The sequence below is a fragment of the Podarcis muralis genome, chromosome 8, assembly GCF_964188315.1.
Source record: "Podarcis muralis chromosome 8, rPodMur119.hap1.1, whole genome shotgun sequence".
In the NCBI taxonomy this organism is placed as follows: Eukaryota; Metazoa; Chordata; class Lepidosauria; order Squamata; family Lacertidae; genus Podarcis; species Podarcis muralis.
In genome coordinates, this window is record NC_135662.1 from 27,817,630 (window position 1) to 28,061,422 (window position 243,793).

The window sequence follows — 243,793 nt, forward strand, 5'->3', positions numbered from 1 at the left end:
GTCACCGTTTCTTTGGAGTGTGGTGGAGTCTCCGTCTTTGGAGGTCTTTAAGCAGAGGCTTGACAACCATACGTCAGGAGTGCTCTGATGGTGTTTCCTGCTTGGTAGGGGGTTGGACTCGATGGCCCTTGTGGTCTATTCCAACTCTATGATTCTATGATTCTATGATCTCCCCCACCTGTTCCCTGCTGGAAGGAACACTCTGCTCCAGCTGCTATTTGCCTTGGGACTGCAGAAGACAAGGGAAAAGGACACTCTGGCCCCATCCATCAGTCTAAGGAACAAAAGCCACCAACACCAGCAGGGGAAGAACATAAGAAGGTTGGCCCAGATGCCTATCCAAAACTAGCAAACAGAATTTGAGCACAATAGCATTCTTCCATCCTGTGGTTTTCAGCAGGTGGTATTCAGAAGCATTGCTGCCTTGAGCTGTGGAGGCAGAGCATAGTTGTCAATGTTGAGAATTCCGTTCCACCTTAAGGAACAGACGTGTGGAATTGTTGCATGTCACATGTCTGTTTACACTCCAGCACAGCTTGCTGGGAACCTCTGTTTGTGTATAGCTTTTCCTTTTGCTGTTCTCTCCGAGATGACATGAGAGAGAGATGACATGTTTCTTTGTTCTGATTTATGTTTATTATGTTTTAATAAACCTGTAGCTGTAGCATGACTTACGCCTCATGCCTACATCTGTGTGCGCAGTACACTCTGCTAATTGCGTGCCCTGGCTTTTCCATTTTTTGTACACATCCTTTTTTAATCTTAACTCAGTTAAAAGTTCTTTAGATAGCCATCCTGGCTTCTTTAGGCACCTTCCATGTTTCCGTCTCATTGGTATTGCTTGAAGTCGTGCCTTTACTATCTCCCTCTTAACAAACTCCCAGCCATCATGAACTCCCTTTCCTTTTAGTATTACTGCCCATGGGATCTCACCCAGCACTTCCCTAAGTTTTATGAAGTCGGCTTTCTTAAAGTCAAGAAATTGAGTCCTAGTATGCTTGGCTGCTCCTTTCTGCTGTATAGTAAACTTCAGAAGAGCATGATCACTCGCGCCTAATGATCCTTCCACTTCTACCCCACCAACCAGGTCATCAACATTGGTTAGGACCAGATCTAAAATGGCTGTTGCTCTTGTTGCTTCTCCCACTTTCTGGACAATGAAGTTGTCTGCAAGGCCAGTGAGGAATCTGTTTGATCTTATGCTCTTGGCTGAGTTTGACATCCAACAAATATCCGGGTAATTGAAGTCCCCCATTACTACTATCTCCTTTCCTTTTGCATGCTTGGCCATCTGTTCCAGGAAGGCATCATCTATGTCCTCCATTTGGCTTGGGGATCTATAGTAAACTCTCACAATGAGGACTCTGTTATTCTTCTCTCCCTTAATTTTAACCCAAATGCTCTCACTTTGGCTTTGAGGTTCTAAATCTTGGATCTCTTCACAGGTATACACATCCCTGACATATAACGCCACTCCTCCTCCTTTCTTGTCTGGTCTGTTTCTCTGAAATAGATTGTATCCCTCCAATTGCAGAGAGCCTTCTCAGTAGTGGCGCTCTCTCATTCAATGTCAAGGAGATAAGTAGCTATATAACTTTTGAGAAGAGATCTGAAGGCAGCCCTGTATAGGCAAGTTTTAAAAATGCTTTATTATGTTTTTATATATGTTGGAAGCCACCCAGAGTGGCTGGGGCAACCCAGTCAGATGGGCAGGGTACAAATGTTGTTGTTGTTCTCTTCAGTGTCTAGTCCAGAATTCTGTTCCTACCATTGGCAACTAGATACCTATGGGGAAGCCCTCAGAGAGAACATAAGCCCAACATCCCCGTAGCAAAAGAACTATGCACTTAGAAACACAAAGCTCAAATATTGAGCATGGTTCTTTGCAGAAAGCTACTTGATTGCTTGCATTATCCCTTAAAAGTGAATTCTGCAATAGTGTGATCTAAAGGAATAGCATCTATCAGTCTCCCTTGAGAATGGAGTTCCTTGAAAGGGTAATTAGACGTCAAGTAAGTTAATGGTAAATGCAGGCCCTTTTAGCAGAAGGGATGATTTATGGTTAAAAAGGCTTATTTAGCAAAGGAAGGCTCTATAGCAACTTGGGTTTCAGTGTACAAAGAGAATATTGTAGATAAATGCTGCAGTAATGTAAAAGGAAACCATTGATTTCTAATGAATAAAAAAAAGAGGGATTCAGCCATCACTGCAGTACTAATGCCATATTTTTATGGATAACTGTAAATAAATAAATACTGTGGAATAATCTAGAGTCTATGCTATGCATGCACCCAGAGATGGATGGAGACATATTGGTGACTGAAACAGAACATCTAAATGGTGCCCTCAGGTGGTTAAAAGACAGAGAGAGTGAGTAATGAAATAAATAATTGACATTTCAATTATAATGCTTGTGGGCTCTACATTACCAGCTGGATAGCCAATATTGGAAAGAGAAGGATGGATTGGGTGAGATCCAGCAGGACTATTTTTATAATTTGAAAACTAGATTTTACAGCTTCAGTTTGCAATGAGATGACTGCTGGGTGAGGCCAAAGACTCATTGGCTCCACTTTTCTCTTTCTAGTACTCACTAGCCAGATAGTTCTGTGGACCCTACCCTCACTCCAAAGCAGGGTATGAACTAGGAAACATCCTTCTTCCATGGGTTAGTCCACAATAGGTTATACAGTGGTACCTCAGGTTATAGACGCTTCAGGTTACAGACTCCGCTAACCCAGAAATAGTACCTCTGGTTAAGAATGTTGCTTCAGGATGAGAACAGAAAACTTGCGGCGGCAGCGGGATGCCCCATTAGCTAAAGTGGTATCTCAGGTTAAGAACAGTTTCAGGTTAAGAACGGACCTCCAGAATGAATTAAGTTCTTAACCCGAGGTACCACTGTATTTAGCTATCATGTCTAATAGCATGAGACCTATCCATCAATGAATTTGCTTAATAATTGACAGGGCTTTCTCAGTGGTAGCACCACTGCTATGGAACTCCTTACCTGGTATGATCTTATAGGTTCCCTTTCTTCACATTTTTAGTCAGCTTTTAAAACTCACCCCAATAGGAATTTTATGTATAATTCTTCTGCTTTTTCTTTTATTTTCTGCTTTTTAAAGCATTTCTGCATAATTTGATTATTGATAGATTTTTTTAATGATTAATAGTTATTTTCATATTTTGTGTTGCACTTCAAACACGTCTGTAGAAAAGCAGGGTTGCACTGGAGGAATATATCACTGTCAGCCAAAGACACATTCTCTGAAAATTTGTGGAACATACAGGACCCTTATGCAAGATTGCAGCATTTCACCCTATCCAGAGAGCTGTGGTTGAGACCTATCAAAATTAATGTGTGATTAGCATACTTCACATTGGGTTGGATCCTAATAGCCAGGTCCAAGTAACCCAGTGCACTGGCAGAATCCTATGTAAGGACTCACACTAACACCATGGGGCTTTCCATCTTTCTCTTCCTTTTGTGTGTCCCTGAGCCTCCCCCAAATCTGCTCTGGAAGGTCAGGAGAACCCCAGAACACTGCATGGAGAGAGAAGCAAGCATTTCCAGCAAGCAGAAATGGAAGACATCCTTGTGTTCTTTGAGGGTGCTGGCAACCAGTGGGAACTCTTGCTGAAGTATAGGGTGGAATTTCTTGTTTATCTTCTCTTCAATTTGCAGCCACCTGTAGCCTCAGGCCTCACCTGCCATGCTGCTTTGCAAGATCCCCCAACTGCCCATAACAGATGTTTTCTTTTTAAAATTGGCAAATGGGCTAGGGGACTAAGAGGAGACTGATAAACAATAACACACTCACCCATTTTGCTAGTGAGAGAATCATGTGGGCTGGAGAAGAGATTGATGAATATCACCTCCCCACTTTTGCAGGTGGAGCATTCCATGCACGGGACACTGCTGAGAGGATGCACCCACCTGTGGATAGTTTTAGTTAGGATCTAAACCATTGAATTAAGCGGGGGTGTACAAGTGGCTATCATACTTTGGATTAGAGTCTTTGTGTAGAGATTTACTGTTTTTGAAGCAAATTTATCTAGTATTTCTTTTTGATTCCCTGTCTTCCTCCCACTCATTCATGCCCTTTTAAAATGATTTGTTTTTGAAATAAAGAGTTATGGATGCTTTCTGCTTCTCCAGAGCAGCAAAGGTGGCGTCAGAGAATTGCTTACCTCTCCCACGTTTTTCCTGGAAGGATTTGTACAGAACCTCTGGATTATTGGTTTTAGCTTCTTTTGTAATTTACTTTGTGTTGACATTTCTTTTCCTCCTGTGATTTGAATATGCTGTTATATAGCTTCTTGGTACCACTCTCATAGCTTCTTGTTGCAGTGAGAGAAATTTCCCCTGTGCTGTTTGCTTCAAAATACATTTTTGGCTTTTCCTTTTGTATATTTTGTGTGTGAAGAAGCAGGCTATTAACCCTCCACTGGGGGTGGCATGAAGAATGAGGTTCCAAAACTATGTTCACAAATTGACATACAGCCTTCCCTGGTCATATACCCTAGACTTGAAGAAAGAACGTTATTTAATAGAGGTTTGCAACTGACAAATGCTTGGATCTCCAATGCTGCTTCATACAAAGAAATGAACATAAAATGAAATGAAAATAAAAGCTGTTGGGCTTCATCTTCCAGTCAGTTTTGCCCCACAACATACAGGCTTTTTATGCAGTGGTCTGAATTTTTGGATGAGCATTTTGAGCTAGACAAAAAAAAAGCAGGTTTCTGCTGGAGATTTCCCCATTGGTCTGGCTTGCAAACAGAAAACCTGAGATATATTAGTATTCGCCCTAAAGACTGAACTGTATATAAATTCAAAAGTAAACACTGTTTTAGTGTTTCACTACCAACAGGTTCCTGAACTAGTTTTAGCATTAGAAAGCTGCCTCTGGTAAGGGGAGAAAAGAGATACTATAGTTCAGAAAAAGCTACTCTGATCTAGGAATGTCAGAGAATTCCGACAGCAACAGGAGTGCAAATGTTCACTTATTCATCCCATGTCCGGAATGTAAATCATTCCAGTGGGTATGATTTATATTTGCTGCTGTTGTTTTTAGTCTGCAAATGATATGTATTTGATTACTTCCCTCCTGCCCCATGACCATTTACATAACATTTCATTTGCATTGAAATGTACGATGTGGAATAATGCAATTGTAATGTCAATAATTACAAAATTACATAATATTCCACTACAGCAACCAGAGAGACCATGTCCGTTTTGTCAGAAGCTGAATTGCAGTGGAATGGAAACAGAGCTATGTGTGACATATCTGGGACAGAATTGTAGAATTGAAAGGGACCGTGAGTGTCATCCAATCCAACCCCTGCAATGCAGAAATCTGTTGTATAATTTGGGGCTGGAACCCATGACCCTGAATTTCATGCTATACCAACTGAGCTAGATGTTTCCTTACATCATTATCATTTATTGCACAGCCACAGCCACACTAAAACAGACCTGCATACAAAGAATAAGAAAAATGAACATTAAAACATGTGCTTATTATTTCCATGTTCAATCCTCAGCTTCCCCATTTAGTTCTGTGGAAAGGCTTCTACCTGCACCCTGGAGAACTGCTGGCAGTCAGTGTCGAAAATACTAAGCTTGACGTACCAATTGTCTGTCTTGGTATTCTTTGTCACAAATCTCTCCTTACTTGCCAGTGGTTCTGAGCAGCATATATAGTCAGTCTAAGTTACTGAATTCCTATTTGGATGCAGGGTGTCCTGGGGACGGGGAATTGCTCAGAAAATCATATGGGGCATATTGGACAAAATTAATCAATCCAGAAGACTGCAGGTGTAGGTATCTGTTACATAGGTTTCTGGAAGAAATTACTGGAAGTGGTTATTATCTTTGAGGAAGGGCACACAGTGAGCTAGGATAAATTATGGGCAATTGGTTCCAGTCTTGGTTTCCTGCTTTGATGACAACTTTTTAATCAGCTGTATCTGAGGGAAGGGTTGGAGAATCCTCCATCTTTTCCAAGTTAATGAGGGAGGTAACAGAGGAAGAATAAAGGCAGGCTATCAAAGAACATGAGATAGTGTCTATAATAATAATAATAAGCCTCCATTGAAACCATGATGTCAAATGATGATTTCAGGAGAAGGGATTGTTCCTAATGAGGTGCCACCACAGTGGAAAGAGATAAGAAAACAAGAAGGGATTTGACATCTGCGCATCTGCCAAGGAGCTGCACGAGTTATGCTGAAAATAACCTTAGAAAGTGGGTGAGTTTATTATGCAAGTATATGGCTGTGTAAGCATGCATTTTATAATTCTTAACCCCAGTAATTGTGGTGGAACTGGACATGTTGTTGACAGAGGGAAGCAGGATGCCTCTATCAACAGTCTTCTCATAAAACTAATCATGCTCTTAAAAAGAAAACAGAGGCTACACAACATTTCAGAATATTCTGTCGGGATAAATTTTATGAGTAACAGAAATCAATAATAGCCAGTAAACAAAATGTAATAAAAACATAATGGATCTATTGTGGTAATTTGGACTTCAAGGCATCCATAATTACACCCAAATGCATCTCACTGTGAATTGGTGCATCCAAGAAGAGAACTGTATCCTAGAGTTGATCCCAAAATTCCCAGGATATTTTTTATTGTTTTAAAAAAGTCTGAAGTAAATTAATCAGCCCAGGCTCCCCATCCTTTTTGGACCTGTGGGCACATTGGCAAACCAGATAAACTGTTGTGGACACCACACACACACTGCAAATAAGCACACCTCACCATGTATTCTATTTGCTAGAATGTAAAACTTCTGTCAAGCTTAATTTTAGGAAATGGAGGGTACCCCTGGGCACTACAGTAGACTAAAATGCACTTATGGGAGTCTTGTTTTTGACCCCCGAAATTGTTGTTGTTGTTTAGTCGTTTAGTCATGTCCGACTCTTCGTGACTCCATGGACCAGAGCACGCCAGGCACTCCTGTCTTCCACTGCCTCCCGCAGTTTGGTCAAACTCATGCTGGTAGCTTCGAGAACACTGTCCACAACCATCTCGTCCTCTGTCGTCCCCTTCTTCTTGTGCCCTCAATATTTCCCAACATCAGGGTCTTTTCCAGGGAGTCTTCTCTTCTCATGAGGTGGCCAAAGTACTAGAGCTTCAGCTTCAGGATCTGGCAGTCTAATTAGAGGATGTAGCAAGAGAAAGTCTTCAGTATTCACCCTTCCCAGTGATTTGAGCACTGGTGCTCATCTTGTCCACAGTGCTGATTTTATACAAAGGAAACCAGTAAGATTTTAAAATCAAATCCTTCGATGTCTATACTTTGTATTACAGCTTAAAAACAGCAAATGTTCAAAGAATGCCTTCTATTGTGTTTGCTTCCTGCTGAGACTCTTTATGAAAGAAAATAATGGTAATACTCAGAGTTCTCTTTTTTCCCCAGTGAACTATTTGGCTGAAGGTCTTGTCATGGGGAGACCAAAGCAAAACAGATGGATGCATGAAGTAGTCCTTGGACAGCAGTATCAGTAGACAAGGCTTTGGATTTGCTATTATCTCACCTCTTACTATATCCTGATGATCAGATTGTGGACATTGTTGACCAGAAGATCACATCCAAAAGACATGTTCCACTTGATGAAATGCTTCTGTCTCTCTTGGAAATTATGCCACTGTGGAAACTTCTCCACAAATACTAAAGCAATGATTAAGTGTGAACGGAAGAACAGCTATTGAGCAGGTAAATTGCAAGTATATGAAAAATGTCCCAAATGGGTTATGCCTGTCGCTGGAGAAAGCAGTAGCTCATTGGCAGGGCATGTGCTTTGCATACAAAGTGTCCCAAGTTCATATCCTTCCATCTCCAGGTATAGAGTTGGAAAAGATTCTTCTCTGAAATTCTGGAAAAAACAATGGGCATAAACAAGGTATAAGATATAAGGAGACCAGAAGCATCACACCTGGGGAAGTGAAGCAGCAATCGTAGCATCCTGGCAGTGGTGGCACTGCGGCTGATTTCTTACAATGAAGCTAGCAATAATATAATGTTAAATCAACATATAACAAGAATATATAAAGCAGTATAATAAAATACAGAAAGTCAGTACCGGGGTGCTCAAGAGCATAATACTTGGACACAAAATTAATGCGTGTTTGGCTGCTACTGGGTTGCATGGTGACTAACCCTGAATGAAAGGATGCATTTCGCGTATTATTTTCAAACTTACAAAATAATTATAGCAAACTACTTTGGGCATACCATCCATATAACTACATACAGCATTTGACATGTTCCATCCTAGTGGGGCATGCATGCTAAATATAATGTAGACTATTCTGAGAAAACCCTACATAAATAAATGCCAGTATGAAGGACAAAGAGTGTCTTTTATAAAATGGTATCGAGGGGGGAATGCCACCACAAGGGGTACAGAAAATGGAAATTAACATTTGTCACCCTTTAAGTAAAACTATCCCGAACACCTGAGTTATGGTGTACCTGTTCCTTTAGATCCGAAGTCCTAATCTCAGGAACTTTCAAAGGTATCTCAGGAACTTTCAAAGGGAGCCTCAGTACCTTTCTATCATCTCCATGACAAATGAGCATAAAGGGCAACACAAATGGAGCTATATGAGTTAACTTTCCAGCGGCTCCACTACTGTTCCAATACCATACCAAGATGTTGCCCCTCTCATTAACCAGCCACATTGCACAGCACTGGGAAGCCAGGTCAGTTGGCTGCCAAAAGGGCAGTCATATTAGTCTGTTGCAGCAAACACAGCCACAAATCTTTGGCACCTTAAAGAATAGCACATGTACTATGGAATAAGCTATCTTTCAGTTAATATTCCCCCTTCCTTTTTTATTGTTCAGATATACACTTCTGAATCGTCAGATAAGTAAAATATAGTTGTCTCACTAATAAAAAAAGCCAAAAATAAAAGGGGGGGGAGAGATAATATTAAGTAAATGGGGTAATATAAATAGGTATCATTGATCCATCTGTTAGATTATTATATATCTAATGATAACTGAGCCAAGTATAAAGATAAACATTAAAAAGAAAAGAGGGCAAGAAAGAAAACGCCTTGAAATTTTTTTCCCCCACTTCAATATAAAAATATGTGGTATTTAGCCTTAGCTGAAAAAATAACTCATAAATTCTCTATTGCTGTTTGGCCAGATTTATGTTATATACAACAAATACAGAACTCCCCCTCCACAATATAACATGAAATATGGCATTCCTAATGGTCTACCAACCTAATATTAAGTCTTTTCCATACATACTGCACTGCTTTCTTTGTGCTTCTATTACTTTCTTTTATTGATTTGTTTGATTTACTTTGATAAAATATTTTTGTAAATATTTTTTATTAATATATTTAGATCTATAGATATTCTAAAAGAAAGTAACAAAATATATATTACTATGAAAAAAAACAAGGAAGAGGAGGAGCTGAAATAACAAATTATGTATGCATATTCATTACAGACAAGTTACCAACTAAAAATAATTATCGCATAAGTAGCACTTGAATCGATTACACTTCTTCACATGCACTGGAGGAAATGATCTGAGTAAGGGCAGTTTCCCTCCTTATCAGTGGCGTAGCGTGGGTTGTCAGCACCCGGGGCAAGGCAAGTAATTTGCGCCCCCTAACCCGTGGATTTGCGCCCCCTAACCCGTGGATTTGCGCCCCCTAACCTGTGGATTTGCCCTAACCCCAGATGTTGCGCCCGGTGCGGCCGGCCCCCCCTGCACCCCCCACGCTACGCCACTGCTCCTTATGAATGGGATTCTTTGGGGAAAGGGAGAAATTGGCTTCTGATGTTGTAGGTCCGATATTGAAGGGAAGCAATCTGTCTCTTCCCTACCCTCTTGTTGTTTATGCCCAGCAGATATAAAAGATATGGGTATGATCAAGCAATACAGTACTGATGGAATATCTCCAAACCATTTCCCCTGAGCTGTGACGATTGTGAAAGGGAGAAAGGGGAAAATAATTGAACCTGGATTGTGGGGGGAAATAAAAGAAAAAGTTCTTTCTAAAGAGACTGTAATACAGCCCGCTTTCTTCTAACATCATTTTCACAACTTACTTGAGTCAGTAGAGAAACTTCTTTAAAAAAAATAATGTTTTATTACAACTGTATTAGAACAAAAGAGCTTCTCCCACCCCTCCTTTTTGTGCTCCCAATTAGTTTGCTAGAAAGCAGTGGTGGAAGGATAAGAAATCTAAGCCTTTATTGAGGCATGATTTGTATTCCCATTGTGGCACAAACTCGGTCAGGCCACACAAGGCAACAGAAACAGTGTTTGGGGTGAAGGTGAGTGGAGGTAAGTGAACCTAAGAATATAACAAGATCCCGTCTCAGCAAGCATCCTGTTCTCACAATAGCCAACTGGATGTAGGAGTGGATCTTGGTAATATGGCGCCTAGTGCAAGGTCAAAATTTGACACACTCCCCCTAACCCAAAGCCACCTTCCTAAAGCAAGGTGCTGGGAAGGAGGTGTGAGGCTCTGGCAGGGCCCTAGATGTCAGGAATGCTCATTCCCAGAGTAAGAGCAAGGGCTCTGAGGACCAAGAGGGGTGGCAGACAGAAAGAGAAGGAGGCTTGCTTTCTTCACATGCAGAGAGTGAAGCGAGCCCCTCCCTTCCTGGAATGCAAGTCGTAAATTTTCAGGACAGTGTGAGGCAGGCAGAGGGGCCGCAGGTCTCAGAGACACTCTCAGGGAAGGAGGGGCAAACTGGACAATCTGCTCCTGAGTCTCATTGTACTAGATGATGGGCAGAGTTCAGGCTTGGTGTCAAGCCCACAGAAGGAGGAGTGGTCGATGGCGTATATCCTGTTGGAAAAGAGGACACCCCCCAGTGGGCTCAACTGACCCATCTAGTGATGAACATTGAGCTGTGTGCTCTGACTGAACTACTGTGTAAATACCAATAAATCTGAAAGTTATAAAACCACCAACCTGCCGTGTCTTGGTGTGAGAGGGAGATCATAAATCCTGACATTAGAGTCTTCCCACCTCATTCCTAAAGCTCGGAAAGTGCTCACTAGGCTTTGAGAAGGAGGCAAGAAGACTCTAGGACCCTGTCAGATGCCTCCTGCTTTCTTCCCAAAGCCCAGCAATTATTAGGATTGCACCTTGTGTGGGGGAACCAATTGAACTACCCTAAATTGGCCTCTAGGGACACAAGTGGTGCTGTGGGTTAAACCACAGAGCCTAGGACTTGCCGATCAGGAGGTCAGCGGTTCAAATCCCTGTGACGGGGTGAGTTCCTGTTGCTCGGTCCCTGCTCCTGCCAGCCTAGCAGTTCGAAAGCACGTCAAAAGTGCAAGTAGATAAATAGGTACCGCTTCAGCGGGAAGGTAAACGGTGTTTCCGTGTGCTGCTCTGGTTCGCCAGAAGTGGCTTTGTCATGCTGGTCACATGACCCGGAAGTTGTCTGCGGACAAACGCCGGCTCCCTCAGCCTATAGAGTGAGATGAGCGCACAACCCCAGAGTTGGTGACGACTGGACCTAATGGTCGGGGTACCTTTATCTTTACCTTTAAATTAGCCTCTGCTCGATGCCTGTGATACACACACACACACGATGAAAGCTATATAATAACCAAGTTGGACACTCCAGGAACCTGCAGAGGGAATTTCACAGCTTTGAGGCTACTACAGAAAATGCTCTCTTCTAGGCCACCAGCCCTCCAAATTTCCAAGGGCAGCAGAACCAGCAAGAGGGGCCCACCTGCTGATCTTAGCACCTGAAAGCCCATCAGTTATTTGCTCATAAATGACACAAACTTGTCAGATGGACTTGATTGCTCCTCCGCTCCCCCTCATCATAGACTTACAAGATTAATAGATGGAAGGGAAAGCAAGGTTATTAATGCATTCAGATCTACATAAAGCATTTGAAAGGGGAAATAATTGAAGACTTTCATGCAAAGCTCATCCTAATTGCTGTGGATCGTAGAGCATTGCCATGCTGATTGAAAAGTGGGAGATTGTCATAAACAAAATATAATGATGAAGAGCAAAGTATCAAGCAAGGTGGAGATGACCAGTAGGGTGCTGATTGAATCAGTGTTTGCTTGCCTGAGCCATATTTCACATCCTCATTAATGTTCTGGCAACCAGGAATGAATAGCACATTCCCTGTTCAAGGAAGTTTTAAATGTGTGACATTTTAATGTATTTTTAATCTTTGTTGGAAGCTGCCCAGAGTGGCTGGGGAAACCCAGCCAGATGGGCGGGGTACAAATAAATTAATAATAATGATAATGATAATATGACATGCATAGCAGACAACAGCATTGTAGCTTAAAGGTGATCTAGATATGTGTGTATCTGTGTGTTTGTATGTGCAATCTGAAGCACAAGCAGAAAAACAGGAAAATTTAGCTTGAAGAAAATGCAAAACAATATCAGAACAGAAAATAATCAGAACACAGATTTACTGGAAAAGGAAAGAAGGAAGGTTCAAGGAAAACCTGTAATCACATTTAATTTGCATCATATTTCTGGGGAGAATTGTTTTATTTACAAACTGAAAAGAAGGGGCTTTAAAAATACTATAGGGTATAACCAGCATGACATTTGTGTTGCAGCTAATACCATTACAATCAGCGTTACTTTTCTAGAAAAAAATAGATGCCAGAACTCACCATGAACACCTCCCTTGTTCTCTTATAATGGCAATGGTGGCCACCTGAGAGGTGCTGGAACTGAGTTCTCGTGAGTTCTGGCTGATAAAAACAACCCGGATTACAATATGCATTTTATAATTGGCACTGATCTGGCAGTGATTTGGGTTATTTGTGAAGCATATAATTGAAGATGGTTTTATAAATGGCTTTACAGAACTGAGCAAAAATGAAGCCCCCAAAGAAGAGAGGGACAGTGAGATGAGGAAAGTGGTGGTTTAAAATAAGGACAGAAGTTTGAGCAATCAGGGGTAACTGAGAGGAAAATGGTGTTTGTAAACATATTTCCAGAGAAGAACTGAAATTTTCCAACAAGTGAAGGAAAAGTTTGAAAAGGGTTTTTATATTTTTTTTAAAAGAAAGAAATCAGAAAAACCCTTTTCGGAGAAATTTTTGGCTCAGCTCTACTTCTGAAGAATAGCTATGATCTGGTTTGGATTAGAGTGGGAACAGAGTACACTGGTTTGTATCCAATGCTAGTCACATTCAGATTAAACACATTGAAATTAACTGGAAAGGCTCACTTAGGTCAATTAATTTTAATGGGTCTACTCTGAATAAAACTTAGTTGGCAAAACCCCACTGTTTCTGCTCATTCTCACAGCTTCCACTGTTTTCTCTCTTTCTCTCTTGTCTATTTACAGCATAATTTCCATAGTATTCTGCTTTATTGCCAGTCGGAAGACAAAACTAGGTTAAATTACAGGAAATAAATTCCCAGATGTTTAAGAGCAGTTCAGATTTGGAACAACTTGCCTAGGGAGGTTGTGAAAACTCTTCCCTTGGAGATTTTCATGAAAAGGCTGCACAGAAATGGCTTTTTATTTGCTGTAAGGTATCCGGCCATATGGAAGGGGATTGGAGTAGATGACCTGTGGTATTTCTTCCATCTTTGTGAATCCTTCGGGATAACAGAGGAAAGACTCGAAAGAGCTGTAGTCTACCCACACATCCATTATCTCTTTGAAGGCCAGTGATAAGTGATATGCTTACAATTTATATCTAGATGCTCATGCCATTGCTGATCACCACAAGGTGCCATGGAATGTTGTATGGACTTAAACTGTACCCTAGTGTATATTTATCTCAATGTGTCCTGCTGCTAAATACATAGTGATAAACAAGTAGAGTGTTCCTGATCACTGTTCCAGCCAACTGTGGCTTCTTTGAGGACACTCCGTTTCCATCCACAGCAACAGGCATGCAGCATTCTGTGGGCACTAAGCATGCTCAGCCCTCACTAAGCTTTTTAGTTTTCATCCTTTGCCCCCTTATATATATTTTTTCTTGCACAAATTCTTTTTGTCTGTCTATGTAATCTTGGGGTTCTCCCAAGAATGCTGAGGCCTCCATCTTGTATCTTAGTAGGGCGGGAAGCCCCATTGCACTGGTCCGTGTGAGCTGCCTTGAGCATGGTTCAACTATTTAAAGGTGGCATACAAATAAATGTTGTTGTTGAGGAGGAGAAGGACAGCAAACACATTAGTTTCCCAGTTATAGGTATGGAGCACCATGTGGTCAGATTATGAGCATAAAGATGCACAGTAAACATTGAGTTCTTTCTTAGTCATTCATGTGTACTTTGTTTGCTTTGCAGAAATGATTCTTTGTATCATTAGCTTTTACAAGACGATAATGTGGCAAATTATATATATACATATCTAACATAGGATATGTAATAGCAGACCTGATGATCCCTTGGCACCTTGCCAACTCTCTGGGTTTTATGATTGTATGAACAATGTGCAATGAGAAATCTGCTTGAAATTGCATCCATATGGCAGCAGTTCCATGAGCTAAACTGTTCACAGGCACCATGTGTTTTCTCATTTTGATCTGGAGACAGAACATGTGATAGGTGGTGAACATAGATAGTGCAGCCATGATGTGGATGCAGTGTCAAGCATTTTTCATGGCCCCATTTGGTTGTTCTAGAGTGTGTTACCTCTGCCCCCCCCCCGACACTCTCCAGGTCTCTTTCCACAAATCGGAGGGCTATCTTCAGCGACGGGAACCTTTTCTATCCAGATAGGCTTTCCATGTGTTTTAGGTCCTGGTTTTTCTAGGTTCTGAATCATGTGGGAAGCCTACATGAGTAGAGCCAATTCCCCACTGTAAAAAGTATACCTACAATTCATGGAAAGTGTGTGAGCCAATGTAGACTGGGGTTAGTCTCTTCTGCTCATCCTTTTAGTGGTGGTGGGTTGAGTTGAATCTGTCCTTTCCTACGTATTATTGGTTAGCATTTTAGGTTGGCTTTTTTACTCTTGTTTTTAATATTTTTATCTGTAAACTACTTTGAGTCACTTATGGGGGGGAAACAACTAATAAAGGCTACCAATTACAGGAAAAAATGAGGCGGCAATACTCTGTACCAGTGAGTGTCATCACAAGATGATGATGATAACGATGATAGGGTCATCCTCATCATTTTAAACAATGAGCAGAGCCAATCTTATCAAAGATCCTGTGGGTGTTTTGTAAATCAGTTTCTTTTATTTGCAGCACAAATACCAGAAAGAAGGTGAGAGGGATACTAGTAAATTTATATAAGAAAGGAAGGGAGCTAGAAAGAGGTTTGGGCTGGACAATCACTGAGCTTAGACAGTTAAAAAAATACAAATTAAAAGAGCAAGATGGAGTACAACTGAAAATACTTCCCTGGAGATTGAGTGTGTCTGTCTGTATAATGGATATCATTTGCCTAATGGCTTGTCTTGAAATTCATGGCTCGGTTTCAGGCACTGGAGTTTTAATCAGTCCTTAGTGAAATTTTGCCAATCTTATTTGATCCAGGTTGCAGTTCTTAGCCCTTCATCTTTCACCACACAAAATCCCTGTTGCTTTAAGGTCTCTGCAGTAACTCTGCACCAGTTGGGAGCTTATAAACAAATAGGTGGATGAATCTAACGGTGAGGTATGCATGCTGGGTTTAATCATGTCAAATATCCTGTGGTAGGGAACTGACCTGGTATCAAAGAGAGAAACAGCATTTAAAAGAGTGCTTTAAATGTATTGACACCACAGAATGCTGGCTTTTTGGGGGAGAAGGGACAGAAAGCCGAATGACTGGGGCAATAAATTGGACTATCCTGGGGGAGGACATGGCTGACTAGCTGGCTGAATCCTTGAACTTTAGCACCCCACACTGCAACACTTTGTACAGGCCCCACACAGAACATTACAATTATCTATCCGTAGAATTCTTCGGTGCCTTACTGACCTTATCTTGTTCATTCTCTCAACAAAACTTATGAATCTCTCTCCCTCGCGCTCTCGTTTACACACCCCTCCACATGTCCAAGGTGAAGTGGACACATGAAAGTGTTTCCCATTCCCAAACAAAACACACTCTTTCTTACAGCATACTAGTATCCCTGTTTCTGACCTCACAATAAAGTTGCTGATACCCAAAAGTACTAGACTGACAAGTCTGGGAATGAGTTTAATTTGTGTGTGTGTGTGTACGTGCGCCATGGCAATTCCAAAGCAATCTGTATCATTCTGTGGTTCTTTGTCTGTCCCCCACCCCTCCGCCTTCCTCTCATCCTTCCACCCACTCATCCACCTTGAAGTGCAAGCTCTTTTAATCAAGAACTTTCTGATCTTTCCTCAGCTTGAAAATTCTCCTTGTCGCTCAGTGAAAAATAACAGCTCCTCTCAAAACACATACCTCATTCCATTCCATGGTCTTGGGTCTTAAGGGGCGGCTAGCTCCTAAACCTCAGTAATATCTTGGTATCAAGTGCAGTTGACAGGTAATGGAGAACTTGAAAGAGCTGCTGATATTATACACTGCAGCTCTGTTATTTACGAAGGCACAGTTATCAGGCTGACAATGAATGGAGCAGAAGGAAGGAAAAGTAGAACCTCAGCTCCTCAAGGAATCTTTTAACTGTTTTCCAGTCTTCTGGGTTTGAAGAAAGGCAGCGGAGAGACAGCCGCAGAGACTAGCCCTTTATAAGACATATTTTAATTGGCTGTACAAAGTGGGGAAAGAAAGGGAAAAGGCGAAAGAATGAGCCCTCAAAGGGTACTTTTGTGGTTTTGTGTGTTGGAGAATTTTTATTTAGACTTGGCTATTTGCCAGAGTGTTCCACCTGACACCTAGTTAAAGCTTCTTCTATCTCTGCCTTGAATTTCACAGCCTGAAATATTTGTTGCTATATTTCTCGTACAAAATAAATATGGCCCTTAAGCTTGATTTTGTCTTAAGTGAAATGCATTTATAAGCAGAAGTTCTAGTGAAGGCGACTCTCTACTCCTTTGCTCCCAAAAATAAGGTGGAGATAATTACTCATGCTCAGCAAAAGTGGGACCCAAATGCCACTTGGCTAATGTATCCATATGTACTTATCAAGACACCTGGCTTCAAAGGGAACGTAGGAACATAATAAACATCCGTATCCAAAGTCACTCATAAGAACATGCTGGATCAGGCCAAAGGCCCATCTAGTCCAGCATCCTGTTCTCACAGTGGCTGACCAGAAGTTTGTGGGAAGCCTCCAATATGAACCTGTGGTTCACAGCAACTGGTATTCAGAGGCATAATGCCTCTGATGTTTGAAGCAAAACATAGCCATTGTGGCTAGTAGCCATTGACTATTAGTCCATCTAACTCAATATTGTCTGCATTGAATGGCAGTTGCTGTCCAGGGTTTCAGGCAGAGGATTCTTTCAGCCCACCCTGGAGATACCAGGACCTTCAGCATGCAAAGTAGACATTCTCCCTTGGAGCTATGGCCCTTCTCCATAGGAGCCATCCTCCTCCTATATACTATCAATGGCTACTAGCCATGATGGCTACCCTCTGCTTCCATGGTTGGAGGCAGCAATGCTTCTGAATATCAGTTGCTAGAAACAGCAGGAGGAGAGAATGCAAGCTGGGAGCAGGAGTAATCAAGGAGAAGGGTGTTTGCAAGGTTTTCAGAATACCTGGTTGCAGATAACACTGGATTACAGGGAGTGGCACACATCACATAGTGGCACACACCACATTCTTTGGACAGAATGCCTGGCAGTTTTGTGACAGTTCTCCATTTAGTTCGTTTCAGCTGGGATTCCAATTCCAACCTAAACTACGTTTCGTTATTGGCGGGCTAACATGCAGTGACAGTTCTGTAACAGTTACAGATCTAATCCTCAAAGAGTAAAAGTAGCAAAAGAAGATAAAGTGCCTGCAATCCTGGCAAACTGCCTCAGCTCATTGGAAAAAGAATCACCTCTCTTTTTTCTCCTAGAAGGCTGTCAGTGATGCACATTGACCCTCGGAGATGGATAGTGGGTCACTAACAACTTCAGTCTCTTGTTTTCTGCCCAGGGGGACATGGTTAACCCTGTGTGGCACGGCATGGACAGAAGGGCCTACAAAACAAAGCAGTGACTAAGGGAACACTCCAAAGAGTGAACCAATGTCCCTAGGGTGCTACCTCAATGTTGCTCCAATCAACGAAGATGGTGCACAAACAGAAGCAACAGGAAATGCTGCAGAGTTACTTCCTGTTGTGGTTAAAAACGACCTTGCTTTGTGCACTAAAGGTCCCAGCTTCAATTTTTCCACATCATCATCTTGAGGTGGGGCAAGTGTAGGCAGCACTGAGCAAGATGAACCAATGATCTCATTTAGAGTAAGGCAGCTTTCTGTGCTTCTTCACTGTTTTGGTGTTTTGCGTCCTATGTCTATCCTCCTAGCTGGTCCATCTGGGTATTTATTTTCTGAAGATGTGGTTGTTGCAAGTGACTATATCACAGCTGGAATTGCAACCCCATGCCTCACTGCCAGCTTTCTTGTATTGATTGGCTTTTCACATTCCCCTGCCACATTTTGATGCTATGCACAAGTCAGGAAATAGCTAAAATAGACTAGTCCTCAGACATTTTCTAGCTGCTTTGCCTACATAGCAGAAGTGAATTGTGTGTGTGTGTGTGTGTGTGTGTGTGTGTGTGTGTACTCCCACCTCATTGTTTAGATCAGAGGTGGCCCTCCAGATGTTGCTGGACTCTGATTTTCATCATCTTTGACTCTGCCAGTTGGGACTGATGGGAGTTTGAGTTCATCAACATCTGAAAGACCACAAGCAACCCACCCCTGGCTTAGATGGGACAGTACTGGCATGGGGCATATTGTCACAAGTCTTTCTTCTACCCTGAGGGAAAAGAGCAGCTGCTTTAGAAAAGTCAAACTCTTTCTTCTTCTTCTTATACATAAACCAACAGGTACTATACTTTGGTTCCAATCAATAGCTTCAAATCCTTCTGTGTAGGAAAGTATAAAGGATTTATTCTGACTATTGTATGAGACAGTTGCCTCAAACTAATTTATTTAGACATTGGATTCTCTCACAGGAGCAATGTACAGACAATCAATAATTAACTCTGTCAGATGGCTAGAGGCCAGAACCAATTATGCTGCAATGCAGACATCTTCAGACTCTTATAAATAAAAAGCAAACCTGGAAAAAGTAAATTAAAGCATTATTTACTAACATGATAAATAACCACTCTCTATTCAGCAAGCTTTCACCTACACTGTGTTGTCTTGCTGATTGCAAATAATCAATAAAATAAAACAAGAAAAACAAGACAGGATGGCCTATGCTGTATCTCATCTATGTCTATGGTACACTGATCTAGTCATTAAATACTTTCTCTCATCGGGCATTTTTTAAAAAGCTTTTAATGCTTTCCCCATTTAACAATAGGTGATAAAAAAACCCTCTTTATCATTGTTTGGGGTGGGGGTTGAGATTGGGCCTATGTTACAACCCTAAAACTGATAAATGGCCTACTGATCAACAATTGATAATTCTAATTTTTCATGGAGCAGCTGAGGAGATCAGAGGCAACAAGAAAAAGGTCTCTCTACCCTCCCAAACTATTGATAAATCCTGAAGAGATGTATTTGATGGAAGAAGGGAGAGTTCTATATTATATCTATGCACATGTGAGAGAAAAAGGAGGTTCGTATGTCAGGTCTGTGGTGGTGGGAGAGGTTCACATGAAACATATATACAGTGGTATCTTAGGTTAAGTACTTAATTCGTTCCGGAGGTCCGTACTTAACCTGAAACTGTTCTTAACATCACTTTAGCTAATGGGGCCTCCTGCTGCTGCTGCTGCTGCCGCGCCGCCGGAACACGATTTCTGTTCTCATCCTGAAGCAAAGTTCTTAACCCGAGGTATTATTTCTGGGTTAGCGGAGTCTGTAACCTGAAGCGTATGTAACCCGAGGTACCACTGTACATGGTTGTGAATCTATGACATGTGTGAGAGAAACAGGAAGATAATTTGTGTCTGTGGTCTATACGTGGATGATAAATACAAGTGTGCACTGTGTGCATACAACAGAGAATGTGGCTGGCCACCAGGTATATTTTTGCTGGTGACAAGGAACGCTTCTTGTTATTAGACAGTGAGAGTTCCCCCTCTCTGTGCAGCTGTTCTTCTGGAAAACCAGTATTGTTTGAGTTCCACAAACAGCTCCAGCAGGTCTTATCTCCGACTTCCCATGGTAAGCCTGAGGTGGGATAGGGGCAAGCACAAATGACTCTATTCTCTCTCTCTCCTTTTGTACTTACGCCACACCGCAACGACAGATAGTGGGTGGAAAGCCACACACCCCACAGTGGCCTGTTTGGTTCAGGATATGTCGGTAAGATCTATAGCTGACCTGCTAAAGACAGGAGCTTAATTCAAATCAAGCCTGGGTATGTAGCAACCTCTTCTCCCCACTCCCCCATTTTGACTGACACTTTTTTGTAATAAGATTTTTTTTTTTTTGCTTTCCCTGCATGACAGTCTTACTTTTTAAGCAAAGCATGCTTCTTTGCTCAACTGACTTTAAACCTGAAGCTTCCAGCCCATGTTTTCTTCTACTGGGAAGTAAAACGAACCTCATTCTAGTCTGATTGATAAATAGAATGCACAGGAATTTGAAGCTTAAAGAATGCATCCCACAGTGTATTCAGAAAAAGAGATTCAGGGAGAACACACCTATATTTCTTCTATCCATTCAGGCGTGTCTGCCTCTCTCCATTTTTTTGATACTCTTCTCTTCTTTTGTTCTGTTGATCTCCATGCCTATTAGGAACCATTGCTAAAAAATACTCTGCCCCACAGCTGATAGGTGCTCGGCTCAACATTCATATTGCTCATTATCCCTGCCAGAAAATTAACCAGGAATAGATTTGCCCAGGAATGCAGAACTATCACACCAGATGCTATCCAAAGAGCTGGATATGTCTTTGGTTTCCTAATCCTATCATGCAATATAGCAAAAAACTCCACTGTAAGAAAACCACTGTGTCCAGTACAGTTCCTATACTGTCATTTGGCAGGTAGCAGAATTTATGTTCAGGACAGCATTAACTTAAACACAACAATTGCTCAAAGTGTGGGTGGGGTCATGGGATCACATGCAAGCCCTACCCAAAATATTGCAATATCTGTCATCTCAATTCCTAGCCTTGCACTTCTTGCAAGGGAGTTTGCAGAAGGGAGTTTTACTTGCATTTGCTTGAACATGAGTAGAACCCTTCTATACACAGTGATACTGCTACCTGCAGGGACCCTCTTTATGAGGGTCCCGGATTGCATGAACTTAATGGGGTACAGATGTTCCCCATGCAACAGGGGTTGCAGTAAGGTTGTGGATGGACTTAATGGACATGCGGACATCGTGGGTGGGGTTTGCATGAATATACCTATAGTGTATCCACAAAATCTTTCTGATACTTTGAAAGTGGAGCTGTGAAAAGAAAGAGATTTCAAGAAGGCATGGAGAAATGCTGAAAACATTTTCGTCAATGCCTCCTGTGTTTCATTCACTTTTCAGTTACTATGAAGGGGTGTGATTGTTCTGAGAATACTGCACACAGTATTTTGAAGATAATTTACAAAAAGAAATGTTGCCACAGTTTTCTATCTTTATCTAAGGCTGCCTGTTTCAAATTGTGAAGAATATAACCATTCTCAAAATTGTCCTGTATTAAAAATAAACTATGGGCAACAATGCTGCAGTGAAGCCAGTCAATCTTATCTGTTTTCTCTACAGAATAGGATCTTCTGATGATCTGTGATTGATCATCGACACTGAAAATCATAAATGAAGGCTTCTATGGGCCTTCACACACAAACACACACCCAAATATACAAGATATGAAAAGGTAAGGTACAAAGATAAATATGCTAGAAAAAATGGAAGAAGATGCTATCAATAACCTAAGTATAGTTTGCATTTATGTGCAACCTTTTTCTTTAACATTGTATTCAATATTTACACTACCTGATGAAACATGAAAAGAGGATCTCAGATACCTTCTTATGTTCCAATGTTGAGTTGCTGGAAGGAAGGAAGATAGAAGTCAGAGATAGAAAATATAACTATGGGTCAATTAGAGCAGCCACCAGATAGAAACTGGCTCAGTATGGTGTTTGTAATGCGTAAAGCAACATTTAGCCCGGGGATGGGGAATCTGTGACCTTCCAGATGTTTTTAGACTCCAGCTCCCATCTCTCTTGACCACTGGACAGACCGGCTAAGAGTGATGGAAGTTGATGCACAGCATCACCTGAAGGTCACGTGTTTCCTATCCCTGCTTTAATCTGTTAGTATAGCCCTGCCTCTCGTTCCATCATCCTTGTTCTATGAGAAGTGGTCTCTTTCTCTTTTTATGTCTATCCCAGTGGGTGAGGAGCAGCTGTGCCAAACAGAACCACCCCCTCCAGCTGCACACTTTCCAAACATTGTATAAGCAAGCCAATCTGTTTTCATCTCGTTTGAATGCATTATTTTCAGTTATGAGGTATTGTGGATTGAGACTAATTGCTGTTATCTTTAGCAGGAGATAGGAACTGATACTGAAATCCCGAGGTGGGGTGTTCCAATGAGGCTGAGCATTGGAAGATTCAGGACAGGCAAAAGTAAGTACCTTTTCCCACACTGCATAGGAGGTGTGTGTGAATCTTTCACACCACTGTGAGGAGGTGTGTGTGAATCTGAATTTATGATATGATTTATCTCTGTAGTTCATGGCATAAAAGTGACATAACTCTAATCTGACATGAGAGCCTCCATGATGAGCTTTGGTGTCAGGAGTGGAGAGTCCTTCCCTCCCTTTGGTAACTTCAAAGACAAGAATTAACGAGCAGTTTATATTTATAGTCATTTTTATTCAGTCATCTGGTTGCAACAAAAAAACCCACATCTCTCCACAAGGAGAGCAGTTAGCTACTCTGAACCCTCCCCATTCCGTTGCCCACAAAGACTCTCCTCCCTGCAAGAGAGGGGAGTGGTTGTGGCCGGCAGCCGGACTCCGCCTCAAGCAGGGGGCGTTTGCCCCCTGCCTCCCACTCACCTGGCTGGCGCCCACACCCTCGGCCAGGCACCCAACCAGGTGCCTTCTAGGGGGCGTGTACAGCAGAACATCCCAGGTGCCACAGCCACTCCCGACATAAGGAGGGGGGGTTGGGGCTCATGCCCACCAACATCCGCACGGGGCTGGCCTCGGCCCCGCATGACCTGGGGAATCCTAGGGCCACGTCAGCCCCAGGGCCAGCCAATCAGCTGGCTGCAGGGGCGGGGCTTGGGCCACTTAAGGTTGGTGCAGCCCGAGATCGCCCCTTGGCTCGTGTGGCAGTTAGGCATTGGTAGGGGTATTATTATGCAGATGAGTCAGGGGGAGGAGCGCCATCACCTCCCCCAAATATTTAATGGTAGTCCGATAAAGGATTCCGGGGGGCGTTGCCTCGTCTGAAACCTATGGAGGCTAGGGCCTAAAGCGCGCCCCCGAGTGGTGACCCCTCGGGGAGTGCCTAGGGATGTGCATCTCAGGGGCTCCCCCTGCTGGTGTTAACCCTTTCCGGTTCTCATGCCGGATAGTCTGATAGGACCAATGCCTAAAGCCAATACCGCTCTTACCTGTAACCAATAAAGTTGTGGCCATTTTTTGCCCATTAACCTAAAATTTTGGTGTCTTGTCTATTTATTTATTCCAACTGGTGGGAGGCGGGAATCGCCAAGCAATCGGAAGTTCTTCCTCCTCTCTGCATTCTTTGTTCTCTAATATGGATGGACGTCTTAGTCTTTGGGCAGGAAGGTCTTCCACACTGTCCAATGACGTCTCTGCTAATTGTTCCCTCCTTCCTGGTTCTCTTCCCATTATCTTGTAGCTAGGTAACTCCTTTCTAAGCTGCTCTGTGTCTGTGTCTCTCCCTGCTTCTGAATCGCTGGAGAGAGGGCAGGGGGGGCCCCCCTAAAACTTACCCTTCCAGCTCCTCTTCAAAGAGGAGCTGTTCTGTCTGAGAATGCATTCCCCACTCCTCTGATTCAGACCATTCTCTAACATTTGGTGAACATGGACCAAGCCAGATTACAGCCCCTTGCTGAAAGGCATTTGGGCATATCCGGAGTTCACAGACTGACCTAAAAGATTAACATGTGCAATTTAGTTGCTAAGTACAGGATACTCAGCTCTTCGGTAGGATCCATCCACAAAATGGTAAGGTGATTTGAAGGCAGATAGCAGACAGGGATGCCTAGGTTCAGAAGTCTTTCACCCTTTGGTTAAGCAAACTGGATGGCCAGTTTTAAGCATTTCTCACTATTCTGGAAGGAGTTATGGCAATTGTAGGATTCACTCAGTCCACAGCCCCCTCTCCACTGGCATAGCTTGGCAAAAAAAAAAAAAAGGTATAAAAAACCCAATAGATCCAAAGATTAGTTAGCTTTTCTAACTCCAACAGGACAGAACTTACCCAGTGCTCCCCAGGACTCAGCATACTTCTGCTTCACTCCAATGGTTTGACATCACCCCTGACGGCATACTCTTCCATTGGCTCCTGAGATAGATGGAGGCCAACAACCTTTGAGTATTTTACTGCTTGCTGTTACACATTTATGCTCATTTCAAACCTCATCATTTTCAGATATGAAATCTGATTTTTCAGAGATAAAGTGCAAAATCTCCCCCAAAGTGCTGAAAGCACAGATGGGCAGATCTGGCTTCCTCTCACAGCATTTGAGGAATTCTGCGGAGAGGCGAGACCTTCAAATAACAAATGACAAAAGGGGACCCAGTGGACCATGATTAGAAGATGAAAGAGAGAAAGAAAAAGGTTACATTTTATTAAACTGAAAACTTTCTAACATTTATAGGTCTGTGATGTTAAATCTAATTCTCAGTGTAATGCTGGTCATAGCAGTTCAATTGATATTTCTGGCTTTGTGGGTTGAAATGTAAAATTGTGGGTGAAGAAAAAATCCCAAAAGCTCACCTGATATAACCTTATTTATAAACAAGGCAAGGTGGCCCACAAAATAATATTTGTCCTGTCACTCTGAAGAAGTACTCTTTGTGTCTTATGCAAGTCCTATTGAAATTAATGGGAAGTGTATGTGGTTGCAATAGTCTTGCATAGTCTATTCATTTCATGGTTATCCAACAGAAGTATCTAGATGGCAATGAAAGAAGATTATGCCCATTTTCATCTGCCCATAGCCCCAGTCCACAGCTTTGGTGTACACCAAGATCTTCTGTATAGAGAGCTTTCCCTGGTCATTTAGAAGGGAAGAGATGGCTTCGTGCGTTGCTGTCCTGGGCTTCTGCAGCACTCTTGATATATGCACATCACCAAAAAGATGGCCATCAGCCAATTGATGAAGTTAAGGGAGACAGAAGACAGAGAAATGAAAATGCGAACATCCACTTTTACTGATCAAAGCTGCTACAGCGCATTTCTAATTTGTAGCTATGTTAAGTCGTAAGAAAATTAGATTTCTTATTTCTAGCTAATGGCTCAGCTCCATAATGTGTTCTAGTTGTAAGCAGCTTTGGTTCCAGCCCATCAATTCCTCCCATCTGATTAATATTTAAATTCAATAACGATTTTAATACTGATGATTTATGAACATTCCATATATCACATTGATTCCCTGGTGTAAATGTAAATTACATGTTTCCCTCCCTATTTGCAAGCCAACCTAATTCATTGGCAAGATTACATAAGTGAAAAGCAGAGACCCAATTTATTAAGCTTTGAAGTCAATGAGGGTTTTTTTTAAAAAACAACAACAACTGGGCATGATATTTAGATATATAGATAGCTGAGCTGCTGTGAAGGCACTCCAGTGTTTCCTTCCAAACAGAAATTCTTTTTCTGTCAAATCACAATGCTGTTTCTTGATGGGCACAAAATCATTATCCCATTTTACCTTTATGCATTGTCATTGTTGCAAAATCTCCATTTTCTGTAATTTCCCTAGCATGCCTCACACATTTGGCTTAAGTAACTGTTTTATAGAAATGCTTCTGAAATTCTCCTCCTTTGGATTAACAGAGCGTTGCAAAAAGCAATCTAGATGTAATCTATGATTGCAACAAGATTCTCTCTCTGTGTGTGTGCATGTGGAATTTTACCAATGCAAATATCCACTTGTGTGCATTGATGAAACACTGCAAAACAAACAAACAAAAACAAACAAACGTGATGTAGTTATATGTAGGACTGCATTTTTAAAAAATTGGTGCTGTGTTTTACTGATGACCAGAGTTGCACCTGCCTACCATACATCACCAAGCAGTAGTGAACTGAGCATGCTCAGCCTTAAGTGAGTTGTTTAGAGGGATTCCCATTTTAATGTCTTTTGGAAAGTACTTCTCCAAAACCTTAAGAGTTTGCCTAAGCCTGCCAGACATTCTCCTTGTGCTTGGGAGGTGCTGTTTTGACTCAGAGAATGAGTTGCAAAGAGGATACATAAAAGAAATAAAGGGAAAGGGAGTGTGCCTCTTGAGGCAGAGGATTCCATGTACTCTTCCTCCATCATGCATATGCAGCGCTATTAAAAGCTGTGACATAAATCTCTGCAGCTTGTGGTGATGGTAACTCGTCGGTAATAGAAAGCAGGAGCATTGCACAATCCACCGAGGGATCTTCCTGCATAATCTCATCATTTCAACTAGATTTCCATGTGAACAACACTCAGCAAACTGAACTAGAAACATAAAGTTGAAGGGAATGTATAGAGTCCAAAAAGCAGTGCATGAATGTATGGAGTCCAAAAAGCAGAGGCCTAAGCGCCCTCTGCGACCCTGTCGAAACCGGGCCCCTTGGTTTACCGAGGAGCTCCGGAAAATGAAGCGGGATCTCAGACGGCTAGAGCGAGTATGGTGACGGACTCGTGACGGAGCTTCAAGAAGGTGCTGGTTTTGACCTTTAAAGCCCTTCACGGCCTAGGACCCTCATACCTACAGGACCGTCTGTCCTGGTATGCCCCACAGAGGACCTTAAGGTCCATAAATAGCAACACCCTAGAGGTCCCGGGCCCTAAGGAAGTTAGATTAGCCTCAACCAGAGCCAGGGCCTTCTCAACACTGGTCCAGCCTGGTGGAACGCTCTGTCTCATGAGACCACAGGGCCTGTAAGACAGAGTTGTTCCGCCTGGCCTTTGACTTAGAATCAGTTTGATTCCCTCCCCCTGTTTCTTTTTCCTTTCTCCTCCTGTGAAGAGGCTGCATCTTAATGTTTTAATGTTGTATTTTAATCTTGTTTTTTAAATTGTATTTTAATCAACTTGTTTTTATTATAGGCTGTTAGCCGCCCTGAGCCCGGTCTTGGCTGGGGAGGGCAGGGTATAAATAAAATATTATTATTATTATTATTATTATTATTATTATTATTATTATTATTATGTGGGGTAGTGTTCATGTTATGCAGCCACATTTTTTAAAAAAGCCTTTAAATAATAATTGAAAAGTCCAAGCAATTTAAATAGATGGCAATAATTTCTGGAAGTTCTTTAATCTGAATTTTCTACCACTTTTCCTGTGAAAAGTGCCACTTTCAACCTATAGGAAGGCAGCCAGAACTTTCTGCAGTATTAAGAAAGTCTGCTGTTTATTCAAAGTGCTGCAAGCCCTTCTGTGAATTAGTTTTACCTTGCCATGGTTTTAGAGAATATTCAGGAACGGAAAATCATTTGGTAGCTTTGAGGTATGAGTTATGATTCATACTTTTAATTTCAAATCCGAAAGCATGGGAAAATAAAGAATGAATGTGTTGTGTTGGAGAAGATAAGTGGTGAGAGGGTCTGGGTCCACTGCCAGTTGGCAAGGGCTAGATGGCTATTGATCAGACCGGTGTTGTTACAATGTATTATTTATATGATTTGCATCCTCAGTGTTTGCTATGAATTCATTTTTCCCCCCTTTCACATGGCTCTTCCAATAAAATGGTGGAAGTGGAGATTTTACAGCTGCCTATGAGAGACCTAAATTTCAGAGACGTGTATGTGTTCCTCTCCATCCCTCTCCCATACCAGAGAGTCATCTTGGCAGCTTATTGGCAAAAGGCTACCAGTGTGGTCCCCTTTGGGATACATTCTTTCTCATTCATTCTGATTGCCACAGCAGTTGTAGTTTTTATGTAGCTTTTGGCCCTTCCCCTTATTTACTTATTATATTTTAAAATCTGGACTTTCTTCCAAAAAAAGCCCAAGGTGGAATACGTTATTTTGTACATCCAAGTGAAGTGGGTTAGGTGAAGAGTGACAGGCCCATGGTCACCCAGTGAGCTTTATGGCTGATTGGACCTCCCTTGCCTTAATTCAGCACTCCAACACTGACTCGATTCTTCCAGAATGAGCCAATTCATAGATGTGGGTGCCCCAGCATTAAACTCCAGATAAGGTTAGGAAGGACTCCTGCCTGAAACCCTGGAAAGCCATTGGCATTCAGTATCAGCAATACTGAGTGAGATGGACCAATGGTCTGAGATCCTACGTTCCAAAGACTAACAACAAAGGGCAAATTTTGGGATGACTCCAAAACCAAGAAAGGAGAGACACCCAAATATTGCCACATTTGCATGGGACACATATCTCTATCACATATCAGACCCCACTTACCTAATGAAACAGAAACCATACATGTGAATATGAGCAATATTGGCTGCTCTTTTTTGGGGGTATGGAAATGTGATATAAATAATTATATTATTTTACACATTGTTTTTGACATTTCACTTCTACTGAAATGTATTGAAGCTATTAAATTATTTAAATTTCACAATTAATTAAATTAGTTTCCGCCATAGCTGATAGAAAGATGGACAATGTAGGTTTTAGCAGAAACAGAACTGTAGTGGAATGGAAATGGCACTGATTGCGACAAACACAGGACAGGATGTAAATCTTTGTCTCCTTACATCCCTAAGAACAAGACAGTGCTTCAAATGACATAAAATGTATCTTCATTGAAGGAAATGTGGAACATACATGAAACAAAGAAAATGTAACAGTTATTGGGAAGTACTGAGGAGTATAAAACAAACTTTGATGAGAAACAGAATAGCATCTACTCTAAGACTCAGTTTTCAAACTTCCTCTGAAATGTGCAGAAGGGTCTCTGTCATTTTTGCTTTTAATGCTCTTCCAATGACTGGCTCCCTCTTGAGACGAGAAACTACATTTTTGACTAGCTGTAACCTCTCCCTCATGAGATCAGGCAGAGGAAAATCTATTTTTTAAAAGGATTTATTTTTTGGTTTTATAGGTTTGAGCGTTCCACTAAGGGATTTTCCAACTTCCTCCACTTATTACACTGAAAGCTCTCTAAATATCAGCATTTCCGTGGGGAAGCACAAATGTAATGCTCATCAGTTCTGGAAAATGGTGGGGCATTTTTCATTATCTGTCTCTCCCTACAATGTCCTCTTAAAACAACAACAACAACTAGAAATGGAAGAGCTTCTCTAATTAAAACCTGTGGCAACAATACACTCATGAATGAGAAAAAGCAGAGGCTTTTCTTATCCTAGAAAGACAAAAATCCATCAAATATCCCTAACCTATCAAGGGGACTAGAAAAATTAGCATGAAGCTAACAGAACAACCCAATAATTTTATGCTACTTTCCTCATCTACAGGGGGCAGGGTCTGTGGCTACCAGAACAGCAGGATAAAGTACAATGTAGGAACCACCTCCCAGTTTGTTAAACTAAGAGAGTGACCACATTCACACCATACATTTAAAGCACAATGACACAACTTTAAACAATTGAATTTTGACCCCTAGACTGAATTTATATGCTCATTTCTGGCCACTGCTGACATTTTTAAGAGCCAGAAAAAAACTTGCATTTCCATTTTTCTTCTTTCTTATGTTGTGTCAAGTATCTTTCTGCAAACAGAAACAAATGAGCTCAGAGAACCATACTGAGGCCCATTTTATGCTTTCTGAATGAAAAATAAGACTAATCAAGGGACTCCCCCTCTTCAATGGGAAAAACAACAACAATGAGAGCAGAATACCCATTGAAACAATTGATTATTCAGTGGCTTGAATCAAAGCACATGGGGTTTATCCGCAAAGCCATCAAAAAGATTTTTTTTATTGAGACACTAAGTAGATAAGAGCATTATTTAATGTCTGAAAATGTAGCAAGCCATTTTTCTTTTTTAGTGTGTAACTAAACAAACAAATGAACTTACAGCTTGTATAACAGAGTACCTCTGATTCTTAATGCAGACTGAAAGTTCAAAAACAGCTGCTACGGAATAAATCTAAGACTGCCATTCCAAACACACTTTACTGGGGAGTAAGCCTCATTGGATCAAACGTATCCATTCTTAAGGAAATCAGCCCTGAGTGCTCACTTGAAGGACAGATCGTGAAGCTGAGGCTCCAATTATTTGGCCACCTCATGAGAAGAGAAGACTCCCTGGAAAAGACCCTGATGTTGGGAAAGATGGAGGGCACAAGGAGAAGGGGATGACAGAGGATGAGATGGTTGGATAGTGTTCTTGAAGCTACCAGCATGAGTTTGACCAAACTGCGGGAGGCAGTGGAAGACAGAAGTGCCTGGTGTGCTCTGGTCCATGGGGTCACGAAGAGTCAGACACAACTAAACGACTAAACAACAACAACAACAACAACAAGCCTCATTGGACTCAGTAGGGCTTAGTTCTGAGTAGGCACAAAGATTGTAAGAAAATAAGAAGAGCCCTGCTGGATCAGCCCATCTGGTCCAACATCCTATTCTCTTGGTGGCCATTCAGATGCCCATGGAAAGTCTGGAAGCAGGACCTGAGTGCAAGTCCCCCTTATGGACTTTCCATAGGCAGCGGTTTAGAATGTATACATGCATGGGATAGACGTACAAGAAGATTATGTTTCAAAAACTGGATGCCTGATGTTGCTCTATAAAATTTGGAACCATTACCTAGTTTTCACCCACAAATCTTATTGATCTTAGCAAGCTAAATTAATGTGCTGCATCTTTGAACTTTTAATTACAATCATTTGCATTTTTAAAGCCAGTTAAATAACCCAGTGACCCTCACCATATCTGAGGGCGGTGAATTCCAAAAGGCAAGTATGAAATGTATATTTTCTTTTATTTTCCATTTGTATTATAAAGATACAGTTATCTTTAATAAAATTATTTTGAAAAAGAGTGAAATTTATAATATTTCCAAAGTCAGTATCATGTGAGACAGTGTTCCAAATACAAAAGAGAAAGTATTTGAAGTCAAGGCTGCCCTGGGATTAAAAATCAGGTCAGGTTTCCTACTAGTGTCATGAGCCCCACAGAGATATACAGTGGTACCTCAGGTTACATATGCTTCAGGTTACATACGCTTCAGGTTACAGACTCTGCTAAACCAGAAATATTACCTCGGGTTAAGAACTTTGCTTCAGGATGAGAACAGAAATCATGCAGCAGCGGCGCAGCAGCAGGTGGCCCCATTAGCTAAAGTGGTGCTTCAGGTTAAGAACAGTTTCAGGTTAAGAACAGACCTCCAGAACGAATTAAGTTCTTAACCTAAGGTACCACTGTATTGGAAAGGATGTGTGGCTCCTGAGGAGGTGGGGGAAGCGTTCAAAGAGTTGGAGCCAGATGGCCATGGGGAACGGGGCAAGGGAGATACAACTGGGGCTTGAGAAATGTCTGAGCTGCAGGAGAAGCCAGTGATCAAGAAAGGCAGGAGCTGGATCCTGGGGAATGTTCAAATGGTTTGTCAGAAAGGTATCCCACCCTGTGATATCAGACACCTCCTAAAGGGCCACTACTAATACCAGCCCCTCCTGTAAGTTGGGAGCCTCCTCCAGGGGAGGGAAAGGGACACCTTAGGGTAAGTTGGATATGGAGCCAGCACCTCCATTGTCCAGGACATGGAAAGGCCAGCATTGTCACATTCAACCCTCAGAAGCCCAGCCCACTTGCAGAAGTGTCCATTTGCTTGTCCATAGCAGGGACACCTGTTGTTTGCATGGGTGTGTGTTAGGTCAAGGTCTCAGCTTGCGCATAGCCATGCAATTCACCTGCTGTGCCTTCAACCCTTGCTTTGCCTATGTATCACACAGATTTGTGCCTTAAAGAATTTAGCAGAATCAGAAATCCAAGTTTGAGTTTTTCATCCACTAGTGAGGAGAATTATCAGAGACATACAAGGCAAAGTGCATTCCACAATCAGGGCATCACCACAGAATGAGTCCCTTTTTTGGTGTGGCTGCACCACAGCTTTCCCTTGGGTGTGGAACCACTAGTATAATTTAAGCTGCTGTAGAGCAAAGGAACAAAAATGCAATGCAGAACATTTCTTGCCCTCAAAGTCAGATCACTGTGCTGTGAGATGCTAATGATCATTGGTATCAATATACTGGCTCAAGAAGATGTCTTACAAGTTGCTGTCTCAAAACAGAGAGTAACATGTTAAGGTCATCAGAAAAAAATGGTGTTAAGTTCATAATCTCTCATCAAAGCTCATTTCCATTCTAAATCAAGGTCTGAATATTATTTTGATTTAGTGGCATTTAAGCAGCAGAATCATTTCTTACATGTTTGTGGATACTTTTTAGAGGCTGTCTACATTCTCTACTGCAACTGTTTTCCCAAGAGAGTCAGAAGAAAGCTGAGAGTGAAAAGAAGGGTAATAGATTGTACTGATGAACTTGGCGCCCTTCACTTGAGAGAAAAGACTCCCAAATGCTTCAGTCCATGGAAGCAGCAACAAGAAAAATGCTCTTTCAATGCAGGCCTATGGTCATTGTGACATGAGTAACTGGTTTACTAATCCTCTCTCACAGCCACCTACACAATTTGCATATTTGAAAATTTCAAACTCACTAGCTGGGTCCATGCTATCTGAGCCACGCTGCACAATTAATGTGCCCAATCATTTGGTGAGAATTTCCCTAGTTTATTCTGCTAAAGTTGCCAAAATACGCCTGTACCACTGACCCAATCTTTATTTGCTTCCCAACTAGCATAAACACAATAAGTCAATTCCTGTTCAGAAAGTTGTGCTGTTTTATGAACTGTCATGTCATGTCTATCGACAGATGGCTTTGTTTGAGAAAGGCTTCATTAGCAGACCTTTCCTATTCAAAAAGTCCATATGGTGTTTTATACTCACAGGAGTATAAAACTTGTTCCCTTTTCATTTTTAAACAGATCTTCATGATCTTTTTCTATGAAGAGATGATACATAAATCCTACAATAACATTAAGCGTCTGGTTAACTAAGAGATTGGGCCTTTAGCAATACAATGATATGCAGCATATGGTAGATAAGGGGACATGCAAAGAAATGGCATTTCAAATACTGTTGTTGTTGTTGTTGTTGTTGTTGTTGTTGTTACTACCATTTCTATCGCACCTCTCTGCCCATTTATCACAAAACAGAACAGTAGCATGTATTTTAACACAGTATCACCAGGAACCCTGAAAGTGTTTTTACGGTGAATGGGCTCGAGGCAGTCCAGGAGTCAATTAAAAATTTAATCCAGAAGAGAACTGAAAATACACAGTTCATGAATATTATAGAATTGCTCAGTGTTCAGAACTTGGCCTTGCCACTGTCAGTCTCAGCTCTGTCCTGCTGAAGCTCAGCTTGGATCATCAAAACACAGCTGAGCTTTGCTCCCAAGGCACAGCAAGCTAGACTGTGCAGTCAACTGTCAAACCCTAAAAAATGGATTGATCCTCTCCCTCTTCTTTATAACTTAGTATGACTGCAATAGCAGTCCCTTTTGCCTGATTGTGGCTAGCGGATTCAGCACCACCTGGCTAATTTCAGGGGGGATTTTAGCCCCTCTATCACTATCACTATCACTATCCTTACAGGACTGTAGCTAGGGGGTGGCGAGGAAGGTCCCCACTAGGGGCACAGGTGAGGAGGGAGCGCAAAATCAGCAAAAAATAGGTCCATAAATATTTTCGGTGAAAGAGTTCATTACAAGGTGAAGTGTGTGAGGAATTGAATGGGTGGAGGTGGGGTTGGAGGAGAGGCGGAAAGAAGAGCTAATTTGTCCCTGGCTAGGGGGCACAATCCGAACGGTTCTGCCAGGGGCGCAAGATCAGCTAGCTACCACTCTGTATCCTTACAGGGTCCCTGAATATTAAAGAACAACTTAAGCACAATTCCTGTCAAGAAGAAGTTATTAGCAAAGTCTTCATGGAAGAACATAAAAGCATTGGCTAACTTCTTGAAGCCCACCAGAGACTGGACCTTGTCTCTCTTCCTTAGAAGTCTCTCTTCCTTAGAAGGGCATCCCAAAGACATGCCTTTACTTGTGCAGTGAGCAAAAGGGGCTTAATGGAGAGATACGTACGGCTTGCTGTGAAAAGGTTTGCTTCCTGATTGTGTCTCAGCAAATACTGCACTCGCAGTGCTTAAAAGAGAAACAAAAATGGATCTTGAAGTCTGCCAAATATAGCTACTCATTAAGAACATTCACAGGGATCCATGTCACTTGTGACGACACATTGCTAGAACGATGAGCTCTCAGTCAGATGTAAAATGCACCATTTTATTTTATTTTGTTTTAAAGGAGGAGCTGACTTTAGAAAACAATGACTTATTCAAATGTCAGCCTAATTCCAGGCACAAAAGATATTTCCTATTTTCAGGGCAAAAAAAGAATGAACAAGGCAAAAGGGAGAGAAAAATAAAAATAATGAGCAAGTCAAGAGAAGGTGATATATATATATATATATATATATATATATATATATATATATGATTAATCTGAAATGAAAGCAAGAAAGAAAGCTGTAAAAATAAAAGTTTCTCCCCCCTCTTTTTAATCATTGAAAATATTAGCTGTTAGCCATATTGCTGATGTCAGTTACCCTGAAGATGGAGGGCTGCCCTGGCTGTCTTCAGTGAGCACTCGCTGCAGTGAAGCAGAGTTCATTAGGAGATCTGCCAACCTCACTTCATTTGATCTAAATAGGGATTTATAGGGAGCAGGCAAATGTGGAGGAATCACCCTGAGCTGTCTTCTAGCTCCTCTGTGCTTTTTTTTTCTTTCTTCATATTGCAAGGTCTCCTTTGGACCACCACCCCTCAAAAAAGAAAATGTATGTAGAAGAATGAGAAAATAATAACCTGTATTGTCAGATTTGTGAACCTTGTCAGACAGAATATATTAAGAATGAGTAGGGTGGGAAAGTATGTTTCAGAGACGTGGGGAGAGTATTTCCACTTATTTTAAAGGAAGAATAGCCTGCTGTGTTTCTCAATGTGCTTTATGGTTTAGGGTACCCATATAGCTGTATGTGGAATCTGTGCTTCTATTTTGGATTAATGAACTCCTTATTTCCCTAATCCATGTCATATAGAAAAGTCTTTTCCTGAACCAAATATGACTCCTTCCTGTAAACAAATACTAGCTTAGAATTTACTTTGCTTAGAGAAATAGCCATGGATGTAGTCTCTCTTTCTATAAATATCAGGGCACAGGAGCTGGTTAACATTTGCATGACTTACAGTATGCTTGACAGATAGCCGTCCAACCCCTGCTTGAATACTCACAGTGGAAGATAGACCACCACCTTGAGAGGCAGTCTATTCTCCTGTTGAACAGCTCTTACCATTAGGAAGTTTCTCCTAGTATTTAGCTGCAATTTAGCTCCTAGTATTTAGCTGCTGTCTGGTTCTAGACAGAGGCAGAGTTAGGGCAGCACAACTGGTTGTGCCTCACTGTGTGCCAAGCCCAGGTGGTGCCACAGGGCATTACAACTATGACGTAGTGAACTGAGCAGAACAGAAGGTGAGAGGCAGGGGAGTGACAAATTTTGGCCTCACACAGAGCGACGCTGAAATTTGAAAGACCCAACTCTGTCCCTGTTCTAGACCTTCCTTCTGCAGCAACAGAGGACAAACCTACTCCATTTTCTGTGGGACAGCCCTTCAGATAATTGAAAATCTCTATCACCCCCTTTTTGATGTGAATTTGAGAGGTCCGTACTACATTAGCTGATGAAAACTGACCTCCCTTTATCAAGCACAATGATCTCCAGATGTTCTTGGACTTGTAACTCCAATCACTCCTGACCGATGACCATGTTGTCCAGGGGTGATGTTAGTCCAAAAACACTTTGGAGGGCACCACATGGGTATGTTTGAGTTTAAAATCTGGACGAGTACTTCCACAATCAAGTATCCAAGTAGTAGAATTTTTAAGAGCTAGTGGTTGTTGTTTCATAACTGCTACCTGAAGAATGCTAAAATGGTGCTTGAATGTTCTATCATAGTGCTGTAGATGCTCTTAGCACTTTGCAGAGTTACACAAACAAATTATAGACAGCCCCCCCACCTGCCCTCATGAACCTCCCAATCTAAAACCAACAGTAGGGAAGGACACAAAAGAGGAGAAATGAGGGAACAAGTGTTACGATAAAACTTGGCTTGTAGTTTACAGTTTCTTTCTCTCAGACTGTCTGAAGAATCATATCGTGTTGTAGGTAAGTGAATTTTCCATATGCCAATGCTTAATTTTTCAGCCACTCTCTGCTGGGATCTGTGTGGCATTTTGGTAGCTCCTGCACCTTAACCATAGCTAAGTAGAAGACCTTGGCTAATGAGCACCATGGCTAAACTGTGGGGATGGGGTCAGAAGATCATTTGAATACAAACCATGGTTTGTAAACCATGGCTTAACATCTCATGCAAACTGGACCAATGCATAACTTCTAGATATTTGGAAACCCAGAGTGCATAACCTTAAGCATAAGGACTGCATGCTGCCCTCAGCCTAATTTCGCATAGCCCTCAGTTTAGTTTTAAAACTCCATACACTTTATAGCACCCACCTGGGGCACCCACTTTTGAATATGTTGAATATGGCTCCACTCATGACCAGCTGTGCCCTCTGAAGTAAATGTATCTCTTATCTTAAGAGGAAAAAATGTTCCTAACTTCTGTTTAAAACCATAGTTGCAAATGATGATGATGAATTTTAAAAAGAATGAATGAAATCTGCAACCACTGGTGTAGTCAGTCTTTCCAGCTAGTTGCACTGCAAACATGCTTCCTTCAATACAATATTTTGAAGATCAACATTCAGACCTTTCCACAAAATTAAGTACTTCAGTTGCCTCAGAACATACAGCTCAAGTAGTGTTGAGAATTTTGCACAGCATGCTTTGAAGAACACAAGGTTGTATTTACTCAAGATAGGAATCACAATAGAGGCATCAATCTTCAAAAATCTGTTGAAGTAAGAGCATTAAGGAAAATTGAGCAGTACGGCTACATATTTTACTTTCAGAATAATATGAGCATTTTAAAGTTCATAGCATGCCATTATGCTGCTTTTTCTCGTCAAAGTTGCTGGGGCAAAAAGCACATTTAAAAAAACAGAATTTGAACAGAGATGATAAGAATCTAGTCTTATATTTCCTTAGAAGACAAACTTTACCACAGTTAGGCATTTTTCATACCTTCCCAGTAGTTGAACCAAGTCATTTGAAATGCCCAGGCAAATATTTAAAATACGTGTGTGTGTGTCAAAAGGAATGGGAGAGCCAAGTATTTGGGATGTAATCAACAAGGCAGTTGAACCAAGGTATTCAGGTTAAGGTCACTTTCCGTGTTATCATGCATTCAACCCAGAAAATATACAGTTAGATTGAAGAGTAGTGTAGTATAAACAGTACAAAGTGCAATGTTAACTCATTATCTCAAGTTTGTCTATATTCTCTCTGTATATTGTAGGTTTCACTCTGTAGATAATATACAGTAGAAAAAGTGCAGAACTAATTGATGAGCTGAAGCGTTACAAAGAACAGACATTGTCAAGCATCCAGATAGACAGTATCTAGTATCTAGATCTAGTAGTATCTAGAAGTGATTTAATATATATATCACACATGTTTTGCCTGGAACATGGCCACAGAAGGGGGACCAATTAACATTAACCCTATTGTTCAAAAGAGGGGAAATGGGAACATGTGGTCCTCCAGAACTTGTTGAACTTAACTCCAACCATCAGCCTCAAGCTAGCATGGCCAATGTTAAAAGATGTTGTAGTCCAACAACATTTGGAGGGCCACAAAAATTTCCATTCCTGGTTGAAAAGTCATTTTTGAAAGCATGGGGAATGGGAAGTGTGCTAGACTTCTTAAAAGAAGAGGCCTCCTATCAACCAAGGCTTACCTAATCTAGCCTCCCTATTTCCCACAATGGCCAACCACAAGTCACTAGCAGGGTGTAATAGTCCTATCCTACTGTTGTGCTTTGGTAATAGGCATTCAGAGACATGTTGCCTGTAATTCTGGCGGTAGCATATATGGCCATTTCAGGGACTGGGCAGAGGAGGAATGCTGGAGACCGCCTCCCCATCCTGACCCCTCCAGGGAGGAGGAAGAGGAAGACAGTATAGATTTACAACAGTGGTTTGAGGGAAGTCACAGCTCAGAGGCAAATGAGGGGAAAGGTTGGGAAATAATAAGAGAGGAAGAGGCAGGACCGGAATGGCAGCTGGCTGACACAGTGTCTTTAGAAAGCATTCCAGACCCTCCATCTCCCAGAACCTGGCGAGTCTTAAAAGTAGGAGAGCAAAGAGCTCAAAGACAGAGGGCACTTAGCAGCACCCGTAGAAGTGACAAATGAAGAAGTGGGAGAGACGGGGAGGGGTGGAAATTCGCTTGGGACAATGCCATTATCCAAGAGGCTGGGTTCTACAGCTAGTCTCTGTAATATTGAAATAAAAAAGGACGGTAAGAAACTTTTCCTTATCTTTATACTTTCCTGAGCAACCAGCCCGGAGCCGATGACAGCTTCATAGTCAAGTGGGTATACCAAGAAAAATGATGAAGTTATTTCTCTTTTTCTTCTCTAACTCAGGAAAAACTTGTTTAACATCTCTTGAAAAGTTTAATGAAATATACATAACAAAAAAAATCAAATAGAAATAACTGGATGTAAAAAGTGGCTTCTTTCCTATTGAAATAGCTATTTGTGGGGAGTTGATTTTCACTGGGGAAATTGTGTGGAGGAAAGAGTTAGATGTCTTTTCCTCATTCACATGCTGAAGTCTGGACCAGAAACACACTCAGACATTTAACAGATTTTCATTTGACCCCGACCTTACCATCACAGCGTGGGAAAAAGCCTTTTTGTAGTGGCTCTGATGCTGGGAATGACTCTGGTGCCTTAATAGCATGAGATAGCATGCCATGTAACATGAACCAGGGTCTTCAGTAATAGTAGTTGTTTTTTTTCAAAAAGGCAAGCTTTCAAGTGTTGAGAAATTAGTTTTTTGAGTCTGTTCTTGGAATAAAATTAAATAATTTGCACTCAACCATTCATCACATTACCAGTTTTTTTCCAGAATTCTCCAGTCATCTGTATTATAGCAAGTTCTTCTTCTATCAACCTAACTTCCCCCCCCCCCCAAGAAGCCCACACATATGGTGTTTATAAAATAGGTTTGTTTGACTTCATATGATTTCACTTTATTCTGGACTTCCTGCAGGGCACATATTCTTTCTTTTCAATTGCTGAAGATAATTCAATAATGTTGCCTTTCCAAACAATGAGCAATTTATTGCTTAAATGTCAAAAAAATTGCCAGGTTGACTTAAAGTAGGACATGAGGCTAAGCTTGGAAGATGCTGCTGCATTTAATAAAATAAAATAAATAAAATAAAATAGCATGGACAGTTTTCTGAGAAAATAAACTTTGCACTGGTGTGGTCCACATGGACTAAAGGAAAGGATACATAATTCTGTATTTAATGGGCTTGTATCTTTTCATGAACTGAAAAATATCATACTATATTATAGCTGAAAGAAATATGCAAAATTAAAACACATCTAAATAGCAAATCTAAAAAAATGTTTGTTTAACATGTAAACAAATTGCAAGATGCTAGGAAAGCAACATCAAAAATACCAAAAACCCAGGTCTCTGGAATAAAAATGGCAGTTGATGTTTCAGAATGCCTGGTGAGTATTTCTGTGAAGCAGATTCCAGTACATCAGCACTAGCATAAAAAGGTAAAGGTAAAGGACCCCTGACAGTTAAGTCCAGTAGCAGACAACTCTGGGGTTGTGGCATTCATCTTGCTTTACAGGCTGAGGGAGCCGGCGTTTGTCCACAGACAGTTTTTCCTGGTCATGTGGCCAGCATGACTAAGCCGCTTCTGGTGCAACGAAACACCGAAACCAGAACAGTGCACGGAAACACCATTTACCTTCCTGCTGGAGCCGGAACCTATTTATCTACTTGCACTTTGGGTGTGCTTTCAAACTGCTAGGTTGGCAGGAGCTGGGACCAAGCAATGGAAGCTCACCCTGTCACGGGGATTTGGACCGCTGACCTTCTGATCGGCAAGCCCAAGAGGCTCAGTGGTTTAGACCACAGCGCCACCCGCGTCCTAGCATAGAAAAGGCCATTGAGTGTATTCCACAATTGACCTAACTTCCTTGAATAGTATTTATTGGTTCAGAAAACTGCTTTGTTTAATATAATAATTTGAAGACTCTTGAAGTGGTTTACACAGAAGGTAATAGATGTACAAGCAACAACTTTCAATAAAATTCCTGAAAGCTAAGCAAGAGTCTGGAAATATACTACGCCGTAACCATCATAACTCATGAGCCATCTCTGGAAGTTCCCCAGATGTGTCAAAACGTAATGATTCCAGTTCCAATCAGCTGGCATTGAGAGGAACCTGACCACCAACAGCAGAGCCCCCTAGAGACCCATGATGAACAAACACTGAGGCATACTAATGAGAAGATTAAAATTCCCAGAACGACTTATAGACACATGCTAATAAGTGCAGTGTAATTAACTGGCAAAGATAACCTATTTTCTAGGGATAACACATTTTAATCAGTATTTTCAAGCTGTGTTTTTCTGTTATCATTTCCTCGTGTTCCCCTTTTTAGGGCCTGAAACAACTTTATACTCCAAAGCCTCTAAAACTTCTGCAACAACTTCTAGGCCTTTGGAACTATCTACCTGGGTATGGGAACTTAGGGCAAGTCCTCAAGTTACTCGCCTTTTAATACAAAGGGTATATTTCAAAATTAGAAACACTGTCATCACAGCCTTTAACTCTTCACATCTCATACAGAAAGATTTGTGGAGTGTTTTGGCTTTGTAATCCTTATCTATATGTTCTGTTTTGTTCTGAAGAAGATGGGGCTGCTATTAATAGGAGCAGTTTCATAACTAGACAATTGTCAACACAGGCAATGTTCTGCACAAGTCCTAGGGTTTTCTATCACAAAGAACATATTTTTTTTGGGGGGGAATGAATATGGTGCTACAATTGTGCAGTGGAGAGCTGTCCTAAACATCACAGCATTAAACAAAATATATATGTACCTCTTGGTTGACTTTGCTAAAGCACACATTTTAAAACGCAAGAATAAACTGAAGGAACAGATGGCATAGATGTGATTTTTTAAAAAAGGGAAGTTCATAGCAATAGAGCATTTTATAAAGAGAAAAGAAAGCAAAAACAATGAACAGTAAACCATAGCAATATTGTGTCATTAGAGTTTGGGGGGCATTTAGATCTGCAGTAATATGTGTCCTTCAGATAACAAAAGCAGCAAGGGTAACACATTTTGTAGCGATGGGCAAAGCAAGTGATAGATATATATTTAGCCATCACATTGTGAACTGATGATGGAAGCTCTGGTAGAGGTATCTCATTTATTGGAACAATACTATCAAGACTAGCAGGGATGCCAATGCAACACAGCTATGAAACTCCACTGGCACCTTGGAATGATTCAGTCCAAGAAAATAAACCCAAAGCAATGTAGTATCTCAATGAGTCTTTAAAAAAGAGGAAGCAACTTTGTAAATTTTTTTCAAAACTAACAAACCAATACTACCAAAGGCTCTTTGGAAGACTGGGAACAATGCTGGTTTTTCTAGAACTTTCACACAAGAAGCAAACAAAAGGTTCATATTGGAAAGGGCGTGGGAACATTTTCTGCCATATTTAGCTTCTCAAATTCCCACTGAAGTACTGTTGATGTGTTCCTTTGCCTCAGCACTAGTTTTGCAAGAAGAACTTCAATTTGAAATTCTGGAACAGAGGATGTGAAATTTGCCACAGTTTGATTCCTTAAATTCATTTGAACCCCTTCTTCCCCTTCTCCCATGTTAAATGATGCACATGGGCAAAAATCATATCTTAATATGAAGGTATATATGAATGCATAAAGATTATCTTTGGACGGTGTTAACCAACATACTCCTGTGTTACATTTCATTGTAACACACCATATACAAAAGAATCTTAATACAATTATACATAATCACATCAATATTTCTTTTTATGCAAGTATTTTCTCAATGCATGCATGTGCATCAGTGATATGATGTACCATTAGGTGGGAGAAAGATCTGGATGAACTAAGGAAACATAAAGCTCTAGGAAACAATAAAGCATGGATCAATGGAGTACTCCTAATGCATCCAAGTTTGGAAACAGGACCACACAGTTAACCCTTCCAAAACCTAGAACATACTTATTATGTTTGCAGACCATTCCTGGAAGATTTCCAGATTCCATTAAGTCTTCCTGAGAAAAGTCTCAAGAGGGTCAGGACAAGCCATCGTCTGAGCACTCCAATGATCGTTAAGCACTCTGCAAGTGCTCCCATGAAGATTCCCAGATGTTTCTCAAAACAATGAAAGTGCAATTGTATTCCAACAAAATTTATGAGAATACCCTAGAATGATGGAAGTATCCAAGCACTAGCATCCCAGTTATGCAGTTATTTCCTTTCCCCCAAGGACTGTTGCCGCCACCACTAGCACTATCCTTGCTACCCCACCTCGGATCTGAATATTTCTCCAGCAGCAATGCCACAGCTGGGCTCTGGCAATGCTGCAGCCACCACCAACTAGGGAAGGAGGATGGTGGGCCAGTTAGGCAGGGTTTGGAAGCCACTTTTGGGGTCACAGGGCACTGGTTCACCATCCCATCTTGCGTGAAAGCATTTACCAATTTCTGTAAGGGCAGAATCTAGAATCCACTTTCTCACCATCTAGTAAGAGAAGTTTTGATCTGGGCCATACTGAACTCTCCTACTCAACTACTGGTGGTTTTACCATAATGCCTTTGTTCAAAGAAGATAGAAACTTGACTAGGATCCTTCCTTCCTTCCTTCCTTCCTTCCTTCCTTCCTTCCTTCCTTCCTTCCTTCCTTCCTCCTTCCACCCATCCTCTCTCAAACCCGAGTAGCCTTTTGTAAATAAAGAACAGACACTATTTTTTCTCTTATATGTTTATGTTAAACAGAAAGCATTCTTATCGATTTACATTCTGATCCAGTAACACATTGCAGTGGAGTTGCTTAAAAGCACATATCTCTCAGTTGTTAGGGAACCGATGAAAATGTGTTGATGGAACACCCAACTTCAGATTTGTATGCTATATGAGAAAAAGTAATAGTCTTTTTGTCTCTACTTGGAAGACTCAAAAGAAAATATATATGCTGATTACCCTTGAATCATGAAATATTAATTTTTTGACATCTGGGTTTTGTTCTCCTAGATATCCCATAAGGTTTATAAATCTGAAAACAGGGCCAGACATTTGGAAACTGATCCCTAGGTCAGGGAATGGTCCCTGCATTGTGCAGTCACATAGAAAATGAAAACCACCCAAAAATTGTTCCTCCTTGGCTATTGTTTCATGCGGTCAACTAGTTTGGACACACTAGCCTGCCATATGAATCAATTCCCCCCTCCCACAGCGACATTTGTCTTCAAATTGATAACAAACATTTCTGAAAGCTGTATGCATGGAAGGCACACCCTGAGGGCCATTTCATGCAGTGAGAGAGATATAATTGCGCAGCCAAGATATGGCAGCCCTGTTGCGAGAATCAGTCTTTTATTTCATCTCCTTAAGATGAAATCTTCACACCAGATGTGAATGAATGTAAACAAAAATGAGAGGTTGGTTTTCATAGGACTTCATTAATCATGTTAAGCATTATTAATCTTTCCACATGTGTCACTTGCTTAAAATCAGTATGCTAACGGTATTCTTTTTTTTCTTTGACACACCCCAAATTTGCCTTTTTGAACAAATTGAATGCCGAGTTGTATTTTGGATAGTTGGAGATCTGGTGGTGTACATGTGTGAGAGATCACAAAATACTGAAGCAGACTGTAATACACACCCACCACCTAGGCCACATCCACACCATACATATAAAGCTCTCTTATACTACTTTGGTTTGTTAAAAGGCCTAGAACTGTAGCCCCATGAGGTGAGCACACTTAAGAAACTACAGCTCACAGGATTCTTTGGGGGAACACATGACTGTTTAAAGTTGTATCATAGCACTTTAAATGTAGGGTGTGGAATTTCCATCTTGGTGGATTAATATCCTGGCAAACAATTGTTTTTAGGCTCAATTATCCACTTTATCATTTGATGACAAGATCAGGCCAAACTATAGATAGAGGATTGGACAAAGTTACTGTACCTTTGAAGTCCCTTCCAACTCTACAAATCTATTATTCTTACACTGGTGTGACATCTTTGTTGTCAGACAAAGATTCAAACTCATGTTCCACCTGGTAAACGGATCATGTGCATACAGACATAGGACAAACCATGATTACAGCTTGTAGTTCATCTGGAGAGCTAAGACGTGGATTTCCTCTCCAGAAGCCTCTGCACTCATACATTCACATTTACCGTAAGTCATGGTTTGATCTCATGTGACATGGAAACGTGGCCAATGTCATATGCTATGGATTGCTAATACACATAAATGCAGATGGCCAGAAGCAAGGGAGGGCAAGGTTCCCGCACTTTCCATAGTTGCCTACCTGCTGAAGTTTCCTCTTCTATGCCGTCGTTAATGGTACAGGGACCCCAGGAAGAATTCAGGGTCACACGGTTACAAATGTTCATTCAGTGCAAGCATTTCTGTGTGCGTGATGGAACCATCTCTCCCCCACACCATTCCAGAAGTTCTTCCAACCACCTCAAGCCAATGGAGGTGGCACAGGCAGAGGAGGAGGAAAGTCTTGAAGTGCTGATAGAAGTCCCTACATGGGCTTTGGCTAGTTTGAACCAGTTAGTTGAATCTGATTTCAGTCCCCCCCCCCCATTTTTTTTACATCTGGGGACCCTACAAAAAGCCGATCTTCACCACACATTACAATCTGTGCAGCAGGGGGGGGGGAGGCAGGGGCGGGGCGGAATCACACCATATTTTAATCAAAACAGAGAACGCAGCAAAAGTGAAGCAACTGTTCCAGTTGTTAAGTTGGTCGCCTGTTTGGGTAGAAGGAGGGCAACATCTAGTTTGTGGACACCTTAAAAAGGCTCGGAAGACTAAGGTGGCTAGGCTTGCCCCTTGTCACAATCCCCTATCATTGATGATGATGGCAACTCTTTGACTGCTTTCAAATTGTATCTTTATAAGGAAAGAGCAAAAAAACCCAGCCACAAGGCTGACAACTTGTTGAAGGGAAAGGAGCAACAAAAGGCTTTGCTTAATGATTTCAGAACTCTGAAACAATTCCAGAGCAGTGTTAAAAAAATGGGGGGGGGGCTGAAAAACTTAGTTCTAAGCCAACACAGTATTTTTTTCCAAATGGTTCACACATCTGCAGATCCAATTACGTGCATATTGTTCTTTGTAGGATGCAATTTTGTTTTATTGCCAACAGAAACTGAAAAGCTATTTCAGCTGGGTCTGTGTCAAGCAAATATGGTATCTGAACTCTATTGGCCTACAGAATGGAGGTGTTTATTCCAAGGTGTCCTGTGATGGAGTAGTTTGAAACTGAAAACTATATTGTATCTCTAATGGAGACCCCCCCCCCTTAAACTGTTTGCCTATTTGGTTTATGGTGGGCGGGAGGGGGGAACACAATAATAATTAGTTACAACCCCTGTTCAATTATTTTTCAACCCATGACATGCCCTTTGAATCATCATACTCTACGGATCCCTTGGGTGCTTAATCCATAAAATGAAAACAATGAAGGAAATGGAGAAACTGACATAGTGTGTGGGGTGGTTTTTTCTTTCCTTTCCAGGGGGAGAGACGGCAAAGGAAACCTGGGAAACCAAAGCAGCTGAAAACAAAGGAAGTGAGACAATGGAAGAAACAGTTACTGCAGATATATATGAAGAATGAGATGAATATAGCAATATAATCACCTTATATTTACCCAAATTAATGAAGAAAACTTTGGGGGTTTTCGTTGGATGGTTTTAATTTTTTAAAAAATGTATTTTAAAAGTCTTTTTATTTTGTTAAGTGTGGCCTACAGCTGGTCTTCTGTTGCTCTCCACTTGATAAATAAATATAGGCACTGAACCTGCAGACTGGAAGGGTTTCCAAGAGGCAAAAAATGATGACTATTACTACCACCTAAATGAAAGCATACTTGGGAGGAGGTCAGGCTGGGGAGATTGGAATCAGTGGAAAAGACCTCCTTGAAGGTTTTTGAAAAGCGGGATGCACTTTGCAAGGAGGGAAAATGTTCCCCAAATATGTCCTGCTGCTCCTGTTTCAGATGAGTTCCAGTTTCTAGGTCTAAAACTTTGCTGGAGTTTAAGATCGGTAAGTCGGGAATTCCACATGCTTCCTGTAACTTCCTTTGCCACACTCCAGAGCCAGATAGTTGAAAGATCTGATGCAATAATACAACTTAACACGAGGGACGGCCACACTGAATTGCCCAGCTGGATCAGCCTTAGGGCTCATCTACACTTCCGCTTGACCCGTGCCTAAAAAGCACAGCTCTGAGCAGTTTTCCTCTTGCTCTGCTACTTTCCCAGGGAAAACCTGCTCTCCAGCTCTAAATCAGAGCAAGTATCAATCCAGAATTGCCCCCTACCCCATTGTGTGCTAAAGAGATGTTTTCCTTCTGGGGGAAAGCAGTGGGACAAGAGGAAGTGTGGCTAAGCCCTTAATTGACCTTTTAATTGTCTGCAGCCTGTTGCCAACAATGACTACTCAACTGCTAGTAGTAGGCTTTGCAAGCAAACATAAAGAAAACAGCCCTCCATATTGTTGGTTCCTAGCATCTGGTACTCAAAGGTATACTTTCATTCCACAGTCATAGGTGATGACCACAGACCAAACTTTCACTAATTTGACTAATGGTGACATCTAAACTGCAGTCCTAAACACTCTTACCTCAGAATTCAATAGGACTTACTTCTCAATAGACATAGTGCTCAGATTGTGAAGTTAAGTCGGAGTACTTAAACCTTGGGTCCTCATCTGCTGTTGGACTATAAATCCCACCATCCTCTGACAAATCATCCAATAGTCAGGGATGATGGGAGTTGTTGTCCAACATCTGGGGACCTAAGGTTGAAGAAAGCTTATTTAAGCTAGTGACCACACCAGTTGGGAGTGCAGAAACAGTTAACAGGTATATGCTGTTGAAACTGCTGTTTACCTAAGCTATCCTTTAATAATAATATTTATTATCTAAAGCCACCTGCAAAAATCTAGACACTGCACAAATCTTTGTGCAGCTTGTTGGCTTATGATTGATCAACTAAGAAGCCATCTATTCCAATTATAACACCACCCAGTCTTTTTGTTTATACTGACAGCAGAATGATGGCGTTCCTTTAAAAATAGACAGTATTCTGTGTAATAAAACTCAACTATATGCATCCATGGAGTATGTAGGTTGTTACTAGCCTTGGAAAGGCTGAAGATCAAGGCTGAGTAAACTATAAAAAGAAAACATGCAGTCTGAAATAAGCTTCTTCTTCATGCCCCAAAGGCTTGCTAGGTCAAGCAAAGAGAAACTTGATAAAAAAAAATATAGTTTGAACAAAGACTACTGACTTCAACTGTTTCAAAATGTTAAATGGATACCAGTATTTCGTGCTAGAAAACAATAAATGATAGGATTTCTTAATTTCTGCAACAATACACAGCTTGAGTATAATGATGTGATAAGTGTCTGGCTGTTAACCAGAAAGTTGGTGGTTCAAGCCCACCCAGGGACGGCTGTGGTTCCTCTAGATGACCCTCAAGGTCCCTTCAAACTTGATGATTCTGTCAAACCTATGAAATCATATTGAGGTAGAATTGGGAGTATTGTAAATCTCCCCATCTGGAGTGACCCAAGTAACACATACAAATGGGATAAATGAAGCCTGGCAGTCCTTACACATATGTAGCCATCACCAGAATTATTTATGTACTGTAAAAAACATGCCTGGCGTGCTCTGGTCCATGGGGTCACGAAGAGTCGGACACGACTAAACGACTAAACAACAACAACAAAAAACATGCTGCTGTACTCAGGTGAAACCTCTGACAGGAAGCAAAAACTCTACTCAGTCAATATTTGCATGTGCTTATGATGGGCCTGAGGCCAGTTGGGCCATTATGCACAGAATAAAATGGAAATGGCTAAACCCTGAGCATTCCTCAAGTGTTACCTATTTGGTTAAAAAAATCTGTGAGGGATTAGTATACTACCTCTCCCCCATTGTTGTTCCCATCAGCCTCTAACTCTGGAGACCAATTCTGTGAAGCAGGAAGACTTCTGTACCTATGGACAGTGCCAGATTACCAAATAGGCAGAGTAGGCACTGGCCTATAGGCCCCACACCTTTTAGGGGCCCTGCAACAATAGATCAAAATAATGTTGATTTGATCTTGAAAGAAACTTACAATCAAGCTTTCATAATTCAATGCTATCCCACTAGAGCGTGCACGAGAAACCTCTCGATAGGAAGCTTTCTGGGAGTTAGTATGTTGTGAGCTCCAGCTGACCCCAGATCCTAGTAGAATATTCACAAGTATTGCAAGGTGCCTCCGAGAGTTTGACTGCCTAGGGTTTAATCTGGCACTGCCCATGGAAGCTTACCACGCATTTTGGGACCCTAGTTTTCCAGGCTTCCAAAATGTGTGGGAAGCCTCCACAAATACAGCAGAACGTCTCACAGTCACCTATTGCACTCACCATCCCTAGCTGATATTTTTTCTGAACCCAAAAAGGTATTGTCATTTATTACAAAAGGGAAGATCTAAGACTTTTTGAAAAAAGCTGGAGAGATTTCTTGAAGACATAAGCCAAGTCCAATAAGATCTTCAGATACGTTCAGACCACTTTCTAATGGCTTCTTTCCATTTAAGAGGAATCTTTTGGAATTAGTCCAGGCTAATTCGTGGGGCCATTTCAAGCAGTGTTTACACCTATCTGACTAGCAGAGTGCCTAATTCACGAGGCTCTCCAGTAAACGGCTTACAGTACTGTTTGATACAGTAGATTGGTTGGTGCTTTTGAGGACTATGGCATGACGGCTGCTGTGCCTGAATTAACTAGAGCAGAAATTTACTAAGTTCAATACAGAGCAGAGCAATTGAAACCCACCCTGCATAGCCAGCTAAAAGAGTGTAAGCTCTCTTTGTCTGCATCTCAGGCCGCCTGCTTTGAAGTAAAATCCTATCAAGTAAAGCCCTTGAGGCCTTGTCGACAGAGGAGATCAATTGTAGGCTGGTAGATTAGTTAAAGGTAATTTCGTTGGAAGGAATTTTCAGCAGGATTCATCATGGTACCTTTTATTATGATTATTATTGGTGCTACAAAATATTTCAACACCAAATCCTTCAGCCACATAACCACTTAATATTCATGTGTTGTTGTTTTTTATTATCAGGTTCTTCAGTGGGATGACTACACTGCATGTGAAACATAAATGCTACATTATATACTACATACAGTAGCCCAAAGAGATAGCAGGTGGGACACTCGGAACATTTCCCCTCTAAAGGACGAACTGCAAGCAAAACACACCATCAAGATTAGGCCACATTCTCCCACAATGTGAATTCAGACCTACGTTATTTGAGCAGTGAAACTCATTCAGTCTGTTTTGGCCACAGGTAGGTCGGGCATCAGGACTCACCTGTCAAAACTGATATTGATGGCCTCCTAGTCATGATGCGCCTCCTCCTCCATTAGCGTAGAGCGATTAAAAAGAGGACAGAGCTCCTACACCTTCAAGAGTTATTTAGAAGAAGGGAATCCAGAAAGTTCAGCTGACTATATAAGTAACAGCTGCTGGATTCCCTCTCCCAGAAGCCACTCCCAGCAGGTGGGTTATTGTTCTTTACTGGGGGTTAGAGAGAGGGGGCGAAGTGATGTGGTGGTTGTCGCAGTGCGAACAGGTTGGTGAAAGCTCTGGGTGGGCTCCGCTGGTGCATTTGCACTACAACAACCTCCCCACCATCTTGCCCCTCCTCCTCAAGAATGGCCCATTTGCTGGGAAGCTAGAGTAGTGGCTCCACGCCACCCAGCAACCTGTTTCTGCCCTCTTCTACATAACTGTTGAAGGTGCAGAAGCCCTGCCCAATCTTTCTTCTGACTACCCCATATTCCTTGCTCTCACTGCCTGTTTACTTGTTGTCACCGAGTATAAAAGGAGTGACAAGAGTGTAGGTATCAATCGGTGTCTTGCACTTTCCTTGTGCTCTTATTTTGGAGGGATGTGCCAGTAGAGGGGGGGCACCATGCACCTGACCTCCTGGCAGTGGAATTGCTGCCATTTACTGGAGTTGGGGGAGAGAGATGGGTGAGGCAGTGGGAAGGACAATGCTATTTAGATACGCAGACAGGAATGCCATATTGGCTCTGCAGGTGCATGTGGAGAACAACTGTCTCCTAACCATCTTCTTCTCCAAGTAAGCTGCAGTGCTCTGCTGCTGGGAGGTCAGGTATGTGGTGCAATCTCTCCCCACTGGTCACTACTGTACTGCGCAGATTAGGCTGGGAGGAAGAGTGCAAGCAAAAAGGTACTAGAGGGTTGGCTGAAAAGGAATGTGTCCACTGGAATGAAAGAAGTTCTCTGCCTTTGGATGGAATAATTTTGCCGCCGGTTTGAAAGTGTCTAGGGAACAGGAGGGCTTTGAGCTATGCAGATCCAAGCAAGGCTTCTCCTGTTCTATCCCTGACACAACCATTTTCATCCTCTCCCACTGTCAGAGAAGTGATGGCAACAGAGCTTTTGACCCACGGCAATAAGCTTTCATAAGAACATAAAAAGAGCCTGCTGGATCAGACCCATCGTGTTCTCACAGTGCTCAACCAGATGCCTATGAGGAACCAAAAGCAAGAGCACTTTCGCTTGCTGCAGATCCCAGTAAGTGGCACTCAAAAGCATTCCTGCAGAACATAGCCATCATGGCTATGTTTATGGTTATCTAATTCTCTTTTAAAGCCATTCAAATTGGTGGCCATCACAGCCTCCAGTGGGAGCAAGTTCCATAATTTAACTATGTGCTGCATGAAGAAGTACTTTCTTTTTTATCTGTCCTGAATCGTCAAACATTCTGGACCTCTCCAGGGCTGGGCCTCCTTTTCTGACCATTGGACCTCCTCACTCCCTAAGAAGGGAGTTCTGCAGCATCCTATGGTCATCCTCACTATGTGTGCCCCCTCTGCTGCCAGGGCTTTGCAGAATAATGGAACCACCACTACATCTACAGCTCATGGTTCTCATGCTAGCTCCCGGCTGATGCAATGATTGAGTCCAATGCTGTCACATGATAGTGGTGAGACCGCCTCAGGATCCAGTGCAGCCCAGCCCCTTCTCACCCCCAGAACACACCATTTTGGGGGTTTTCTGCTGGCCTCCACCAACAGGGATACCATCAGCAGATCTTTCACCTGCATGTCTGTGGGTTCTGAGAGGCTGGCTCAGTTTAGAGAGCTAAGAAGGGTACCTTGGCTTAGCTCAACCCACCCAGTGCCTGCAAGGTGTATCTGGGGGCAGTTTTGAAGTGCTCTGTAAATGTGTTTGGAAATCGTGTAATTACATCAGAATGTAGCAGTCAGCAGAAGTATTACTCTCATTTAGAATACAGAATATTTCAAATAGATGGTGTTTTATTGGCTTTGACACTTCTGAACCATAATTCTCACTTTGTGTGGCAAACATTTATGGACATTTATATTCAAGGATTTTGAAAATGACAAAAAAGCCTGATTGACTTTAGAGTCCCATAATTGTATGAAAATTAGTCTGATTGCAAAATACTGGCTTTTTTCTTAAGCTGTGTTGATTGCTAGAGCAATTTCTTCAACCCCTTTTGGGGACAAATTGCTTCTCTTATTATAAAAGTAATTGCTTTTAACATGTTTCACTGTACTATCCCCACCCCCCAAATGATTTTGTCTGAAAAAGATTTGGGACTGGGCTGTGTGATATGTACCAAGATGCATACAGATTTCTGAACATATATTACATGTTTGCCTCAAATATGCAAGCATGTTCTGAGGCAGAGTATAGCCTTGCTTATAGATTTTATGTTGTTTAAGTGAGAATGTTATTTTGAAACTTACCTAAGGGCTTGAACTTCACAACAACCCAAATTTTATTAAATAATCCAAATAGGAAGAGAGCTGGACTGGGTGACATTTATTACAGAAGCACTGAAAAAAACATGTAAAGGTTAATAACTGTAGGATTACCAATAAAATAGGCTCAATTAATTATGGCACTGAATGTAAATCTCAGTATTGCTTCCTCTACAACTACCTGCTGGCACCAAATGAAGACTGGCTAATTTCGTAACATTTGCTCATCCCAAGATGCATAAATGTTTTTTCATCAGCATAGAATTGTCATTTTAGAGTAGCTTCTTTCTTACTCAGGAATAGAGTATATACCAGTGGTGGCGAACCTATGGCACGCATGCCAGAGAGGGCACTCAGAGCCCTCTCTGTGGGCATGAGTGCCATTGCCCTAGCAGGGCTGTAGCTTCTGTGCTGGGGTGAGGGAGGAGGAGGAGAAGAGGGCTTGCGCCTTCCAAAGCCTGTGGCATCAGGGCCTGGCGAGTGAGTGAGGGGATAAGCAGGCACTGACTTTTGATGTGCCAGGGCCTCCCACCAGTCTGTTTTCCCTACTCAGGAGTAAGCCGCCTTGAGTTCAGCAGGGCTTCACTCCCAGGTCAGTAAGCAAATAAAGACGGCTGCTGAGTTTGCATGTTCGCTGGGCTTTCCCGTCGAAGCCAACAGAGAAATTCATTCTGTGGAGACTGCGATCAAATGGCAGCCAAAGTAATGGCAAACAACAACAACATATTATTTATACCCCGCCCATCTGGCTGGGTTTATTTATTTATATTTGTGCACACAATCATTATGATCTCATATTAAAAATTGGGAGAGGTTGGCTCTTAGTACAGCCCTCCAGTGTACACTAGTGGCCAAAACTGTAGAACCTTCTGGAAAAAACGTATTTCCGAGGTTTGATGGCTCATAACACCACTTTGTTTTGGAGTAATACAAGTGCTTTTTTTCTGAGGGGACACAGGGGAACGCATGTTCCCTAAACATTTTGTGAATTTAATGGAAGAAGAAATTCACTGTATTTATTTCCCCCGATTTGAACTGTATTTATTTTTCCCGGGTGGTGATTTTCTGGAGTCAAAATGAGAGTACCCCTAAATGTGTTGTTGTTGGTTTTTTAAAAAAGCACTGAGTTATACCATAAAATTATATATCAATGGAAAGATAACATAATGAAGAATGTAATGCAATAACTTTTATGAAGGATTATTTATTATAACAGCAGTCATATAGAAGAAATGTGAAACACACAGAAAAAAATGAAATATACATGTTTAATTGCCGTGTTGGCACTTTGCAATAAGTCGGTTTTGGGTTGCAGTTTGGGCACTCGGTCTCTAAAAGGTTCACCATCACTGGTATATATAATCAATCAATCAATCAAGGGTATGAAGACCTCCAAACTGGAAATTTTATATTTCAGAATGTTGGTTTGGCTCTAAAACCTTGCAAGACTTCTCCCATGGAGCAGGGACTCCATGGGCCCTTTCTGTTAAGAATGGAGGAGCTGACAGCTGGCTATTTTAGCCAGCTCTGCCCTTTGTTTCAGCCTTATTTCCAGCACGCATCCTGAAAGTGTCAATACTTACTTTACGGAGCTATGTAGAATAACACTATTGCCAAGTATTCTTTGAACACTTCCTAGACTGCACTCTTGCTGCCTTTGATATCCAGTCCCTGGTGGTTACACAAACACTTTCCCTTGCATTTACAGCAACTACTGCCACACCTTGCTAGTATGTTACCTTTAATATTAGCCAACCACTGTCTAATTCTGCTGCATGAAATCCAAGTGCTTTGCCTATTTTGTGTCTTGAGCTTTTTTCTTTCTTTGTGGCTTGGGAATTGATTCATGAATTATGTAGTCACAGATGCATTCTCAGATCATGGAGATAATGGACAACATCCTGAACTGATTGAGAACTACATTACTGAAGGATGTGAGAAAATTACAGAGGAAAGCTATTTTTGGTTTATCACCAATGATGAATAGCTGGAGGGCACTATATATCTATATCTATATCTATCTATCTATCTATCTATCTATCTATCTATCTATCTATATACACAGTGGTACCTCGGGTTAAGTACTTAATTCGTTCCGGACGTCCATTCTTAACCTGAAACTGTTCTTAACCTGAAGCACCACTTTAGCTAATGGGGCCTCCTGCTGCTGCCGCGCTGCCAGAGCACGATTTCTGTTCTCATCCTGAAGCAAAGTTCTTAACCTGAAGCACTATTTTTGGGTTAGCGGAGTCTGTAACCTGAAGCGTATGTAACATGAAGCGTATGTAACCCGAGGTACCACTATATATATATATATATATATATATATATATATATGGCACTGTGTCTGACCATATCACACTTTTGTCTATTGCATCATATCTGCACCAGCAAGCTTTAATAGTGACAAAAAGGGCAACCAAGAAATATCCAGATCTCCTGATAAAAAGAAAAGAAAATGACCTGAAAACAATCTGACCTGTGAAACATCCATGGCTATCTTGTGTCATTCCTCTCCTGCGATCAACATGGCAATACTATCCCAATTAGCATGCATTGTAACACCCTGTAATTCAGGTTGCTGTGGCAGAGATTTCAAAATGTTTAGTCGTTGAGGTCTAAGAGTGTGTGTTTGTTTGAGGGAGGGAGAAAGAACGAGACTTTTCACTTGCATCCTCAGTCAGTTCCCAATTAAAACTTAAAAAAAAAAAAAACCAACCCAGCACAAAACTGTAAACATGGTAGTTGTCACTTGCGATACTCCCCACAGACTTTTCTTTAATCCTCAATCTATTTTGGAATGGCTTGCTTTCTCATTGACAGTCAAAACATCTGTTTATCAGTAGCGTATAAAACAAGAGCAAGTTAAAACGGGCTTAAATTTAGAGGCAAACTAGTGAAAGAGACAAAACAAAAGTGGAAACGGCAAGAAAATGTTGTTCGGATTAATTTAAGAGTTTCATGCCGTACACAGCCTCGCTCATCTCTATCTCCCTCTTGCATCCCCTCACCTGTCACTCCATTTCTGGCTTATTCACTATCCACTACACCACCCAGTTTGTATCTTCCTCCTCCTCCACACACACTTGTGTTCCTGCCCCCTCTGTTCTTAGTTGTTCCTTTGCCTCTCACCACCACATTTTTGCAGACAATTTCCCCTACTTTAATGCATTCCTGTAAGCGATTTTCACTTATACAATTTTATGCACACTTCCCCATGTTCTTTGCTTAGGGAGCTCCACTGCAAAATTCAGCAAAATGCACACACTTCAGAAGATATCTCCATTTCCGCTCCTGTGTTGTTTCCTGAAGTAGGTCTGAAAAGGAATGCAAAATGAATCAAACTTATTCCAAATCCCTGCCTGCTATTTCCTGTTGCCTCCTCCCAGTGCACATAGCCAGGGGCCCAAGAAATGGCTTTAAAAACTCTGCTGCCCAAGCCCTGTTCCAAATGGATAATGGCAGGAATGGAGCAGGTGGAGGTTTGCATGTTTACGCAACGGTGCTGTAAGCCTTTGAGCAGAAATTTGTTGTCTTTGTTTCTCCCACTCATTTTTGGTACTGCTACATACCTCAGGATTCTCCCATGCACATTGAGACCTTCTCGTGGTCTCATTTTATCCCCACAACAGTGGAACTGAGTTCATCATTAGAGGGAGTGATATGTTTATTAATTAGGCAATGAGAATCACGTGGCATCCAAACAATTCTTTTTTTAAAAAAAGAAGAAGAAGATATTTCTAAATTTGGCTAAAAAGCTTTGTTGTAGTTTTTGTTCCCAAATGGCATAAGCATTAAGCAGCAGTGGGCAGCACAGTAGGGTTGTGCTGTTTACTTGACATGACATCTTTTTGGCCAACTTGCTGCTGCATAAAAGGATGGAGGTGGGGGCAGGGGCAAGGTCAGCTTGGTGCAAATGCATTGGCGGAGCCAATCCAGTGTTCCTGCTGGTATGTTTGCACCACTCTGTCTTGGCCTTCTCAGTGTGCAGCAGACTCCCAGCCAGAGGGAGGCCATCTAAGTGATACAGTCCCAATACATAATCCACTACTGGCATCAAGGAATGTAGTCAGCTTCATTTACAATCCCATGTACATTTCTCTGGGAGTAACCCCCCCCCCCAGAAGACGGTAGGAGCTAGCTCTGAGTTGTTGTTGTTGTTGTTGTGTTGTTGATAATGTTGCACTGTATGTTGCCTGGTTTCTATTCAGGCCATTTCGAGATGCCTGGAGCGACGTTGTCTGCATATTTCCTAAGTCACCCTCAACTTAGATGAGATCCATCCAGACTACGTGCGCTTCGTGCAAGGATGCAGTTGAATGAGCACAAGTTAGACACTCGAGTCTGCCTCCCCCCCCCAACCCTTCAAAACTCCCAGAGCCTTCAGGATTGTCAAGATGTCAGGACTAGGCTAGACTTACAGAAAAACAATTCTGGAAGCTTATGCTAACAGGAGCTTCCTATTCCGCACAGGAATGAAGGCGGAGAGAAAACACGAGGACAGGGCAAACCAAAGGACCCAAACACTTACTGGAAAGACTGGATCAAGGGAAAAGACACGGCAGTCTCTTCTCTGTGTGTGAAAAACAGAATATCCGTAAAACAGACTAGCTTTGCTGATGGTCCCAAATGGAGTTGGGGCTTCTGAAAAATAGATGCCTGAATGTCAAGCTGTTGGAACCTTAGCCTTTTGTGGCTAATAGGACTCTAGTTTATCATGTTACCATTTCTTTTCTTTTTACCTGACTATATTGGGTGGGGGCTGTATATCCTGTCCTTGCAGTTGGATTTTGTTTTAAAAAAATTCTTCCCCTTGAACTTAAATACTGTTTAGCATTTACAGAATGTATTTCAGGTAGGGATGGAGGAGAACTGGAATCCATTTTGCATTTAAAGGCAAATCTACCTACGCAATAATACGCAAACCCAAATACAGCTGTACAATATATATACATTGTATATGTACAAAAACACATATATTAGGGTAAACTTTGCATAGAAATTCATATATTCATGAAAATAATGTATAAAATAAGGGAATATTGCTTCGCAACAATATGCATGTTAGGCAAAATTGCATAAAAATGTGTCTATTGAGAGAATTATTTTTAATTGCAAACTGATATGGAAATGTGGAGAACCCAACCTAATACTGGAAAAATGAGAAACTGAAACTAGCAGATTCACTCATCCCCAATTTCAGGTGATCATGGGACTTCATTAAAAACAAAGAATAGCTTGTTTGAGGCTGTATTTTACGGCCAAACTGAACCAAACATGTCATGAATCACCTCATATGCTCTTAATCATTACTCTGCTTATTAAGAAATATGTATTGGAAAATCACAAGGAATAATACAACATAACACACAACATCAATGAAAGTGAATGTTGTCCCATCTTAATGGGTTCCTGCTGTTAGATAAACAGCAAGGAATCTATCAAAAAAACCAACCAAAACAAAGCATCGATGGGAAGCTGATACATTGACCCTGCAACAATGTTTCATTTCAGTGTTTGTTTTCACTTGTGTCAAATGATTGACACCATTTTAATTATTTCATCTGATGGATGGTGGTACAAGGGAATGAAAGTATTTCATTGTAGCGTTATTGACTTGCTTCACTCTGATTGGCTTAGGGAGCAGATGAATTAGATGCTTCAGGCAATCAAAAGGCAGTTTTTCATTATAGCTACTTGGGAAGGCAAACAGCTAATTATTAATACAATGGGATACTAATCAGATTGTTACTTGCAATGGCTTAATGTGACACTTGAAAGACTGGAGTTCAACAACGTTATTTTTTTACAAGGCTTGGAGAGCTATTCAGACAGGCACAAATAAAGCTGCCATTCTTTTCATATATTGACTAGCAATTAAACCATGTCCTTGACCTTTAGGGACTACAAGTTGCAACTGCAAATCAAATGAAGCATAAAGACTGAAATCAAAAGAAACCGCATCCTGCCTCCCCTAATAATAAACAATATTTAAACACCAACAATACAACACACACACACAAGTATATACATATTGTACAATATAGAAAAGAAATGAAACAAAAACATATAACATCAAATATTTGAAGGCTGCCACATGGACGATGGAGCAAGCTTGTTTTCTGCTGCTCCAGAGGGAAGGACTCAAAGCAATGGCTTCAAATAACCTGATGTGGTTGCCTCACCTTGTCTCATGGGTGGGCTGGTCCTGCGAAAAGCACAAATCGGGATGGCAACTGAAAGAGGGATTTCATGCTGATCAAAAGGGTAGGATGCTTGACTCTGGATGGGCATGTTGCTGTGCTAGTTGATATGAGAGTGTAGGGTTCTCGAGAATGGTAAGGTGTTCTATTCATTGCATTAAGATATATGGGACTTGGAGCCTGCACTTCCATGAGCTCCTTATCCCATGGCTTAGAGGACCGGGATGTTCTTTGTCCATATCAGAACAATAAGGATGGGGAACCTGCAGCCTTACAGATGTTATTGGATTCCAATCAGCTCCAGCCAGCATGGCCAATGATTGGGTAAGATGGGAGATGCAGCCAAACAGTATTTGGAGGGCCACAGATCCCCAACTCCTGTGATAGAGGATGGTGACTAGTCCTGCAAATACACCCAGAGCACATTTCAGGCAGGACAAAACACTTGAGGACAGTGTGATTGGGGAGACATGGTGTCTTTGCAGCCTGGGGAGAGTTGCAAAAGCTAGATAGAGGCCTGGAGGACCACACTCTTGCACTGTGGGCTTTCTCTTGCACTTAGAAGATTCATCACTATGGCCAGGGCATAGTGACTTTCCTATTCACTTAGGACCTCTCTTGTTCCTGATACACATGCTGCTTCACAGTCTTGCACATTCAAGTCCCTTTCCATAAGTGAAAGAAGTGTCAAGGATTGATTTGCCTTGAGGGACCAATAAGATTAACTTAAATGTGCTGTGTTTGTCTCTGTGAATAGAGTTGAGAAGGGCTGACAATGAAGTTATTCTAAAAAAATTAGGTATGGGGGAAAAGCTGTTCTCGTCTCCATTTCCCCTCACTACATTTTAGCACTTCACAAATACATGATAAGAATGCAGATTATTCATAATATTTCATACGTTTTCATTCCTTTTTGTATAAACCTCATCCGTTTCAGGTTTTAAAATGACAACACTATCTCCACTTACCATGGAAGCCGTAATATTTTTCTCTGCAATTTTTTCTCCTCCTCCTACAAAGCGTTTAAAGCATTTTGCTTTTTTTTATGCTTCCCCCTTATACTCAGGTATATCTGAGCTACTGCAGTTTGCTGAGAGCCACAGCACAAACTGAACCTTGCGAACATTTCTCCAGTACAGCAAACATCAAGGTGGAGAAATCAAATAATTTTTGAAGTCATTATATTCCTTTTGAAAAGTTGTTCACAAGCGTGTGGTATGACCTCTTTCCTCAGCAAAGGGTAGGTTGAAAGTCCCTCCTTCACTCAGCTTGGGCTTAGTTCCAGAGAACTTCCTCAGTGCTGAAGTTTTCAGGAATTTTCAGAAGGCCAGTAACCCAGGAGTGATCCTATGGTGTCAATTTCAAACATGGCGAGTGAGACTCTGAGGCTCTACAGACCATTTTATAGTCTCCTTGATCTTTAGAGTTATAGTGAACTTAATAACAGTTGACTGAACAGGTCCAGGAACTTGTTTTTAAAAAGTGTTCAAAGACCTAAGCATTTAGTGAAACTTGAGCCATTAATACACATTGCTTTGCATACAACCACAATAATTCCCAATAATTTAGTTTCTTCCACTCATTTCTCTCTTTCTTTCTCCTGTCTCCTGGGTTTAAGCTTATTTCTCTGCATCTTTGATGGCCTTGATAAGGTTGGTGTATTTGACAATGTCAACCATGTTGGTCATTTCCTCTGGTATGGCCATTCACCTTTTTTTTAATAGGGGATTTTACATATAAGATGCTCCTCAGCTATTTCTAGAACTACTTAGCTGAACATTCGTAGATGTGGGTTGAAGGTTGCAATATTTCTCTAGTTCATCAGTGCAGGTGGAGATGAGCAATGGCCACTCACTGTGTTCAGTGCATATCACTAGAGTACTGTAATATAAAGAAGCAAACTAACCATGTAAGCCCCGGTTCAGCTCTCACCATGAAGCCTGGGAATGTACTAAGGAGCCAGATTTATATCATTCTTTTTTGGAATGTCTATTTCCCTTTATTCTGATTTGCTTTAAGGTGATATTCTTTGAAACCATGAATGCTCGATATATGCTTGCTTGACAAAAAGAAAGACTTCTTCCATTTCCTCAGCCAGAAGGTCAATCAACTTCTGTATAGGTTGCTGCAACAGGCAATTTAATAATGCTCTAAACTTACCAAAAAGAAATGTTGGGTACTAAGGGAATATCTTTAATAATAATAACCATTAAAGTCTCTGCAAACCAAGCAAAATCTAATAAATTAAAGACTAGACTGTGACCTCTCCTGGTTGCTCAGCAGTAATAAGAGGCATTGGACTTCTCTTATTCCAGCTACAAACACCATTTTTTATTATTAGATCCATACCACTTTAGAGTGTGTGAACTGTTTTACAGTAATTATCTCCTTCAACCTGCTGCCGTCTGTGAGTGGTTCCAGCCTTGCTTTATTGAGTGTGAGATCTGGGTTCTAGCCCTGCTGCCTATTTGTAGGATTATTTTTTCCTACTGCCTCAACTCTTTTCATTTAAAACTGTGAAGTTATAATAAAGAGAAGGGTGGACGCCACGGCTGAGTGGAAGGGCATATATTTTGCATGCATTTGAGGGCCAGCTTTGATGCTTGGGATCTCCACATTAAAGGACCTCTAAGAAAAATGGGGATTGCTATTGCCCAAGATTCTAAAAACTGCCTGCCAATCTGAAGTATGTGTATGTCCATGTTTGGTGTGTGTGTGTGTGTGTGTGTGTGTGTGCGCGCGCGCACGCACGTTATGTGTGAGATGTAGGGTGTTAATGTCTAGTCTTGGTCACACCCACCACTGGCAAATGGCCTCCTGGAGGGTTGAAGTGATTCAACATGGCTTCAGCGCACAAAATGTTAATAGCCCCAGCAAGAGACAGTACTGGGCTAAACTGATCAGATAATTTAAGCAGACCTTTGCATCTTCACCACAACTATGTGAGAAGGTCATAGGTTCATAGAATAAGAGAGTACAAGGGCCCCCCAGGTACTAGTCCAACCCCATGCAATGCAGGAATCTCACATTTCTTTGGCAAGGGCCAAAAACACACACAAATACCCACTAGTTAAAATAGTTAATGCAGAAAGAAATGCTGATCACTTAAAATGTCAGAAAAAGTAGGAAGTACGCCACTGAGTGGCATCAAATGAATCAATGTATCTGACATTTTCATTGATCGCTTTTGTGTCCATAGTGACATGCATGATAACCTTAATTCCATGGAATCGGTGAGGTATTAAATGACAAATAAACTCTCTTTTTTTTTTTACCACAACGTGACTTTTTAAACATGATTTAAAAGTATCTGATCCCATCTTCATATTTCAGCAGGATTCTCTAAGCACTTTGCATAACCCAACAGTACAAATTTCACATTAAAAACTGACCGATATTACTGCTGCTGCTACTCCTACTTTCAATTATTATTATTATTCCACATTGCATAATGAAGCAACAAAAAATACCTCAGAACAATGTCCGTAAGTATTTAACTACTTTATGTTCCATTGTCAATGAAGTGACTTGGCCCATTTTGTAGAAGTCCCAAATCTATCCCTTTTCCCTACCTCAGGTTGTTGCAACACAGAGTGAAGGCCAACCTGCTGGCCGCTGGTTCATTTTGCAGTTCCATCCTTTAGGCGTTTAAATTGTCCTAACCTCATTCCTCAACTCTGCACTTAACCCAGCCTTGGGCTGTTGAGTTTCTTTGAGACTTTTCCTGCCATCAGATAGTAATGGCACATTCACACTATAATCAAGTGTTTCCAGGTGATGGCATACAGCTAAATTGGAGATACTATCTTGCCCTGAAAAAGGAAAAAAAACCACAGGCTGTCAGCTGAGCTATTGTTTTCCTTTCACTCTTTCTCTCTCCCAGATCCCACAATGCTTTCCACTCCTTCTCCACCACTCTCATTCCTGTTCCACTGGAAATCCTTTCTGTACATGTTATTCTTGTTAAAAGGGTATTCTCCCCTGCCTTCCTGCAAACCCACATCCCTTCTCCTACCTGAATACAGCAATTTGTTCCATTGCTATGTTCTCAGCACTCCCTATCTAAATCCAATTTTGTTCTCTTTTAAAAAGTGCACTTCAAACAACATCTTTTATGAACAAAATAAATAAATAAATTTGTTTTGATGTAGAACGGGCAGTGTGCACTCCGAGAGCAAAACAGACTATCAAATGTCTATCTTTGTCCCATCTCATGTACAGCTTGTAGGCTGATCTACAAAGCAGTAGGAACACAGAGTTCAGTGAAAAGCAAACATAGCAGTGCATTTTGCTCCTTATTCCTGCCAGTTCCCATAAGATGCAACAAGGGAATTTCTGGCTGATACATGCATGTTCATATTCAACCCTGGATTGTCTTATTGTACTTTTAGTTTGGCAGGATTTCTGGTATTATTATTATTATTATTATTATTATTATTATTATTATTATTATTATTATTATTATTATTATGGCAATGTTTCAGAAGAAGTCTTTTTGCTTTAAATCAGGCTTCCTCAAACTTGGCCCTCCAGATGTTTTGAGACTACAATTCCTATCATCCCTGTCCACTGGTCCTGATAGATAGGGATCATGGGAGTTGTAGGCCAAAAACATATGGTGGGCCGAGTTTGAGGAAGCCTGCTTTAAACAAACGTTTTGCCGTTTATAATTCTCCTATTCAACTATGTTGGTATTTCTTTTGGACTTGTAGTAATAAATTTGCTTTGTGTATATATAAGATTTAAGCTGCTTATTGTAAAAAATCAAACTGTGAAGATCTGAACCACCTAACTATACCTTTCAAGTCACTTTTACAGAGGCTGAATCATGTACACTTTCCTGTGAACAAACTCATTAAATATATTAGGACTTCAGTACAGTAGTGGTTAGAGTTGTGGTTTGGGAAGGGTAGCATTGCTCCTCTGGCTTCCCAAAGCTGAGTGTCACTTCTGGTTACCAGAGGGAGAGATGAAGGTGAGCTCAGGACAACATGGAAGCATCAGTGAGAGGATCAGATTGGCTCTGCTGCCATGGCCACACTAAGTTCCCTGCCACCTCACACTTCCCTGTCTCCCTCTCAGTAACTGGTTGCGATGCTCAGCTTTGAGCCCCACTGCCACACCTGCACTGTCCTGCCAACCTTTACTGTCCTCTTTTTAAAGAGCTGCCAGAAGATATTCCTCCATTTGAAGGAGTCTGGTCCAAGTCTGGCTTGATCAATTAGACGAAGGAGCCTTGAAGTTGCCCATCAACAGTTGGCACGCAAACAAAGCCTGAACAGGCACACAGGTCAACTGGTCACAGATTCCTCGCACTAGGGTGAGACGTATTCCATTTCTATTTAAATCACAGAAATTATTTCTAAATTTTCATCCCTACATATAAACTGACACATGCAAATCATATACAGTAAACCTGCAACTTGTGCGGGGGTTACATTCCAGGGATTGCACCTAAAGCCAAAATCACATATAGCCAAAACACACTGGGTTCAATGGCGGGTGGGATTGCCAAAGTCTTTTTCCCAAATGGCTACCTCCTTTCTGCCCCCTATTTATTTATTTAGCCAGCCAATCATGTAAATCTGAATGTGCATAAGTTGCAGGCTCACTGTACAAATGTGTACCTTCTTTTATCTTCTTTTTTGGTAATATGTAAGTGGCCAGCCAAATGATGAGAAGTAGCCTGTAACGGTTTAATTATAATTTTATAATTATAATTATAATTGTGTGTGTGTGTATCCCCAATCCTTTCTGAAAGTAAATGCTACTCTGATGGATCTTTAGAACAATCATCCAGTCTCATACATATTTATATACTGTATTTAATTTGGTTGTACTGTCCCAGCTAAGTGGCTTAGCAAGCATGTCTGTTTAACGCACTCCATGGTCCCGTTTACATTTCCACTTTTTGCTGTTTGCTTGCTGTTTGATTGCTCTCAGGTGCAAGTATTTCTGTCACGTGACACCCCCCTGCCCCGCCCAGGCCTTTCTAATTGCCACTGTCCCAGTCAATCCAATTCCTGTGACTGGGAAATGGTACTTTATCCATTAACTCTGTTTCTTTAAATTTCTGGCCAGAGAAAAAATAACAATCTCGGGTGATGGATAAAAATCTCCACTTTCAAAAATCTGGGATTCAGGTTTCTTTATAGACAATGCTTAGATCAATATCTCAGCCCTAAGTACATTGTGGGGTCCTTTACCAAGAGCTCTTATTGGCTTGGCAGATTATGAAGTGAACTTGTAGAAAGACAGTCAGCTACTTTTGTCCACTCACTAGAGCAATTATTAAATGACTCTGCTAAACCACTCACTCTGAATGCTAATCTTTCTAATGCTTCACTCGCATTTTGCAAGGCAGCACATTCCTAGATCTGTTGGACACAGATGACAGCTTCCTATGGAAACTACCTAGACATCGGAAATTGGCCTTTAATTGAAACCAGCGATGGGGAACCACCAGCCCAAGGACCAAATGTGGTCCTCTAGCCCTCTCTATCTGGCCCGCAGGCCACATCCCAAGCCACACCCCTCACCAGACTTGATTTGCACCCTCCTTTTGTGTTTGCCTGGCTAGAATGTGGTCTTGAACTGGGACAATACTTTTTTCTAATGGGGAACTGCACACAGAAGATGGGGTCAAGCCTCTTTAAATAGTCAAGGAGCAGACCCAAGTGAAGCCTGTGTGCCTTCCCACACTGGGACAGCATCCTGGGTGGTGGCAGCTAGCCTGAAATGCTACTGATCCTCAAAGGAGTTAAGCATACTTCTTGCCTTGATTCAGGTTAAAGAGTGGTGTTTGTACATATATATACAACTCTGTTGAACAAAGGTAAAATTAACATTCATTGCTCCACCCACCCACCACCATGTGGCCCTCAGAGGTTTGCCCCAATGGGAATATGGCCCTGAGGTTGAAGAGTCCACAACGCTGATTTATATCATGTGAACAATGTGATAAGTAAAATTTCACCTTTGGTGATTTCATGCAAGATGGTCCTTGTGTGCAAGGATGAATTAATATTTTGGGCATTTGAAGTTATTTATAGTACAAATTCATTGTCTAAAAGACTGGAGCATGGGTAGGCAAACTAAGGCCCGGGGGCTGGATCCGGCCCAATCATTTTCTAAATCTGGCCTGCAGACGGTCAAGGAATCAGCATGTTTTTACATGAGTAGAATGTGTCCTGTTATTTAAAATGCATCTCTGGGTTATTTGTGGGGCCTGCCTAGTGTTTTTACATGAACAGAGTGTGTGCTTTTATTTAAAATGCACCTCTGGGTTATTTGTGGGGCATAGGAATTCGTTCATTATTATTTTTCAAAATATAGTCTGGCCCCCCACAAGGTCTGAGGGACAATGCACTGGCCCCCTGCTGATAAAGTTTGCTGACCCCTGGACTGGAGAGTAAGGAATTTTCAAGCAAATGCTTGATGCATTCAGCTTATGTCTGCAGATGCAAATTTGTAGGCTGGGGCTTATAAAAATAACATCTAATTGATTCAGGCGCTTACAGCCATAATATGAAAGGTTACAATTAAATGTCCTATAAGACTTCACAAAAAATGAGAAGAAAATCCTTAAAGACTCTCACGTCAGTCCTTAGCATGCCTATTTGGAAGCCAACTGTTCAATCCTATACAAAATCCCTGCTCAGAAGTAAGTTCCATGGAGTTCAGCAAGATTTACTTAAAGATTGATAGGATTGAAGCCATATTTGCTTGATAGCTAAAAACAGCCCCAATGATAACTTCTTCAAGCACAAGGACACTGCAGTAATTCAGTCGTAAAGTAACTAGTGCAGTGACTACTGTGGGCAGGCTCTCTTAGTCCAGGAATGGCCAGAGCTGTCGCAGCTGGTAAAAGGCGCATCTAGCCACTGAAGCGACCTGAGTTTCCTGTGACAGAGCTGGATCCAGAAGCACCTGCAAACAGAGAACCTGATCCTTCACATGGAGGGCAACCCCATCCAGGGTAGGCAACTGACTAATTTCTCAGTCACAGGAACTTCTCGCCCATAGTGCCTCCTGTCCTACATGTAATGCATGTGTTTTACCAGTAAGCAACAGACTTTCACCTAAATCGTAAACTTTTATATGGCCATTCCACAAAAATTGTACCGTGATGTGAATGGACACAGGTGCTGTCTTCCAAATAATAATATTATTTTTATTTATTCATTAAATTTGTATATCACCCTTTATCCAAAGATCTCATAAAAAATCTTTTAAAAGAAAAAAATACATAATAAAAGCAAGAACAAAATAAACCCATAACTGTCACCACAAACACATTTAAAAGGACATAGAATGTTAATCAGCCAAAGGCCTGGTTGAAGAGGAATGCTCTTGCCTGGTGCCTAAAGTTGTATAATGAAGGGACCAGGCAAGCTTCACTGGAGAGAGCATTCCACAAAAGGGGGAAGTCACAATCTGTATTCACCTGGTGAAATATTACGATTTCAGAATTAGGCGGTTTTCAGTGCTTCAACATTAATTATTATGGTTTTACTATTTATTGATCAAAAATATTTCACCCTAGATAGATGAGATGATAGATGAGATGATAGATGAGATGATAGATGAGATGATAGATAGATAGATGATAGATAGATAGATAGATAGATAGATAGATAGATAGATAGATGATAGATAGATAGATAGATAGATAGATAGATAGATGATAGATAGATAGATATAGATAGATGATAGATAGATAGATAGATAGATAGATAGATGATAGATAGATAGATAGATAGATAGATAGATAGATAGATGATAGATAGATAGATAGATAGATAGATGATAGATAGATAGATAGATGATAGATAGATGATAGATAGATAGATGATAGATAGATGATAGATAGATAGATAGATGATAGATAGATAGATAGATATAGATAGATTAGATAGATAGATAGATGATAGATAGATAGATAGATAGATAGATAGATAGATAGATAGATAGATAGATAGATAGATAGATGATAGATAGATAGATAGATGATAGATAGATGATGATGATGATAGATAGATAGATTAGATAGATAGATAGATAGATGATAGATAGATGATAGATAGATGATAGATAGATGCATCAGGGCAAAGTTTGTGAATTCCAGATTCACATCTGGATGATGACAGCTCCAAATAAATGTTATGAATACCTCTACTTTTCAGTGAATGCTGCCAATCACATTTAGCCGACTGTCACTGCTCATCAGTGTATCACTGAGCTTGGGAACATTGTGGAACTTGTCAACATTCATATGTGAACATCAACCACCATAACATTTTGGACATTCTCTGTACCATACGACTGGACTGAAAGACATGCTTAGTCAGATCCATAACCCTAGATATGTTCTGAAGCATAAGCATACTTACCCTGCCAACACACACACACACACACACACACACACAGAGAGAGAGAGAGAGAGAGAGAAAGAAACTGCCTATTTATAACATCACCAATGTCCATGCTTGTGTGTAATGTTCAAATAGAGAATATGGTTGTACAATCACATGTACATAGACCACATATACCTATCCCAGGAACTAACTGTGTGTCCTGAACCAACGTGTATTGGGCTATATTTGAATGTGTCTTTAAGAAATTGACATCCATTTGTGGATGCCTAGTACCATTGGAAGTGGGGCAGATGCCCACATGAGTAAGGCTCCCCACCATGTGTAGGTTACCATCCCATAACTCTCTCCAAAATCCCATCAGTGTCGAGTCTCAGTGTCCATTTTCATATGATTTAATTTTGGAGTCAATCATTTATTGCTTGCAATGTTATAAGGGAACATGACTTGGGAACAGTGACACAAGTGTTTCTTCTTCAACCTCTTTTTCTGATCCTTCCTAATATGTTCTTAACCTATCTTTCCATCTCCAACAAGTCTCTCATAATCCCTGTGAAGGTGGTATGCATCTTCACGCTATTAAAATGAAAGATGCAGCGACTTTGTTAGAATGCGACACCTTTGATTCATTCACTTATGCTCAGCCCACTGGACTATCTTTGCTGAGCCACTGTTTACAAATGTTTTCATTCTTTACAGAAATGATCTGTTTGTTTGCTGTTGTCGTTATGCCTCTAGAAAGACAGCCCAAAATGAATCCTAACCATTTTCTCTGAATTACAAACAAAAGTACAATTTAACAATGTAAGAGTAAAAAAAAAAAGACAAGCCACATTATTAACTAGCTCATTCTGATGCACTTAGCTTTGTCATGTTTGGGGGCATAGTCATGCTTATTTAGGGTTGTGCACAAGAACCCCCCTGATCATAAATCCACCATTGCTTTCAACTGGCTCATCTAATCTCATGGTTAAGAACCAGGAAACGAAGAAGACAAATAGAGAGCCACAAAGGAAGCACTTCTTAAATGGGACCAATCATGTGGACTTTACAGAAGTCTGGGCAATGTCTAAACAAGGCTGGCCAGTGAACTTGGGCACAGTAAGAGATTATATATATTTTTTAAAGTTATGATTATGGCCTACCTCAAATGTTAAACTTTGTATTATAAATTAAAAATATACAAATCTAATATTCAAATACTGCCCTCCTATCTGCTACAATTGTATTTAAAAGTATTACATTTTAATTTATTGTTTAATTGCAATAAATTGCAAATTTTATTAAGCAAAACCCAATGATTCAACAGAGGGGCAATAGCAAGTCATGTCATTGTAAAGGGGTTCAGCTTTAACGACGGAGATTAAATATTTAAACTGTATCAGTTTCATTTTCTAACTTCTCCAAACCCCGCCATATAATTTGGCATAATGAAGCCTCTTTGGCAGCAAATGGCTCAGACAAATCACCAGAAATAAAATAGCAGGGAATCTTTCAGACTGAGCCTGGGGGTTCTCTGGAATACAAGAACATTCCTGCTGAGAAACCACAAGATATATGGGTTGAGGCTAGGATTGTTTATTGCTGTTCATGAGCACTTGATTTTGTCTGATGAGCGTTGGCAATAATGCTAAATCAAAGCATTGTGTCAGAATGTCAAGTGTTCTCTCTCTCTCTCTCTCTCTCTCTCACACACACACACACACCCCTATCATCTCTATCATCTATCTGTCTATCATCTCTATCATCTATCTATCTATCTATCTATCTATCTAATCTATCTATCATCATTATCTATCATCATTATCTATCTATCTATCTATCTATCATCTATCTATCTATCATCTATCTATCTATCATCTATCTATCTATCTATCTATCTATCTATCATCTATCTATCTATCTATCATCTACCTACCTATCTATATATCTATCTATCTATTTATCTATCTATCTATATCTATCTATCATCTATCTATCTATCTATCTATCATCTATCATCTATCATCTATCTATCTATCTATCTATCTATCTATCTATCATCTATCTATCTATCTATATCTATCTATATCTATCTATCTATCTATCTATCTATCTATCTATCTATCATCTATCTATCTATCTATCTATCATCTATCTATCAATCATCTATCTATCATCTATCATCTATCTATCCAGTGCTTTTTCCCCTCAAAAAATGTTTAGGGTTACACTCATTTTCCTACTCATATTGAAATACTGCCCCTGAATGAGGCCAAACTTAGAGTCATAAAATCTTTAGGGATATGCGTACTCCTGCGTACCCCCAGAAAAAAAGCACAGTATCCATCTAACATGGAGGCTATGGAGTTGCCTCACTGTTTCCTAGTCCCTGTATCAGGTTGATTCAAGGTTGAAGACAACAATATGAGCCATTAGACAGAGGCAGTTCTGTCTGCACGTTGATGTCACATGATTCTATTATTCTATGTGTATATAAAAGAATAACCAGGGGAAGTTGCACAGGTACAAATTGTATTCAGGCCAGTGTGTTTATTGAACGTAAACAAATGTGTAATCACCAACCATTTACCTGTTGCCCTGGCAACCATTTTCAGAGCTTCGGAAGGGATACAGTCAGTAATCTCCTCTGCTAGACAATTTAGGAGCAACTGCTAAGAGGGAAGCCTGCCATACAGCATTGGAGCTAAGCTCTTATGTTCGCCTTTGATTCATAGACTTCCATGACCAAATAAACTGCCTAAATTATCACCCTGTAGCTCTTGCTAGTGGTATTGATCAACAAAAATCCACACATATGCTTCCATTTCACTGAGAAGGTGTGCTCCAATTAGAATCACTCATACCCTGCGGCGGGGAAAGATGCAATGTAAATCCAACATTGTGCCCTTCAGGTGGTGTTGGACCACAACTCCCTTCAGCCCCAGGTAGCCTGGGATGATGCAGGGCACCTCATTGGCCACCTCTGCTCTAGTTGATTCCAGTGCTTATTGTGCCTGTCTCATGCACTGAGTTTTAAATGCTGGGAGAACACCGAAAATATAACCTCTACCTTCTGGCTCAAGTGGACTGGCCATTCTACAATCTCAGCAAACTACCAACACATTCCACTGTGTGCCCCACAGGCTGAGGAGAACATAAGATGAGCCTGCTGGGTCAGGTAAGTGGCCCATCTAGTGTGGCATCCTGTTTTCACAGTGGGCACCAAAATGGCTATGGGAAGCCTGCAAGCAGACCTTGGGAGCAACAGCACTCTCCCCTTCTGTGGTTTCCAGCAACTAGTATTCAGAATCACACTGCCTCCAACTATTGACAGAACATATGTAGCCATCATGACTGGTAGCCATGGATAGCTTGGTCCTCCATGAATTTGTCTAATTCTCTTTTAAAGGTAAAGGTAAAGGTAAAGGTAAAGGCACCCCTGCCCATACGGGCCAGTCTTGACAGACTCTAGGGTTGTGCGCCCATCTCACTCAAGAGGCCAGGGGCCAGCGCTGTCCGGAGACACTTCCAGGTCACGTGGCCAGTGTGACATCACTGCTCTGGCGAGCCAGAGCCGCACACGGAAACGCTGTTTACCTTCCCGCTAGTAAGCGGTCCCTATTTATCTACTTGCACCCGGGGGTGCTTTCGAACTGCTAGGTTGGCAGGCGCTGGGACCGAGCAACGGGAGCGCACCCCGCCACGGGGATTCGAACCATCCAAATCAAATTGTCGGATTATGCCGAAATGGCAAAACTGACTGGAAAGCTCAGGAACCAGGAAGACCAAAGCTTTAATATGGAATGGGAAAAAATTATAATTTACCTTGGAGACCACTGTAAGCAGTTGATAACACTAGCAGGATTGCAATAACACTTGTAACGAGAGCTCTGGACATAAAGGAGTTATAAAAAAAAACCTTGACAACTGAAAAAAAAAGATGCAGTAGAAAAGGTTTAACAACAGAACCCATGGAGGGAAAGGTGGGAAGTTCTGACTGTGGATGTGTTGTGGTATTACTATAATTTTAAATTTGTAAAACCAAATAAAAATTATTTTGAAAAAACAGAAACAATAAAACTATCCAAGTTGGTGGCCATCAATGCCTCCTGTGTGGGCGAGTGTCATGGTTTAGCTATGCACTGTGTGAAGAAGTACTTCACACTATCTTGAATCTTCCAACATTCAGTTTCATTGGATGTCCCCATGAGTTCTAGGGTTATGAAATAAGGAGAGAAACTTTATTCTATCCACTTTCTTCATGGCATGCATAATGTAATACACTTCTATCATGTCGCCTCTCACTCATCTTTTCTCTAAAAGTCCAAATGCTGCAACCTTTCCTCATAGTGTTTGAAGAGAAACACGTTTGAAGCAATGGCACCCAGCAAGATATCACAGCGCAAGTGCTTCCTTCCTCTCAATTTTGCACTTTCTTGTTGTGTATGTCTGTTGCTGTGCAGGGGAGGGAATCCACCCACCTCCAGTGTCTTGCTATCCTCATTGCTTCTAGTCTCATTGTTGTGCCCATTGCCTCAGTATTAGGTTTGGGTGTCCTGAAGAAATAAATATATATACATTTTTAGCAACAACAAAAGTAAAATACCTAGTAAGGCTTCAATTTTTATGCATATTTTCTTAGGAGTAAGTACACTCAACTCAGTGGGATGGACTAAAGTTTAAAGAACAGAGGATCACGGTGCAAAGTATTTAACATGTGGAACTCAACAGCCAAAGGATGTAGCCACTACTTAGATGATTTTGAAAAGGGTTAGACTTTCTGGCATGGTGTGGTCCTCCAGGTGTGTTTGCAACACAACTCCCACCATCCCTGATGATTGGGGCTGATGGGAGCTGGAATCTAAGAACATCTGAAGGCCATAGGTTCCCCACTTCCAGGCTGGATAATTTCATGGATCATAGATGTTCCAAAGGCTATCAAGCCATGATAACTAAAATGGAATCTGCATATGTATTTCTGCAGATTGATTTTTAGGGACCTACAATGGGAAAGAGCCATGCCTTTCTGCCATACCCATGGACTCCCTGGAGGCATCTTACTGGTCAATGTGTGAAATCCTGAGCAAGATGGTATGTTGCCTTTATTGTTTATGCAGAATTTCACTACAAGCTGAGTTGAAGGTTAACAAACTTTACCTCTGATGAGACTTGGGAGCCCGCATAAAGTAGTACAGTGGTACCTCGGGTTACAGACACTTCAGGTTACAGACGCTTCAGGTTACAGACTGCGCTATCCCAGAAATAGTACCTTGGGTTAAGAACTTTGCTTCAGGATGAGAACAGAAATTGCACAGCGGCGGCAGCGGGAGGCCTCATTAGCTAAAGTGGTGCTTCAGGTTAAGAACAGTTTCAGGTTAAGAACAGACCTCTGGAACGAATTAAGTTCTTAACCCGAGGTACTACTGTAGTCAACTTCAGCAACCAGACCACACCTCTGAGCTAGCCTCCAGGGCCATAGCTATTTCTCTTAAATGCATTATAGATGGATGATTAGTCTGTTCCATCAGGTTAATCTACAATCCTAAATCCACTGGATATAGAGTAACTCCACTGAACACAGTGGAATTACCTCTCAGTAAACATTCATAGGATTTGACTACACACTATATGTTTTAAAACTCTTCTAAATGTAAGATGAAATAATGGATGTTTGTTGTTTGCAAATGATTTCGGAAGATTTAGTACAATGAGCATTTCAGTTTTGGATATGTGAGTTAAATTCAAAACAGATGGGGCAATTTGTATATGGAAAGAAAAAGTGGAGAAAGTGTTACATCTTAGTCAAAGGTTACCAAACACTGAATATGCAAATATTTACCCCAGAAAAGGTTTAGTTTATCCAATCCAGATGTTTCATAGTTTATGTATTTCACAAGAGATATCAAAGAGAGAGAACATAATTTCTAGAAACGGAAGCAGCATTTCGGTGGGGGAAAGGATATGATGATGAGACACAATACAAAGTACGGTGTCTCTTTTCTAATGCATAAACAAACAGGCAAAATCTAAGGAATAGTGGCAGCCTAATTTGGGTGATGTAAACTCTCACAGTTCTTTCTCTGGTTCCCCAGGAATTATCACTTATGAGATAATAACAGGTGACAATATGGTGGCTATGCAAATATTCCCCATTAGTTCTGGGTTTGTTTGCTTTTATCAATACTCCCCACCCTGCCATAACATTTTCTATTCATCTTTGATTGCATATTCTTCCAGACATCTGATTCCCACATAGTTCAAGTTATGTCATGATGCTTTGATTTCAATGCCTCATAAAAATACTCTCTAACATGGTGTTGTATCCATTAGTGGTGTTTCACCAGAGCAGGATTAGGGGATCTTTGGCCTCCAGAGGTTTCTGAACTACAACTCCCATCAGCATTAGGAAGGATGGCCAATGGCCAGTGATTGTGAGAGCTGTAATGCAGCAACACATGGAGAAACAAATATTCCTCACATCTGTACTAGAAGAAAGTACTAGTGTTTGCTAAAAGTGGGGCATCTGGTTTTTTATTATCTACCCTAGCCACTGTAGCTTAGCATGCCTCCCAAAAAGGACCTCCTGAACTTGGGGAAACTTCTGGAACTGATAAGAGATGGTGCATAGGGCTACAGTAGAAGACTGGTAAAAATCGGGTGCCCCGCTTTGCATGTATGCAAATGCTTCCCACTTGTGTAAAGTCACCATTGGTCACAACTCAGTGTTTACAACAGGGATGGCCCTCCAGATGCTGCAGGATTTCAGGCATGGTTTTCTTTTGGCCCTATATGGAGATGTTGGGAGTTGAACATGGCACCTTCTGTATGCAAATCAGAGGCTCTACCCAGCACCAGATTTAGGGTGGTGCAGGAGGTTCTCCCGCACAGGCCCTAAGATGGGGGGGGGCATGATGATGATGATGATGATGATGATGATGATGATGATGATGATGAGATATTTAGGGAAGGGTGCCAATGTTTGTCCTCACTCGGAGCGCCATATTACCAAAGTCTTCCCCTGCTCTACCACTTCATCAACAACCTCTGGAGAGCCACATCCCTGGCTTTAAAGGGTGTTAAATATGCCTGTACAACTTTATTCTTTAGCTATTTATCCCACCTGGTGCCCCTCTCATCTTTATATACGAAGCCAGCAAAGTTTTCTAGAAGGATCCACCAAAAAACTTTCCCCAGGGGGCTGATCTCACACATGTGAAGGTGAGATTACATTCACCTCTGCAACTTTGCAATCTTCAAGAAGGTAACCCATTTGATTCTGCAATTTATGACTTGGATTCGGGAGACAAAGGAATGTAGAAAAGTGGTTTTGATGTTGCCTGTTTCCTGGACGTTTGCCAAATTCAGAACATCTTTTGGAAGCGCAGTAGAGATCTTTTGATTTCTGCTGCCTTTTTATGGTTGGAGCGCAGCTTGTTTCACACATGTGTGTGTCACACTCCCTCCCTATTTCTGCTGTGTTGCACCTGTTCTCGTTGGCTCCTTGAGTTAATTTGACCCTGTTGTATCCTGCCTTGCATAGATCCAGCCTTCCTGGAGCCAGGCATAAAGAAGTAGAAGGTAGATGCTGGAAGATGGATCCAACAATTTTTTCAGACTTGGACTCCAGTCCTTGCTCTGCTTGAGTACCAGCACCTTTTGAGAGGCCTTCAGCTACTGTGGTAGAGGAGCCTGAAGAGGAGGCAAGCTTTTAATGGGATGAAATGTAATAGACTCAATTCAGCCCTGAAGTATGCTGGGGGAAAGGTATCTATAAAATGATTAAACTTTTATTTTTATTATGTTTTTTATTATCAGCTTTTTAATTAAAAGTTCATCACATATTCAAAAAAGGAAGGGCACAGGAAGAGAGGAAGGGTGAGGCATTATACAGTGTATCAGTACTGTGCCAGCACCTCGTTTAAAAAATAAAAATCACTGAGCTGCCTTGAACCACTGAGCTGGTTGATGATTTGGGGAAAAAAATATTTTCTCCTTTTAATAAAATGTCTTTGCTTAGCCCATTCTGATGGCGCATGTCTCTTCGCCCATTCCTGAAGGAGTTCCTCCTATGGCACTACTCAAGAAGGAAAGGGCCATCCTGCTGACCTAGCACTTAACAGCACATTGTGGGAGTTTTAAATTTCTAATTTATTTTTTAGTATTTGCCACTCATGTTTTAAACCACAGTTTTCAGACAAGAAGTGGGTAGTAAACATTAACACAAGTATACAAAGGTTTGCTTATCATTGAGTAACTGAGGGCCATATTTTAAATTGATGCTGCTGTTTGGATGCAATGTGTGTGTTGCTGACTGTTTGCAAATTGTCAGTTGTGTTCCCTTCTGCTTTTGAAACCTGCAAAAGAATCAGTGAGCACCAACTGTCCTGTGAAGCCTCACATACCAACCGTGCTGTAGGCCTCTTCCTCACAATGAGCAGATAAAGGGGTTGTTCTTTGCAGGTAGAAGCTCACACAACTGATTTTTTTCCCCTCCGTACTGCCTGCAAAATAAAACCCTTAGGCACAAAAAAAACGCCACCTAGACATGAAGGTGGAGGGTTCTAACTCTGCCTTATTTATGGAGAATGTCGTTCTCCAGACATTCCTGGACTGTGATTCCCACCATCCCTCACTCAGTAGCAGACAGCATGATGAAGCTGCAGGGCTTACCTCTCTCCAACAGAGGCGCTGCTGCATACTGGGTCAGAGAGCGGAAGGGGTAAGCTGGAGGGGTGAGGTCAGCATGGTGCAAGCACACTGGCAGAAACACTGGATTGTCTCTGCTAGCACATTTGCATCACACCAACCACACCTCCTCTCCTTCTTCATCTTGGTATGCAGCTCCTTGGACAGAAGGAGATCAGGAAGGCAGTGCAGCCCCACCACGATGTCTGCTGCTGACCTCACCATCTATCACATTGGCAGGAGCCAATGGGAGCTGGACTCCAAACATCCAGAGGCTAACAGGTGTTCTATTCCTGATTTAAATTTTTTATAGCCTGCCTTTAAGAGTAAAGACTCTCTCAAGGTGGTGCCTATCATAAAATAGTAAAATACAACACAATATAAGCAAAGTTACCACCGACTAATAAACTAGCAGTAACTGAAATGCATCCAGCCCCAAACTAAATTATGGTGTATAGCTATAACTAGAAATAATCAGCAACAGAGAAGGCTGTGGAATAACAAGAAAGCATCCTCATCCCTAATAAACTGCTTAATATACTGCTTCTCTATATGTAGGAAAGTTTTCTGTTTTGTTTTTAAGGAGGGGGCAGGTAAGTATTCAATCATCTGATCCTGCAGTCTGGATTGGTGCAGTCCAGTAAGAGGTTTGTAACCTTGTCTTCTGTTTATGAGACATAAAGGCTTGAAGCTGCAATTCTAAACCCATTTACCTGGGAGTAAGTTGCATTGAATTCAATAAAACCTACAACTGATTAGACAAGGTTTGGACTGCACTGTACTTAGGAGTAACTCCTGTTGGACTCAGCAGGGTTTACTTCTGAGTAGGCATGCATAGGATTGTGCTGCTGTTAATGCATTGTTTTTGCAAAAATAACGATCCAGACTTTTACGGCTAGATTGAGGCAGAGTCCTGACAACATGCAGTAATTAAGCTTCCGAGGACAGAAGGAGCCCTCAGGAGAGAGGGGGTGACTCAGGTACAGACATGAATCACAATCCCTCACCCACCTTCGTCATTGATCCAGCAGCAATTTACAGCACACCCACATACTGGCCAAGATGCATTTCATCAGCTGCTCTTGTAAAATGGAAGGTGTGGGGGTGGAAACGTGTCACAGTGGCCAAAGATCAGCAAAGTGTGATGGAGAGCTCAAGCAGACACATAAAACTGTTTGTTCCCGTTTGCTGATGTTCTGCTGAGATTTGTCCGAATAAACATATAAACTCCAAAAAGATGTTATTAAAAATCAGTTTCATACACATGGGAGGTACATGTACTATTTATTTCAGAAAGCTATTTGTTCTCTATGCATTTGGACACCGTTTAATCCATTGCAATCAAATTTGGTGCGATGGTTCCTGAATTCAATGAGCAGGCTTTTGTCTGTGCTTAGATACAATTGAACGCCATTTTGAATCAAGGTGGTGGACTGAAACTTTCCAAGCGATACTGATTTTTACCACTGATTTCAGAAGTTTCTTAGAACTTCCAGGAAATGCTGGGCATGAGGCTACTAGTAATTTATATATCCTAAAATCCTACTAGTTGTCCCATCACTTAATCTGGAGTGTCTGGCACAAACTGTTCTTGCAATAGCTGTCACACACACGCCCTCTGAAGTGCTCAATAATTCTATTGGTTTTCATGCACAACATCAGCATACTGCAAAGCTGGGCAAATGTCAACCGCAGGCGATTCCAGCACCTTTTTATTTCATTTTTAAACAAGTGCCAAGGGAGGCAGCTATGGCCACTGCCAGCTACATTATCACTAGTCTCTAGGCACTATCCATAACAAACTCTACATGCTGGCATAGCAGCATTCTAGAGGAAGAAAGATGGCAGTGTCTACAGCTACCTTACTAGTTGTTTCTCAGGACTGGGCTAAGGGAGTCCCAGACAGTAGGGACTGTGTTTCTGCCTATCTCTACTGCTATCTGCCACAGCCCAACTCTGCTATAGGCAGCAGTATCGGAGAATTCCAAGGAAAACAGAAATGGGAGGGAAATTGCCAGTGTTTGCTTATTCTTTTCAGATTAGGGACAGAAATCAATACAGTGAATACAACTGGTATTTGCTTCGGTTGCTTTCAGTCCATAAAAAATACATAATTGATTATATCACACACCCACACCCCCCACACAATTTGTATTGCATTTCCTTTGTCCTGAAATGAATGGAGCAGAAAAACATGACAACATAACTTGTGTAGGTTACAAATTTCACCACAGTGGAAAGCAAGGCAAATAACCTTTTCAGTGAAAGAATCTACTGTCCCAATCAAGCGAAGCAATAGTACCTTGGTCAGACCACACCTGGACTGCTGTGTCCTGTTCTGGGCACCACAATTTAAGGAGGATATTGACAAGCTGGAGCATGTTTAGAGGAGGGTGACCAAGATGATCATCCTGTGTTAGTTTGTGAGAGGTTAACCAGTAGTGGCCACGATGGCAAGGTGCAAGAGACTTTCCCAATACTGGTGTCACTACAGCTTACATGAACAGGACTGGGGCAGGGCAGCAATGAGGTTGGCTACATGGACACATCAGCAAGAGATTGGTGCTATGAGTGTGTCCCCATAGCTCTGGCTTCATCAACACCCTGCTTCAACCCCAGCCAGATAAACTGCAGCAATGCCGGTGTTGGGAGAACAGCAAGGCCCCATCACACTGGCTGCTGCCGATTGTGATTCACTCAATATGTGGCAGACAATATCAGATATTGTGTTCTCCTCCCAGAGAGCACGCGTTGCGGTGAAATCATCAAGACTGACCTCACTGCTGTTGTGGGTGGGAGCGATTGGATAGCCACAACAACTTGATTGGTGGTCACTCAGTTGCTGGGGTAAATCTGGCCAATGGGATCATTTCATGCACTAACCAAGAGACCTTTATATGCTGCTGCACATTGCATTGAACTTCCTCTTTTTCGCCTCGTGCACCGGATCACCCACCCACCCTTTCCCTATGTTAAGTTGTGGGTGAACATATCAGACGACACAGCTATTCTTCAAACAGCTCTTGTTTATTCACAGGCCAGAACAGAACTGAACTGAAGGGTTCAGCCAGCCTGCTTATATAGAGCTCGAGTACAACGCAACTGTAACAACTTTCTGTAACTATCCAATCACTGAAGGTCACTTTCAATCCCTTGTTTGCATATGTGGACCTGAGTGAAAACTATTTACAGTATCCCCCTGCTAGCCCAGGGTGAGAACTTCAGTACATAACACCCTATATTTAGGGTTCATTATGACCTTGCTATGCCGTCATGGGTCATCTGTTTTTAGGACAAAGACCCGGTAGGAATTTTCCCATTTGGCTGATTGGCTGTTGTCACTTGGGTTTTGCCTGCCGTGTAGCAAATCGTCACAATTTTGTAAGGTTTGGCAGTCAGGCATTCGTTCAAGGTAGAAAGGAGAGGAGGTTGTCACACCTGACCCTCCCATGTGCAAAGAGTATTCCTTTAAAGGAATCCAGGGGCTCGCCTTGCTTTTGTCCGGTCCCCTTCCAGGGGTTAGTGCTATGCCAGAGCCACTGGGAGCATTTGGGGTGAGCTTGAGTCTGAGCTTGGTCCAATGCTCCCCCAGTATGTTTTCCCTTACTGACCTCTGTTGGAGTCCAGTCATCACTGCTGCCCTGCCAAGGTCAGGAGCAGCTAGTTGGGAACCAATGCCTAAGCAAACCACTCACGATCTGTAATCAATAAAGTTGTGGCCAAAATTATGCCAATAACCTTAAACTAAATTCCGTGTCAATTGTGTCTTTATTTATTGAGGGAGGTCTTAGGGTCTTAACACGCAACACATATCCCTCTAGCCTCTAGTCTGGCCTATCACACAGGATTATAGTGGAGGGGGGGAAATGCTGTTTTTGCTCTAGAAGCCTCTTTGACAGAAAGGCAGGCTTCCCTAGAATAGGACAACGGGCTCAGCTCTAACCTCTTAGCTGAACTCCATGCTCCCATCACTCAGCACTTTTGTGGTTGAAAGGATTTGAAGCAAACAAACTCTTTCGGGGGGGGGGACTTGTGCTCACAAGATATGCTTTCCCCTCTTTAAAATATCCTCTGTCCTGTTTATTCTTCTTTTCTCTCCATTCTCTTATTTGCTGAAAGAATAACTCTGCCATCTTCGGTCATCTCATCTCTCAGTATGCATTCTCCATTCCCGATAATTATATTGGCAACCAAGTTGATGAAACGACGAGCTCTACTTGCCAACTGCCCGATTTGGGAGCACCGCCTGACAGTCCTGCAACAAGTGACACTGCTGTTCCTAATGAAGCATTCAGCTATAAGCAGGCCGTAAAAGCTGAGGATGCTGTTCTCCTGGCCTTCTGCCTCCCTAGAAAATCTCCCAGTGAGTCTCCCTCAGATGAAATAAAGGGAACATTATGGTTCTCAAGAAAATAAGCATTGGACCTGGCGGAACTTTGATGAGGCACATTCCTGCGTAACACGCTTTCCATAATGAGGAGTAAACAAGCCATCTTTGCAGAAGGGTGATTTGGAGGCAATCATAAAGGTTAATGAATATGCTCAGGTGTCAGCACTCTCTTGCCTTTATCCTGTGGCAAGTGGCCACCCTGTGCATTTGATCAAAATACAGGGACTTGTATTGAAAGCACATAAGCGAAACACATCACCCCCCTGAAAAGAAACTCTTTGAAAAATGCATTAGCAGACATTCACGGAAACCCCAAGGCAACAATTTCTTCCTTCCCTCTCACACTCCCATGAACTTTAAAGCTGTTCCAGTAAGTTGCAGGATGCTATCTGCAGCATGCAGATAGACCCTTTCCGTGCCAGTGTGACCTTGCACAGAGTATTCTTGTCAAAATCCAAGGAGACGTGTGTGTTTGTGTGTGTGTGTGGTGTTCTTTGGCGGTGCTTCATTTTAATAATTCATGAGATGTACTTAACTTGCAAGATTTTAATTATACCTTTATCAGTTCCCCCCATTTAAAATTCCAATATAGCAGAACAAGGAGACAGTAAACTCTACATTTTAAGCTCCAGCGTTCAAGGGATAAAGCCTCTTTGAAAATGGATTTCATGTCCTGGGTGACAAAATGACTGAGAGTTTTGTTGTGCATATACATGCATGCATACACAATCTCACATGTATGTATGCATGGGATTCTCTTGGTAATATGCATTTGCGCTCTTCTCATACAAAGATTACGTGATCATATTACCACCCCATCCCACTGACAGACAAAAGGAAAGGGCTGTGACCTTCCAAGGTCACAATAGCTGAACCATAAACAGCAGTCTGGTTTCCCACTTCATAGTCCTTATTTATGACAGCTGAAATAAGCTTCCCAGGATGTTTAAGACAATTCCTTTTCTCTTTCTCTTTGGTTTTGTTGCATCCCACCAGCCACAACTAGCCTTCTTTCCTCTGGACATTTACTCTCTTCCCAAACAAGCCTTTATGTTTGTGTATTTTAAAAGAGAGTTGAAAATGCACCTGTTCAGAATTGCATTCCCTGATTGATTTTTTCTTGTTTTATCATAGGTTTTTTTATGTTGTTAGCCTCTCTCTCCTCCACTCCCCTTTCCCCTTCTTTCATTTATTTTTTGCTTTTTAGACTGTAAGCCTGCAGGCAAGATTCATTATCCTTTTAATGTACTCTATAAAGCAACGGTGGGCAGACTTCAGGATAGCAAGACCTTCTTCTTCTTCTTCTTCTTCTTCTTCTTCTTCTTCTTCTTCTTCTTCTTCTTCTTCTTCTTCTTCTTCTTCTTCTTGATGCCCAAGATCCACTAACTGGAGTCTAGGTGCCAAAAACATAACACTGAGATTTAAAGAATACAAAGCCCTGTGAAGGAATTCTGAGCTCTGAGTACCAGAACAGAGCTCACAACACAAAAATCCACTCCACCACTTCGTCCTGCCTGCCATATTTCTTCATTTCAGAATTATGTCTTTTGGTGGTTGGGGTGGGGTCATTTTGTTGCCACCATTGAATAGCTCAGTTGACAGAGCATTAATTTCAGGGTTGTGAGTTTGAGCCCTACGCTGGGTAAAAGAATCCTGCATTGCAGGGGGTTTGACAAGATGACTCTTGTGGTTCCTTCCAACTCTACAATTCTATGATTCTATGAATAACTGAGACAGAAATCTGAGTGCATCTATTTCATTTCATTGTGTTCCATGACCACATTGGTGTTTCCCACCCTGGGCTCCTTTGGAAAGTATGGTGGGATAGGCATTTACGTAATCATCACCCATCTACCAGTAAATCCCACCTTCCTGCCCACCTTGCTATAAAGCATTTGAATACCAATAATAATAATTTGAAGACTGTACACTTGGTTCATACAGCTTCTATGCAAGCCCATTGGGCTCATGTGCCCTGGTCCTCAGGTGTGCACATGCTCCCAGACGCATGGAAGACATGTGTAATGTGAAAGGTCACTAATACAACTGCACATATCATAGCTGGAGTCATTTTAACCCTTGATTAAATCACATTTACTTCCAGTTATGATTCTACATATCTGTCCTGCACACTTTCCAGCCAAAGGAATGCATACGGCAGATAGTTAAGCATTTCTTCTCAAAGATAACACTTACAGTTGCTTCTACAGCTCTGGATATCTGCACACACCATTCTAATGTCTAGCCAGCTATTCCTAGGCCCACACTCTGTGGAGCAGTTGCAGCAACAGGGACCACTCCACTTTCCACCAGTTTATGTACCTTTCCCCAATGAGCTGTGTACAAGCAGCTGAGACTGCATCTGCATGGAAACTTCCTCTGCTCCTCCCTTTTCAATTCCCTCCTGGTTCTAGGGGACAGTGGTGCAGGAGATGGTGGGGAAGCACCTGCCTGACCTGCCTCTTCTTCCAACCCATCCTGTGCTCCACCCTCCTGTTCCAAATCTTCTCCTGCCTCTGATTCTTGCCTCCTTACTGGTACAGGCCACCACAAACCATTGTCTCCCTCTCCTGAGTCAGACGTCAGCAGCCCCTGCATGCATATGTACCTATGATGAGCGCCTGAGATTGCAACCAATATATGGTATGGGCCCTGTCTTGATCAGAGTAGTAGCTGCAGCTGAAATTCATTAGCTTTTAGCTCACATAAGAACACCACTACACCTGTGAGCAATAAATGTGTCCAGGAGGAACATATAAAGGGGCTCAAAAGACTGAGCTTTTCACTTGTCAAATTCAGCAGGGATTTATCTCCAGCAAAATGCCTTCATCTACTCTTGGGGTTATCTGACCCTTGAGCTTAGCTCACAGCAGTAGCCAGATGTGAGCCACAGCAGCGCTGTAGATGAACCTCACACTGTCCAGAGAGCAGCCTCTCCACTCCCACTTCTTCCTGGAAATGACAGATGAAAGAAAACACTTCACACAATTAGGCCTAGGTCCCCCCCCCCTTTTTTTTTTTTTTTTTTGCTAGACTAGGCTTTCCTGTGAGGTTTCCATCAGCTTGTGGCTTGGGTCTGAACCAGGAATACAGTGAGAACTGCCTCTCTCGTGGTTTCTTAGCCAATGCAGAAAAGTGCATGAAACAGACGGGTCAGGGTGGGTGGGGGCGGGGAGAGGTGAAGAAACAAAAACAGAAGAAGGAAGAAAAACATTATCCAGACATGGCCAAGGCTTAAGTAAAGTTTCAATTCGAAAGAGGACCAAAGGTTTACACTTATTTGTATTGTACTGGAATCTCTGAGGAAACAAGCTGTAGTTACTCAAGTAGTAGTGGAGGCCAAATTTTGGAACTGGAAAGTAAGAAGAGGAAATGGGCCATAGTTCAAAGATGTAGCAAAGTAATGTGATATAATTCCCTTTACTGTACATGTTTACAGCCAGACTTTCCAAACTGGTGTCATCTAGACTACAATTCCCATCAGCCCCAGCCATCAGGGGTTGGTTTTATTCATCCATTTGAGAATTTCTAGCCTTCCATTCATCATATATCCCAGGGTAGGCTACAGTGCAGTAAAACGTTACAGTTAAACCAATGAGACATTGCAAATGAAAAGAGCAGCATATCCTCTAAAAACACCGAGGGAGCTCCTCAGGTGCAGCAGTGACAAAATTGCCAATAACATAAGTAAGTCCAAGGAAACAGATGAGATTTCACTTATGCAGACATGGCTGAAGCTTTGACACCAGCCTTCTAGAATAGGGATGGGCAAATTAGCTGGTTTCTATTTCTCTCAATTTCTCACCTTCTGCCCATTCTGTTCCTGAAAACTTATCTTCAAGTGGTTATAAAGAAAAACAACCAGGGCTGTGGGAACTTCTACCTCCCGGTGGAGTGTCTTCTCTCACCAAGGACTAGATATACCATTTCTGGTGGGAATGTGATGCTGGCTATACCATTCTCACATTGAATAAGACTTGAAATAATCCAAAATCTGGGCACTTGAGATTCACTGGACTGTAATTGCAAATAACCAATTCGAACTGCAATCCTGGGCAAGCAACAGAAGTAGGATGAACTGGAACTGTTCATATTCCATAGATTCCCTTTGGTTCAAGGAAAGAAAAGATGATCCATTGACATTTGATCTACAGGAATTTGTGTGACTCAAAGGCAAAAAGACCCTGGAAACATGACATTCCAATATGAAAAATGAAAAATACATTTTTGCTATATGTTACATATTGAGCATGTGAAAGAAAGAAAAAATGAAATGAGGAATGAAAAAGGTCCTTAAAATCAATTTTTAATGCCCCAGCAATCAAAAAAACATTAAGTGTAGTTGGTATGAACAACAACAACAACAAAAAACCTTTGATGAATTATAGTCACCACTGTTTATATTGTATAAGCTACAGACTTTTGACAGAGCTAATTAAACCTGTTTGAAGTAATAGAGCCATTTCATCTGAGTGTATAATGTATGGCACACAGTTTGTATATTATTTAAAAGTCACAGCTCTAATAAAGCAAATTAATGTTCTGACTTATTATATATCCAGTCAGTATATCATATGAAATGCATGCACCATTAAGCCAATGAGTCACTCAGCTCTTAAGCTGCACAAACCCACTATAAGACTGGTTAGATGTGAGTGTGAGCCAGATCAGAAACACTCTAAATGCTGATCAACAGCTTTTACTTTAACTAGACATTGTCATCTCATATGCCTCTACATATGTTGAATTATGCCAGCACTGGGCTCCTATGAAGCATAGGAGACCAATGCTTAGGATCAAAATGCCACGGCCTTCATAATTTGCAGTAAATGGGCTTGAGCCATATACACATGCATGCACACATGCACAAATTATTCATCAATGAAGAAAAAACTAGTACTTACTAATCAGCCTCGTCTCCACAATGCTAAAGAAAATCTGGGGAAAGACCATAACAATAGATCTGATGGATCTCATAAGTGGCCCATCTTGTCCACCATCCTGTTCTCACAACATCCATCCAGAGTCCCATATGTACCCCACCCCTACTGAATAGCCTTTATCAGTCATTGTGGCTTGATTTCTGTTCCCTTCCCCTCCAAGCTTCCAAAGTCACAGGGCCACTACACCAAAACAAGCTTCAAAATAAAACTTGGATCAATCAACCAATCAATTAAAAGGTATAGTGTCAACATTCTGCTGTGCTACCATTCTGCACGTGATTGCAATCTGCTAGCGATGCAAGCTGTAATAATCGTTAGGGCAAGACCCTACCTTCTCAGTCATCGAAGAAGAAAAAAAGCAGAACATCAGCATTAGATACACATTTTTTAAAGGATTTGTGTCACTCAGAATTTTGAATCTTAAATGGTATCCATTTATTCTACTATGAATTGTAAGTGTCAGGGGCTCAGGAGCAGAGGCACAGGAAAGGGAGGAAATAGAGAGCGAGGGGGAGGAATCCGAAGGAAATGTTAGCGATGACAGCGGCCCGAGGTCTCTGAGTCTTTCCAGCGAATCGGAAGATTCACAGAAAGGGGCTCCCATGGTCAGAGCAAGGGGGGTGCCTAGGGGGACACCCCAGGAAGAAGGGGCCAGAGGGGACTCAGAGAGCAGCAGTTGGAAATCAGGACCAGCTTCCCCACCAGAGCGCAGTAGGGGGGAGGAGTCCCAGGTATCGGGATCAGGCTGCTCACCGCCAGCGGGAGGAGATGAGTCAGGATTGGCCACGCCTCCATCGGAGAGCGAGGAAACGGTCAAGAGGAAGGTTGAAGCCTGGGCGCGCGCGCCAAGTTCAAATGTACAGGAGGGCGGCACAGTTGGTAGCCCGGATAGGGAGCCAGGTCCTAAAGCCCGCCGAAAGGAGGGAGAGGAGTCAGGGGGGTCAGCGTCAGCGTCAGAAGAGTCCAGAAAGGAGGGGACCCGGGGGGGCAGAAGGACCCAGAGGAGAAAGGAGAGACGGAAGAGGTGGAGTAAGGTTAGAGTCTTAAACTGGTGTACAGGGGGTGGAGACTCAGATGGAGCTTCGCCGGTCTAGCTTCTAAGACGTAGAGCTGCGCGCTGTGGCTTGAAAATGGAAACTGTACTTCAATAAAGACTTTTGTACATTACTACCGGCTAGCGTTGGTCCTCTGTGAGCTGGGACCTGGAGGCAGCTCTGACAGTAAGCATACATAGTTATATGTTTGCTTCAAGGGTACTTAAAGGTATTTTTTTAAAAAATCCACTAGAACACGGCGTGGGGGGTCTGTGTGGCCCTCCAGATGTTATTGAACCCCAACTCCCATCAGCTCCAGCCTGTGTAGGCAATGGTCAAATTATGTGAGATTTAGCCCAACACGTGGAAGGCCACAGGTTCCCCACTCCTGCACTCGAAGAATGATGGCAAAAAATCAATGCTCAAAGAGTCACACCATCATATCACAACACAGACCTATCATATATGCTGGGAATGTGCAACGGTGAGAAATGGTCTTCTATGCACAGACCAAATCAGGTGTCATCACATATGGTTCCGAAAATGTTTGGCTCTTAGGAGAATGAGAACAATGCATACAGGAAGGTCATGTTTTGATCTGAGCATTTTATTTTCATGTTGCTGGGATCATTTAGACCCCAGACACTTGGAAGCGTTGCATTTCATTTCAAGCCTTTTCTGCTGAAATTTTACGCTGAACAAAAACTAGAGTTGGTAGTATGGTGAAGCCGGCACAGAACAATTGACCTCATTCACTTTTGAGAGTACTTGATGGATGAAGCAGCTCAAGCTTGTTGGGGGGGATGTTATTACATTTCTCTACCCCCACCCCACTTTTTTAAGCCTCTCATTCTTTCAACTGATGAAGACATTTATGGATCCTTCCGAGCCAGTCATGAAATAGCAGTTACATTCCTACAGTTACATTTTGACTTTTTCTACCCATTTTACCACACTAACTCCATGAGAGAACCGATGTAAATTAAATTAACACTTTTAATGCTACTATACAAACAACCCCCCCCCCAAAAAAAAAAAAATCAAAAGTGTCTCACTATAGATATGAAATCCCCATAGCCCAAGTTACTTTACAAATTGGGAAGGAGCAAGTCTCTTGGCCAGATGTCCGACTGAATTCTACTGTCGTCTGCCACTATCAATCATCGTTATGACTGCAACCTTTGTTCTAGGAAGCTTGTCAACATCCAGGGTGCGCTTGCAGGATTACCGTGTTTTCCTCCTGATGGTGGAAGAGTACTAGAGGCAGGCAATATGTTAGATTCAATTTCTGAGGGATGTATAAAACATAATTATGAATATAAATGTTCTTATGCCTACTTACACTGTGAACACAATGTCCTGGTGGTATGGTATACAGTATCCATAAAAGGATGGTTTGTTGTCCAAATGTGTGACTCTCAATCCAAATTAAAATACTCAGATTGGCTTTTTCCCAGAGGTCACCTTTGTGCAATTAATCCAGACTGTGCCCTGAAGTCCTGCACCTGCTGGTTGACACTTTACGTGGCAATCATGTTTTCTAATGAGTACCATACTAGTGCCATCCCGGTACTACCTGAAGCAAACATGTAAAGCATGGGCAATAGATGTACATGGAATGGGCAGTTGTGATCCAATTAGCGCACTTAGAAGTGAGTATATGAATTTCCATTCGCAGACATGTTGGGTATGGGAAATGCTGTTGCCGTGTAAGGAGTAGAGCCACTTACAGATGGGCACAAGGAAGGGAATCACAGCAGTATTTGGGTCTGCACTGCCGCAACAAATACACCAGCAAAATGTTTTGTCTCTCTTAAGACCCCTAATGACCTAGGTCTGTCATGGAATGTTGCCTTGTTCTGATGTTTGGTTCCTTGTGATCCCAGCCAACAGACAATAAGGAAAGATATAAATTAGAGAGCCCAAACTATGCCACATTGCCACAGTATTCACTTGGTTCCTGTAGCTGAGGAAAGTTCACAGCAAAGACTCTGCTCCGCTGCAAAGTCCTGCAGACATAAATGCTCCTTGGAGTCCTCTAAGTTGCTGTGTGACCTCACCCATGGAGATGAATAAATGGAAAGCCTTTCAACTAGTGGCTGAGGAGTTTCAGTATAGAAACTAAAAGAAATGAGCCTAGGAATAGAACAAGAAAAGGGGGGAAGGAGCAGGAAAGGATGGAAGAAGGAGGGGGAAAGGGAAGAAGGAAGGAGTTGCTGCCTTGTCGCTATGGAGATGGACTAAGGCAGCAAATGGGTTGCATTTTACTAATTGTTTTGAAATATTTCGCCAGATCTTTGGATGAAGGTGCCTAAAAGGAAGTCAATGGTGGTGTCACGAGATTCTGTTACTGTGCTTTCTCAGGGCCAGGGGCACTGACTCCTAGGGGCTGAACTCCTTTGGGCCCCCCAATATTTGTTAGTGGGAGGCTGATTTCCCCTTGATATTCACCTGGGTGCCATGTTTGATGTCACAACATCATACGTGATGCCCAGACATGAAGTTGTCACATGAGCCAGCAACATGGAGGCAGAGGAGCTGGCAGCCATGGAAGCCAAGCAGCTGCATCACAGTGTCACATCCAGGCATCACTCATGACACTGTGTCATTGCACACAATGCCCAGACGTGATGTCATGCGCAATGTCAGCCCCCCAGTCGCTTTCCGGAGTTAGTGTGCCTTCTCAGGGCTTTTCTCCTTTTAAATAGCACCTGCTGGGAAGCTCAAGTGTGAAGCATGCTCCTTCACTCAGAGCCAGTTGGTGTCATAGCTGTCAACTTTTCCCTTTTCTTGCGAGGAATCCTATTTGGAATAAGGGAATTTCCCTTAAAAAGGGGGGGGGGGAGTTGACAGCTATGGTTGGTGTGCTCCCTGTAGGCATCTAGTTGGCCACTTTAGGAATAGGACGTTGGATTGTCTGGACCTTTAGTCTGATGCAGCAGGGCTTTTCTTACATAAACAATATTTAGCAGGGGTAAAATATTTATTTATTTGGTAATCACAATATTTCAGAGGCTCCTCCACCAATATTCCAGATCTCCTTTCCCTTGTTCTCTTGATAAGTGGATGAGCCAATAAGTGATCATTTAAAAAGGTGTTGCTTGCAAATGCTGCAGTAACAAATCTGGTGAAAGCATGGATGGTAGCAGTTGCTTTTGCAGAGATGATACTGTCTGCAGAATGGTGCCTCTCCTCTCCTTCCACTCTGAGCAGCAAAAGTGGAATAGGCCGTACAAATGTCAGGGGTAGCTGGGCCCTTGGGAGCAGCCAGAAGTCAGCGCTCTAAGTCATGTTACGGTTAACAATAAAAAGAAGTCTTTTCTTGAGCAGTTCATCCAGGTTAGAAAGGACCGTACGAGGATGGATTTGGCACAAGGCCTTGACAGAGATGGATTGTGACTCCTCCAGGCTGCTGTGGGCCTATTAATTAAATGGTAAAAGATTTTCCCATGAAAGCTAGTAAAAACACCGCGGCCACTTCCAAAGCAACAGAGAAATAAACACCACGGACAGTGAAATGCTTTTAGCTAGCACATGTGAAAGTACTTATCAAGAGGAAATGAAAATGTATCATTTGATGCCATTCTCTATGCTTCATCTATGGCTTTGCTGGCAATTTGATGTCAGAAAACACACAATCACACGCAGACAAAGGAAAAAAAAGGTTACAGTAACGGCTAAGTAGCACGGACCTGACACAAGCCAGAACATCTGTGCTCCATGTGTTTAAACAGCACTGTTGGAGGGAAACTAGAAAGCCAAGAACGTTTGCGTCAGAGATCTTGGTGAGAAAATCTCAGTCCTGCTGCTTACAGTACTGTGTTCAGTTGATCACACAGAGAGATTGGGGACAACTTTGGGAACAATTTGCCTTAACTAACCTTTGCCTGTGCATTGTGCTTTTCTGGGCTATTATATATTCAAACCTATTGTTATTGCTCTAAGGAGCAAGGGCTGGGGACAATAGACAAGTGTCGCTATCCTGACAATATTAGCATTGCATACCCTCCAACATTTCTCCGATGAAAATAGGAACATCCCATTCCATAATGAGAATTTATACCACACACACCTTATTAGGTTGCCCCAGCCACTTTGGGCAGCTTCCAACATATATAAAAATATAATAAAACACTAAACATTGTAAAAACTTCCCTATGGCAGGATTGCCTTTGGACAGTTCAGGGGTTGGAGAACCCCATACCCTCCAATATTTATCAAATGACATCCTAAGGAAATGTGGGACATTCTGGGATCAAATCAGAAACTGGGACTGCTTCTCTAAATCAGGGATGTCTCTGGAAAATAGGGACACTTGGAAGGTCTGGCACTGTGCTTGCAACTAACTCTGGGCTGGGGCTTGTAACTAACTGTGGACCCACCTCACGCCTCCCCACCTCCCACTCGCTGCTGCTTCAGCTGCATCACTTAGGAAGCCATAGCCCCAACTACCCCAACACAGGGACAATAGCTGGTTCTTTTCTCCTCCTCTCCACCCCACTGATTCTAGGGTTAGGCCTCCTTTTCCCATCTTTGGACCCCTGTGATCTTGACCACCCACATTTCAATCCTGCTGGGGGTCTGCTTCCCCAGTGTACAGGAAAAACACTGATGAAGAAGACCACAGCAAGAACTGGGGAGTGGAGGGTTCCAGTCTTCTCAGTTTGACTGAATGCAAGGAAAACACATGCAACCAAAGCACAGTGTGGGGCTGTTTGAAAGCCCTCTTGCAAATATCCCTGCCTGCCACTCCCCTCCTCCCCTCCCCAATGCTCTCCCCCCTGACATCCCCACCCAAGGCGTTCCAGTGCTGCCTCAACCTGACTCAGTTGAAGCCTGGATTGGCCTAGAAAGTCCTGATTAGGTTTGCAATTTGGGGCTTGGCCAACAGCCAGGATTTAATCAATTTGGGGCTTCAGTCAACAGCCAGGATTTAACTGACCGAATTTTGTTAAAATCAGTGCACTTTTGAAAGGTTCAGCCCACCATTTTGATTCAGAATAGTACCGAACGGTATCCAAATGAAGAGCAAAATTGCCCCCTCTGTCTAAACAACCATTGTGCCTAATTGGGTGATGATATTTTCAGAGGTGTCCAAATCAGTGCAGTTTGGAATGGCTTGGTCTGCCATCTTGATTCAATATGGCACCTGACAGCATCCAAACATAGGCCTAAGCATCCTCCTCCATCACACCAAATTGAGCAACAATATCTTCAGAGGAGTCCAAACTGGCAAAGTTTGGAGCCCTTAGGTCAATTGAGCAACCATATCACACCACCATATTGGATGACAGTATCTTCAGATGCATCCAGATTGATACAGTTTGGAACTGTTCAATCCCAGCCAAAGCTGCCAAGTTCCTTCACTCCTGTAGCAACTTCTTTTGATGCCTCTTTTGGGGTTTGCATTTGCCCTCTCTCAGCTCTTCTCTCCTCCTGCTCCTTCTTCTACTGTGACTCACTTCCTTCCTTCTTGTTTAATCTCTCAAACTCTTCCACTGTGTCCTTTCAGCTGCACTGAATTGGATCTTCATGAGAAGCAGGGCAGAACCTATACTTGGTATGTACCACATAGAACAGATCTATACCCTTTCTTGACCCACCAAGCCAAACACAGTCTATCAGCTATGTATGGTGGTCCATAAGGCTCTCCATGAATCTCCTGTTTTTCTGCTGATGACGCAGGACTACAAAAAAAGGTGGATTATCAATAACATGGCAGATCGTTTTACATGGGATGCATTAGGTTTGGTTGTGCAATTTAGTACAAAGGAAGGTTTATCTTTTCCTCTTAGGCTGGGAGGGGCCATGTAATGGGATCATGAAGTAGTTGGGTTCTGAGTAAATGGAGAGTAGCATGCCATCAATATTGGGTTCTAATAGCCAAAACAGCATATGGTCATTAACTGCAGAATTTCTAGAGAAACAATGTGCATATTTAAAATCGAACACAGAGAGGCCACCGTCTAGGAGAGAGTTATGAGCATTTAAGCCCCATTGATTTTCATTGCTCCTAAGTGTGCACAACAGTGCATGGGATTGTGGCCAGAGGTAATAACAGAAGTAGCCAATTTCAGAAGCTCAAGATATCATAAAGTTGCTACAAGGGAACATGTGCCAAATTGTCCACCACCCAAAAAGAATAAACAGGGAGGGCAGGAGGTGGAATAGTTTTAAGAGTTCATATATGAGTGCATTCAATATTATTGCATGATGATCCTGGCCACTCCGTATTCTGAATCCCCAAATGTCAGCGTAATGCAGGGGATTGTTTGCCAATCGAACACCAATGTGCTGATTGTTAACTGCATACGATAATGATGATTTTTAAGATCTTGGGACTCATCTTGGTCGGAAAGAAAGAGCTCATTTTCACAGTGAAGCCAAGGATGGGCAAATCTGTCACTTTCGGTTCTCTCAGTTTCTCATTTTTCCATTCTTAAGCTCAGTTCTCCACATTGCCACATCAGTTTACAAATTTTGTTTTTAAAAAGTCACCATGAAATTCACCAGCATTTTGCTGTCAATCTCCCCTAATGTACACATTTGAAAGTAATTTTGCCAAACACACATGTTTTTGCAAAGCAATTTTCTATAACGTAATGCATTTTTGCATTTCATTTTCATGAATGTATGCATTTGCATTCACACTTTATCCTAATATATGCATTTTTCCAACCATTACTTGGCTGGAGAACTGCATTGAAAAGTTCAGTAAATGGGGAATTTCTGGGGATTACTGTTGTCTCAAGTCACATATAGCTTTGGAAAGTGCAAAACAAGTAGGTTCACTTTTAAATGTGAACTAAATTAAATTTCTCTCCCAGTCCCTACTTACAGCCCTCCAAACCTCCTGCTTATGAATGCCAAACTACATATGATAATCAGAAGACCAGCACAGAGGGGAGGAGTTCTCAACCTTTCCCCCTTGTGCTGTTTTTTCACTAAAATTACCCTCTCTGTGGGTGCTTCCAGGCCGCCACTATTTTGCAGGTAAGCTCCTATTGCATACCAGCAAATTCAGGTTGTGTAATTAAAGTGGACATACACAAAACTGCTTCTAAAAAAAAATATCAGACTTTTTTTGTAGGCAAGAAAAATATAAGGGAATTGCATTGGAAAGTGTGGGATAACAATTGCTTGATGCAATGTCATGTAACATCCCTTTACTCAGATTGGGATGAATGTTCAACAAACAAGTCATCTGGAAGCAACCTGTGTCTTTGTGTAACAAAACATGGCACGAGGCAGAGTTAAAAACATCCCCCCCCCCATTATGCAAACTACAGAGCATAATATGTAGTTTAGTCCTGAAATAGCACACAGCCTCGTGTACAGAGGTTCATGGTAATTTGGATAAAGCTTCGTCAGCTTAATTCAAAGTATTTTATTAGAAAAGAAGACAGTGGATGGATTGTACTTGCATTTCCATCTACTTATATCTTGGTTTGGAATAAATGAGTCAGCTTTCAAGGTTACCCAGCCTTTTGATCCCTTGTTTTTGTTTTAAGTGTATCATCTGTTCACTGGAGCCACTTTGCAACAGATTGAACTCCAAGCACATTTTGGGATACTATGTTCCCCTAGTCTGAAGTCAGCTGCAGATTATGTCATCCTTAGGTAATCATATCAGCAACTGGCCAACTCATACTGTAATATATGAAATGACAGGCTGATATTAAATGTACATCCCCAAAATTGAGTCTTTTGCCTCTGTGCATTGGGGTTTAAGTGTCCGCAGAGAAACTGTTTAAACCAAAACTTTTGTAGCAACTGAGAACATTTAATGAAGAGAACATGACACCAAGTCTCAAATGGTACATTCTGTTCTCCTCTCCATTTCCTCGTCATTCGTGTCATGATATTTGCATTTAATTAAAAGTGCTTATTCATTAGCTCAGTTTCCTCTTCATTCGCTGAATCATCCCATGTTGTTACGACCCCATGTGCGTCATTGTTCCTTATCACTACACTAAATAGGAAAGCAGGGGTGTAAAAGCAGTTTGGGGTGGATGATTTTGAACTGACATGTAATTGGAGGGGGAAGCATTGAGTAACCTTTCTCCACCTGGCACCTGGTCTTATCCTACGCAGGCCAGTTTCGGCTTATATTTGAATAAACAAATAAAAACACCCTGCTGACTTCCCTCCAATGTGTAAATCAAGCTTTCCAAAACCCAGAAGACATAAGAAAGCATCTGTTTCTGTTCCAGAGCATGCTTTTGCATACAGCACTGTTTCCATTCTGCTGCAGTTCAGCTTCCAACAAAAACTATGTTGTTTGTCTCACTGTCCACTGTGGCAGAAGTTTACATAATTAATTACATTACTGTTATGTTATTCTACACCCTTAATTTCAATGCAAAGGTCATTCATTTCCATGCAAAAGAAATGTGATACAAATGAAAATTACCTATTGTTTGTTGATGGAAAACAATAGTGAATACTGATCATATTCACTGGATTGTTTCCCAGTCGAGACATGGAACATAAGTGAACATCAAAAATTTCTGCTTCTATTTCCACTGGAATTATCCATCATCCCCAAAAATGGATGATGCAAGATTTGAAGTGGGACCTTCCTAAATCACAGTTCATTCTGTTAGCTAAACTGGAAGTTAGGCATGAAGACGTCAGTTACCGTCATCATCATTTTATTTCTAGACTGTCTTTCCTCATGTGGGCACCCAGAGTGGTTTGCAACAAATAATGCATTAAAATAATAAATTTTAAATAAGTAAAACTGTATACCTAAAATTGTTTGACCGCATAATTTCTGTGACACAGGAGGAGACAAAGAATGACAGGTTTAAGGCACAGAATCACCTTCAACCCTGAAAACCCCAAAGATCCATCATTAGGTGATGCTGAAAAATTGCCAACAAGGGAGCTAAGTACAGTTCCACGAGAGGGAATTCCACAAGCAGGGTGCTGCCCCAGAGAAGGCCCTGCCCTGAGTTGCACAATGGGCCATGCCTATTGGTGGGACCAATAATGGGGCTTCCCCTGCAGTTGTGAAAGCATAGAAGGTATTGGCAGAGGTGGTATGTCACATTTCACTGCCTGAGGTGAAACAGGAAGGTGCCAGCCTACCCTGTCTCAGCAAAGCCTCCCTTACTTGTGTTGTGCCCATGAAGTGATGGTGACGATAGCAAGTTCCAGCAAGATCTCACAGAGCTCTCGCGGCAAGATCTCATGGAACACATGAGTTCTTGACGAGATCACTCTGGAAGCCACTACCACTGCCGGCGTCAATTTGACAGGGGCAGGGTGGGTGGGGCCCCAGCAGGGGCACCACCTCTGGGGCTTCCACTGCCCAAGGTGGCTGCCCCAGTCTGCCTCTTAGGCATGTTGGCTCTGGGTATTGGAGAATTTTACCCCCTTTTTACGAATGTTATCTGAGACTGAAAGGACGAGAAAACAGATATGTAATGGGCTCAAGATAACATATTAGTAAGCGTCCATACAAAGAGTAGTAACATTGCTTTGCAGGAGCTAAGGCTTAGTAAAAGTGGGCTAAATTAGCTGCGCTTTAGTTAATCAGAATGTGAGATCAAGATTTGACCCAAGCTAAAATGTGATTTTTGCAAGATCTAGTGCAAGAAAAATGTCAAATATATTTGCAATGCAATACGTGTGTGTGTGTGTGTGTGTGTGTGTGTGTGTGTGTGTGTGTGTGTCGATGTGGATGGATGGATGGATGGATAGACAGACACTCTCCATACCCAAACTGCCAGTAAATGTTGTAGCACTCGAGCACTTAAGAAAGGCAAAGCTGGTAAACAAGGTTTTTGAATGAGTCTAAAGCAGAGCATTAGATTTCTGAATAGGGACTTGTGACCTGGCAACAGAAAGCTATTTTCCCTTCAGAGAGGCTGTCTGCATTGTATGCCAATCCATGCCATTTGAGTTGTTTAAAAAAGGAAATTGAAATGGAGCAATTCAATTCTATCAGGAGGGGGAACTCCTCAAGGTAAAAATGCATGGCTTTTTGCTACAAAAACAAGCTTGTTAGGTTGATGTATGGCCAGCAAAGGTTTCAAAGTACCCATTTGACCAGGTTGTTCTTTAGCATTTGAGGATGGATTTTTCTCTCCGTCTCTGGTATTTCGGAGGTATTTATCATCTTCTTTTTTTAAGTGAACACTAAAGCAGCAGAAGTGAAATGATCCCACTATTTTGTGCTTGTCTTACTATCATGAGAGTTTGGAGCGGGCCAAGAAGCTTATTCTGTCAGACAGTCTTATGCTTAATTGATCTGTCTGATAGATGATTCAGTTTTGCCATGTACTTTAATAGGATGTGGGTGGATTGCTTTTGTTTGCTGGTATATGTGCAATGGATCGTTACCAAGTCATGCACATATTTAGAAATGCCCACTCTCTCAATAAGCAAGTATTGATGCACTCACTGGAGGAATAAAATGTGCTTCTGCTAGATTGCCCTAGAGGCAAGCTGCCATATGCCACTCTGGGCTAACCTGGAAATAACCAAAGGCACTTATCCCTGAGTTGTGCTCACTTAATATGGGCTGGTTCAAGATATTTTGCTGCCTGAGGTGAAGGGCAAGATGCTGCAACTGAGTCTCACTTTGTCATTGTTGATGAGACAGGTTCCTCCACTGTACCAGAGGGTATTGTGCTAAGATAGGAGGTGCAGAAGAGGTTAGTTTAGGGGAGTTGGGGGGAAATGGGGGACAGATTGTGAATGGCCTTGGCATCTGCTGCTTAGAACAGCTGCTACATTCTGCCTAATGGTAGGGGCCTGGTTTTCCTTGGATATAGTCACAAGTGTTGGATAGTACACAATCATTGCAATTAGGGCTGCAAGCTCTATTCAGCTTAACTAGTAGATTAATCAGCTTGGCTGATTAGCTTATGAGGTTCAATTTTAATCAGTCATCCTGAGAGTTAAGTGCACCCTGTTATATAAGGTATATATAAGGACTCTGGGGTTGTGGCACTCATCTCACTTTATTGGCCAAGGGAGCCGGCATACAGCTTCCGGGTCATGTGGCCAGCATGACTAAGCCGCTTCTGGAGAACCAGAGCAGCGCACGGAAACGCCGTTTACCTTCCCGCCGAAGTGGTACCTATTTATCTACTTGCACTTTAGCTACTTGCTTTCGAACTGCTTGGGTGGCAGGAGCAGGGACTGAGCAACGGGAGCTCACCCCGTGGAGGGGATTCGAACTGCCGACCTTCTGATCGGCAAGTTCTAGACTCTGTGGTTTAACCCACAGCGCCACCCGCGTCCACCCTGTTATATATCTGCAGACAAATTTAGCCTTCCAAGCAGATAATTTAGTAATCTTTCACAATATGGCACCCTGTGCAAGGCCAAAATTTGGCACCTCCAATCGGATCTTCTCATTTTTGGATTTTCTCAATTTTGTGCCCCCTTCACTCAGCGCCCAGTGCTAGAGAACCACCTGCACCACCATAAATACAGCACTGAGCCTACATCAGGCATTTGGCTAAACAAAGGAAGGTTGAAACTGTGTAGAGGAACATTTCGGTAAGGCATGGTTCTTAATCACACAAAGCATGTTCTAAGCATGTTCAACCAAATGCGCATAGAAGCCCCCTTCAGAACATCACATGCAAGGTCTGAGAGGAGCCTCCACCTGTGGAGACAATTGGGTGCAGGGCTTGCACCCACACACTGCCTTTGTCTATACAGTTGTAACCCTCATGTGCTAAGGCAAATGCTTACAAACCACAGCATGATTGTAAACCTGAGAGCAGAGACTATCTAAAGGACATGGCATGCAAGGAAAGAGGGATGAGGAGAAAGGAGGGGAAAACACACTCAGGCACCAGTTCTTAGCTACAGTTGTTATGCCCACCAGCTGGGATGGAAACAGTTCAGGCAGCCTGTTAGAATCGTGCTGTTAGAATAGTCCTTTATTTGTTGACAAATGTGTATTATTCACATAGCTGTCAACTTTCAGATTTGAAAATAAGGGATTGGCAGCCTCACCTGTCCTGGGGACAGTCTACGGGATATCTAACGATCCGGGATAGCAGTGGGAAACAGTGCTAGAATAAGGGAATTCCCCACCAAAAAAAGGGAAGGTTGACAGCTATGATTATTCATTTCAAAATATGCATCTAAATAAATATTTTTATACATTTAGATTGTGATGAACTGCACTGTAACATTCAAGGATGTGAGAAATATTGGAGGTGGGGGGTCATCTCATTATTCCAAGAGGTGCAGATCAGGTTATTTCATGTAGGAATTTGCAAATTCAAACTCTTAGCCTCAGTGCTATTCTTCTACCAACAGAAATGTGTACAGTATTGTTTTCTCCCTACCGTCAATGCCTGTGGTGAGAATAGAACGCCTTTACAAACGAGGAGTGAAACAGTTGGGGATCCCTGGAGGTGAAATGTGATTATAACTTCTGGTCCTTAAGGCTAATGAACCCTACCAGTGCCTTTTTATCCCCGCCAGTTTCATCATAAAACTTTCCCTCGCACTCAGCCATTTGTTGAAATTAACTCTCAAACCCTCCAATATTCCATTACATCCCACACAGACGTTTGCTGGCAGCTGAGAGATATCAGACATATGAGAGGACTAAACCCCACAGGAGATTTTACACCTTAGCTGGAGCTGTCCCTGTTTGCCAAGCAACACATCAATTTCCTCTTCTGTGACAATATGTTTAACCTGTGTTTTTTCACAGTAGGCTTTAAAATAAGCAATTAGAAGACACAGTGTTTTCTTCAGGTTGATGTATTATGTACCAAGACACAATTGACCTTCAAGGCATGAGGAGAATCAGTGAAAACAGCAACTATTCTTAAGCCCTAAAGCACTGTGGGATGATGGTAAAAGTGCCAAATCCTTTTTAACTGTTACTTTACTTTGTTATTATGGATATGTTTGCTTGCAACGGAACAACTGAAAGCAGACAGCTTATGATCTATCCATAGTGAATCTGGAAAGTAAGGTGTTTTTATGATAAGACTAAAACTTATGGATTTATGTCCAAGGCTTTTTCATGCCTCCATAATTTATGAAATTCTTATCAGTTTGAAACAATGTTTTCCCTTTCTCCTTCTCCCTGGAGCTCATTTTTATTGACATCTGGGCACTTGTGGAAATGAAGAGATAGTAATGTGAGCCTTCAAAAAAAAAAAAAAAAAAAAGGCACACATTTATGGGTAGGCAGCTATCCAAGAAATTTCAGGTCTACATGAATGCCAAATCATCACTCAAGATTATTGGTAGAAGTGCCTATTCCTTTGGAGAAGTGAATCTGAAAAACTCCTTATTCTATGGCTAGAGTAAACAAACTTAAGATGGTGGAGATAGTCACACAAGCAGTTTACATAGCCTCAAAGCTCCCAATACATTTCTTCCTATTACAGTGGTGCCTCGGGTTAAGTACTCAATTTGTTCTGGAGGTCCGTTCTTAACCTGAAACTGTTCTTAACCTGAGGTGCCACTTTAGCTAATGGGGCCTCCCGCTGCCGCTGCACCTCTGGAGCACAATTTCTGTTCTCATCCTGAAACAAAGTTCTTAACCCGAGGTACTATTTCTGGGTTAGCAAAGTCTGTAACCTGAAGCGTCTGTAACCCAAGGTACCACTGTATTGGTTGGGGCATTGCTGCAGTGGCTCCCAGAGCTGTAAGGACCAGGAGGAGGCCTGGCTCTGTGTGTGTGTGTGTGTGTGTGTGTGTGTGTGTGTGTGTTGGGGAGGGGACTAAAGCCACCATCTGCAGGATATATTTAAAGCAGTATCATGTCACTTTAAACAATCATGGCTTCCCCCAAAGGATCATGGGAACTATAGTTTCTAAAGGGCACTGGGGTGGTTAGGAGGCTCCTAATTCTGTCACGGAGGTATGATTCTTAGAGTGGTTTTTACAATCAATTCTTCTTCTCAGAGAACATTCATGTGATTATGCTCTCTCACACACATTTAGCACAACCTCCTCCTTTGTAACCAGCATTGGAGCTGAGGTGCATCCAGACAGCCCTATTATTGAGCATTCATCTTGATTTGTTTGCACAAAGTTTCCGCGGAGGTTATATAATATCAGCTGTCTCATGAGCATTCACTTTGATTTGCTTGTGAGGAAATGAGACCATCTCATGTAACAGAATTGTGATACGTTTTCCTCATCACTTTCCTTACTTTGAAAATGTATCCTTTTCCTTGGTAAAGGCACATTCAAACTGCTTTGGGAACATAACACTCCTTGAAGCTGTGTTTTCTGTCCAGTGTAACTGTTTGCAGCTGTTTTGGATCCCCTTCCTTCTTTGTGTTTGACTTTGTCATGCGGCCAACTCTGATTGGCTGCATGATGATGTCACTGTTGCTAGGAGGAAGGAGCCTGGGTTAAACAAAAGGTTACTCAAGCAGTAGCAAGTTGGGCTTGTGTGAATATCAGTAGAGGCTCCCCCTCCCTGCCCTCCTCCCTCCAAAAGGATTTGGGGGATATTTGGGGGATATTTGAGGAAACATTTCCCCAAAACTAAATTGAAAATCAATTTAGTGATGCATAAGAATCACACTTCTTTTGCAGAAGAGTGGTGAGACACATGAAGCCAATATTTTCTAATACCAAGTATTTTATCAGTCTCTCAATTCTGTTTCTTCTTCGCCTGGTTTCTATACAAACATAGCTGCCATTAGCTGAGCACCTTTGGGCAGCCTTACATTTGTACAAACCAAAGAATAATATTATTTGGACTTCTCTGTCATTTAACGGTTTGGAATTGGTGGGTATTTATAGAAATCTGTAATAAATCTCCTCTTGGGACCAAGGCCTTTGTAGAAATTGGGCAATAGGTCTAGCTATTGACATACCTATTACAGAATGGAACTCCTGCTGTGTCTCATTACCTCTGATGTTACACTGCGCTTATCTAAGGGGAATGCAATATAATCTGTTTTGCAGGATGGATTTCACATCATATCAGTTGTTTATAATGAAGCTTAGGCCAGATGCATTGTACTGGCGTCATGGTGACTATGAAGGATTTGGGTTATCTGATGGAGGATAATCCAGTCATATACACTTTTTCGATCTGAAGTTTTCATTTATACTGTATCTTGCCCTTCTCAGCATTGCATTCAGCCAAATTCCTCAGGAAGCAATTGCTTTGCTTCTTTGGGGATATGCATAATTTTTGCTCAGGTCTGTTTTATGCATTCTCTATATGTCGCAAACTAGGAGGAGTCAAATCTGCAATCAGCAGCTAAAGGAATAAACCTGCTGTCACAATGTCTTTACAATCAGAGACACAGTAAGTTTCTGGGTGAACAGACATAATAATAATATCAACTATCTTCTGGAGGAGCTTCCTAAAAGTGCTCTCTGTGAAGTCAGTTAAAACAGCAAGGGAGAAGTTAGAAGTGCAGAGAGGTATTCTTGGTGCCTGATAACCAGCTTGGGAACTCTCTTCTGCCCGAGATCTAAGAAATTCAAAGCTTCTCTTGAGGATCTTCCAGAAGTGCTGCAAGGCACTGCTATTCAGGCAAGTATCATGAGCAGGTTTTTCTTTTCGCGGTGATACTTCTTCAGAAAGGTGGATTAGCCATGCCCCCATCTTGATTCAGCTTGGGCTTGGACTTTCTGAGCCTTATACTTCCTCAGTGTTGGTCCCACAGCCTATCAACACATGTTTTCTCTTCTTCACCCTACTCCACTTTCCTTAAACGTGGCTTGTTAGATTATAGGAGTAGGTATGGGATTTTTTGGAAATCTTCATGTGGAGCTTATCTGCACAGATTTTTTTCTTTCTAATTCCCATTTTACTCTTTAATCTCCATTCTACTAAAAACATGAACAATTCTCACACATTATATGCTGTATTATACACAGTCGTACCTTGAATCCCGAATGCCTTGCCAGTCGAATGTTTTGGCTGCCGAATGGCGCAAACCCAGAAGTGACTGTTCCGGTTTGTGAACTATTTTTTGGAAGCCAAATGTCCACCATTTCCGATTGGCTGCAGGAGCTTTCTACAGCCAAGCAGAAGCTGTGCTTTGGTTTCTGAATGTTTTGGAAGTCGAACAGACTTCTGGAACAGATTCCGTTCCACTTCCAAGTACAACTGTGTGTAATACTATAGAAAGAGTATGTGCATATAGGCATTCCTTTTCCCTTGAGTTGGTTGGCATCCGTCTGTCTCTGGAGGCAATGGAGGAGTACACCTTTGGGGGTGAAGTCAAACTGTTGGAGAGTTACAGCACCTGCTGTGGCTGTAGAGACTGACATGGGAGAGACATGCCTTGCTGCAGCTGGGGCAGATGAAGGCGTCTGGTTGAGCTGATGCACATGTACTATGGTGTTTCTTCTTTCTGTGCTCCACCCTGTCGCCAGGGACCATCTTAATACTGATCTTCATAAGCCTCTCTGAGATCCTTTTTGGTTAAAGCAGGATTCCTCAACCTCAGCCCTCCAGATGTTTTTGGCCTACAACTCCCATGATCCCTAGCTAGCAGGACCAGTGGTCAGGGATGATGGGAATTGTAGTCTCAGAATGTCTGGAGGGCTGAGGCTGAGGAAGCCTGGGTTAAAGGGTAGACTACAAATGAAATAAATAAATAAATAAATAGCCAGTTTTCCTAAAGTAATCTAAAGTGCATAGGTAAAGGTAAAGGGACCCCTGACCATTAGGTCCAGTCACGGACGACTCTGGGGTTGCAGCGCTCATCTCGCTTTATTGGCCGAGGGAGCCGGTGTACAGCTTCCGGGTCATGTGGCCAGCATGACTAAGCCGCTTCTGGCGAAGCAGAGCAGCGCACAGAAATGCCGTTTCCCTTCCCGCCGGAGCGGTACCTATTTATCTACTTGCACTTTGACGTGCTTTCGAACTGCTAGGTTGGCAGGAGCAGGGACTGAGCAACAGGAGCTCACCCCGTTGCGGGGATTCGAACCGCTGACCTTCTGATCAGATTCTGATCAGAATCCTAGGCTCTGTGGTTTAACCCCCAGTGCCACCCACGTCCCTAAAGCACATAGGTAGATGCAAAAATGTATACATATAAAAATATGTAAGTCTGAATATAAAACTATGCTACATAAATATAATACAGCATAGGGCTAGAATCTAACTCTCATATATTACACATATGCATTGATCCTTTGCAAAATTAGTTGCACTGTAAAAAAAAGCTTGTGTGTGTGTGTGTGTGTGTGTGTCAGTCAGACTGGTTTTGCCCCCTCTTTCAATGATGCCCCATATTATTTTATACCATGGAACTCAATGACATAGTTAAGGAGTCACCGACATGGCACTCGGAAGCGCAAGTATCTTCAATGGTGACCACAAAAAAGCTCAGTAAATATCCTCTCAAAAATCCACAGTGCACAAGCCCCCTTAAACATTCCCACATTTCACTGGATGCCAGGATTTGACACCCAGTCTCTCTTCTGTTCTGAACAGAGGAAAGTTGCAAAGAGCATTTTCATCTCATATACACTATCCTAGGTTCTGTTTCTTTGTCACACTTCAGTGTGACAAACTGAGAGAACTTAGCAATGGGCTTATGTATATACTGTATTGATGGTTTTGAACATCTTAGAATTGATGTTCTATACTCTGAGACATTATCTGTCATGTAACAAAACAATATTATGTTGCATCTCTGTTGCGACAATGGAATTAATGGGGGTTGATATCTATTAATTTAACTGTAATACATGGCCTTGCTACAAGGCATTTTATTTACATCCCTATTACAGTTTCTTCTGCATTAACATGACTCACATCTATGCCATTTCCTAACAGCACTGTCTCACAGCATAAATTAATGTATGATATCCTGTCCCATTCTGCAAACAAGATATGAATTCAGAAAGATATGACTACAGCACTATAGATTTTTTAGAACATACTTTTTGCTTTACAAATGAAATAAAAGCATAATATGGTCTTAAATCAGCAATCAATTTCAGCCTAGCAGTCTTTAGCCCGTAAAGATTATGAGATGGTACAAATAAAAAAGGTTCTGTTATATAAAAGCTTCCGAGATTAATTGTCATTTTGAGAAGGCCGATACAATGATAATTTCAGAACCACTTGTTTTATTTAGTGGTTACATTTTCAACATTTTATGCATTAAAATCATGTCACTCTTTATTGTCCGATTATTCAAAGAAGTAGTTTCTTGGATTACCGATGTCACTTGTGTCATACACATGACCTTTAATATGGATAAGCTGAAATCACTCTGGTAATTTTTATTTCATTTATACTTGGGTTGAAAAACACCTCCTTTTGTTAATTTTCAGCACCCCTCTTGAGGGTCTTTCATTGTCTCTTTAATGGAGATTGTGTTTTATTTAGTCTCAAATATTTCACTGCAATGTGTGAAAAGATACAGACCTCTCTGTTGAATAGCTTATGGAAACTGATGGAAATGAAGTACATAGGGTAGCCATCTCATGCAATGAATAATGGACAGAAAGCAAGGAAAACTCTCTGGGACTATGGGCACCATCATTTGAATTGCACTGGAGAATCAATGCACTGAGCACATCATTGGCTTTTGTAGCATTCCATGGAAAACACTAGGGAAACATGAGAAGCCAGACTTTTGTTTGCGGTGGACCAATAACCATAGATGACTACGGAGTTATAGTCCACCCAGCAACATCAAGAAGGTACCACATTGTCTACCCCTACTTTAAGGCCAATAAAAGTGTGAGGCACATATCCCTTTTAGCTATTCCTCCCCCTTGTTATTTAATTTCTATATAAATGATGTGATAAAGGTAAAGGTAAAGGTACCCCTGCCCGTACGGGCCAGTCTTGACAGACTCTAGGGTTGTGCGCCCATCTCACTCAAGAGGCCGGGGGCCAGCGCTGTCCAGAGATACTTCCGGGTCACGTGGCCAGCGTGACATTGCTGCTCTGGCGAGCCAGAGCTGCACACGGAAACGCTGTTTACCTTCCCGCTAGTAAGCGGTCCCTATTTATCTACTTGCACCCGGGAGTGCTTTTGAACTGCTAGGTTGGCAGGCGCTGGGACCGAACAACGGGAGCGCACCCCGCCGCGGGGATTCGAACCGCCAACCTTTCGATCGGCAAGCCCTAGGCGCTGAGGCTCTTACCCACAGCGCCACCTGCGTCCCTAAATGATGTGATAGAGATTTTGAAATAAAGCTAAAACTGTGCTCCAAGTTAAGAAATTGTCCTCTGGCTAATTTTATTATATGTTGATGACTGCCTGCTGTTCTTTCAGCTAAGGTAAGTTTGTGGGGGGGGGCGGACAGAATGTTACAGTGATCTAGTAGTTACTGTTGTGAAGACTTTCTGACCAGCAGTTGGATGGAAACAAGATATTCAGAATTTAATTCCCACCGTTTAAAAACAGCTGGACTTGTGAATGGTCACAAAGCAGATCAAATAATTTGTCTGTGCCTGGACTCATCATAGTGCCTCTGTTGACTCTGTTAATAACCGAGATGATAAGAAAGAAAATACAAAACCAAGATTCACCAAAATCTGTGATGGAAAAGAAACTTGGAGCATCACTCCAATAGGCAAAAAGCTTTGCTCTAGTTTCTGTACAATTAGAGAAAGAAAGCTCTTAGGTCTGCCAGAAGCTGGGGGTTTTTTGGGGGGGTGTTACAAAATGATAGTAGAAAAGCAAGCCACAGTTGGTCAGATTATATGTTGTCGCCACAATTGATTTACTTTCAAAATTATGCATGGAGGAAGAGTGTAGTAATCCTCAAGCCTTTCTGTGGCTAAAGTAAAGCATAATGATGTCTAATCAATTGGGTTTAAAGAGGAAAAGTTCTAATCCACATAGCAAAGAATTCATCAAGGTTGGAAATATGGACACAGGATGAGCTTGCATCCCATTACTGCATCCAGGATTTCACTTTTTCTTTTTTTTCTTTTTTGCATTCAGTGGGGTCTTTTGTATTTCAATGCTACCTGAGCCAAGTCTCTCTCTTTTTTCTCCAGAGTTAAGTCACCTTCAACATGCTGAAAGTGCAGCAGTAGAGATCATTCAGTTTGTAATTCAAGGGTTAACTCTGTTGTCAGTTAAGTCAACAAGCCAAGAGGGGGCAGGTGCAGGTGTTGCAAAGCAACCAGGGAAGAGGGTATGATCTTTAGTGAAGCAGCACCCACTCTCATAGGCTATCTAGTCATGAGGGAGTTTTCTTGTAAATGTTAAGTTGAATCTAACCCTGGCCTTGACAAGGCCTGTCAAAGAGCCCCCTCCCATTTTTGTGTGTGTGTTTAAGTTGTATAATTCCCCCCCTCACTTTGTTCACTAAATTTTTATTAGGATGCTCTCTCTGGATTCTGTCTGTATTATTCAAATGCCTCTATTAACACACCAGGATCCAAACAAAAATGAAAATATGCTAATTATTATCCAAGCTGGTTTGATGGTAACATCAGAAGGAAATGTCTTTATCCCTTTCCAAAATCATGTTGAAGATCCATCTTGTGGCATGCTTGAATGTGAACTGCATTCATTCTTGTTTTGTTTTGTTTTATAAGGATCATTCCTCCTTTAAAGCACAGCTTATTTACCACTTTTCCATATACCAAGGAAATGATTTTTCCCCCTATTAGGTAATAGATGTGCAATGATTGTCTACTCTGTTGCTACTTTTGCTTACCTCGCTCATTCTTCTTGCTTGTAATGGAAAGAATATTGGGTGCAGTTTGTGGCTTGAAATCCTCCCATTTTTTGTAATACTGGCAGTTTTATCTTTGCTTGTTACATTGATTTTATGTTCAAGTTAATAGGGAAAGCTGAATAAACAATGACCAACTGATTGAGTCAAAGGAACATAACACTGAATTTTATAAGCACGTCCCCTTCAGACTTGAGAAGAGGGTGCATATGTACACAAGGGGTCACCAGTTTGGTGCCCCTGGGCAGCATGGTTCCTGTAAGGGCATCCAGTGGTGCCCTGGGTAGGTGCCCCAGACTCTGACTTCCTTTCTTTTTAAACTGAGTCTCTATCCCTCCTAGAGAGTTAAAAGATAAGACCATTGCAAGTCACATGACACTTGCAGCTCCTCCTTATCTGCAGCTGTGGAGAATGTCTGTGCCTGGTTCACAGTTACCTGTCCATTTGCTCATCCTTTCCCCACTATGAGCATCATGTGAGATGAGTTGAGGCAGCTTCCATGACAAGATTTGACTTCAATCAGTCTTCACTCCCTTTCTCTCTCAAAAAAAGAGAGAGAAGGAGATCACGTAAACTGGGGGAAAGCACATCTAGTATGGACCTCTACATGGAATGTCCACATCAAAAACTATTTTATGTTTCAGAGAGGGGCACCCATCCACTACATATGCCCAAAATTTGAATGTTTAGACAGGAACTTAGGGCCATAATATAAAAACAACATCATCCATCTGATTTCACACAGCAACTATTTTCTAGACAATGCAAGATTCCCAGTATTTCTCTGCTTAGTTATTTGTATCCTTTGTACTTCAAAAGAGTGTGAGTTACTCCTGTGTCCAATTAGTAGTAGTAGTACTCACCCTTCACCAGCAGCTCCCAGGATATAACAAATTACTATTGCAGGAATAGGGCAGGCCATGAAAACACACATCTCAGGTATCAAAGAGCAAACAAAGAGCTGCATCTTCAGCATTCACCAAAAGCCATAAAGAATCTAGGGTATTCTACAGCTTAGGGACTGCCACAGAGAATGCTCTCACCCAGGCCACCATAACTGCCAAGCATCTAAGGGAGATGGAATTACCAAGAGGCTAGAAGGGTCTGTTGGAAGGAGGCAGCCTTTCAGATATTTGGGGCCCAAGTAATTTAAGGCTTTGAACACTAACGTGAATACCTTGAATTAGGTCCAGAAATGAAATGGCAGCCAATGCAGCCCCTTTAGAACAGAGGTTATATGAGTGTGCAAATTATAATGTGTAAATGTAACAGAAGCATGGTTAATGGCTAGAACCAGCACTTTTTTCCTGGTGTTACTCAACACTATGCAGTACTGGCACCTTTGCTTTCCTCTTCCAGATATTGCAATGACCCTCATGGTTCCTTCCAACTCTAAGGTAAAGGTAAAGGTACCCCTGCCCGTAAGGGCCAGTCTTGACAGACTCTGGGGTTGTGCGCCCATCTCACTCAAGAGGCCGGGGGCCAGCGCTGTCCGGAGACACTTCCAGGTCACGTGGCCAGCATGACAAAGCTGCATCTGGCAAGCCAGCGCAGCACATGGAAACGCTGTTTACCTTCCCGCCGGTAAGCGGTCCCTATTTATCTACTTGCACCCGGGGGTGCTTTCGAACTGCTAGGTTGGCAGGCGCTGGGACTGAGCAGCAGGAGCGCACCCCGCCGCAGGGATTCGAACCGCCGACCTTTCGATCGGCAAGCCCTAGGCACTGAGGCTTTTACCCACAGCGCCACCCGCGTCCTTCCAACTCTATGATTCGACTATTCCCTCCCACATCCCCTATGCCCAGTTCCTAAGAATAGGCTGATTAGATGGAAATGGAAAGCATCAATGTTTTATCCCCTTGCCCTTCCCAGCCCTGCAACAGGGCAAGGCTTCAGAGGTGCCTACAGCACAGGCACATGGCTATCACACATGTGCACTGCCTTCCCAACCTTTAGCTACCACCGCCACTGGTGGGCAGGGCCTGAAGCTTTCGGTGGGCATGGAAGGAGGGAAAAAGAAGAAGCCTGGCTAGAACACACTTTTCTTTTTTAAAAAATAAATAAATGAAAACAAGCTTCTTTCTTTGTACAATCCCATCCCTGGATAATATAGAATTAAATGGATAAATCAGTACACTCATTCACTCTATGGTGCTTCTCATAAATTACAGTGGATCCAAGAAGCACTACTGTTTCCATAGAAACTTGGGGTAGGGATGTGTGCGCTGTTCATAGGAGTCAAAATGTGCTCCTTCAGGTATCCTCTGTGCCAGAATCAAAGTCACATGGAGTAAGGAGGACCTTGTTTTTTTCATGTGCCAAGCATCTCCCTGGCTTGCGGCCACTTCCAGGACAAACACATAAATGGGAGCTCTGTATGACTTCTGCCACAGACGTGAGATGCATGAGAGCTCAGTGGAAGTGTTTTGCTCATACCACAGTCTAGTCACAGTCTTTGAGGTCAGAAAGGAATTAAGTCAGAATTACAGAGGGATCTGAGGGATTACATGTGGGGTGGCTCATCTGGGAAACACAGACCTGGTATTACTTTGTGTTTCTATCTCATTTTATACATAATACCTATTTAAGACCATGTGTGAAATAATATCACACCATGTTGACGCACATCAACTCCCAACAGTTAATGATGTGAGATAATATATACATACCCAAATAATTTACAAGCATTCTGTAAAAATCTGTTTGTGCTTTTACTATGGGTAGTATTCAACTAAGTTTTTCTCAGAAGAGGCCCGTTGAAATTAATTGATGTAACTTAGTCATGTTCACCAACCTAGATGGCTTTTTTAAAGGATTGGAGAAATTCTTGGAGGAGAAGGCTATCAGTAGCTACTAGCCATGATGACTATGATCTGCCTCCACAGTTGGAGGTGTCAATGCTTCAGAATGCCACTTACTGAAAACCATTGGAGGGTTAGAGTGACCTTGTGCTTAAATCTTGCCTCTGGGTTTCCTACAGTCATCTGCTGTGAGAACAGGATACTGGACTAGATGGGCCGTTGGCCTGATCCAGCAGGCTGCTTAATGTTCTTAATTAACTAAATCAATTAACTCCTAAAACAAATTCATTTCACTACATAGCAACATAATTTTATGTTTAGGGTCTTGGTCCATTTTTTTCTTTACTTGCATGTGTGTGTGTTTTTTAAATAAGAAAACCCAGTTTAATTAAATATGGGGAACGCCGATCCAGAAAGCTGTTGACCCTGATATTTTCCATAGGCTTTTTCAGGATAACTAAATTATTCTAAATGGAATAACCTTTCCTACTATTATTATTATTAAAAACGAACTGAAATAGGAACATTAAATGGTTTTATAATACAGGAATCAAGAGGAGCTGGACAAAGGAAAGGATACCACAAAGAAACGAATAACAGTAGCACACTGGGCTATTGACAGTAGTGAATGGGAAGCAGAAGTAATTTTGAAAAAAGCCACAAGGACAACAGAAGAGTGGAGGGAGGAAATAAGCAATGGCTAAACTGTTTGTTTACACTGAATATCCATGTTGTTTTACAGAAATCATCTATAGGTAGAAACGTGGGCATCCTCTTGATTCTTTTTCTCACCCCAGTTGGAAACCAGATGTTTGTGGATCCATTTTCCGACACCAGGACAAATGCCCTTATAGAACAATGCATCTTTCAATATGATATCCTGATAATAGGGAGGGAAATATTGGATATTAAAACCTAACAACCAGTACTTTAATATCTAGTAAGCAATCATAATATAGGCTAGTCACAGGAAGGTTCCAGTAACTCCATTCACTTCAGTAAGCAAGAAACAGCATTTATTGATTCATATTGTTTAAACAGTGGACTGTAACTGATGGAAATTATTTAACCTTAAAAAAAACCAGTGCCCTATTAGGAGTAATCAAAGCAATGTTTTCCTTCCCAAGCCTGCTCAAAATATTCTCCATTATTTTATTACCTTTGTATGCTTCCATTCCTTTTCTGTCTCTTTTCTAATATATTTAAACTTGAGATCATCCTGCAAAGAAAGAGAGAACAATGGTGAATAGTTTAAACCCAATGTTTTTTCAATTATCTAGCCTTTGGTGGCCTAACTTCAAGAACTACCTAATTTTATAATCCCTCCAAGACTTCATGATTTAATTTATATGATTTTACATAAAATACCTCATTTCTAAACAACATGTCATGGAATATTATCACTGCAGGACACATTAGAATTCAATAACTGTTCTCAAATAAGAAGAATAGCGTTCCCTGCATAAGGAGGTTACTATCAAAACACTGGCATATGTTTCTCTCAGAACCACCCAGCTTTTTTGAACAACTGTCTCTTTCACTCAGTCAGATATGCATATATACATATATATATATATATATATATATATATATACACACACATATACCAAGTTGGTTTTCATTTGTAGAAGGCAAAGACTCTGTACTAAGATACACAAATGAAAACTGCATGTAACTAATGAATACGTTAATTGTAGCCCTAAATTAAACATTTTTCTTACTAACGCTCCTCAAACTCTATAGACTAGATTGTACTTTAGGAAGAGCTTTTAAAACAAATAAAGTACTCTCAGTTTTGACTACCATGAATGGACAAAAGGGCAGCTTGTTGCAACTGATCTGATTAAAGGTGCAGTAAGTAAGGTATATATCATTGTTGTAAGGAAACACCTGGGACCAATTTTTGAGCTAGTACGCAGCATAAAGCAATATGCCTATTTAAGGGATATTTGCAGGAACCAAAAGGGATATAAGTTTTATTCCACAAAACACTTCTTGGGGGAAGCCTACATAAAATCCAGCTATTACACCTCCTGTGTTCAGCTCCTGGATAAGTGCCTTGACCCACAATGGAAACAAGAAAATGCACACAACCTGCGGACTGCCACACAATGTGATCCCCGTTGCTACGAAACTAATAATGGCTGGGAGTCAGAAAGTGACAAGTGAGGAGAGATGGAAGTAGGAGAAAGCATGGGTCAATCACTTTAGAAGCAGCTGTTTAAATTCAATAAAAGACAGCATTCCAGAATAAACAAAGGAAAATCCTGTGAGTTCACTTGGAGCAGAATTATGCAAATTAAGACCATTCCTGCAAAACATTCAGATGTTTCCCACACATTGAAACTCAGTTCCCCAAACTGAAGTTATAGTGCATATATATATATATATATATATGCAGGTTTTGGTGTCCTCGGGTGTCTTCCCGTGTAAAAGTTGGGGTGTCTAGGCGACGTTTCGACGAGGTCTCACTCGTCATCTTCAGGCTGGTGCTTTCGGCTTCTTGTTACTGGAACAGAGCAGGATCTCAGTGTTTGAGTTCCTATAAATACTGTTGAGGAGGTGTGGTGTATAGCCTCCAATGTTCTGGGCAGAGAGGAAGTTCCCAGGCTAGTGTGCCTTTTCTTCTTTTGTTCCTTAATTACTTGAGGGATATCTTGAGTGATTTCTTGAGTGATATCCTGAGTACCACTTAGGTGGGTCATTAGGTGTGGATTAGTTGCTAAAGCCTTTGTGTCTTGACCTCTTGAACTTTGTGAAGAGTTTTTCTGAGAAGATGGCTGTACTGCACTTAGTTGTGCTCTGGCTTGGCTTCGTGTATAGGGGCGAGCTGTGGTTTTGTGGCCTGTGCCAGCCAGATCTGTGTAGGGATTGCAGGGGGGTGCAGCATCCGGAGGTGCCACCATGGTTTGGCTACTGGATGGTGTCTGTAATTTATCTGTGGAGAGGGTCTGGGTTTGGGTCTGGTGTGGTTGATTGGTGATGGCGTTCTGTGTGCCTCTGGATCTGGTGTCAGTTTTTGTGGGGAGGGCTAATTTCCAGATGTCTGGCAAGCGGGATGTGTCGTCACGCTTGTTCATGTTGTGAGGGTGTTTCTCTATCTCGATGGCTTCCATGATTATTCTCTTGTGGTGGTGTTCCATGTTAAAGAGCAATTTGGAATCTGCAAAATTAATTTCGTGTCCTGTTTCTTTCATGTGTTGGAAAAGAGAGGAAGTTTTTTCTTCTTTTTTGACGGCATTCTTGTGTTCTGCAATACGTGCATTTATTCGTCTGTTTGTTTGTCCAATGTACGTGGCTGGGCAGACTTTGCAGGGTATTTCATCCTGGTATTTCTGCCCAGCCACATACATTGGACAAACAAACAGACGAATAAATGCACGTATTGCAGAACACAAGAATGCCGTCAAAAAAGAAGAAAAAACTTCCTCTCTTTTCCAACACATGAAAGAAACAGGACACGAAATTAATTTTGCAGATTCCAAATTGCTCTTTAACATGGAACACCACCACAAGAGAATAATCATGGAAGCCATCGAGATAGAGAAACACCCTCACAACATGAACAAGCGTGACGACACATCCCGCTTGCCAGACATCTGGAAATTAGCCCTCCCCACAAAAACTGACACCAGATCCAGAGGCACACAGAACGCCATCACCAATCAACCACACCAGACCCAAACCCAGACCCTCTCCACAGATAAATTACAGACACCATCCAGTAGCCAAACCATGGTGGCACCTCCGGATGCTGCACCCCCCTGCAATCCCTACACAGATCTGGCTGGCACAGGCCACAAAACCACAGCTCGCCCCTATACACGAAGCCAAGCCAGAGCACAACTAAGTGCAGTACAGCCATCTTCTCAGAAAAACTCTTCACAAAGTTCAAGAGGTCAAGACACAAAGGCTTTAGCAACTAATCCACACCTAATGACCCACCTAAGTGGTACTCAGGATATCACTCAAGAAATCACTCAAGATATCCCTCAAGTAATTAAGGAACAAAAGAAGAAAAGGCACACTAGCCTGGGAACTTCCTCTCTGCCCAGAACATTGGAGGCTATACACCACACCTCCTCAACAGTATTTATAGGAACTCAAACACTGAGATCCTGCTCTGTTCCAGTAACAAGAAGCCGAAAGCACCAGCCTGAAGATGACGAGTGAGACCTCGTCGAAACGTCGCCTAGACACCCCAACTTTTACACGGGAAGACACCCGAGGACACCAAAACCTGCATTCCTGTACCCGTGAAAATCTACGAAAGCAAATATATATATATATATATATATCCTGAAACATAATATTAGCAAACCCAATTCAATGAAAATTGGGCAATAGGGTCTCATCATCTAAGGAAGGCAAGGGTGTGTGACATCCTAGAAATGAGAATCTCTAACTGCCACCCTACCAACAGTACTTAACTGCTGATTGCAACAGAGAATCATCTTAATCGAACAGAGGCAATATGTATGCAGAAACATAAATCTCTATGAGATCACAAAGCTTTTCACCAGGAACTTGAAAGCACAACTGGGGACACCTGGAATTATGTGTGAGCAGCACAGCAGCATACCATATCAGCTCAGAGTAAGATGAACTGTTCTCCAATTGGAGAGAGCCAATCTGATTCATATCTGAGCTCATCCAATTAAGATAGTTTCATATGTGTTCAAATGAAAGTAACTTCTGCTCAAGCACTGGAGAGGATAAACGTGCCAACAGTGAAGGGGTGTGTGTGCAAAGATAAGGGGAGAACAAAATGGCCGTTAGTTGCTGGAGGGACTAGTAGCACACCTTGCTATAATACAGGGATAGCTGACATGGCACCTTCTAGATGTTGCTGAACTCCAACTCCCGTCAGTTGCAGCCAGTATGATCACGGATGGTGGGAACTGTAGTCCAACAACATCTAGAGATCACCATGTTGACCACTTTAAAAGTCACATCAGCAGCACAGACAAATGTCAACAATACAGTCATACCTTGGGTTACAGACGCTTCAGGTTACGTTTTTTCAGGTTACAGACCCGCCGAAACCCGGAAGTACCAGAACAGGTTACTTCCGGGTTTCGGCAGTTGCACAAGCACAGAAACGCTAAATTGCCCTTTGTGCATGCGCGAAGCGCCAAATCGCAACCCGTGCGTGCGCACATGCACCGCTGTGAGTTGCAAATGTGCATCCCGCACAGATCACATTCGCAACCCGAGCGTCCACTGTAGTTCTGTTTTATGTATCAAGAAAAGTACTGTATTTTTCCATGTATAAGACAACCCCATGTATAAGACGACCCCTATTTTTTTGAACCCAAAATTAAGAAAATGAAAGCCTAAAATAGAAAGCAAAATCTGGATGATTGGTGGTGGCAAGTTGTTGATCTTTTGGGGAGCGATCGCCCTCAAAGTTTCCAGCATGAGGTGCATGCAGTGCACCGTGGTGCAGAAGCAAAGGTAGCAACTGAGGCACCAGATGTCCCCCTCGGTGGCAGCTGCTGCTGCGGGGAAGTGGGGGGAAGGAGGCTCCCAAGCAGGGTACCGAGGAAGACCTAGGGGAAGGTCTGGGCCGGGCCATGCCGTCGAGCAAACTGAGCTGAGGAAGGTGGTGAGCAGGGTGGGAGTTTGAGAGGGGAAGAGGGGGACAAGGGAAGAAGGGCAAGGAGAGGTAGCTGAGGCAGCTCTCAGCGGTGGCGGTGGCAGCTGCTCTCGATCCTGTGGTTGAGGCAGCGGGGGCTTCAGGAGGCAAGCCAGTCACCAGCATGCAGCCCGAAAGGGGAGGAGAAAGGGGGGACAGCACCAGGAGGGACCACCTCAGTGTGCCCAAGCCAAAATCCCGGATATATGCTTAAATATTAAAAAAATCCCCCAGATGCCCATGTTCCGTGTACAAGACGTCCCCCAATTTTTTACTATTTTTTTTAAAGCAAAAAACCTCATCTTATACACGGAAAAACACAGTATATGCTAGTTAGAAAGGCATTCATTATCTAAGGGGTTGCGGGTGATGCTGTGGTCTGAACCACTGAGCCTCTTGGGATTGCTGATCAGTAGGTTGGCGGTTTGAATCCCTGCGACAGGGTGAGTTCCTGTTGCACTGTCCCAGCTCCTGCCAACCTAGCAGTTCAAAAGCATACCAGTGCAAGTAGATAAATAGGTACTGCTGCGGTAGGAAGGTAAATGGTGTTTCTGTGTGCTCTGGTTTCCATCACGGTGTTCCGTTGCACCAGAGGTGGTTTAGTCATGCTGGCCACATGACCTGAAAAGCTGTCTGTGGATAAATGCTGGCTCCCTAAGCCTGAAAGTGAGAAGAGCGCTGCAACCTCATAGACACCTTTGACTGGACTTAACCGTCCAGGGGTCCTTTACCTTTTTTACCTTTACATTATCTAAGCTTGCACAGACAAATCAGAAAAAGTTATTGGATCATGAAATCATAGATTCATAAGGGCTGGCAAGGACCAAAGGACTATTGAGTCTGACCTTCTGTTGTGTAGGACTAGCCATCCCCTTGGCACCACAGTTAAACATTAACAACCCAGACTGCATGAACACTACCCAAAGCTGTTCAAAGTGGTGCTCAGACATTCTCAAGAAACTAGTCTAGTATACCTTGTGGGTGTCACAAGGAGTACAGAATTGGATTATTTGTGGGAAATTGCATATGAATTAAAAGAAAGCATGTTACCATTAAGAGAATAATAGTCAATATTTTCTCATTAGAAAGTTAGCATAACCTGTTCACCATTTCTGCTCTTCATACATATATGACCCAGAATGAGGCTGGATGACTCGGAATATATTATGCTCTTCCCATAAATTGCTATTTAACCAAAATTATCCAAGATTAATAAGCACACAGTTTTCCCTCCAGCATTCATAAAACTAATGAGGAATATTGAGTGCAAGGTAGGGAATATTAATTCTAAGGGTTTAAAAAATAATAATTCCACATTAAAATGATGTTAATGAAAATATATATCAAAACCCCAATGGGAAAATTAAAATGCCACCAGCCCGAGAAAATTACGGTGCTATCAGCAGTCATCTCAAGTCATTTAACAACGCTATTTAAGAAGTTCCTAGTGGTCACAAAGGAACTGTCAATCACTGGAAACAATTCCAAATCAGCTGTGGAATTCTAAAAGATGGAAAACAATACAACACAAATGCAACACAATAATAATAGAAAGCCACACAAGTTAGCTCAATGTTTTATATTAAGGGTTGTTGTTTTTCTAAACCATCTAAATAACAATTGTGACATGATAAATTCCTTCACCTTTGCCACCTGAGATAAATATGTTTAGGACCCACCCTGTATTTTATGATGGCAAGTTGTTTTAAACTGTGTTTAATGTTAGATTTTACATTGTTGTAACCCATCCTGGGACCTCAGGGTAAACAGTAGGGATATAATAATTATTATTTTCAAAGAGACAATTGTCACAATCCAAAGAATGCTAATGTGATTCTTCTTGTGAGCTAGAGTTTCTGGGTTTTATTTTCCAACTTTTCATTGCCTCCCAATGACCCCAGGAAAAAAAAATGGGACAATCAATTTTTGTGTGAGATCTCAGTGGCCATTTCGGGTGCCGCATTCTCGTGAGCTCTCTCACTGTGCTCTTGCTCCCCCCAAAAGGTACTTATTCAGGGCTTTTTGGTTTAATGACTTAAGGGAAAAGTGACTCTTCTCAATTTATGAATTAATCCATGTGTTTATGTACATTTTAAATCATTACAATTTGTGTGTGTGCATAAACCTACAATCTGCAATTATTACATTCATCTGTATTTTCCCCTGATTATTACATTCTAATTATATGTTGTGAGCAGGATTTATTTATATTGGATAGCAAAAATGAGCAAATTCATAGTATTATACAAAGAACTGCAATATGTCTTATCTGTGCCATAAAATTAGACTAGATATATGGCATGTTTAGGCAACAATATGTACCTTTCTGTAAAGGTTTCAGTAAAGTGCCATAATATTCTGTATTCTGAATTTTGTCACATTTACAGCCCATATAAATATAACCAACCCAAAATTATTTCATGACGCTAATTTATTGGCAGATTACTTGTAATCATTTTCCTCCCTGTTCATTTCAAATCTGGATTTCAAAATATCACAATTCCCCAGCTACAGAGATACTGGTCCCTTAGAGAAGCAGCTTAATTTACTATGTACACAAATTATGCAGCACCCAAAGCCACCTAAGGATGGTCATAGGAAAAGAATTCCTAGATCTGGCCACTCCTTAGCTCTTCAGAAACATCTGTGATTGTGAGCAGGGAGATTTTTATTAAATGTATTATTCTTATTTAGGATGGATTCCAAAAGATTGAAATAGATGTTATGAGATCACTGGAAGCCTATTAAGCTTTTCGGATGGGAGCAGGGATACTGTGTTAATCTGAGGGCATGTTAGTCGTGCAAATGTTAACTGCTAGAATGCTAGCTTTCCACAGGTAATCAGTGATATACTGTAGCCAACTTTCATTTTTCCTGGATGAATCTCAGCAACTTGCAATGCTCACAGTCAGATACAATATGAGCACTGTGGCCCCAAAGGTTGCTTACTGGCTTGGATTTTAAACCAAGACAGAGAAGGGAAAGCAAAGCCCTTAAATAAATGAATGTTAATTCCAGGGAATGACAATCGGATTTTAATTTGCCCTGGATCACTGCTGTGTTTACTGTTGATTTCCGTTGATATTTTAATGTTTTACATTTCTTTAAATCAATTGTTGTTGTTGTTGTTCTGCACCATCTTGGAATGTGAATAAATCTTTAAACAAAGCAATTAAATATACAGTATATAATATATACTGCATCACGGTTCGGTATGCTGGTTTGACATCAACTGATAGGAAATGTCTACAGAGGGTGGTAAATACAGCACAAGATATTATGGGCTGTCCCGTGAATCCGCTGGATGAAATATCGGAAGAATGTTGCCTCAGGAGAGTGAGGAAAATTCTCAGGGATGATTCACACCTTGGCTGGCACTTTCTTGATCTCCTGCTCTCAGGCAGAAGATATAGAAGCATGATTAGTCACACCAACAGGGTAAAGAACAGCTTCTATCCGTGGGCTGTTAAGCTGCTGGATGAAAATATAACAACAGGGCAAGTGACTTTTGGGTTTGGTGGGTGTTCGTCAGTAAATGAGGGGAATTAAGACTAAGAGAGCTGACTGGGGGGTGCTCGTGTAATCTCAATGTATACAAGTTGTACAAGTGACAACAAAGTATTTCAATTTCAATTCAATAAGTCATTGCTCCTCCAATCACTCACACATTGGCCTTCAAGTCACCTGTCCCCCATCACCTTAAATTCCTTGCTATGCTGGTGATGGTATGGGTGGGACAGAAGCAGGTAGGTGCCTGAAGTCAGTAAGACTTCTTCAAACTTCCTCAAACCTGGAGTTGACCTGTATCTCCCTTCCTTCAAAGATGAAATGAGCATCTTTCTCCTCAGTTCCATCTGACCAGTTTTCAGCAGGGGTTGGCTCCACACAGGAGTCCAGTTGGGAGCTCCCAGGTAGAGTCATTCCCAGCAGGACTTGCATTTGGCCTCAAATTAAAAATATGTCTAATACAAGTCCCAGGGAACAATCCGGAATGTTCTTTAAGGTTCCCAGTTGTTCCTTTGAAACTTCAGGGACATTCCAGTACACATCAGGAAGTGTCCTCTGCATTTGATATCACCACACACATATATCATATGAACATGTGCATCTGTCACCTTGAGCCAATTACAAGCTCTTTGCCTATGTCACAGGATTGTTGTAAGGAAAGGGAAAAAAGTGCAACTGTTGTAAACAAAAACACCTTCAACAGATAAATGGACAGGATGTGGACAGGCTGCTTGGACAAGTGAAACCGACCACCTGTCTCCTTGATCCTTGCCCATCCTGGCTGATAAAAGCAAGCCAGGAAGGGCTGAGCGATGGGCTCTGCGGGGTGGTGAATGCTTCCCTCTGTGAGGGAGCCTTCCCAGACCCGCTGAAAGAGGCGGTCATTAAACCGCTTCTTAAAAAAACATCTTTAGACCCGGCCAATTTGGCCAACTATCGCCCAGTCTCAAATCTACCATTCTTGGGCAAGGTGATTGAGTGGGTGGTTGCTGAACAACTCCAAGCACGCCTGGAGGAAGCGGACCATTTGGATCCCTTCCAATCGGGATTCAGGGCTCATCATGGGACTGAAACTGCCTTGTTCGCGCTGGTTGATGATTTCCGGCGGGCTAGGGACAAAGGTGAGAGCTGTTTCCTAGTTCTGCTGGATCTCTCAGTGGCCTTTGACACCATCGACCATAAAATCCTTCTGGACCATCTAGAGGGGCTGGGAGCTGGGGCACTGTCATACAGTGGTTCCGCTCCTTCCTCCTGGGCCGTGTCCAGAAAGTGGTGGTGAGGGATGAGTGTTCAGACCCCTGGGCTCTCACTTGTGGGGTGCCTCAGGGTTCCGTCCTCTCCCCCATGCTTTTTAATATCTATATGAAGCTGCTGGGAGAGATCATCAGGGGGTTTGGACTGGGTGTTCATCAGATGCAAATGACACCCAGCTCTACCTCTCCTTTAAATCAGAACCAGTGAAGGTGGTGAAGGTCCTGTGTGAGTGCCTGGAGGCGGTTGGAGGATGGATGGCGGCTAACAGATTGAGGTTGAATCCTGACAAGACAGAAGTATTGTTTTTGGGGACAGGGGGTGGGCGGGTGTGGGGGATTCCCCGGTCCTGAATGGGGTAACTGTGCCCTTGAAGGACCAGGCGCACAGCCTGGGAGTCATTTTGGACTCACAGCTGTCCATGGAGGCGCAGGTTAACTCTGTGTCCAGGGCAGCTGTCTACCAGCTCCACCTGGTACGCAGGCTGAGACCCTACCTGCCCATGAACTGTCTCGCCAGAGTGGTGCATGCTCTAGTTATCTCACGCTTGGACTACTGCAATGCGCTCTACGTGGGGCTCCCTTTGAAGGTGACCCAGAAACTGCAATTAATCCAGAATGCGGCAGCTAGACTGGTGACTGGGAGTGGCCGCTGGGACCACATAACACCGGTTCTGAGAGATCTGCATTGGCTCCCAGTACATTTCCGAGCACGATTCAAAGTGTTGGTGCTGACCTTTAAAGCCCTAAACGGCCTCGGTCCTGTATACCTGAAGGAGCGTCTCCACCCCCATCTTTCAGCCTGGACACTGAGATCCAGCGCCGAGGGCCTTCTGGCGGTTCCCTTGTTGCGAGAAGTGAGGCTACAGGGAACCAGACAGAGGGCCTTCTCGGTAGTGGCACCCGCCCTCTGGAACGCCCTCCCATCAGATGTCAAAGAGATAAACAATTACCTGACATTCAGAAGACATCTTAAGGCAGCCCTGTTCAGGGAAGTTTTTAATATGTAATGCTGTACTGTTTTTAACACTTGATTGGGAGCTGCCCAGAGTGGCTGGGGAAACTCAGCCAGATGGGCGGGGTATAAATAATAAATTTATTATTATTATTATTATTATTATTATTATTATTATTATTATTATATAAATGGAATGGAATAAAATTTTAGCTGTAAGCTGTCTTAAGTCCCTGTCATGGAAAAAGTCAAGATATAACAATAACAACAACAACAGCAACGGAAACTGTGAGAATGATCAGGAACATACCAGAGAGTAAATCCTATTCAACACAGTGGAATTTAGTTCTGAGTAAAAATGCTTAGGATTGCATTGTAAGGCTGAACAGTCTTTACCCAGTTACTTGAAAGTAAGCTCCGTTGAATATATTGGGATTTACATCCGAGTAGACAGCATCAGGCTCCATTTACAATAAAGGAATAAACACTCCATGGGTTTCCTTTAAAAATGGCTGGCTGCTGAAGCAGTGCAATTAAAGAATTTAAAATGGATTTTCTTCAAACTTATAGGAAGGGCTTCGTATGCCTGCTTCGCAATTTCCTTCATTTGGTGCAGGTATTTTATTTTCATTATAAACAGGACTCTATGCCTACACACACACACCCCACTTTTAATTGTTCTCCAAGACATGGAGAGAGAAAAAAGGGAAACTGGAACATTCTGGGATCAAATCAGAAACCAGGATGGCTTCTGTAATTCTGGGACTGTCCCTGGAAAATCAGGACACTTGGAGGGTATGTAGGAGCTTGTCACTTGAGTTACAGTGCTTGTTGATTTATTTATTTTTCGGGGGCGGGGAAGGAATAACAGCATTTTCTGTAGGGGAAACAAATAAAGCTTTCACTGGGTGAGAAAGTTTTGTGTTTCCCTGGTTATGCTAAATGCATCTTCTACTGTATCTTGATAGCAAGAAGGGAGCCAGACAGCATCATTTTATCCACAGCTCAAGCACTCTAGGACTGGACTATTAACTTCCTTTTCTGCTACCATGGCAACAAGTTTTGCAAGAGTGTTGGTTTGGAGAGAGTTTTTTCTTTCTTTCTAAAGCCTCTTGTTGCTTTTTTCCCCCTCATAGTTTTTTTTGCCAGTAACCTAATCTTTCTAAGCTTTAAGTGTCTTGACCTTGGATGCTAACCCACTTATTTGGAAGTAATTTCCACTGAAACAGTGGCCACAATCCAGCACATGCTTAGGTACACTTAAACCAATTAATGCCAACAGCGTAAGCACACAAAACTCTGTGTAGGGTTTGTTTGTTTAGGATTGGATTGTTGAGCTGTCAATCAAATGATGTTCATGATCATACACATACACAGAGGATACAGTTTTCGATAGAAAAAAGCTAGTATTATTGACACTCAGTTTAATGCACCATTGTGAGATGTTTTCCAATACCCTGCTATGTACTTTATACAGTAAAAGGAATAACATTAAGTAAAAGGAATAACATTATTTTAAAAGGAACCATTTTAAAGGTGTCTTCATACATTACAGCAACACTGAACAGTACAAATCCCACCTTAAAAATAAAAAAAATACTTGTTCTAGATAATACATTCAACTTGTGAAGGAGAATTTTCAAATGCCAAAATGACTATAAGCTAATCTTTATCTAGTTTCAGAAAATATTGCTATTAACATGCAAAAGAAATTAATAATACTAATTATTTGTCCTGGAGATTTGTGTGCTTGTGTGTGTGTGTTTACATTAGAGCCAGAAAATAGGCTAATACTGAAATGCGTATGTGTTACTTATTTTATTGAGGATGCTAATTACAAAGAAGGCTTAAAGAAATGTGAAAACACATCTAAATACTAATTAAAACCAAGGTTAGGCTGGGAACAGTGGTTTACCACTTGAAACAAGACTCTGTGAAAATCCTCATTATGCTGAAAAAAAGGTTCCAGTTCACCAGTTTGACTGACTCACTGCTGTTGTGGATTTTTTTTTTTATAAATATGCATATTCACTATTACTGTCCTTGGTAGCTTGCTTTCGTAGGCAGGCAGCTTCTGTTTGAAACCTTTGTCATATTTAGCCTTTGGAAACACCTCATAACCTGCCCCATAACCGGCCCTTTAGAATGATATTTCCATATCTACCAAACCAGGGGTAGAGGAAAATGCACACATTACGAGCAAGCACATTTTCTGATGAAGGTAACATACAAGAAGCAGCATTATCAAATAAATCAAGTTTCTAGGGTAATATGCAATGCTATATTCTTGTTGTGGGGTGAATAGGGTGATAGGGGAAGGGCAGTACCTCTGGTGGGGGACACATCATGCTCCTCCTGAGGTAGTTTGTCTACCCTGCACTCAGCTCTCACCTGTGACTCCACTGTCCAGCAAGTGACAGTGATCACACCCCAGGAATGGCCTCGACTGGCTGGCTAAACCAGGTGAAGGTAGTCGATGAGCCTCAAACCCTTGGTGAGTTGGGGACCTGCCCTGCATTTCAATACAGGCTCCAGTGGATTGAATGGACAGGACCAATAGTGGGTCCAACAGTCAAGAAGGTGGTTTCTGCACGTGCTTTAGAGGGAAGTGATGGGCAGATGGGGCTCATCAAGCTAGGAAGGTAGCCTATCTAAGACAAGGAAAACTCTGGTCCTACACCTCCGCTGCCTTGTGGAATACCTTTGGGAGAAGATTAGGCTAAGGAATAAACCCTACACAAATCCAGAGTGGAATTCCTAAGACATTTGGATGGCACCTTGTACACCACATTCCACAAGTCCTGGTGCCAGATGTATTGCTCTGCTTTCCTTTGGAGCACATCAGTGAGGCTGAGAGTGGGATCTTGTCATTAGGGCAGCCTAGGACCTCCACACACACTGCCCAGGCTTGCGCCCCAGGAAGGTCACTTTGGAGCTGCTAATGCAGCAGTTTGACTTCACCCCTGGAGGTGCACTCCATTGTCTCTTGAGACAGATGGATGCCAACAATCCTTGTTGTGAATTAACATCATGTGTACCAGAGGTAGGCAACCTAAGGCCCGGGGGCCAGATATGCCCCAATTGTCTTCTCAATCCAGCCCATGGACGGTCCAGGAATCAGTGTGTTTTTACATGAGTAGAATGTGTGCTTTTATTTAAAATGCATCTCTGGGTTATTTGTGGGGTGTAGGAATTCATTCATTTCCCCCCCCCCCCATTAAAATATAGTCCAGTCCCCCACAAGGTCTGAGGGACAGTGGACCGGCCCACGGCTGAAAAAGTTTGCTGACCCCCAATGTGAACTATCTCTAAGAGAAATAGTTTTGCATGTTCATGACTGTGTGCATGTTAAGGGCGCATGGTTATGTGTGGGTCTGGCCTCATTCACTACTGCAATGTGACAGCTCTTCATGCTGAAAAATGTTCCCACACCTGATTTTAATGCTTCTGGATTTCTACATAACTAGAGAGTGCTCCAAATATGTGGGAATCACTAACTTAGATTTGCCTGTGCTGATTTAATTTGCTCATTTCCAATATGTATAGACTGCATTTCTCCAGAGATGCCCACAAAGCAGTTTACACAACAGTCATGAAAATAATCTATCAAAATAATATGGCGTTAAAACAAACAAACAAAAAAATCAGTTTCATAAACAGGCATAGTATAACTTACCTAAAATATCTGCTGAAATAGGATGGTTTTGGTCAAGTGTCTGCAATTCAACAGGGAGGAGGCCTGTCTGATCTCAACTGGGTGGGAATTCCAAAGAACTAAGTCCACAATACCTGAATGCACAGCTCCTGCTGGATACGAATCATGCATCTGAACCACAAGGGACCACTAACAGAGACTCTCACAAAGAGCTCAGTGGTGAGGCAGGGATATAAGGTATTGTGTGGGCTTTAAGGTATACTGGAGCTGAATTATTAAGGGTTAAAGAACCTTGAACTTGGCTTGCTAACATGTGGGCAGTCTGTGCAATCCTTTAAGCACCAGAGTTGTTATGTGTTGGTGGTTGTCTGTCCCCAACAATGGTTTAGCCACAACATCTTACATCAGATGGAGCGTCTAGATTAGCTCCTTCCAAATAGATAGGCACTCAGCCACCCTGAGCTCACTTTTGAAAGAGAATGATTATGTTTGTTTTGCTAAATCAATTCAAATGTCTACATAATTTTAAGAGTGTGTCACCCTGACATTCTGGGACAGGCAGATTTCACATGAAACTAAATAAGATATCCTCCACTCAGCTTCATGGCTTGACAAGACCCGCAACACATCCTACATAAAGCAGCTAAATGCACCGAGTTCTTTACAGTTCTTCAGTATGTTGAAGACTTGGTTCACCAGCCTCACAGTATTCTTCACAGACTCTTTTAGGCAACCGAAACACAATAAAGCAGAGCATGAAACACAGACTAGAATGGTAGGATTGTTCTGTATGATCCAGATGAGGTTGAAAAGTATTTATTGGGGGGGGGGATGAATGTTGCTTGCTTAATTAATAAAACATTAAATTTTAACCACACCGAATTATGCAATATTTAAGGGAAATATGAATATTTGATGGTATGGAAGTTGCAGGAACTTCATAAAAATGGAGTTTAAACATTGACAGTCTCTGTGGCACAGCTATGTTGACTTTATTTTAGGTCAGTTTTCATATGAAAAATTGCTTACTTAAGAAAACAGTAAGATGCCTGCTGGCACAGGACCACCTAAGCCCACAGCGGCCAACCAGATGCCTATGGGAAGCCCACCAGCTTCCTGCTATTGTTCCCTGGAGACTGGTATTCAGAGTCAGACAGCCTCTGCTCCAGAAGGTATTATCTAGCCATAATTACTAGTAGCTGTTGGAGGCTTCCCCATCCATGAATTTGTCCATTCTCTTTTAAAGCCATCTAAGTCTATGACCACTTTCACATTATGCATTGCATGAAGAGCAACTTTCTTTGGTCTGTCCTGAACCTTCCCCACATTCGACTTCATTGGATGACCCCATGCTATAGCATTATGAGAAGAGAGACAAGAAACATTCCTCTCTATCCACATTTTATTAACCTTTTATCACATATCTCCATACTCACCCTTTTGTCTAAACAAACCCTAAAAGGTGTTGCGTAATCTATTCTTTTTAGGTCCAGACCTGTGGTCATTCTGGTCTCTTCCACACCTTTTCTATTTCTGTAATTTCTCTTTTGAGATACAGTTACCAGAACTATACACACAATTTGCCAAGTACTTAGTATTCCACTCTCAGCACTCCTTGGCTTATATCTCAACTAGCCTCTCCTGTCAGTCTGCCTGCCTGCCAGCTGATCAGTCAGGTTTTGATGCTTCTCAGACTTTCAGCCAACTAGCTCACTCCATTTCCCCCCACCTCCTTTACTTTTCTAACTAACTCGACATTTCACGGCTGCTATAATAATAATAATAATAATAATAATTTATTATTTGTACCCCGCCCATCTGGCTGGGTTTCCCCAGCCACTCTGGGCGGCTTCCAACAAAGATAAAAAATACACTAAAATGTCACATATTAAAAACTTCCCTGAACAGGGCTGCCTTCAGATGTCTTCTGAATGTCAGGTAGTTGTTTATCGCTTTGACATCTGATGGGAGGGCGTTCCACAGGACGGGCGCCACTACCGAGAACGCCCTCTGCCTGGTTCCCTGTAACTTGACCTCTCGTAGTGAGGGAACCGCCAGAAGGCCCTCGGAGCTGGACCTCAGTGTCCGGGCAGAACGATGGGGGTGGAGACGCTCCTTCAGATATACTGGACCAAGGCCGTTTAGGGCTTTAAAGGTCAGCACCAACACTTTGAAGTGTGCTCGGAAACTTACTGGGAGCCAATGTAGGTCTTTCAAGACCGGTGTTATATGGTCTCGGCGGCCGCACCCAGTCACCAGTCTAGCTGCCGCATTCTGGATTAGTTGTAGTTTCCGGGTCACCTTCAAAGGTAGCCCCACGTAGAGCGCATTGCAGTAGTCCAAGCGGGAGATAACCAGAGCATGTACCACTCTGGCGAGACAGTCCGCAGGCAGATAGGGTCTCAGCCTACGTACCAGATGGAGCTGGTAAACAGCTGCCCTGGATACAGATTTGACCTGTGCCTCCATGGACAGCTGTGAGTCCAAAATGACTCCCAGGCTGCGCACCTGGTCCTTCAGGGGCACAGTTACCCCATTCAGGACCAGGGAATCCTCCACACCTGCCCGCCTCCTGTCCCCCAAAAACAGTACTTCTGTCTTGTCAGGATTCAACCTCAATCTGTTAGCCGCCATCCATCCTCCAACCGCCTCCAGGCACTCACACAGGACCTTCACCGCCTTCACTGGTTCTGATTTAAAAGAGAGGTAGAGCTGGGTATCATCCGCATACTGATGAACACCCAGCCCAAACCTCCTGATGATCTCTCCCAGTGGCTGCATGTAAATGTTGAAAAGCATGGGGGAGAGGACAGAGCCCTGAGGCACCCCACAAGTGAGGGCCCAGGGGTCTGAACACTCATCCCCCACCACCACTTTCTGAACACGGCCCAGGAGGAAGGAGCGGAACCACTGTATGACAGTGCCCCCAGCTCCCAGCCCCTCAAGACGGTTCAGAAGGATGTTATGGTCGATGGTATCAAACGCCGCTGAGAGATCCAGCAGAACTAGGAAACAGCTCTCACCTTTGTCCCTAGCCCGCCGGAGATCATCAACCAGTGCGACCAAGGCAGTTTCAGTCCCATGATGAGGCCTGAATCCCGACTGGAAGGGATCCAAATGGTCCGCTTCTTCCAGGCGTGCCTGGAGTTGTTCAGCAACCACTCGCTCAATCACCTTGCCCAAGAATGGAAGATTTGAGACTGGGCGATAATTGGCCATCGTGGCCGCATCTAAAGATGGTTTTTTAAGAAGCGGTTTAATAACCGCCTCTTTCAGCGGGTCTGGGAAGGCTCCCTCACGGAGGGAAGCATTCACCACCCCACGAAGCCCATCGCCCAGTCCTTCCCGGCTAGCTTTTATAAGCCAGGATGGGCAAGGATCCAGGAGGCAGGTGGTTGGCTTCACTCGTCCAAGCAGCCTGTCCACATCCTCGGAGGTAACAGGTTGGAATTGATCCCACACAACTTGACTAGACAGGACTCTAGCACTCTCCCGCCCTGGCTCTGCTCCCACGGTGGAGTCTACTTCTTCCCAAATCTGAGCGATTTTATCTGCAAAAAACTTTGCAAAATCATTGCAGGAGATCATGTGGCCCATACTGGGCCCAGATGTCGCAGGTGGTTCCGCTAAATTGTGAACCACCTGAAAAAGTCTCCTGCTGCTGTTTTCTGCAGATGCAATAGAGGCGGCGAAGAAGGTCTTCTTCGCCGTCGCTATCGCCACTTGGTAGGCTCGACGTTGAGCTCTAACCTGTGTCCGGTCAGATTCGGAATGGGTTATCCGCCACCGGCGCTCTAGCCGTCTCAACGATTGTTTCATTGCCCTCAGATCCGTGGAGAACCACGGGGCTCTCCGGGCTCCATGCAATCGGAGAGGGCGCTTTGGAGCCAAACAGTCAATAGCCCTGGTTAACTCCACATTCCAGCGGGCCACCAGGGAATCGGCTGAAAGGCCATCAACATGGGATAAAGCATCCCCTACCACTCTCTGGAAACCATTTGGATCCATTAAGTGGCGGGGGCGGACCATCCGAATTGGTCCCACCTCCCTGCAGAGGGGATGGGTCGCAGAGAAGTCCAGTTGCACCAGGAAGTGATCTGACCATGGCACTTCTTTCGTTTCGCTTTTACTTAGTGTCAGATCACCAACATCCATAGAGGTAAACACCAGGTCCAAGGCATGTCCGCGGCTATGGGTTGGGCCAGACTTATTCAGGGACAGCCCCATGGAGGCCATGCTTTCCACGAAGTCCCGAGCAGCCCCTTGTAAGGTCGTGTCGGCATGGATGTTAAAATCCCCTAGGACAACCAAGCTAGGTGTCTCCAGGAGGACATCCGCCACGACCTGAAGCAGCTCGGGCAGGGAATCCTTGGTGCAGCGGGGAGGTCGGTACACCAGTAGGAATCCTGTACTGCCCCTATTGCCCAACTTCCAGAACATGCACTCGGAAAACTGGGTCTTCCCAATAGGACGCCTGGTGCAAACTAATGACTTCCTAAAAATCACTGCAACCCCCCCTCCCCGCCCACATGACCTGGGTTGCTGTGTGTAAGAGAAACCTGGTGGACAAGCAGCGGCAAGGACAGGCCCATCTGCTTCATCCAACCAAGTCTCTGTCACACATGCCAGGTCAAGTCCTCCATCCATGATCAAGTCATGGATGGCAGTGGTCTTATGAATCATTGACCTGGCATTGCACAGCAGCACCTTCAGGTCATGTGGGTATCCCTTGCTGATTCTAGTATCCATCCGGTCAGGACCAGACCCGGAGGCAGGGATAGTCCTCAGACAACGACTAAACCTGCCTCCTCTGTAATGACATGGTCTGGTCTTAGCGTAACTCCTCCTCCTACCCGTGATCACTGAGATCGGTTGTCCCAGTGCATCCTCCCCTGTGGAACATGCCCCAGCCATTTTGTTGGCTGGGACCCACTCCCCAGCAGCCCTGACCCCTCCCCTTAAGAACAAGATAACACCTTAAAAAAAACAACCAATAAAACAATACAAACAAAAAACAGTAAAAATTACAAAAACATAAAATCAAACAGATTCCCAGGCCCAGTAAACATCCATCCCACCCCCACCCCCCCACTTACAAAAAATTCAAAGAAATTTAAAAACAACAACAAAAAAACCCAAAACAAAACATTTTAAAAGCACTCTGCACCCCTCCAGCAGTAACAGCAACTGTTCTAGTGATGCCCGTCAGGCCCTCTGCAGCAGAGCGCAGCAGTCCTTATGAGGAGGCTTCAGGCCCCGCCCCGGGCCAGATGGTGAGTGGCAGGAAGGAGCAGGGCCCTCAGACACTCACACAGGAGGGTCCTCCTGGGCAGCAGAGCGCAGAGCAGAGCGCAGCAGTCCTTATGGAGAGGCTTCAGGCCCCGCCCCGGGCCAGATGGTGAGTGGCAGGAAGGAGCAGGGCCCTCAGACACTCACACAGGAGGGTCCTCCTGGGCAGCAGAGCGCAGCAGTCCTTATGGAGAGGCTTCAGGCCCCACCCCAGGCCAGATGGTGAGAGGCAGGAAGGAGCAGGGCCCTCAGACCCTCACACAGGAGGGTCCTCCTGGGCAGCAGAGCGCAGAGCAGAGCGCAGCAGTCCTTATGGAGAGGCTTCAGGCCCCGCCCCGGGCCAGATGGTGAGTGGCAGGAAGGAGCAGGGCCCTCAGACACTCACACAGTGCTCAGTGTTTATTGGGCAATTTCTGACTTTCCTCCCCTAAGCCTGCTGATACCTCTCCTGTGAGCAAATGTCACCATTTTGGCCACATAAGGATTGGCACTCACCCCTGCATGTTTCAGACAGAACAAACTAATGTGACCTGCACAAAAATGCTACAGTATTGTTCCTGTTAAGTGTTGCAGCCTGCCATGTGCTTTTCCAGTATACTCAGTTTCATTCCACCCGCAAAGGTCAGTCAGCATTCCATAGCATCTGAGCATGCTCATCATTGTGGGGCTATATTAGGAGCTCCCCCCCAATATTTTCCCTTTTGTACTTCTGCAAGTTTTGGAACATAAGAAGAGCCTGCTGGTTCTGCATTCAGCTCCCACAAGAAGCCTGAGAGCCAATTAAAAAAAAATAATCTGAACTGAGCTATAATCATACTAAATACTATGATCTCCTGGACAATTTAGGGTTTAATCCCAAAAGCACGAACTCTGCAACAGTTGCCCTACTACAGTAGTACCTCGGGTTACAGACGCTTCAGGTTACAGACTCCACTAACCCAGAAATAGTACCTCTGGTTAAGAACTTTGCTTCAGGATGAGAACAGAAACCGCGTGGTGGCAGTGGGAGGCCCCATTAGCTAAAGTGGTACCTCGGGTTAAGAACAGTTTCAGGTTAAGAAAGGACCTCCGGAACGAATTAAGTTCTTAACCCAAGGTACCACTGTCTGCTCTTTCCATCCTGTTGCAAATTTTCCTTTCTCCCTTCGCAAAATTTCAAAATATTTTACTTACAAATGTGACATTTTCAAACGATGGCCGTACTGTCTGTTCAAAGAGCAACTGAATCTCTGGAGCTAAACCTGCAATGTAATGAAGGGGAAGGAAAGTCCCTGTTAGCTTTTGTAGGAAAGCTAAGGAAAGAAACAGAATAACGTGTAGTCCAAATATTATCATTCCTGAAGTAAATAGATTCCAGGGCAACAAAGACTATTGTTACATTTCCTTGGAATGGGGTTTCCCTTAGTTTTGTATGCTGACAGGTACTTGCTTTGTGTAGCAAATGCTTTCTACTATTATATTAGACTTGCAGCCGTAGAGAACTACGATTTCATTCATTCCCCCCCCCCAAAAAAAATATAGTCCGGCCCCCCACAAGGTCTGAGGGACAGTGGACCGGCCCCCTGCTGAAAAAGTTTGCTGACCCCTGCTTTAAGAGAATGCTGCTTTCTTTTGATATGGCCATGTGCAGTGTCCTGTTAGAAATGACTTTGCATACCACAGATAGCATTTCTATATCCAGGACAGGAAAAGCAGATAACAACGATTATTAAACTATTAAGTGTCCAAACCTAAGAAAATGAAGAGAGAATAATTAGCATTTATATAAGCAATGAAGAAGAGAAGGAGGGAGGGGGGGGATAAGCAGTAATTACAGCCAAAGGCCGGAAGAATAATGGGCAAAGGACACAGCTGCTACAGTTTAACAAGTCAGCAAAATAATAATATGGATGGGCTTTGGGGTCCAGATTGCTAATTACTTAAACTCCCATTTATGGAGCATGCTTAGCATCTGGCTGTCAGAAATATAAAGGAAGTTGTTGGGTACTGAATATGTCTGATAATCTGCTGGTTGGGAACGACTGAGTTACAGCTGGGATTTTTAGAAAACCAGGGCCAAAGTTTCAAAAATAGATGGCTTGGGGGGGGGATCTGGGGGGGGGGGATATAGGAAAGAAGTACTATCTATTTATTGGATAAGCTAATGCCTCCAGTAAGGATGGGGGAGAAATTCCATTTGATTCACATTTTAATCTGAAGCTACCTAATTCGTATTCCTGAAGCATGAACTGAAATGCAGCTATCCTTCAAAATGTGAACTTTTTCAAATTTTGCAATGCAACCCAAAAACGTGTGCAAAGGATGTGTACATTACGGGAAAGTGTGCCTATCAATGCCTTTATTATTGAAGCTGACACATAAAAGTATACTCTATTCAGGAAAATTGTTTTCGGAGGAATGAACACTACAATGCTGCTGAATTCTCACGGCGGCTTTGAAAACAAGAACTGCAAGCGTATAAAAGCAAGTACAGTGGTACCTCGGGTAACATACGCTTCAGGTTACATATGCTTCAGGTTACAGACTCCGCTAACCCAGAAATAGTACCTCGGGTTAAGAACTTTGCTTCAGGATGAGAACAGAAATCGCACGGCGGCAATGGGAGGCCCCATTAGCTAAAGTGGTGCTTCAGGTTAAGAACAGTTTCAGGTTAAGTACGGACCTCCGGAACGAATTAAGTACTTAACCCGAGGTATCACTGTACCAGTTCAGAAATTACTTTTGGGTGATCAGATCCCACTTTACCCTTTAAATGTACAGTGCACATTGTCCTGATCAAACAAGAAGGAATTCTAAGTAGACATGCATAGGATTGTATTGTTTAAAATTTATTTATTTATTTAAAAACAAATAAACTGGATTTTAGAATAAGAACTGGAATTCATTTAGATATTGGAATGATTGGGTCACTATTGTTGTTGTGTTTTAAAAAAATAAACCTATATGCCAGGATAATAAGTAATAAGAACCCACAGTTATGTCACCTTTAACACATACTTGTACATTCCATTACCACTGGCAGTTTTCCTGCTTTCCCTCTCTGTTTAATTTTTATATTCTAGCAGCAGCAGCAGCAGCAGTTCCATAACTGGTCGATTACTTGAATGATGGCTTGTGCCAGAGAAATGGGAGCAGTGTGTTGGTTGCAGGAGGTGGGACTCATATTGGATCACCATGGATGTTCTGGGTGTACTTTCCAATACACTAATGCTAGCATTACCAGCTGCATCCTGTCAGAGATTTATTTATTTTTTTATCAGCCAAGCAATCTGCCGTGCTTTAAAAATACAATGTGTGTGAAATCAAGAGAGAAGAAAAATATAATCTCATGATGAGAACACTTCTTGGAAGAATCAGCGTTGATGTGCTGGTGAGTTTCTCTGCCCCCTCCTTTGAAACACAAGGCAAATGAAGCAAGGCTTAAAATGGGTAGATTCTTGACAGTGTGATCTCCAAATGTAAACCACAACCCCTCCACACACACAAAAGTAGAAAGAGAGAGAGAGAGAGAGAGTTCCTCTTCTTCCGGCTCTTTTCACTTTTCTCCTCTGATCAACATGATTCTGTCAATTTGGAAGTGGGTGGAGGAATGACTCATGCATTACAAATGGGCATTTCTCAAAACTACCAGCTAAAGCTGCGAGAGAGACTTATTTAAGAGGTAAAGCTACTTTCTTGCATCACATACATCAGGGATAGGGATACTATGGCACTCCTGGTATTGTTGGATCCCTACTCTCATCATCTCCCATTTTGGCTGGGACTGGAATCAGAGTTAGTTATGGGGAAGGAATTTGTTTCACTTTGCATTAAAATGCAAACTTACAGAATGTGCACTTTCGGAAACAGTACACAAACCAAAGCAGACATTCTTCAAAATTCACAATTCTCTGAATTTTGTAAAGCAGTTCTCCAGCCAAATAATGGGGACAAAAAATGCATATATTAAGTGTGCCTATAAATGCATACATTAGTGAAAATAATCTACAAAATGCATTATATTAGGGAGGTGTTGCTTTGCATAAATATGCATAGCAGGAAAAAATGTGTAGTGAAATGCCAATGAATTTTCATAAGGACTTTTCACACACACACACACACACACCCCATAAACTGATGTTGAAAACAAAGCTTAAATGTATGGTATACAGCCTCTCTCTCAGCCCAGTGGCGTAGCGTGGGGGGTGCAGGGGGGGCCGGCCGCACCGGGCGCAACATCTGGGGTTAGGGCAAATCCACAGGTTAGGGGGCGCAAATCCACGGGTTAGGGGGCGCAAATCCACGGGTTAGGGGGCGCAAATTACTTGCCTTGCCCCGGGTGCTGACAACCCACGCTACGCCACTGTCTCAGCCTAAGCTGCTTCAAAGATTTAGATTGAAGTACGCTACTACAAATTCATTAGAGGAAGAGTGAGATTTAGAGAATAAGCGGGGAGGAAGAGAAGGAGAATTCTAATGGACCATAGTTGAAATGGCTTCTGTTGGCCAAGAGTGTTGAGACAAAAAGCGCCCCTCTTCAATGACACATGCCTAAGGCTAGATTAAAAGACAGTGTTCTCCAGAGGACAAAAAATGTGGCTTGCCCTTACTCAATTTCAAATAAACAACAACAACAGAAGAATAAGAATAGTTTTCATCTATTGATAAATCTTAAAAAATGCAGCAGAATAAACCAATATTCACACTCACACGGAGTCCCAAGTAGATGTGACTTGCTGCCACCTCAGACCAGTAGCATTTCATATTACGCACACAAGGGCAATGCAAGCTGAGAAGCCAATTTTGTACTGGGTCTAAAAAAGATATCTGCATATAAAGCATAATAAAATCAAGACCCATAATCATCCAAAGATTCAGAGAAGTTAAGGGGATTAGGAAAAGCAGACTGCTACCAAAATGGGGGGAAGACCCCTCTTGTTATCTGCATCTAGCACATTTATCTTCATTTCAAGCTTTGCTTTTTTTAAGTCTAAAAATACAGAGAACACATCTGCCAGTCCTTGAAAGGAAACAGAATTATGAGCAGTAAATAGAGTGAAGATCCAGGATATAAAAAGAACAAATAATGCAAAGTGGATTGCAGTTCACTAGAGCAAATGTACCTCCTGCAAAAATATCCCCATTTTCCTCTCCCACATCCTCTGTACTGCCACCATTCGCACATTCATTCAATAGACATGCGAAGTTAAAATTCATTTACTTGTCAACATCGCTTCATATTTTCTTGCGCTGCATGGCATTCACCATTTTGTGCCCATTCGCCCATTTTGGAGAACTGTTCATAGTCCTTTTGGATTTCCAGTACTTTGAATAATCCACAAATAAGGCCACCTCACCACTCATAAAAACCCTGGTCTCAGGGGAGCCCACTTCTTTCTCCCCTCCACTGTGAGATCTGCCCATTTATTCCTACTCTCTATTCCCTGTTCCTTAAATAGGAATCAGTCCTGATAATAATAATAAATATAATAATAATAATAATAATAATAATAATAATAATAATAATAATAATTCATTTGTACCCCGCCCATCTGGCTGGGTTTCCCCAGCCACTCTGGGCAGCTTCCACAAAGACCAAAAATACACTAAGATGTCACACATTAAAAACTTCCCTGAAGCCTTAAGATGTATTCTGAATGTCAGGTAGTTGTTTATCTCTTTGACATCTGATGGGAGGGCGTTCCATGAATTAACCTGATGTCCAGCTACAATCCTGCTGTTGAGGGTGTGCGTATACATTGCCCTTTCAAAATATTAAAGAAAGCACAAATCAACTGTTTCAGAGAATAGATCTGATCTGGTCCCCTTCTGTTCCTTCCTTCTTTATTTATTATTATTATTATTATTATTATTATTATTATTATTATTATTATTTAATTAAAATTTACATACTGCCTTTCATCAAGAGACCACAGGGAAGATTACAACATAGAACACATGATTTTAAAAGACGGTAACTCTCCCCACCCTACCAAAAAATAGCTGACTGGAGCAATTGCTGATTTTCTGAAACACTCATGGCTGTTGCGTGCATGCACAGTTCCTTTAGAATGAGTTTGCACTCCATCAAACATCAATGCAGTAACATAACACTGGTCCCATCATCAGCACCCATAAAAATACCTGCACCGCTATTTAACATTTACCTAGGTGCCATATATGTTCTTTTTAAAGCCTACACATTAAAGAAAATGAATATGGATTACTCTTGGTTTTTAAGAATCATTATTTATTATTCTCATAAGGAGAAAGTGAGCAATTCATTTTATGTAATGCATTACAGCCAGAAGAGGGATATAAGGTGTTTCAGTGTATATAAATATAAAGCACCACAATATTTATCCTGTTACATTTATGGCTTTAAATCTGCTCTCTTTATCTCCTCCCCAAAGAGCAGTAGTATGTGCAGAAATAAAATTATGAAACGTGAAGTTATCCTTATCTTCAGCATCAGCATGATGTAAAGTTTCTTACTTATGACTTCCCAGGGACCTCTCGCAAGAATTAAGCAAATCAACCGTATGGTAAATCAGTCATTCATTGGTCTGAAAATCGTGTAAGAAAAACTGGAAGAAGGACACTTTTATTCGCAAACTGGATTCAGTTCAGTCTTTTAAAATGACGTGACTTCGGTAAAGTTCAGGATAAGAAGCTTGTAGTTTTGACTTATATGCAAATGTATCCTACAGCAACACACACCCATGACTAGCTGCAGTTATTTACTATAGTAGATGATTTAAGATATTTGCCATTATCCAGAGAAGTGCACAACCAACTGTGTGTCCTGTTCTAGCAGGGTACTAGTCAAGGAGATGTCTGAAGCAATCATCATCATCATCATCATCATCCTCCAGCTAATTGCATGTACCAGCTGGGGCAACAAGTGGTTAGGTACTGGTAACGAGAGCAGTTAGGACAAGTATGGGGAATCTTTTTTGAGTCTGGGGGCCATATTTCCTTCAAGCAACCATCTGGGGGCCACATGACAGTAATGAGCAGGGCCAGAGGCAAAATGGGCAGAGCAACAAATGCAAATCTTACCTTTGTATAGCAGGCTGTTTTACACACACACACACACACACACACACACACACACACACACACTGGAGTTCAGGCAACTCATTTACAGTTGTACCTTGGTTTTTTGAACAGCTTAGTTCTCAAACGTTTTGGCTCCCGAATGCCGCAAACTCGGAAGTGACTGTTCCGCTTTGTGAACTATTTTTGGAAGCCGAACATCCAACAGTGCTTCCACGGCTTCCAATCGGCTGCAGGAGCTTCCTGCAGCCAATCAGAAGCCGTGCTTTGGTTTTCGAACATTTTGGAAGTCAAATGGACTTCCAGAATGGATACCGTTCGACTTCCAAGGTACGATTGTAGTTCAAGACACTGGATTCAGAGTCTTGGAAATGCACAAACACTGTAGACAATTCCTCTTCTCAGGGATGCCAACTTGAATAAAATACTAGGGGGCCCCATATAGTCAATCACATGATGCGGCACAGGTTGTGGACTCTCCTTCCTTGATGATTTTTAAGCAGAGGTTTGATGGCCATCTGTCATGGATGCTTTAGCTGAGATCCCTGCAATGCAGGGGGTTGGACTAGATCAGTGGTTCTCAACCTGTGGGTCCCCAGATGTTGTTGGACTACAGCTCCCATCATCCCTGACCACTAGTCATGCTAGCTAGGAATGATGGGAGTTGTAGTCCAGCAACATATGGGGACCCACAGGTTGAGAACCACTGGACTAGATGAACCTTGGGATCCCTTCCAACTCTACAGCTCTATGATTCTATGAGCCCCTCTGGCCAAGCAGAGTTTATACACTCAAGATAATGTCATATACAAATCAGTTTTCTCTTAAACCACTTTAACCGCCATCATTATTTAGCATGTGGTCATAAGGGCAACTGTTTTGTACGTAAAGGACCACCTTCAGTAGTTTGCTTCATTTATTTATACACAATACTTCACTATATAGTTGTAAAGAAGAGGGAAGTTCAGTTTGTGTTATTCAAGGCCACAGGGAGAAAGAAATCCCAGGCAACCCTTCAAGTCAGTGAAGCCATGTCCTCTGCTACAACCGGCAATATTCATTACTTTCCATTTCTTTGTCTGAGGGGCGGGAAACAACCGCTGCCACCCTTTCAAAGCCCTAATGTTCTTTCTGTGCTTTTGAAATCGGTGGCATTTTTCAGATCCTGCCTAGCTGAGAGGAAATCTGAGCACATTTCTTTTTATGATGATTATTATTATTCTGCACAAGGACTGATGGCTCCTAACCTCTTGGTCTCTCTTTACTCTGCTTTCTCTTTTATGTTACATTAGAGCACATGGTGCCATTAGACTTCAATTGAAAGAAATGAAAAATCAAAAGGGGGCACTTGCTTCAGGTAAAAGCTACAAAGACACCCAAAGCTTTTCGCAAATCTTAAGCAAACTCCATTCACCCTTGACAATGTTTAAATAAACAATCTTTATGACATCCTTTTTATTTGACTTTGCTTCAATAAATACCACGAAACCGGGCACCTCCAGGGGCATTTCTGCTTCTGCAAAATACTGATAAGTCTCATCAGCATTTTTGTTTAAATGTACAGGATTTTGAAAGTAAAGGTTTAGTATTAAAACAAAATCCAAACAACAAAAAGGTGATTTACATCCAACAAGCTCTTTTCTTTTCTTTTAAAAAATATATATTTCGAACTAAGATTTTCACATGGTTTAGAAAGTAGCCTTCGGCCTGCCTCGTGGGAGAAGTCAGGGATTTATTGACACAACTTTACCGACACAGCAGCCTTGGGACTAGAGCAGTTTACAACAACAGTTTAAGAAAATAACCAAGGAAAACAGCTTCCAATTCAATCTGCAAATGGAATTGAGAGAGGAAGAATGCAATCATCGGTATTGGATTTTAGCCAGGGCACGAAAGGTTAACAACTCAAATGTTATAAGATGTTATTATTGCCAGGCCCAAGGCACAGCTGGTTAAGAGCTTTATGAAATAACTACCTGAAAGGACATCACTACCAGCGCTGCCTTTCCTAAGTAACTGTTTTGGTCCTATCTTAGGCTGCCCCATGAGCTGCATTTTCTAACACAGAGACTAATCTAGGGATGTTGTGGCTGTGTATATTTATAGTCTATGTACGGCAGAGCAATTTCTTCTTTCATGTGGCTACGGATTGGGGGAACTAATAAAAGCAGGGGTTCTCTGATTAGCAAGCTCAAAATCCCAAAGGGGCTTACACCACTACAGCTCAGTGGCACAGCACACATTTCACACACAGAGAGCTCAGGGTTCAATTCCCAGCCCTCTCCAGTGAGAAGGTTCTCAGGCAGAAGTTCTGGGAGAGGCCTTTGGGGTTTGAGTCCTTAGAGAGGGACAGCCAGAGCTGACAGTATGAAGCTGCTTTTCACCACATCCAAACCCTGGTCTATCTAACTCAGTATTGGCAACAACTATCCAGGGTTTAGGGACACAGGTGGCGCTATGGGTTGAACCATAGAGCCTAGGGCCTGCCGATTGGAAGGTCGGTGGTTCGAATCCCCGCGATGGGGTGAGCTCACAGCTCCTGCCAACCTAGCAGTTCGAAAGCATGTCAAAGTGCAAGTAGATAAATAGGTACCGCTCCAGCGGGAAGGTAAACGGCATTTCCGTGTGCTGCTCTGGTTTGCCAGAAGCAGCTTAGTCATGCTGGCCACATGACCCGGAAGCTGTACGCCGGCTCCCTCGGCCAATAAAGAGAGATGAGTGCTGCAACCCCAGAGTCGTCAGTGACTGGACCTAATGGTCAGGGGTCCCTTTACCTTTACTATCCAGGGTTTAAGGCAATTGTGTTTCCCAGTCCTAACTGGAAATCCCAGGGATTGAACCTAGTATCTTCTGCATGCAAAGGATGTGCTGTTCTACCAATGAGCTATGGGCTTCCTCCTAGTACCATGCTAGATGCACCAATGGTTTAGTAGTGCTACAAAATATAAATCCTTTTTATTTATTTTTACACCGAGATTAACCAAGAAAAAAAAATGTTATAAAAATGCTATGGTTCAAACACACACAATGTACCGTACTTTTCCGTGTATAAGACTAGGTTTTTTCAATTCAAAAATCATGTTCAAAATTGGGGGTCGTCTAATACATGGGTAGTGCATTGTGGAGCCGCGGGATTGGTTGCTGCCGCGAGTTGGAGATTATTATTGGTGGCTGCTGCAAGGGCTCTTGTTGATCGGCTGTCGCTGTGGCAATTGGGCGCGTGACTTGCTGTGTTTATTGGTGATGGGACAGAGGATCAGCTGCTATCAGATGCGTCTGAGCGGCATTGTCAGTCTGGTGGGTAAGTGATCTTTGGCAGCACCCCCTAAAAAAAGCTCAACAACTCTGCCCACCCTCCCAGAAACTCAACTGTGGGCAATCCTCCCCCCATTTTCTAAATTTTGAGTCTTCCAAAATAGGGGTCGTGTTATACACAGAAAAGTACGGTACATATTGTGATGCTATGTGAGTTTTAAATTGTTAGAAAGTATGCCTCTGCATAGAACTAATATCTCACTCTTACATCGGCTCCCTGTGTTCTCCTAGGCATGGGGACTTATCAAGTTTCAACAAATGCCTGGGAGCATCCAGAGCTGCAACAATTCATTAGGACCATTTTCATGTAAGCTTCCTGTGAGTGTAGTCTAATTTATTACACACCTTTCCCTAGGACACCTGTGGCAAGAAGTCCATCATAAAGACTTTATGATTTTTACTGTTCCTGCAGGAGTCACAGTCATCCAGGACTAGATAAGCAGAGCGTCAGTGAAGACAAAGTTACATTGTTTTCACCATAAACCAGAATTAAATCTAAGCACATGTCATTGCATCTGCATATTTCCAGCATCTTTAAGATCTAGGGATGCTTCTCAAATTCTCCTCCTCTGAATTTCTGTCTAGATTTTGGAATTGTGAATTATCTAGCCTCATTTCCATAGACAAACTGATACATTAGGAACTCATCATCATCTTGAATTTTATACACAAAGTGCAGTGAGCCATAGTTTGCTACAGCTATCAGTTCCTTTACATCCCATCTGTTCTGCCAAGGGCAGGGCTCTTTCTGGATCTGGAGCCAATAAGCACACCAGTGGATGAAGAAAAAGCAATGCTTTATTTGCGTAAGGCTAACAGATAGCAGCGGGGGACGCGGGTGGCACTGTGGGTAAAAGCCTCAGCTCCTAAGGCTTGCCGATCGAAAGGTCGGCGGTTCGAATCCCCGCGGCGGGGTGCGCTCCCGTTGCTCGGTCCCAGCGCCTGCCAACCTAGCAGTTCGAAAGCACCTCTGGGTGCAAGTAGATAAATAGGGACTGCTTACTAGCGGGAAGGTAAACGGCGTTTCCGTGTGCTGTGCTGGTGCCGGCTCGCCAGAGCAGCGATGTCACGCTGGCCATGTGACCCGGAAGTGTCTCCGGACAGCGCTGGCCCCCGGCCTCTTGAGTGAGATGGGCGCACAACCCTAGAGTCTGTCAAGACTGGCCCGTACGGGCAGGGGTACCTTTACCTTTCTACCTTAACAGATAGCAGCAGGCATAGAAAACACAAATTATAACATACCAGACAGGAGTCACACACAATCTCCCCTTCAGCTGCCTGGAACTCCAGGTAGAGCAGTGAGAAAGACCCCGGCCGACAGTCTCACAGCATCTGGTACCTTGAGCCTCTTCAGCCCACAGCTTTAATAGCTAACTTTGATTTGATTGATTGCACCTGGTTAGCAGGCATCACCCATGATCAGCCCGGGACACCGGGTGCGACTAATGCGGAGCAGCTGAGAGTCTCCAACACTGCAACTGGGTATCCTCCCCACTAGCCAATCTGCATTTAGAACACAGGGGACCCAGGAAACTCCTGACACAGGTGTGTGAAAAACAAATTATACTATCATGAATCAGCAAACCTTAAACCGGGGATGTAAAAGGGGAAGAGACATGTCATCTAACTCCTCGAAATTACAGTGGTCTTCCACGTTTCCCCTACACCATCCAACCCCTTCTACATCACCAATGTTCATGAGACGACTGATAAAATGCTGCAAAGTAACGAATGTGATGCAATTATTGGCCAATCATTCATAAACATTTCTGTGCAGTGGGGAGCCTCTCTCCTCAAAAAAAAAAAAGCAAGGCTTTTTTGTCAGGATGCATCAAGATCCTGTTGCAGGGTGTTTAACAACACTGGTAAAACACCACACACACAAATAATTTTGATGAGACAGTGATTAATAACTTATTATTATTCCTTTTTTGGGCAGGGTTCTTTCAATGCACATATGTAGGGCAGGGGAAAGAATGTAAAGTAACTGAAAACTTTATCAAAGAGTGCATGCTCCAGTTCTGAAATTAATTTCAGAAATGATCCCCATTAAACCAAAATTTAAAAGGAGTGCATGGGTGCAGGGCACAATGAACCAGAAAAACAATAAAGGAGTGGAACATGGGAAATGTTCTTATTCCTAACTAGATAAAACATAAAGCACAAAGAAGACTGTAGAGAAAATGTTATGTACTGGGCCAGCAGGGGGATACTGTAGATAGTTTTTACTCAGGTCCACATATGCAAATAAGGGATCAAAAGTGACATTCAGTGATTGGATAGTTACAGAAAGTTGTTACAGTTACGTTGTACTGGAGCTCTATATAAGCAGGCTGACTGAATCCTTCAGTTCAGTTCTGTTCTGGCCTGTGAATAAACAAGAGCTGTTTGAAGAATCGCTGTGTCGTCTGATATGTTCACCCACAACCTAACAGAAAAGGCACATTGATTACGCTTAGGGTGCTTCCAGACTGTTGCTGTTTTCTAGTGGGATATACTGGCAAGTGGGATACAACTTACATGATGCAACTTCAATTATCGGCTCCTGCAAACAAACAGAATGCATGCTCAAAAAATAGCTTACATCATCTAATCTCCCTGCAAGCTCTGTGCAAACAAAACGAGATGAGTACTTAAAGCAACTATACTAAAAGAAAGGAAAGCAATACATTTGGATTTACCATGTATGTCTGCAGCATCAATCATTCCTAGTTCAACTGGTGTTCCTGTTTTCAGAGTATATGTAGATGGGGTCTGATGGAGAACGCTTACTTCTCCAAAGGAGTCTTTTGGATGCAGTTGACCAATGAGGACTTGTTTCATCTGCTTCATCTGTTTTGAAACATGAACCCATACTGTTGGTTTCTTCAGCACATATTTAGGACTAGAAGATGCACAGCATACAATTTATATGATAAATCGCAAAAACTGTATGGGCTGATGGCCCTTGGTATGGTGCAAAATTCTGGCTGATAAGCTAATGGAAGTGTAAGGTTGTCTGAAACTTTTAGGAAGACATGGGGGCCTTTTATAACATTTGCAATGTGCTTTAGGCTGGGCGCGCACATCTTATCCTAGAATCAATGGAGCCTCCACACCATTTAGATCTATTGCACTTAGTTCCTCCTAGAAAAGCCCTTCATGAGATTGGCTTCGTTCTGAAAATAAATGCTCATTGCAGATGAATTCTGCATCACCCCATAGTATCTCCTTCTGAAAACAGATGTGGGCAGTCCCAGCAATATGGTGTTTGTATCCACATCTACCCAAGGACATTGGGGGTGGGGGTCTACCAAGACTTCAATCATCACTTCCTACTTTCTTCTTCCATCAGCTGGGGCATGTATAGGGAAGAAAAGGTATGGATAACTTAATCAAGGGGAGGTTTTCCAAAGCTTGTCCAGTGACCGCATTCACACTTGTGAACAGCAGGATTTAGAATCAATGTAGACTGAAAAAAGTGTGTTGAGGATGAGCATGAACGATTCTGGATCGAGAAAAATTACATTTTAGCAATGTAAACATAGCCATGGTTATCACCGGATCCCCAAAAATCTTTTGGGAAAGACCTGTTGCCCTGGCTCATTTGATCTTCAATTTCATTATCATTTGAAACATTTAACTATATTCCTGTGAGAATATTCTCTCCCCAGGTGACTCATTTCCTGTACAAATGATAGTCACCAAGTTTGGGGGTGGTTGCATTTTGTTTTATTGGCACCACAAATATGACATTTTTTTATACCTGGACAGAAAGCTACAGATATAGAATGCAAAATATGCACAAAAATGCACAAAAAAAGGGCTGTCAGAGTTAAGCACTTATAAGTGCCAGGGACTCCAGCATAAGAATTAAGCACATTCTTAGCTCTCTCCCCTGAAATCACAGAGCTTCAATGGGTCATACCCAACACTGTTGGCTTTTGGTATAATTTGGTTAAAGAATAAAAGGAAAACTCCCTGGATGTCTAGATCCAGGTTCGGGGCAAGTACACTTTGGTGACAGGGACCCAGCAGAGATTTAAAAACACAAAATATGCTCTTAAGAAATGTTGAATGTTTAGAAGCTAGGCTATTTTTTATTTGCGACATGATTCCACCCAATAACTGACATTCCCTGAGCAATGTGCCTTAAAAGTCATATTTTAAAAAATAATAATAAATCAAGCAAACCAAATAAAAACAATCACGGGGGGGGGGGGGGAGAGAAAAGATAGAACATAGGTAGGCAAACTAAGGTCCAGGGGCTGGATTCGGCCCAATCGCCTTCTAAATCCGGCCCGTAGATGGTCCGGGAATCAGCGTGTTTTTACATGAGTAGAATGTGTCCTTTTATTTAAAATGCATCTCTGGGTTATTTGTGGAGCATAGGAATTCATTCATTCCCCCCCCCCAAAAAAAAATATAGTCCGGCCCCCCACAAGGTCTGAGGGACAGTGGACCGTCCCGCTGCTAAAAAAGTTTGCTGACCCCTGAGATAGAACCACCAGTGACAAACTGTATGAGACTGGAGGAAAAAACAATAAGATTTATTTATTTATTTTACAAAAATAATAAAAAATAAGAATTTAAAATGCCTGGGAAAATGGAAACAGCCTCATATGCATTGAAAGCATCATAGTGTGAGTGTACTGCATCACACCTTAGCAGAGAAAGGAGAAGGGTGGAGCTGCTGTAGTTGGTCTGGGTGCCTATGTAAGTGAGCCTACTGCCCTCAAGTGCCACTGACGATGGTGAACCATTGTTGAGGTTAAGATTCAGCTGCCAGTCCAGTCAACTACTGTATGTGAAATTGAGGGTGGCTAGGTGAAACTTTGTGTCAGACAGCAAGATGACTTTGGCTCGCTGAGTAAGTAATCCAACAAAAAACAAAACAAAAGGATTTCCAGAACTGATATTATGGATGAAAATGTAATTCCTCACCATTTTCCCCAAAGGTCGCTTCACAAGGGCCGGAATGATTCGGTAAGCATTGCAACTTCCAGACTTAATGAATCCAACATATTCACTTAATTCTCCTGCTTTCATAAGCACTGCAAGAAAAATAGCAAATATATATATATATATATATATATATATATATATATATATGGTTTTCTCCAACAATAATTTTTGCTAAATTATATTTTGAATTATGCCAAATGATGCTGTTTTTGAAGCAAACTTTATATGATATTTTGCCCTAAGGAGTGAATGCTGACCTCGTATACCTTGAATGTCTCTGTTTCCAAGGTGAATCAAGGGTGAGCGATGCAGAAAAGATCTCCAGTGTTAATTAGCACCACCCACCCCCGCTATTATTTCTCTGCTATGGATTAAATCCGTTTGCATATTATTCTGTTTTTCTTGAAATTAAACACTTTCTGTGAAGGAGGGCACACTCAAGATTACTTAACACATTTGAAGTTTTCCCTTTAATGTATTTACATAGCGATAAAAGAAAGATAAAGAAAATGTTTTCTACACATTCTGCATTCATGTCCAGTTTCAAATCTGTATGAGTGAATAGAGCCCAGGATAGAAGTCATTCCAGATTAGCAGGACAAGCCTATATATGTTTTCACCTGGATGTAAGTCCTCCTATGTCCATTGGGGATTACTCCCAAGTAAATGCATAGGGTTGCAGGTGAATGGGTCCTAAATATATTTGGTTCATTTATTAAAGCATGTTTTATGCTGCCTTTCGGGGTGGAGCCTTAAATTAGGCAGGGATGGCCAACAATACGTAAAACACAAAATAAGTGTCTCATGTATGCTCCCTAGACTTCTTTATTTAATCAAGTTTTATTATGTTCCAACCTGAAGACTACTGTTTCAAATTTGCCTGTTCTATCCAGTAATGATAATAATAGAATAATAATTTATTATTTATACCCCACCCATCTCGCTGGGTTTCCCCAGTCACTCCAGGCGGCTCCCAGCAGAATATTAAAAACAAGATAAAACAGCAAACATTAAAAACTTCCCTAAACAGGGCTGCCTTCAGATGTCTTCTAAAAGTCAGATAGTTGTTTATTTCCTTGACATCTGATGGGAGGGCGTTCCACAGGGCAGGCGGCACTACCGAGAAGGCCCTCTGCCTGGTTCCCTGTAACCTCACTTCTCTCAGAGAGGGAACCGCCAGAAGGCCCTCGGCGCTGGACCTCAGTGTCTGAACAAGTAGCATGCACTCACAAACCTATATGCACACAGGCTCCTGAATCATTCCACTTTGAAAGAAATGATGTGCTACATGTCAATAGAGTAATTCCAGGTTAAAGCAGTGGCTGTAAGTTCCTACTCTACTGTTATAATCCATTCCACTATATTTACACTTGCACAACAGAACTTGCCCCTTCCTTCACCCAAATCCTCCAGGGCAGATTTGGGGTGGGTAGGACATATAAGGGAGAAGTTCTGTTGCCCAACTGTACATTCTTGCATTAACAGAATGATTGCATCCTTAATTTTTTAAAAAGTGAACATTTCAAACTTGTTTTCGCTCTGTACCTACCCTGAATACCAGGGGGGAAAGGGCAAGAAGGGAAAGCCAGGCTTTTGCAATTAGAAACTGAGCATATTTGGCCTCCAGGAAAAGAACTATTGACATTGGCTCTTGAAACAGAACCCTGACATTTTGCTACAATGAAAGCAGCGGCACAAACACAACATTGTCACTAGTTCAGTACAAATGGAAACCAAGGGCAGGAGACCACATAAGGTAGGGAGACCGAACAGCTGGGAAGAAGGCAGACTCCATGGAATTGGAGTATTGCAAAGTCACTGCAGACTTTTATTTGATGTGGGCATACAAGAGCAAAGCTCTATTGAAGTCAACGAAGCTATGAATCTGGCTGCTCGACACCAGCTGGAATGCTCAGCTTGAGTTGGCACCTAACATTTTTCCATGGCTGGAAAAAAATAGCAATAATAAACGCAGATGCTTTCAAAGTGTAATGCTGCCATTATATGCTCCTTTGTGACAGCCTATTGATGCAAAGTGGCTGTGAACTGAGCACCACTCATCATTTAACCCAGATTTATGGATAACTTATAACAAAAATACTGGTTGTGCCATGAAGTCCAAGGTGACTCTAAGATTCAAACAGACTTCTTAAAAAGAAAGAATGCCATTAAAAAAAAAGCAATAACAATTTTTATGTAATGCACCCCAACTCTCTCTGTAAAATAACACCATAAAACACAATTCAGTAATATAAGATGCCCAGCGTGAAAAAGAATGTGTGTCATTTACACTTTCTTTATCTCTGCTTCAGGATAATACACAAAGTGGTCCTTACCCTCCCAAGTATTGCATGATCTGAAACAAAAATTCTGTTCCTTCTGTCAAGCCATAAATGATGTTTAACATATCCAGGAATAAAGCCAACTCCAGAATAACACTGATGTCATCCTGAATTTGAAACTAGAAATGTGCAGTGTTTTGGGATACATTCTAAACTGGGATGCTTTACAGAGATTCTGGGCTTGAGCAAGATGAAGTGGGACCTGTACAAGGCACCCTGAATTGAAGTGGGGATCCCTCCTTTCCTTGTGGCACCTCAGAGACTCAGATATAAAAAAGAGCTCCAGCCAAGTATCTTCTAAAAGTGAAACATAGAAAGGGTAAACTGGGCTAGAGGGCAGAGGTAAATACCAGGATGCAGACATGAAAAAGACAAAGCTCCATTGTAACTGAGAGGTCAAACTTGCAAACAGAAGAGGTTCTTTTACCAGGCTTTCCAAACCCAGTGCCTTTTGGGAAGGTAAATTATCTACCCCAAAATTAAATGTGTGTAAACAACAACAACAACTCCTGAGCAGCTTTATCTTCATATCTGCAATTTTCAAACAATTGCCCACCAAACACATGTGGAGATTAAGTGAGTTCCATTCTGAAACTGTTAGCAGCTGTCCTTGCAGGAAAATCACTGCAGATCTCTTTCTGAAATTTGGCAGGACTCATCTCCTCAGAATGGATGAGCTTGCCTGCAAACGTCACCCAATTCTACCTTAAAAAGTTAAAAAGGTATAGACATTTCCTTAAAAAAGAGAAAAAAACAAGGTGACTAGGACAAAAAGAAACAAAAAGGAAGAAAAGACCTGGACTGGTTTGCCTGCAATTTTGGCAAGCTCGATCCACTCTGGAGGGGTGAACTATGCTTGCAAAATCTCTTCCACTTTTATCAAAAAGTTATGGCCATTTAGATAAAATTTTCCAATAGTGGGTGCAGGGGGGCAGGAGTGAAGCCTCACACCCTCCCCCCATCGCGGCCTCTGTCTCAGACCCAAAGCTGAAACAGGAAGCCTCTAAAGTGTTTTCTGAAGTGCTGGATGGGTGTAAACCAAACCTTGTGGCCAGTGCACCATGACTTACAACTCTGGCATGCTACCAGAGACATTTGCGAGCAAAATGAGCTGCTGCCTTAAGACAAATGCCTGATGCTCTTAAACAAAGGTGAAGGAAAATGTGGGGCTATATAAGTCAATGGGTTTTCCCACCAGAAGAAGTAATGAGCTGCACCACTGCTCCTGGTGAGAGGAATTCGAACAGACAGCTTATCTGCAGGTTTAAATAAAACTTGTCATAAAATCTATTTCTTCCCCCCATAGACTCTATAACTTTTTGTTGCACAGTCCTGAAATGCCATGTAGCCAGGAAGAAGAACCTGGTTTCGAACAGCTAAATACATGGAACATTTTCATTAATAATAGCAACCCCATTCACAGCTGCATAATTAACACCTTGAATAACGGAGGGAAAGGGCAAGAAAGTTAATTTTTGTAGGCATTCCTGTAGCCTGTTTCTGCAGCGGTGATGGGCTCACTTTGTTAAAACCCTTGGTTCTTTTCTTCCTTGTTCTTCAGTTTCTGTAGACTCTAATCAGCATAACGTGTGGGCCTTGTACCTTTGCAGCAGATGTCTCATTGCTGAAGGTACCGCCATGGGTGCAAAATCCCATCAAAAGCAGAACAGAAATCAGGGCAGGGTAGTTAAGAAAATAAAGCATGCAATAATTGGGTGGCATGGACATCCTTTAATGTTCTTTAACTTGTGTTATGCTATGGAATGCTCTCCCTAGGAATGCTCGCCTGGTGCCCATATGGTTGTGTCTTCAGTACCAATCTAAGGGTTCGTCCAGATTTCTTTTTTGTGCCATGTTTCTAGGCACAGGTCTGGGCTTTAAAGCTCCATGTCGAAGTGGGCTGTTGTTTTTTTCCTGCCCCAAAACTTTCCCTGGGAAAACCTGTGTTTTACTGCTGAATCATAACAAACACCGATCAGTGGGTGGTTTTAAAATTCCATGTCTGACAGCAATTGCCACGCGTTTGCTTTTTATCGTCTTCTATGTGCTGGGTTTTTTTATACTTGGCTTTTAAGCTCGCTGGGTTTTTAAACTTATTGCAGATTTTTACAGTACCTTTGTTTTATTGTTACATTTTATTTTTCTGTACTAGGCCCAAAGCATTTATTTCACGGTGTATCTTATGAGCATAATAATGAATGAAGGAATGAATGGAATTAGAATTCAGACTCAAAGATGCCAGATTTGACCTCGTTGGCAATGACTGGCATGGAAGTTTGCAGTTCTGAACAAAAGTGGGGGGTGTTAAGTTGTGGGTGAGAACTTCAGTGCTGTTCCACCAGGCCTTTGGTCAGGGCGCAGCCTGACCCCCTCCTCTGGCAATCTGCACAGAATTGTGCTTAATGGTTGCCATCAATTTGATTTTAATTAATTTTTATAATGAAAGGTTTTTGAAATGTTGGATTATTTTGATTGTTGTTAGCCGCCCTGAGCCCAGCTTCGGCTGGGGAGGGCGGGGTATAAATAAAATTTTTTATTATTATTATTATTATTATTATTATTATTATTATTATTATTACAGGGGGCTTAACTTCAACTTCATTCAGAAAATGCACACACACAGTCTCTGTATACATTTGTGGTTAGAGCTACTGGGAAGTTCTCCTGCACAACCTGCCTTGGAGGAAAGGGAGCAGTGAAAAATCATAGCAATGCACTTTCCTGGCTCCCTTTCCCCTGTCCCAAATGGGAGGATTTCTGCTGTTCATTTATATTAATGGCCAAAGCCTAAGACCAACCATTATTAATTTCTACTCTAATTTTGAGCGCAACGGATAGGGCTTCTCCGGTGATTTATCTATACATTCACAAGCACATAAGCACATTCCTTTCTTTAACCAGAGTGGGGGAATTCTTCCCCCTCCATTTTTGTCTGAACTCTTGCTGAGCCCTTTAAAAGCCGTTGGTGGTTTAAAATAAACTAGTATTTTACAGCTCCTTCACAAAACAACGTGAGTTCTGCCAGAAGCTCCAAAGCAAGATGAAGAAGTAGAGAACAATCATTTCCACATAATGAAATTGTTTGAAAAGCTTTCCCTCGACGTACCTATATAAGTACTATTTTGCTAGGAATTCTTGCTCCAGTGCCAATGATGTGACACACAATACTGTGGCTTGGCAGCTATACCACCACTACAGCTGAGAGGGTGGCTGAAGGCTGCAATCATAAACACACCAGGTCTCTTTTGACATCATAGAATTCACTTCAAAGCAGACGTACCTAGAAATGTCCTGCACAACTTGGTTGAATTGTGACCACTAATTATTAACTGGTAGTCGTCACTGAGCCCAATGAACATTGTTGTTGTTGTTTAGTCATTTAGTTGTATCCGACTCTTCGTGACCCCATGGACCAGAGCACACCAGGCACTCCTGTCTTCCACTGCCTCCCACAGTTTGGTCAAACTCATGTTTGTAGCTTCGAGAACACTATCCAACCATCTCGTCCTCTGTCGTCCTTTCTCCTTGTGCCCTCCATGTTTCCCAACATCAGGGTCTTTTCCAGGGAGTCTTCTCTTCTCATGAGGTGGCCAAAGTATTGGAGTCTCAGCTTCACGATCTGTCCTTCCAGTGAGCACTCAGGACTGATTTCCTTAAGAATGGATAGGTTTGATCTTCTTGCAGTCCATGGGACTCTCAAGAGTCTTTAAATGTATTTTGGCACCCTGTGTTTGGGATTCCCCACATCTTTCCAAAGGCAACCAAGCATTCTCTCTGCACAAGCACATCTACTTGCGATTATAAGCCTCCCCATGTGCTGTTTTGAAGTTCTCCTTCCCCTGCAAGCCAATTGTAGGGTGTGCTGGGGGGGGGGGAGAGATGGGGGGGAAACCCCATTGCACAAGTGGAAACCCTTGTGTGAGGCTTCCACTGATGGCGTTCATTGGTGAATTCCGCCCAATGTGTTTATTCACAAATGTATAGGTTTAGCTGGTGTTACTGGGTGTGCAGAAACAAACAGGGTACTTAATGTACAGCAACGTACAGTTTCATACCATCCAAATCAGTTCGAAGTGAAGTGAAAATCTTCCATAAACCTTCTAGCTTTTCTTTCCACTCCTAAGACTGTCCCTCCCAGGTGAAACCAGTTCAGTCATTATGCTGGCCTATGGGTGTGAGTTAGAGCCCAGAAATCTGGAACAAAGGGTTACTTTCCACAGCCAATTGTCCCCTGTCCCCTGTTAGTGTGTGGAACAAGAGGCCTCACGCCGAGCAAACTGAAGAACTCCCTTCGTTTCTTTACTTTGGCTGGAATGCCAAACATCTTCTGGGATTTAACAGAGAAGGAAATGTAATCTCGGTGTCTACTGAAAGTGCTCAAAACAAGGGCACAGGCACATATTTCTAAGGAAAGTAATAAGGTGTGAAAGAAGTGTTGTAAGCCATGAGCACACAAACAGACCTAGACTCTGCCAGTGTTCCCCTAAGTCTATCAGAGTAGCACCATCTCCATATCTGTACAATGAAGTCACTGTCAGCAAGAGTGTGCCACGCCATGTACACACCCACGAAAGTAGGACACGGACTGCGATGTTCCCACATCTCTCTCTTGGGGTCCCTGTGATCTGCTCTCAATTACAGTGGCGGCACCATAATTTTATCTGTTATTTTTCTGAACGCACTGATGTTTTCTAAATTCACAGGCCCATGGCTTTCTTAAAGGGAGAACTTTCAACTTCCTAAAACTTTTTAACTTAGGAATGATTTCACTGTTGCTGGCACCTCTGCCCATTTTATAGAGATTGATATCTAAACCAAGGTTGAGATCAGGGGTGGGGATTGGGGAATAGCAAACTGGGCTGAGTTCAGGGTTTTGTGCATCTATCTTATTTTTAAAAAGCCAATGTATTCTGAATAGTGGTGGCCAATAAGTGAGTTTTACAGCTGGCTACCACTACTGGGTGAGAGGGAAGGAGTTACCACTAGAAGATACTTTCTAAATAAAAGTAAATTGGCTCCTGTTGTATAATTTGACCTTTTCCCTTTCTCAATGTGGTTCATATCTATATCTATATAATTTAAGATTACCTATAATGGCTTTGGATAGGGACGCGGGTGGCACTGTGGTCTAAACCACTGAGCCTCTTGGGCTTGCCGATCAGAAGGTCAGTGGTTCGATTCCCCCCGATGGAATGAGCCTCATTGCTCGGTCCCAGCTCCTGCCAACCTAGCAGTTCGAAAGCATGCCAGTGCAAGTAGATAAATAGGTGCCACTCTGGTGGGAAGGTAAATGGCATTTCCGTGCACTGCTCTGGTTTTGGTGTTCTGTTGCACCAGAAGAGGCTTAGTCATGCTGGCCACATGACCTGGAAAAGCTGTCTGTGGACAAACGCTGGCTCCCTCAGCCTGTAAAGCAAGATGAGCGCTGGAACTCCAGAGTCGTCTGCGACTGGACTTAACTGTCAGGGGTCATTTACCTTTTTATAATTGCTTTTTATAATTGTTTTCTGCTAACACCCACTGCAATTTGTATCATTTGCGGTTGTGTTCAAAAATCCAAATACTTTGTAGCTATAGACACAGGCAGGGAGATGACACATGCAGCAAATGCTGCTTTGTTCCACTGTTCTTTAATGTTGCAATTTTGTAGATCTTCTAATCATTGGTTGTATTTATTTTATGCTGTGTAATACCTTAGGCATTTTTAGGAGGAACAACAGTAATTAAATGAAATAAGTAAACAAATAAATTCCAGGTAGATGTTACACGTCCAGAGGTCATGTGCCCTTTTTATATTGTAAGCCTCCATATGATCCTCAGATGGACAGTATAGAAATTTAATATGAATGATCAGGATTGGACTCATTTTATACCTATTTTTTCTCCTGCAGCAAACAACAAGAACACTTTCCCCCCATGTTGACCAGTCCCTTTTCTAAGTTCAGCAGATGAAGCCCTCCTGGTGTTTCCTACATGGGATGAGATATATGGGGTAAGGGCCCAAGAAATGACTTTTTCAGTGGTGGGTCATTGCATGTAGATTCTTTCTCTACTACTGAGGTGTATCTGGCCTCATTTCTTTATAGCTTCAGGTAGCTGGTCAAGGTGCATCTCTTTTTTTGGAGGGTGTTTGCAGGAGAAGAGGCCTGATTCCATCACCACTAGTTATTGTCATTCAATTTGTTGTTTTGTATTTTAAATGCACTGTGGTTGGTTTAAAAAAACAACAACAGGCATGGCCAAACTTGGCCCTCCAGATGTTTTGGGACTACAATTCCCATCATCCCTGACCACTGGTCCTGTTAGCTAGAGATGATGGGAGTTGTAGTCCCAAAACAGCTGGAGGGCCAAGTTTGGTCATGCCTGTTTTAAGATATATACTGTAGCTATTCATTTTTATTGCAGATCATCCTGTGGCCTATGCAGAGGGTGGAATATAAATCATCTAAATAAATAAATGCTTTGAATATGTTTGAAGTCTTTTAAACATTCAGTTACACCAGTGAAAATGCGAAGTTTCAAAATATGCCCACTGCTCACCCACTCAATTTCATTCAGGGGGGGGGTGCTTCATGGAAACAGGTCCCTCAGACAGCATTGGTCAGGAGAAGGCATACTATGAACAACTTAATCTTACTTCAAATATTTTAACTGATGACGGAGCACTATGCTGCTCCCCACTCCCACCCCCCACCCCAAGACTGAATTTCACTATCTTCAAACTGCTGGTTCATACATATATATGAGCAGCATCAAAGAAATCTATGAGTAGACGAATGACCTTCTTGAATACCAAGGGGGATGAGGCAGCACTGCCATTTCGTGGAATTAAGAATTCCAGCTGCTTCAAAGCAGGCAATCCATGCCTATTAAAAGGCATCGTTGTGGCTTATCATGTAAATAAGAGGCTGGATTAAAAACGGTTTAAATGCCTTTTTTACATGTTAAACTAGTGGGGAGGAAAGATGAGTTTGTGACATTTGAATGTTATTTGGGAGACTATTTAATTAGTATATGAGCCTAACATATCAGGCCGGATGTCCTTGCCACCAAGTGTTTTTCTCCCCGCCCACTACTCTTTTTATTATGTCACTATAAAGGAAATTTAGTTGCGTCACAAAAAAGGAGAGTAGTTTTACTTATATAGCTGCATTTAGATTTAATACTTCACCTTCAAGGCATGTACTCCAGAAACTACTTGCTCTGAAGGTGCCCTGAGGAAAACACAGGCAGAACTGTAACAGCGTGTTGTTGAGGCTGAGGACCTAGAGAGCTTTCGCACCTCCTTTCTATCCAGTTTGCAATATGTCACAACCTCTCAACAAATCCCAACGTGTCACCTCCATTTGCTTGGCGGTGCTCTGGCCAGTCACAGGCAACACAAACATGATAATATTAGCTCTGGCTGCCCACAAAAGGAAATGAACAGGCTCACTAGAACCCAGTAGATGCAATTGATCTTCAGTAATGAGAAAAATACAGTCAATAACACTTCTGCAGAAATCATTTTGTGAAAGACAAGAACCGTGGTGCAGCAGTAGATATCATCCTAGATAAAGGTAGAGGTACCCCTGACGGTTAGGTCCAGTTGCGGAGGACTCTGGGGTTGCGGCCCTCATCTTGCTCTATAGGCCAAGGGAGCAGTGCACGGAAATGCCGTTTACCTTTCCGCCATAGTGGTACCTATTTATCTACTTGCACTTGATGTGCTTTCGAACTGCTAGGTGGGCAGGAGCTGGGACCAAACAACGGGAGCTCACCCCATCGTGGGGATTCGAACCACTAACCTTCTGATCAGCAAGCCCTAGGCTCTGTGGTATAGACCACAGTGCCACCCACGTCCCTATCATCCTAGGTAGGTAAAGTAAAAGGTAAAGGACCCCTGAATGGTTAAGTTCAGTCGACTATGGGGTGTGGTGTTCATCTTCACTTTCAGGCTGATTTCAAACTGCTAGATTGGCAGGAGCTGGGACAGAGCAACAGGAGCTCACCCCATCACACGGATTCGAACCACCGACCTTACGATCATCAAGCCCAAGAGGCTCAGTGGTTTAGACCTCAGCACCACCTGCATCTCAATAAATGTCCTCCTATAGCAATGGGAGTGACGGAGACTCCATGGTGGGGCGTCTGAAAAGCCACAGAGTCCAATGAGGCAGGGCAGAAGGGCTCAACTCTTCATGATAAAAGGATGATAAAGGATGCCATTTTTGCAGTGGCGTAGCGTGGGGGGTGCAGGGGGGGCCGGCTGCACCGGGCGCAACATCTGGGGGTTAGGGTTAGGGGGCGCAAACCCACGGGTTAGGGGGCGCAAATCCACGGGTTAGGGGGCGCAAATTACTTGCCTTGCCCCGGGTGCTGGCAACCCATGCTACGCCACTGCATTTTTGTATATTGCATAGGTTGCCAACTCACCAGAGACCAGCTCTTGAAATGAAACATGAAACGGGGATGGATTATAATATCACACATTATGTTATTATGAATGCTAGCCTTGCTATGTGTGTAATTTAAGAGTAATCCCACCTCAGTATTCCACCTTAGAAGAGGCACTGTTCATTTCAACCCATTCACAATAAGGAAAAAGTAAGCAGTTAGGATTGGAACTTAAAACAAGCTAAATCATACTATTAAGATAATTTTAAAAGTGCTGCTCACAAGAGGAGATGTGGTTTCTTTTAATACCACTATGTCTTATTTTAAATAAATGTTAAATTAATAGCTCTGATTTGATGTCTCCAATGACTATTTAAACAAAGGAAATAATCACCAAAGTTAATTTTTCAAGGGATGGGGAGAATCTTGGCACACTTTTGTATTACCCCCCCCCCCAACACACACACCTTTGGGCCAATAGCCAAAGGTCACTACAATTATATATATGAAGATATAAACATAATTTGTTCCACTTAGCTGAGGTTACTTTTTGGAAGCTATCATTAATCTGATTTATAAGGCCTTTAAGAAAAGCAGCAACACACTACATCATTTCTGACAGCAGATTTTGAAATCTTAGAACAATGAGATAGCAAAACTAGAACATTGGTCAATTCCCCTTCTCCAATTTTGTGACAACCAGCTGAGACCTAGTTTGCTCTTTATCTGCCCTCTGCTGCAGTCAAAAGCCAATAATGTTTTTAAAGCAGTTTATGAATTCTATTTGTACACTCTGTTTCCTGCCCTTTATTTTGAACTTGTGTTCTAAAGCAATGGAAATATATAATTCCCCAAACCTTCCTAGTAAATGCGACCTTTTTACCAACCAGGTGACAGCAGAACCAGCTGTATTAGCTGGAAGATTAAACCAGATTAACTCAGGCTGAAAATGAAATGCGTGTTTTGAGAGCAAGGATAAGAGAGAGGTGGTTAACTCCCTCTGGATTATAATCAGTAAACAAAGCTTTTTAAATAATATTTTTTTTATTAAAAACTGCCATAGCTTAACCTCAAATTATTGGCTTCCTGCAGGAATCTCAAGTCAGTCCTTGACTGACAATATTTGTGTCTCAGCCTAAAAATACGCAAAGCTATCATGTAAACTGATTTTACAGCTGAAAATATTTATGACAGATAAAGCATAATCCCCTAATCTGCCTTCTGTGCTTTTATAGTAATTAATGAGTAACCATAGATATACTCTGTTGCTCAACACACCTGTATCACTAATCCAAGCTTATGCTGTCTGGCAAGGATGAATTGGTTAAATTGCTCATGAAGAATCTTGGAATTTTTATTATCAGATCTCTCAAGTCAACCTTAAGCACTTGGGTGCCTAACCCAGGCCCATTCTGCTGTGCTCCTCCTCTGACATCAAAGCAGCTAAGGGAATGGCAGCCTGAAAGGCCATGACATTCCTTACCTATAAAGTCTACTACAGCAGAATTATCAATGCCATCCACACAGATGTGCTAAGCCAAAAGGGTCAGAGACTGAAGGGTGAAAAGCAGGTTTTCAGAAGAAAAGAAGGTGGCCAGGTCATACAAGTGTTTCTCAGACAGTGAGCTGGGACCCATCCTTGGGTCACTTTCAGGTGGATCTCAGTGCCTCCTCAGTTGCCTGCCTTATTCCCTACCCTCTCATTGCCTTTTTGGTGGACCAATGCCTGGACCTGAATGCAGACCTTCCAAGCATCCCTATTTTCCAAGGACATTCCTGATTTAAAGAAGCAGTCCTGGTTTCTGATTTGATTTCAAAATGTCCCCCTTTTCCTTAGGATGTCCCTATTTTCAATGGATAAATGTTGGAGGGTATGGAGTTATCCAACCCCTGAGCCATCTGAAGGCAATCCTGTATAGTGTTATTGTTTTTTACATTATTGTTATGGAACGGGATGTTCCCATTTCCATCAGAGAAATGTTGGAGGGCATGTGACTGTTTCTGCATGCTGAGTAAAAGTGCCCAAGAGGCAAAGAACACTGAGAGATGGGGGGTGAAGAAAAGGAGGTGTTGAAGGAAATGAAAAGCTGAGATAAAAAGAGGATGGAGACAATAACAGGGAAGGAGGGAATATGAAAAGATAAGTGAAGAGAGATGGGAAAAATGGACAGATGCAAGGCAGGGCTCAGGTACAACTGGAGAGTGAAAGGAGAGCCAGGGAAGAAATTACAGGAGATGGATAAAAATACTTTTAGAGTCAAGTGGGAGAGGGAAGAGGGAAAAGCTTGATTTAGAGCGAAGGAAGCCAAAGTGGTGACCTCCAGTTGTTGTTGGACTACAACTGCAGTCATCCCTGGCCATTAGCCATGATGGCTGGGGCTGGTGGGATTTGGACAAGCCACAAGCCAAGCAGTGGTTCTTCAGTTAGAAGATTAGTAATGGAAGAAGCTTTCCAGAATTACAGCTTGCAAATGGACCAGTCACACTGTGGAGCGCAGCTACAGGTGAAGTGTGATCTTGGCTGTGTTTGTTGTTCATGCAGCGTAAAAGGAAAACCATACTGGTCTGGTCAAGGTATCCTAGAAATGCTTCCCAAAATCATCAGCAAGATGCAGGAGCAACTTGGCAAATAACCTGGAAAGGACTCCACAAAGGCAGAATTAAAAACTCTGCAATAAAGGATGAGAAGATGGATGTTGCACACCTCTGCTAATATTTTGGTCAGTTAAAATCTACAGAATCACATGAATGTTAAAAAGCTTCAGTGGTTCCGTTTGATTGGACAACTATTAAGCAACACTGAAGCCAGCCTGGAAGTTACTTGAGTTTTCTTCACTGAGAGTTTAAAATAAAATAAAAAATTAAAAGAAGACATTTGCCTGCACACATGAGAATTTATATTCAGTTCCCCTTATATACCACATTATTGTATATTATTGTACTTCCTGAAATGGAGTTAACAGTCAAATAATATAAAACAAGTAAAAAAAAACACCGCTGTGCCTTATCTTAATGAAAACATTATATTTTGAGGGAAGCTACATGACAAAAGTTTCCAAGGAAAATTATTCAAATTTTTATGAGACATAAAGAAGATATTGTTTCTATGCCATATACTAAATTTTATAGTGATTTTATTTTAAAGCATATGTGGGGAATTATGCGCTGCAGTCATTTATGGAGCACAATGGCTTAATAGGCTATCAAAGGGAAAGGGGAGGAGAGAAAACTCCCCAAGAGGTGAGGAGAATGTATAATTATATTTAAAAACTTTTATAGTAAAGACATTCCACAACAGTCATAATTTTATTAAGATGAAATGCAAAAAATTGGTGCCCCTACTTCCCCTCAGTAACCAGAATTCTGGGGACAGGTTCAAAGCAATTCATCATACTGTGGTACCTCGGTTTAAGAACAGCCCTGTTTAAGAACTATTCAGTTTACGAACTCTGCAAAAGCAGAAGTACTATCCCAGTTTGCGAACTTTACCTCGGTCTAAGAACGGAATCCGAACGGTGGAAGGGCACCAGCGGCGGGAGGCCTCCTTAGGGAAAGCGCGCCTCGGTTTAAGAACGGTTTCGGTTTAAGAACAGACTTCTGAAACTGATTAAGTTAGTAAACCGAGGTGCCACTGTACTGATAGGACCTCTCCATAACTGGTGTTTTATTGCAGGTGTATCCTGCAACATTTTTCCTCACATAGTAATAGTGCATTAGCGGTGGATTTATTCTGCTTTAGTTTGTTCCAAGATGCTTCTCCAATGCTGTCTAGAGGGGCTATGGCACAACAAAAGCAAAACAAGTATTTACCACTTGTGGTATAACTATGAATGCCCAAAAAACTTTTGCAGGCTTGTTGTGACCACATCATGAGCATCTTGAGCACAAATCCTCAAGAACAGGGGTCAGCAACCTTTTTCAGCTGTGGGCCGGTCCACCGTCCCTCAGACCATGTGGTGGGCCGGACTATTTTTTTTGGGGGGGGGATGAACAAATTCCTATGCCCCACAAATAATCCAGAGATGCATTTTAAATAAAAGGACATATTCTACTCATGTAAAAACATGCTGATTCCCAGACTGTCCATGGGCAGGATTGAGAAGGAGATTGAGCCGCATCCAGCCCACGGGCCTTAGGTTGCCTACCCCTGATCAAGAATATGCAATAAGAAGAACATATTGAGGGGCGCGCACACACACACACACACAAATATATATGGGTTACATTACCTGTGCAAGTTCGCAACTCCCCCCCCCCACCTCCAAATGCACAGCCCCCCAAAACACACATTTTGGGGAACCACACAAGATTGCTACCCTAGAAAAAACACTTTTTGCAGCGAGAGTGCAGCCCGAAATTGTGGTGGCCATTTTGGCCACCATCCTCTCAGAAGAAAAAAATGGGACATCCCTTTTTTCCAGGACAATTGGCAGGTATGAGATACCGGTGGGTAAACTCACCCATTTAGACTTGGAATGGGCTGGATCTTTCCAAACCTTTTTTCTTTTCTTTTTTAAAAAGCTTCTGTCCTAAAAGAATATATAGTATCTTAGAAGTCCACCTGGTTCAGTAACATTTAATTACTGGGTGTGCACGAAATCAATCTCTGTTATTCGCAATTTATGCTAATGCGGGCCCCTTAAGGCTCAACCATAAACAGGCAGCTATCATTAGGCTAAACCGGCTTCCTGGGAGATTTACAATTAAGCAGCTGTCCCAATTAAGCAGAGTGAGGTACAGTAATATTTTACAGTTACGCTGCACCTTTCATCCCAAAGCATTTTTACCAATTAAAGGTACATAATGCTCTGTAATGAATGCCTCTGTGAAAGTGTTCTCATGCAAGAGTGAGAAAAGGAAGGATTTAAGCCACGACAATGCGACAAACACCTGTTCTTAAATAACACAAGATGAGCTTGTAAATTTCAAAGGGGGTGGGGGGCGGGATGGAATCCTGTCGTCAGTGAATTCATTGGAACAAATGCTTAAGAAGCTATCTGAAAGATCCATGTGGCAAATCACGATGGCTGTTCAGACCATCTTAGTAAAAATGCAAAGCATCTGAGCTGAACATATTGCAACACTTCTTTATCAGGCCAGCATTTATGACCAGATGACAGGGTTGAAGGACTGGGAACGCGCCACAGACTTATGAGGTGCCTTTCCTCTTCAGATTGAATTAGTAATTTCCTCTTCGGTACAAACCATAATTTACCATTATATGGTTTATGCATAACCTCCAGACCAGGTTTGTAAGCCAGGATCAGACCATGGTTTGCGATTCTAGTTTGGAGATTCAGCTTCATGTACAAGATAAATAGGTACCGCTCCGGCGGGAATGTAAACGGCATTTCCGTGCACTGCTCTGGTTCACCAGAAGCGGCTTAGTCATGCTGGCCACATGACCCGGAAGCTGTATGCCAGCTCCCTCGGCCAATAAAGCGAGATGAGCGCTGCAACCCCAGAGTCGGCCACAACTGGACCTAATGGTCAGGGGTCCCTTTACCTTTACCTTTACTTTGGGAACCTGCTTTTCAATACAACTCTTAAGAGAACCAAAGTACAATATTCTGTTGCTTCTCATTGTTTTTGTATGGCTCTCCGTGTTCAGAAATGTAGGGTTGCCATATGTCCGTGTAAATCCAGACGTATGGCAGCTGGTGTAGGCAGTGTCGCTTTTGCCAATTTCCCTCGGCAATAGCTCAAAAACATCCCATTTCTTTCCTCAACAACTTGCCCCTCCCCTCAATGAAAAAGGTTAACAACTTTTCTGTCCAGATTTTCATTGTTTTAAAGATGGCAACCCTAAGAAATGTAATGTCAGAGTCAGCCCAGAGGCTCCCCACCTACACTGCATAAATAGTAGTACGTCATTGTAAACCATTATGAAATTCTGCAGAGTCAAGATACATCAATTTATAGTACCTGTCTGAACTGTGATTTGCTTAGTCTGACAAATCTGTGTTCCAGCAGTTAATGGAAGCAGCTGAAACCATGATCTCAGTAGGATCAGCCAAAAGAGTAATTATACAAATCATGTGAACAAAAAAAGGGGGAGGAAGAGGGGGGAGATTTCTAATGAGATTATGTAGCAGATAATATATGGAATTTAGCTGGCTTTTTTATTTTTAAAAATTGCTTTTATCAGCTAACACAGCTAAGTATTGAAACACATGCTGTGGCACAATCAGATAATCAAACTGTGCACCACTCATGGCAAAGAAATGGATAATAAGCATTTTTAAACAACTAATTAATCAAAAGAATTTGATAAAGTCGTTGCTTTTCTTTCCCAATGCAGTTTATCCATCTAATTCATTCCAGTATCCACTGGTTAATTAAAAAGGTTTTGTAATTTAGTTTCTTTAATAACTTAAATGGATAAAACAGTCCACATGAATAAATATTTAGCGGGATCCTCCCTTAATCGTATGAAAATGATGCACCGCATTTGCACATACCCCCCACGCACACTCCAAAAGGGCAAAGCTAAATGGCACAGCACTAAGAATGACAGGCCTGCGTCCAATTTCCCCTCTCTTCTCCGGAATGTTTGCTTCCTGAAATGAACGGCATGGTGTAATCACATTGCGTGTTTCCCTGTCACAACCCCACATGAACAACCCTCGCACCCCGCGAAAATGCATTATGCTGTGACAGCACATCACATATCTCAGGAGCTAAATGTTACAGGAACATGAAGAGAGACAGGATGCCTGCATGGTCACATATTTGCTGGCAAACCCTTATTTATTTATTTATTTATTTATTTATTTATTTATTTATTTAATTTTCTATCCCATCCTTCCTCACAAATGAGCCCAGTGCAGCAAAACAAAAAGTCGGCAAAACAGTAAGGGAAAAACTAAAAATATTTCAACATAGTCAAATATCCCATAGCGATTAATTTCAAGTTTGCCAGGAACAGTATCTTTCAGCCATCAAATGCCTGGGTGAACAGGGTTTTATTTTAATTTCTCCTGGATGTTAATCTCACCAGAGAGAGCATTCCACAAATGGGCAATGGACACCAAGAAGGCTCTATCATTGGTCAGCACCAATCCACCATTAACACTACCACCAGGACCTCCCCTACTGATCAATTATGTTCATGTGTCTAGTTACACACACACCCATCCTCAGGTATTATTGATCTGAGCTGGGCCAGGCTAGATTTTTCTATATTTTCCAAACTATAAAAACCCAGATCATGAAGATGATTGTTGGAGTTTAAAGTGAAATGACACTCACCATGGTCTGCTGGGAATTTCCTCCATTTTAACTGAGCAGCCAGCTGAAATATAAATACCGTAGGCCAGTGTCGATAACACGGACAGGCATGGATTAATTCTTCTTTGGCAAGCTTTTCACGCTTTGCTACTTCCTGAAAGACAGTTTCATGCTTAAAAGTAGCGATGAAAAGGTATACTATATATGTGTGTGTGTATTTTAAAAAGGAAAGAAACAAATAAAGAGCAGGGAAAGGAAAGTTGCAGAAATGGAATAAGATACTAAGAAATACGTAGCTCATGAATAGTAGAGATTTTAGCACAATACAGCCAGTACACTTTGAACCTAATTTATTAACAAATTGGAAACAAATTGGAATGAATGGAAGATAGATTCGTTCAATATGAACACTGAATGGCTGTAACATTATATTCAGAAATATCAATTCCATGTCTGATAACCTAAATGTTAACAGAGCTCCTGGACTGTGTATTGACATGATGGCAATCCATGTTTATTTTTACCATAGTCCTGTACTCAATAATTTAATACACAAGTGCAGGAATACACCATTAGATTAATATTTTAACTTTTTTAAAAAAGCTTTGCACAAACTTTCCCTTCTTGTCACTCATACCAACTATCTATCAAGGACTTCCCACTGATCGCCCAAAGCAAGGATGAGGAACCCATAGCCCTCCAGATGTTCTTGGACTCCAGCTCTCAGCAGCCCCAGCCAACATGGCCAGGGGTCAGGGATGGTAGGAGTTCAGCAACATCTGGGGGGCCATGGGTTCCCCACCCGATACATACATTTCAATGCAAATTTGCCTAGATCTTGCACATTTCTCCACATGCCAGTGGGTGCATGTTCTTCGAAGGTACGACTGCATGCCACATGTTGGCTATCTATGAGCCAGTCAACATTCCAGCAAGCCATTAGAATGATCAATTGGATAACTTACACTCACCACGAAAGGATGCAAGTAGATTTATTTGATTCTTTGTCTGCATCTCTGGAATTTGTGTACCCCCCCTCCCACATTGTATTTTTTTCTTATTCTAATTTTTTTTTAAAAAGAAAATGTTCAGGTTGAGGGGTTTTTTTTTTTAAAAAAAGAACACATTCAATTGTTTTTCTAAAATACACTGTGTCTGTAGCATAAATTAGACTCAAAGTCAATCCTACTGGTGTCCACAAAGCGGTACTGATTGTTTGAAGTGTAAGCTGCTGCTTAGCAAAATCAAAAGCATCTGAGTTGTGAATCAACAAGAAGAACCCTTCAAGGAGATGTGGTTCCAATCTGAGATTAACAGGATTTGGTTCCTGCTCACACAATACACACATCAAGTATACTTAAGAGAGCATTTAGCTATTGGCCATTATAGAGTTTAACACTTCAGTCTTGTAACTTTTTTAAAAGGATTTTTAGTATATGGGGCTAAACAAAGACCTAGTAAAGCATACTATTGGTCTGACCAATATTAACAAACTGTGGTCCCCCATAAAACCTAGGGAGTGGGGTCAGAGGTGGAGCTAGCTGTTCTGGCACCCGGAGCAGTGCACATGTTGTGCACCCAGGGGTGGGGCTAGCTGCCCATAGGGGCACCGCCCGTGGCGAGCATCCCAGGGGGTGGGGCAGCAATGTCACACACCCCCAGACATGACACCCGGGGCGAGGTGCACCCACCACACACCCCTTCCTCCACCAGTGAGTAGAGTCCACCAAGCCATTATTTAAGTGGAAGCCAGCACCCTCCCCTCTACTCCCCCAACACCCTTCTCATATTTGCTCGGGGAGATAGGGAGAGCTCACAGAACAGTGTGCAGGTGAAGGAGATTGTTTATCTGCAAACAGAAACACTTGCGCTCATGGAACAATTGACTTAGCACAGCTACAGAGCTACAGTTCCCTGAGTTCCCTGGGAAGAGGGATTGATTGTTTCAAAACAAACCCACTGTGGGCTCTAGACTAAAACCCATTGAACTCAATGAGGCTCACTTATGTGTAGGTGACAATTTGCTTGTTGTCCTCTTGCTCCTCCCCACAGCTTTCCCCCATTTATGTCATGTCTTACAGATTGTAAGCCTACAGGCAGGGCTCATGTCATTTTTCAATTTTTAGGCACTTTATGTTGGCAATTACAATGAGCTCAAAGCAATGTTTTGAAGATCAGAACTTTGATGTAGCCTGCATAACGTAGGAGTCCCCAATCCTTTGGGAGAAGCTCAGTGGTAGAGCATCTGCTGTGCATGAAGAAGGTCCCAGGTTCAGTCCCGGCATCTCCAGGTAGGGCTGGGATTCTCCCCTGTCTGAAACCCTAGAGAGCTACTACCAGTCGATGAGTAGACAATACTGAGGTACATGGGCCAATGGTCTCACTTGGTATCAGGCAGCTGCCTATCCTCTTGTCCTGACACCCATTAGGCACAAATTCAGCCCACCAATTTCGCTACCTGCCCGGGACTGAAAAACTTAAGAGAGCCTGTTAAGTGCCTAACAGGCCAGCAAATGGCTGCTGGAGTGTCCATCTTGCTAGGTTTTAATCAAGCTTTTATCCAGAGATGTAGCTTCAAAGCAACTTCCTACTGCAACTCATTGAAACAAGACAAGTAGCTTATAGAAGACAGAAGCTTCTACACATAGACACACAATATTTTTTTTAAAAAAAGCATGGCCATTTTTTTGTTCTTGCCAAGTGCACTTAAGATTTTTTTAAAAGATTGCTTACCTCTTTTACTCTTAAGTAATCTGTTGATGAGATTTTGAGAAAGTCGCAGTTTTCTTCCGTAACAATTGTGAGCACATTGTGGTGCATCTTCGGAGGGAGAGGTTCCAAAGTCCCAAAGCAACTTCCTATACCAAACTTCAAAGACATTTTTAAGAGAAGAAAATAAGTGGAGCAAATTCTAGCACCCCTTTGTGTTTCTTTTAATTGGGTAAATCATACAACATAGAATATTCTCAGTGCATTTTCCTTCATGTTGCTTTATATTACAAGCAAAATAAAATTATACACTCCCTGAAAATTCAGTTTATAATAATGTCTAGGGATGACAGGTATATTTTGCACAAAACACAGAATGGCATTATTACTTGGCTTAGAGATGTGAAGATAATGAAGCAGAAAATGGAATATGTTTTATGATCATTCATCTATCACACCTACCGATACCATTATGAGCATTATTTGCTACAATATCTTTTTGCATCTTTCATCGTATAAACAAACCTGAGAATATTTATATTGAAGCCTTAGATATTAATTCATTTATTAAATGTATTAAATATAAATTAAATTCATATATCCCACGCTTCTTCCCCAAAGAGTGCCCGAGTAGCTAACAACCTAAAATCCGATAAGATCATATCCAAAAGCAATAATTAAAAATGACAGTTTAAAAATATATCAAGCCTGAATGTTCCTATCCCCTTCCAAAGGTCAGGCCAAATGAAAGCACCTTTTCCATCTGAACTATGCTAGGGAAGGGAATTGCCTGATCTTCCCTGGGAGAGAGTCCCATAGACACACTGCTTCTGTGGAGAAAGCTGTCACTGACATTTTGCCCCACCCCTTGTCATCTGTGACAGTACTACTAAGCAGTGGACAGTGCAGCACTCACCTGAGTTATGTTCGAATAAGTTGCTGCAGTGTACTGGGATAGAAATGAGGAATGGCAAGGTTGGTATGGTGCAAATGGCCTAACAGAACCAATCTGGTGTTTCTGCATTTGCACCACACTGACCCTGCCAACATTGAAACCAACACTTGCCAGAGGGCTTTTTTTTTTTTATTGGACTCTAGCACTGTATTGAATTGAAGGAATGATACTTAGGACACAAAAATCATTTGCAGAATCCCCACTTCCGGATCAGGCAGACAACAGAGAGGGAGTTACTATAGAATACCTAAAGCAGAAGTGGATAACAAGTGCGTTTCAGATGTTGTTAAGCTACAACTTCCATCACTCTCAACCAGCATGGCCAACAGCCAGGGATAGTGGAGTATGTATTTCAACAACATCTGGATAGGCCACAGGTTAGCCTCCCTCACTTAAAAGATTAAATGATAGTTAAGAGTCTACCGAAAACAGTAAGGAAAGGAATTGGTTTGTTATCTTAAAAGGGCTCAGTTAAGTATCCTTCCATATCTAAGATGACCTTTATCAACCCACTATTAAGTACCTTTCAGCATTTCCATTACGGAAGTCTACATTCTGAAGGAATAGGTTGTTTGGAAGACTGCTGCAGGCTGAGACACAGTATACAAGCCATCTTGGCCTAAGCCCCCACCCTTCCTTTTTTTTTAATCAAACAAAATCCACTCTTTTATGTGGTAGTGAACAGCATGACAAAGCAAAACTTGAGAGCATGAGAGTGCATTTTGGTCTTTTTCCTTAAACATTTCTAGGAAGTAGAAATTACTGAAACATTGCTAATTATGAAACATCTGCTTATGCTCAGACAGGAAAACCGAGGCAAATGCCAGGAAACTCATCTCTCTCTCTCTCTCTCTCTCTCTCTCTCTCTCTCTCTGTGTGTGTGTGTGTGTGTTGCTTCCTCTGCTTATCTAGGATAATTTTATCTCAACATGCTCTGTCAGTCTCATACGGCTGCATAAAATTGTTGCCCAGAAAAAGACTCATTTAGACAATTAAATGCAGTATACTTTGGAGGGATTGGATAACTAATATTATACTTTGCCTACAGTAACAAAAACTTCAGCAAAAGCTGTCACCGAGAAACACATTAAAAATGGGATTTTCTTTCTGTTCTTAGAAAACAGCTCTGGCGCACCTCTGGCAATCTGTAAGAAAGATCCAATTTAGACAGAAAGAATAAAAGGAGAATTAATCTTTTCTCCTTGTCATTCTTGCCCAAGGTCAGCTATCTTATTTTGGTGAGCTAGCTGGAAGAATTCTCAAAGACCCTCTTTTTGTCTGCCATTTGCTCCTGGATCCCTGAGGCATTTGAAATTTGTTCATTGTTTGTTTGGATGAGACCCTGCATGAGACACAATAGCTTTAAATGCTTGAAAGGTAAGCCTGGTGGCATCTATTCCAGCTGGCTGATGTAAGCTTATTGTCTGTGATTGTAAGTGACAACACCAACCACACAAAAATCAAACAACTTCCTCTAACCTCTTCATGCCAATCAGAGCAATTCACCTCACAAAAGAAGACAGGAGCGAGGCTCACAGCTTTCTACATTATACCAGATGACTTTAAAAAAAAAAGTACTGTGTAAAAACAACAACAACAACAACAACAACATCAACCCTCAGTTTCCTGTATGGCTTTCATGCTCTCCTCAATTGTTTTTAAAGGGATTGATCAGGAACCTGCAGCCCTCCAGATATTGGTAGACTCTGACTTCCACCAGCTTCAGCCAATAACCAGGGATGATGGGAGTTGTAATTCCGCCAGGAATGCTGCTAGGGCCATAGCACTGCATGACCCCAAATGTAAGTCCAGTACTACAGTGGCTGTCAGCTCCTTCAACTAAACTTCTTCTCTCTTTCTTCTACCTTTTAGAGGGTTGGGGAGAAACTCAGAACAGGTTTGAGGAGCACACAAGGGGAGGAGTGGGAAATTTTCCCCATTATGTAAGCATGAATCCTTGCATGGATAGAATATTACTTAATGCTACATTGGGTACAAACCCAAGACCTGCAGTTCTCATATTTTACCAGAGTCACACATGTGTACAAGAGCTAAAACATACATTTTAAAAATCCGCTAGTAAACTACAAAGGCATTTTAGACTTTTAAACATGTTCTGCATTTATTTACCATTCCTGGACAATTGTGCACCACGAAGGAAAATTCTGAGTGTAAAACTGGCTTTCTCAGTTGCCACTGCTTTCACTTGCTTACTGGCAATGCTGCTGTTATAACTCACCAACATTTGGGATGTTGATTGAGGTTCTTTCGCTGAACCACCACTCTCAGCAGTAGCTGAAACAAAATCGCCTGCAATTGTTCTTTTGTAATACTTTGTCAGTGGTCGAAAGGAGCCTCTGAGTACTATGTAGAACTCTTGGCTTGCATCCACTAGAATTGAATTTTTTTAAAAAATTAATAATAATTTCTCAGGTTAGTATAAAAAAGCAAACAATCTGGCATACCCACAACATGATACAAACACAACTCATCACATTTGCAGTTTAGCAAACGTACTTGAACATTTTTGTACAACTCATCGTCCTGCTGTTGCTGCCAAAAGTAGAACATACATGTGCATCATTTGGAGACATTGCCATCTAAATCAGTGGTGGGGAACCTTTTTCAACCCAAGAGCTACGCTTCCCCATGGGCAACCTTTAGGAGGCTGCATCCCAGTGCTCGGTGTAGCCAGAGACAAAAAAGGGAGGAGCAATAGCCATTATGCTTATGTTTGTACAGTCAGAGATTTACACACAAACACTCACTCTCTCATCCATCCTCCATCCAGCCAAATATCAAGGATCCAGTCTTGCTAGGCAAACTCAGGTGGGGGGCATAGAACAAAGTTGATAAGCAGTGTGGTTGGAGAGGATGGCACTGCCTGAAAAGAGCCCTGAGTGCTAGACAGCCTGAGGGCTACATTCAGCCCAGGGCCTGAGATTCCCAACTCCTGATCTAAATTAAGGATATATATGACCCACAGTCATAGTTAAAGCTCTGTATAGGTCTGTAAAAGGTCCGTATAGTTAAAGCTATGGTTTTCCCAGCAGTGGTGTATGGAAGTGACAGCTGGACCATAAGGAAGGCTGATCGCCGAAGAATTGATGCTTTTGCATTATGGTGCTGGAGGAGACTCTTGAGAGTCCCATGGACTGCAAGAAGATCAAACCTATACATTCTTAACGAAATCAGCCCTGAGTGCTCACTGGAAGGACAGATCCTGAAGCTGAGACTCCAATACTTTGGCCACCTAATGAGAAGAGAAGACTCCCTGGAAAAGACCCTGATGTTGGGAAAGATGGAGGGCACAAGGAGAAGGGGATGACAGAGTATGAGATGGTTGGATAGTGTTCTCGAAGCTACCAGCATGAGTTTGACCAAACTGTGGGAGGCAGTGGAAGACAGGACTGCCTGGTGTGCTCTGGTCCATGGGGTCACGAAGAGTCGGACACGACTAAACAATCAAACAACAACATGGCCCACTGTATGGAAAGGTCTAGCCTAAACTGACACATCATGTGACCCAAGCTGACTGTAGTCTACTTGTCATATACTATGGCCTGCCAGATTCTCAGGGCTTCCTGTCTGGACTGTTAGACATGGTTGGTGGGTTGTGTTTGGCCTGGAGGGCCACAAGTTGGGTGGGCTTGGGTGAATCCCTTGCTCATTCACATGCAAATGTGAAGGTATATTGGCATCAATTCAGCACCCAAGCACTGTGTGTCCTTTTCAACTCAACTTCTCATACTGAGCTTCAAGTTATATTTGAATCTTAAAACTATAGTCTGTCAGGTGTGAATGATTAAATGGAAAAGACATGAAGTCCTCATTGGGATGTCATGTATATGGGGCTCAGAATCTCCATCAACTTGCCTTGTGTCTTTTTTTCAGGTTCATAGAGTCATATCTATGTTTGAATTCTTCCTATTTACCACGGACAGCTCCTTTTTTCAAAAAAATTTACTTCTTTCAGCTGAATCTATGTCCTTCTTTTGCCCCTCCCCTCTTTTGTCTTCTAAGGTAGCCCTGTTAAAATCCTGTTGCTGTGAGCCACTAGAGTTGTCATTATTCTGGGTTCAGCTCTGCCTCCAGGGTTTCCTTGAAATTAGACTTTTCAGTGGCAGGTGAATCCATCTTGTCTCTAGTATGCATACATATAAATGCATACACATGTATACTAAGGCATCATGCAGCACACAATCTGGTCTGTCATGCACCAGTGAGTTTCACTGTGAAGTATTAATAGCAGATCAGAGTACACTTGTGTTTTTCTAAGCTATCTTTAAACAAACATGTCCCTTGATTTAAAAAAAACAGTGCAGGATAGGCACTACTATTTTTAATTTTTAACTACTAATATTAATTATTGAGTATATTAGACCCCATTTACACTAAAGATGTAAACAGTATTGTACCACTTTAAATAGGTCATCGCTTACTCCAGAGAATCCTGGGAAGTGTAGCTTATTAATGAGGGAGGGATTCCTCTAAGGGAGGAATTCGGCGGATGCATTTCTGCTTGCCAGGCAAAATCTCCCCTCTCCCCCTCCCATAATGTTGTGAGGGTTCTCCTGACCCCCAGAGCTAATTTTGGGAATGTGAGCCCCATTGAGACTTGCTGCACTGGCTCCCGCTAGCACAACTCTTCAGCTGAATCAGGCCCTGGGAGTTGTTAGAAGACCTCTATTCCCATTACAAAGCTACAGTTCCCAGAATTCCTTAGGTAAAGGGATTTATTGTTAAGCCACTGTGAGAATTGCAGTAGTGGTGGGGAATCATGAGTCTCTGAGTAACTCTCAGCACCCTTAAAAAAGTCAGTTCCCAGGTTTCTCTGGGGAAATTTGTGACTGTTGAAAGTGTCATGGTACTGCTTCAATTGTATAGTAGATGGACTCTTAATTTCCTTAAAATCCTGCATAAAGCAAAAGCCAAACACATTATATATTTGTATTTTAAAGAGGTTTGGAGAAAATAAAACTAAGAGCAGTCAGTGAAATACAAAAAAATATTTTTTTGGTATGATGGTTTAGCATATAGTTTGACTATAGTTTCTTACAAGAAAATGGAACATGTTTGAAGTAAATTACTCCCCATGCTTTCTCCCCTTTGAGGACACATTGTTAAAATTGCATTAGTGCAAGTTGCAGGAGGTGTCCTTCTTCAGAGATCAACTTCTTTTAGTCCCAAAGTCAGTAAAAATGAAATCTTTTCAAGAAGGGAGGGCAAATATATCTTGATGCTAATATGTGTGCATTTAAAAGCACACCTGTGAACAGTGCTGTACCAAGTAGTCTGCCATTTCACATTTGTAAGGTTCATTTGAATGGCTGATAACAGACTGTATGACAATTCTGTTTTTTCTATAATGTCTTTAATATAAAGAATAAACCTCTCTTGAGCAATAGAGAACTGCAGAGTTAAGTAAATATACTGTAGCACAGCATCCATGAAGCAATGTGTAATAGGGGGAGAGGAAGGGTGTGAAAAGCATTTTCCTGATTTCCATCTGTGAAATGAGGTCTGGTTTAGAGCCAATTTTGAACTCCCTGTCATGACATTAAGGTGTCTTTGGTTTAATGTATGCAAGACCTTCTTTCTGCCAATTGCAAAACAAATCAGAAAACTATTGCTCTCGACATTTCAAAAAGATATCAAATTAGGGAGAAGACCCTTATTACACAACATTATTACAACAACACAGCCCCAATTTTTCATGCATTTTGGCTTTCCTGAAGCTGTGCCTGTACAACGTACTTGGGAGATTAAAGACTTGTCTGGCGTGTATTATTTTTATCAAGTCAGTTTTACTTAGTCAAAAATCAATTTTGTGTTTATTTTTAGCTTGCCGAATCAGATGAGATTGAAAATATTGCTTAACCAGGTTCAAAGAACTGGAAAAGATTGCACATTGATGCAAAGCAGCTTTTTCTTTAAAGGCACGATGTGACAGACTGAGTCATTAAGATTAGCTTTTATCTCATGCACACATTGGCGCTCAGCAATTTTAGACCTCTTTCTGCATTGCCATACTGTGTTTTTAACTGAAAGTATATTAAATCAACAGAGCACCTAATCCAACAGAACAGGACTGTCCCAGTGGCCAAGATACCAAAGGAGATTTGGATGGAGTCATTTTGTTTCCCCAAACTTACACCCGTGCAAGCAAGATGCCAGTATTCATCACTATCAAATCAGGCACAAGCTTTGACCTTAAAATTGTCCTTTTTATTATCTCAGCTTAATTTATGCTAATGTAGTCTTTGCCTGCTTAGCTTACAATTCAGTCTATTAATAACATGTCCTTCAGTTGCTATATTCCCTTTAGGTGACCTGTTTCTGATAAAGGTAAAGGATCAGCACAATCTTAGCCATTACGAATCAACATTTTTTGGTGGATTCAAACTGAAATGATACTAGTGGAAGCATTGCTGTGTAATCCTTGCTGAATGATAAACACCTGAACTTAACAAGGATGGCGTACAAGACTCCAGTGACACTGTAGGAGACCACAGAGGACAGGTGAAAAATTCTGAATGACCTTGATAGGCTGGAGGAGGATTATAAATGAGCTGGGAGTACTGGCATTAAATTGAAGAAGCCTGAATAGTTGCACAATGTGAATAAATTTAAGCACATAAATACAAAAGTGGACATAGTTGGCTGAATTTAAACCTGACTTTAGACTCCACCTACATAGTACCTGTTTGGTGGGAAAGGGAAGGAACTTCTTGGTGCCTACTTGTCATGGTACTTCCAGAGAATGCCGGGGAAGAGCAGGAAGTGGCAATGGAGGAAAGAGAGGAAAGCCAGGAGGCGGGAAGGCCCTCAGATGCACAGGAAGTTCTGGCACCGATAGTGAGACAATGCCTATTCCGTCTGCCAAGGAGAGGAGAGAGCTAAAGAGGAGGGGGAGAGGCATCACATGAAACTTCCCCGCTTTTTCTGTTGGAGAAGAAGCCAGCGTAGGCCACTCCCAGAATCTGAACCAGAGGATTCAGATGCATAATTGTAATGCGCTGCTTGTACATATGTAAAATAAAGAACTGTATATATCTCTGAGTGAGCAGAGGTACTTATTGCAAAGAGCCATCACACTACTGAAGACTTAAAAAAATTCTAGCAGGCATTTTAATCAAAGTTTGATTTTATAGTTCGAACTGATTTTAACTTTTTAAAAAATATTATAACTTTGTAAACGGCTTAGAGATAATTGCAGATAAGCAATATATAAATTGTTTAAATGAGTAAATTACAAAGCTGCTTTCATGGGTCTCCCTTCGCTCAGAGGGCCCACCTCCTCCTTCTGCCTCTGACCATTCATGTGCCTCCTCCTCTGGACCCAGTGAGCACTACCTCCAAGAGAGAGAGAGAAAATGTATATGAGGTTCTTTTCCTTGCTGACTTCGTTGCAGAGGGCAGATGAACAGGCAACAATAGAAAGAGGAGGAGGAGGAGGAAGGCCACAAGGGTGGGGACAGCAGTGGGACAAGAAGGTGCCGAATGAATCCTGATGCAGCTATCCCTGCCCATATATTTCAGCTTCTAAAGTCAAGACTCTCCACTTGGCCATCCTTCACCATCTTCCTTTATCTACAGAAGCAAAACGTCATAGTTCTGGTAATAACAAAGGGCCCCTCCGGAAAGCCGTGTGAGTGCCCCAAATCTTTTGCAGGAGCAAACAGTATTGAAATCTGAATCATGTATGACTGCCCCAACAGCACAAATCGACATGAACGCACAATGGAAAGCATTTCTGGAGGGGGCCCAAAATCTGAAAGATGAGCTTTATAACAGGACTCAAAATCAACAGTGGCATATCATGTGATGGTATCTCAGTGAGGAGGAATGTTTTTGTCATGGATTTTGCCATGCCATCAGTGCACCTGGTGCCTTACAGAGTTCCATAAGAAACATGTAGGTTCCTGCCTCCCATGAGCTTACAAGATCAAATGGATAGAAAAAAAGCAAGAAAGGGGGAAAAGGACAGACTAAGGGCAGGAAGGAGGGAGGAATCGGGGCAAATGCCTATACTCACATACAGTTGGGAATGAGGGTTAAGGGCATATATTAAAGGCCACATAGAAAAGGAAGGTTTTGGAGTGGAATCTGAAGGAAGGGAGGTAAAGGTAAAGGTACCCCTGCCCGTACGGGCCAGTCTTGCCAGACTCTAGGGTTGTGCGCTCATCTCACTCTATAGGCCGGGAGCCAGCGCTGTCCGCAGACACTTCTAGGTCACGTGGCCAGCGTGACAAGCTGCATCTGGCGAGCCAGCGCAGCACACGGAACGCCGTCTACCTTCCCGCTAGAAAGCGGTCCCTATTTATCTACTTGCACCCGGGGGTGCTTTCGAACTGCTAGGTTGGCAGGCGCTGGGACCGAATGACGGGAGCGCACCCCGCCGCGGGGATTCGAACCGCCGACCATGCGATCGGCAAGTCCTAGGCACTGAGGTTTTACCCACAGCGCCACCCGCGTCCCTCGAAGGAAGGGAGAAAGATGGTTAATTTATATGAAAGAAAATGTTTTAATAATGGGAGAGGGAGAGATTACCTCATAAGTAAAAGAAAATTACAGAATCTAATCACAAAGGAATATATATGATATCTGAACTTTCCTTTAAGCTGTTTTTCACATGTGTAAGCAGTTTTTTACATGCATCCTTCTCATAGAATAATGACAATTCTCTTCAGATTTGGGGGAGGAGGGAGGACTTAAAGACTGCTACAGACATTTAAGTCAATGTTACAAGAGAACATTAGACTAAAGGAACCTGGCATATCTAGAAGTCTGAAGTGAAAGTCAGGGGCTCTTCCTATAATTGCTGTTCACAGGAAAAGAGCTCTGAAATCACAATACCAAAAACTTACTAATACAAATAAAATGTACATCCAACTCAACCTTCAAAGGAGCAAGCTGTTTGGATAGAAGACTTTTAAAAGATTTACAGTAAGTGGCTGTGTTTATCCTACCTGTGCTTCCTTTCAACCAGTATTCCCTTGTGACAGTTTTACTAAGCTGCTTCAGCTCTGCATCAGAAAGTTGATCACTAATGCCAGTAATTATTTTCATTGTCTTATGTACGATCTCATGTTCTTCTGAAGACCTTCGAATAGGGCTGCAAAAACAGAGTTACATGGAAGAGAGAATATCACCAGTTTTGCATATGTTGCCATCCATCAGTTGCCTAGAAGGGAGAATTTCATCAGGTACAGATGTCTGAACTTGTGAACTTTTAAAAAGGCTGTGAGAAGCCCAAGGTTGTGTGCTGGGGGGTAGGGTATAGGTGCTGTGATTCACAAATTCATTTGGATTAACCTATTCAGGTATGCTATGAGGTAGGGATGGGGTGGGTGGGGATATAAATAATAATAATAATAATAATAATAATAATAATAATAATAATATTTAGTTCACATTATTTAAAGGTGAACCTACAAAATTCATACTAGTTGAACCAACATACAAACGGAAACTCAGCCATCTTTTGAAATTCACACTTCTCTGAATTTCACACTGCAGTTGTCCAACCAAGCAATGTGTAAAAATTAACATCCACTAGGGTAACTTGTGCATGAAAATGCATATATTAGTGAAAACAACACAAAAACATTGCTTTGCGTGGACAGGCGGAGTGCCCAGATCCCGAGCGGTCCCGCCCGTCATGTGCAATAACGACTCAAGACAACGTGCTATGGGATTAAATTGGCCACAACTTTATTAAATTTCAAATGTGGGTAGACCTTGGCTCAGGCATTGGGCGTTCTCCCTCCCCAGTCCCCAGCCGGGGACCTAGGGAGCATCAGGGTTATCCAGTGTGTGGGGGTGGGATGGGCCGGCTCTGGAGAACATATGTACAAGCAGAGATAGCCGCCCCCGTTATGCCACCGCCACCAGGGAGAGCAATGACAACCTTTCGGCGTACGGTCAAAGTCTCCCTTCAGAAACCCCTTTAACAGGGAACCCTGGTATCGCCGCCGCAAAGAGGAAGATGGACTAAAGGATTCCGCCCAAGGCCTGATACCACCAAAGTTGTGACGTTTTGCTACGGGAAAGGCGAAACCTGCTAATGCAGGGAAATTCCTTTCCGGCCCTTTAACAGCGACCTTAATGTAGCAGCGCCCGCATACCTGTGAAGAAAAGTTAACCTGCAAAACCTGTGAAGGAAGGTTAACCTGCAAAATAAGACATTAACTGAGGGTGGGTAGGGTGGGAGAAGCTCTGGAGCCAAGTGAGGATTCCCAGGTAAGATCCTCCCTCTATTGTGTGAGCAGGTAGTCCCTCCCCTACCTGACCTGGTCTCCTTGGCAATGCTTCCTCCAGGTGGGATTGGACAACTCACTGAGGTAGGTGGAGACCTCCAGGTATCCCACCTGAGGGAAGGCAAAGCCAAGCCTATGCTGATGGAGCCGCTCCAGATCCAGGGGCTGCGCGCGTCCACTCAAAGGGCGCCCCCCGTTTTAAGCGGGGAGCGGTCATTGCAAAAATGTTATGTTGTGCAAAACTGCATACAAAAATGTGCAAATTGGGAATAATTTGCACTTAAATCTGATTGATTTCATAAAATCTATATGCTGCTTTATTGTGAAAATAAATTAATCTCAAAGCGGTTTACAAAAAGAATAAAACAATAGCATTATCAATAAAAAACAGTTAAAACAACTATTTAAAGCATCTTTTCAAATCGTAATATATAAGTTAAAAACCAGATTAAAATACATGTCAACTTTCTACATGTTCTAAGTTTCTAGTTATTGTCACAGGAACTTAGAAATAAATCATAAAAAAATGTGGAAATGTGGAACTTAAGATAAGAAAAATGAGAAATGAAGAGAACCCAAAATGGACATATTTGTCCATTCCTCCTAGAATGGGAGTTCAGACAAATTCTGGGCTGAGGCAGAAAGTAAGTATGACAACAGATTTCACTCCACCCCTGCTATGCTCTGCAGTACTGTTACTGCTTTCTGCACAGCTGCTGCCACAGTCAAGCACAGCCTTATACCTCATCATCCCTGCCCCTTCTTAGAGTTATAGCACACAAAGAGGCTGCCACAGTGGCCCAGTGATTTATTCCATTAAGCAGACCAGCCAATCTATTAATGAACTGGTTTTAACTGTAATGATATACTGTCATAGTGATGGGGGGGGGCGGTCTAACCACATGGATTAAGCCTGGAAGATCACAAAGAAACTGTGGCTGCAGGAAGAAAAAAATTAAAGCAGGGAAGCAGGGGGTTGGGGCAGTTAGGTGCCTTGAAAGCTGCTACTGAAAGGCCGGAGAGGGCAAGATAGGAATGAGACAGAGGCAGTGGAAGCAAATGGTGCACTGCCCCACCAATTTCAGTCTGTCCGCAGCCGGCCTCCACCTGGCTCCACCTACGACTGGTTTCAGACCTACCAGTCCCATCAGCCACCACCACTGAATACGGATAAATAACCCAGTCACTGATAGCAAACTGCACCATCTTAAACAGCTTCCTGATCACAGACCCTACAGAGGGGGTCTTTGGTGGCTGGAAGAGTGTTACCCACCACTCCCTCCCTTTCCAGCCCCAGCCCTTGCTTTAAAAGGACTCTCCCCAAAGTTGCTGTTAGAGAGAGGGAAAGAGAGCACTCACTGCCAAGGCTTGTTTTGTCTGACAAAAAGTCTCGCAAATTACAAATCGTAAATAAATTGTTCCAAAGAGACAGTGTGTTTTACAATTTCAATATGTGTACTGTAGGCAACTTACTGCAGAGGCAGCATTCCTCTAAATAAGGTAAAAGGCAAAAGGGAGACAGTAAAGGACTCCTGGACAATTAAGTCCAGTCAAAGGTGACTATGGGGTTGCGGCACTCATCTCACTATCAGGTCGAGGGTTTGTCCACAGACAGCTTTCCAGGCCATGTGACCAGCATGACTAAACCACTTCTGGTGTAATGGAACACTGTGACGGAAGCCAGAGCACACGGAAACACCATTTACCTTCCCACCACAGTGGTACCTATTTATCTAGTTGTGCTTTCAAACTGCTAGATTGGCAGGAGCTGGGAGAGAGCAATGGGAGCTCACTCCATCACGGGGATTCGAATTGCCAACCTTCTGAGCGGCAAGCCCAAGAAGCTCATTGGTTTAGATGTCTACATGCTAGTTGCTGGGAGACACAATAGGGAGAGCTGTTGCCCTGGGGTCCTGCTTGTGGGATTCCCATTGGCAGCTGGTGGGCTGTTGTGAGAGCAAGATTGGTAGACCATTGCCCTGATCCAGCAAGATCTTCTGGTGTTCATAGACACAGTGGGACTGTTTGGAAGCAATGCCATTGCACCATTCAGAATCTAAGTTATTTAGTCCATTTTTACCCCTCTTGCAATGCTTCCTTGGCACATTTATTGCCAATGCCCACTGCCCACCTACTGCCTCACCCCTGTCAAGGTTTCCATGGATGTCCTGGCTGAAGAGTTTTCAGAGGGTAGAACCAACTTTTCAGCAGAATTCTGCCAGCTCAGCTAACAGAGGCAGCTCAAAGCAGAATAACTGCAGTAATACCAAAATGAGCAAGAGGTAAGATGTAGCAATTTAATGCTCCAAATTATAGTATTTAGGGCTCTACACTGGACATTTCCCAAGGAATTCGGAGGAACAGCTTGTACTGTTCCCAGCTGCCAATAAGGCAACTTTTGCCGTCCTTAATGATAAGCCCTTGAAACACCGCAGTGCTTTTCAATTATAGGATGTGTACCCTGAGTGTGTGCTGTCCATCCCTGGAGTCTCTGAAGGCCATAGGCTAAACTGCTGCTCACTGACTATAGACTGAAAGGCTGTGAAATGGCAAGAAATGGAATTGCTTATAGGGAAGTTCAACTATGCAGCACTTCAAAGACCAGGCAGCAGCCTTAGAGGATCTAGCTTGAGACGAACCAACACCAGAATCAAGTGAGCTATAAAAATATGCTTCCCTTATGCTCTTGGAACAGACCATCTGCAATACATATTTCTGGAAGGAGTATATCAGTAAATACTGGAGGATGAAATACGGAATCTATGCCCTGTGCCCTCTGCTCAGCATAGTGAAAACATCCCCCACCCCACCCGATGGCAAGACATCGCAACAAATTACAAGAGACAGCTGGCTACTTCATTGCTGTTGTTTTTAATATTTTTGGAGGCAGAGGGGGACATGATTCTCTGTGTTGTTGTTTTAAAATTGATGGTTGCAAGACTTTGGAGCTGAAAGGTGGGGGCATAATAATGTTGCAATAAATAAAGCTCTGCATCTGGCTGCAACCTGCTTGAAACACAATTCTGACCTAGATAGCTTTTTGGTTAATCCAGTGTGCCATTTCTACTGTTTCTGTATGCATACAGTTTCCTTGTTGACTGCATATACACCATGCATTTAAAGAACATCTGAAGCACGCCCTCTCACCCAAAGAATACTGAGAACTATTAAGAGTGCTGGGAATTGTAGCTCTGTGAAGGGTTAATTACAGTTCCCAGGAATCTTTGGGGGATGATGCGCTTCAAATGCATGATGTGTATACAGCGAAATTTTGGAAGTGTGACTTACCACTACTGTACTGATACAAGGATGTATTTTTCCCCCTTGACCAATGGGGGCAGCCATCTTCTTTCCAACAATTCCCATCAGAATGACACTACATCACATGTCATCCGCACTGGGCTATTCTCTTCAGCTTTAAGAAGGAGCACAGGTGGTCTGCTTCACAGCTGCTTGAAGTGGCAGCAAATCATTTTTTTTTAATTGTAAAAGGGTGTAACTTCAACAAGGACCCCTCCAGAGGTTCTAAAAATCCACCATACTTTTGCAATAGATGAACAGTTCCACAAAAACAGGGATATTCAGCCCTGCTCTGCAACTCCCAAAGTCTCAATTTGGTGATGTTTATCAGTACCAGCACTTTGGGTTTTCTGAGAAGTCCTCCCACAAGGTATTTTCAATAGGACCATTTCTGGAGTGCGCTCTTGCAACTATTACCTGTGAAGGTAGCTCCTCCTGTTTGTTACTTGACCCAGAGTGCTGGTGGATGAGCAACCAAGCAAAACAATGGTAGTGATCAGGAGCACCAGTCAATGGCTCAGCTTCTGGTAGGAAAGGGCAAGTGAGCAAGCAGTGAATGCTGACCCTTGCTGTTGCCACTTGCCTCCCCATCTAGCAGATCATGTCACCAGTGAAGAAGAGTAGCAGGGAGCTCTGATCTCTTATGGGTGCTTCTGGGTCATGGGCCCATGTTTGAGGATGCTGGTCTTTAAACTGAACCTCATGTGTGTCCAGTCTAAGGTAGACCCACTAAAACTATTGTACAGTACCTAAGCTAGTTATGCCCACTGATTTCAACAGGTTTGCTCTGAATATGACTAACTTTGGATAACAGACACACTTTCCTCTTTGACAGACAACTGGACGAAGGCAAAAATTGGCCTGGCCAAAGGAGATTTCAAACTAGTTCAGTGAAATTTCTCCAGGCTTTGGGAACCAGGTTTCAAACACAGAAACACTTCCAAATGTTATCTCTTGTGAAATAAAGGGAGGCTGGTATGTGTTATAAATAGAAAAGTGTGCAAATACATGTAATACCCTCTGACACATAGAATCACATAGTCAACAGCACTGGTAGGTCCTAGTGAGCATGAAAGTTCATAGTAGAAAACACAAGCATGGCTTGCGCATCCTAAACAATTTCTTAATCCCTTGTGGTCATTTCTACTTTGTGACTCCCCTGTGAGTCCAGACAAGTCCATTTTTCACCTGCTAGCATTTAAAAGATTATGTGGGTTAAGCAGAGAAGACAAATGCTTGGCAAAAAAATGCTCATTTTGTTGTTTCATTTGACACCGTGTCATCAGATTGCAAATTTTGCAGGAAAAGCACTTAGTAATGCCTTCCTAGCCTGCTATTTTTTAAAAAAACTAAGCAACAATTACAGGTAAGTAATTTTCTCTTCTCTGAAATATAGCAGTGCATTTTGCCATCATAACCTTTTGGCATTTTATCTTTTGACTAGGAACCACACTTAGCAGGGCTGTCAACAAAGGAGTGGAACAGCTAACCAGCCATATATAAAATAAGATATGAATAAATGAAGGCACAATTCCACACCATGGTAACAGTAGAGAAAATTGCAGGTCCTAGCATAGTCACACATCACTGTTGAGACAAAGCTTGCGTATATCAAGTTCTTGAAATTCTCTTGCCTCTGTCCAATATTTTATTTATTGGAAATGGTTTAGCCTGGACTATTGCTTTCATGAAGAATTGTGTTAGGGTGAAACCCCCAAAGGAGACTATAATGCTAAAACATTAACACAATATCCTGTAACTAAAAAGGCCTACACTGTAAGGTAGTGGGGAAACACTATAGACAAAGGAATGAGATAAGTTTGTCACCTCTTTTTCAGCATTATTTGCAATATGCAAAACACCCTTTTCCAATCAATGTTAGGGATGACACCAACACAGAAGGGATAAGAGCAGAGCTCAAGGACGCTAAATGATGAGGAGTGCAGATAGTATCAAATAGGGAACAGATAGTAATATAACATTAACAAGGCAAGGTTGTTTTTCCTAAATATGACCTTGAATTTTATGCACATAAGTTGCATGCACAGCAACATTTTCATGGTTTGATTTGATTTGATATTTGTTTTCTGCTTTTCCAACAATGATGTTGAACTCAAACTGTCTCACAATAAAAACAGCATTAAAATTAACAAACATTACAATCACTATAATACAAACTCAAAGGGATTGTAACATATCTCTCATGATACAAGTTACATGAACCCAAATCAGGCATTTTCATGGCTAAACAAAATACTTTTGATAAATAAAATTGTATTTGCCTTCCGTTTCAGTATGGGATGTAGGAAATCATTCATGCACATATTAAAGAAAGATTGAAAGCTGTTATACAATAAGGACTTAAAGCTTATTGGATGACTTTGGCCCAGCCACTCATTCAGGGCAAATCTGCCAATTTTATGTTCCCAAACTTGGGTTCTATCCAATGCTAATCCTAATTTCAATAGACCCACTGAATTTAATAAAAATAAAAATACTAATTTAGGTCCATTCATTTCAATGCATTTACCCTCTGAGTAAAACCTAGTTTAATTTTTTTAAGCCCATCTGGAAATTTCTCAGCATTTTAGTTTGCATTTATTCTAACAGACATATTTTATAAGCATTTTTGCCAATACACGTGTTGAAAATAGATATTAATAGTTACTAAACTTTTTTATTGTAACAAATGTAATGTATTCAAATAGCTTTGAACAAGGTTTACAAAGCCCAGCATGTATTGTCAGGGCAATATTATGTGATTGCATTTGACTCAAAGTGTTACGACAGGTACTGCTGAAATAGTTGGAGATCTAGTAAAAATCTCACTGCCTAATTTTGCAGTGATAGAATATGAGGTGAGCCATAAAACCATGTTAAACATCTGATCTAAATTGTGTTTGACTAGTATACTTTGGAAACTGTCAACCATTATTCACACATTAGTGGCAGTTCTAACAGTATTAGGCCTGACTCATAAATATGCAGTAATGACATTTTAAGCTTTTCCCCTGGCTGTGGAAAGAGACTCAGGCAGCCCAATCCTATGAATGCTTGCCTGCAAAGGATGCTCCAAGGAGAATTAAACCCAAATAAGCATTCATAGGATTGCATGTATAGGATGGCATGTTACCCAATAATATAGACAAGTGGGAGGACCTGCAACAAAATATTACAGTGTAGACCACTGTGTAGACAGTGTACCAAAATGTGGCACATGCACTATCAGCTAGAAAAGTCTTTGTTAAATTAAAAAACAAAAACAAATTAACATTTATTTGAAGGGGTACCTTTTTCTGTTTTCCTCTGTTGTCATTTGTGATTTTTATTATAGGTAGGGATCTCAAAGGTTGGACATGGCCAAGTCCTCTCTGAACTTCTGAGAGGGCCTGCTATTAGTAAGTATGATTTGCACCTCAGTTTAGGTTCCTCTGAAATGAGGAACTGGTGGGAGCTGAACTCTGCAATCTCTCTACAATCATTCTCTCTCTCTCTCTCTCTCTCTCTCTCTCTCTCTCTCTCTCTCTCCTAAATAAATACACCTAAATATATGACCAGCTTGGATTTATATTCAAGGAAGCAAACTATAAAGATATGGCTGAATGAATTATGTTACTAATTCAAAATGGGTGGCAGGGCCAATGTAACTAATGTTAAGCACAATGCATTTCAGGAGGTTTGGTGGTCCATTGGAAGTTGCTTGGTGCAGATCTGATTCTGAGACCAGGAAAACAAAATATACTGCCATTTTACTGTACTGTCTTCATTCTTCGTCAACCTAGTGCCTCTTCCAGATGCTTTGGATTACAACTCTCTTCCAGGCTAGTGAAGCCTGTCTTAATTCAAAGAACAGTCTGCATTGCTATGCAGACATAAGCTTCCACTATATATGGGATTCCTCATTCACTTCAGTGGCAGTAACAGCAGCTTGGTACCTGTACCTGAGACCCAGTGAGCTCAAATAGCCATTGTACTGGGGCTCAGTTTATGTACCAATTTCTGGTGCATATATCAAATATGTACCTCTTGCTAAAGAAACAGTTCACAACCAAGAAGCTAAGCAAATCATTTCCCACTAGCTGACATTTAAATGTTTAGTATGTTTTTAAGCGAGGGTAACGAGAGATTTCTAATCAGGGGGAAAAACTTGCTCTATTAATCTGCAGTTTTATGAGCTAAATTATTACTGCTGCATGCTATTATAATGATTTGGAAATGCCTCGCTGCTGCTGTAAACTGCCTACCAAGGCTTCACGTCAGTGAGAAGTTGCAAAGGTACAATTATGATAAGTGTAAATGGAGGCACTAGGACTAATTTACAAAGGTACTCTAGTCATGCTTGTAGCGCCCTGTCACATTCGTGACTAGATTTCCATCTGACCTTATGCACAGTAGATTCTAGGTTAACTTTAATGTTTTTGGCATATAAGAAATATTCCTCTTTAAAGTTTTATAACCCTCAGAGCTCGAAATTCTCTCCTCATATGTTTTTAACATCAGTCTTGTGTATAATTTGGAGAATGGTTTCATAAAACCTGGGAAACCCATCTGGCTGTAAACTTTCCCCTGCTGGCTCACCTCTGCTCCTTTTGCTGGCAGAATTTAAATATGAAAAGATGGCTCCAGCTCCAATGTCATTTCAGAACTCCTTCTATCAACTTAGGTTTCCTGTTTTCTCCCCCCAACACAACAAACTTTTTATTGTTTGCTTTGCAAGGCAGCATTAGATAACTAACATCCCAAAGGCAAATGTCTATATATTTTATGCATCTATTGGCTGGACTGCTGGGCTCCAGGATTTTCTGACCTCTTGGTCTCCCCACCCCCAACGGGGTCTCCTAACCTGTAAGGGGCAGGATGTACAAACTGAGAATGCTCTTAGTTAAAGGTAAAGGGACCCCTGACCGTTAGGTCCAGTCATGGCTGACTCTGGGGTTGCACACTCATCTTACTCTATAGTCCGAGGGCGCCGGCATTTGTCTGCAGACAGCTTCCGGGTCATGTGGCCAGCATGACTAAGCCGCTTCGGGCGAACCAGAGCAGCGCACGGAAACACCATTTACCTTCCCGCCGGAGCAGTACCTATTTATCTACTTGCACTTGATGTGCTTTCGAACTGCTAGGTTGGCAGGAGCAGGGACCGAGCAACAGGAGCTCACCCCATCGTGGGGATTCGAACTGTCGACCTTCCGATCGGCAAGTCCTAGGCTCTGTGGTTTAACCCACAGCGCCACCCGCGTCCCTGAGAATGCTCTTAGTCTGCATCTAATCTCCTTGAATAGACTGTGCTGAAGGCAAATAGCAGCACTGTTAGGGCAGTGGGCCCACTACTTCTCTTTTGGCTCGCCCTTACTCCATCCTCTGGAGCAAAAATGGCTTACCCATTGGAATGGAGCCACAACACTAGCTTCTTTGCAGTGGGGTCACTGCCACTTACCAATCCCATTCCTGACCAGTAAATGGCAGTGAGCCCTCTGCTGAGAAGCTAGCATTGTGGTTCTACCCTACCAGGAAAGTTTCTTTTGCTCTGGAGTCAGCCTCTGTGGCACATTTTCTAGCGTTGCATTGGGACAAAAATTCGCACACCATTCTAGAAATCTTAGAATGCCCTGAAAGAACTTCCTTGATGTTTTTTTCTTTGCTTCAGATGACAAATAAATAGCCAACCCAATTCTCCTAGTTGTTTTCTATTTTAAATCTGAAGCTACTGTTTGCATTGTTTGAGCAGATGAACAGAAGTTACAATATCTTATTGTTTGAGGATATAAGATCACGAAAGCTAAGATTCTCGTGAACAAATGTATCATTGATCAGAGCTGGTGCAGAGAGCACTGAACGAGCAGGGAAGTCTCTGGTTCAAAAAATGTTTGAAGGCTTCAAATGAGCTATAAGGAATTCTATGTTTAATTTATTACATATACCTTTCCATGAAGGGACTGGGAGTAGCATGGTAGCCTCTCACAAATCATATGAAGCAGGTTGGGCAGGAAGATAATATAGAGCCAAATAAATTATCCACAGGCACTTTGGGAGAGTCTGACAACAAGGCAAAGGTTCTGAGGAACTGAAGTCCCATTCTCCAGTAGGATAAGCCTAAAAATGAACTAAGCATAAAAAAGCCTTTAAAAGTCCCATTCCCCAGTAGGGCAAGCCTAAAAACCAGCCTAACAAGCTCATATTTTAGAGATCTTTAAAGACAATCATAATTATGAAGCTAGATTGTTAGGGCCTTGGGGGCTATCCAGCATTTTGCACTCACATGATGGCTGTCTGCTTACTAGGCAGAAGTTGTGGCTGGGTGCTCTGTGAAATGAGATTCTATTTCAGGGATCAAACTCATTCCCATAAGGTGGCTTGCCCAAAGAGAGTGAGAGATGAACAGAGGTGTGTAGAGAAGCCATCTGAAGCCCTATGATTGTTGCTCCTTTGTTGTTATGTAGAATGAAGGTTTTGAGGCAGGAGGGTTTCATACTGAAACAGCTTCCCTGAGGGGAACTTGTGGCCCTCCAGATGGTGTTGTCCTCCAGCATAGCCAATGGGGATTCTGGTAATAGAGATGCAATCATAAGGAACATGGAGAGATAGATGTGTTATGGGTGCGCTGATGGTATGGTGACTTGCCTGTCTAGTGTTCAATGAATATGGACATAATGTGCTGTGGGAACAGCCTAATAAGAAAAGCAGGGTAGGAATCAGTGACTGTGGTATTTGCTGACACCCACAAAACCACAGCAGACATTACTGAGGTCCTGAAAGAAAAAATGGAGTTGCTCGATAAGGCAAAGTTCAGAACCTCCAAGGTAGTATTTACAGAAATGCTTTCTGTTGGACCCTGTTCCATACATGCACAGAGTCACCCCGAAATGCAGAGCTGTAGTGTCTCAACATATAGAGGAGATGGTGGTATTGGGAGAGAGGATTAGATAAATAAGACAATGGGCAAGAAAAGCCTATACAAAATCATATATACTTCCATACATATTTCCATTATTTGCAATGAGCTCTGCTTATCTCTAGTGACTAAGGCTGAGGTCTTTTATCCATTTACCTGAAGTAAGTCCTACTGCGGGACGCGGGTGGCGCTGTGGGTTAAAGCCTCAGCGCCTAGGACTTGCCGATCGAAAGGTCGGCGGTTCGAATCCCCGCGGCGGGGTGCGCTCCCGTCGTTCGGTCCCAGCACCTGCCAACCTAGCAGTTGGAAAGCACCTTCGTGTGCAAGTAGATAAATAGGGACCGCTTACCAGTGGGAAGGTAAACGGCGTTCCGTGTGCTGCGCTGGCTCGCCAGATGCAGCTTGTCACGCTGGCCACGTGACCCGGAAGTGTCTGCGGACAGCGCTGGCTCCCGGCCTATAGAGTGAGATGAGCGCACAACCCTAGAGTCTGTCAAGACTGGCCCGTACGGGCAGGGGTACCTTTACCTTTACCTTTAAGTCCTACTGCACTCAAAAGAGCTTACTTCTGAGTATAGGGTTGTGCTGTAAGCATACAGGAAGTTTGCATAGAGAAGCATTTTGGAAATGAATGCAGAAGCCTCTATTCATGTCTGTGAAACCTGCACAGGAGGACTTCAGGGTGAATTGTGCCCTCTAAATTTATGCACAGCTAAATTAATAGTTCTCTTCCCATAGCTGAGAAGTAGCTTCTTTTACCTGATGTGGGCTGCAAGACCTACTGAACTCAAAATGAGTAGACATGAGTTGGATTGCACTGTAAGTATTCCACGGGAATCAAAGCTTTCAAATTCTTACATAATCATACTTTGGCCCAGTAAAATATATTACCACCATATATGTTTTCATCTCTTTTCTTTTTCCAGAGCAAACATGAGCTGTGCATATTAGCCAATCTAGTAAGTATCATTTGTACAGAACATTTGAGTGTATGTGTATTAAACACTTAATTCCATGATTCCAGCATTTCAATTACCTATGCACTATCTTCCATCAAAGCTAGCTTAAATGCCACACTTTTCCCCAGGCTCTTTTCAGGTAATTGACTGGCTAGTTACACCAACTTATATTCTCTGCATTATGCCTCCTACCCAGCATTCTGATCTAAAGTTTAGGCAATGGATTCCCAGAGGTTCTTCCTTCCAACAGGTCTGCTATTCCCTTTAGTATAGTGGTTCCCAAACTATGGTCCAGGGACCAGCAGTGGTCCATGAGTTTCATTCAGGTGGTCCTTGGCATGTCTGCGAAGAACACATAGGAACAGAATTCTATGGAATTCAAATTCTAATACAATAAAATATGAGATATAAAAGAAGCAAATCAAATAGCGGCACATTTTCAAGCTTTCCCTTTCTGTTCACACCATACTTTTCAATGCACCACACTCCTAATTCATATAGAAATTGTCTGTATGGAAATGACATGCACACTTCCACACGCTGTCTCCCTAAGGCCTATGAGGAACATCACTGCTACCTTCCAAAACGAAGAAAGTTAAAATGTTAGAGTTAAAAGCAAACCCATGAAAGATGCCACTTAAACTGAGGAGGGCCACAGTCTGGCCACATACCAACAAAAAAGGTTGGGGGCAGAAGTACTTGCTAGCAGCAAAACCTGACTAAGTAATGTGTTATTGATTTGGATAATGGCTTAGATCTAAAACATAATCCAAGTTTACAACAGAGGCCCAAATGCTACATGAAAAAGGTTCCAACAGGGAGTCTTTTATTTATTATCTAAATGTGCAGCAATACTTTCCCCAGCTTAAGGGAAAGCTCATAATGACCATATCTGGTCTCTTTAACCCTAAAAAGATTAAATATGCATAATGATAATAATTTTATTATTTATACCCCACCCATCTGGCTGCATATAGTTGCATATAGTTCCCATGTGTACTTATTAAACAAGAAGTAATTAAGAGGGCAATCCTGTACATGCCTAAGTCCTTTGAATTCAATGGAACTTATTTTTTATTTTATTTTTTATTGAATTTATATTCCACCCTTTTTCCCAAATGAGTCCAGGTTAGCAAACACATCTACATTTTTCAAGCATTCTAAAAACAGTTAAAGTTAAAAACATTATTCATTTGGTGATATCAGGGTTGCCAAGAACAGTATTCTTCAAAACCACCAAATAAATGGATGTGTGAACAGAAATGTATTCAAATTCTTCCTGAAAATCAACAGCATTCCACAAACGGGGAACTACCACTGAAAAAGCCCTGTCACAGATCACCTCAGGACTGGCACCAGCAACAAGGCTTCACCTGCAGATTGTGGAATCCAGGATGGTTGATACTGGGGAAGGCAATCTTTTAGTTGACAGCATGTGTTGATTATTTCTGAATGCAGAGCCCAGAGCCCACCCTTAGGCTCAATGAAGGCAATATTGGTTCAAACTGGTATTTCATGAGTAGTGCAGTCCTGTGTGTATTCAGTGAGTTTAATGGGGTTTACTCCCCCATTATCAATGTAACAAGTGCTGTAACCTAAGAGAACGTTAAACAGCAGGAAGGGGCAGTGGGGAGCATAGGCATCTACTAGCCCAACTAATAAATTATTTTTGGACTGAGATAGAAAATATTTTGGAAAATATTTGCCACCAGTGTACAGTATTAATATTAATTTTTAAAATAATATTGATTTTTTTAAAAAGCCATGATGGTCTTGAGAGAAGGGACATGCAATCTGAGCGATAAGACATAATTTTCTCAAGTTTCTAATGCCCTCCCATATCTGGGATGGAGGATAAGGTTGAACACATTTGTATTTAAATACAGTATAACCCACGCTTTCAAAAGCAATATACAAACCACAGCACACCTCCATCCCAGATCCTTCAAAATCCACGCATCTCTGAATGTTGCAATTCAGTTCTCTAGCCAAAAATGCACACGCTAAGGTAAAGTGTGCATAAAAAGTGCATGTACTAGTGAAAATTACATACAAAAATGCATTATATTACAAGATAACTCTTTATATAAATGTGTATATTAGGCAAAGCACACAACAATGTGTTTAGTAGGGGGAAATTGCACAAAAATGCTGGTGAATTTTTGTCAGGATTTTTTAAAGGGGGCTCACAAATTGCTGCAGAATTTTGGGAGAACTGAATTTTTAGACTGGAAAAATGAGAGAGGGGCTCAAAATCCATCTACCCACAGTCTCATAACCCACCAGCAACCCCAAAAGTAAAATAAAAAACAAAAACTCCCCCTTATTTGATTATTTTTAATGCAACTTCTTTTCTCATTAATTGACAGAGAATGGCTTTTAAAAGTGGAATCATTTTTTTTTCACAGAGCAGTAGCATTCTTATCACAACAACCACACAATGGAGTGGAAAGGAAACCGATTGTGGAGAAAGGGATACGGTACATATGTCTGTTAATGTTTTAACGGAATATCTATTCTGTGACCTCTGTGACTGCCATGAGGCCTTATATCCATGGTGGTTACAAGCTTGTTAGCCGTGGTTGCTAGGTGACAGGTTCTTGCAAAGGAGGAGAGTAACTGCTTCGAGACTTAGTAGGTGGGGCTCAGGCAGATTTCATTCACAATGACTGCAGGCTCTTGTTAGCTGGACAATTGCATGGGATCAATAGTCGGTGAAAGAGAAGATGTGAAGGAAATTGGCTAGGGCGGGGGAAGAATATTAGGGAAAATGGCTTGAGGGAAAAGGCATTTGGTGGCTAGAGTCAGTACCAATGGCTCTTGGGTCTGTGGAAACTGCCATAAAAGGTAAAGGGACCCCTGACCATTAGGTCCAGTCGTGACCGACTCTGGGGTTGCGGCACTCATCTCACTTTATTGGCCGATGTGTATCTGTTCTCCCCATGTGTATAAAATCATCACAATAAATCACTTTAAATTTATCTTGTCTCTAGTGAGGGAGCCCATCTCACATCCAAGTCTAACCATGTTACTAGCAGGTTGTAAAGTCTTCTGAGGGAATTGGTGGGAGCGAAGGAATTAAAGATAGGTACTTATGGGTGTAGACAAGTGAGGATGAGGACAGGGATTCCAGATGGGGATGAGTAAATTATCTCTGCACAAGCTTGAAAGCTCTTCCTCTTCTCGTTCTTTCTCGGGAGTTCTCATCATAGCCTTCCATTCTCACAGCATCCGCCCATTTGCCTCCACTTCTACTTCTCTCCAGCAACAGCTCAAAGCAGGACTGTACGTGGCTCCTTCTTCCCAGCTAACTCACTGGTTCTCCTCCTCCTAGCTTAAGCCTTCTGGTAAAGCAGCAAGCCAATTCAAAAGCAAATTGGTAGGGAAACGAGGCCAATCTGTTCTGAAAACCTCAATTGAGGCCACACGAAAGCTCAAGAATGAAATACTTGCTGTGTACTATAAACTTCAGCATAGTCGTGTCCTGGAGGCATTCTTCATTTCCAAGCCACAGTTCCAAAAATACATAGACAAATGAGAGAATTTGGAGGGAAAGGGGCACAGAGGGTGAGCTGTGGCCTGTAATGACTAGCTTAGGAAGAGGGAACTGTAGCAGAACACATATAATTTGATTGACACTGGGGAAACGTTTGCTAAATAAATGCCTATATATTCCCACTACTGTAGTTTCCTTCCAGGAAACTATTTCGTGTGACCCTTCCGTGACACCGTGTCTGATTTAAAAGGACATGCTGACCCACGGCTATTACTCCCCGTATGTGCAGTGATTGTGAAGGATGCAGACACTTCCAGGAAGTAAGCAAAAATTAACTTTATTATAAAAAGAAACTTAATCATGATAGTGCAATTATTATTTGCCTTACTTCCGCGTATTGCTGTTTCATCCTTTTCACTCCCTTACTCTCACACACATCCATTTTCTAGTTCTTAATTGGGGATGGATGAATCTGTCAATTATGATTTCTCTGTTTCTTATTTTCCAGTGTTAAGTTCAGTTCACTACATTTCCACATCTGATTGTGTGTGTGTTTTTTTAACATCCATATGCACTTTTATGCACATTTCTAACATATGCATTTATTTATTTTACAAAATATTGCCGTTTTTGCAAGCAATTTTCCTTTGATAGAATGCACATCTCTGGGTGTGTTTTATTAACATGCATTTCTGTGTGCATTCTTTGGTTGGAGAACTGCATCGCAAAATTCAGAGAAGTGTGGATTTCAATTTAGGGTTGAATTTCGGGTCACCTATTGGTTCTGGAACTGTGAATTTGGTAGATTTGCATTAAATTGCATACTGAAAAAATTTATCCACCATCATTATTCTTACCAAGTGTAGCTCCCTAGCCCTTGTCACAGATTCTAGTATACCTGGCCCCTTCTGACATGACAACTTCTGGTATTGCGTAACCTGACGACATAGAAGTGCCTGCTCAGTTTCTCACTTGACTTGTACCTTGTCCATCCTACGGGTACCTGCGGCTCATGCTATGACAAAGCAGTGTGGGGATTCATCTCACAGGATATAGTTTGGAAAACGAAAAGCAGAATACAGTTTGCAATGATGACATAAAAACACATTACACCCTAAAATTGATGACTTTATTAAGGTAAAATGTCAGTACAGTATGATGGAATTTTAATTCACCCAAATCCTGGAACACGAGAATGCTATAGAGTAATGATTAAAATATGCTTGTGTCTGGTTCTGGAAAGAAATTGCATTTTGAGTTATACATGTGTATCATTTAATAGAAGGGAGAAAAAATGTTTAATAATAAAGTGGTGCTAAGCTGCACTATGCCAACTAGACTTCAGAAAGTATATGAAAACTGGAATGACATCACTTGGCTTTCCATAGGAGTGTATGAACGAGCCAAAACAAGAGAATTTAAATTAAGACCATGAATGCCTTGGGAGATACAGCATATGTCCAGGGGAAGAAGAAAAAGAAAGAACATTTAGGTGCGCCTGTGTACTGACAGCCAACTTTTTTACAATGTGAGGACGCCATATGGTATGCAGTCAATAAAACATAAGCCTCACTAATTTTTAATTTTTTTAAAAAAACATTTCCTGAATGTTTCAGACTTTCCCAGGTTAAGGCCAAAAAGGCTGACTATGATCATCTCACCTGATTGACACACACTCATAAATTTTTGGCTGCTGGGTTCTTGGAGCAAATGTGAGAGAACAGATCATTCCATTATTGCACTGTGAGTCTTATGCTTTCTAGCATCTGGCGTCAGCCATTGTTAGTGAAGATATACTGAGTTAGGATGGCCTTTGGTCCAGGAAAGTTGTTCTGGAACAATAAAGATGGGCTCATCTCGATTTACAGACTCCAGAGAGTAGCACCCCAACCCAATAAGGAAAGCTGGGTATTCGCATCACTAACAGACTTTCGACACTGCTGTGGTTGAACTTGATGAAATTCAATACGCAACCACAGGTCTTATTATTTGGATGCCTGGAAGATGGAAGAACTTAATATGGTAAAATTGCTTTTCCATCTGTGTGCTATGTGTAAATCTTGAGCTTCAGTCATTAAAGCACTCTCACGTTCCCGAATTTGGGTGAAGTGAAATTCCATCACACCGCACTGACATTTTACCTTTTACCTTCCAAATGCAAGTATCTATACACCATATTTACCCACTAACTCAAACAGGTAACAGTGACCAGTATAGCGGCAATAAGCAGGAGTTCTTGAACATCTGTACCTCTGGCCTTGTACTCACAATGTAGACCCAATGCAGACATATTATCTATGCCATACTGCAGCTGGAACTACATAGAGCAAAATTAGCAGAAGTATAAATATACTTCTTTGCACCCTGCAAATTGTCATTTTATTCGCACCGCAAAAGTCAGTTATCTAAGACAGACTTTACAGAATCTTTGATTTCATAAGCAGACATATAGGACCATATATATATATATAATTCCCCCACATAGTTTCCTTGCCTAATCATCCTATTTGAGACTTATCCTATTTCAGTCTTTTTTTAAAAAATATTGCAATAGATGATTCCTTTGTTGCTGTTTTTTAACAGTACAAAAATGGGATTTTTAATCCTTCCATATATGTTCAATTAAATATCTCCAGGATTAAGCTGCTTTTCCTGACTGCTGTGGCATAGCTGTGACCTCTCCACCCTGTAAATCAGTCTCACAAATTGCACTGGATAATATCAGTCTGTATCATCTGGAACAATTTTGGAATTAAGACAGAAAGTTACTGTCAGCAATATGCTGGATCTTGCTGTGATTCATTCATTCGAAGGCCATCCTTTGACAGTTACAGAGCACAATGGTGAAATTGGGGGGGAAAGAAGCAATGCCATCAGATTTCAAAATGGCAAATGATGCACACACGTTAAGTGAATCTAACACAGGGTCATCCATCAGAAATATTAAAATAAATAAAATAAGAACACAGCCAAAAAACAGGAAAGGGTAAGAAAACTTTCTAAGGCTGCAAACCTAACCTCATTTACTTAGGTGGGAGCCCCATTGAATTTAATCAGATCTAAATGTAGAGAAATTTGATTCAGGTCACATTTAAAGGAGACCCTACCTAATTTGTTTTTCTGAAGAAATACACATACTGAAACACAGCTATCCTTTGAAATTTGCACTTCTCTGAATTTTGCAAAGCAGTTCTCTGGCCAAGAAATGTATTCAAAAATGCATCTAATAGAGTAAAGTATGCATAAAGATGCATATATTGGTGAGAATAGCACACAACAATGCATTATATTAGGGAAAAATTAACACTGAAATGCTTATAAATTTTCACACACACACACACAGATGTAGAAATGTGGAAAAATGAACTTGAAAATGGAAAGTAAGAAACGGAGAGAATCTACAATTGACAGATTTGTCCATCCTTATTTATAAGTAGACCTGGTTAGGAATGCAGCCTAATTATCTCAACAGGGATGTGGAACAAAGCAATGGGAAACTGAGCAAACATCAAACAAGGAGAGAGAAAATAAGAGCCACCAGAAACCACCTTGCACAGTGTGATTGCAGGGTGACACAACATCCCAGCATAAAATTTTCTGATGAGACACTTTTCACACTGGATGGAGTGTACTTGTTGGCTGCGGGCAACGAACTCTGGTTGCAGGACAGAGCTGCGGAATGTCTGCAGGTGTGAGTGGTTTGGCAGTGAGCCATCCCTGACAGCAGCCAGTTTGAATGGCAGATAAAGGCACTAGGCTGGATCCTTAGTTAAGCAGGTACCCTTTTAAAGGGGTTCAGGAGGGGTGACTCTGTCCAGGAGTCCACATGGGAATCTTTGGGCCAAAACATCTTTCCCCAAGGTGGCTTGTCTGGGATCATGGCACCTGGTCCATGTTGGGGGTGACTTACTGGACTCCTATCAGCCAGCATGTGGTCTCCCTGATGCCAGATACATGCCCAATACATAAGCCAAACCTGCTCTCATCTGCAATCAGTAAAGCTGGGGCCTAATTTGACTAATGCCAATATGTGTTGGGGGGATGGTGCCGTAAACAGTTTACTGGTGGTCTCCACCATTCCTCCTCATCTGGCCAGTCCCTGACACTATAATGGCAAGGAGAAAGAAAAAGGAACACAAATGGCAGGAGTTCTTGCAAGTAAGAAACTTCAATCCTATGCAGTCTCATTGAATATGGTTGGCATTATATCTGAGAAAGCAGGCATTGCCTGTCTGTAAATAAGATGAGATAACTGAAGCAAAATTTTCTGCAGCATATACTTTAAAGGAAGACAGAATTCAAGACACAGCTCTACCAATCAAATGAATGATGGGGAGGGGTGTATTGGATTTTATCAGTTGTTTGTGCCAAACACAAGGAAGCAAGGCAGGCCTTTATGAGGTGAGGGGCCATAGCTCACTGGTAGACCAGGTAAAGTTGGGAAAGGCCCCTACTGGAAAACATGGAGAGCTCTTGCCAATCAGTCTGGACAATACTGAGCTTGATTGACTACCTGTCTGACACAGTACAAGGCAGCTCTGTGTTCTTATTCTAATGCTACCTCCTCAAAAATATTCCTACATCAAAAAGACTAGCATGCAAGAAAGAAGAGTGAGTCATAACCCTACTTCCCACTTCCAGTTTTCAATGTTGAAGGTTTTTTAGATGAAAGAAAGAAGGAAGGAAAGAAAGAATTGTATGGAAGGATATTCTCATGTGAGCCATCACCTGCATGTTGATATATTACAGCCCAAACACAGGTTTATCCTCAAGGAAAGCTAGGCTTACTTTGGCTATGTAATGGGGATTAGTAGATGTTGTCTGTGTCAGCAATTTGGTCAGTGAATCTGATTAGAAGACAGATGGAACTGTTCAGTCCTGGAAAGTTCTGAATCATCCAGATGGGTGGGGTAAGTGTTCTCCTGCCAAACCTGCCTGTAGTCAGCTGTTGGAGATAATTAGTGGTTATGCATGTTACTTTCCCTTCTCCTTCAGCTTAGCAATCATACTTTTGTTGTTAAATTTCCTTAAACAATTGCATCAGTTTTTTGAGAAACACAGTGAGCTGTGGACTCAGTTGAGCCTCTGCAGCTGTTTCAGGTGTGTGCTCTTTCTCATCTTCCTTCACAGCCTCTTCTGGAGTCCCTCTCTAAACCTCTTCACAATCCATCAAAGACTTCCAGATTTATTTTCCCTTCAGCTAGGACCCTCTAGTCACTCAGTTTGCTTCTGTGGGAATTCCAATCTATTTGAACAGAATGTCCATCAAATAACCATTCATAAACTGACCACTTTGGGATGCTACTGCTCTTACATAAAAATGGAAACCCAGCTTGAATACTTCTGTTATCATCTTAGCAACAGTGAGAAACTGTGGTGGTTTAATTGACACTAGGCCAACAGCTAGCAGACTTTGTCTGCTTTGTATCTTCCCATTGATTTGAGCCAGGTATGAAACACAGGTTTTTCTTCTTCTCACAGTTACCAATTTACATTTGGATCAGCCATGGTGGTTGGAGCATATTGGGACTGGAATGGCAGAAGTCAGGAAGGTCAACTGTAGGTGGAGCCAGAGCTAATGATGGACAGAGCCCATGCCACACCCTGGATTTGATGTAAGTAAGAAGGCAAGCAAGTGAAGGCTGGCTCAGGCCAGACTGAGGTTGGTGGGGCAGCACCCCATTCACCCCATTGAAAAACATCCAATACTGATCAGTGTTTAAATCATTAAAATATCCCTACAACAAAACTCAACCTCAGAACATTGTGGTTTCTCCACACACTCCTACTGACTGTGGCTACTCTAGCGCTGAAAGAACCTACTACTTTGGTTTTGACCTGACATGATGATTACTTTCTGTTATCTCTTGAGAACATCCTAGCATTGACTGCAATTTGGCCATTTACAAACCGGAGGATAAACTATGATAGAAGGTCCATATCTAGAAATTCATTTATCAACAAAAGCAGGCAATAGAAATTAATCATAATTATTTTTTTTAAATGCTTCATTGTGTTAGAGAGGTTGATTCCACCCCCCCCCCCCTTGAGCTTGCATAAATATTCAAGAATATATGGATGAATGTTGCTTTGCATGTCATTTTCAATAATCTAAAACTTTTGAATGAACATTTTTTACCCAGCATGAGAAGTACTTTGCAGTTCTGTTATAATTATCCCATTTACAGATTTTAATGGGAAACTGTGGAGGCAGTTTTCCATTGTTTGTGTAAAAAAAAAATTACAGGAACTGTAGTATTCACTATATAATTATTGATTTACCCATTAGAACACAGGGGGTTTGAATGATAAAGAAGAGGGATAAATTTGGATAAGCCTGTGCTATGTCAATCTAGGAGCAGGCTCTTTCTTTGAAAACTACGCAGACTCACAAAATCACCTTTTCAAACGCTAGAAAATTAAGTGACAGATTTCATTTTAGTTGAGGAAGATAAGAAACATCAGACTAAGTTTGTGCATACATTAGGGAGTAGGGCTGGAATCCTGACAGTGTAATCTTATGCATTCCTACCCAGAAGCAAGTCCTATTAAGTTCAATGGGCTTCTTCCCAGGTAAATGTGTACAAGATTACAGCCTGATGTGCTATTTAACATCAATATGAAACTGCTGGGAGCTGTCAGCAGGAGCTTTGGAGTGAAGTGTCATCAATATGCAGAGGACACCAAGCTCTATCTCTCTTGTCCATCTGAATCAGAAGAAGTGGTTAAGGTGTTGGACCAGTGCATGGATGTAGTGATGGCCTGGATGTGGGCATATGAATGGAAGCTGAAACCTGAGAACAAAGGAAGTATTATGTGTCCCGTGTTCTCATATCTAAGAGTTGTTTTCACAAGGTTGCACTCTCCCGAAAGGAGCGAATTTGCAGCTTGGGGTTGCTCCTGAATTCAACACTCACTGTCAGGTGGCCAGCTCCAGGCCCTTTTGCACAGAAATGACTTGGCCATTGCTCTTCATGCTCTGGAAATTTCCAGATTAGATTGCAGCAGTGTGCTCTATGTGGGACTGCCCTTGAGGTTGACTTTGAAACTTCAAAATGCAACAGTCCCACTCCTCAAGAATGAAATGTAAAGTATGTTCAATTCTAATTCAGTACAGTCTTTGTTTATCCTTGACCATAACAGAACATAAAATAAAATAAAATAACAAAAATACATTAAACCAAACCAATCAGGCAGCAAACTCTCTCTCTCTCTCTCTCTATATATATATATATATACACATACACACACACACACACACACACACACACACACACACACAAAATGGAGCACCACAATGAAATAGCAGAACTATGCTATCTGAGCAGACATTGTGACTACCATCTACAAACTGTGAAGCAAAGTATTTGGGGCTTTTTTTCACCAAAGCAAAAGGAGCAACCTTCGAAGAAATGACAGTGTTGCTATTGGCCAGGAGAAACTCTCATTTCTGTTGGGACTAGTGTTTTTAATCTCACTGAAGAAGCTGTATTCTGGACATTCTCATAAATGGCACAGGGGGAAATATGGAGAGGAATGCTTTCCTCTGCCTTTTCCCCACAAACACAATAATGCAGATTAAAAGAGACATTGCAATGCCAGCCATCTGTAATTGCCAAGGGCATTTGTTGGAAACTCAATAAGGTTAAAGTGTTCCTTGCATCAAATTCTGACAGATCTGGTAAATAAATCTTAATTCAGGAAAAGAGTACCTCAACTGTCACTGTCCTAAGCAACCTCACTTGGAAATAAGATGAAGTAGGAAAATATATATTTCTAAGACAGCAGTAAAGGAATTTAGATATCCCTAGAACAACAATATGAAGCATTAACCATTTATGCTGCTTTTCTTAAAATAGAAGGTGCCCAAAAGCTTGCTCAGAATGGCTTTTTCAAATTAAACAGACATACATCCTGGAGTTGTGCACATATAAATTATTGGAAAATGAGGTACAGTGGTAGCTCGGGTTAAGAACTTAATTCATTCTGGAGGTATGTTCTTAACCTGAAACTGTTCTTAACCTGAAGCATCACTTTAGCTAATGGGGACTCCTGCTGCCGCTGCACCGCCGCTGCACAATTTCTGTTCTCATCCTGAAGCAAAGTTCTTAACCCAAGGTAATATTTCTGGGTTAGCGGAGTCTGTAACCTGAAACATGTGTAACCTGAAGCTTTTGTAATCCGAGGTACCAGTGTATATAGTTAGTCACTCTGGTATTGTATTTGCTCTAACAAATGCCTGCAAATCCAACATGGAAGGACATTGGAGGAAGTCCAAAAAAGACCCATACCTTAAGTATAAGTATAAGTACATTGCTTCTCTAGCTTTGGGATTGATCTGGGTATGCAGTTGCGTTGAGGAAAGGAAGTGACTTTAGCCAAGCAAATGAAGATTCCACATTAAGACCTTCCTGCTTAACCAAAGAAGGATTGAGAAAGAAATCAGTGATGGGGGGTTGGGGATGGGGATGTTGGGGGCAGGAATCCTCCCCAACATGTTCTGACTGAGTATGTGAATTTGGTTGACAATGGAAATTGTCCCCACAATCAGGACACTTCAGATGTCTTGGCTTCAAATAAGAACACTTCTGATGTGTAACTGATGCAACGCAGACCCACAAAGGCTGCTTGCAGTTTAGTGCTATTTTAATATGTAGAAATCCATAATTTGTTACAAAATGAATTATGTACTATGATAACTAAACAAGCTACACTATAATACTATACTATACTATACTATACTATACTATACTATACTATACTACACTACACTACACTATAATACTATACTATACTATACTATACTATACTATACTATACTATACTATACTATACTATACTATACTATACTACACTACACTATAATACTATACTATACTATACTATACTATACTATACTATACTATACTATACTACACTATAGACATACTATAGTAACTGAACTAGAACTAGCCATTAACTTTCCCTACTGTGTTCTTATGTATGATCTACTGGATTATGTCGACACTGAATTAAACAGAGCTATGATTTAACAAACTTTGATAACATAGCTGTGAGCTGAAAGGCAATCATTAGTGAGAACTCCAACAGCTAGAAGATAAACTGGAGTTATTGTACATCGTAAACAGAAAAGAAATTTGTGGTCTCATGGCATGCCTTAATGGAAACCAAGGATACTGCAGGGCCCCTCTACACTGGTCTTGTTCAGATATGACAGTCCACAATCAGGGAAAAAAATGTTTGAGGGCTCCTGTGCATCTCCATCTCTCCTCTGTCCTTCCCGCTCATGAGAAGATCTTATTTTTCCATGGTTTGCTCAGTCTTTGGGCAAACTGTGGTTAGTGCTAATCAGGCAGTCAGAAAAACAATGGTTTAAGACATGGTTTGGAATACTGGTTAGCGGGGGCCATAGTTTGCCTGATTCAGGCATCATTGCAAATCAGAGTCCAAGCAAACCCATAAAGAGAGGTAGGAATCCAGATGCGAAAGAGAAGGCAGGAGAAGGAAGAAACTCATGAGCCAACAGTGTATCCAACTTTGAGATGCTGGCAAATGAACAATATGGCAGACCACATTGTCTGTCTCATCTACATCCTTGTTAGATTCCCACCTACGTGATTCAATCATGAATATTATGGGAATTTCACCAGTCATGTTCTATTAACTTAAGTTCAGTTGACAGCTTAGAAATTTTATTGTTTTTTTAATTTTAATATGTACTTAGAGATGTTTTCATTTTTCTAACATTTTCTGTCTTTAATACCAGACTCTAGGAAACAGCTTGGGAGATACATGGGTAAATTATATTGTGATTAATTATCTCCTCATAACAGATTTTTTTTCTCCATTAAAAAATAGCTGAAAGTTGAGGAAGTGCTTTCTAAACAGAGAATGTAACTGGTGGGGGTGGGGACTGCACCAAGCCTTCGATAGAAAATCCGAAACAATCACACTGCAAGACAAATATACAGTTTATGAAAAGTAATAAAAATATCCTGCAGGGAACTGCTACCAGCACAAATATCCAGTGTCGAAGGAATTACTTATAAACACTGAGAGAAAGAGTGAGATGCATATAGTTCATTAAATAATGTTCTGTCTTGTGACAACAAGTTTAATGAAGATGTATGATAGAAACAGGAGGGGTGGGTGGGAGTGTTCTTCCTCAGTACTTTCTAATACATGAAAGTATTACATGGGTGCAGAGAAGGACTGATCTTACATACATAAATAGGTTTCTACATACATCAATAGGTTCTGAATAGGTTTTCTGCCTCCTTAATCACGCCCAGAAGGTATTTCATTATTAGAACAATTCATTTGTTCGTTCATTTAATTTATTCAGCGCCCTTCCTCCAAGAATCACAGGGCAGTTTGCAGTATATAAAAAAAATGCATAACATAATAACAAACAAAACAATATCCCACTAGTTTTCTATATAAAATTTAAAAATTAAGACAATGTTTGACTCCTGAGGTCAAACATTATAAATATGATAAGGGTGACCGTGTACTTTAGCAGCGTATTTTGAATACCAAACGGCATGGACATTTATTTTGTATCTCTTGGAGAAGTACTGTTTTGACCATATAACATTACTTCTAGAAAGCTAGACACTTGGGCTGCTGTCTAGTAGACCTGACTCTGTATTGGATCACCTTGAAGAAGGAAACCATTGCTTAGCCTCTTTACATGTCTATGGAGAGCCCAACAGGAACCCACTGATTTCGCAATTATTCTCTGCCCCACTCCTTGCCCATTTTCTAATATGCTACAATTGTGTAATAGGAAAGCTAAATGGGGTGCATGTCCAGAGTTTTGGATAAATGTTCCCAGGTAGTATAAATATTTTGAGTTGTATTCTACCTAATCATACTCAGAGCAGACCTACTTATATTCATTTTAGTGATTTCTCTGGGTCCATGCCGAGTATAATTTAGGTAGACAAAAGCCCTTTAGTTGAAAGCAACATTTTTAATTTGATATAGGACCCAAAGATGATATACTCTTGATGATGAAATGCACTAAAGTTGATTTATATCATTTACTCAAATAAGTATTTTTCTTGATGATTAATATTAAAATTAAAATCATTATTTAAATTGTATTGATTTAAATCAGCCTCTCATGAAGTGCACTACGTACCTGAAAATATGGAAGATAATCTATGCATAAATTCCCATGACTAGAAGCCAGAAGGACTTTGGGGGAATCTTCCCCTCCATTTTAAAGTTTAAAAGATTGCTCCATTTCTTTCTCAGTTCATATTGCTTTGTAACGTCCCATAAATATTCTCAGAACACTCCAAACCTTTGAATACATAATGTAAGGCTAGTAACAGTTGCATTGAAAGTAACATCTTGAAAGGTCTAATCTGCTGGGTTTGGATTCAATATATATAGACATAATTAAAGTATTTGTTTTAAAGGTTCGAAAGTTTATGACATAACAAAGAAAACTTTTTGAAACAAAATTAAGGATATAAACAGTTCATTAACCAAGTATGTTTCACTGCAGCATTTACAGAGTCAAATTAAGAAGGCTTCAGCTGTGCAGACAAGTTGTCTGATCAAGTTAGCTTTAATGATAAGCAGAATTAGATTCCCTTTGTGAATGGTTGGCACCCAGCTGCATCCAACTATAAAAGAGTTATCAAAGAAAGCTTCCCATTAGTTTTAAAGTCAAAATGATTTTTAAAAGTAATCTTTCCAGCTCCTCTCAATAGCTACACAGTCTTTATGGGATAGGGGTGGAAATGTCACTACCATCCGTCAATGTGCTCTTCTTGTAATTTAAATAGATGCCGATCAAATAATCAGGCAGGAGAAACAGAGAAATGTTCTCTGGAGAGAACGGAGATGGGAGATTAATCTAATTCACAGGCCTACTCTTTTCCAACATGCAAATGTCACATACTTTTTCAAAATGTTGCCTTGGGAGACAGGATATCGCAATACTGCGAATTCAGTTCACTCATGGTAGCTCCATAGTGACACCTGAAAATAGATGGCAATCAAGGCATACGAAACTGGAAGTGGGGCTGCCCTTTGTAATTCTTTGACTTGGAGTGTGAACCTAAGAGAGTCATAACACTTGCCTTAAAAATGAGGCAAGCCATGGGTGCAGGTGGCAGATCCAGAATCGTCCTCCTAGTGGCAGTGATGGGGTGGGGTGAGGCAAGGGGAGCTCTGGGATGACAGTGACAGGTCTCTAGGTATGCCCACAGAGCCACTACCATCAACCCAGAGCTTCTCTGGCCTTAGCACCATTTCACCCTGTCTATACAAGTAGAAGAAGGAAGAAGAAGGGTTTGGATTTGATATCCCGCTTTATCACTACCCGAAGGAGTCTCAAAGTGGCTTTCCCTTCCTCCCCCACAAGAAACACTCTGTGAGGTGAGTGGGGCTGAGAGACTTCAAAGAAGTGTGACTGGCCCAAGGTCACCCAGCAGCTGCATGTGGAGGAGCGGAGACGTGAACCCGGTTCACCAGATTACAAGTCTACCGCTCTTAACCACTACACCACACTGGCTCTCAAAGGACGCCACTACTTCCATCTCTCCCCTGTGAGCTACCACCAAGTTAAACATTACGAACCCCTGAATACTTGGAAAATAACTCCTCTCTCCCTCTCACTCACTTACCAATCCACTTACTTGGTTCTTGTTCTATCATAAGTTGTCACTTTAGCATCAGCTACTGCTGATCCAAAGGTGACAATGATAGGGGCAGAGAAGAAAAGAGAGACCTCTGTTTCCGTCACTCTGAAGCACTAGGAAACAGAATTTTCCCAAGGCTCCTGTTGACATTCCAGGAGCCATGGGAAATGAAGAGGGACAGAGAGGGATGGACAGAGATGAGGGTGAGAGAGAGAGGAACAGGGGGGATGAAAAAGGGAAGGAGAATATCCTGCAAATTGAGGTTCTAAAAAGAAATACATATCCTATACTGGGTGCTAAAAGCAAACCCATTTTCGTTTTGTAGCATATTAGCCATTTAAGCCTTTCGATAACAGGTGAAAAGAAACTACTACTTCAAGGCTACATGAGAGATCTATTTAAGGCTGTAATCCCATCAGTACTCAAATGTGAGTAAGACCCACATATCTCTGTGGTACTTACTTCTGAGTAAAGGTGTGAAGTGTAAAGAAAAGCACACTATTTGAAATGCATATTTCTCTCACAAACTTGATAATGTAAATAACACCCACCCTTATAATCCAAATACAAATATCTGTATACATTTGCTGGGGCTGAATGAGAAAGCAAACTACCTCTCTGACTTATTTGTTTCTGTGCTTTGTCTTAATATTGTCCCCCTACAAACTACCACTGTCACAGAAGTGCTATAACTGTCATAAGATGATAAATTAGATAGCAGAAAAGAAGGTGGATTCCTACATGGTGTGCAGCTCTGAGCAAATTATTATTAGTCTTCTCAGAAAATAATGCATGAAGGTGAAAAGCATACTTTTTTAAGAGAGAGAATATAAGTTTCAGATTGTTATATTTTCCTATACTAGCCACCCACCCCCACAAAAGAGAATGAAGCAAATGGAAATCAGATGGTTATGCCCCATTAATATTCTACAAACACAGTTAAACTTTCCAGCAAGTAAGGAAATTGGTGGAGATGAGAAGGAAGGAAAAAGGAGAGGAAGAGAATATTAATCAAACAAAATCAATATGAACATTAATATGAAAAGTTTATGCCACTTCAGAGTTTCCTGCCTTTACAGAATAGATCAATAAGCTGCAATGGAATATCTTACCATTATCAATAAAAAATCATCTAATATGAGATAGTGGCTTCAAACAGAAAAGCAATGGAAATTGGAGTATTTTAAAAATCCCTCAAAATGTGACAGCATAGCCTCTCATATAAATTGGTGCAGCTTTGCTAAAGAAAATTGGACTAGACAATCAACTGAGGCTGTGTGTGTGCTGAAACTCCCCAAAGTCACCCCTGTGATGGCTCCTATTTTTTAACCATCAGCCTCTAAAATGTGCACCCTAGATGCATAGAAAACAAAACGGGAAGAAATCAATCAATGTAAACACCAGGTAACCAAAGTTCTTTCCAACTGTGCTGATCCATAAAACACAGCAGTGGTGTGGCAAATGAGCAGTAGAAATATACTTGCTAAATACTCATTAGCAGCATGTTCTTAGAATAAATGACAGTGTTAAGTCTAAAAGAAAATGAGATGTACATCACATTCTAGAAAAGAAAATTAAAAGGATAGATGGCAGGGTGTGGAGGGTGTGGTATAATTCATATATTTATATTTATCTTGTGCCTCTGCATTTCATTTGTGTGGTGCTGTATCACAGTTTAGCATTTTGTCCAAATGCAGCCACAATTTTCACATGAGGTTTCTGCACCACATTATTTTAAGGTCATAGTGGAGGGGCAGATGATGTCTTTACCAAGAAAGTTGGGTGACCACCAGTTAAGTTTGAACTGAGCCAATGCAGTGGTGGACTTTGGATTGCGTGTCAAGACCCTCAAGCCAGCCCCCATTAGAATAAAGAAATTCACACTGACGCAGAATTTTGGTTTAAGGTTAATGGGCAAAATTTAGGCCACAACCTTATTGATTACAGCAAATGTGAACGGTATTGGCTTAGGCATTGGCAAAAAACTATATCGGACTCCTGCCCCCTTTGCAGGAAGTCAGTAAGGGTAAACCACCAAAAGAAGGAGCTGCTTTGGGGGAACCCGCCTGCATCTCCCCCCGGTGTTCCCAGAGGCCTGGCATGGCCCTAGCCCCTCAACCGGACTTCGGACAGGATCCAGGCCCTGGATTCCTTTAACAGAATACCTTTGGACAATGGAGGGGCAGGTGATGGCTGACCTCCCCTCCCCCACTCATCAATAAGCCAATGCCTAACTGCCAAACCTTACAAAGTTGTGAGGATTGCTAAGAGGTAGGCGAAAACCAAAAGGCTAGTGCCAATCTGCCAAATGGAAAAATTCCTACCCAGTACCTGTCCCAAGACGGGTGACCAACTGAAGTCCAAAGCAAGGCCAGAGGACACCTAAATTAAAGGGAGGGTGGGTGGGTGTTTGGCAGCGTGAAGCAGGTGCTTGGCACACACTGCGCTGCTGCTTTTATACCCCACACAATCACCTCACTCAAAATGATTGGCCAATAGGCCTGGGGTGATCGTGGTGCCACCCTGGCATGAGGGTATTACTCCGCCCACGCCAGGGTGGGGGGAACTGGGCTAACAAACAGGACCATCTTTTAAGATGATCCGACCTCTAAAATTTCAGCAGCATCCTGTGTGACACTAAAATTTGCAGATATAAAAAGCAATATTTGCTAATGAAATAAACAAGGTGTTTAGAGTCCTGAGAAAGCATGTGCAAGTAAGATGCTGTGAGACCTAAGACCTCAGTCAGTTAAAAGACCAGGTGGCACAAAGTCACACCGTCTCTTTTCTGAGAATGGGAGACTAAGGCAATTTCCGTCTCTCACCAGTGCGCTATATATGAGTCAATGTGAGATTTAATTCCAGAATACGTCCATGGGATTTCAATGGCCGATGCTACAATTATATATTGTATACTGTAGAAGAATGTCACTTATCAGGGAAAACAGGCAAACTAAGAAGCCAAAGGAAATTGTTTTCAGGGCCTTAAAGAAAAGTAGACAAGCAACTCCATTAATCCTACTCAGCATTTCCTCGCTTAAATCAATGTAAGCCTTCCTTTGGTGCCTTCCTGTTTGAATGCCTCATGTTTCTCCTATGAAGAAAATGGTAAACATCAACAAAGAACAGCCTTTGCCCTCCTGTAATCCTTTTCATGAATCATTTCACAGGTCAGAGGTATATGTTAGAACATGATAATCTTGTGGGAACATGTGCTTGGGGAGGAAGTGGTTTCTATAACAGACACTTCCATGTCTCCTTCCCTCCCGAATGTCAGCCTGGGCACACACCCATCATCAGTGCATTCTGGCATACATTCAAAGGCTAACATTATCTTTGAGACCTAACAGAATGTAGATCCCTGCCCAGAAAAAAAAGTAGATAAAGGCAGCATTTCAATACTTTGATGATACAATTGTATCGCAACTTAAATTATCTGGGGTTTTCTTGGCAGGAGAGGGGGGGGGCAGGTTAGTGCAACAAAGCAAATGCTTGAAGTTCCATGTATATAATTTGTTCAGTGGGTACTGCTGATGGTATTTGGCAACTGAAAATAATCTCAAAGGATGGCAGAGGCAGCAATAGCCAAATTGGGGTTTGGCTGTTGGATCCTAGCATCAGGCCTGCTTATCCCCCTCCATCCTGTCTTTGCACAATCTTACCAGAACCACCAACTGGCACAGTTTCTCTTCATATCATATATGCTTTACATAACATGACTGAAAAATTGGGAAGCCATAACTGGATCATGAATCCAGGGTACGACTTTCAGATACCCTCATATCTTAGGAACCTGTCTGTACCAACCTATCGGCGTTTATTTACCAAAGCCAGACTAAATGTTTTTCCATTGGAAGTGCTAAATGGTAGACTGAGAGACATCCCTTATCAGAATAGGCTTTGTTTATGTTCTCAGGACGTCGATTGCATGAAGCATATTTTACTGCATTGTGGGCAGTACGAGCAAGCAAGGGACCAACTGATCAAACCCCTACTTGCAAATCTGCTGGGAAAATCTGAAGCCTCCCATATTAAATATCTTTTGTTTGTTTTTTTTGTTTTTTAAATATTTTATTGAGTTTTCCTTCAAACAGTTAGAAATTTACAGAATAAAGAATAAAGAATAAAGAGAAAAAAGGTAAAAAAAATGCATATTAAATATCTTTTGGATGACAGGTCTAATGATATTACACTGGCCATGGCAAAGTTTCTCTCGGAAGTTAAAAGAAACAAGGATCATCATTCTTGAGACAGAACAAAATGGCTGCCTCGGTTTCTCTCTCTTCTGTGGTTGGCTGTCTTAACTGAATTTTGTTCTGAAATTGCTCAGTGGGTCTTTGGACCGCAATAAAGATTTATTTTTATTTTTTATTTTACATGTCTGTTCAAAATTAAGTTTAGGGCTTGTAAACACTTCTGCTTGCCCCATGGCTAGAAAGCACTGGTCCAAAGAGTTTTCCCCCTGTCCTGCTGCTTTCTCAGGGAAGACCTGCTCTTTAGTTTTAAACTGGAACAAGCAGCAATCCAAAGAAAACCCCATTGCTGTTTGCTCCAACAGAACACTAAAGAGAGATTTTCCCTGGGGGGAAGCAGCACAACAAAGGGAAGTGTGGGTAAGGCCTTAGTGGGACCTATTTCTTGGGAAGTGGGTCCAGGACTGCAGTCTTACTGTAATTTATCCCATTGTCTGCAGTTTCTTGGTATAAAAGATGCACATTTGTCTCATTGTTGATTATGAAATTTTTCCTATTTGTGATCAGATTTAGATCAACCTGAGCCTGCAGGCACAGCTGCATAGCAATAATGTTTCCCTGAAAACTTTGCAGACTTACTTTCAAGTGAAGTTAGGGATCGGGGTGTAAGTGAAAAATCTAGAGGGGGCTTTTGTTGCAGACTGTGTTAAATAATATGGCAGCCTATTTATCTCGAGCATTTCTGCTCGGAATGTAGCACTCTGAATTCAAACTGCCACATTAGTCGTGCATCACCTCTTGTGTATGTGCTCTAGTGACATCTAGTGAAGAAGTGGACAAAAACCAATGACGGAGCTACAGGGACTCAAAAAACAAAGAACTGTTCAGAATTATTTCTTTGAAACACACACATACAAAAATGCAAACGAAACCTAAAGTTCTGTTTATGCTTTGTGACCTGTTGATTCCATGTCTGTGAGGTTGAAAGGAAACACAGCAAGTCATTTGCAGTTCATATACACATACTTTCTAGCATAAGACCAATGTAGAACCTGAGATTCTTATGGAGAGTCATCTTTGCTCTCCTCTTCCTCTATTTACATGGAATGTTTGTGGGCGGGAAACTACTGCACATCATCTTGCACACTGTGTTCTTCAGGTGCTTCGTCATGTGCTTACAGGCCATGGGGCACTTATGGATTTCTGACCAGGAGTAAACAATTAATTGGTCCTGAAGCTTGAACAGAATGAAATATGGTGGAGGACTTTTAGCGAAGGGGGTAAAGGGCCAGTCTCAGGCATTTGGCTGCCTGAGTCAAAATACAAGATGGCGCTCCATCCTATTCTGGGTGCAAAAACTAGCTAAACCGGCAGTTTAATATTAATTCAATCAATAATGGTAGGGAACACAGGGCAGGTTAAGTGAGACACACTGCCTTCCAACACCATGCTACAGATCACTGCCTTTCAGCACCTGTCATCTGAGGCGGCTGCCTTCCTCTACCTAATGGTAGGACTGTCCCTGGAGGACAGTGCCAGACAAATGGGATGTGAAAATTCTACAGAACTAGGCATGCTCTAGATTATTTGGTTCTGTTCCTATTATTTGGTTCTGTTCCTGTTATTTGGTTATACTTTTTGCCAAATGGTTTTTAAGGCACAGCTTTAGATATGAATATGGGACGCGGGTGGTGCTGTGGGTAAAAGCCTCAGCGCCTAGGACTTGCTGATTGCATGGTCGGTAGTTCGAATCCCCGCGGCGGGGTGCGCTCCCATCGTTCGGTCCCAGCGCTTGCCAACCTAGCAGTTCAAAAGCACCCCCGGGTGCAAGTAGATAAATAGGGACCGCTTACCAGCGGGAAGGTAAACGGCGTTTCCGTGTGCTGCGCTGGCTCGCCAGATGCAGCTTGTCATGCTGGCCATGTGACCCGGAAGTGTCTGCGGACAGCGCTGGCTCCCGGCCTATAGAGTGAGATGAGCGCACAACCGTAGAGTCTGGCAAGACTGGCCCGTACGGGCAGGGGTACCTTTACCTTTTACCTTAGATATGAATTGTTTTATTTGAGATTTTAAAATTGTTTGTGTCATACACCATCTTGAGGGTCATCACGTCTTAAAAAAAAGTACACAAAATAGATAGATAGATCACTATAAGTATAGAATGAGCTCCATCCCTAGTGGGATGCTTTCATCCTGCTCTCAGAATTAACAAAGGATGGTGGGTGTCTGCCTGAAGTACAGATAGAATGATATGAATCCAAGGTCTCCACAAGGGGCAGAAGCAGGCTCACACATAGAATTCGTCCTTTATATTGAGAGCAGAAGGCAACAAAGCATTTTAGCTATGGCATGGTAAGGCTTCTGGCTACAGACTGCATTATATCAGTTGGCTATAACACGGTAAAACAGTTTTGCTGTAAAGAAAAATAATGCATTGGTCCAAAATATGTCCTATTATTTTAATATTAAAAGATATGCTCTATTGCTGCTGCCTTGTCTTCTGAATGTACAGGTAGAATCCAGGTTTCAACCTGATTGTTCAATTTATTTGCCTTTTGTGAGGCACTAGGTTTCCTAGAACAGTAAAAAAAAGGGGGGGAGGTAAAGGACCCCTGGACGGTTAAGTCCAGTCAAAGGCAACTATGGGGACTAAACAGCTTCTGGTGCAACAGAACAATGTGATGGAAGCCAGAGCACGTGAAAATGCCATTTACAGTGCCTTTCTGCCACAGCAGTACCTATTTATCTACTTGCACTTTGATGTGCTTTCAAACTGCTAGGTTAGGCAGGAGCTGGTACAGAGCAACGGGAGCTCACCCTGTTGTGGGGATTCGAACCATCTATCTTCTGATCGGCAAGCCCAAGAGGCTCAGTGGTTTAGACTACAGTACCACCTGCGTCCCTTTTACCTTCCTAGAACAGTAGGCATCTTCTGACATTGGAAGCTATGGCTTCAGTTCTAAATTAACCGCAGTTTAGCATGTTGTCTGAACACTAAACTGTGGTTAATTTCAACAATATTTACCGTAGTTGGAACTAGCCTACTCCAGAAATTATTAAAGTTTAACTGCTGCAAACTACAGATAATCTAAAACAGAAAGAGAACTTCCAAGATTCTTCTCACACCTGTACCAGAGAATGAAGGGGAGTGTGTAAGCCCACACCTCACAGCAGCTTATTCTCATTACAATAAACCATGGTTTCCCATTTCATCCAAACCAGCTCACTTTTACCCATTTGGGTATACTCGTCATTACGTATGTTTCAGATTGCAGCCTGTATCATTTGTTTTTGAAATGATTCATCATTTCTACCCAATATCTCAAGGCCACAAAGGATTTTGTACTGTGCAATATTTCACCAAACCTTTCTCCCTATTTTAATATTTGTTGGAATTATGTAAATATGAAGCTGCCTATGATTGTGCGTCTTGATATATAATAATGAGCACTCCACAGTATTTGTTATTTCAGAAACACTACTGTGGAAGAGCTCGTTTTTTAGTTTCATTATTCTTGTTTGTAGAAGAACTAGAATTCATAAAAGTCAGCCACTTCCATCCCTCTAATGGCAAAGCAATGCAGCCACGCAGTAACTAGCCAGCGGCAAAGCTAAGCCTGCTTAATGGAGCAACAAGATTGATCAGCAGATGTTAATGTATGTTTCTTGGAGCCCCACTGCTTTCAGATAACATTATGTATGTTTTATTTTATTGTTTGTGAATTAATAAACAGCAGCCCTATCTGCAATATTCTTTTTTCAGTGAATGGGGAAATTGTGACAAAAGTTTAGGCTTGGAATCATGCAGATATGATGACCAGAGAGCCATACAGCTGAATTCCTCACTTCCCAGAGAATATGGTCTCAGCAATGAATGGCTGGATGCAATTGTTTTCTAAAATAGCCCGTAGTCACCATTTGTGGCAAATGTGTTCATGGCAAAACCTTGCCCAGTATTTTGCTGCAATCTATAGGCTACAGCGCTGCTGGGCAAAGGCATCCCATACTTATTGGGCGCAGAACAGGGCTTCTCTTCATATGTCTTGTTTTCTTATCCCACCTTCCCACCGAAAGCTCTTTCCAAAGTCCTAGGTCTTGTGTAGAGAAAGAAGTCTGTGACCAAACTGCTGCACTACCATTGTGAAAACAGCATGTGCTTTTCTTTGGCTTATTGGGGTAATATGTGGCTTCCCTCTTTACACAAGACCTGGAAACATGAAAAGAGAAGTTGTTAATCACTTGTGCGTTCTCTGTCTCTGGGGTACATCAATACCATACATCTGAACCACACACACACACACACACACACACACACACACACACACACCAAGGATTCTGGGAACTGTAGAATGTTATGGGTGCTGAGGGTTAAGAGATTCTTATTACCCTCACAAAGCTACAGTTCCCAAAGTTCCCTGGGAAGAGGAATTGACTGTTAAAGCACTCTGTAATTTTAAGATACGAACTGCCCTTATTGACATCAAAGCCTGCTTCCCTGAACCAGATCTGACTTAAGGGTTAATCTGACTGAAAGGATCCAGCACACGTTCATGTGTATTCTAAAGCAACACACATATATTTCACATCTGATGCAAGATTACATTCAAACATTTTACCCAAATATGCAAGTTTCTTCACGTACAGTTCCTAAACGAGCTTTTACTCCAAAGTCGAGACAAAAAGAGGAGAGGGGTTTTGAAAAAGCTTTATGCATTTTAAGCTCAGTTGCATGCTGGTGAGTCCCACAGTATTACTATGTAAGAAGGCAGATCGGGATTTGAGTATTGCATTCATATATATTATATATTAGCAAAGAGTTAACAACAATCGCATAACAAAGGAGGCACTGGAAATACTCTATCTCATAGCAAAAGCTACTGTATATAGTTATTGTTGTTAAATTTTTATATCCTACATTTCAGCATCAGTTTGAAGAGTGCATATTTTTTATTTTATAAAAAAAAAGGGAAACCGAAACCAATCCAGTAAAAAACAGCTGACAAAACATAACCAAGGAACCAGGCAAAATGAGATCAAATATCCTGAATCCCAAAAGGACAACAAAATGTCGTCTGGGAGAGAGACAAGCAGAGGTCCCAGGACAGGGAGTTCCAAATCTCAGGCACAGAAGAACCACCTTTTAGGCACACCCATCAACCAAACCTCAGGTTGTGGAAGGACTCACAAATGGATTGGCAGGTTCATGTAAGAGGAGATGGATAATAAATAGGAAAATAGCATTTCCCCACCCATCCCTCAGTGGGGATGCTACCATGTATTCTTTCATTATTAGTATTGCTGCATATTCTGCCAGCATGTTCTTTGTGGTCTGTGTCAAGGATCAGATTAAACCTTAATAATAGTTCTGTGCCATCATGACTTATTACAGCTTGCCATCAAAAAACTAATGGTGATTCTGGGATGATAAATATAGAGTTACTATATTGAGAACTTGGGTTAATCAGGAAGATGCTGATTTGAGTGTGCCCTTAAATGGCCTTGAGGGCGGAGGATGGAAGAAAAATGGAATGCCAGACCCACTGTTGTGCTGTGCTTCAAAGCTGTCCTATACAAATGCAAGAAATGTTTCTTTAGCTAGAGGTATAATTTCAATATTAAGATTTTCCTTCACAGTGGAACCTCTGGGCAAAAATACATATTTTAAAAAACACCATAACATGGTATACAAAATCTGCATGGATTTTGAAAATGGGATCTGTGAACAGGAAGCAAGATTCCAATCCAGTGCTCAAAAGCTGCACAATAATTTCATTCCAGTGTAGACAAAGAGTGTGAGATAGCAGAAAGAGATCAATGCAAGGAACTGGTCAGCCATGCTGCCATTGCTCAGTATCACCACATTTTAACCATCCCTTCTCAGATGAAGAGGCTGTTTTCCCTTGCAGCAGCCACCTTTCCCAAAAAAGCAATGGTTTGAATGCATGGACTGGGCTGGCTGATAACCAGAGCCTTGACAGCTCCCAGCTGCCCTCCTCAGGCAGAAAGGCTTTCCTGCTCTCTACAGCCACCCCACCTGAGAAAGCAAAGCTCTGAAGGCCACCACAATCCATACCTTCAAAGGCTGAGAAATAGCCCTTGGGGTAAGCCCCGTTTTGTGCCCAATGAGCACAGGACGCCTTTGCCCAGTGGTGCTGTGACCCATAGATTGCAGCAAAATACTGGGCAGTATCTTCTCTGTGTGATGGGCTCATGGGAAAAAGCTGTCCCATGGGCCCTTGCTGCAGAGGGGAGGGGAAAGCCTATATAAATCTGCTTCACCTGGAGCTCACAGCCATTTTGCATTGAGAGCTTCCAACGCACCCACCCTTGGGTTAGAGCCTTCACTGAGCAATTTTGGGTTGCTAGTTGACAGCCAGAAAGGATTCCCCCCCCCCTTAACCTGATTGGCACTTGGTTGGGGGGGCGGTTCACCTTTCCCTAAGTGAAATTATGACTTTCCTTTGTTAGGCAGAGGAACATGGTTTGTATGAGGACGGAAATGGCATTGGGCAGGATCAACATAGTACAGGGGGCCTCCATATGGGGCCTGAGGCAAACCCAAGCATGGGTTCAGTATCTGCCTGGTTGGAATCTGCACCCTGGTCCCCCCATGAGACCTTGCTTGCTTGGTTTGCACCACGACAAGGTTCAACACTGGCCGACTCCCGTCGTACAGGTTTGGAGAGATCTAAACCCAGCGGATCCATTCCATCAACGTGGGGGTTGTGGAATGATGAAATGTTCCTGGAACCCAATGCCATGCCAACCCTTGCCCTGCCTGCTGCTGTCAATAAAGACTTGGCCTGATTTTATCCCGTCACTGTTATACAGTCTGGGGTCACATAATGTGCCTGCCTGGGCAAATCCAGAGGATGGAAACACACACTAGGATTGCCATATTTTGAAGAGCAAAAAAGAGGACGCATTTGCCGACTTCTACTTTTAACTATGGATTGCTATGGTGACTCTCATTTTACATACCCCTGAAAAAGAGGACGTGTCCTGGAAAAAGAGGACACATGGCAACCCCGACACACACACATTTTCCTGGTGGCTATCACTTGTTCAACAGGAATGATTCCCAAGAAAACAATATTGACATCATGACTGCAAGTTTTGCATGATGGTGACTCTGACTTGACAACTGACTAAATCTTACAGCCTATGGAGAAAAGCAAACAAGAGAGAGGACTGTGATCAAACAGATTTGCTTTGATTTTTCTGAGACGCCTAAGACACCAAGCCACATTAAGAAAACATGTTCACTAATTAGAACAGTAGTTATGAATTTCAACTTGCTGCATGATTAAAACTGTTTGTTATTCATCAGCCTATAAAAAGGTGGTTAAAATGTTAATTTGATTCTGGAACTACAATTTGACTAACAAAATTTATCTTTTTAGTAGTGTATATTTGCATAAGTAAGTAGTTACAAGAGCCCACACTGATAGGTAATGCAGAAACATTGTCAAAGTGCCAGAATTATACTTTGACAGGTGACAATCAAAATGCTTAGAAGCTAGCCCCATCCTATTACAGTACAAATAGGAAGCTGCCTATGTATAGATCAAGGAAGGTTATCTTTTTATAAACATTGAAAATTGTTAAGAATTTCAGGAAGGCTGGATTAATCACTGTACAAAGCAGGCTATAGAACTGGACTTCAGGTGACATGGGGCTGCTGCTATTGCTGCTATGTTATCTTGTGGTTCTGCAGTTTGGAAATTAAGCCCCTTCTGCAGTTTATTCCCCCATGACTCTGGGCCAGAATGCATTATCCATTCAACCCAACCCAGACCACTGCATGAAGAGAAGAATACAATTGGCATTTCCACATAAGCAATAGATCTAACCTTCCTCCAGTGTCTCCACACCATTCATGCATTTTCACATTTGAATGCAACCTATGTACATATTGTTGCACGTTACCCCAATCTCCAAGTGGTACAAAATTCCAGGGGTTCTGGGCATGCTTACCCAGGGTTGTGTTTCCTTTTGGGGAATGAGGCACAGCAGAGACTGATGTCTTTACAAAATATCATTTATTTACACATATATACAACCTGAGCTTGTTTTTTCTCCAGCTTTGTCCTTCTAACTATCTGAGAGCTGATGGAGGGCCCCCACCCATTTGTTGTCCAGCACAAAGCCCCATTTCCTTTCCTTTGTTCTATTAATGACCCCACCCCAAGGCTGTTATTGCATTAGGAAGCTAGCCTGGCTGGATTACCTTTTAACACATTGCAAGAAAAGCCAACCAAGTAATTCTCTGGTCTTTCAATTTTAGACATGTAAAATCTTAACATGCTACTTCTGACTGGTCAATAGTTACTAGTCATGATGACCATGTTCTACCTCCACTGTCTGAGGCAGCAGGTCTCTCAATGTCAGTTGCTGAGGAACACAAATAAGGAGGGAGCTGTTGGGCTCAGATCGTGGACCTTAAGGATCTCCTTAGCCACTGTTGAAACAAGATGCTGTACTATAATGGGCAGTAGGCCTGATTCAGTAGACACTTCCCATGTACTTATGATATTAAATATAGGCAGCTTTCGAAATGATTATATGTGTATTTATTATTGATATTGTTGGTTTTGGTTGAGATGGCAGTGAGGAAAATGTTATTGACACATGAAAGAGTGTAAAGAGGGGGGTTCAAATGATCAAACAGCCCCTGAGCTTTTCAGAGTTTTCAAAAGGGTCTGATTATAACTCAACATGCTATTTTAGCAGTATTATTTTTTAAAAAAATAAATACAACAAAACTGACTTGTCAACAGAATTGTAGGACAAACTGAACAGAATGATTATATGAACTGAGCAGTGAATATTTGTCTTTTACAAGGATGTGGAAATGTTGATAAAAACTGCTTCTTTACACATAATGAAACACCACTGAGTTCAAAAGCAATTTGGGGAAGATAGCACTGATCAATAGGGGGAAATAAAGAGATACCACCTAAGGATAGAGCAAAGTTCACACCTCATCAGAAATCAAATGGAATGCAATTTTCTTAACCTACTACCGAGCCAAGAAATGGATTCAGTGCACCATTCCAATGGAAAACTATTGTTCAAGAAGCACTAAAAATGCAAATGACTACAAAGCTTATTCATAAGATGCACAAATAGAGTCAAACATAAATGGTCAAAGGTTTAGACAGCAGAGGAAGTAAGTATGCAGTGAAGGATGGGCTTTGGGAAGGGGCAGTCTACGGGTTAGCAGTAGGTCACTACAGGGGTGTGGGCCCAATGACCCCTAACCCTGATGCCAGGCCTGCATATGAGAAAAAAATTTTTTGAAAGGGGGGGGGAGCCATTTTTTGATGATGCATATGTTCAGCAGGCATCAGCTTAAAAGGAGGAATTCCTTTGGTTTTCTTTTCATGTTGGATGACCCCATCCAATGCTCTCAAACATGCTTGTGGGCTGGAACACATCCCAGTTGGATTATAAACTTATTTGGGGTTTGTAATTCAAAATTTTTACATTCAAGAGACAGGGAGAGATCATGAAGGTATTGATCAGTGACTTACTCTCAGACTTTATTTCAACCAACATGGGGCCAACAAGTTTTAAACCAGGTTTGGCAAGAGCCAGGGCATTCATATTTGTCGAATGCTACTCAACTTCCCCGCCCTCCTGGGGAAAGCCAATCAGCAACACTTGGAGGGCCAGGAGACAGCAATTCTTATTTTGTCTCTGGTGGCAAAATGGGTTGGGCCACCCTCAACCTGCAGCAAGACTTGACAGCAGCCCAAATACAACAGAAATGCCTTCCTTCTCCCAATGTACGCCTAGCAGACTCTGTCTAAACCCCCTATACCAGGGGTAGGCAACCTAAGGCCCGGGGGCCGGATGTGGCCCAATCGCCTTCTCGATCCAGATGGTCTGGGAATCAACGTGTTTTTGCATGAGTAGAATGTGTGCTTTTCTTTAAAATGCATCTCTGGGTTATTTGTGGGGCATAGGGATTTGTTCGTTTATTTTTTTTTCAAAATATAGTCCTGCCCACCACATGGTCTGAGGGACGGTGGACTGCCCCCCTGCTGAAAAAGGTTGCTGACCCCTGCCCTATACCAATGTGCTGCTTCTCCCCACAGGTAAGCTTTAAGAGATATGGAGGTGATAATTTTAAATAGAAATATTCTACTATTAAACATTTGAAAGATTTCAAAATCTGTTTACAACAAAAGCCACTAAAAGCAAAGCCGTATTAAATGCAACAGCGGATAAAAAAAGAAATCACATCAGTTCATTAAATAAATGAACTAGAAAAGAAAGATTGAGTGGTGGGTTAACTGGTGGTCACACACAGGCTGGATGTGACACAGTGCCTACAAGGTGCCGGCCGCTAGATGCAGTCCCTCTGCATAATCTGCTCCAGTTCTCAGAGAAAAGCTGCACGCTTGACAACAGTTAACATGTGAAATCACTAATAAGAATCTGCCAGTCCTGTGCGCCGCTTGAAAGATGAAAGAGAAATGTGATTAAAGGCAAGCAAATGAAATGAAAAAAGCAGCAATAATAAGGGCTGCTTAAAATGTACTGTGTGGTTTCTTTCTGCTTGAAAAGGATGGAGCTGCATAGCAAGGGCATCAGCTTCATAGTTGCAATTCTAGAGACATCATCATTATCCTTTTCCTTCTTAGAAACTGCTGATGCCTTCACACCCGGATCTCCCATCCCAAACCTCTTTCTGCAAAGAGTGTCAATCACTGTTTAGGAATTTCATGATTACATGGCAATTCTAGAGGATTATGGTTTTCTCAATTGTATTTGATAGGAATGTGGGTGCTTACATTATTTCAGAGTCTCTGGAACTATTGTTGTGCATTTTATATTATGAGAAGTACTAAAAGAACAGTCTTGATTTTCCAGAAATGGTTTATTAACAAGACCCTTGCTCCCTACTGAACTTCCAGCCGCTGCTGAGTACTTTTTTTTATTCCCATAGGCAATTTAATTGCTAATTTAGTTGTTTTAATTGATTTTTATTTATTTGTATTGTAAACCACTTAGAGACTAAGAAGTATATGACTTGCTTAAAGAATTAACTAAATAAATAAACTGAGTACATAAGTCTCGGTTTCGTTATTGGTTGGTTCAATCTTATGGTCGGGGTTTTCTTTAGTCTTATGTATTGCAATATTGTAATATCTAGTTTGAATAACGACTTTGAGGTGGAGGGTGTTAACTAGAATTATGTCTGGGCTAATCTGTTACAGTTGATGCTGAGAGAAAACAACCTCCTTTTCACCACCACATTCACAGACAGCAAAATGGGGGAAGGATTTAAGTTGATTTGAGGGTTGCAGATGTGTTTCAAGGAACTTGCCACTGCTGCCAGAGCTACTTCTAGTGGCCTGCAGCTACAGATCACTTTCCCTCCCCCTCTCAGAAGCCCCTGTCAAAATAATGTTACATCATCATCCAAATCCCCAAAGTCAAGGTAAAAGTTCTATATGGAAAACTTTAAGCTCAAACTCTGCTACACGAGGCTTATTTCAGTAGAAGCTCAAAACATTATTCTGTGCGTACTTTGCTCTGAATGGATTCATTGGCACTGCATATCAAATTGGTGGTGAATGATTTTTGAAAGTTGACTATGTTTGTCATGATATTATTCATTCTGGATAAGACAGATCTTGATTTATCTTTGCAATTCTACTTTTGTCTGTCTCTGTGAATGCTCTCATATATTTTTGATAGTTATTGATACCAGTGGCGCAGTCCTGAATGTCAGGAATGGTTTTGCTTTAAGCTGAAAAGCTTTTATCCACTTCACTGCTGAAGTTACATTCAAATTTTGGCTATTAAAGGTTGTGTTCAATTCAGCCACCGAAATTAATGAACCTAAGTTAGCCATAAGTGAGTATGACGAATAACGGATACAACCCAAAGTCTTCATTATTCTTATTACCGCAACCATTGTATCCCCTGAAAACTCTACAGTCTTAAATTTAGTTCTCCACATTTCTGCAGGAGCTTACAATTTTTGAAGAAGTCCTCATGAAAATTCATCAGCATTTTAATGCACAATTCCCCTAATATATGCATTTTTTAAAGAAATTTTGTCTTTTATATACATTTTTTCAAGCAATTGCCCCTAAGACGACGCAATTCTATATGATTGCTTTCACTGATATATGCATTCACTAATGTGTGCATTTTATCCTAGCATGTGGATTTTTATTCAGTATAGTGGTACCTCGGGTTAAGAACTTAATTCATTCTCAAGCTGAAACTGTTCTTAACCTGAGGTACCACTTTAGCTAATGAGGCCTCCCGCTGCCGCTGCGCGATTTTTGTTCTCATCCTGAAGCAAAGTTCTTAACCCGAGGTACTATTTTTGGGTTAGTGGAGTCTGTAACCTGAAGCCTCTGTAACCCGAGGTACCACTGTACATGTTTTGGGGGTTGGAGAATTGCATCACAAAATTTGGAGGAGCTGAATTTCACAGGATAGCTGTGTTTCAGTTTGTGTATTGTTTGGGAGAAGTGAGTCACTTTGCATCAGAATGCAAATGGAATGGAATTGCTCTCCCATCGCTACTTTGACACAGCTGCTGCCTAAAAGACCTCCCTGCTTTGCATGCAGAAGGTCCCAGATTCAACCCCTTGCATCTCTAAGGTATGGCTGGGAGAGCCAGTGTGGTGTAGTGGTTAAGAGCAATGGACTCGTAATCTGGTGAATCGGGTTCGCGTCTCCCCTCCTCCACATGCAGCTGCTGAGAGACCTTGGGCCAGTCACACTTCTTTGAAGTCTCTCAGCCCCACTCACCTCACAGAGTGTTTGTTGTGGGGGAGGAAGGGAAAGGAGAATGTTAGCCGCTTTGAGACTCCTTAGGGTAGTGATAAAGCGGGATATCAAATCCAAACTCTTCTCCTTGTCTGAAATCCTGGAGAGCTACTGCCAGTCAGTGCAGCCAGTACTGTGCTAGATGGACTAATGGCCTGACTTGGTATAAGGCAGCTTCCTATGTTCCTCTGTTTCTATTTACTCCCTACTCCATCCCTTAAAATGGGAATAAAGGCAGTCTCCTGCACAGGACATTGAGCCGAGGGGGTGCAAAACTGAGAAGATCCATAATTGAGAAGATCAATTTGAGGGCACCAGATTTTGGGCTCGCTCAGGACTTTCATGTTACCAAAGATTATCAAAGTCCATCCCTTCCTCCTCTGACTCTGAGCTTAAGGCTGGAGCCATAACTGTAGGAAACTGGACTAATGTTGCTGGGCACCTAGACTGTTTCCTCAGGACTCTTCACACACACTATTCACACACACACACACACACACACACACACACACACGGCCCATAGAATATTTTTTAATGTGAGAAAGTGATTATTTTAATGGCACTAATCTTCCTCTCCAGCTGGCTTCAAATGGCTGAACCCAGAGTTACAACTCTCACTTGTCCCACACTATGGAGAGAAAGATTTTCACAGCTTAATAACTTGGCCAATTAAATTTTAAACAATTCAAAAGGGTCTTGTTATCATTGCAGAATAATAGACTACAAAATGTTAGTGTTGCAGGGATAAAATATGAAAGACTCTTTCTCATGCTGTTCTTAAACCTCTCTCCTTTGATTACGGAATAAATTCTAAAGGAATTAAAAAATAATGCTTCCCCTAACAAGCATCTTGTGGGTGGCATGTATTATTTTTTTTTCATCCTGTAGATTAAAGACATACAATATAGTAATTATGGGTTCCTTTTGAAGTCAATTCTTTGCATACTAAAGGCTGGAACAAAAGTCACTGGAATGTCATGAAACAAAAAGCATTGTTTGTGTTTTTTCATGCAAGGACCACGTTCTTCAGCTGCCAGTTCTTCTGAATTACAATGTGAGAAACAGGGCCTCCTTTTGGGGGGAGCAGAGCAAAGTTGTCCTGGGTTACAAATGCTTAGGGGAAAGGAAATGGCCCACCAGGAAACTAGTGTAGCAACTCCACCTCACCCAGCAATCCATGTCTGCTACCTTACCGCTGGAAATAATCACTTTTTAAAAAGCATTGTTTTGTTATTCAGAAGCTCTTGCCAACTGGAGACACAAAAGTTGCTTGCCAATTGGAGGCATGTTACTCTTGAGTTGCTTTTATTTTAATAGGAAAAGAATAATTTGGAAATATCAGCCACTGATAGTAAGTAAAGCAAGCATGCATAAAATTACATTACTTCTGCTGCTTTCTGTCGCAACTCCCATTTCTACTATAAATTAGGTGGAAGCTGTCTTGGTTTGGCACTAGTATGTAAGATAGTTTGCATACTGGTGTTGCTCTAATACTGTACACGTACACACACACACACACACACACACACACACACACACACTGTCTCTGCTATTACAAAACTTGGTGTTTGTTCTATTCTGCAACCAGAAGTGTCAATGTAGGAAATGTTTTCCACTGTCTTCCCATTCATTTCAATGACCCAAAAAGAATCCAGATAAACGAGCTCAGCAGAGACCAAAAGTAGATGAGATGCTTCCAAAGTTCTCTCCAGGTATGCAGTGAAATCATTTACTTACTGTCTTTTTCACCCTATAGGACGCACTTTTTCCCCTCCAAAAATGAAGGGGAAATCTGTGTGCATCCTATGGGGCGAATGCAGGCTTTCGCTGAAGCTTGGAGAGCGAGAGGGATCGGTGCGCACCGACCCCTCTCGCTCTCCAGGCTTCAGGAAGCTATCAGCAAGCCTGGGGAGCCCACGAGAGTTCCCACAGGGCTCCCTAGGCTGCAGATAGCAGCCTGCTGCCCAGAGCGCGGGGTGCGCTGAAGCCGCGGCTGGGGGGGAAATAATTTTTTTTTCTTTATTTCCCCTCAAAAAACTAGGTGCGTCCTATGGGCCGGTGCGTCCTATAGGGCAAAAAATACGGTACTTTATTTCAAAAGTTTGTATACCGCTTAATCTCAGTAGTCTCTAAAGTGCTGCACAGGAGACACAATACAGTAAGACCGAAAATGAATTAAAATTATAATCTGGATGCAATGCTTTAAAGAAGTCTTCAATAAGCACCAGAGGTTCTGCAGGGAGGGGGCCTGCCGGACCTCAACTGTTGGAAACAAGATTGGGTCCACAATACCGAATGCATAGCTTCTTGTGGTTCCAAGCTGTGCATCTGAGCCATGGAAGACCACTAACAGTGACTTGCCCCCCAAAACTCCAGTGATTAAGCAGGGATATAATGAGTGCTATTTCTCTAGAAAAAGAAGTGCCAGAACTCTCCATGAACTCATCTCTTGTTCTCTTATACAGTGGTACCTCGGGTTAAGAACTTAATTCGTTCTGGAAGTCCGATCTTAACCTGAAACTCTTCTTAACCTGAGGTACCACTTTAGCTAATGGGGCCTCCCACTGCCACCGCACCGCAGCCGCGCGATTTCTGTTCTCATCCTGAAGCAAAGTTCTTAACCCAAGGTACTATTTCTGGGTTAGTGGAGTCTGTAACCTGAAGCGTCTGTAACCCGAGGCACCACTGTAATGGCAATGGCGCCTACCTCAGAGGTGCTGGAACTGAGTTCCGGTGGGTTCTGGGTGAAAAAAGCCCTAGATATACAGAATCAGGCAGTCCCTGAGGGCTGCACCCACGTTGTTAAAGGTCTTATAAATAAATACAAGAACCTTGAAATCATAGAATACTGTTCATGGTCCTGCACTATTTTTCTCTAGGCCATCAAATAATGCTTGAGGAATTCATTTTTTGGTGAACTCCAGTACAAACTTAGAAGACCCAGAGACTACTGTATTTAAATATTTTGTTGGAAGCCACCCAGAGAGGTTGGGGAAACCCAGCCAGATGGGTGGGGTATAAATAAATTATTATTATTATTATTATTATTATTATTATTATTATTATTATTATTATTACTCCTGACTTGATGTGCCGATCAGAACACAGTTGTCCTTCAGAATATGCCCTTTTCTAAATTTTGTGATGTAGCTCTCTGCTCAAAAACATACTAAATGTACATAAACATGTGTATTTGGGGATAAAATGTATCTAGAAATGCTAACTGTGAAAGAAAATATACTTAGAAATGCATGTTGTGAGGAAATACACCCAGAATACTTATGAATTCACATGAATTTTGTTTTTAAGCCCCCCTGCTGATTAAGGCATAAACTGGGAGAGAATTAACAGATGGGGGAAAGACAAAGAACAGCACCTTCTCTCCAACAGTGCCCCACCTAATTCTGCGCAGGGGTTTCCCCCAATTATATGGAGCAGATGGGGGGGCATGTGGAGCATGTGGGGTGAGGGTGGGGAAGTCATTGGATACCACCCACAGACCATCCATTCCTTGGGCTATCTGCATTTTTCAAAACCCCCAATCCCAAAATCCTAAAACAAAAAGGATTCCTTGGTGGAACACCTTGTTCCTTTAAATGCTATAACTCCAGCAAAAAAATAAAATAAAATTGATCCAAGTTTAAGCTACAGCATTCTTATTTTTAAGGGAAAACTCCTTGAAGTCTTTTTTTGTGTGTGAAAAAACTTTGCATCTACATGGCACAGAAACAGAATTATCTTCAGTTCCACCATATTCTCAGAGGGAAACCTGTTAATTGATGGGAGCAAGGAAGAAATCATGTTCCAGGCATCACTCTCTGGAGGGCCTGAAATTCTCTGGCAGATGGATGAGGCAAGGGAATTTGCAGCACAAGATGTGCTGAAAGCTCAAGCTGAATTTTCTTCACAGCTAGTTATGAGTTCATCTCTGTAGAGAAGATGGTTGGGGAAGGGGATTCAAATCGACTTCTGGATTTATTTATTTTTTAAAAAAAGCAATTCACTTGACCAAATCTGTTTCTTTCTTTTTTAAAGCACCTTCTGCCAGACTCCTGGGAACTGTAATAGGTTAAGGGTGCTGAGAACTGTAGGTCTGTGGGGAGTAAACTACCCTTTCAAGGATTATTAAAGGGAGTGGACACATGCTTTTCAACATATGATGTGTACTCGGTCTCTGAGCCATTGGGTTGGATCCTGACTGTGGCAAACTCTACCCACAAGTTTCTCCACAGGAGGAAAGGAGAAGTAAATTTGGCCAATTCCTTTAGCCTCCTTTGCTCCCACAAGGGTTGCTTCAGAGGGTCAGAGAACACACAACAGTATGACTGCTGCAGGGAGAAGGTGGCAATCAGCTATATCAGGCATAGGCAAACTTGACCCTCCAGATGTTATGGGACTACAAATCCCATCATCCCTAGCTAACAGGACCAGTGGTCAGGGATGATGGGAGTTGTAGTCCCAAAACATCTGGAGGGCCAAGTTTGCCTATGCCTGAGCCATATTCACGTCTCCTCCAGTGGATCAAGGTTCCTTCCATAAATGGAAACACATGGAAAGGCAAGTCTGGTTCCAACCCAGAGTTTTAGATCTGTGGTTTTATGGTTCCACCGCACCTTGTGAGAATATAAATTCAGAATATAAATTCAGGATACAATATAAATTCAGAATATAAATTCAGGAGAATATAAATTCAGGAGCGCAGAAAATAAATTGTTTTCCTACTGAAAAATAGTATTTTTAAAAATGTGAGCAGGGAAATAGGGTAAGGAAGGGCAAGTAAAGAGAATGCCAATTTTAATTCCAATAGATATAATAGGCTAGGTATGTTATCAATCCCCATTTAACTGAATTATAGGAATCTCAAACTGGCTTCCCTTTGACAGCTGTAGTGCAGTTCTGAGATTAAGCAGAGTATGCATTCTGGCTTGCCATGTGCCTCTATGATCATAGCCACCATTCAGCAAGCCCCCCACCCCCAAACCCTCAGACCTAATAACTGTTAACACCTTATTTTGGCACCTGAACCTGATGCACAGCATGGAGACAACATATGTGCCCAAGTGCTGACAGACTGATGCTGCATTCCCCCACCGCTGGCACCGAGGCAGACAGACAAGCTAGCTGCAGCAGTGGTGGCAGCAACAGCAGCTGACATTACTGGAGGGCAGGTTAATTAACATTTGGAAATTAAACAGTACAACATGACTTGCAAACATGAAAATAGAGATTGCTCCGTCATTTACAGTTGAGAGAGAATATTGAGAGAGAGAAACCTTCAAGAATCACAGGTAGTGATGCTCAGGGCCGTCTTACCCATAGGCGCTAGGGGTGCGTGGCACTCGGGCGCCAGGCTCTCAGGGGTGCCAGCCTGAGAGTCTGGGGCCTGAGAGTTGAGTCCGGGGAAGAGCCCACCCATCACTCAGAGTGCTGCAGCGGGCTCTTCTGCTGCGGGCAGCTCTGCGCCACGAGTTTGGGGGTGACCGAGCCAGCGAGACGCTGAGGTGGCCAGCCAGCTCTGCCCTCCTGCACACCTGGGACTGGGCAACCTGGGGCGGGGGCGGATCTTTCCACCCCGGCGCCGCATATGCTTAAGACAGCCCTGGAGATGCTACAACATATACAGGACAGGACAAGTGTTAGAATAAACACCTACAAAAGGAAACAACATCAGAGCTAGTACTATTCAGAATCAGATCTAAGGGCAAAGTTGTTCCCTGATTATCTAGTTGGCATAGATGCGTGATCTAGTGGTGGAACTATCATGACTGCGTATTCACCATTATTCTTTACTTATATATTTCCACCCCACATTCAGACCCCAACATATCAAAAGGCAACTCACATAAAATAATAGAATGCAAGCAAACTGTTCAAACCATCCTACTGAAACATTGAACTAAAATCATGAAAACTGCTCAGCTACAATGAGACAATGCATGCCACAAAAAAGCCAGCAAACAAGAGCACACAGATACTTCCTATTGGCAGTCATGCCATCCCATCAAAGGACAATAAAAAATGTCTCTTGGGGCTTGAGACCTGTGACTGAATCTCCTGCCACTTTTGAAAAGGAGCTGTGTCAGTGGTGAGATCTAACAGCCCCTGTGTCACTTTCCTGGTTAAAATCGCCCTCCAAACTGCTATTTGCCCTACAAGGAGGACAATGCTTGTATCCTCAGGTCCCCCCCCCCTTGTAGGGCAAATAGCTTTCAGGGTGGTCTTTCCTTGGGACCATGACCTTGGGGGAAAGGGTAACTGTCCATCATCCAGTGTCACAATCCTGATCAGATGTCTCCACACACTTTGGCTACTTTATTAAACAGTGGTGATCTAATTTTGGATCCTCTGCTGTGAGAGTTGCCCTGTCAGCCTTCTAAAAAGCCACAAGAGAGGTACATAGCTCTGCTTCACACCAACATTGCTCATGGGAACATGGCATACACACTGGGGTAACTGCTTTTCTCCTCAGACAGTATAAAAATATAGGATGCTTCATGAATTTGTGTGTCATCTTTGCACCAGGACCAAGTTAATCTCCTCACTATCATTCCAATTTTAGTATATGTGTCACCCAAGCAAGTGCCTTGCGGCTGAGACTATAACTACGCATTTTTCAACATCTCTTGCTCAAGTCATAGGGCCGATTGTAAATAACAACATATTGCCCTCAATGTACATGGAACTTTAAAGTGACATAAATTAGCAAAGTAGAAATTTGTATAAATGCACTTTGCCTTGGTAGGGGATAAGTATTAGCTACTAATACTTAAAATCTAACCGAAAACAAAACACAGCTCTTTTGCTGGAATGATAATGCATTTGCTAGCTTTAGCACTTGAGATCCCTGCCTCAAAGTGCACAGCGCCATTTAAAGGCGAACCATCTAGAAGATGGCATGGGCAAAGCAATTCATTCAAAGCAATGTGATTAGGATGCATCCACAAGAATATACCCCTACAACAGGGTTGGCCCTCCAGATGTTTCTGGACTACAACTGACCACTGGCAATCTGGCCAGGGCTGATGGGAATTGGAGTCCAACAACATCTGGTGGGCCACAGTTTCCCTATCCCTGCCATATAAGTTTCACTGCTAACTTTTCAGGCCAGTTCATGTTGTATATTTGAAGGACCTTAGAACTGAGCTGGAAAGGGCAGAAGGCCAAGAATGAATTTAATACTTACATCTTCCTGAGTATCTTTATTAGGGTGTTCAACTTCTCTACGAATTCTGGAGAACCAGAACGTAACTTCTGGCATTTTTTAATCAAATCTAAATAGATGGATATGTTGTGAGAACCTTTGCTAGGTACAGTGCCTTTGCCAAGCTCACAGGAATGTAACCTAGGGACAAAAAGGAGAAACAGAATGTTAGATTTAGAGCAAACTCATCATGTAACTTCTAGGAAAATAGGGCAGGATTTATTAGGTTAATAGGTTCACATGCTTATACCACGGCATTTGTGAGGAACCAAGGGTTCCCACAGAGATGTTACTAATCATTCAAAGCAAAATTGGGAGTTCCTCCTCAGGCAAAACTTCTGAGGGATTCTGAGGCAAGCCAGAAGAGTTTAAGTAAGAGACACAAAACTTTTCCAGGCATTCTGCACATCACTCCATTATCACTGGGTTTTGCCCAAAGCAAAATCTGAAGCAAATGTTGTGTTTCTTTCTTATGCAAATCATCTGAAGAATTTTGAGGGAAGCCAAAATAATGTTGGCATGGTTAGCAACCTTTTTCCAGGGGCATTTTGCACATTCCATCTCCCCACAGGCTGGTGGAACACCAATAGGAACTTGGCCTTTTGGAGAATGAACCATATCTCCGTGGTGGGGTGTGTGTTTTGTGTGCACAAGGTCCTAAATTCATTCCCTGGGACTTCTAATTAGAAGAAGAAGAAGAAGAAGAAGAAGAAGAAGAAGAAGAAGAAGAAGAAGAAGAAGAAGAAGAAGAAGAAGAAGAATTCAGGTAGCAAAGCTGAGAAACCCTGCCCTTTTGGAGATCTGCTGCTAGTCTGACTCCATCTGCACTATACATTTAAAGCAGTATCACACTACTTCAAACTGCCGTGCCATCCCTCAGAGGATCCTGGGAACTGTCATTTGTTAAGGCTGCTAAGAGTTGTCAGGCGATCACCCATTCCCCTCACAATGCTACAAGACTCAGAGTAGTTTAATAATCACTCCCTTTCTTGGGATCTCTGAGAATTATAGTTCTGTAAAAGGAACAGGATTCTCATGACAACTCTCAGCACCCTTAGCAAATTATAGTTCCGAGAATTCAAGTGCCATGATATTGCTTTGAATGTAAAAGCAGATGGCGCCTCAGAGCAGACAACAGGGCTAGATGGACCAGCAGTCTAACTCAATATAAGGCAGGCTTATAGGTTTATATCTCTAAGAATTTTCTATAATTCATCTAACAGTAGTCCAATTTCTCATCCTTTGGTCCAGCATAAACATTTACGTATTTCACAAAATTCAAGTGTAGGTTTCCTTCGTATCTGCTATGCTATTGCAGTAGACTTTTGAGTTAGCAGATTACTCTTGCTACTATTGCAGCACTGATAAATTTATCAGATGGAGTTTTTTAAAAGAAAGCATTTGAATACAATATCACATAGGCAAATAAATAGCAAATTCAAGTAAAAAGGACATGTTGGAACAGCATTAATTATAATTATACACCAGTTGAAAATGAGCTTCTCCTTTCCTTTGGTCTTTTAGTATGGATTAAAATGGCATCAGCCTCTAAAATCACAGAACACAAGTCCCAGCTTGTGAGCCTTGAAGTTATCTACCTCACCTTCCCAGGTCTTGATGATGGGAAGAGTAGCCCAGGTTTAATCAAACTTGCTGGAGGACCTTGGGCCAATCAGCAGCTCTCAGCCTAACCTACCTCACAGAGCTGATAAGGATAATAGTGAGAGGGAAAAGACACGTTTTCCAATTCAAAGGTATCTCAAGCATTGTAGATTTTTGAGGTGGTATTTACTGAGTCCTTGTGTGTGTCATAGGAAGTACTAAGAGGCACACTGGTGCCCATGTGCACCATATTGGCAACTGCTGTATGTAGGTCAACATAACCAAGGTTTCATTTGACTGAATCTGAAGAGGAGCACTAACTACAGAGGCAAACCTTTGGGGTCAGCACTGTATTTCTCTCCCCTTCCCATCGTTCTGCTTTGATAGAAACCATGCTGCTCAACTTGGTACCAAACTAAACCCCTGCATCCCAGGATGGGCAGAATACTACATTAGGGCACTGTTTCTTCACTGTAAAGTTCTGTAAAAGGGTAGCACTGGTGATGCGATAACATTTTGTTTATTAAGATGACTCTTCTCAGATGGTCTGCTGCAGTTTGCCTTCAGTGCATGTAGTCTCATTTCTCTCCTCCCCCAAATATATATATATAGAAAAACACAATTCCAGCAAAATAAAATTTTAAAAATCCACAGAACATTACTGCAACAGTGAATCAGGCAATAAATTCAATCTTGTATGCATCTGCCTTGTCCCCTTACAGCATATTGCTTTACAGTTAATGTGTATAATCTTATTAGCTGATTGCATTGATCCTCAGCTCACTTGTATGCAAAATTACTCTGAGTGCATAGCGGTACTTAAAAGTAATTCAAAGTATCTATTAAAATAAGAATTTTGGTGCATCAGCAAGGAAGAAAGTCTAAGCTGCTAAAATATTTCGCCCATTTAAAGATTGGGCAATTTGCTGATCTGTAAAACTTACTTTTCTGTTAAAAAATAAGGAGAAGAAAATTTTAAGTGCCGTAATTTACTGAATGCTTTCCTGAAAGCAAAGAGATTGACTTTCTGTCCACTGTAACCTAGAAATCCTATCTCTGTAAACACTGGGCTAGATTAAACTTTAAATGATAAGTTCCCAGGAAAGAAAGGTCATATTGTTGTGTAATCATCTTCTTCCAAAGCATTCCTGTTTGCTAAATAACATTGACCAATGTGAGTGGTGGCAAATATATAACCCTCCTTGATTTTCCCCCCCAAGGAGCAGAAAGTAAAAATGAAATTTACAATGGCATCACCAGATTTATCATAACTACCTCTTTTGGGAGGCATTTTACCACTATTAGAGCTGAACTGCAACCTAACCACTGTTGCACCTGAGCTCTTTCGTTGCAGTTTGCTGTCCTCCTGGCATATTTCATCTTGTGTTATAAGACTGCCAACTGTAAAATTACCTAGACAAATAGAGCTTCTATAGCATAGGGCATGTATAGATTGTCATGTGTGAGGAATGCGCACACATAGGGATGGGTGCTTTCCCCCTGCAATTGCACGCAGCAGACACTTATTTTTTTATTATTATTATTAATGACCCATCACAGCTGGGCTCTGAGTCTATAAGGAAGTGAAAGATAACTTCCTGAGATCAGCACCTAGTTTTGACAAAGTTCTTCTGCCAGATGAGCCAGACAATTGCCAAGTAAAAGAGAGTAGTCAGCAATCCTCATATTATCAAGGCTTAGTGATTAAATGGGAACTAGCAGTATGCAGCCAAAGCTAGAATTCCACCTCTGCACACACCAAAATTATGTAAAATACATCTTCCACATCCTGCTTCCCATTCTTCCTCTTTCCTTCTGAATCTTTCTGGCTCACAGGCTTCCCATCCATTAACATCACAAAGGACATGTGTGAATCATCACTCCCCCAAGTCCTACCAGCTTTCCACTCTGCTTATAACATGAATTGCCACCAGTCAATGTAGAGCAGGCATCCCCAACCTTTGGCCCTCCAGATGTTTTGGACTACAATTCCCATCATGCCTGACCACTGGTCCTGTTAGCTAGGGATCATGGGAGCTGTTGGCCAAAACATCTGGAGGGTTGCAGGTTTGGGATGCCTGATGTAGAGGATATAAGCAGGATAGAGATAAGTATGGGAGGACATGGGAGTCAGATTTACTTGATGATGTAACTACACAGGGTAGACTAAAGTCAGGGAGGACCGTAGCAGAGCACAATTTCTGCAAGCAAAGGGGCCAAACTTTACTCCCTGGCATATTCAGTTAGATCTATCATGAAGTTAGATCAGAGATAGCCAAATGTGTCAATCCCTAAATATTATGGTTCCCCTTAGCTCCAACCAGCATGCCTAATGGTCAGGGATGGTGGAAGATTTAGCCCAACAGCAACTGGAGGGACACAGGTTCCCCATCCTTGCTGTAGGCAGTCGCTGGATGCAAAGGATAAGCTGTTGGTGGGTTCAATGGGGCAAAAGAAAGAGGAGCCCAGAAGTGATGAGAAGAAAGGGGAAGAAAGCAGAGTCTCAATGAGCAGATTAGCTCTTGGCAATCCTGGAAACGCTTCACTATGATGTGCAGTTGTATAATTCATGTCTAATGCTTCAATATCACACAACTATTTAATGAAATGTAATAACATGAATTAACTCCCCAAAGTAAAGAAGCCCAAAACTCGAGCAATTTCTGCTCTCAATTTCTGGTCCACATTTTCTGTATCCTTCATTCCCAGCTGCAGCATCCCCAACACCACACCACACTGCAAGAAGTCTCATAGGAACTCTTCTGGGTTCTCCTGAGATTGCTCAGTTGCCTCACTTGAGAAGGAATGTCTAAATTCTCATCTCATTTTCACTTCAGGCCAGGTACAGCAATAACTTCAATAATTACATGATTTAAACATGTTTGGGTCCCCTCAAAATTCCTCAGGTGTTTTGTTTTTCCTCAGAAGTTTTTCCCAACCTTACATGGAATGTTGCTTTACATTAAATTTAGAAGCACAGGAATCTGCTTTATACTGAGTCAGACCATTGGTCTATTTGGCTCTGTACTGCTGACATCTACTAGAAATGGCTCTCCAGGGTTTCAGGCAGGCTGCACTCCCAGCAGTACCTAGAGATGCCTGGGATTGAATCTGGAACCTGTTGCTTGTGGAGCAGATGTTCTGCATTGGGCAATGCCCCTCCCCCCCAATCCCCCATAGAAAGTTAGTTGGAAAAGGTGACACTCTCTAAACCCTGTATAAGCTTCTAGAAGTGGCATGAACATCTACTCCTTCTAAATTGCATATTGTCTTCAGCTTTTTGTTTTCTCCTACACTCAGCTGCACTGCAGGAGAATCTAAAAGCCAGCAATACGGAAGATTTCATTAATTTGGATAACAAAAAGTACATATGGCTATAGAACAACCACTATCCATGGATTGAATTTTAGCCAGCGCTGAAGAAAAACATTTGCCATCATTATCCTTTTCAGAAAATTGCAGCGCACTTGGACTATGAACAGGGTGCATGCAACCAATCACTTTCTGAAAGGCAGGACAAATGCATTTTGAAGCAACAAACAGATGTTTCTGCTCAAGCAGAAAATGAATTTACCACTAGCTACTAATCTTTGTGTTCCACAGCTAGTCTGTGGCATGTGGTGGCGATGACTGACCTCATATCCTCGTCGGCTTACCTAGCCTTCACCTTTTTTCACATGAAATACAGAATTGTTTAAACTATGAATTACCCTTTTGTTCTTTTTTCGGGAATCCCTGGCAATATGGCCTTTTCTTTAATGAATATTTTGGGATAAGTTTCCAAGAACTTTTGATGAGCATCTTCAGTGGTATAAGGATTATCCCTAAAGAGAAATAGGGAAACAGTGGTTATTTTGTTCAGTAGTAAAGTTCTAGGCAATGCTGTTACTTGTCCCAGGCTTGTACTTCAGCTAGTATAAGGTTCAGCTGACGTGATCCAACATCCTGCTTACTACCTGAAGGTGGTGTAAGGTTGTGCTGGTCACTGAGTCAACCACCATCCACACCAATGATGAGCAAATATAGCAGTGCTAAAATCAGAATCCTATGCTTGCCTGCTCAGAAGTAAGCCACACTGAGTTCCGTGGGCTTCATGAGAGTGTCTGAGCCACTGTCATGGTTTGCTGCTTTGACTAAAAATGCTGCCTAAACTTTAGGGGGCAGCAGGTGGGAAATGGCAGGACCAGGTAGTGAAGGCAAGTAGTACAAGGAGATTTCCACTCCCCATGCTTGCCACCTGAAGCAATTGCCTCCATTTGCCTCATGAAAGGGCCAGCCGTCTATACGAAGCTTCATATACAGTGGTACCTCAGGTTACATACGCTTCAGGTTATATACGCTTCAGGTTAAAGACTCCGCTAACCCAGAAATAGTGCTTCAGGTTAAGAACTTTGCTTCAGGATGAGAACAGAAATCGTGCTCCAGTGGCGCGGCGGCAGCGGGAGGCCCCTTAGCTAAAGTGGTGCTTCAGGTTAAGAACAGTTTCAGGTTAAGTATGGACCTCCGGAACGAATTAAGTACTTAACCTGAAGTACCACTGTAATAGTGCAATAATGACTAGCACTTGAAAGGCAGTTCTTCAGGTGTCATGCTACAATCTCTTTTGCATCCATGTGCCATGGACTGTACATTTGTTTTCAGTTGTCTGCTTGTTTTGCTCTTATGATACCTGCAGCCCAAATGTATAGGTGCATATGTTCCAAGTTCTAAAGGGTTCTTGGCTTGTTTTTCTTTGATATGGCAAGTTCTCAATAAACTGTTCTTAAAATGGATGGAGGGGGTTGAATTACAGCATGCTGTTCTGAATGTAGATTCCATTTTGTCACTCCAGTGTATCGGTCTTCAAGCAAATTACATTGCACTGTGTTTCGCATGTGTTCAGCTTCCTTGAGAATGAGTGTGGGTTCTGCGAAAAGTAAAATTGCCTTGAACATGCACACCAGCTTTCATTCCGGTGTCACAATCTTCAAAGGGACACATCACACTGCATTGTTTTTTCTACCTTTTTTGTCAGCCTTGAAAATGGATGTGTAAGTTGAGCTGGGGTTCATGCTTAAAATAAAGCATGTTGTTTTGAGCATAAACAGCGAGTCTCATTCAGCTCTCTTGATGTGGCAGTCTTCAGTCTCTCACATTGCACTTTCAATTTTTCCTCCTGCCCCTCTTTGAAGATGGACATGAGTCTCAACCTGGTATTGAGTGTGAAAGAAATCTGTCATTTGAATTTGTAAGAGAGCGTGGTACCCTGAACGCATTGCCACATTTCATTGCAATATCTTATATTTAAATGGAGTTATTAAACTATTCTGTTGTGCATACTGCTTATTGGTTTGCAATCCAATTACAATGGCATACCAACAGGCTAGTTAAATGAAAGGCCTTGCTTCGCTCAACCAAGAATAACTAAGATTAGATACAGCCTAAAAACTATCAACATAAAACCAGGGCAATACCCCTATCAAATTAGATACATCTTAAAGATCACAAACATAAAACAATTTATACCAAGCAATTCCACTGTCAAAATAAAAACAATGAAGCATTTAAATGAGAAGCTGTATTAAATAAAACAAAAAATAGAGTGATGGAAGCATATTAGCTAAAAGAATTATGACTAGTCATTTTCCCAATCTAGTGGTTCTAAATTTAACAACAGCTGGGGCAATGTTCAGAGCCTTTTTGGTTAGCTCAGAAATTAGTAGTGCAAAACTTTATGAGTGTGTGAATTCATTTAGTAACACTTGGAGGGCTCTGCCCCCCCCCCCCTGCTTCTCCATTCGTCAACCTGCTCAACGTTGAGACTCCATACAAAGATTGGGACATATTCTCCTGCAAATCACTCCTCCACTTTGGAACAAGTGATTAGTCAGTTTGAGTACTTTTTCATAATCATAAACTGAGGGGGTTAAAGTAGATTACACCGATCTACTTAGGTAAAGTAGGTACACCAATTAACCTTTCCCAATGCTTCCTGTGGGTAGAGTGCAATCCTATGTTAGCAATTTTGACTAATTTTGCCTCTGCCCTTCCAGCAACTAGAATGCCACACACAGAGAGAGAACATTCCCATGATAAGGTGCCCCTCAGTCTCCATAATATTCCCCATCCCTTGTCTAATTTATATATATGATCTGGGTTTGGTGTTACATGTCTCTTACCATACAAAACAGAAAGAGAATGTTGTTATGTTTCAGAAACATGCCAGACGTGAGAAATTGAAGCAAGAGTTCTGGCTTTACATTTTTCGTTCATTTTGTTTTGTTTGTACAGTTTCTCGGATTAATAAAAGTTGGCAATATCTTCTATCACCTTTAAATGTTTTAGCTTTCTCTTAGGGGCTGAGAAAAATGTAAATCTCTGCCTTCCATATTAGAAAAGGCAGCAGGTGCAGTCTGATATGTGTCTAACTAATGTCACCATCATCTAAATATACCCCAAGTGAATTTTCCTCTTTAATTATGTTCTATCTTGAAGAAAATTGCCCTTAATTATGCAGAAATGCAGTTCTGAAATGTCCTGAATTCAAAGGTTATGCCATCAATAAATTATTCAGGCTCACATCCTTCAGCCCATCTACCTCACTGTGATTTTTAAGTCAGTTTTTAAATTCAAACTCCATAGACAGACATTTGCACAACAGGTAATTCCTTGTAGAAGAAGAAGAAGAAGAAGAGTTTGGATTTGATATCCCGCCTTTCACTCCCCTTCAGGAGTCTCAAAGCGGCTAACAATCTCCTTTCCCTTCCTCCCCCACAACAAACACTCTGTGAGGTGAGTGGGGCTGAGAGACTTCAAAGAAGTGTGACTGGCCCAAGGTCACCCAGCAGCTGCATGTGGAGGAGCGGAGACGCGAACCCGGTTCCCCAGATTACGAGACTACCGCTCTTAACCACTACACCACACTGGTGCTCTGTTGAGGCAATGATTTATCAAAGGGTCATGTCAACTCAGAAATCAAGTTTGTTACCAACATGATTACAGAGGGGACGCATTTGTGAAAGCATCTCATCATAGTTATAGCTGACTTTCTAGCAGGTCAGGCAACCATTTTGGAAGGGGCCCCAAGCAGTTGATTGATTATACCAAAGAGCTCTCTTGAATTATTATCTTCCAAGTAAATGTATATTCCAGATAACACTAGAACAAATGGATCACTGGAAGATGATTTGAATGCTATTTGAATGGCAATGCCCATCAACTTTGGTGGGTGGCCCCTCAAATATTTCAGGGGGGGCAGCAAAAAGACCTTGATTCCTATGTATCCACCAAAGAGCTTTTGGCTGTTATATTCAACAGCCAATCAGGGCAGCAGAAGGTTTCTATTAATCTACACAGGTGTAGGAACCTTCTCTGTAAATAATCAAAACTAGTCCCATTTCCATAGAAGCATGAACAGAATGGATGCATTTGTTACCCCAAGTCCCTTGCCATTGATTAATAATAATAATAATAATAATAATAATAATAATAATAATAATAATTTTATTTGAACCCCGCCCTTCCCGGTTCAGAAAACCGGGCTCAGGGTGGCTAACAACAAATTTAAAACACTTAATTGTAGAAGCTGCATAAAAGACAGTATAAAAACATGAATAACAATAAAATTCAAAGTTCAGAAATCAATTTGGGGCAAATCCATCTAATAAGCATTAGATAGTCACCAGGGCTAGCTGGCTTAATTAGTCCTACTTGGGCCAGCGAGGAGGCCAGGGGAGAATTAGCAGTGTGTATGTATTTGTATCTACAGCATTTCAGGAAGACCTATCTCCTTGGGCTTCAGAAATTTCGAGCAAACTGTCAAGCTTTGTGCTTGCAGCCTGAGGGGAAAGCTGTGTCAGAACAAAGCAACAGACTACATCCTTTTTAAAGAGATCCAGTGCACTAATCTTCTTCAGACTTGTCTTGATTGATCGATCTGAAAATGTTCAGGCTTTCTCATTCCTAGCCACATTCCTCGATGATCTGTGCAGGCTACTCATCACAAAGTGCTTAAAATCTCCAGTTTCCATTTGAGTGGTTGCTTTTAGCAAACAATGTAGCTTACTGGGTTTGTGCCTCCCTTCAAGACATTTCAATCGAATTGTGCCACATTGAGGCCTTTGATAAGCAGCCTCAAACACTCAACGCCAGCTTTCATGTTGACACTGCTGCTTGTTAAACCAATGGCCAGAAAACAGACCAAGACCAAACTAGAGAAGACATTGAGAGTTCTTTATTTTATTTTTAACAAACAGCAGCCATAGAGAACTCCAAACTGGATTGAGATCACAGCAGTGGAGGAAGGTGCCATTTCCCCAGTGAATATTGTCTTTGAATATTCCATTCTAGCTATTTTGTAAATTTAAAATGGATGCACGCTGTGTATGTAACAGAGCCATAATTCCCAGAGTCCTCTGGGAAGAGGGATGGATTGTTAAATCACTGGGGGTGGGGATTGTAGCTCTGTGAGGGGCTACAATTCTTAACACCCTTAATAATTGACATTTCCCAGGATTCTTTAAGGGAAGCCATAACTGTTTAAAATGGTATGAAACTACTTTGACTGTATAGTGCAGATGAGGCCTAAGACCTCATAGACAGGGGCGAAAGAAGGCGTCGTGACACCCAGGGCAGGCGTCGCTACGTAGGGCACACATGCGGCGGTTTGCCGCCGGCACCACTCCAGCGCCGTACGGACGGTGCCAGGATCCCTCCATTGCCACTACAGCTGCAAGCGGAGGGTCCTCTGTTCGTGCCTGCGGCCGCAAGCAGAGGATCCCGGCACCGTCCGTATGGTGCTGGAGCAGCACCAGCAGCAAACTGCTACGTACAGTGCATGCGTGTGACGCCACACATGCGCTGTACTTAGTGGTTTGCCGCCGACGCCGGGATCTTCTGCTTACAGCTGAAGCTGCAAATGGAGGATCCTCCACATGCAGATGTGGCGGCGCGATGGCAGCTCATGCCGCCACGAGCCCCCGCGGGGTGACTTCTTGTCACCCCCACAGACATGGAACCCAGGGCGCACCACGCGTCCCCCCACTGTTGCGACGCCACTGTTCATAGATACAGAGAAGACCCTAGCATCTGCCTGGCCACAGTACATAGCTTCAAGATTGTGCTCAGTATGATGGGGAAATCACCCAAGTAAAAAGAAAAAGCTATATTAATTCATGTATATCTGAATGTAGTTATAAATACACGATTATCTCTCTCCCACCCCATTTTAACAGTTCTGTTTTTATACAGACCTTCCATATCAAACTATATTTTTGCTTTCATAATAAGAGCTTCAGTTAACATCCTCCTCAAAACTCACCGGATAACTTACCATCTCTGAAGACCCTTGATGCTCAATAACGCGTCCAACTGGTCATAGTTCACTTTCTTAAGACCTACAACATTGTTACAAATATTTATTTTGAAAAATGTATACATAGCTTAACATTTATAAAATACAGAACAATGTACAAAAGATGTACAATGTGCAAAACAATGTACAAAACACTGGAGGCATGATAGCATGCTTGAGTAGACCTAGGGCAGCAGGGCAGTATAGGGTAGCATTAACTGCTTGGTCCTCCAACAGACAGGAATGGCCAATGAGTTTAAGAAGAACAGACAAGGAGTTCCTTCTGCTGTCCCCCAGGATTTATGACCTGAGGCAGTCACCTCACTTTGCCCAATGGTAGGGCCAGCCCTGAGTCTAGCATCTGGCTAACAGACTGTGTTCCCTATACTGGATTAAAAATTGTAGCCAAATCCATTTGACTTTGCCCTGTCCCATTCTCCACCATAGTCTTTCCTTTTGCAATACAGCAATAACATTACTGACCTATTTTGCAGATCTTGTTAGAGATGTGAAATGCCTTCAGCACTCTAAATCTCCATATAAATACTAAATCTTATTGTTTGAAAATATCATCTCATTGCATCAGCATGTGAAATGCTGGCCAGTGAAATTCACAATATTATGCACACATGTAGATATGGACGTGTAATCTGGGAGCTCTGTACTTCTGCGCCGTGAATGTTTTCATTGTTGACAAAATGTGCCGTTTGCAAACAGAGGCTTTAGCACACAGATGAACAAAAAAGTCTTTTGGAACCAATGCAGCCTGTCCTTCAGTATTACACTCAATTTGCAAAGAACCATTTGGAATCCTCCACACTGTGAACAGAGCAACATTATCCTGTGCTAAGGGACTTGAGGACTAACGACAGAATGCTTCTGAGACCAGAACCGGGAGGAGAGGGAAATGTAAAAATGTTCAAAGAAAAGTTTTGGAAAGCCTGGAAGAATAAATGGGCACAGATGCTTAATTGCCTCAGGTGCTCTGGGCATGCAGCATGCATCTAATGAAGCAAGGCAAGCGTAGCCTTTGAATTTTTGCAACATGTTTGGCAGCCCCAAATCATTGCTGAAAATAACTGGATCACTATAAATGACACAGAATAATTGCCAGAGATGTGTGTCATTCAAGGTGTACCCAATTGAAAACAAGCATTTTCATTGGGTGAAAGAAGTACAAAAGAACCATAACCATACCTTTAAGAGTCCTTGTTCAATAGCATCTGCAATTTCAGAGTTACTGCTTTTTCTACTGACGTTGAAACCAACGTTTCCTGTTCACATTCAGAATTCCTTGCCAGGCACGAATTAAATTCATTTTAATTCCAGTAAATTAGTTTTATTTCCTAATCCTTCTTAGCAGCTCCATGTGACAGATGGAAGGCTATCAGCATCTGAGCTGAGATATTTTTTTTTAATGTTTTCATAGAGCTTTCTGAATAAAAGTGAATTTGATAATTGTTCAGTTCATGCTTGACAAAGAAAAAATGTGGTTCTTCTCTGAGCCTACTGGGTCTACTTAAGAATATAAAAAGAAGAGCAGTTCTCCTGATGTTTGCCAATAGGCACAATTAAGGCTCAATCCTGAGTGGTCCAGAGAGCATATAAAAATATATGAGTCCCTTTGCACACTGTGACTTTCTCTCTCTCCAAAATTAGGTATACATTTTAAATTTACAAAAATGGGAAAAATGGGAATGGAACTCAGAGAAGGAGCGTGGAGAAGTTAGGGGTGAAATCTAAGAAAAAAGGAATCAAGAACCAGTAGATAGCTTGGATACAACACAAGAAACAATGCAGAAAGGTAACAAGAATCTCAGAAACCAGATAGTGACAGACATTGCCACTCAAATGGACAAAGCAATTTCAGAGATCAAAGTAAGAATAGAGTGGAAGCTAAGATGGACCAAATCCAAGAGAAAGTAGAAAACAATGATGAAAAGATAAAGCAACATAATGTGAAAATTGAGCAATGGGATCTGAGAATGATCAATATCCAAGATCGGGAGCGCAGAGTTAATGTCCACCTGCGTGGCTTTGTTGAAGCATCAGGTGAGACCCCAAAAACTCTTTGTGAGAATATGATGAGGTGTTTGGAAGAGATAGTTCCTGAAGCTCAATGGGAAGAAGTGGCCATAGAACGGATTCACAGTCACCTACAGAAGAAATATAAGTCATGAGATTTGCAAGTTATTATAAGGGGGGGGGGAATTATGAGAGCAACAAGACAGATCACCGACCAGATGATGTACAAATCAGTAGCAGTTCAAGCGTTCGATGACTTATTCCTAGAAACTATAGGGTGGAGAAGCAGCGTGAAACCCTGTACTGAAGCATTGAAAAATGCCAGAATTACCGTAAATTTCGCTCCATAACACGCAGATTTTTCCTCCTAGAAAGTAAGGGGAAATGTCTGTGCGTGTTATGGAGCGAATGCCTACAGATGGCGGGGAATCTGCTGCAGTTGTGAGCAGTCCGTGGCTCGCTTTAAAACAGCAAAGCGGGTGTAAGCGGCTCCTGTCAGCTAGCGGAGCCGGGGAAGAGGGAGAGAAGCAGAGCGGGAGTTGGCTGCGTTAAAACAACCCCGTCCTCTATGTCCCTCTCTCCTACCCACTGAGCTGCTAAGTAGCAGCAAAGCTTTTCAGCCAGCCTAGCCGGGAGGAGGGAGAGAAGCAGAGCGGTGCTCTCTGTCCCTGCCTGCAGTTTTTTGCTGCCCAATTTTGGATTAGCCACTGTAGGGGCTGTGTGTGTGTGTGTGTGTGTGCTTGAGCTATCGTTCTCCTCCTCCTGCTTCCCTTTCACTCTCCCAGCGCCCCTGCGCTCTCCTCCGACTTTAGAATTGACACTCTGTGTGTTTGTGTGTGTGAGAGAGAGCTCCTTCTCCTTCTCTTGCTTCTGTTCACTCTCCCTGCGCCCCTCCGACTTCAGAATTGACACTCTGTGTGTCCGTGTGTGTGAGAGAGGGCTCCTTCTCCTTCTCTTGCTTCTGTTCACTCTCCCTGCGCCCCTCCGACTTTAGAATTGACACTCTGTGTGTCCGTGTGTGTGAGAGAGGGCTCCTTCTCCTTCTCTTGCTTCTGTTCACTCTCCCTGCGCCCCTCCGACTTCAGAATTGACACTCTGTGTGTCTGTCTGTGTGAGAGAGGGCTCCTTCTCCTTCTCTTGCTTCTGTTCACTCTCCCTGCGCCCCTCCGACTTTAGAATTGACACTCTGTGTGTCCGTGTGTGTGAGAGAGGGCTCCTTCTCCTTCTCTTGCTTCTGTTCACTCTCCCTGCGCCCCTCCGACTTCAGAATTGACACTCTGTGTGTCCGTGTGTGTGAGAGAGGGCTCCTTCTCCTTCTCTTGCTTCTGTTCACTCTCCCTGCGCCCCTCCGACTTCAGAATTGACACTCTGTGTGTCCGTGTGTGTGAGAGAGGGCTCCTTCTCCTTCTCTTGCTTCTGTTCACTCTCCCTGCGCCCCTCCGACTTCAGAATTGACACTCTGTGTGTCCGTGTGTGTGAGAGAGGG

The 243,793-nt window shown here is 42.0% G+C and overlaps 1 protein-coding gene, 1 long non-coding RNA gene and 1 other non-coding gene across 3 annotated transcripts; all 3 read right to left on the bottom strand.

The window, feature by feature from the left end:
- Window positions 1-109,926: 109,926 nt before the first annotated feature.
- LOC144328795 (uncharacterized) lies at window positions 109,927-131,948 on the bottom strand. The gene is made up of 3 exons (XR_013394088.1): window positions 131,851-131,948; window positions 111,543-111,602; window positions 109,927-111,263 (listed from the first exon to the last, which is right to left on the bottom strand). It is a non-coding gene; the product is annotated as an uncharacterized LOC144328795 (long non-coding RNA).
- A 10,481-nt stretch (window positions 131,949-142,429) lies between these two features.
- Window positions 142,430-240,368, bottom strand: CNBD1 (cyclic nucleotide binding domain containing 1). Its single transcript, XM_077933623.1, has 10 exons — window positions 240,262-240,368; window positions 234,662-234,775; window positions 229,332-229,490; window positions 176,559-176,704; window positions 169,826-169,977; window positions 166,656-166,790; window positions 163,944-164,076; window positions 145,954-146,063; window positions 143,712-143,862; window positions 142,430-142,533 (listed from the first exon to the last, which is right to left on the bottom strand). The coding sequence occupies exons 1-10, from the start codon at window positions 240,366-240,368 to the stop codon at window positions 142,430-142,432; spliced, it is 1,311 nt and encodes a 436-aa protein (XP_077789749.1).
- LOC114601445 (U6 spliceosomal RNA) lies at window positions 228,625-228,727 on the bottom strand. Its single transcript, XR_003707766.1, has one exon. It is a non-coding gene; the product is annotated as a U6 spliceosomal RNA (small nuclear RNA).
- Window positions 240,369-243,793: the final 3,425 nt, after the last annotated feature.

Coding starts and splice junctions, on each gene's coding strand:
- CNBD1 (XM_077933623.1), bottom strand. CDS start 240,368: ATGTATACATTTTTCAAAATAAATATTTGTAACAATGTTGTAGGTCTT. Junction 169,978..176,558: donor CTGGTTGAAAGGAAGCACAG/GTAGGATAAACA, acceptor ATTCAATTCTAG/TGGATGCAAGCCAAGAGTTC. Junction 142,534..143,711: donor TGATGCTGCAGACATACATG/GTAAATCCAAAT, acceptor TTCTAAATGCAG/ATTGGCTAGTGGGGAGGATA.